At 43.9% G+C, this 213085-nt stretch overlaps 1 protein-coding gene and 2 long non-coding RNA genes across 6 annotated transcripts; 2 read left to right on the top strand and 1 right to left on the bottom strand.

Moving 5' to 3' along the window:
- Positions 1-16755: 16755 nt before the first annotated feature.
- FAM78B (family with sequence similarity 78 member B) lies at positions 16756-121102 on the bottom strand. Of its 4 annotated transcripts, none has more exons than XR_006551544.2 (3): positions 120434-121102; positions 25896-26825; positions 16756-16888 (listed from the first exon to the last, which is right to left on the bottom strand). XR_006551544.2 is itself a non-coding variant. In XM_025287440.3 (3 exons), the coding sequence occupies exons 1-3, from the start codon at positions 120694-120696 to the stop codon at positions 107720-107722; spliced, it is 663 nt and encodes a 220-aa protein (XP_025143225.2). In that variant the 5' UTR covers positions 120697-121102; the 3' UTR covers positions 104980-107719. The 4 variants fall into 4 exon arrangements, 2 of the variants coding, with proteins under 2 accessions (XP_006057354.1, XP_025143225.2); XR_006551545.2 differs by having other exon boundaries at positions 16761-16888; positions 25890-26825; XM_025287440.3 differs by lacking the exons at positions 16756-16888; positions 25896-26825 and adding exons at positions 104980-107946; positions 117253-117425.
- LOC112585515 lies at positions 31065-32858 on the top strand. The gene is made up of 2 exons (XR_003109869.2): positions 31065-31123; positions 32727-32858. It is a non-coding gene; the product is annotated as an uncharacterized LOC112585515 (long non-coding RNA).
- A 4356-nt stretch (positions 121103-125458) lies between the features above and the next one.
- On the top strand, positions 125459-130349 carry LOC102403873. The gene is made up of 3 exons (XR_003109868.3): positions 125459-126442; positions 126888-127004; positions 127192-130349. It is a non-coding gene; the product is annotated as an uncharacterized LOC102403873 (long non-coding RNA).
- Positions 130350-213085: the final 82736 nt, after the last annotated feature.

Raw genomic sequence — 213085 nt, 5'->3', positions numbered from 1 at the left:
AGGGGGTATGTGAGACCTTAACCTTCTAGGAGCTAGTTCACTTCTCTCTCAGAATAAATGATAACTACAAATGGAAGGCAGCCCTAAGGTCACTCCTTATTTGACACTGAGGAGACATTTGAACACCACTAAACACTCAAGAGAGTCAGATGACCTGAGGCCTCTTGACAACCTCAAATACAGCCTGGTCATGGGCACCCCAGAGTGCTTGGCTTTCCCCTGGGAGGTGGTTCTCCCACTGGAAGCAGGCTCTTTTAGAGAGCTGGCATTTGGGGTGTTCTTCAAACCATCTGTTTACCACTGTGGTATTTGGAAGAAAGAGCCAGAGTCAACTCAGACTTGCCCAGAACAAACCCTCCAGTCTGCTGCATTTGCTGATGCTGTATGGACTCCTCTGTTTGGGATGGGAGAGGGATGTTAGGAATAGAAGAAAAATTCTCCACCAGATATCACTTTTTACTCGCTCAGAATCTTAACAAGCTTCAGTTAGAGCCCATTTCTCTTCTTCTTTCCTCAGTGATAGGAAAATAATTGATCCCCATCATCTTCAATGTAGATAATCCCACTAGAGTGAACAGTTGCCAGACCACGGATTGCACTGTGGGGCTGAGGCAAAGTTTCCAGAATTTTGCAGATAGATTTGATTTAAATTATTTTGTGTCTTTGTCTCATTTGTGACACAAACTTTTGGTTTGAAAACTATGATCATCATGATTTTAGCATTTCTTACATCCTTTTTATTTATTCCTGAAGTTCTTTTATGGTCTATCTCGGTTCATTCTCTGTTCTTTCCCATGAAAATGAGATTTGCCTACTTCCTTCATTTTGGACCTGGGCTCACCAAGATATTTTTGTCTTTCAGGTGATTTTATCCAACTTCTCTTGGAATCTTTTTTTTCCCCCACTGTTATTTAGTTATTTATTTTTATTTTTAATTTTAATTGGAGGCTAATTACTTAATATTGTGGTGGTTTTTGCCATACATTCACATGAATCAGCCATGGGTGTACATGTGTTCCCCATCTTGACCCTCCCACCCACCTCCCTCCTCATCCCATCCCTCAGGGTCATCCCAGTGCACCAGCTCTGAGCACCCTGTCTCATGCATTGAACCTGGACTGGTGATCTATTTCATATATGATAATATACATGCTTCAATGTTATTTTCTCAAATCATCCCACCCTCACCTTCTCCCACAGAGTCCAACAGTCTGTTCTTTACATCTGTGTCTCTTTTGCTGTCTCGCATATAGGGTCATCATTACCATCTTTCCAAATTCCATATATATGTGTTAATATACTGTATTGGTGCTTTTCTTTCTGACTTACTTTGCTCTGCATCATAGGCTCCAGTTTCATCCACCTCATTAGAACTGATTCAAATGCATTCTTTTTAATACCTGAGTAATATTCCATTGAGTATATGTACACAATGGAATACATTGTGATGTATGGACATCTGCTGATGGACATCTAGGTTGCTTCCATGTCCTGGCTATTGTAAACAGTGCTGTGATGAACATTGGGGTACATGTGTCTCTTTCAATTCTGGTTTCCTCGGTGTGTATGCCCAGCAGTGGGATTGCTGGGTCGTATGGCACTTTGCCAACAAAGGTTTGTCTAGTCAAGGCTATGGTTTTTCCTGTGGTCATGTATGGATGTGAGAGTTGGACTGTGAAGAAGGCTGAGCACCGAAGAATTGATGCTTTTGAACTGTGGTGTTGGAGAAGACTCTTGAGAGTCCCTTGGACTGCAAGGAGATCCAACCAGTCCATTCTGAAGGAGATTAGCCTTGTGATTTCTTTGGAAGGAATGATGCTAAAGCTGAAACTCCGGTACTTTGGCCACCTCATGCGAAGAGTTGACTCATTGGAAAAGACTCTGATGCTAGGAGGGATTGGGGGCAGGAGGAGAAGGGGACGACAGAGGATGAGATGGCTGGATGGCATCACTGACTCTATGGACGTGAGTCTGAGTGAACTCCGGGAGTTGGTGATGGACAGGGAGGCCAGGCGTGCTGCGATTCATGGGGTCTCAAAGAGTCGGACATGACTGAGTGACTGATCTGATCTGATGGCAGTTCTATTTCCAGATTTTTAAGGAATCTCCACACTGTTCTCCATAGTAGCTGTACTGGTTTGCATTCCCACCAACAGTGTAAGAGGGTTCCTTTTTCTCTGCACCCTCTCCAGCATTTATTGTTTGTAGACTTTTTGATAGCAGCCATTCTGACTAACGTGAGATGGTGCCTCATTGTGGTTTTGATTTGCATTTCTCTGATAATGAGTGATGTTGAACAATTTTTCATATGTTTGTTAGCCATTTGTATGCCTTCTTTGGAGAAACATCTGTTTAGTTCTTTGGCCCATTTTTTGATTGGGTCGCTTATTTTTCTGGAATTGAGCTACAGGCGTTGCTTGTATATTTTTGAGATTAATTCTTTGTCAGTTGCTTCATTTGCTGTTATTTTCTCCCATTCTGAAGGCTGTCTTTGCACCTTGCTTATAGTTTCCTTTGTTGTGCAAAAGCTTTTAAGTTTAATTAGGTCCTGTTTGTTTATTTTTTCTTTTATTTCCATTACTCTGGGAGGTGGGTCATAGAGGATCCTGCTGTGATTTATGTCAGAGAGTGTTTTGCCTATGTTTTCCTCTAGGAGGTTTATAGTTTCTGGTCTTACATTTAGATCTTTAATCCATTTTGAGTTTATTTTTGTTTATGGTGTTAGAAAGTGTTCTAGTTTCATTCTTTTACAAGTGGCTGACCAGTTTTACCAGCACCACTTGTTAAAGAGATTATCTTTTCTCCATTGTATATTCTTGCCTCCTTTGTCAAATATAAGGTGTCCATAGGTGCATGGATTTATCTCTGGGCTTTCTATTTTGTTCCATTGATCTATATTTCTGTCTTTGTGCCAGTACCATACTATCTTGATGACTGTAGCTTTGTAGTATAGCCTGAAGTCAGGCAGGTTGATCCCTCCAGTTTCATTGTTCTTTCTCAAGATTGCTTTGGCTATTGGAGGTTTTTTGTATTTCCATACAATGGCACCCAACTCCAGTACTCTTGCCTGGAAAATCCCATGGATGGAGGAGCCTGGTGGGCTGCAGTCCATGGGATCGTGAAGAGTCGGACACAACTGAGCGACTTCACTTTCACTTTTCACTCTCATGTGTTGGAGAAGGAAATGGCAACCCACTCCAGTGTTCTTGCCTGGACAATCCCAGGGACAGAGGAGCCTGGTAGGCTGCCATCTCTGGGGTTGCATAGAGTTGGACATGACTGAAGTGACTTAGCAGCAGTAGCAGTAGCATACAAATTGTGAAATTATTTGTTCTAGTTCTGTGAAAAATGCCATTGGTAGCTTGATAGGGATTGCATTGAATCTATAGATTGCTTTGGGTAGTATACTCATTTTCACTATATTGATTCTTCCGATCCATGAACACAGTATGTTTCTCCAACTATTTGTGTCATCTTTGATTTCTTTCATCAGTGTTTTATAGTTTTCTATATATAGGTCTTTTTTTTCTTTAGGTAGATATATTCCTAAGTATTTTATTCTTTTCATTGCAATGGTGAATGGAATTGTTTCCTTAATTTCGCTTTTTGTTTTCTCATTGTTAGTGTATATGAATGCAAGGGATTTATGCGTGTTAATTTTATATTCATTGATTAGCTCTAGCAATTTTCTGGTGGAGTCTTTAGGGTTTTCTATGTAGAGGATCATGTCATCTGCAAACAGTGAGAGTTTTACTTCTTCTTTTCCAAGCTGGATTCCTTTTATTTCTTTTTCTGCTCTTATTGCTGTGGCCCAAACTTCCAAAATGCTGTTGAATAGCAGTGGTGAGAGTGGGCATCCTTGTCTTGTTCCTGACTTTAGGGGAAATGCTTTCAATTTTTCACCATTGAGGATAATGTTTGCTGCGGGTTTATCATATATGACTTTTATTATGTTGGGGTATATTCCTTTCACGCCTGCTTTCTGGAGGGTTTTTTAAAATCATAAATGGATGTTGAATTTTGTCAAAGGCTTTCTCTCCATCTATTAAGATAATCATGTGGTTTTTATCTTTTAGTTTGTTAACGTGGTGTATCACATCGATTGATTTGCGAATATTGAAGAATCCTTGCATCCCCGGGAAAAAGCCCACTTGGTCATGATGTATGATCTTTTTAATATGTTGTTGGATTCTGTTTGCTAGAATTTTGTTAAGGATTTTTTCATCTATGTTCATCAGTGGTATTTGCCTGCAGTTTTCTTTTTTTTTGTGGCATCTTTGTCTGGTTTTTGTATTAGGGTGATGATGACCTCATAGAATGAGTTTGGGAGTTTACCTTCCTCTGCAATTTTCTGGAAGTGTTTGAGTAGGATAGGTGTTAGCTCTTCTCTCAATTTTTGGTAGAATTCAGCTGTGAAGCCGTCTGGTCCTGGGCTTTTGTTTGTTGGAAGATTTCTGATTACAGTTTCAATTTCCATGCTTGTGATGGGTCTGTTAAGATTTTCTATTTCTTCCTGGTTCAGTTTTGGAAAGTTATACTTTTCTAAGAATTTGTCCATTTCTTCCACGTTGTCCATTTTATTTGCATATAGTTGCTGATAGTAGTCTCTTATGATCCTTTGTATTTCTGTGTTCTCTGTTGTGACCTCTCCATTTTCATTTCTAGTTTTGTTGATTTGATTCTTCTCCCTTTGTTTCTTGATGAGTCTGGTTAATGGTTTGTCAATTTTATTTATCTTTTCAAGGAACCAGCTTTTAGCTTTGTTGATTTTTGCTATGGTCTCTTTTATTTCTTTTGCATTTATTTCTGCCCTAATTTTTGTTATTTATTTCCTTCTACTAACCCTGGGATTCTTCATTTCTTCCTTTTCTCATTGCTTTAGGTGTAGAGTTAGATTATTTAATTGATTTCTCTCCTGTTTCTTGATGTAGGCTTGTATTGGTATGAACCTTCCCCTTAGCACTGTTTTTACTGAATCCCACAGGTTTTGCATTCTTGTATTTTCATTTTCACTCATTTCTATGCATATTTTGATTTCTTCTGTGATTTGTTGGTTATTCAGAAGTGTGTTGTTTAGCCTTCATATGTTTGTATTTTTGATAGTTTTTTTTTCCTGCAGTTGACATCTAATCTTACCGCATTGTGATCAGAAAAGATGCTTGAGATGAATTCAATTTTTTAAAATTTACCAAGGCTAGATTTACAGCCCAGGATGTGATCTATCCTGGAGAAGGTTCCGTGTGCACTTGAGAAAAAGGTGAAAATCATTGTTTTAGGGTGAATTGTCCTATAGATATCAATTAAGTCTAACTGGTCCATTGCATCATTTAAAGTTTGTGTTTCCTTGCTAATTTTCTGTTTAGTTGATCTATCCATAGGTGTGAGTGGGGTATTAAAATCTCCCACTATTATTGTATTATTGTTAATTTCCCCTTTCATATTTGTTAGCATTTGGGTTACATATTGTGGTGCTCCTATGTTGGGTGCATATATATTTATAATTGTTATATCTTCTTCTTGGATTGATCCTTTGATCATTATGTAGTGTCCTTCTTTGTCTCTTTTCACAGCCTTTGTTTTAAAGTCTACTTTATCTGATATGAGTATTGCTACTCCTGCTTTCTTTTGGTCTCTATTTGCATGGATATCTTTTTCCAGCCCTTCACTTTCAGTCTGTATGTGTCCCTTGTTTTGAGGTGGGTCTCTTGTAGACAGCATATATAAAGGTCTTGTTTCTATATCCATTCAGCCAGTCTTTGTCTTTTGGTCGGGGCACTCAACCCATTTACATTTAAGGTAATTATTGATAAGTATGATCCCCTTGCCATTTACTTTGTTGTTTTGGGTTCGAGTTTATAAACCTTTTCTGTCTTTCCTGTCTAGAGAAGATTCTTCAGCATTTGTTGAAGAGCTGGTTTGGTGGTCTGGAATTATCTGAGCTTTTGCTTGTCTGTAAAGCTTTTGATTTCTCCTTCATATTTGAATGAGATCCTGGCTGGATACAATGATCTGGGTTGTAAGTTTTTCTCTTTCATCAGTTTAAGTGTGTCCTGCCATTCCCTTCAGGCTTGAAGAGTTTCTATTGAAAGATCAGATGTTATCCTTATGGGGATCCCCTTGTGGGTTATTTGTTGTTTTTCCCTTGCTGCTTTTAATATTTGGTCTTTGTTAAAATATTTTATCTTCCTTAATTTAATTAATATGTGTCTTGGGGTATTTCACCTTGGGTTTATCCTGTTTGGGACTCTCTGGGTTTCTTGGACTTGGGTGATTATTTCCTTCCCCATTTTAGGGAAGTTTTCAACTATTATCTCCTCAAGTATTTTCTCATGGCTTTTCTTTTTGTTTTCTTCTTCTGGGACGCCTATGATTCAAATGTTGCGGCATTTAACATTGTCCCAGAAGTCTCTGAGGTTGTCCTCATTTCTTTTAATTCTTTTTTCTTTTTCCCTCTCTGCTTCATTTATTTCCACTATTCTATCTTCTACCTCACTTATCCTATCTTTTGTCTCAGTTATTCTACTGTTGGTTCCCTCCAGAGTGCTTTTAATCTCATTTATTGAATTATTCATCATTGACTGACTCTTTTTTATTTCTTGTAGGTCCTTGTTAAACTTTTCTTGCATCTTCTCAATCCTTGTCTCCAGACTATTTATCTGTAACTCCATTTTGCTTTCAAAATTTTGGATCATTTTTACTATCATTATTCTGAATTGTTTTTCAGTTAGACTCCCTATCTCCTCCTCTTTTGTTTGGTTTGGTGGACTTTTATCATGTTCCTTTACTTGCTGAATATTTCTCTTCTTTTTCATCTTGTTTAGGTTGCTGTGTTTCAGGTGCCTTTCTGTATGCTGGAAGTTTGTCTTTCCTCTTTATTGTGGAGGTTCCTCCCTATGGGTGGGGTTGGACGAGTGGCTCGTCAAGGTTTCCTGGTTAGGGAAGATTGCATTGGTGTTCTGGTGGGTGGAGCTGGATCTCTTCTCTCTGGAGTGCAATGAAGTGTCCAGTAGTGGGTTTTGAGGTGTCTATAGGTTTGGTGTGACTTTTGGTCACCTGTGTTTTAATGCTTAGGGTTATGTTCCTGCTTTGTTGGAGAATTAGCTTGGTATGTCTTGTTCTGAAACTTATTGGCTCTTGGGTGGAGCTTGGTTTCAGTGTAGGTATGGAGGCTTTTGGATGAGCTTTTTCGATTAATGGTCCCTGGAGTCAGTTTTCTGGTGTTCTCAAGTTTTGGATTTAGGCTTCCTGCCTCTGGCTTTCAGTCTTATTCTTATAGTAGCCTCAAGAATTCTCCATCCATACAGCACTGACGATAAAACATCTAGGTTAATGGTGATAAGATTCTCCACAGTGAGGGACACCCAGAGAGGTTCACAGAGTTACATGAAGAAGAGAAGAGGGAGGAGGGAGATAGAGGTGACCAGGAGGAGAAGAGGGGGAATCAAAAGGGGAGAGAGCAATCTAGTCAGGAATCAATTCCCTATTTGCTCTCCACAGTCTGGAACACTCAGAGAGGTTCACAGAGTTACACAGAGAAGAGAAAAGGGGAGGAAGGAGATAGAGGTGACCAGGAGGAGAGGAGGGGGAGTCAAAAGGAGAGAGACCAGTCTAGCCTGTGGTCAGTTCCCTAAGTGTTCTCCACAGCCCAGAACACCCAAAGAGATTCACAGAGTTAAGTAGAGGAGAGAAGGGGGGAGGGAGGAGATAGAGGTGATCTGGGGGAGAAAAAGGATAGTCAAAAGGGGAGAGAGCAATGAAGCCAATAATCACACCCCTAAGTAAAAATGGGTACTGAAGATTGGATTCTTAAAGGTACAGAATTGATAACAAATACTAAAAATAAAAGATTAAAAATCTACAGTAGAGGTTAGACTCTCAAAAATACAATATTAAAAAAACAAAACAAAATTGCAAAAGTTATTTAAAAAAATATGAAATTTGCTTTAAAAATAGGGTCTTCCCCTCCCCCCATGGTAATAGGTTTTTGAAATGAGAATTTAAAAAGTAATAAAGAACTTAAAAATAAAAAAAATAAAAAATGATAATAGTAAAATATACCTAGAAATTTCCCTGTAGCTCTTGAGGGTAGTGTGTGGTCAGTTCAGTTTCAGATAGTTCCTTGTTCCATCTTATACTTCTTCTCAAGGTCTATAGGTCCCTTCCAATGTAGCCAGTGCTAACTACAGGGTTTTAATCTGTTGCACCTGCCACTGCCAGAGCCGTTCCCTTTTCTTTGTTTATTTTGGCTTCCTCTGTTTGTAAGTCTCTTCAGTATCTAACTTCCGCCCTGACACAAGGGGGCAAAGGTGGTCATTTAGGCTCACTTGTTCAATTGTACTGCGGGGAGGGAGGAACACTGCAAACAAATATCACTGGCGTGTGTGGGGAGTGCTCGCAGTGTCTGGGCCACACTGGCTTTGCCCCTGCTCATGGTGTGTGTGCTTTCCTAGTCTACACTGCTCAGGCTCCAGGTTGCTCTGCTGCGGAACTGTCTGAGCTGGGCCCTGGGTTGCCTGTATTTCCCAGATCTATGCCACTCAGGTTCAGGTTCTTGGGTACTCCACAAATGCACAGACTCGGTTGGGCCTGCAGTTTGTGCCCTTCCCAGGTCTGAGCAGCTCAGGCGACCAGGTGCTTGGCAAGCACACTCTCCTCAGGTAGGCGGTGCATCTTATCACCCTCCCGGTCCCAGCCGCTGGGTTTCCTGGGTGTGCAGTGGGAGCGCCTTCTCAGGTGTGCCTTGTGTTTCCTCTGGAGAGCTGATCTCTGGCTGCGACCCTCCTGGTGGATGTCAACTGTCCAGGATCCCAGGAAGACTTGGTCAGGAACTGGAAGCCTGCTCACAGTTTGGTAAAGGATGCCGTCTCTGGGGCCAAGTTTGCCCCTTGCTTTCTGGCTCTGGCTGGCGCCTGCCTGCCTTCCTGCCTCCAGTGGGGGATGGGCCGGTCCGCAGCTGGCTAGCTCTCCTCTGGTATTCACTCAGTCCTTTGTTCTGTGAGCGGGCCCAGCAGTACCTTAGGATGGAGGTTTTTTTTTTTTTTTTTTTTTGTGGGAAAGTTCTTTCTCTCTCTCCTCTTTTTTTTCTCCTCTCTGGCTATCCCATAGTCTGGGTTGCTATCTCACGTTGGCTCCCTCAGATTTCCCTCAGGGTATTCAGGCCCGGTCCCTACCCTAAGCAATGCAGCCTGCACCTCCCTGTTCAGCCCCTGCTTGCCGGTGGTGGATGCGAGCATCTGGGCTACTTCTCCACTGGGAGTTGTTGTTAGGCATGTAATCTGCTGCTGTTAAGTCACTTCAGTTGTGTCCGACTCTGTGTGATCCCAGAGATGGCAGCCCACCATGGTCCCCTGTCCCTGGGATTTTCCAGGCAAGAACACTGGAGTGGGTTGCCATTTCCTTCTCCAATGCATGAAGGTGAAAAGTGAAAGTGAAGTCGCTCAGTCATGTCCAACTCTTCGTGACCCCATGGACTGCAGCCTACCAGGCTCCTCCGTCCATGGGATTTTCCAGGCAAGAGTACTGGAGTGGGGTGCCATTGCCTTCTCTGATGTAATCTGTGGCTTTTATTTATTTATTTTTTCCTCCTGGTTATGTTGCCCTCTGAGATTCCAAAACTCCCCCACAGAGCCGCCGGTGAGAGGGTTTCCTGGTGTTTGGAAACTTCTCTTCTTTTAAGACTCCCTTCCCAGGATGGGTATCTGTCCCTACCTCTTTTGTCTCTATTTTCATCTCTTATATTTCGTCCTACTTCCTTTCAAAGACAATGGGCTGCCTTTCTGGGTGCCTGGTGTCCTCCGCTAGTGTTCAGAAATTGTTCTGTGGTATTTGCTCAGCATTCAAATGCTCTTTTGATGAATTTGTGGGGGAGAAAGTGGTCTCCCCATCCTATTCCTCCACCATCTTAGGACCGCCCCTCCCCCCCAACTTCTCTTGGGAATCTTTATGGTAGGAGTGGCAGAAGTAGGGAGAGAACAGTTTTCATGCATCCTCCAAGCTGGCAGGGTGGATGAAGAGATTACAGTCTTTCCTGGTTACTCAAGTCACCTATCCTGACCATGGGGAGAAAGGAGCAGACATTTGGCAGTTCTATAAACTGGAGAACTTTTAAATTTTTTCCCTGAAGGCAAGTATGTATGTCCCTTTATAGAAGCACAGGGATTGGACTGTTAGATTTAAGAACCATTTCAGAAAATAGAGTATGCCTCATACATTAGTTTGGGCTGCTGTAACAAGAACACCATAAACTGATCGCTTAGATAACAATGAAGATTTGTTTCTCACAATTCTGGAAGCTGGAAGCCCAGGATCAGGGTACTAGCATGATTGCATGTTAGTGAGGGCCCTCTTCTTGGTTTCTTCACATGGGGCAGGGGAGATGCCTGGGATCTTTTCATTAAAGACACCAAACCCATTATTGAGGCTCCTCCCACACAGGCTTCCCTAGTGGCTCAGAGGGTAAAGAGTCTGCCCACAATGCAAGAGACACTGGTTTGATTTCTGGGTTCAGGACAACCTCTTTCAAACCTAATTACCTCCCAAAGACTCCATGTCCAAATATTATCACTTTGAGGATTAAGGCTTCAACATATGAATTTGAGGAGTGTACAAACATTCAGTCCATAACACTTCTCCTCCTATAGTTTGTATCTTCTAAGCTTTCACAGAAACAAAATTCAGACTTATTTCTTAGCTTAGACTAGGAAATAGTACCAGACTAGGCTCAGTACAAGCTGCCTTTCATGTCAATGTGACACTTTTTTTTTTTTTTTTTACTGGTGGGGATTCTCCAATTGCTGAGATAACAAAGATAACAAAAATGATGAAGAGTCCTAGAAGAGAATAAGAAACACAACTAGTTGCTCACAGCCACAACTGTACCCTGGGATGTATCACAGGAATGTCTTTGTCTGTGCTCCTTCAGTACATTTAGTGTGATTATGCGTGTGCAGTTACAGAACACCTTCAAAGCAGGCTTGCTTTGAGTCTCTTTGAATCAGATAATTAGTTTACAAACAGAAACTATTTACTGTTTTAATTTGTCCAACTTTAGTAAGAACTGCTTTGGGAGTTGTGTGCAGCATGCTATAAAAATAACTCCTTTTAATTATATTTATTTACTTAATGAATCACACAGATAGTAGGTGTGTGGAGTGTTGAGGCAGCCTGCAGAGTTGCCCCAAGGCGTCATATTTGTACTGTGTCTTATGATTTATAATGTAATTTAAAATCCAGTCTTATCTTATGTTTGCAGGGAACTTTTCAAGGTTTCATACACCTAGTAAGACAATGCTGGGTCTCCGTTTTGGATTTTCTGGTTTCATATCTTGTGCTCTTTACAAATGCATTGAGAAAATCACACAGTGGAGTCAAGAGAGACTTATTGGAATTCTCACTGTGACACTTAGTAGCTATGTGACCTTGGGAAGGTCACTTAAACTCTCTCAGCTACAATAAATTAAGTCCTCATGGGTTAAGATAGGAGACAATAAACCTAAGACTGCTTTGGAATGTATAAACTGTAGATCTCAAGCTTTACATGGAAAAGGATGCCTGTTAATGTGGAGATTAAATGGGGTATCTGGAGAGGCCATAATTATTTGTTGTTGTTATTAGTAAGTGCTTTCGACAATGTTTCTTGGTATATAGCCTACACAGAAAATCAGCTGGAAGCAGATCTTCTAGAACTCTTGATCCCTCTTATCTATTCTTTTTCCCCCTCCCATAGTACTTCTTTCCATCTAACTACTGTACAATGTCCTTATTTATTGTATCTATTGTCTGTCTTTCCTCCCACTAGAATGGAAGTACCAAGAGGGACATATTTTCATCTGTTTGGTTCACTGAGGAATGTTCAGCATCTAGAACAGAGCATCTGGCACATATTGGTCATTAATAAGTATCTGTTGAAATAAAAACTCTTTTTTCTCTGGGGATCAATCCAGTGATCTCCTTCACTTATGCAAGAGCAGGCTTTCAGGGAGGGGGCATGGAAGAAACACATCAGCTTGCAAAGAGAACCTGGGCATTTACAAGGACTGAGAGCCAACTCCTCCTCTACAGGCTAGAAGCTGGGATCTCCAAGGGGCCCCCACCCTGGCTCAGAGCAGGATGAGTTATGAGACTGCTGACCCAGGGAGGACAGGGCTCAGCTCCTTGACTTGGGCATAAAGCAGAGGCATAGAGATTTGTGACTAGGGTGACTTTGGCATAAGGTAGGACTGATTCTGGAAGGTCACCTAGAGCAGTGAGAGTGGCCCTGCTAAGCTCCATCCCTAGGAACTATGCTCTCAGCATCAAGCCTCCCTGGCTTTGAACTGTGTCTGTGAGCATCTGTGCTTTATCTAAATTTATTTGGTGCATCCGTTAGCAAGATGTGTCCTAAGGTACTTACTTCTTTGCTTTATGCCATTTTGATTAATGAAAGGTTTCATTGGATGCTCTGCTTTCAGATAGTGGGAAAGACTCTTATATATACGTACATTCATACTTGGTGCATTCAGCCTTTGCCAGTGCATTGTTTATTTCTTAAAATGAATGATATAGAAAAAAAGTGCAAATTGCCCTTTCTCAGAGACTGTACCTCAGAATATGCTTGCTAGTGGAGAAGATGCAGAAATTCTTTCCTAAAATGTGTCCACAAAGCTGCTTCCCATGGAATTGAGGATGTGTGGCTTGGCTGACTTGTTAAGGTTGCAGGGGGTGGGGGTGGGGGTGGTGGTGTCTTTGATTAAAAATATATGTGCTTAAAAACGTATTCCCCTCTCCTCATGACATGTATGATAGAGAAACATTTTTCCAGTGGTTTCCAGGCTATTTACCACTATTTTTATATCTGGGCTTACTTTCTTGCTCTCCCTCTTTTGAGTGGTGGTGGTGGTAGTATGTGTGTATGTGTGTGTGAGAGAGAGAGAGAGAGAGAGAGAGAGAGAGAGAGAGAGAGAGAGAGAGAGAGAATATGAACTAGTGACTCTTAGCCCTCTTAAAACTGCTGATCCCGCAGAATGGTCACAACTCATATTTAAAATAGCCACGACAGATTTAAAGAAAAGTTGCAGTAGAGAGAAGAGCTGTTACTTGGATGACTCCAAGCTCTTACTAGCCAGACACTGACTTCCAAAGCAGAAAAGCAGGTTCAGGGTTAGGTAGTAGGGAGAGGTGGGGTGGGGCTGGGATTCTGATGGGCTGGGTCATCAATTCCTCTTATCTCCATTGGGTTTCAGAATCCAAGAGGTCCATCCCCATTACACCTCCCACTCTTGCCTAGCTGCCATCTGATCATCTGAAAATGCAACTCTGATGGAAAGAAGGCAATACCTCCAGAAGGTTTAACTGCCTTCAGGAGCCCAGACTCTTCCAAATATCTTGGTGTAGTCAGAACTTGAGTAGCAAGTGTTAAGCTAGAGGAAAATCATTTAGCAAAACCAAAGCAGAAACTGGCCAAAGAGTGCTCCAGGGAAGTGAAAGTGGAGAGAGGATGGAAGAGCAAGGTTGCCCTCTGTGTTTCTAGACTGTTCTCCTTCCCCTAATTTCACAGCACTGAGTCACAGACTAGGATAGAATATCATCAGGGAGAAGGATGAGGTCTCCTTTCTGTTCCCTACTCAATGTCATCCAGCTTCTTTCTCAACTGAGACTTGCCTTCTGGACCAATGATGATCGCAGCAGTCTGCCTTAGTCTGCCAGATCTCCTCGCTGAGCAGGGCTCCTGCATCTGCCTCTGTATGTCCCAGGGTTGCTTATTCCTGGAGCCTTCCCTGGGCTTTTTGGAAAACCCAGCACTGCATCTTTAAGGACCAAATTAAAGAGAAAAGATACGTTGTTGTTGAATACATACTGTATTTAACATTTTTTAATCCCAGAGAAGTGAAATGCAACATCTGTTTGAGTTTGTGTAACGTCCAAAGACTGACAATTCAGAATTTCCTAATTAAAGTCATTTTTAAGGCACTCTGCAGAGCCAGCTTTCATTCTCTTCCTTCATTGGGTTTTTCTCCAAACTGTAGCAGAATACCTGGGTTCTCTTTCTTCAAAGTGATACACACATGCTCATGCTTTGAACCTGCTCTTTGTCCTGATGACACAGAAAACAGCACAATTCCAATTGGGAAACAGGAAAGGAAGGAAATACATGTGGCGAGGTGGGTCAGAAGAACACAGGGAAGATGTACAATTCGATGAACTGACACAGTGGGAACAGAAAAGAGAAGGAGCAGAAGGGAAATGGGACAGGGTGGGGTGGGCCAGATGGCTGGTGGCCAGTGAAAAATAGGCTACATTTCCCAGTGAGGTTTCAATTAGTTTAGCTGGTTCCTTTTTTTAAGGTGGGGCCGATATAAGGGAGGTGTCTCAAAATTATGGAAAGTGTGTACACAGTAAATGTGCCTGCTTGTGCTCATGCACTGAAGAGGGTTTGATTTTAGACATAGGTATAATTTAGGGGCTCTAAAAGGCCCCCTTCTGATAAAAAATAATATCCCTTACTGGCCCACCACTGTGCCTGAAATTCCCACCGTGAGAGCCACGCTTTCAGATTAAGGCAAAATCTATAGCCCCTATTAAAACATAAGTGTCACCAGAGAGGGTAACACTCAACTCTTTAGCACCCACTGACTGAACTGTGTGTCTCCTATCCAGAGTAGGAACCTGAGAGATGGGATGGAGGGGTGGGCACATTCTGACTGTTGGGGGAAGAAGGCTTGATGACGTGGGATGCGGGAGGGGGACAGGTTGGGCAGCTGAGAGTGTGTGACATCATATTAATAGTTGCTCCAAGAAGTTTCTCAGGGGCAAGAGAGTAAACCTTGGAGGGATGGGGTAGCAAAAAAACCTCCTCCCACATCACAGGTTTCCTTAGTGTGTGTGTGTGTGTGTGGTATATCTAACAGTTTGTAAATATTACAACATTCTGGGTATATGCCCAATATATTGGGTTGGTCAAAAAAGCTCATTCAGGTTTTTCTGTAACATATCATGGAAAAGCCCAAATGAGCTTTTTGGCCAACCCAACAGAATTCACTTGGGCCTTTGAAGAACAGAGCACATCTCTGTGCATCCCTATGGTGTGTATACAGTCTGTGTACATGTGTGCACACACACCTTTCCTCATACTCTGCAGTAAGAGATCTTGTAAGCCATCTGGGATTTGGATGGGTCCAGTTCTTGGGGAAAGGACTGGCTTGGGGCAACATGGCTCCTTTCTTCATTATCAGCAGATTTTCGTTCAGTTCAGGGTGGCTCTGCAGAAATGGCCAAGGCTTGGGTTATAAACACTGGGCATGGGCCTTTCCATCTGGACTGGGGTTTGGAGACATTCATGTGGACTTGGGGAGCCTGGGGGAGGGGCAAGTGGAGAGAGAATCTGGCAAAGGGTAGGTCTGAGATCAGTCCCCAGGCCGTGTGCATGAACCACTCTTGGGTACAGCAAGAAGGATCTGCCAGCTCTCCAGGGGTTTGCTCTGGTTGACTGACCTAATGGGGAAGAGTCAGAAATGGGGACGGTTCAGAGCTGGAGGAGTGGGATGAGAACTTGTCAATCCTCAATGGCCTTTTCCTATTCTTCGCACAGAAGAAAACTTCGGAAATCACAGATGAAGAATGTGGGCGGGGGGAGGGGCAAAGGTGGGAAGATACTAGAAGAGCTTCTCAATCCTAGTCTCACATTAGGATCATCTGTGTGACTTTCTAAAAACACCTGTCCCAGGCCCCACCCCCAAAGATTCTGCTGGAATGAGTTGGGGCAGGGATCAGACATGGGTTTTCTGTAAGCTCCTCGGTGTCTCAAATGTACATGTGGTGTTAGTTGAGAAGACAGCACCAGAGCAATTGAGAAGTCTAGTTCTGAGAGGGCCAGGCTGGAGCTGACTGGTCAGGTCCTACCATCACATGAAGAAGGAGAAGAGATGGGTTGATATGAAGGGGGACAGTGGGGGACGGTTCTGAGAGCTTCTATTTGGACAGTCAAGCCTCTACTAGTTTGTTTGGCTTTACAGCCTCACTAGGTCTCTAACCCACTTATGGTTTAAAATCTGTCTGAGGTGGAGGTGTCTGGGCACAGGGAGAGAAATTCCCCCCCTGTTTCCTGTCACTTCAAAGAGGAATAATTCACTGTGCTGTATAGGGCCAAGAAGACAAATTCTGGGGCAAGATGGGAGTAGATTTTTCTGTTATATAATAAACACATGTTTCATAAATAAGTAAACAAACCAGTAAGCAAGGAAATAAGCAAAAAAAACGCACACAGTTCTTGCTCTGTTAGAGTGGTTCTCTCCTCACCCCATTGATCCTGGTGACATACACTTTGCTCTTGGTCACCTGAAGGTAACCAGCCCAGTCGTGTGGAGGAAGTAGGACTGCTTTGGCCCTGGCTCTGCAAGGATCAGAGAAATCTAGACAGAGTATTAACATTGGCCACCCATGTGGAGGAGGGAGAAAGAGAGGAGATATATATATTCCCTCTGTTTTTTGCCCAAAAGTATAGGGAGGGAAGTTAGGGCTTGGGAACCAATGCTGGAACATTTTAGGTATCTGAAGTCCTTCATCCCAGCTTCACTTAGAGGTGTGGGAATGGACTTGAGATCTGGATAGACCCAATCTTTCCACACAAAAAGATACAGCAGGCACAACTCCCACTTCAACACAGCTCCCCAGGAGCCAACCAGCCAGCCTATGGAGAGTGCTGCATGGCATGTGCTGGGGTGGGAGGGGGGACAGGTCATGGGATGAGGGAATGGGAGGATGGCGAGGAGACAGATAGGATGGCACCCATTTTAATGGGAAGTCAGTTATCCAGGGCTTCAGCTTCTGGAGCCAGCAGCCATTGCTCACTTCCTCCTCTTTAGTCTCTGCCATGTGGTTCTGCTCCTGGGCGTGCCTTGTTCTACTAGGTGACCTGTATGTGGACATGGAGACATGTAAATAAAATGGGCATTAAGACAGTGGCCAAAGAATGTTTTTCCTTAAAAGCAGATGTTTATAACCTGGGCTTCGTAAATAGATTGCAAGGAGACAATGACCCTGAGATTTTTATGCAAAATTATGAGTACTTATTTACATATGCATTGCTCTGTCAAGACAGTCTATAGTATTTATGTGGTTTTTAAGCAAAAACAATATTAGATTCTAGATCATCTATAAATGTAACCCATTAGCAAGGCACAAAAGGGTCTACAGAAATGGGTGGGAATTCCAGACCCTCCATGGCTTTGGTTCTCAGCATCCAAAGGCACAAGGTAATTTGTAAGAATAGCTGATTCACCAGAACTCTATCTATGGCCCTCCCAGTATACCTGTGCATGGGCATATATTCGAGCTTTGCTCAAACATTTTGAATGTGAATCTGTATTACTCAACTTAAAGTTGTTGATCAATTTTCCTTTTTTTTAAAAGACTATTTTTGGGGAGTACTTGCATATATGGTAAGTTGTGGTCCTAAAGAAGAAGGGAACCAAATTTTTAAAATAAAAAGGGTATTTTTGAATGCATGAAAGGAGTTTCTTTGAGATAAATCCAAGCATTGGACATCCTCCTCTTGCTTTCCTGACCATTTGTTTATGCTTTGTATCATTGGATTGTTGATAGGCAGGGTTGGTTATAGCAATGTACTACTATAATGGCACAATGAGTTTTTGTGATTCCAAATGAACACTGTTGCATTCAGATTTTAGGCATGGTGTCAGTTTCAGAAAGAAAAACAAAATCTCAAATTCTTATAGAGATGGTGAAATAAACGTGTTCCAACTGTTTGAAGTTTGCAGACAACCCCATTATATATACAAATAGGGACTTAAGAGCTTAGAAGCCATTCTGGAAACTGTCCCTCCCTTCATCTTGTGCTCTGGAATAACTGCCATGCTCTATCGTCAATGAATGCCAGTTCCCCTTCCTGCAGTGAGAGACTGATTGTGCTGGGCTCTGCCAGCCTTTGATGTCACGCATGCCACAGAGTGACACATATGGTGTGTGATGGGGAAGAGTGGGGTACTGAGTGGATACAGGTGTGCAGAGGCTTGGAGACAACCTCGGAATCTGTCTACTGCTCATGGACCACAGTGGAGAGATACTTGTGTGCAAAAGTCACATCATCGTGATGACCACTTTATATGACTATTATATTTATTATCATATTCCTGTTATATTAGTTATACAATAAGGATGCCTTTAGATTAGCATAATTTTTGCACAAAAATTTTTTTCAACTACATAGTTGAGTTTCATCTACCAATTTTCCCCAAGGCAAGGCACAAGAAGCTTAGAGTTCTCTGTCAATGTGCTCCCACAAACCTAAAAACTTTAAAGGAGTGACTGTGGCACTGAGGACAGGTTTTCTTCCCATTTTATAGATGGAAAAGTGCAGGTGATCTGTATGAGAAGTCTTGCCTAATAAAGTCAATTCAATATCAGGCCAATATCAGGTTTCTGCATCCAGAAGACCTCCTGAGCACTTGAAATAGGCTTGGGAAATGACTCTTTCTCTACTGAAGAGGAAAAGACAAGATTGTTCTGGCTGCAGAAAGTTTGGAATCCAACTGAGTTTAGAGTTGGTTATTCTCTCATATGGAGAAGGCAATGGCACCCCACTCCAGTACTCTTGCCTGGAAAATCCCAAAGGCAGAGGAGCCTGGTGGGCTGCCGTCTCTGGGGTCACACAGAGTTGGACACGATTAAAGTGACTTAGCAGCATTCTCTCATAAGAAATGGCCCATTTCCTTTACGATAAACACGCCCAAAGATAGCATTTCTCTTTGCTATTGTGAATGGCTTTTCGGAGGTGGTATTTTCTTGTTATTTCTTCCGGTGAGATAGTGAGTCTTTAGTCCCTGATGTGTGTGTGTGTGTGTGTGTGTGTGTGTGTGTGTGCACACGCGCATGCGCATGTATGTACACTGTGTGTATGCATAAGCACTGTGCATGGAGAGGTAGGTGGGATAGTGCCTTGGTCCCTGTTCATTGGATATGCACACACAGAGTCCTTTCTTTCCTAATTAATTAGTAATAATAGCTTTCTATAGTTTCTGGTATGTGAGGGAATGAAGTGGGAAATAATCTAATTGGCTGTCTTGCTTTCTAAGCCCAGTTTAATGAAATAGTTCTCAGCCTGAAGTGCATGTATTATCTTTCCTGTTATTTTTCCAATTAATATTTCACTGGATCATGTCTGTGTGGAATAGTCTAATTGGTTTGAAGAGGGGGGTGAGGGGATGAGAGCAGATGGAGAGATGATCAGCTGCTCCTCTCATCACCAGAGCCATGTATGCACTGATGCAGCTGTAGGTTTTCCCCAATGCCTTTCCTTGGAAGAGCTCAAAGAGCTTGACAGAGTGCTGCCTTGTCTCCTTACCCATCCTTACTGATCTCTTGGGCCAGACAGACAAAGGGACCTCTTGCCAAGGTCCCTGGGTTTTCTGAGATGTGTGACTCCAAAGGGAAAATGAGTAGCTCCTGAAGTTTCCTGTGAATATTGTCTATCTGCAGACTCTGTTTAGCCTACAAGAGTGAACACCTCTTATAAATATTTGTTTTAAGAGTGAGTCTCCAGAAGGAACTCACAGTACCTTCCCATATCTGCTCTTCCTGTGAAGAGAACAATGCATAGAAGAAGGCATGAAACAGGGCTGGGCCTGGGGTGAGCAATCCGGGTGCCCAGGGCAGACACTGAAGGGGCCTCCCTCTCAGCAGATGCAGAATGAGTGTTTGCAAACAGGAGTGAGTGCCTTCTTAGATTTTCCAGGGCAGGCACCTTGGTTGGTTTATGTCTGGCTGGAAGTAAAGCATTCCATCCTCTCTCTTGTATCCTCCTTGCTCCCAGTGATGTGGGGTCTCAGCCAGTCTGAGCCCAGCCCCCATGCTTAGCCATCTCTCTATTCAGATGCTTCATGTGCACTATCAGAGCCCCTCACAATCCCCAGGGAGGTCTGCATGCAGCTAGGCTGCGTCTTGGCCTTCTCCCTTCTCCTATAAGTTGAACGTCTATTTTCCCTTCTCTTGGGCATTTCTGACCCAGTATTCAGCTGTTTTAAGGGTCAGGCCACATTTTCTGGGTTAGTGAAGGACAGATAGGAGTGGGAGGCAGAGAAGAGCCTCCTTTGCATGGCCATGTGACCTGCTGCCCAAAGGCCTGACTTCATGTTTGTTTTGTTGAGAAAAGATAGTAGGTTCTTTTTGGGATCACTATCCAGCTGAGCAAAATTGCCTTTCATCCCAGAAATTCTGTGGTGCGGCCAACCTGGGAGTGAGGCACAGATTGGGATGTGGGAGCAGGGGACCTTGGGAAGCAGCCCTGAAGCAAGCTCTGTGGCTGGTCCAGGGTGGGGCATGTGGAATAGGGCCTTAACAGGCAGGGCAGGCAGAGAGAGGGGCCATAGCCAATTATATTTCCAGCGTGGTGAGACAGCTTGGGGGGTGGGGGGCAGTGTAGGAAGAAGTATTTCCTCCTTTTATGTGCACCCATGTGACCAAATCTGTAACATTACAAACTTGGAGTCCCAGCCAAGATCTGGTGCATCTTGTAGAGATGGGAAATGTGTAGAGACAGACAGGCCAGTGGAGACCCACATAAAGATATGTATACATATAATAATAAGAATAATTTTCCCCTCTGTATTTTTTGCCTGAGCCCATGATAGGAAAAATGTAGCTGTCCTTGGCTGGCTTCTGTAGGAGGTTTAAATAGGCAAATCATTTTGGGATTTCAAGTCTGGCCCAGATTTGATCAGCCTCTTTTCCTTTCTGAAAGATCTCTTGGAGTTCCAGCTATAAATTCTTCCTAGAGCTGCTTTCTACAGGGCTATGTAGAGATCTGCTTTCTTTCCTTGCCTGCCAGGGTCCAGGCCTCACCAACAAGATATCTGGGGGCAGGGTGAACTCGAGATCCCCACCATTCCCAACAAAGCCAGGCCTCCCCTGGCAGGGACAGTGGGCTTCCCTGAGATGGTCTTGGGCTTCCAATCTGATGGGGCTTGAGAGCCTGCAACTCTTCCTGGACCCCATGATTCTACTGACACGACAAGACCTTACATCAGGCAGCACTTCAGACATTTTGGAGTGTTTCCAGACATCACATCACTGTGTCTTCCTGACTACAATGTTGGCTGGGCTGTGTTAGCGGCTCAGTTAGCAAAGGAGGAAACAGGCTGAGATGAATGACATGATTTGTTGATGGTCTAGTTCATCAGCTGGGTTTAGAAGATTCAGGTCATTCAGAGGCCCTGGGCTCTGGCCTCTGACCTCAGAGCACCCAAGTAGGCCTCCTTTCCAACATGGAAGAAGAGAGAAGTCACTGAAAACACAGAGCCTAAGACTGCTGAACCCAGATTCCTCAGGAGAGTTTACACTGCCTGGTCAAAGTGCACCCAGAGATCAATTAGGGCGGCTGTGCACAGACTTCCCCTGCAAGTGAGTCACCCCTCCTGAGGAATAGCAGTGGAGAAAATGCTCCATGAGAGTGGAGGAAAGGGGAGGAGCCAGAAGACTGAAATTCAAATCTTAAGAGCACCATTGGTAGTAGTGTGACCTTGGACAGGCCACTTGACCTTCAAGTCTCTCATCTGTAAAATGGGGATATAAATTAGACCTTACAAGATTGTTGAGAATCAAATCAAAAAGTATTTGTGTCTGTGCTATGCAAACTGCAACAAACTAATCAAATGGGAATTATTGTTGTTAATAAGAATATAAGGATTAGACCAATACTAAGAATTTCTAACTTGAATAGAGATGTTTTACACTCTATGTAAAGGGAAGAAAGCACCCTTTGTAAGCTGTAAAGTGCTGTAGACCTCAAAGGAATTGTTAGGAGGACTGAGGTTAATTAGTAACGGGATCCATCATGGAAGGGAGCATGGCTAACCAAGGTAAGCAGCAGGACTCCATCTCTCCAGAGGCATTCTTATGAGTGTTTAAAAATGGCCAAACAACCTTCGCTGTCCTCTAGTCACTGAGCTGGCAACTCTTCTGAAGGCCTTCCATAGGCAGATGTCCTAACTAAGAAACTGGAACCAGACGTACTCAAGATCTCAAAAGAAACTAATGGCAATAAGACTCTGGGGTAAAAATATCTCTGGGCACTGAGCTAGCTCACTCCGCTCCCTTTCTATGTAAGGATCATTTAGGCTTAATTATAGAGTTCAGGCATTCATTGGGGTTTTGATTAATTTTCTTTTCAGCTTGAAGCATGTGTGAGTGTAGCAGGTCTGTGTGTGTGTGTGTGTGTGTTTACATCTTTTTTTGCAACTCAGTTGGGAGCTGGCTCTGGCAATGTTTAATTGTGCCCTCAGTTCTAACAAGAATAGTCAATGTGCCAACTGGAGCTTGGAAAGCCATTGTTTCCAGTGCCTCCGCCCCATGGGCTGGTCCTGCTGCATTGAGAGGTGGCGGGTGGCAGGGCCTTGCTCAGCTGCGACCTCAGCTGTGGGATGCTTGCTTTCCTCCCCCTTTTGTGCTCTTGGTGTTTCAGGGATTCTGAGACCAGGAGAGTAGATTTCCTACTCCACTGATTACCAATAGTGTGCTAAAAGCTGGTGAGTGACAGCCAGCTCACCCACACTGCAGCCCCTGGCAGGAATTTTTTCTGGGCAAATCTCCTTGTGGATTGCATAGTTTTCTGCATAAGAAAACAGTGTTACTTCTCTTAGTTTAATATGCCCACTTAGTTGATGGGTAGGGACTACATGACTGTGTAGGTGAAAGTGACCTGTTTTCCCCTTCCTTCTCTTCTGTGCTCTCCAGGCAGGGAACAACCCAGGAGGCGCCACAGTATAGCGTCATGGTGAGAGATGTGGAGCCAAGTGGCTCAGTTTGAATCCCAACTCCCCACATTTTCTATTTGTGTGCCTATCCACTTAACCTTGGTGGATCTCAACTTACTGTTACACTCCTAAGACTGTCTGGGGATGAAAAAATGCATGTGGAAGTCTTTTGTAAACTACTTCATAAATCATAGTTATTTTATTTTACTGCTCAGAATGACTGCTGAGAACATGATTTTGACCTGTGAGATATTCCTAGCTTCAGAAAAGAGGGAACTGTAAAAAGGCCCATGGAAAGGAAGACAGAGAAAGAACTAGCTTCCAACCTTCTTGGGTGCTGTGGACCAAAGCAACAAGCTGGGAATGTAAGACACTGCAAAGACCCAGACTAAGAGTTCAAAACAGCTGGTATAGATAAAAGAGAATCAGGAACATTCATTTCTTGGACATAACTGTTCTTTAAAGGATGGATTTGATTGTCTCTAGTGCTAAGAGGGTGAATGGCTCAAGGACTGTGACAATGGTTTGCCTGGAGCCAAGAGGAGAGCTACGGGTCTCAGGTAAGTGTGACCACGCTGTGATACGACATACAGGAACCCAGGTCTTCTCTTGGCTCTGCTGCTGATTATGACCCAGAGAATGATGTGACCCTGAATAGATGAGACCTCAATTTCCTTGAGATTATGGAATAAAAAAATCTCAAAGGAATCTATGAGGAATTTATGACTTAATAAAATGCTCTTTTCCACACAGGAATTAAGAACTCTTGTGCCACTAAGAGACTGTTGTGGTATGTATGTGTATTTAGAATCCAAATATAGTACTAAGACTACCCAACTAAAACCTAATCGAGGCACCGCACGACCCCCTTTAAACTGACGGCATCTGGTGTCAGACACAGGGACTGTCAGGGAAAGAAAGGCCTGATGGGAGGATGGAGGTGACCCAAACAGAGATTTCAAGGTGAATTCACTCTTGTTGGAGAGACTTTCCTTTGCCAAATCCAACTAAGCTGGAAGGTAATGACCTATGGATGACAGAAAAGACACTATTTCCTTGTAAAGCAACTCTAACTTCAAAATAATAGGCCACAGAGCAATAGAACATTCTGCCAGGCTGACTTCAGAACTGAGACACCCAACTAAGAGTTCACAGCACTATCACTGACAATAATCATAATGTATATTTGCACAGTACCTTTAACTTTTATAAGTACCTTCCTATCTATTTCTCTCATTTTTGTTATTACCTAATTTTCCAGAAAACTTGCCCAGGGTAATTTTTTTTAAAACTCTAGAAAATGTGAGTTTTCAGTGGGAAAAACGTCTAACTAAGTATGTAGCATTTATAAATACAGATATGCCCTGGAAAAAGTTATGCTATGTGTAAACATAATTGTGTAAGTCATATCATATTCTCATGGGCAGAAATCTTGCGTAGCATTTTGTAATGTAAAAAAACCTTTCCTCTTTAACCTTCTGTTTGTTACAATTTTAGATTTTTAAATATCAGGTTTTCTTAAAGTAGGGCCATAAAGATTAGATTTCAGGATCAGTATCAACACTCCAGAATTCCATAAGGGTAACATCTAATTCAATCACAGGGAGAGATTCCTATTTCTGATGTCAACATGGAATATTAAGCAGCTTTGTATTTAAACCATGGAGCTCTCTGAGACTACCTCTCCCATAAAATAAGGAGAGATAGGAAAGGACAGGGAAATCCAAATGTAACAGTTGAACTGTTTCTAAATGGAATGTCTCCAGGTCTTCTGTGAGTCACTGATGTGTCATTAATGTGGTGTTATAAATAGCTCAGCTTGCCATCAATAACTAATCTATAAGAGAGGAATTGGTGGTTAGGGTGTGAGGTTAAAATTTGGAGTGGATCTGTTAAACTTCTCATGTAAATAAGCACCTACTCCTGTGACCTGAAGTAACCTGAAGTAAATGAGACTAAACTCCATTTTTAATAAAAGTACTAAACAAACCTTCCTGCTTTTTATTCTCCATCTTCAAACTCAGATAAAAGATAGATCAATGGAGCCAACCATGGGATTATAATAATTGCACGAACCTTAACTTTCTCAACTCTGAAATCAGGCTGGCAATATCCACTCATAAAATCCACAATGGTATTGTGGGAGTTTTAGAATTATTTTGCATGGGGGGTTTTGGACGAGGATCTATCTAGCTATCAAAATTAGCATTATCAAGAATAAAAGGAAAAGTTCTTTTGTAACGATTTAAAAGTTCTTTTTTGTGGTGATCCTTATGGCAAAGATTGGATACTTTTAAAAACTTATATTGTCCTGACTCGAGGAAATATGGCCTCTCATCCTTATTGGTTGGATCTCACCAATACAGGTTTGTTTGCTGTGAGTAGCTCAGATTTTCATTAAGAGTCTGAAGGTAAGCATTATGAAGCACTTTCTCACAAATGCTCAAGTAGTTAAAGTTGAGCTTCTGTGAAACTGAGCTAAAATAAACATACACAGATACACAGCATATGTACTGTGTGTGCATAAAAGCTATAAGCACACAGGCAGATACAGCTAGCAGGTTTGCTAGCAATCATGCTGGCATGTGTGTTTGCATGTGTGAATGTGTAACAGCAAAATACTATTCTTACTTGTTGAAATGGTCTTGAAACTCTGCATGGGTTCGTGCCTTATAAACAATTATCTTTTTGTAAATTTAGGGCTGGTAATGGGAAGAGAAGCAGCAGCTGCAAACAAAATCACAATTTGGGTTTCAGTAAAAACATGGTGAAGGCCCCAAATATCACAGCAATTGCAGAATTCAGAAACTATCTATCCAAATACTGTGACTGAGGATACTTTGAATAAACAGTTTCTGGAAAGATGTGGGTAGATGGAAATGCTGTCATCATCATCAACTAGAACCACCGTCAGCACCCTGGACAGTTCCTAGGAGGCTCTCCCTCGGTACGGAACCAACATATTTTGTTTTCTTAGCATTTCTTTCGTTTCAGTGAGTGTGTTGATGATCTGATGATTAACTAATACATGCACAGGTATTACTTTGCAGTAACAAAGGTATCCCCTCCTCTTTCCATTGCCCATTCACTTTCATTCCGCCCCATTCCCCAGCACCCTCCAGTTAGACAATGGGACATATGTCTTACAAACACCTGATGGGGATGTTTTCACTCTCACTTCTAATTGGTTGGGAAGCAGCATTTGCCACAGGCACTGTTTAATTTTGTTTCCATCCCCTGCCTCTCACAGGAAAGAAATGGTCAATAGTTCAGATAAAAGAATCATCCTGGTCAGCTCCAAAATATGGCTACTTGCATGGTAATCACATCAAGTCGTTCAGAGCAGCGATTTTCTTTATTCCTAAAAGGAAGGGATTTTTCCTAAGGATTATGGTTCTACCACCCAAGGAGCAGCTCTACTCTTCACAAGTGGCTGCAAAGGCTGGCAAACCACGAGGTCTGCTTTGGCTCAGAAACTCAGTTTGGCTCCTGCCACCCCTGGCAACCTCACTGCGTGTCTCAGTGGCATATGCTCCACACACAGTCAGGCCAGTCTGCTTCTACTTAGGAGGGATCACAACTAGAGGTGGTCCCCGCTTGGGCCTCCACATGAGGACCTGGGCATCGTTGGCATTGGGCTTCACTAGTGCGTTGGGAGGTATGGGTTCCATCCGGCTCAGGATCCGGGGCTGTTCCTGCTGAGTCCTGCCCACCAGCCGGGCCCGTTGCCCCAAAAGTTGAAGAGGGTCCACCTCAATGTCCACCCTCATCCTCCACTTGATGGTCTGCAGAATGATCTTCTCTTTTGTGGTCGTGTTCATGGCCACCAGCCAGGTAGTGAAACTTTGGTCCCTCTTGATCCGTGTGAGCAGTGGCACATTGCTGTCACTCACTGGCACTGCCCATGTCACACTGGGGTAGAAATTGTCATTCATGCTGACGGAGAACCTGGAGATCTTGTTGGTGGGGCCAACCAGAGTCACAGTTTCTGTGGTGTTCCCGTACCAAGGGTAGCTCACCCCATCTGAGTCACTGATGGCTTTTACTCTCCCTTCCCTCAAGTCAGGCAGTTCCCAGCTTGACCTGGCAAAGCAGAAGAGATGCACAAGAAAAGAAGAGGCTGAATGAATTTTTTAAAAGCTGGAGAGGTGCCCACCACTTACTAACAGTCAACTTGGGCAAAATGGGAAGTTTAGAGGGGGAATTCAAGTAAAAAATTTCTATGCTGTGCTGCTTCAGGATTAAATGAGAACAAATCAAAACAAAACAAAAATAAAATGCAACACCAGTACAAATTAAATTAAGCCATAAGTAGTTCAACAGAGAGTAAAAATTTCAAAGAAGCATTTGTGAGATCCACAAAGGCATCAACTCGCTGCAATAGTATAATTGTAATGAACTATCTAGAGGTATTCAACTGAATAAAAATACTTTCTCAGGAAGTGTGAGCTTATGTAAGGTTTGTTTGTTAAGAAAAGATGGTGGTTGAAATCTGACATACTTGTAAGGAAATTGCAGGTGGAAAGGAGGGCAAAGAGAGTTAAGGTTAAAGGTTATACTGATTTCATATGAAATCACAGTAGTAGAATTTCTACTCAACAAAGAAAAATGTTTAAATTCTAGTCATTGGCCAATCCAGTATTTAGAAAACCTGCACACAGAAACTTGTAACAGGAGATAAGGGTCACCTTTGGGAAACCACCTCAATGTGCAAGTTGTGCCACAGACTGGCATACGTAGTCTCCTGTGCTGTTCGCCCATCACCTTTAAATCTAGCCTGGAAGTTTAATTGCTTAGTTTAGCAAACACGCCATTCTGGGCACGTTGTTCCTCCTCCTGGCTGCTTCTAACTTTGAACAGAAGGAAGGAGGAGATGATATGCCCATATTCGTAGCCCATGTTTCTCCCCCAATGCTATGGAATATTATTCATCATCATCATAGCTGATACTTATTGAGTGCTTACTCTATTCCAGCCACTATGCTGAGTTTTTTATGTTATCTCAGTTAATGATCAAAATATCCCACAAGATAAATATATTTTTATTCCCATTTATACTTGAGAGGATGGACACTTAAAAATATTAAGGCATATGTCAAGAGTTCTACATGTTGTAAGGCGTGGAGCTGGGAGTTGTCTGACTCCAAAGTCTGTGCTTTTGACCACTAAGCAACAATGCCTTCTGAAGTGTCCTTGCATGATGCTGGAAGAAGCCAGAGTGGAGGGGATTCAGGCTGTCCAGTGATCTAGCAGCTCCCAGAGCAGCCATGGGAAGCTGGACTGGACCCTACTGGGGGCAGATATTTAGTCAGCAGAGTCTGGCTATGCAACCTCCATATATCCTTTCCTGGGACCAAGAATAACTCAGTAATATTGTGTAAGAATTCAATAATTAAGGAAAGAAAGGAGACTGCGCCACTCCTCAGTGAAGAGGTAGTCTTGTTTGATATAATGTTCTTCCTCTTATTAAGTGACAGAAATCCTGCAGGACTTTATGCCAATGGCCTGAAAGGGAGCTATGTTGCCAGGTTAATACTGAACTGTCTCAGAATCCTTCATACAAGGACACTAACTGCTGCCTCCTGCTGCTGCTGCCCCCCGCCCCAGCATTCCCTATGCTAGTCAGACCCAGCCTGAAGGGAGGGGAAGGCTGGATTGCCTGGAGATGAGGTGAGCCCACAGCTTCAAGAACCTTTTATCTTGCCTCCATGTCCTTAATAACTGCTGGCAATAACTGCAGTGTATAATGGTTAGCAGAAACTAAGTAAGAGGAATTGACTTGATGCAGAAAGTTGGAGATTTTGTTACCATTTTGTTACCTGTGCTAGTTGTAGCTGGACCAAGAAGTAGCTGCCAGATAATTCTATAGCTGCTTCTTACTGTACAAAAGGGAATAAGTGTTGTTTGAGTGGGATATAATCATACAAGGGTCAGGTCAAGTGAGAACTGAACTGCTTGCTGGGTTGATGAAACAACCACACTGGAGGTAGCTTTGTGTCCCAAGTCAAAGGATTGCTACAATTATTCAGTCACAAGGCACTCATTTTCTGTGTTGCTCCAACCCGCTTCTTCACTGGTTACAGTGACCGGGCTCCACTAGCCTGCGGTTTCCTCTGTGGGACTGGAGGACAAGTATTCTCAATAGTGTAAAACTGTACTTGCTCTCATGTCCTAAACACTGGGCCAGCTGTGGTATGTTGTTTAGGGAATTTGGCTTGTTATAATGCTGTCCTTTTCTGGGCTGAATATCTTGTCATTTAATTATTTTTTTCCTATAAAGTATTTACAGTTCATACTTTGCCTCTATTTTCCTACACAAAATTATGTGAGTAGAGACTTGGGCCCAAAGCTTAGTTTGGTCCCAGATTTTCTGAAAACAGAGATAATAAAATAAAGTTGCACTCTTGTGCCTGTCTTGAAAGAGAAAAAAGATACCCTTGTCTTGGAAGATTCTCTGGAACAGGGAAATGAAACAGGCTTCTTAATCATCACAATGGTCATGAACTTGAGCAAATTCCAGGAGATAGTGAAAGACAGGGAAGTCCGGAGTGCTGCAGTCCATGGGGTCGCAAAGAGACATGACTTAACAACTGAACAACAATCATCACATCAAAACAAAGGCATCTGGAAAGTGTAGCCAGTGAATGTGGTGACCTTGGGAGGCTACACACTTGTTCATTCCACCCATTGCTGTGACTTTGCCCACTGCTCTACTGGAAATCCCTCAGGTCTGAGGTATGGTCTCTTTCACAGCCCTAGGTGCCCCAGGACTACAATGGTTAAGGAAGAGTTTGATTTTGGAAGCAGCCAAAACTCATGACTTAAGCCTAGTGATTGGGAGTAGGTTTTTTTTGAAAAGTATCATATCATCTTTATTTCTTTTATGAACAATAGCTATTAATGTGCATTCCAAGGTAGTGGATTTTTACAAAAAGAGTTATGCCTATAAAATACATAACTGGTTAATGCAGCTTTTGTAATAGTTTTCAAAGAGATCCCTGATAAGTTCCAAGAATAGGACCACTGGAATCATTTTATAACTATTACAACTATTTTGAATGAGATGCCAGAATCACTTCAAATTCCACATGACCCAAACTAAATCTACCACAGGAGACCCCTGTTCAATTCCTGGGTTGGGAAGATCTGCTGGAGAAGGGCTAGGCTACTCACTCCAGTATTCTTGGGCTTCCCTTGTGGCTCAGCTGGTAAAGAATCCACCTGCAATGTGGGAGATCCCCTGGAGAAGGGAACAGCTACCCACTCCAGTATTCCAGCCTGGAGAATTCCATGGACAGTAAAGTCGATTGGGGTCACAAAGAGTTGGACACAACTGAGCGACCTTCACCATAAACTTGGTCCTTTCACCTTGTCTCTGGTGCAGGCATTGGTCTGCTCCTCATCCCATCTTCCAGGCCAGAAGTGTGATCATTTTTGGCTCTTGCCTCTGCCCTGTCCTAGACTGCCACAGCTACTGTGTTACTGCATATTGTGAATTTTTTCCCATAAGTGATGCTTGACTTTATCTCCCTTTCTCCACCAAACTCTCACTGCCCTCGTTTAATCCAAGCCCTCAGCATCTCTTACCTGGTCTACTATAATGGTCCACAACTGGTCTCTCTGCGTCCAACTCTGATCCCCTCTTAAATTCATCTTCCAGGCTGCACTGATGTTCAAATATGCAGATATGATTATGTCTTTTCTCTGCCTAAAACCCTTCATAGTCTCCTTTACATGGACATCACTGGCATCACCTACAGGAAAAATTCGAGTTCCTTAATAGGACATTTGTGGCCCTCTGTGGTCTGGCCTTCCTGTCCCCATAAACCATGCTGTTTCTCACCTCTGCCCTTTGCTCATGCTGTGCCCTCTGCCTGCACTGCTCTTTCCTCTCCTAAAGTCTTACTGTGTGTAACTACCTGATATTTGAGAATCATTGCATGCACCATCTCCTCCAGGAAGCTTTCTTCTGCACTTCCATGGATAGCTCCAGGTCTTTATAGGTCCTGGATTTTAATTATCAGGAAGGCTTGCCCCTTTGGCCCCATCATTCCTGGCAATCTTTCCTGGTTGCCTGAATCTCAGTGCAATCTTTCCTGATTGCCATATTTAAAATCAAAACTTCCTGCCCCAGCCCTCCCCATCCCCCATCTTTGCTTCATTTTTCTCTACAGCACTGTCTAATATAGTATATTAGATATATGCAGAGTACATATATTTAACTTCTATGTTTATTTAACTTATACACAGGGTACATCATGCAAAATGCCAGTCTAGATGAATCAGAAGCTGGAATCAAGATAAGCAATAACCTCACATATGTAGATGACACTGCCCTAATGGCAGAAAGCAAAGAGGAACTAAAGAGACTCCTGATGAAGGTAAGAGAAGAGAGTGAAAAGGCTGGTTTAAAACTCAACATTAAGAAAACTAAGATCATGGCATCCAGTTCCATTGCTTCATGGCAAGTAGTTGGGGAAAAGATGGACAGTGACAGACTTTATTTTCTTGGGTTCCCAAATCACTATGGATGATGACTGCAACCCAAATCACTATGGATGGTGACTGCAAGGTGAAAGATGTTTTCACCTTGGAAGAAAAGCTATGACAAACCTAGACAGTGTATTAAAAAGCAGAGACATCACTTTTCTGACAAAGGTCCGTCAAAGCTATGGTCTTTCCAGTGGTCATGTATGGATGTGAGAGTTAGAACATGAAGAAGACTGAGCGCTGAGGAATAAATGCTCTCAAAGGGTAGTGCTGGAGAAGACTCTTAAGAATCCCTTGGGCTGCAAGGATATCAAACCAGTTAACTCTAAAGGAAATCAACCCTGAGTATTCACTGGAAGGACTGATGCTGAAGTTGAAGCTCCAATACTTGGGCTACCTGATGCAAAGAGCTGACTCATTGGAAAAGACCCTGATGCTGGGAAAGATTGAAAGCAAGAGAAGAAGGGGGTGAAAGAGGATGAGATGGCTGGATGCCATCACCGACTCAATGGACATGAGTTTGAATAAACTCCAGGAGATAGGGAAGGACAGGGAAGTCTGGCATGGTGCAGTCCATGGGATTTCAAAGAGCTGGACATGACTTAGCGACTGAACAACAACAACATATTATATAACTTACTTATCCCTTGAAGAAGGGAATGGCAACCCACTCCAGTATTCTTGCCTGGAGAATCCCCTGGACAGAGGAACCTGGTGGGCTACAGTCCATAGGGTCGCAAAGAGTCAGACATGACTGAAGTGACTGAGCACAGCACAAGGAACAGAGATGGGACAGGGTTAGAGAGAAAGGAAACAAACAGCCACAGGACCCTTGCATGCACAAGCACTTGACGGCAACTGTAAGAGGCAGGGACTATTATGCGGTGTCCTTCCATGAGGAAAGGGGGAGGAAATGGCAACCCACTCCAGTAGTCTTGCCTGGAACATCCCATGGGCAGAGGATCCTGGTGGGTTACAGTCCATGTGGTCACAAAAGTGCTGGGCATGACTTAGCAACTGAGCATGGATAAGGAAAAGAGAATGATGCAAAGTCATATAGATGGGAAGGGGTGGCACCAGGATTTAAAGCCGAATCTCCTTGACCTCAAACTCTGCCTTTTCTACTGCATCACACTCGTGGGAACAGCTCCTTTGAGTTTTATATCTCACCTTTCCTTCCTTGAAGTCTTTGGTGTGATGGATGGAGGAAGCACCAAGACTGCCCTCAGGAGTCTTGGATGTCAGTCCCAAGGTGGCTGCTGGCTGACCTTAGCAAGTAAGCCTCAGGCTGCTCATGTGTAAAATGGGAAGAAAAATAAGCCCACCTCCTTAATCTCAGGGCTATTCCAAGGATCAGATGAAGTGATGTGATGTGTGAACAACTGCTTTGTAAACTGTAACACACTAGGTCAATATTAATCCTTATCATCTCATTCCCCTCCTTCTCCAAAAACCCTTCTCTTCACTGTGATAAACACAGTGTTTTTGTTTTAGACAATCAGCCATTGACCCGAAGCTCACAGCTAATGGACTCGCCAATGGAGCTGATAATGAAAACATCGATTACTGCAACCTTCATGCTTTCTGAATCCCGTTTCTAGAATAAAGAGGCAAATCTCAATCAAACTAGCTTCTGTGAAGCATTTCATTCAAATAACCAGTCCCTGGGTTTAAGTACAAGCCTCCACCCAGACCCAGGCAGTTTTCCCAGTGTCCATGAGGGCCAGAGCAACCTCTCTGAAGGAGCCTTGCTTTGCTCTCATGGAAGCCCTGTGGTCACCAAGTGGATGTGGGCAGGGGCAGCAGCATTCTTGAAGGCAGGGAGTGGGCAGGTGTGCAGGGCACAGTTGATACTAACATCCTCCGATGGAGACTGGAATGGGAATCAGAGAACCACACACGAAAGGATGGATGGTTTCAAGCCTTTATAGCTGCCAGGGAAGGCTCTGAGAGCCTGGATGGTTCTACCCACCAAGCCGAGGTAAGACGAGCCCCTGCCTGGCCCTACACTTTAAAGAGACCCACTCTAGTATCTCCTGGCCATGCCCTTACATGGTGGGCAGGGAGTCTGTGGGGCCAAGAGGGCATGCCCACCTATAACCAGGGCCCCTCCTTCAAGATACTCTTCTGGGTATCTGAGATTCAGCTCAGATGGCCCCAAACTTGCCTTCAGGATATATATAGGCATTTTTCCTGGTCTATTTTCCTAAGGGTAGTCCACTCCACCTGTGTGTGTACCCCTGGACCCAAGGTGTTTGTACTCATAGAGTTTGGACATATATACACTAAATGTCCACATGCCTCTGTATGATGATCCATATCTTGATGTGATACAGAGCGAGGGGAAGGAAGAGCCATGGAACTAGGTCCTGAGGGTCGGGTAGGATACAGAGCAAGGGGAAGAAAGAGCCATGGAACTAGGTCCTGAGGGTCGGGTAGGATACAGAGAGAGGGGAAGGAAGAGCCATGGAACTAGGTCCTGAGGGTCGGGTATGATACAGAGCCAGGGAAAGGAAGAGCCATGGAACTAGGTCCTGAGGGTCGGGTATGATACAGAGCCAGGGAAAGGAAGAGCCATGGAACTAGGTCCTGAGGGTCGGGTATGATACAGAGCCAGGGAAAGGAAGAGCCTTAGAACTAGGTCCTGAGGGTTGGGTACACCTATGTGGCTATATCTGGCACAGAACTTTGGGAGCTTAAAAATTCTAAAGCTGAACCTGGCTCTCCAGGTTGTTAAAAAGATACCTCTGTTAAGGTCAGAGGATAGAAGTTAGCATTTTGTTAGTATGACTTTAACATTTAGCACTGTTAGTTTGACTTAAAATTAATATTCAAACATATGGTATGTGGGCCTTCATGCTTCTCTTGGACCATGAAAATATTAGGGGTGGGTAGGAGGTGGGACTCATTGGAAAAGATCGTGATGCTGGGAAAGATTGAAGGCAGGAGGAGAAAAGGATGACAGAGGACGAGATGGTTGGATGGCATCATCGAATCAATGGACATGAGTTTGAGCGAACTGCAGGAGATGGACAGGGAAGCCTGGTGTGCTGCAGTCCATGGGGTCGCAAAGAGTTGGACAAGACTGAGTGACTGAACAACAACAACAAGAGGCAGCAGATCTCTATCCACAACTCTGGAACCATAAAGTGAAGTGAAGTCGCTCAGTTGTGTCCGACTCTGCGATTCCATGGACTGTAGCCCACCAGGCTCCTCCATCCATGGGATTCTCCAGGCAAGAGTACTGGAGTGGGTTGCCATTTCCTTCTCCATTGAACCATGAAGAGTTCCAATTCTGAATTTTCTCTGGGTATGTGAGTTTTACTCGCATCCACTTAGTCTTAACTCTTGGAAATAGCGTTGCATCTACCTCTTATATTGATTGCATGAGGTGGACATCATTCCACTTTCCATTATAATAATAAGAAACCTGCTCAAGGTCATACAGCTAGTGCTGGGCAGAATTGAGTTGCAAACACAAGATCTTATTCTAAATTCCGTACACTGACTCTAGTATTAAATGAGTGCTCCAAAGGCTCTGAAAAATAACAGTCATGGATGATAATGGCTGGCACACACTGCTATCAGCATACCCCCTGTTAAAATATTACAACATTTTTGAAACAATTACTAAACTGACTCCCCTCTCCCTAAGAGCACCCTCCCAGGCTACCCAGGTTCTTCCTTGGGCTCTGGTTCTGCCCAACAATTAAGTGTTAGCGTAGGCATGGCAGAGGACAAGTTCCTCCACTGAGTCTCAGTCCTGGTCATGTCACAGGCCCTGTTTTGAGAGTCTGTGGCCTAACCACCATCACAAGCCTGCTCTTAAAGGAAGTCTGATTGCTGTGTAAACTTTACTGCATTTAGATGGTGGAAAAGAGGCCCCTACCTTGTTTCTTTATGTCATGGTTTGAACCTATGGAGTTACCAGTCAGGAATGTGGAAAGTTTAAAAAGCACACCAGGTTTTCTGAGAATTCAGCTTTTCTTCTCCCGACTGTGTTAAGGGCCCTGTGCCCATGTCCCAGGAAACCTCCTGCTCTGCATCACTTCTGGCAGACGCAGCACCCAGCATCTTTCCTCCCCACAAGCCACTGCAGAAGAGGCTCTGGAAGCAGCAGTCCAAGGCAGGTGGGGAGGTTGATAGGGAGAGAATGGAGATACGTCCCTTTGGAAAGAGTTGGTGGGGACGGGGCTCACGACTGGGAGAGGGCTGAGGTGGGGGTGAAACCAACACCCTGTGTCCCCCAGGGGAGTTACGAAGTCCATGGCCCCTCGGCTCACTCAGGCACCAGTCCCAGCCCGGGTGCTGGCACATGTCCTGATTCTCAGATGGTCTGCACCATGATTACAGAGTAAGTCTTAAAACTGGGTTTTTCCTCATTCTGCTCTGTTTATGTCAGACTCTTGAGAAGCCTGTAAATACCACCCTCCCACCTCCCCCTCCACCCTCTTCCTTCCTGACCACATCCTTTTCTTTCTGGCACACAGGGAGGCATTTCTCCCCCCACAGCAGAAAGGACAATTTCCAGTGTTTTTTAGAGTCATCAGTGTTGGGCAAGACTCCATGTTTAAGTGAAAGGCTTCTTTGGTCAGTCACCCTCATGTTCTGTTTAGACTGGGTTTCTCTACCACTGGAGACACCTTTTAGTATGTACTTATCCATCACCACTTGGAGGTCAGTTACCATCTCGAAGCCCCTGTCTCAGAGGGCCTCTGCTGGGCTGTCTTATTTTATAGCCTTGAGGTCTTGGATCAGTGGCCAGTTTTCTGGGTCATGTCGGGGGATGGTTTGTCTCTGACTCCAGTTCTGAGTTTCTTGGAGCAAAGTCCTTCCCCCGCAGAGCGAGAGCGAGCTACAGGCTGGGGTAGCTTTACCCATGGAGCATCCTCATGTATGCCTGTGGGGTGGGAATGAGGAGCTATGTCCCCTACAGAGCTGACCAGGCCCTGGCACATGAGGGTCTATATCTACCCTCAAAGAGCTGAGGTGACAGACCATACCTTCTGATGAGTTGGAGACCAGAATTCACCTTTTCTCTCTATGTGTGTGGCCCCCATCCTGTTCCTCATCATTTCTCCTCTCACTGGGATGCTGCAATGACCTCCTTGCTGGGCCCCAGATCTAAGCTTGCCCTACCCCCACAAGCCACAAATGAGGTTTTTAAGAAATGTAAGTCAGGTCATGCCTCACTTCTCTGAAAACTCCTACTATGGTTTCTCTTGCACTTAACATCCACAATGCATTATTTGGCCCCTGTCAGTTCTCCAGCCTCATCTCCACGGCCTCCCCCAGCTCCTTACACTCCACCAGCACTGGCCGTCTTCACCCTGAAACAAGACACCTTCCCACCTCTGGGCCTTGGGACTTTCTGTTCTCTTTTCCCAGAGCTCCCTTCTCCCAGTTCTTTCAATGCTTGACTCCTTTTCATCTTCAATTTGCAGTTACAATTTCACCTCCTGAGAGGGGCTGCCCAACAGCCTGTGAACTTCCGTGTGCTGCATCTGCAGCAGAGGGGATGAGATGAGGAAGGCTTTTCAAGAGACCAGGAAGACAGGCCGGATATGACAGCCAAAGGAATGCAAAGGGATTGGATGAAGACGCATTGGGACAAGTGGCCTGGGGCTTCTGGCTTGGTGCTGAGTGCCCTCCTGACAGTCAGCACTGCCCATGGGCCCGGCTCCCCAGGTGGTGGGAGAGGCCACAGGAGACGGGTGGTGGGGGTGCACAATTCGGGCATGGCATCCCTTGAAGCAGACAGATAGTGGACAAAATAAGATGGAAAGTGGACATGTGTTTTTTTCCTTCTTATTTTGGAATTCTGCTACTACAGGTAGAATCTTAGTTAAAATTTAAAAAAGATATTGTTGGGTGGAGACCATCAAAATGTTAAAAGTATGATGATAAGATTATGGGTATTCCCTTTTATTTTTATTTTGTATGTCTTCTCATATAAAAGGGAGCTTCCCTGGTAGCTCAGTTGGTAAAGAAACTGCCTGCAGTGCAGGAGACCTGGGTTTGATCCCTGGGTTGGCAAGATCCCCTGGAGAAGGAAATGGCAACCCACTCTAGTATCCTTACCTGGAAAATCCCTGGACAGAAGAGTCTGGCAGGCTGCAGTCCATGGGTCGCAAAGAGTTGGGCATGACAGAGTGACTAACACTGGGTCACTGGGCTTATATAAAAAATGATTAATGTGTATCTGTTCTGCAATCAAAAGTGATGAGATGCTTCACAGGATTGCATATCATGAGCATGACGCATTTGGGGAGAAAAAAGAGGAAGAGGAGTGGCAACATAATGTAAGATGAATTGAGCTGGGCAGGCGAGTGGCGACTGGAGGTGACATGGGGAGGCAGCAGGTGCGGCTGACACTGACCTGTGTTGAGCTCTGGACAGCGCTTCCTGATGCACCACACAGCCTTGGACAAACAGCTAGGCTTCTCGGGTTTTCAGTTTCCAACAAGGATGGGAATAATAATAAAACCTATCTTACAGGTTGCTTTTAGAAATAAATGAGACAGCTTTGCAAAGCAATCTCTTTAGTGCCTGGCACAGAGTAGGTGCTTCATGAATGGGAACTGTTATTACAGACACAGCTCATTTAGGGAGAATGTTGACTGGCTGGGAGCCAAGCATCCTCAAAGGGTAAGAGGTATTTCCTCCATTTATGCAGGTGATGTGGGTACCTGAGTATATCCCCTCCAACCCAGCTATGGTTTTTCCAGTAGTCATGTATGGATGTGAGAGTTGGACCATAAAGAAAGCTGTGAAAGTCGCTCAGTCATGTCCGACTCTTTGCAACCCCCTTGGAATTCTTCAGGCCAGAATACTGGAGTGGGTAGCCTTTCCCTTCTTCAGGGGATCTTCCCAACCCAAGGATCAAACCCAGGTCTCCTGCACTGCAGGAAGATGCTTTACCAGCTGAGCCACAAGGGAAGCCCAAGAATACTGGAGTGGGCTTCAGTATTCTGGAGATCTTCAGCTTCTGGAGATCCCTTCTCCAGAGGATCTTCCCAACACAGGAATCAAACTGGGTTTCATTCCCAATCCTGCATTGCTGGTGGATTCTTTACCAACTGAGCTATCAAGGAAAGCTGAGTGCTGAAGAGTTGATGCTTTTGAACTGTGGTGTTTAAAAAGACTCTCGAGAGTCCCTTAGACAGCAAGGAGATCAAACCAGTCAATCCTAAAGGGAATCAACCCTGAATATTCATTGGAAGGACTGATGCTGATGCTGAAGCTCCAATACTTTGGCCACTTGATGAGAAGAACTGACTCATTGGAAAAGACACTGATGCTGTAAAGGATTGAAGGCAGGAGGAGAAGGGGACAACAGAGGATGAGAAGGGGACAACAGAGGTTGAGATGGTTGGATGGCATCACCAACTCGATGCATATGAGTTTGAGACAGCTCCAGGAGCTGGTGATGGACAGGGAAGCCTGATGTGCTGCAGTCCATGGGGTTGCAAAGTGTTGGACATGACTGAGCAACTGAACTGAATTGAACTTTCTTCTCAACATTGAGTCAGACTTTGTGGTTAACACAGAGGACCAAAGACACCAACACTGTCAAATTTTGCATACAATTTCATGGTAGAAGAGTTTTCAATTTTAAAATACCTCTTTTGGAAGCTACTAGCCTGGTGAGAGACTACCCTCTCATGCTCTTCTGGGATGATGTGTGGGGCTCCTTCTCCAATACCAGCCCTTTCATCCTCAATTTCTTCATCTATAAAACTGAAAGAATGAAACAAACAGCCTCATGAATAAGGCCATGTTCAGCTCCTATGCTCTTTGACCAAAGACCTCAGTCCTTGTGCTGATGGCCAGTGGGGTTTGCAGGGCCACAGAGGAAGAAGCTCTGGTTTCAGAAGAGAAATATCATGGGTACTCCCCAAGGACAGGGAAGAGCACTGTTCCAGAACACAAGATCCCACACAAATTGTTCTCCCTGAGGTCCAAGAACACTGGGGACTTACGGTGGCTTCCCTTTGTTCACATTCCACTCCAGGGTCTGACATCATCTTGATTGAGGTTCCTGCACAGCCTGCAGCTGGGGAGCCACTGCAGTTCTTGAGCCCTGATGGGTGTCTCTGACTTGCCAGTTGTCAGGCTTCTAACCTGCGCCTTGGTGGTGGAAGGAAACACCATACCTGCCTTCACATGGCCTGGATCCCAGCCCCAAGTCAGGCCTCCCCTACAGTTCCCAATGGAGCCTAGAATCTGGGAGCTTTGTGATGACGAAAGGCCTTTCACAGTGTGAATATCCAATCTCTTTCTTTGTTTGCATTTTTCCTCTTTTTTCTTGTTCCTGACTGGGAGGAGGTGTGGTTTGCTTCTTTCTTTTTTTGTTATTCAAGTAGGATTCCTAGTATGGAATCTTCTGTTGACCCTAGGGGTGGACATGTTGAGGTTCTCCCATTTACTCCATCTCAGTGAGCTGACACCATCTGGCCCTGCGTGCTCTGCAGTCTCATTGACTCTTTTACCCCAGAATATATGCAGCTTTAATTGTTATTTATACAGATATGGCTAGTTTTCTGGGGGCTGAATCTGATGGTGGCACATATGTATGATGAAGGCAATAGGAGGAAGGTTGGCTGGGAGCCCTGGGCAGCCCAGAGGAGACAGACACTCTGCCACCCCAGTCTGTCATCTGCACCTAACATGGATGGGGGCTGAGGCCAGAACTCAGAAGTCTTCCTATCTTTTGGCCTGGGCAGGAGTTATTGTGATTTCTAGATTTTCATCTAATTTGAAGACTATTAAGGGGAAAAATTCTTCAAGATCAAGGAGGTATGGGTAATGACACAATTGTCAAATCTTCCCAGAGATGAACAGGAAGTCCCTAGATATTTACCATCTGAGTGAATGAATGAACCAGAGCAGGACTCCTGGGCACAAGTCTCTGTGCAGGCTTGCAGGGCGCCACCCACCCTCTGGTGTCAGGGAGCATCCTTACCTTTCTCCTGCTTCTGGTTACAGAGGTCTCAGGGACCAAGTGAGAAATGACCACGATTTGGACATGTCTGCTTGTCAACTTATTTAAACCTAGCTCCTTGGACCAGAGCTGCTCAAGGCTCATTGATCCCAGCCTGGGGAAGAGGAAATGTTGCCCTCTTCCACTCTTGCCCACCCCATCAGCTGGCCCCGAGGAACATCCCACTGAGCTCTGGATGCTTTGGGGGACTAGAGTTAGGGAGGCAGGTAGAGAGGCTACCTGGTCTGTGCCACTGAGCCAAGGCTCGGGCTCAAAAGTGGCCCAAGGATTTGCATACGAGGGGTGGGGGGCCAATGCAGGGTTTTGGGGGATGGGCTCCTTAGCCTCAATGGTCTAGAGGAGGTTAAAATCTGGAAGCTGGGAAGCAAAGTCAAAGTTAAAAATACATTAATTGGAGCAAGAACAAGACCAGGAGAATCAGATTGAGCAAAAGAGCCATGCTGACAAGGTTGAGAGGATCAAGGCAGACAGAGGGGAGACTCTCAGAAGTCAGGTATTAATACTGCTATTACTCATAAGAGCTGGAGGCTTACTGTGTGCCAAGCAAATCTACTGAATGCCTGACACATCAGCTTCAAAGGAGGCACTGCTACTCCCTCCACCTTTTTTCTCCCCACTTAAGGGAACTGAGGTTAAATCACTTGGCAAAGTCACAAAGCAAGTAGGTGGCCGAGCTGGTGTGAACCTAACTCTCTAGCACCTGTGCCCATCTTTTGCCTGGAACCAAAGGTATTGACCACCGTTCCCTAACTTGATTGCTTGAGTAGCCCCCAAACACTGGTTCTCTGTACAGGTGACACTATAGTGACACTGCAGGTCCCCAGGGGAGGCATGATGGCAGAAGGACAAGACGGCTGGCTGCTGCCGCTGCTGCTGGGACCAGTCCTCTCTCCCCAGTACTGGGCCAGGTGCAGCTGCGAGCCACATTGGCAGAATGTGGATATGCCTGTTCCCCTCCTCCCAGCTGCCAAATCCTTCCACTGCTCTTCAGGGAGCTCCTATATTCTGCCAAATAATGGCCAAGGTATTATTAGTAGCTGAGTTGGCAAAGACCCTGCCTGCAATGCAGGAGACCTAGGTTCAATCCCTGGGTCAGGAAGATCCCCTGAAGAAGGCAATGGCAACCCACTCCAGTACTCTTGCCTGGAGAATTCCATGGACAGAGGAGTCTGGCAGGCTGCAATCAATGGGATCACAAAGAGTTGGACATGACTGTGTAACTTCCTTTCACCTTCAGTGGCAAAGGAGGCAGAGGGAAGGGTCAGGGTCACCAGGCTCAGCTGAGGAGAGAGGCAGACACAGAGACGCAGAACGGACCAGGCTGAGGATGGAGGTGGAGGCGTGTAGCCGCACAGGCTTTGAAAATCACAGTTGACTGTTTTCATTAGCTTTCCACTGTGTGTTCATCCCAGGCCACATTTCACCACAGGCTGAGCAGGGCAGCAGATGTGGGGAGTTACTGGCAGCAGCTAAGCTGGGGTCAGACCATGAGGATGCTGGCAGCTCAGTGTGTGTTCTGGTGACAGAGCCATGAAGAGGACTCATTAGACAGGTGCCTGCTTAGCACATGGAAGGAGCACCCGTGTGCAGGGAGTTGAGATCCGCACATGCACGGGCACAGAGGGCTCCATGTGGGGCATCTCGGTGTTTCCCGGTGCAGCATGTCCGGGTGGGATGCCCCTCTGGCCTCCATGTGGGGCATCTCGGTGTTTCCCGGTGCAGCATGTCCGGGTGGGATGCCCCTCTGGCCTCCATGTGGGGCATCTCGGTGTTTCCCGGTGCGGCATGTCCGGGTGGGATGCCCCTCTGGGCTCCACGTGGGGCATCTCGGTGTTTCCCCGTGTGGCATGTCCGGGTAGGATGCCCCTCTGGGCTCCATGCGGGGCATCTCAGTGTTTCCCAGTGCAGCATGTCCGGGTGGGATGCCCCTCTGGGCTCCAGTGGAGGTAAGTGCTTCACACGCTTGTCCTCATTGCATCTGAATCACTACCAGGTGCTTTCTGTTGGGCTGACCAAAAAGTTCGCCTGGGCTTTTCTGTTAAATGTGACAGAAAAACCCAAACAAACTTTCTGGCCAACCCAATATTATTGCCATCCTATTTTGCAAAGGGGGAAACAGATGCAGAAAGATTAAGAGGTGCCCAGGATCACGTGACTGGTAACCACGGGGCCAGGATTCACACCCAAGCAGTTCTCTCCATGGCCCATATTCAGGCACTTGGCTCTTCAGAGACAGAGAAAAATACTTTTTCTTGAGCACCTGCTATGCTTCAGGCAGCATGCTAGGTCCTTGGTCAACTCGTCCAAGCTTCATAACTGTCCTTGTGAAGGAGGCAAAGCCCTGACTTGGAAATGCAGCAACTTAGATTGACAGAAGTTGGTAACCTATCTACATTCTCCTGGCTAGTAACTGCAGAGCTGAGATTTAGCCCAAGAGCGATGCCTCGATGCCTCGATGCCGTGCTCTTTCCCCTAACATGGGAAAGAGCATGGTGTGCCTCCTACATGGCCGTATAGTGTTTCCAATTTTAAGAAGTTACACTACAACAGGCCCTTGGCATCCAAGGTTCTGCATCCACAGATTCAACCAACAGTGGATTGAAAATATTTGGAATTTAGTTGTTTGTCAGTTGCTTCATTTGCTATTATTTTCTCCCATTCTGAAGGCTGCCTTTTCACCTTGCTAATAGTTTCCTTTGTTGTGCAGAAGCTTTTAAGTTTAATTAGGTCCCATTTGTTTATTTTTGCTTTTATTTCCAATATTCTGGGAGGTGGGTCATAGAGGATCCTGCTGTGATGTATGTCGGAGAGTGTTTTGCCTATGTTTTCCTCTAGGAGTTTTATAGTTTCTGGTCTTACGTTTAGATCTTTAATCCATTTTGAGTTTATTTTTGTGTATGGTGTTAGAAAGTGCTCTAGTTTCATTCTTTTACAAGTGGTTGACCAGTTTTCCCAGCACAACTTGTTTAAAGAGATTGTGTGGGAGAGGGAGAGGGTGGGAAGATTTGGGAGAATGGCATTGAAGCATGTATAATATCATGTATGAAACGAGTCACCAGTCCAGGTTCGATGCACGATACTGGATGCTTGGGGCTGGTGCACTGGGACGACCCAGAGGGATGGTATGGGGAGGGAGGAGGGAGGAGGGTTCAGGACGGGGAACACATGTATACCTGTGGCGGATTCATTTCAATATTTGGCAAAACTAACACAATATTGTAAAGTTTAAAAATAAAATAAAATTTAAAAAAAAATTCAAAAAAAAAAAGAAAATATTTGGAAAAATATTTCAGAAAATTCCAAGAAGCAAACTTAAATTTGCCATTGTTGTTGTTCATCAGTCGTGTCCGACTCTTTGCAATCCCATGGACTGCAGCATGCCAGGCTTCCCTGTCCTTAACTATCTCCTGGAGTTTGCTCAAACTCATATTCATTGAGTTGGTGATGTCATCCAACCATCTCATCCTCAGTCGTCCCCATCTTCTCCTGCTAACTGTTTACACAGCACTTGGAGAAGGAGATGGCAACCCACTCCAGTATTCTTGCCTGGAAAATTCCATGGACAGAGGAGCCTGGTAGGCTACAGTCCATGGGGTCGCAAAGAGTCGGACACGACTGAGTGACTTCATTTCACTTCTACATTGTATTTACAACTATTTACACATTTATATTGTGTTAGGTATTATACCTAGGTATAAGTCAACTAGAGATGATTTAAAGTATATGGGAAGACTTCCCTGGTAGTTCAGTGGTTAAGACTCCATGCTTCCAATGTAGGGGGCACAGGTTTGATCCCTAGTCGGGGAACTAAGATTCCACATGCCATGGAGTGTGGCCAAAAATAAAATAAAATAAAGTATATGGGAGAATGTGTGTAGGGTATATGCAAATACTATGCCATTTATATAATGGACTTGGGCATTCCCAGATTCTGGTATACTCTGGGGGGCCTGGAACCAATATCCTGTGAATACAGAGGGACAGCTGTATTTATGACAGGCTTTGCTTGTTGATTGTTTAATTTCTTTAACATGTAGTTTTTGAAGTCCTTCTGTGTCCAAGGCAATATAGGGGAGGGAACCAAAGCTGGCTGTAGTCTGGCTCCCAGTGGGTATGGTGACTGGGATCCGAGGAAGAAGGAGGAAGGTGAGGAGTGCTGCTCAACCAGAGAACATTTTGGGGGTGTGGAGGATGGCAGAGGGCACTTGTTCTTGGTGCTTTATTCTTGATGCTACTGTAAATGGGATTGTTCCCTAATTTCCTGTTCAGATAGTTCATAATTAGTGTATGGAGATGCAGCTGACTCAGGGAGCACCTGTGTCTGCCACTGTTTCCTTCTGCACCCTGCGGAAGGCGGCTCAGGAGTCAGCCTTCCCCAATGTGAAGTCCAGGCTTACACACTTTGAACCTGTTCCCTTCAAGCCGTTGATCTCCTCCATCAAACACTCATGGGACTGGCTCTTTCCCTTGGATGGATCATCTCTGCTCTGATGATTCTGGTGTCAGCCTGAGAGCCAGGAGGGGAGCTAGCTTTCAACAGAGGCCTCTGAAACCTCATGCTTTTTAAAGGATGAGTTGAAAGCGGAGCTTTATGACTTTGGGAGCTACTGTGGATTCAGAAAGAACACCAGCATCACACCTGCATGGCCTGCAGCCCCACCATGTTCCACTTCACTCTCTTTCCAAGGGAATTTTCTCTCTTCTGCAGACCCTGCTGGGTGGGGCAGAAAAAACACTGGGAGGCAGAAGCTCCAGGTCCACATTCCCAGCTGTCAGTGGCTTGACTCTCATGAGTCACATTCTCCTAGGCCTCAGTTGTCTGAGCTGTAGAATGGAGATAATAATGCCCTCTTGTGGACCCACCATGTGAGTTACATGAGAAGTAAATGAAATGCTAGGTTTTATGTCCATTACAACTTCTAGGCTTCACCGAGTAACTTTCAGCTACAGCCGTCATTTCCACCCTCTGAATCTCTGTGAAGGGCTTCTTGATTAGTCTAGCCCACTTGACTTCCAGAGGGCTGTGTGACTTCTTCCCAGATGTATGGGCACAGGAAGCAGATGCTGGATTAATCTGGGGTTTGGGTTTTGCTGGGCTGATGGCCTCCCCAGTCATGACACTTCAAAGGCTTCCTAGCATAAGTAGAATAAAATGCAGAGCCCTAACTTGCTCCACATGGCCTTACCTACTCTGGTCTCTGACTCTCTCCCCAGCTTCACCTCACACTATACTCCCTAAGCTCTCAGCTCTCCATCCCCAGCAGCTTCCATTATAGTTCTGAAACGTGCCTTCTCTTTCCTGACTCAGGGCCTTGGCACACGCTGTTGAGAAAGCACTTTTCCCACTGTCAATGTGGATAACTGAGTAATCTCAGCTGTCAGTGCCAGTATTACTTCCTCTGGGATCTTCTCTGGTCTGCACGTGATCACTGAACTAAACTAGGTCTCTTATTGAGCCCAGATTCATAGAACATATCACTGCTTGCAATTACATATGTGTGAATGCATTTGTGGCTTAATCTCTGTCTCTTCATGTTTGACTGGACACGTAGACTCTGATGACTGTTACAGACTCAGCACCTGCCAGAGTCTGGCTCATGGTGCTGTTTCATGAATTTGTGGAAGGGTGAATGTCTGCAGAAGAGGCAAGAGGATGGAGAGTGCTGCAAAATGAGTGATGATGATTATGCACCTGAGAGGTGAGGAGGCAGGGAGAAAGCAGAGGGCTCCACAAGATGGAAGATAAGTCCAGTGGAAGACCTGAGAGTATTTGAATTTAAGATTTCATAGGAGCAGTCTTGAAGGATGGTCTGTTTTGAAGCTCCCAGAAGGGGTACATGCTGCCTCCTGATTGGGTCTTGTGCAGTTGGGGCATCCAGAGGCCCTGGGAGCTGGGGAACAGACCAGGAAGTAGGAGTGAGCTCCTGTGTTGTCATGACCCTGTGGGATGGGGCAGCCCTGCCTCCAGGTATCTGCGGGAGTTGAGATTTCACGTGTACCCCTTGGACTCAGCAGGAGGGAGCTCTCTGCGAGGCAGTGGTTCTGTGAACATAACTGCAGTGGGGGTTAAGTAGCAGCTTTCCCTTGTGGTCTGGAGCTGTGTGGCCAAAAATGCTTCATGGACTCTGTGAGTCTCAGCTTTCACTGCCCCTGGGCCACACTGGGGCTCTTCATCCTCTTGGCGGCAATGAACAGCAGAGGATGGAGGGAAGGCCAGATAGGAAGCTGGTAATAGCCTCTTGCAGAAGCAGCTCTTCTGTAATACAAAGGTTCATACCAAGGGCAGTTAAACAACACTCGCCCTGTCCTGTCCAGGCCTACAACTCTTCTCAGTGTCCACTTTCTGACCTGATGCTCTCATGTGGATTGAAAGATGTCAACATGAAAACTGGGAAACAGGAAGCCCTGTCCCATGTGTATCACTTTTCAGGGCTCTTAAGCATAGAGCTGTGGGGGTAAATCTTCATTTTCCAAGCCAGGACCATGATAACCATCTGCTCATTCACAAGCCCTGCCCCTAGACAGACAGACCACATTCCAGAGCCACTGAAACTGACCTTCACGCAACAGGAAGACAGGCTGAAAAAGTAAAGGTCATCAGGAGAAGCAGGCGCCAGAAGCTGACCACTTTGATGATGACAATGGAGTCAGAGCCATACAAGATCATAGGTTAAGTCCATCCTTCCATGACTATGACTAGCTCTGCTGAAAGGAACGTTGTTCCAGTCAAAATTGATAGTAAAGAAAAACCACCCCATGGTGACAGATGGTAACTAGACGTTGTGGTGGTCATTTTGTAATGTACAGAGATATTAAGTTATGACCAACCTGGATAGCATATTCAAAAGCAGAGACATTACTTTGCCAACAAAGGTTCGTCTAGTCAAGGCTATGGTTTTTCCTGTGGTCATGTATGGATGTGAGAGTTGGACTGTGAAGAAGGCTGAGTGCTGAAGAATTGATGCTTTTGAACTGTGGTGTTGGAGAAGACTCTTGAGAGTCCCTTGGACTGCAAGGAGATCCAACCAGTCCATTCTAAAGGAGATCAGCCCTGGGATTTCTTTGGAAGGAATGATGCTAAAGCTGAAACTCCAGTACTTTGGCCACCTTATGTGAAGAGTTGACTCATTGGAAAAGACTCTGATGCTGGGAGGGATTGGGGGCAAGAGGAGAAGGGGACGACAGAGGATGAGATGGCTGGATGGCATCACTGACTCGATGGACATGAGTCTGGGTGAACTCCAGGAGTTGATGATGGACAGGGAGGCCTGGTGTGCTGCGATTCATGGGGTTGCAAAGAGTCGGACACGACTGAGCGACTGATCTGATCTGATCTGATGTTGTACACCAGGAATTAACAGTGTGGTAGGTCAAATCATACTTCAGTTAAAAAAACAATCATGATCAAATGGATATGGAGGCAGGGAAGTTTGCCAAATTCCTTTCAGCAGCATCCTGCTTGCACACCTAATTAGATAAATCGTGGAAAGAAGTTACACTGAAGTCCCACCCAACTGTAGAGTCTTTATTCCAGACCCGAAGCTCAGATGCCATTAGACAGGACAGAAGTCATCTAGAGTGTACACTGAAATGTCATGTTATTTCTGAGAGTGGTGCTGAGGGTGATTTTGTTTTCCTCCTTATCTGCTTATGGATGAATTACCTGTATAATAAAAAATGGTATTAAAGAAAAAAGAAAAACCATCACAGGGGTATTTGAAGTCAGTTCCATGATTTCTTAAACCTGTATCAGGTGCATGGCTCTGTCTGGGCACAGAGAACATCAAGACTCATAAGACAGGGTCCCTGTCCTCAGACAATGTCAACATTATTTGGGGAGGACCTAGAGGCAGACCACTCCAACACAGCGTGGTCCATTTGGGGACAGAGGCATCATCATGGGAGAAGGAGTGCTTTTTCTGGAGAGAGGGCGGTGGTGGCAATAATGACGGCCAACGCTGATGCCGCACCTGCCCTGTGTGGGCACTGTTCATGGCCCTTCACATGTATTATCAGATTAATCTTCACAGTCACCCAGTAAGGCTGGAACTAGCCTTGTCCCCTGGGAGAAGGAAATGGCAACCCACTCCAGTGTTCTTGCCTGGAGAATCCCAGGGACAAAGGAGCCTGGTGGGCTGCCATTTATGGGGTCACACAGATCCGGACATGACTGAAGTGACTTAGCAGCAGCAGCAGCAGCCTTGTCCCCATTTTACTTATTTTTTTTAATACTTACATTTATTTATTTGTTTGGTTGCTCTGTATATTAGTTGTCTCATGCAGAATCTGCAGTTATAGCATGTGGGATCTAGTTCCCTGACCAGGAATCAAACCTGGGACCCCTGCATTGGTAGTGTGAAGTTTTAGCCACTGGACTACCAGGGAAGTCCCAGCCTTGTCTCCATTTTAAATGGGAAAAACTGAGGTTTGGGGAGGTGAAGAAACTAGTCTTAGGGTAATGAAGGATTTGAGTGCAGACCAGCTGCCTCCTGAGCAGAATCAGGAGAAAGAATGGGTGGCAGAAGAGGAAACAGTGTGAGCAAGGGCCTTGATGCGTGGGGTGGGCAGAAAAGGTAGAAGAAGTAATTTCTGTATCACCTGAACAGACGCTGAGCTAAAAACAAGGGAGGACGAGGCTGGAGGGGAGGTAGTGGCCTTGACAACTGCCCCAGGGCTGTCTGAGCAGGTTGGTACAGGGAGGTAGGGTCTCAAGAATGATTCCTTGTGGTGATGTTACCTCCTGCTGCCATGGAAATGCTCCACAATGTTTGGTGACTGAATGAGAAAACAACGACAGCCAGATATTGGCTTGTGCTGTACTAAGTCACTTCAGTTGTGTCTGACTCTGTGTGATCCCATGGACAGAGGAGCCTGGCAGGCTACTGTCCATGGGATTCTCCAGGCAGGAATACTGGAATGGGTTGCCATGCCCTCCCACAGATGATCTTCCACACCCAGGGATTAAAACCCACAGGTCTTATATCTCCTGCATTGGCAGGTGGGTTCTTTACCACTAGTGCCATCTGGGAAGCCCAACAAATATTGGCTTAGTATTCTACTTTTCACAACATACTTAGCTTTTTCTTGGCCGTGTCACGTAGTTTGTGGGATCTTAGTTCCATGACCCCGGTTCAGTTTCCTGGGTCGGGAAGATCCCTTGGAGAAGGCATAGGCTACCCATTCCAGTATTCTTGGGCTTCCCTAGTGGCTCAGACGGTAATGAATCCGCCTGCAATGTGGGAGACCTGGGTTGGGAAGATCCCTGGAGGAGGGCATGGCAACCCACTCCAGTATTCTTGCCTGGAGAATCCCCATGGACAGAGGAGCCTGGCAGGCTACGGTCCATGGGGTCTCAAAAAGTTGGACATGACTGAGTGACTAAGCACAGCACAGTTCCCTGACAGGGGATCAAACCTGCATTCCCGACACTGGAAGTACAGGGTCTTAACCAGTGGATCACCAGGGAGGTCCCAAAACATACTCCTCTTATAAAGGATCTTGTTTAATCCTCATGATAATCTTACAAAATAGACAGTATGTCCTCCATTTCATAGACAGGGAAACCGAAGCTCAGAAAAGCTAACTAATTTTTCTCAAGGTTCAATAGTTAGTCAGCAATGGAGACAGGTCTTGAGCCCACATACACATTCTGTGTCTCCTGCCACACTCCCCATGGCCGTCACTGAGACAAGATGGAGGAAAATGTAGAAACGCTGTCGTTGACGCAGTTGAGCTGTCATTTTTCTGAAAGACAGAGGGATGGGAGCCTTATGTATCAAGCATCTATTTTTTCTGAAGAATTTTCCAGTACTTGACTCTCAGAAAGACGTGTCCAAGTTGTCCGTAACGCACTTGGTAAACATGAACCAGAAATAATTAGCTAATGAGCTACCATCAGTGCTAATTATCTGTGCCCAAAGAGACAGGCATTGAGGAAGGAGGTAAAAAGTCACAGGAAACTGTCTCTTAGATGGGGGCCATGGCCCTGCTCCCCAGCTGGGGGTCCTGGGCTGGCCTGCCCCCTAAACCTGCCTAATGGTCCTGAGCCTACTGTTTCTGGGGGCTTTGTTTAAAGGGACCCCTCCAGGTGGTCAGTGGTCCCAACCCCCCTCCTGCCTCCAGTTAGTCCTGCTCGTCTTCTTCTCTTCTGCAGAGCTTTCATCTTGGATTCCACTCTGGTTCTCTACCTATTCTCTGCCTTCACGCTTCAGGCTTCCTTAGCCTGTTCTTGTCAATCAGGATGCAGACCTGGCTTCTCCTTTACTCCATGACCCTTACTTATAAACCAGCCTTGGCCACCCAGAACTCCAGTTCTGACACTTGGGAGCCATGGGCATGGGCTCCCCAAAGTGAATTTTGAAGTTTTTATCTTAGGTCAAACCATCCCAAACATAGTCTCTTAAATTTGCTCACATCTGCCGGGTTCTTTTTGTATGAAACAGTAAAGGAGTCTCAGACATGCCATTCTAAACTACATTTTTGATGAGTGAAGTGATAAGGAAATTGTTTAATACTCTCAACCATGTCCACTCTACAGATGAGCACGTAGGATCTTGAGGTCTTCTAACTTGCCACTAAGTGGCCAGGCTAGAATTAAACCTCCACCTGTCTGAGCCCCAAGCCTATACTCTTAGATCCACTTGGAACTTCAGCAATAGTTAAGGATATGTAAAGAGACAGATACACTGGGCAGCTGCTCCTTAAACGAGCCTCTCCGGGAAGCACTGCGGAACAGAAAAATCTTTATGTAATATAAATAAGCACCCATCGGTTTTCTGGTTTTATAAGTTTCTCTAAATCTGTATATCTAGTTCCTTAAACTGGGCATGTCAGTTTGTGAGAAATGACCCAGAAAAAGTATTGGGCAGAAAGGGGTGGTGGAAAGACATGGCCAAGTCATGTCTCAAGTCTAGTCATGTATGGTGGTTGTGAACAGCAGGGCGAATACACAGCTGATCATGAATTCTAATTTTCAAGCCGCTATTCTAAGTCCCCACCCTTCCTACTACTCTTACCAAGAAAAAAAGGGATCTTACAGAGACTTGTGGTTGTCAAGGGGGAGAGAGTTGGGGAAGATATGGATTGGAAGTTTGGGATTAGCAGATGCAAACTGGTACTTATAGAATGGATAAACAAGGTCCTATTGTATAGCACAGGGAACTGTATTCAATATCCTATAATATAAACTGTAATGAAAAATAATATGAAAAAGAATTTATGTGTGTTATTCTCTTTGTGACCCCACAAATTGTAGCCCACCAGGATCCTCTGTTCGTGGAATTCTCCAGGCAAGGATATTGGAGTGGGTTTCCATTCCCTTCTCCAGGGGATCTTCCTGACTCAGGGACTGAACAGGATCTCCTGCACTGCCGGTAGATTCTTTACCATCTGAACCACCAGGGAAGCAGTGTATATATATGTATGACCGAATCACTTTGCTATACAGTAGAAATTAACACAACATTGTAAAACAACTATGGGCTTCTCTGGTGGCTCAACTGGTAAAGAACCCACCTGCAATGAGGGAGACCAGGGTTATATCCCTGTGTTGGGAAGATCCACTATACTTCAACACAATGATTTCTTTTAAAAAAAGAATTCTTGACACGGGTGTGTAGTGGGGGGGGAGGGGCATTTGTTGCTTTTTATTTCCTTTTCCTCTGGGCCAAAGGCAGAAAGAAAGAGGTTAATATGTCACTCCCTGCCAGGTCCTATGGGACCCAGAGCTCAGAGAACCCTTTTAAAAGCCCTTTTTGGTATCAAATATCTTCCTGGCCCTTCTCACATGTACAGCCTCTAAAAACCTGTGCCACATGAACAGAGGACAAACTCACGAGAGAAAAGTGTGTCAGAGCAATTCTTTGCAGAATAAAAGATTCCTGATCAGCAGAAGCTTTTCAGGGCCCTGGCAATGGCAGGCAAGCAGGTCATGCGAAAAGAGCGTTTTATTATTTATTTATTTATTTTTTTAAAGAAAGAGAGAGGATGAGCAGATGTAGATTAGGCACTGGAAGTAAGGCAGTCATTGATTTTTAGGAAAGTTTTGATGCCTCCTGATTGGATCGGATGATAGAATAGGGCTGCAAGGAAGAGACTGCGTATCTTGGGAACAACGTTTGCACAGGGGAGAGGCAGATGTGGATGTGGGGAGCAGGAGAGGGGGGCACGTGAGGAGTGTGAATCTGTGTGTACGTGCATGTGTTCTGGAGTCCACGTTCTATAGAGCCAGAGGGCCGGCAGAGGGAGGGGAAGCAGGAGGTCGGGATGCAGGGCTGATCTCAAACAGCAAACGCTGAATGCAGCCACACAGCAGAAGCCATTTGAGGGGGTGGGAAGTGCCCACACACTCGAGAAACACGGTGGCAAATGAAGAGCAAACAGGGGTGGTGGGAATGAAAGTCGATGTGGTCCTGATGGAGTGTGAGGCTGCAGCCAGGAGGAGGGGATGGAAGTGGAAAGCCACCACCCGCCTACAGAGGCAGGAAATGTCCTGCGCTCCCTGTGGGATCAGCCTGCCAGCCTCTCTTCCGGAGGTGTGCGCCATGCTGACATCCGTTCTCCACGAGAAGGCTGTGGCAGGCATTTTCCAGTCAAGGTGGACCCAGCGTTCGCTGCCCTTGGCCAGGCTGCACTGGGGCTGCAATGAGTCTGCGGATTCCTGCTGTCATGTTCTGTCAGCGAAGACTTCCCTCTGCTTCAAACGGTCTGTACTTTAGCTAGAAGGCTGACGGGGCAGGACTGTCCTGTAGATACGGGGACAGAATGTGCCTTAATTCTTCTGAAGTGAACATTCTGGCCCCGTATGGATGCTGCTATGAATTGAAATGGTCACATATTCTGGGAGGAGCCCTGAGAGGAGAGGAGGATGGTTGGGGCCACCTGAAGCTGAGAAGTGCAGGGGAGGGACAAGGGAAGGCTTCTGTTGCAGGGACAGTAATACGAGTGTACTCATTACTGTGGTTTATGCACCTGTGATGTGCCAGAGGGTGAAGAGCATTTTATAGACGTTTTTTCCCTTAGTACTGAGAACCATGCTTCTGCACAGTGGGTATTGTTAGAGCCATTCAATATATAAGAATGCAAGCTCAAGGAGCTGGTGAGTCAGAGGTGGCCAAGCTGGTAGGTAAGATGCTTGCCCTCCTCATTAGGCAGGAGACCTCTGTCCATCTGCACCTGCCCTTAGGACCCTGCAGGAGCAAGGCTGCCACACACCTGGGGGCTCGGGCAGCCGGGCCTCAGGTGGCTGTGTTTTCCCATTCTCCAAGGGCTAGCCAGGCCCTGTGGTGGCAGTTTCCTTTCCTTTGAGTGTGGCAAGCTCAGTGCACAGGCTTCTCCCGCTGTCTCAGCCCCTCTGCGGTGGCAGGCCAGGCCTGGAGGGACTTGGGTGGAGGAGTGCAGAGGTGAGACCAGGGTAATGGGGAGGCATCTGGACAGTTTAAATAAAAGCCAGAGAGGCAGGTAGAAGCGGCAGTCCAAGTGGCCAGTGGGCCCAGAGCCAGGCCAGGCAGGCAGGAGAACTCATGGAGAGGGAGGAGTCAGAACACACACAGAGGCTGGCCCCATGCTGGCCCGAGGTTCAGGCACATCGGGGGCATGAGAGCACTTTACAGCTTCCTGATGGGGCAGCAGGGACTGTCAGGGGCTCTCAGGAGATGGGAGGTAGGGACTTCATGGGAAAGAAGGTCACCATGAGCATTTTCAGTAGGAGAGGTACAGCTGGAACCTCCAGCACAGACTGCTGGGCAAGGCCCTGGCAGAGAATCCTCACTCCCTGCCTCTGCCCCACAACTCTTGAGCCCCCGGGGACCCTGGGCAACCCCTAGTCATCCCTCTCCTCACCCCAGCCAAGACAGAGGTTGGGGGAAACAGGCAGCGCATTGCCCAAGTGATAGATACAGTTAGTGAGGCACAGACCCTCTCCAGAGAGGCCTCCGGGGCTGGAGCAGGGGAGGGAATTGGGAACCCTTGTGGGTGGAGACACTCCACCGGCAGAGAGGAGCAAGGTGCTGACTCCCGAGGACTGGTGAGGGTTAGAAGAAGCACAGAGATGATCAGATCCTAAATGCACAAGCTGCAGACAGAAAGGTAATTCCCCAGCTGGCAATGACAACACCTAAAAATACTGAGCTGTGGTTCTTACAGGAATGCTTAACGGCCCACATTCAATCTAGAGCGGCTTCTGGATTATGGGTTAGAGTAAATAAAGAAGATCAGCTATGCAACATAACCATAGGCTTTTAGCTTAAAATGACGTCTGGTACCAGCAGTGTCTGTCTCTAAGAAACTCAAATTGCCAGTCATCCCAGGAGACTCTCTGCTGCTCTCAGCAAGTTTTCATCCTGACTTGTTCTGACTGGTGGGAAGAACATACGTTTGGACCTCTAGCTTTCCTCTGGGTACCTGTTGCTTGTTACCCAGGAGAGACTGCTGGGGATGACTGGCCACTGGCCAGCAGGTGGACTGGCAGGTCCGGCATGGGCAGTGAGGTGGGTCTACTCCCACCTGTGGGCCAGAAGCTCACCCCACTGGCCAGCCCTAACAGCTCCCCATGCACCTCATTGTACACCTGTCTCTTCTCCAAGAGAAACAACTTTAAGCACTCAGCTTCCTGATGGCTGCTCAGTGGCAGCATTTTCTTTGGAAACAAGGAAAAATCACTCCATGATAGATCTAATTCCTGGTTCTACAGTGTCCTTCCCATGTGACCTAGGGCAGGTTACTTAGCTGCTTAGCTGGTTCAGTTTCATCATCCAAGATGAAGACTAAGGAGAAGAATATCTCTGGCTGCCCTGAAGTTACCAGAGAGGACTACTCCAGTGTTCTCATCCTCTTTTCACCCAGTTGGCCTTCCTGTCCTGAACACCCATCACGGCAGGTCTTTCTGCATCTTACTGCACCCTGACCTCTGCCTCTGGAAGCCAGTCTAGTCACCAGGGAAACCAGGCTGGAGTCCTAGGATCAAGAGACAATGAAGAGCTGTCTTCAAAAGGAAAAGAGCAGGATTTTTCTCTGGCCCTGACCCTGGGTATCATGAAATCCTGACTTCACATCCTTCCTCGGCACAGCTGGGCACCTTTGAAGAGTCAGGCAGTAAGAGACTGTAACTGCTGTCTTACTTCTGCTGTTTTGGACGTTATTCATTATCTTTTCTTCCTGTGGCTGAGGCCAAGGTAAGCGGTGAGCAATGGCTGGTTTTTCCGCCCATGAGCGGCCAAATCCCAGTGAACAGTGACCTTCCCTGCTCCTTTCTTGCCTGCTGGTCACTGATGCTCTGAGCCCACCCTGCACACACTGGCTGCTGGCTAGGTGGGCATCAGGCACTTCAGATTCCACAAAGTTGGGGACTCCTTTGCTTTGGGAAAGCAGAGCCTGTGGCCCTCAACTATGAAAGATTCAGCTTCTGCTATCTTGTTGGGCAGAGCTCCAGGAAGCTGAGCACGCCTGGACGTGTGAGGAGCAAGGCAGAAGGTATGGGATGGCATGACCCAGGACAGGCATCAGCTCTGAGCCTCCAGCTTCTTGGCTTACAATACTGAGAATTAAAAAGTTACAGTTGTGAGCTTGGGCTGGCACTATACCATCAAGTTTTGAGAGGTCCTGTGCCCTACAAGTGTCAACAGGAATGACCAAGAAACCCAAAAGGTCCCTGCTGAGCAAGTATGAAGAAGGACACCATAGCTGTGTGAAACCCAGTGACCAGGATGAGCTGTCTTTGATGACCACAGCTGGAGAGTGGAAAGAATTAAGCCTCTTCGTGAAGACAATTGATGGGACCACTGTCGATAAGGTTCTCCTGACCACCTTGAAAATGCTGGTCTGGACCTGACCCGTCTCTTTCATATGTCCCCTGGATCAAGCAACAGTGGGATTTAAGCGGCTGAGATCAGTCCAGAGAATGTGCCTTTCAGTGCATGTGCTCCTTCCATATTAGGAGGTTTGTTAAAAGTAGGTACTCTCTCCAGCACTTATGGGCAGAAATAGGAAGGATAAGATTATACTGGGTGTTATGTTTGTACTCTGCACCCCAGTAAATGGGCCTCTGCATTCAGAGCTTGATTGTCAAGTCAAGATGCCTGATACGATGATCTCATCAATGCAGACAGAAAACCAGAAGTCTCAGACAAGTACAGGACGACTTGTAACAGAGGCTAGAATAGCTGTCATCCAACAAGGACACACTGACTGTGGTTCGTGTGCCGTCTCTGACGTCCCTACAGTTTGTTCTGGAAATGTAATCAGTCTCTTCCTGTAGTTACAAATAACTGGGAATTGCCATGTCTTTTTGGCCACCCAAAGTGGGAGAAAAGTCAAACCACAATGTCCCAGAATATGTCTTTATAAAAGAAAATTGTCAAGTGCTTACTAAACCAGGATGCCTCCTGCACAGGGCTTTTAGAGGGGATCCAGTGAATGCAGGTTATTCGAAGTACAGTTCTTAATACATAATAAGTATTTGGGAAATGCTCAATTATCTAATTTCCTACAATATTTAAAACATAACCAACCAGAAAGTAGGGCTCCTGGTTTCCCAGAGGCTAATTCATTACCTGTGGCTTTCCAGTTTTTAATGCTCTCTGGCTAAATTTCTATCCAGGTCATAGTGATTTTGCCTAAGAGAATATAAATTGAATTCAGTAAGTTGCATGATCCAGGTTCTCAGAGACTTGATTAACATCAGGGATCATTACTCAGCGCTATGAAGTTCCCTGGTTATATTCTGTAATCTTGTTTCCAGAAGCAGCCAGGTCTCTGGCGTTGCTGCTTCTGTTTAAATTCTTGGGGTGTATCTCCCCATTGGCTCTGTCTACAATCTTCTTTCAGCTTAGTCATTTCTTCTCCAGAATAGACTTACTAGAGATTAACTTTCTTATTTATCATATTTCTATTACAATCATACTCACAACCCCAGTCCCTGGACAGACACAAAACAGAGAGAAAGGTCAAGGGAAAATACAGGCCCAAGCCCAAAGCAGGGTTCTATGGAGTCCAGCCTATTTCTTCTCTTTTGTTCTTCACCTCATTTGTGTGTGCTCATGTCTGACTCTTTGTGGCTATGGCCTGGGACCCGCCAGACTCCTCTGTCCATGGGATTCTCCAGTCAAGAACACTAGAGTGGGTTGTCATTTCCTCCTCCAGGGGATCTTCTTGACTTAGGGATCGAGCCTGTGTCTCCTGCATCAGCAGGTGGATTCTGTTACCACTGAGCCACCTCACCACTGAAGCCCAATCTTCACCTCACTTCACCCAGTTTATTTTTGTCTTTTCCATTATGGTTTATTACAAGATACTGAATAGAGTTCCCTGTGCTGTACAGTAGGGCCTTGTTATTTATCCATCCTATATACAATAGTTTGCATCTGCTAATCCAAACTCCCAATCCATTTCCTCTCCCGCATCCCTCCAACTTGGCAACCACAAATCTGTTCTCTATGTCTGTTAAGCACTAACCAGAGCTCTTGCTTAGGTCAACAATCTGAATTGCCTTGGACAGAAACCTCTGGAACCCAAAAGGGTAGCTTCCCTCATAATCCTCCTTTAAATGTTGTCAGACCAAGCTCCCAGCCCTCAGCACGCATGGCACTGCCTCAGTGATGTACCTGAGGAAAGGTTTTGAGGGAGATGTTAATTTGTGGAAGAGCAGAGCACACACTAACGTCCCACTCCTCTGCAGATGGTTCACCATTCAAGGAGCAGCTAAAATACAGTAGGTGCTCTGTCACCCCAAGAGGCAGGTATTGTTTGAGTTCCTGTCCTCAAATAAAGAAGGACAGGGATTTGACAATAAGGCCCTGGACCATCTACAATTCTGGGAGTACTTCTTATATGCCGGACCCCATGCTAAGAATTCTATACAGTCACCTCATTTCATCTTTGCAACAATACCAAAAAGCACAGACTAGGTTACCCCTATTTGATAGATGTGCAAAGTGAGGCCCAGAGAGGATATGTAATTTAACCAAAGTCACTAATGTGTGCCAGAGCTGAGACATGAAACCATTAGACTGAGTTCTTGGGAAGTCCACTCAAAGTACATCGTTAAATGTACATGGCTAAATTAGAAAGATGAGAGATTAAAAACAAATATGCTTCCTAATTAAAAAATAAGACTACAGAAACTTACTATCATTAATCAGGCTTGGCTGTGCCCTGTCTGATGGCTATTGAGCCTGAAGATAGTCACTGGCCCGCAGACCCTGCATGCCCTGTCCTGGTCCAGGTGCGGGGGTGGGTGTGGGTGGGTGGGCAGCAGATGAGCAAGCTGACTCTCATGATGAGCCTCCAGAGAGCTTTGCTGTCCTCAGACAGGATCCCCCTTCTGCAGGCTCTGGACTCACAGCCCTTCCCCATCAGGGTCCTGCCCCCCAACAGGTTTCCTTGGAGACAAGAGACAAGTAGGGGTAGGGGAGGGGGAAGGGGGAAGCTGGATTTGAAATTCCATCTCTCCTATTTGTACCTATATGTTCAGATGACTTTACCACTCCAGTTTTGGTTCCTCAGCTGTGAAGCAGAGCTAATCGGTCCATCACATTTGTGAAGATACATGAAATGTGTGGTGAGAGAACACAAGGAAAGCTTTGCAAATGTTAGCAGTTAAATATGTAACAAGACTCATTTTCATCAGGGTATGAATGACCATTAGGAGTTTTGCATTTTAAAGCGTACTTGCATTTTAAAAGAGGAATCTGACAAAACAAATGAGGCTGAAGCCCTGGGTTGTTGATGTGACACCAGGAATCCAAGAATCCCATTTATTTCCTCCAGCAGGCAGGCCCACTGTCCTTGCTTCAGAAAGGCTCTGGCCCTGCTGTGTTGTTCTAGCTGGCCTCTGTGCATTCATACTCAAGTGCGTTTCCTTGAACAGCCTGGTGCACCCACACTCAAGTGTGTTTCTGTGAACAGCCCAGCACAGAAATGAGCTGGTGTTTCCTGGTACAGAGGGGCTGCCGGGGGTGGGTAGTAGGGAGTGGGGCCTGCACGCAGATGAGAGCCACTGTGAAACTTCAACTCTGCCATGCAAGATGGGGAAACTGGGGGAAGATGCCACCTCTGGCAGGAGCTGTGTCAGGATCCAAATGTATAATCCAAAGAAGGTCAAACAGGCCAAAAGGAGGCAGCCCATCGTAACCTGTAACACCCCCTACCATCCCGAGATTCACTACCCTGAGGATGCTTGTTGGCATGCAGACTCTATGTAACAAGATGCAGGGCAGTAAGTAAATCAAAGCGACATGATTTATGCTCTTAATATTCAGGCAAAGGCCCACTCTGTGCTCACTCTATGTTGGGGACCATTGGGGAATATGATATATGGTATAAAAAGGCATTTCTAATGCACATTAGAATTTTTGAGGTGCTCACACATGTGTTATCTAACTGAGTCCTTGAAACAAACTGCAGAACATAGTCTAATGCCCATTTAGAGGTTGGGACACTGAGGTTCAGAGAGGGTACCCTGAATCAAAGTAAATAACAGAGCTCAGGCCAAAGGCCATTTGTTCATTTATTCATCACTTACAAAGTGGCTGGGATTTTTCTTAATTGATTTTGGTGTAGATCTGTCATCTTTTAGAAAAGACTGACTGTTGAGGCCAGAGAATGCAGTGGCCTATGAGAGACAGAGATGTCTGTTTGGTTGATGTGGTCTTGCTAGGACAGTGGCTGCTCTCTTGAACTCAGAGGGAGGAGTAACAGGTAGAAAACTGAACTTTTACCGACTTCAAACTGTGCCTCTCTTTTGCTCAGCTCCTATGAGTCCAGAGACCATGACACAGAGGACACAGGAAGCCCAGCATCACAAATCACACTGGCTGGCGGTCAGCTGCCATGTTACACACTATTTTCATCTCCATAACATCTGTGGGAGGAGGTGTGAAAACCCTGCTTTACAAAAGGGAAAAGCAGGACAGGGACAGGAGGCAGAGAGCTGCTGCATCCCCCCACTGCTCTGCAGGTTGCCAGGAGCACTGCCCATTACAGGGCTGCCTACCATCTTGCAAGTCCTCTCCTTCCTTCCATCCTCCTGCTGTCATGGCTCTAGTTCACCCAGACCCTGATTTTGTCTCTCCTGTGCTACTGCAATCATTCCATCTAACATTTGTTAAAAAAAATGTGTACAGTTAGTGAGTACCAGCAGTGTCCCAGGCTCTGTGCTGGACACTAGGATAGAACAAGACACATAAGTTAGTGTCTGCTGTTCTAGTGAGGGACACGACAGGAGAACAGGCAGCCCTACGTGAGGATGAGTGCTGTCACAGGAACAAGTCCAGGGGTAGCATGAGAGCCTGCAGATGCACTTGGTCCAGCTGGTGGAGGCAAGGGAGGTGGAGCTCATGGTCAAGGGAGGCTGGGGACCTCCAAGATGAGCCAAGTCAGCCATCTTCCTAAGAATCCCCTTTGAAAGTCCTTTTGAAAATGAAAAACTAAGCAAAGCACTCCTCTTTTCAAAACACTTCAGTGGCTCCCTGTCAGCTACAGCATGAAGAACAGGCTCCTTAATGAGGCTCCCAAAGTTCTCCATGTTCTGACCTCATCTCCCACTGTGTCCCAATGTACCTACACGTCTGTCTCCTTCAGAGTGGAAACATCCTGGAGGCAGGATCTATGTCCAGTTGTTCTTTGTAGCCAGAACAGGGCTGCCATTTATTTAGGTGTGTGATGGACTTATTCAAATAATGAAGATATTCCTGAGGTCTGAGTTATTGTCCACAGTAAGAATCTTTACAATCTGAGCCACCAAGGAAGCCCATTGTTCCCAAAGAAAAGGCCAATTCTGCTTTCCTCTGGGTCTCCAGAGGGGAATGGCCCGAGCCCCCTGCAATTTTAGTCCCTGAGGGAAGAAAAGAAGTTTAAAAAGGAATGGGGCATGTGGCTCCTCTGGGATGTAGATCTGCACCCCAATTTCCTGACCTCAGCCTTACAGAGAGTTTTTCCCAGTCTTGACACAGAGGAATCCTGGGCCAGCTTACATGTCCCTGAGTCAGACCAGAGTCCACGGAAATTCCTTTGAGTGACTGCCCCTTGCCCACATCCTTGGCACTCTGTCCCTAGGAGCCCAGGCCCCTGCACAGTGCTCAGCACACACCAAGTGTTTAGGAAGTTCTGTGTGATACTGAATACTCTTGTCACCAGGACGAGGTTTATAATGGAGACAAATTCTCCTGTACTAATTTTCAAGGAGAAAAGAAATGCACTTCAAGCAAGAAAATTGGACATCTGGGAAGGTTTCCAGGCAGGAGATTTCCAGCAGGACTTGAAAAAAATGTAGTCCATCCTGCATTATAATAGAGTCGGGGTGGGGCCGTGGCCTTTACCGCCCCCCTCCCAGCCCCCGCACCTCCTTTCCCCAGCCCTGTGCTAGTCACCTCGGAGGACACAGAAGAGAAAGGCGTTTTGCCAGCTCAGGAGAGTATAACAACGTGGATTCCTTATTTTAAAAGAGGCAACAATGCAGCTTAGGTTCTTTGTGGGTTTTCCCCCCCAAAACGCAGAAACTGTAACTGCGGCGGCCAATGTCTTAGCAATGTCAACTTCAGGGCTTCTGACTCCCAGGGAGACAGTCTAAGTGAAAGTCGCTCAGTCGTGTCCGGCTCTTTATGACCCCATAGACTATACAGCCCGTGGAATTCTCCAGGCCAGAATACTGGAATGGGTAGCTGTTCCTTTCTCCAGGGTATCTTCCCAACCTAGGGGTCAAACCCAAGTCTCCCACATTTCAGGTGGATTCTTTACCAGTTGAGCCACCCGGGAAGCCCAAGAATACTGGAGTGGGTAGCTTATCTCTTCTCCAGTGGATCTTTCTGACCCAGGAATCTCCTGCATTGCTGGTGGATTCTTTACCAGGGAAGCCCTAGGAAGACAGTCTGGTCTTGTACAAGAGGTTACCCTCAGCATTCTCTAATTGCTAGCATGGAGATGGAGATTCTTCAATTTGGGGGGCAGGTCGGTAGGTGGAAGGGTGGAGGATGCAAATGAGGGATGAGGAGGGGCATGTGGTACCACTATGCTCTCCAGATGTAACAAGAAAGCAAATTTTGGTGCCTTAACATGGAACAGCATGGCTTGTTCATTCATTTGAAAGATGTCTGCTGTTCTAAGTTCTGGGGTCACAGTAGCAAACAAAACAAAGCTCCTGCCCTCAGGGAGCTTATGTGGTAGGAGAAAGAGATAATAAATAAACAAACAGGATAGAGGTAATGAGGAATGGGGCTGATTTTTAAGACAGAAGTGCAAGGAAGGCCTCTTTGGGAATGTGGTCCCATTGTCGTTTTAAGCAAACAACAGAATGAAGTGAGGAAGACAGCTGCTTGTATATGTGAAGGCAAAGGTGTGTGTGTGTGTGGGGGGTTCCAAGGCAAAGGTCCCGCCGTGGAAGCACTTCATGCATTTGAAGTCATCTTGGGGAAGGTGGGTAGAGGTTAGGTCATGGGGGCTGTGGATCCAAGGGTGAGGCAGATGTTATGGGCCCTAGAAGCCAGTTTGAATGGACTCTGGTGCGCCTGAGTGCATCTGATTCAGGGTCTGCTGAGCATCTTCTCTGGGGCAGGCATGTCCTAGGACCTGTTGATACTCTGGTGAACAGTCATGGCCCCCACTTTCATGCAGCTTATGGTCTAGGGAAGGGTGACAGACAAAGAGAGGGAGTCCAGGACCCCATTGTCAGTGCTGAGGGGGCACTTGGAGGGGCCAAGGGCTCAGGAAAGACCTTCCAGAGATGTCACTAGAGCCGGCAGGAATCCACTGATATGTGTTCTAGATCCAGTTTTGCTCATTTGCTCTTTCAGTCCAATTCCTCTCTGAGCCTCTACTTTCTTATGCATAGAATGGGAATAATAATACCTGTTCTTTAAAGAAAAAATTGGCAGAGGATGAGATGGTTGGAGAGCATCACCGACTCAATGGACATGAATTTGAGCAGACTTCAGGAGATAGAGAAGGACAGGGAAGCCTGGGGTGCTGCCGTCCGTGGGGTCACAAAGAGTTAGTCACGAATAAGCGATTGAACGACAACAACAAAAAAAACAGGGTCATAGATGTCAAAATGCTTTGAAAACTGTAAAGCCCCAAACAGATGTAAAACACTGCTATTCTCTCGTTGCATGGGGTTTCTTTTTCTATGTATTAGGACTCTGTGTGTGAGTGCACAGGCTCCTGGCCTCTCTCCCTCCTCTGGAGCCCAACCAGAGCTAGTGGCTCAGTCTGTGAAGATCTAAGCCAAGCTTCTCAACCGGAGGCCTGGTTGCATCCTGTAGACTCCTCACATACTGTGGACACCAGTGGGGCAGGAAATGGCAACCCACTCCAGTATGCTTGTCTGGGAAATCCCATGAACAGAGGGCCCTGGTGGGCTATAGTCCATGTAATCGCAAAGAATCGGACACAACTAAGCGACTAACACACACCAGACTTGATTCTGTCCAGAGAGGCAGTTCTCTGCAGTAAGAGGCACTGAGCCAGGGAAAGAGCAGAGCCTGCTCTTTTTATAAAGAAGGTCTATCTTGGGAGTAAATTTTCATCAGCAGCTTGGCAAGGTCATAGTTTAACACCAAACAATCGCCAATGAACTTAGAATGAAATGCTTTCCACAAATATTATTCCATGATTGAAAAGCTCTTTTTCCTAGGTCCCTTTAGGAAGAAGACAATTTCCTTTCAATTATCGTGGGCTTTATGCACCTCATGCTCCAGGGTATTTTCTTCAATCAGAGTTGTCCTATGGAAACCTTACCCTCCTCAACTCAAAACACCCATTCTTGATTCATAGGGGAATACTGGCTGGGTTTAAGTACTGGTTCTATGAATCTGAGCACCTGGGCTTCAGTGACTGTCTGTGAAATGAGGGGATGAGACCAGATGACTCCAAGGTCACAGGACTCTTCGTTTTCAATGATACCACCCTGCCATCTTGTCCTGTCTGAGAAGTCACCATGTCCCTTGATTTTACCTTGACTTTTGCCTTTCAATGGTCTCTTTTTGCATCTCCCCCCAGTTTAGGGAAAGACACAAGTCCATGGAGAGGATTCCTGCCTAATATGATATTGTGTGGAGCATGTAGTTAACTGTTGCTGCTGCTGCTGCTAAATCACTTCAGTCGTGTCCGACTCTGTGTGACCCCATAGACGGCAGCCCACCAGGCTCCCCCATCCCTGGGATTCTCCAGGCAAGAACACTGGAGTGGGTTGCCATTTCCTTCTCCAATTAATGAAAGTAAAAAGTGAAAGTGAAGTCGCTCAGTCGTGTCTGACTCTTTGCGACCCCATGGACTGGTCAATAAACACAACAGCAAAATAACAGACCCCCAAATAGCAAGCTTTTCTTTGCTCATTTAGACGTGCAGCCACTGCCACCTTGGTACTCCTGGAGCTGTGTCTCATCATCAGCACAAGCTTCTACTTCTCTGACAGGCTAATAACATAAGTGTCCATTTACTCCCACCAGAGAGTTGAAGTTCCTAGGGCTGCTGCTTCATTCCCAGTTTTAATGGCACTTATTTTCAATGGATATATGCTTTTATTAGCATAGATTTCTGTTGAAAAGGCAGTTGACTATTTTTTTTCAAAGCAGGAATGGCTGAACTGTGGATTTATAGGTAGGCTAAAGACACTAGCTGGAAGAAGCACAAGCTGGAATCAAGATTGCCGGGAGAAATATCAATAACCTCAGATATGCAGATGACACCACCCTTATGGCAGAAAGTGAAGAGGAATTAAATAGTCTCTTGATGAAAGTGAAAGAGGAGAGTGAAAAAGTTGCCTTAAAGCTCAACATTCAGAAAACTAAGATCATGGCATCTGGTCCCATCAATTCATGGGAAATAGATGGGGAAACAGTGGAAACAGTGTCAGACTTTATTTTTTTGGGCTCCAAAATCACTGAAGATGGTGACTGCAGCCATGAAATTAAAAGACACTCCTGGAAGGAAAGTTATGACCAACCTGAATGGCATACTAAAAAGCAGAGACATTACTTTGCCAACAAAGGTCCATCTAGTCAAGGCTATGGTTTTTCCAGTGGTCATGTATGGATGTGAGAGTTGGACTATGAAGAAAACTGAGCGCCGAAGAATTGATGCTTTTGAACTGTGGTGTTGGAGAAGACTCCTGAGAGTCCCTTGGACTGCAAGGAGGTCCAACCAGTTCATCCTAAAGGAAATCAGTCCTGGGATTTCTTTGGAAGGACTGATGCTGAAGCTGAAACTCCAACACTTTGGCCACTCATGTGAAGAGTTGACTCATTGGAAAAGACTCTGATGCTGGGAGGGATTGGGGGCAGGAGGAGAAGGGGACGACAGAGGATGAGATGGCTTGATGGCATCAATGACTCGATGGACATGACTTTGGGTAAACTTCAGGAGTTGGTGATGGACAGGGAGGCCTGGCGTGCTGCAATTCATGGGGTCACAAAGAGTCAGACACGACTGAGCGACTGAATTGAACTGAACTGAAAGACACTAGGGAGTCTGTTTTGTCTGAAAAATCCAGGAAGAGCTTCTGGATATCTGGGAAGGGCATAGGGGCTGAACCAAGTGCGGTCTGAGAAGTAGAGTTGGGAGTGCAGCTGGGATGGAAAGTTAACATGCAGTCCTCCTGGAACAGGAGTGCTTCCCCCAAAAGTCTGGACCTGGGTGAGCCAGCCTGACATGTGGCAGCTGGGAAGGTGTGAGGAGTCAGGGACAGTGGGCCAGCTTTCTACTGGAAGGAAGGAGGCAGCATTGAAGTGGTCCTTTGAGACAAACCTCTTGGACTCGAAAGAGGAAGTGAGACTCATCTGTGGGGGTTGAGGGCAGAAAGAGAAGGTAGAAGCAAGAAGCATGCACAAGTGGGACCAATGGGGTAGGTCACAGGGAAGCAGAGTCTGCCTTTGCTGAGAACTTACTGACAGCAGGAAGGGCCTGGATGGGCTCGGCTGTCTCCTGAGATGAGGACTTCAGTGCAAAGTACTGGTAAGCATGAATCAGGAACTCATGAGGGGCTTTCAGGATGAAGCAGGTGGTGGTCCCTAAGACCCTTTAAGTTATGAGTCCACCATTCTATGAGATTTTTAAAAGTGCATACCAAGATAGTCATCTATGGCAAAACCAATACAATATTGTAAAGTAATTAGCCTCTAATTAAAATAAATAAATTTAAATAAAATAATAAATAAATATCTCAAAACAAGCAAAAAAAAAAAAAAAAGACAGTCATCTAATGTGTAACTTAGCTAACCACATAGCAAATAAAATCATGACAATTTCGCATTCCATGGGTTTGTGCTTTCACAAGATAAAACCTGTAACTTTATTATTAGGAAGAACCTTACTGGTAATGTTTATTACCTTGATTGAGGTGATGGCTTCATGGGTGGATGCATATGTCCAAACTCATCAAATTAAATATTAAATATGTGCAGCTTTTTGTATATCAGTTATACTTCAATAAAGCTGGCAATTAAAAACTTGTAAATTAAAAAAACCAGGACCTTGTTGGTCATCTAATCCATGGTTGGTCAACTATGGCCTGCTGGCTGTTTTTACAAATAAAGTTTTATTAGAACAGTCATGCTCATTCACTTACATATTTTCTTTGACTGTTTTCATGTTATAATGGCAAAGTTGAGTAGTTGCAACAGTGACCAAATGGACTGTGAAGCCTAAAATTCTTATTTTCTGGCCCTTTAGAGAAAAGGTTTGCCACCCTTCAATCTAATCCAGGACTTCCCTGATGGCCCAGATAGTAAATAAGCTACCTAGAGTGCAGGGGACTAGGGTTCTATCCTCTGGAGAAGGGAATGGCTACCCACCCCAGTATTCTTGCCTAGAGAATTTCATGGACAGAGGAGCCTGGTGGTGTACAGTCCTCAGTCTAATCTAGTCCCCCATTTTATAAGTAAGAGAATGGAGGCTGGGTCTCCCTGGTGGGCCAGTGGTTAAGAATCTGCCTTGCAATGCAGGGGACACCAGTTTGATCCCTGGTGTGGGAAGCTCCCACATGCCATAGGGCAATTAAGCCCATGCACCACAAGTGCTGAAGCTCACGTGCCCTGGAGCCTGTGCTCTGCAACAAGAGAAGCCAGTGCAATGAGAAGATTGCACATCAGAACTAGAGAGTTGCCCCCACTCGCCACAATTAGAGAAAGCTTGTGCACAGCAACCAAGACCCAGCACAGCCAAAACCTAAAAAAAAGAAAACAGACACTGACATCGTTCAATGACTTCCCTTTAGGCTGAGTTAGTTGGTGACTGAATTGGTTTAAGAATCACAGCATCTGACACTCAAGCCTGTGTTACTCTACCTCATTCCATATTTCCCAACCCTGGCTGTTCTCTGTACAAGCACCTCTTCATGTCCTGCCACGTTCATATTTCACAGACCCAGGGCCCCAGGGCGGAGGTGGACTGACTGGCCCATGGTCACTCTGCACACCTGCTGACCACGTGATGGGTCTCACGTTTGCAAGTTCTGACCCGACAGAGCTGGCTCCAAACTGCTCCTCCAGGAAGGCTGAGGCCTTGGGAGGCAGTGCGAGCTTCTGAGAGCTTCTAAGACAAGCACTCATCTGGCTCCCCGAGTCCCTCTCAGCATTAACATTCACCTTCTGTTATTCAACAAAGGACACATTTACAACTGTCTTGAGTTCAGCCTGAAAACCCTTTTCACAGGTTTCCAGGGAAATTACTTCAAGCAGCCCTGATGGGTTGAAATGATTTTAACACACTCAGTTGCCTTCAATTTCTTTGGTGGCATCTGCTACAAACAGCAAAACATATGAGTATCTGATATTTACTTTCTTTTGAAATAACAGATTCCAAAGGAGACAGTGCAAAAGGAGGGGGAAAAAACCCCAAGCCCTATGTACCCACAATCATATTTAAAGGAACAAACAGGCAATCTGAGGCCCAAGTCAGGCCTCCACTTTCCCTGTGGGAGATTTCCCAGAGCGATGAGGATCAATCAGACCAATGGAACAATCTACATTTGTCCTGGAGAGTATAAGCTGAAAGCCAACCCCTACTTTGCCTCCTTAAGAGGGCTATTTTCCTCCTCCTTGCCATTTATAAACCTTTATATTTTCTGCATTTCCACTTCTATTACACAACTCTCTTAGACAGATAAGAAAGAATATTCATGCAGGAGATTAAAGTGCATCAGCAGCCCTGACATAAGTGGTCAAGAGAATAAATGATGAGGTTTGTAAGTGACCACAGGAGACCCCACAAGCCTTGCCAAGGCGATACATTTGACATGTGTGTGGTTCCCTGGGCCCACAGTACTCCTGCCCAATTCCAACTCAAGCTCGAATTTCAAGGGTGACATTTTCTAGCCAAGGGAGGAAAGTCAATGACTGAGAGGGAAGATGGATCAACAGAGGCAGCTGTGCTTGGGGTTCAGCCGGTGGATCTGCTGTTACTTGTACCAGTTTGCTCCTCTCAGCAGAGTCAGCTCCTAACAGCTTAAAGAAGAGAACCCACATGTATTATGTCAGCCATTGGATGGGGTGCTGGGAATAAAAAATAAATAAGGTCCCTGTCTTCACATTTATTGAGAATTTATTTGTGCCAGGTCCTATGCTAGGGGTGTTACATGTGCCATTCTTTAAATCCTTGCACAGCCCTAAGGTCAGCATTGTTATCCTCATTTTATACATCTAGCACTCGCAGCTCAGAGAAGTTAAGTAACTGGCCCAAAGATGCACAGGAATTAAGTGTTGGAGCTGGGCTTTGAACTCATGGTTGTGTGTGGGTGCTTCCAATCACTCTGTGCCACCTCTCACATCTGGGGACTTTCTTTCACCACAGGTGCTGGCTGACTGTGCCTCACATACTTAGTGGGGTGCTCAGCAGCTGCAAGAACCTGGGTTGAGGAACCAAGGGCACTGAGTTGCTCTATGTCATGTTGAAACCAGAGCTTCTGGAACTTTTGAAGGTCATTTGGAGAGGGAAGGCAGAGAGTGAGACAGGGAAGAACAAACCCAATCTATGTGGAAATACAATTGTTTATGTTGGCATGAATTATGTGAATTATCTTGGCTGGTGAGAGCACCAGATGTACAGACAATTGTGCAACGTCAGACCCTAGGGCTCCTCAAGAGGGGTCCCTGAAGGCCTCTGCAGGGATGCCGAAGATAACAGAAACACAAGATTCCAGCTGGATCTGGAGTGAGGTGGGTAGAGAAAACAGAAGGAGCCGAAAGCTGCTTCCAAGAGAAGGGAGAGTGGGATCCCCACCAAGAGCTCCCAGTTAAATGGCACAACCAGATAGATGTTTGAGGTGGGAGGGCTCGGCCTGCCTCGAGGAACCCTGCCACACCTGCACACACTGTTTGTTTTGTTTGTTACTCCTAAGTTTCCAGCACCTCTGCCTTTTCTCCACTTGGGCAGTTAGCAGAGGGAGGAAGTGAGAAAGCAAATCAATACATCACTGTCACTTCCCAGTGATGGGCCCAGAGCATCAGCTCGGCAATCACTCTCCATTTCCCCCTTCACCACCAATATCAGCAGCACATTCCCTCAACTGCCCTAAAATTTTCAGGGTCTGAGACAAGATTTTTTTTTTTTACGAAAAGCCCACATACAGTATGAGTAAGTATTTTAAAGTTACAGGTCAATCTTACAAATTGCTAAACAAAATATGTGCTCTTCTCTGACCCTGACAACTCTAAAGCTTCATGTCTGGAAGACTGGACCCAAATTTAGAATTATCAGACTCCACCGAGTTCTGCAGGACCATGGTGGTGGGACACAGCAGTCACATGGATGTGGACACTGCAGTCCATGAGGAGCACACCCACATCCCCAAGAGACATGAGGGGCCACAGACACACAGGTGCAGACCCTGTGGTCCACAGAGAGCTGATCACACCCAGGTGGGGACACCGAAGTCCACAGGTCCAGGTTCCATCCACACCATCATCTTCAGTTACATGGGGCCTCTGGGGTTTCCCAAGGCAGTGGAGTCCACCTACAAGAGGCAGACGTGGGGAAAAGGTCTACAGGAGTTCTAGAAGCAAATTTGAGGCTGTTTCATGGAGATTCTGAAGTCGTGGTACCTGAAGCTTATGGTCTAGAAAGAAGAGTCTGGACGTGTCTTCTTGGCCCTTTAGAACGTGATACATTGTGGGGTGCAGGGCTCTCTAAGGCATGGGGTCTAAGGACGAGGGTCTAAGAGTGATAATGATCTTCTTTGACACCCACTGAGCATCATGTAATAATAGTTGTCCTAAGCACTCTATGGGGCTTAACTTAGGTAATTCTCACAACTCCATGAGCTAGGTACCACTATCGCCATTTCTCAGATGAGGAACCCGAGACACATATACTGGCAAGCTACTTGCCCAGGGTTATATTTGATGGAGTGGGCTGTCTGGCTATAGGTCTTCAACTCTTATCCATCACTCCATGTCCCTCCTCACATGGTAAAGCCCACCTTTGGGGCACATAAGGCTCTTACCACTCTTAGACCCTTGTCCTTAGACCCCATTTCTTAGAGAGTCCTGTACCCCACAATGATGGAGTTCTGAAGGGCCAAGAAGACATGCCCAGGATCCTCCCTCCCAGAGGGATGCATGGCCCTCAACTTCCAATCAGGCACTATGGAGCACCTACAGTATACTTGTTGCCCATATGCCTGAATGTTTGGAATAACTTTTTGTCACATCCCTGCATCTCTGATGCCTTTGATGAATCACAGATTAATTCCCAGGTCTGTGTGGTAGACTTGCTGAAGGATCATTTTGAAAAGTTGGAAGTAACTTAGAAGATGGATTTTTTTTCTTGACTCAGCTGAGATAAGGAATTGAATCTTCCCTAAGGAAGGGGTAAGCATGGTTTGAGGGCACGTATGGTTTGATGCCGTAGCTGGTAACCAGAAAACAGTTTCTCTGCTCAGGACACAGATCTGCCTAAAATGTGAGAGGTGGAAAACACCCCAGATGAATGAAGTTTCTAGAAGCCAGCGATGGTACCTGCTCTGAAACTGGGGGAAAGTACAAACCAACAAAAAGAAAACTTCTGTACCTCAACTTGGTTCTTTAAAAAGTGCAACCCATCTCTACTTAAATCAGATAATTTAAGTGAAGAAAAACACCATCAGTTTGACATTATGTTTGTAAAGTTTATTATCCAATACTATGTCAACCAACTCACATCTTAGATAATTATAGTTGCTGGACTTAGATAACAGCAACCCACTCTAAAATGGTAAGGAAAAAAAAAAAAACAAACTGTCTAAAGGTGAGAATGACCAAGGAGCTGGGCTCAAAACTTCATTTTTTTTCCCTTAGCAGCTGCATGATGCTGTTTATGTTATTTGATTTTCCTGAACCTTGGCTTTCTCACCTGTAAAATGGAGTAGAAAGTATCTACCAAGGAATTGTGAGAATTAAATCAAATGATATTTGTAAGTCTCTTGTATATATAATGAACTTTTTTCTTAAATTTTTTTTAATTTTAAAAACTTGAATGAAAGGTTCTTCAAATGCTATAGTGCTTTACGATTTTATAAAATTTCACATACATGGTTTTATATAATCTCACAGTAACAATTTTTTCCTTTTTCCCTACTCCATATCTTCTCTCTACGGGAAACCACTAGTTTGTTCTCTATTTCTGTGAGCCTTCTACTTTCTTATTATAGTTACTAGTTAGTTGTACTTTTTTGGTTCCACATATAAGTGACATCATAATACAGTATTTGTCTTTCTCTGTCCAACTTCTTTCACATAGCCTAATGTCCTCCAAGTCTATCCATGTTGCTTTAAGGGAAAAAACTTCAATCTTATTGACTAGACAGTATTCCATTTATATATATATTGGACACTTAAGTTCCTCCCATAGACTGTACTTTTAAAACACACTCTCCCCGACTTGTAAGCTTTCTCCCCTTCCACACCTCCCCCTGGCAAGCCTCTCTCTTGCCACCTTTAGGCTCCTGTCGGGCGGACTCTTCCCGGCTCCAGGAGGCCTCTTCCATGTAGGGGAAACATGGTCAGGCTGGGAGCCCCAGGAAGAAGGCACAAAGGCAGCAGAGAGCAGGGCCTACTTTTGATGAGGAATCACTCTAAGAAAGATGGGAAAATGGACAAACTCATTTAAAAGAAACCCCTCGGCAGTGACAGATAACAGAGCACTGGGGTGGACAGGGGGTGGGGGCAGACCCTCCATGGCCAGGTGACAGTGTGTCAAACAGAAAGGCTTTGCTGCAAGGGGAGAACAGCATTTCTCCCTGTCTCTGCCACCACCTGGCCTTGACCTTCCAAGCCAGGTCACCTGCAGCTGGTCAAGAGGCCTCAGGCCCTGGGCTTCACGGGCGGGGACGTGGCTGACGGCCGGTCAGCTCCTGATCCCTCCCGCTCTGGGCCTCCTCAGGCACCTGCCTCCGTTTCTAGGATCCGCCTGTCATCCCCATTCCTACTTCAATTCTCTCAGGTCAGGCCCTCGCCACTTCTCTCCTAGTTGAGGATGACAGGCTGTACCTGGTGTCCCCATCTGCAATCTTTCTCTCTAATTCATCCTCCACAGTGCTGTCAGGGAGATGTCTCTGAGAGGCCCAACCGACCCCAATTTAACACCCTTCAATAGCTCCTCACTCTCAGCAGATGAAATCCCAGCTCTTTGGCGTGGTCTATTAGGCCTTTTTCATTTGCAAATGTCAGAAACTCCTTAGAAGAAGCTGAGATTCTACAAACAGGTTTGCTGGCAGGACAATGGGAAACTTCACAGCACAGAAGGAAGGCCTGCAGGCACCTGGGCAGTCCCAGGACCTGAGAGGCCAGGACTGGGGACCATGTCACTGCGGGAAAGAGGCCTGTAGTTCCCCAGAACCACACTCTTCCAGCAATATGCCACGAGGGGCTGTGGGCTGGTCCTCCCAGGCCCCAGCAGAAATACCCCAAGGACCATTATGATTGGCCAGCTTGGGGCACACACCGATCTCTCCAAAACTCTTGTGGCCATTAGTACAGGGAAGGTGACGGCTACCTGGACCTAGAGGAAGTGAGAAGAAGAGTGGGATCTGGGCTAACAGAATTCAGAAGAAGGTGCTGAGCTAATAAAACCCCCCATGATCTGATCTTGCTTCAGCCTCATCCCTTAGCATCCTGCCTCGAACCTCAACACAGAAGCAACACTAGCCTCTGTGAAGTTCCTAACACACTCGGGTACGTCACACTCGTGGTTTATCAACACCCCTTCCTTGCACCACCTTCCACCTTCTCAACTGGGGTAATGTCTACTTATCATTCCAGATTCAGGTCATTGTTACCTCTTTCAGGAATCTTCCCCAGATTAAAGTTTCTTTTTGGACTCCTAGAACCCCTGTGAATCTTTATAGCACTTATTACAGAATACCACTAAACAATAATAATGACAAGAAAAACAAACATTTACTATATTCCAGGCACTGTTCTAGGCACTTGACATTCATTTTAGCTTACAATAACCTGATGATATAGGCACTATTATTAGTCCTCATTCCCCAAGATCACAGAGCTAATAAGTAGTAGTGTGTGCTAAGTAGCTTCAGTTGTGTCTGACTCTGTACGACCCTACGGACTGCAGCCCACCAGGATCCTCTGTCTATGGGAACCAGGTTCAAACCCAGGGTGAACTCTGGGTCTGTATTCCTAACTACTAGGCTTGAATTACTAGTCTCTAGAAATGGCTTGAAGAGCCTCAGTTGGCAGTGTTGGGCTGGAAGCCCTGATTCAGGGACAGTGACAACCATCCTCACATGCTTAGTGATGGCTGAGCGGGCCTTCACAAAACACTGCCAGGCAGGACTCAACAGAACCTTCTCTGTTGGGAGACAAAAGGAGGAAGAAGGAAGGAGAAAAGGTTACTTGGGCCCCTGGGAGCTGGGTTTGCAGGGCCGAGGAAGGAACAGGATCAGAGGAATCCAGTCTCACATCGCCTGTGTGTTGGTGGTCACAGGACTGGGTGGGGGCTGGGGCACGGGCACAGATACCACACAGGCTGGCCGGGCTCTGCTGCCCACCCGGCCATTTCTGGGGAATATCTCTGGTTGACTGGGCCACACTTTCTTTTTCTCTGATTTGTCTCCATATTCTTTAGGCAAATTTGGCTTCTCCTACGGTTTTCTGAGACTTGCCTAGTGGCACAAAAAAGGAAGGTTCTGCACTGAGTTCTGATGACTGCAGTTCTTTTCCACCCATAACTTGGTAAGGCCAGCACTGGGGTGCACCGTGCTGAGGGGATTCTCTCCCAGGGCTGAGGCATTCCTCAGCGTAGCTGCACCTTCCTATCATTGCTGGATGGCCACACAGGCATGTATCTGACTCACCATCTTTCCTTAAACAAGCTACCAAATGCTCCCTGACTTGGCTTCTCCAGCCCCACTGGGTCACAGAGCTTCACAAAATGCTCTATCTGTGTCCACTAGAAGGTGGGTAGCAACTGGGAACTTGCCTACAATGGATGAGCCTGTGGAACATGCCCTGAGTTTCCCTCCAGTGGGACCTCAACCCAACAAATTAATCAACGTGAAGGTCAGATACAAGAGCAGCTTTTTATTGAGTCTTTGCTATGGGTCAGGCTTTGAGCTGAGTGATTAAGAAACACTCTCTAGTCCTCACAAATCTGTGTAAATCCTTTCAGTGCTATGACTTGAGCATCTGTATATGCCAGGCTCTGTATTGGGCACTTGGGACACAGTAGTGAACAAAACAGTCAAAGACCTTTAACTTGCATACAGACAGCAAGCAATAAAGATAATAAACAAGTAGTAAACTACAAGGTCAATATGTAGTTGGTTAGGGAAAAATACTATGGATAAAATAGAAGCACAGATAAGAAGGACCAGGAGTGCTGGGGGATGGTCCTCATTGAGAAGATGATAGCTGAGCAAAAATTTGTTGAAAGTAAAGGAATAGGCTGTGTGAATAGAAGAAGATCATTCTAGAAAGAGAGAATGGCCAATGTGAAGGCTTGAAGGTGGGAATGTGGCGGGAGTGTTCAGGGAGTGGTAAGGAGGCTGGTGAGGCCGGGAAGAAGTGAGGTGGGAAAGGTGGGGATGAGAGGCTACGAGGGACCACGTGGGGTGGGGCTTTGTAGGTCACAAGATGAATACTGCTATTACCTCCATTTTACAGATGAGCAAACCAAGGCAGAGAAAGTTTATGCCCAATGCGCCACGATTTGTATTAGAGCCAGGAATTAACCAGCTTTAACCACAATGACAGCCCATGTGCTTATCCTAATACTATATACCCCCCTCTCCACACATAGCAAACCAGGAAGTTTCTTGATACCCTCCCATGTCAACCAAGTTAGGCTGAGTGGGACCCAAGATTCAGAAGTTTCTGCACTTGCAAGGAATGCTAGAAATCTTCTTGTCCAATTCTGGTATTGTGGAAGGAACAATAGACTTTGTGGCTGAAGCCTGGGCGTTCCCTCTTGCTGGGTGACAGGTCATATGACATTTGACAGGTATCCTTACCTGTAAAATGGAACAATCACTTCTGCCTCATATAGTTGTGCAGATTAAATGAAATGATGTATGTACCAGGGCTCTGAAAAACACTTACAGTTCATCTTTTTTTTCTATCTCCTCCCCCAGCTTCTTGGAGCTGTAGTCAGTGACAATCCAATCTCAAAGTTCAACCCTGTCTCAAACAGAGACAGGATATATATTTAAAATTTTTTAATTGAAGTATGCTGCTGCTGCTGCTAAGTCACTTCAGTCGTGTCCGACTCTGTGACCCCATAGACAGCAGCCCACCAAGCTCCCCCGTCCCTGGGATTCTCCAGGCAAGAACACTGGAGTGGGAAGTATAGTTGATTTATAATATTGTGTTAGTTTCAGATATACAGCAAAGTGATTCAACTATACATATATATGTATCCATTATTTTTCAGATTCTTTTCTCACATAGGTTATTACAGGATATTGGGTAGAGCTCCCTGTCTTATATGGTAGGTCCTTATTATTGACAGAGGAATGGATAAAGAAGATGTGGTACATACACACAATGGATTATTACTCGGCCATAAAGAATGAAATAATGACATTTGCAACAACATGGAGAGAAAGGATATGTATTGATAGCCTCCCTGCAATCATTGCCAATATAGTGGGGAGCTTGGAGTTTCCCTGGGACTGTGGGGCACCGTCCCCCTTATCTGCCCCTGTGCATGGCGAGTCCACTGTCCTCCACCCTCATCTCCGGAGGTCCCCAACCGTGAGTCTCCGCAGTTCCTCTCCTCTCAGCTGGGGCCCTACTGTATGTACTTGCAGCTCTGTTTAAAGTGATAGACATGTAGTAGGTACTTAATAAATGGTTGTTGCTATTACTAGTAGAAATGGACCATGGACCTCACTGCCACCAAAACTGTCTTGCCAATTTGAACAGACACTGGAAAAGGAAAACTTAACGATGGAAAGAGAAAGATAAATTTAGTTCACAAATCTGACTAAACAGCCATTACATATGTGGGCAAGTCAGTGACACAGCTGCACCAAGATGCGAGAGCACAGACTGCCTGCGAGGGTTAACCCTCGGGCAGGTATCAAGATCACACCTCACCTGTGGCAGTCCTGGTCGGTCAGGCGGCAAATGGATAATCTGCACAGAACTACTGAGTATGCACCTGTGATTATCTTCAAAGTGACCAATATAAAACGTAGAGCCATCATATCAGACAACGCATTTTTCTATGAGATAAAACCACGTGTGAAGCTGGCCTCACTAGTATAAACTTTATTGTAGGGACCTCAGGAAACATGTATAAAACAAAAGCCCAGGACACAGGAGCTAAAGGAAATGGGTAAACAGAGAAATAGAAGAGCTCAGCCAACAAATATCGTTTTGACACCATAATTAGATCTATTCCCAGGAGCTAAACTTTGCTTCTTTGTACATCATATCCTTTCTTTATTTATTCCTCTAGTTAATTCATTCCTCATTCATTTATTTACTCATTATTTATTCATCCCCAAGTCACTTATTTTATGCATTTATTTTTTTCCTCCCTTATTTGTTCCTCACTCCATGGCAACCCTAATCAGCAATGGAATGGACCAGGGGAAGCCTGCAGCAGGAAAAAGGAAAGCAAAGGTGATGGACTTGACAAGTCACCAGGGGGCAGGAGCCTGGACAGAGGACTGGGCTTCCGGTCCTTGCTCTGGCACAAAGGAGTTGTGTGGCCCTGGGTGAGTCATGCAGAACTCTGTACCTCAGTTTCCTACAAAGCAGGGGCAACTTAATACCTATGCTAGTTTCCATCATGCCAGCTGGCTGGGCTAATGTGGATGAAAATTCTTGATCAATTGTGAACAGGTATCCACAGGTAAGGCGTGGTTTTTTGATCATTGCTGGAGAACAGAGGGAAGAAGGTTCACAGCTGGCTCCCACTGCCAACTTCTATAAACCAGAGCCAGAGGACTCGGTCCTTGGACCTCTCCTCCCTCTCTCCCCCTGAGAGTGAACCCAGCACAGGGCTGTCAATGAGTGGCCGAGGCAGGATGGCCATCTTTCCCATGACAGCCCCACATATGCATGAAGCATCTTTTTGGCTGATTAGCAGATAAAAATTAATGACTAAACATGCATGTAGGATGGAAGACGGATGAGTGTCCTGGGAGCCATCTCTTTGATTGTCCCGTCTTAGATGCATTTAAGAATCTCAACATCATAATTGCAGAGTGCGTTGGAATAAAATAATACACAGGGTGAGGGTGGGGTGGGGGTGAGGATAAAGAAAAAATAAACCAAAACCGTTATCACCTGCTGACAGGACAAGATGGGAATGTGACAGAGGAGTCCCTGGGAAAGGTGAAGCCTTTTGTAGCAACATAAGCATGGGGATACCTGCTCCAACACTCAAGGGTCCAGGCTATTTTCCTGACTGGGTGTGTGAGCAGTGGAAGCCCACCCAGTTGGACCAATTCAAGCTCAGAGCCCCTGTTGTGGGCACACACTTGTGTATATTGATTTAGAGTATTCTGGTGTACTGTTAGAATATTAGGAAAAAACAGCATATGGCATATACTCTGCATGCAATTCTGCTCCTACTGTTAACTTGGTTAATTCCAAATTCGGATTATTTTTGCTTATAAAAGGTGCTTTGCACAGGGACTCAGGCCCTAAGCTGAGGTTTTTTTTCCTCCCTCTTTTCACTGAATATTAGGGACATAAATAGTCCCTCAAAAATGATAAATGGATTTGAGAAGCCCACCTCCATTGAAAAGACAAAGCATCGAGCAAACGACGGGGTGCCTTTTCCCACAGGAAGTGTGCTAGACTGAGTCATGCATGGATGTGGAAGGACTGGGGAAACACACACATTTAATGCTTTTCCCTGGCTCCTCTCCAGTGCCCAAAGTTCTTGGTTCCTGGTTCTTCCTCCATCTCCTTCTGTTCTATTAATGGAAACCTCTTTCTCAGGGATCAGATTCAATGTCCTCTCTGCCTCCTTCCCTTCCTTCTTCACCTCCTACAAGTTCTGTTGTTTCTCCCCCTGCACCTTCTTCTCCACTTCCTCATCCCCCATTCCAACCACTATCACTCTAGTCTGACCCCTTAGGCATCTTGTACTTGGCCCTTCCTCACTCAAATTCATCCCTGACACTACTGCCAACCCCCTTCAATACAGCTCTGACCCTGCCATCCCACTGCTCAGAAAATTTCCATGGTTCCCCCATCAAGCTAAAGACATTGTGCAAACATGGCATTTGGAGCCTCCGTGAACAGGCCACAGGGTCTTATCTCCTGCCGCCCTGTCATCTAATCCTATGGGCTTCTCTGCATTTAATCACACTGCTCCCTACTGAAATCCCATTCGACCCTCAGGGCCTGTCCCAAAAAACGCCTCTTAGATGAGTATTTTCTCTCTGCTACCTGAGTGCCTCTTTCTGGTCTTAGGTATGTATACTCTGCATTTCCAGTCATTTCTGTGTTTAAATATTCCTCCCACTGGAATTTATCATCCATGAAATAGGCATGGCTACTCATCTTTCTGGCTCTTCACCTAACACAGAGTTGATATTAATATGTTGGAAAAAGGACTTCCCTGGTGGCTCAGATGGTAAAGCGTCTGCCTACAATGCGGGATACCTGGGTTCAATCCTTGGGTCAGGAAGATCTCCTGGAGGAGGAAATGGCAACCCACTCCAGTATTCTTGCCTAGAAAATCCCTTGGACAGAGGAGCCTGGCAGGCTACAGTCCATGGGGTCACAAAGAGTGGGACAGACTAAGTGACTTCACTTTGACTTTCACTCATCTTTCTGGCTCTTCACCTAACACACAGTTGATATTGCTGCTGCTGCTGCTGCTAAGTCATTTCAGTCGTGTCCGACTCTGTGCAACCCCATAGATGGCAGCCCACGAGGCTGCCCCGTCCCTGGGATTCTCCAGGCAAGAACACTGGAGTCGTTTGCCATTTCCTTTTACAATGCATGAAAGTGAAAAGTGAAAGTCAAGACGCTCAGTCGTATCTGACTCTTAGCGACCCCATGGACTGAAGCCTACCAGGCTCCTCTGTTCATGGGATTTTCCAGGCAAGAGTACTGGAATGGGTTGCCGTTGCCTTCTCCAGCAGTGATTTTGGAGCCCCCAAAAATAAAGTCAGCCACTGTTTCCCCATCTATTTGCCATGAAGTGATGGGATCGTATGCTATGATCTTAGTTTTCTGAATGTTGAGCTTAAAGCCAACTTTTTCACTCTCCTCTTTCACTTTCATCAAGAGGCTATTTAGTTCTTCTTCACTTTCTGCCATAAGGGTGGTGTCATCTGCATATCTGAGGTTATTGATATTTCTCCCAGCAATCTTGATTCCAGCTTCTGCTTCCTCCAGCCCAGCGTTTCTCATGATGTACTCTGCATATAAGTTAAATAAACAGGGTGACAATATACAGCCTTGACATACTCCTTTTCCTATTTGGAACCTGTCTGTTGTTCCATGTCCAGTTCTAACTGTTGCTTCCTGACCTGCATACAGGTTTCTCAAGAGACAGGTCAGGTGGTCTGGTATTCCCATCTCTTTCAGAATTTTCCACAGTTTATTGTGATCCACACAGTCAAAGGCTTTGGCATAGTCAGTAAAGCAGAAATAGATGTTTTTCTGGAACTCACTTGCCTTTTCAATGATCCAGTGGATGTTGGCAGCTTGATCTCTGGTTCCTCTGCCTTTTCTAAAACCAGCTTGAACATCTGGAAGTTTATGGTTCATGTATTGCTGAAGCCTGGCTTGGAGAATTTTGAGCATTACTTTACTAGCGTGTGAGATGAGTGCAACTGTGCGGTAGTTTGAGCATTCTTTGGCATTGCCTTTCTTTGGGATTGGAATGAAAACTGACCTTTTCCAGTTCTGTGGCCACTGCTGAGTTTTCCACATTTGCTGGCATATTGAGTGCAGCACTTTCACAGCATCATCTTTTAGGATTTGAAATAGCTCACCTGAATTCTAACACCTCCACTAGCTTTGTTCATAGTGATGAACTAGCTTTGTTCAGAGTGATGAAGGCCCCCTTGACTTCACATTCCAGGATGTCTGGCTCTAGGTGAGTGTGAGTGATCACACCATCATGATTATCTGGGTTGTGAGGATCTTTTTCGTACAGTTCTTCTGTGTCTTCTTGCCACCTCTTCTTAATATCTTCTGCTCCTGTTAGGTCCTTCATTTCTGTCCTTTACTGAGCCCATCTTTGCATGAAATATTCCCTTGGTATCTCTAATTTTCTTGAAGATATCTCTAGTCTTTCCCATTCTATTGTTTTCCTCTATTTTTTTTTGCATTGATTGCTGAGGAAGGCTTTCTTATCTCTCCTTGCTATTCTTTGGAACTCTGCATTCAGATGCTTATCTTTCCTTTGCTTTTCGCTTCTCTTCTTTTCACAGCTATTTGTAAGGCCTCCTCAGACAGCCATTTCGCTTTTTTGCATTTCTTTTCCATGGGGATGGTCTTGATCCCTGTCTCCTGTACAATGTCATGAACCTCTGTCCATAGTTCATCAGGTACTCTGTCTATCAGATCTAGTCCCTTAAATCTATTTCTCACTTCCACTGTATAGTCATAAGAGATTTGATCTAGGTCATACCTGAATGGTCTAGTGGTTTTCCCTACTTTCTTCAATTTAAGTCTGAATTTGCCAATAAGGAGTTGATGATCTGAGCCACAGTCAGCTCCCGGTCTTGTTTTTGCTGACTGTATAGAGCATCTCCATCTTTGGCTGCAAAGAATATAAGCAATCTGATTTCAGTGTTGACCATCTGGTGATGTCCATGTGTAGAGTCTTCTCTTGTGTCATTGGAAGAGGGTGTTTCTGCTTCTACAGAATTATAGTCAAATCAGAGAACACCAAAATGTAAAAAGAATGATGATGTCAACTATGATGTCCTGTATTTGTACACATTGTTACTTCATGTATCCAGATAATCTTATGAGTTAATGCAGTGCTTCTCAACAGGTGGAAGTTTTTCCCACCTGGGGACACTTGGCAATGTCTAGAGACACTTCAGGTTGCCACAAGGTGGAAATGATACTGGCATCTGGGGAGCAGAGGCCTGGCCTTCTGTTATACACGCTGCGATTCCCAGGACAGTCCTCCACTCAGGCCCCCACCAAAGAATTATTTGGGCCAAAATATCAACAGTGCTATTGTTGACAAACCCTCGATTAATGTAAAATAGGCATATTAACCCCATAATTCAGATGAAGAACTGACAAGACAGATGATTTCCCCACGATAACACAGCAGTTTAAGTGACAGTAATTTTCCTCTGTCTAAACTCCAGGTTCCCTGTTTTCCAGCCCTACATTCTTTCTCTTAGATTATGCATCCATCTACAGAGCAGACACCATGGCAGGAACTCAGAGGCACCAGACCTGACGAAGATGCTATTATTAAGCCTGGTTGATGCCAAAACAACCACATGGGTAGGCCCAGGTTGGATAACTTGGTCTACCACCCACTCCTGCTCCAGGATGCTCTTCTATAGATCCTCCAAATTGAACAAGATAGTAGAAGCCAATGCCAGAGGGCAGTGGACCCCCATCCCAGTAGGTAGGGCCAGAGTGCTCTGGAGTTGAACCAACTCCACTGTGCCATGTTGGGAAGGGTGTCAGAGAGAGGAAAACACCGGCCCTTCCCATCAATAGATAACTGAACCCTCCAGCAGATAGTGGCTTTGTGGAGATCGAATAGCATCAAGGTCAGTTTTCCTTGCTCCAAGTGTTGTATGAAGTCTGGGAAGAGGCCCAAGGAGAGTTAATATCCAGTGATGAAAATGTCATGCTGGGAAACCCTACAGCAAGGCTTGCTTACTGAATTCCTTGATTCAAGAGAGGCAGCATGCTGGCATGGAGGGCTTGACAGACACAGATACCACTTTTTCTTAGCATTTGGGCCCATGTCCTGAAACCTACCATCAGTAGGAGAGCAATAGGATGGAAAGGGGCTGAGGAAGACTGATGGGGAGAGCAGAGGCTTGGTGGGTATGACCTCTTCCTCAACAGCCATGTGGCTCTCTGAGAAGGAATTATCCTGGGGGCTCTTGTGAGTAGAACTGGGATTCATGGACAGGATAAAATTTGACAGATTTGGGCCCAATATGAGAGAGAATAGAGACAACATATACAACTGCATGAGGTTCCAAATCACTGGGATTCTGAGTAAGCTAGATGATCTCCAAGAGATGTTGAAGAAGTTCCCAATTAGATATCTCCAAAATCCTGTGTGCTTTATGAAAGAAAAAGCAAGGTTATGTGACAATGTGCCAATTGCAGGGTCTAAGCTTATGATCTGTCTGGGATGGAGATGTGACTTGAAAAAGCCCTGCCGCCTCACAGCAGGAGACGTTCAGCAGAACTCAGAAGACCTAGGTCTTAAATTTTGCAGTGGCAGTGACGAATATGCACTGCTTTCACTCTGATCAAAGCTGTTGATTTCAGTTGAGAAAGACTCCTGCTTCAATTTGAGACTGAAAGTCAGGAAGGCCATAAAAACTCACTTAAGTACAGTTTTCTCCAGTTTTTAAAATTTGTTAGCAGATGTCTCTATGGTAAGAGCAACAGGCTATGAAGATTCCACATGTATTAGTTACCATTATGAAAACTTGTAATAAAGTGGGTATGTTCAGTGGTATCGTATTACTTTTGTGTAACATGGGGGCTAAGTGGCTCAGTAAACAATTGAAAAGTGGTTTTTCTGTTCTCACTTTGTTACTGAGAGGGGTGGTGCCAGTTCTCTTTTCCCCCAACACTCACAGTATGAAGAGAAGATACACTGACGTTGACTGCCACTTCCTGAATTCAAAATCTGACACTGCAACTTAACAGGTGACCTTAGGCAAGTCATGTAATTTTCACATTGTGGTTCCCCCATCTGCAAAATTGGGATAATACTACTACTTACCTTTATAGGGTGACTGCTGAGGATTAAACGAGATGTTCATACAGGGCACAGGAAGTGTGGTCACGTGGCTGCTGAATGTCAGCTATCATTACAAAGGGCTTTCCCAAGTCATCTCCCTCTCCTTGTACCGCTGTAAGTCGCAGCAGAGGAAGAATCTGCTCTGCCTCCCTCCACTGCACAATTCTCCACCTAACAGTTGTTCTTCTCACTAAATTATTCTGCCCAACTAGACAAAGATTCTCATGTTAAGATGAAGGCACCAAGTTAAAAAGCCACTCACTTCCAGTTGTTTGCTGTGAAGGAACAACTATAAAGTATAGTATAATTCATCAACTATGTGAACCAGGAAGGTCAGTTTTGTTGCTAATGGCCCCCAAGTATTATTAGATAAACAGTGACCTGAGTTATAACACTGGCTTATCAGTGTGATGAAACAATATTTCATAATATCTGCTGGCTTAAGATGAAGCATGACGAAAGCAGGAAGAGCAGTTTGTAAGGATGTCCACTGTCCCATGTGTCTCTTCAGGGACATGGGGACAATCTCTGGGCCAGTCCAATGTTATCAGCAGCACTGGGTATTTGCTGGGCCACTGTGCTTCCAATAATGTGGGAAGCGATGGGTTGTTTATTAAATTGGCAGGATCTTGGCAGGAAAGGGGTATTGCTGACTCTAAGAAGGACAAAGTGGCTTCCTTCTCATCTTTGAGAACAGTATTTCTGCTAGAGTCTGGACCCCTGTGTTCTTCTCTTGGCATTTTTTATGGTGAACAAGGGCTGAGCTTTGCAGAGCTGAATGTCTTGATCCAGGAGCTGAATGCAGTGCCTGAAACTGCTAATAAGGCCCTCTTCGTTTCTTTTTGAAGAGCAGGTTACATCTCAGGAAAAGATAATTGTTGTTCTTGTATAACTTTAGGTTTATCTTTCCTAAGGTACAATTTCTTGAAAGAACCTGCAATTTACATACTCTGCCAGTAGAGGACAATGATGTGAACCAAACAAGACATCTGCTTCTGTGGAGATCTCTCCCCAGTCTCCACAAGTGTATAACTGTTATGTCCACTGATTCATTAAAACATGTACAACTTTTGGACAATTCTCATACTCCATATATGCAAAGCTGAGCAATCTTAAAGAAAAGAAAACATGGATATAATGTGGAACACTGAATCTGACTTCTACTGGTTAGGAATGTTGTCCGCTGCTAATTTCACGCCTAATTAATTGCAGAAGACTTTGTACAACTGTGGACTGCAGGCTGCAACTTTTCCCAGGCTGCTTCCTTCAGCAGCACCAGCTTCTCCTTCCTTGAAGGCTACTAACGAGGAGCTTGCCATTACAACTGTTCTGTTTTGGAACACCTCTCTCCTTTCTCTAAACATTATGATTTACTGAGTACTGACTCTATACCAGAAACTGGACAGAACACTTTATGCTACTAATCTTATTTCAGCCTCATCACAATGCCACAAGTTCCATTATTATTTCCATTTTACCATCGAAGGACTGGACTCTGCTGGTGACTGGGCCACATCTGAATTCAGATTTTGCCTCACTCTTACACACACTGTGAGTTCCCCGCTCTCTCTGTCTCACATCATCTACCAAATTCAAAGAAAAGGAAGTTATGAGCTTCCTGGTGCTGACACCAGCTTCCTTGCACCACCCTTACAATGTCCATTTCGTATCAGAAGGGGGAAATTCTCTACTTTATCCCTATTGTAAAACAAGACAAAACACCTCTTCCACCCCACTATTCTTTTACTCTATGAATTACTTGAATGAATGTGCATAACATACTTATTTATAGATTCAGAGAATTTCACCACGAATGGGGCCTCAGAGGGCATTTGATTGAACTCCCTTTCTTTGAGAAGAAAACCAGGCAGGACAAATGCGGTGACACTCCAGGGTCACGCACCTAGCTAGTGGCAGAGGCAGGGCTGGGGCTCAACGGCGCTATCTTGCGGTTGGACTGCAGTACCCTGTAAGCTTTTTTTCTTTATTCCTACTTAGGATTTTTATGTTTTCTCCACTAATCCCCTGTAGGTTTTTCAGACCATTTCAGAGAATTCTGAAAAAGTGGCTGGTTGAAACAATCAGAACATCATAATTATATCAACAGCAGAAAGAAAGAAAAGAATGAAAAAGAAAGAAAAAACAAGAGGTCCCATGGGTTAAAATGGCTTAAAAGGAATGGAGTATGAGAATTTAAAACACCTCAGTGAGTCAGACCAACATTCACTCCACCTTATCCAGAGCCCCTGATGGTGGTCTCACCAAGGGTCGTGGGAAAATATGGGAGACTCATCTTTAATGTTAACTTAAGCATTTGGAAAATGTTCCCTAACTTATTGAGTTCCTTAGCCCAATTTATATTTGTCATCTATGACTCTAAAAGTTCATTCCTGGAATCTATTTATAATTTCAGCCCATACTGTTTCTAGGAGCAACGGTTTTCACACATTTACTACCTACAGTGTAAAGTACCACTTCCTTTTATTGGCCTAAAACTATCAAGCTCTCTAGCTGTGCTCAGCAGGTCAGGAAGAGAAGCCATTAACATCTTTCACCTGAAGAATTATTTTTAAAGCAGCTAATTAAGTCTACAATGAAAACAGGTATATTTACTATGCAAAAGCGTTAATTAGGCCAATTTTGAGGTTCCTACAAGTTTCCTGAAAGAGTTCAGTCCACCTACAGGACTTGATCTTCTCCAGATGTCTTCCAGGTAGAATCTACTTCAGTAGGAATTTTCTTTTCATGCCTGTGTGGGCATGGTTTGTGGCTTCCCCAGAAGAAAAATGAAAATAGGGAGTCTGAGGGGCAGGGATATATAATCTGTAACTAGAGTCTTATAGCAATGACACCGTGAAAATGCATTCTTTTGTTTTCAAAGTCCAAAACCAAAAATAACTCTTTTCTGAACAAAGATATGTTGGGAATGGTTAACTGACTCCCATAGCTAAAGCTGGGAGATGGGATAGTAGGAAACACCATTTTGATGAAGATTCAGATTTCATCACCTGAATCCTTCCAGATCATGATTTAATGCAAGTATGCATTGCTCCCCCCTCTGTTTCACTAACAATAAGGAATAAGCGTCCATTGTTTTCTATTCAGCCCATAGCATGAAACATGTTGGGTAAAGATATTTTCCTTAAAGACTCAAAGAAAGAACAGCTAGATGGCACCCTCTGAGTCTCCTTTTGTGGTCAGGGCAGGAAAGGGATGGAGAGACAATCGGGCCAGAGAGAATTCCAGACAGAGCAGTTTCCACTAAGGTGCAGGGTTCTGGGTTAGCAGCCCCAACTGACACAGGCACAGAGCACTTCTAGTTCAGCACCATGGCATCTGTCCAGAGGAGAGTGGAGGCTGGTGCCCAAATGTGCTTCTCTCTCCTCTAAATAGATTTACAATCTGTATGCATTCCACAGAGATAGTGCAAAGGTTAATAATCTGAGGTATTTTAGAATCAGTACAGACCAAACCCACTTTCCAAAAGCCGGTTTTCGATGCATTAAGAAGAGATCTAGTCTCCCAAGACCCAGGAAATCCCCAAGGGTTCCTGCATTTGGAGCAGAAGGAATGTATAAACATAGCAAGCCTCAACACTAAATCTTTTCAAATAGCCCCTTTGAGGGGGACTTGTCAATCACCAGTATTTCAAGATGGGCTAAGTACAGTGCCTTAACCAAACCCTGCCAGTAATTTGCTTGTCTATGAGACCAGCTGGGAACTAGCAAAGGACACGCGAGATGTAACAGAACAAGGCTCTAAGAATTCTAATGCATGGAGGGTGTCAGAGATTTAATGAGTTCAATCTATACCAATGTCTGAATTCACAGCATGGCTCATTCCAAGAAGTGCCAAGTGCTTTAAAGATGACACGTTAATCTTCCCAGAGCCTGGGTAATGGAAAGCCTGAGCCTTCAGGGACAGGGTGTAAGGTTGGGGAAGCAGACTTGTAGCTGTGTGCTGGCCCCCCAGAGCGGATCAGTGACGTGGGTACCAGGACAGCCATATCCAGACGCCTCATCCTTCTGCCCTGATTGCTGCTGCCAGTGCTGCCAGCTCTCACTGCCAGTGGTACTCCAAACTGTGACTCCTTACTTCTCACTTTCTTTATGGCAGCAGAACTTTATTAAGTAATAACCAAAAATAAGAGAGCCAAAGAGCAGATAAGTGAGTAAAGGGGGTAACAGAAAGATGTGCCAAAAGAAAAAAGCAATGAGCACATGGAAAGTATGGGGTGGACAAATCTACCTCCTGCCTAAGGTCCCAGGCCACCCTGCCCATAGCTGGGAATGAATCTGCTTCAGAGAGTCTAGGCTTTCTGGCCTGGGGCAGGAAGAAGATCTAGTTGCCTGGTGGGGTGCTCTAGGTCCCGGCCTGGCCCAGTACAAATAAGGCTCTACCCCACGTGTCAGTTCAGTGCCTGGCATACAGCAGGTGCTCACCGAGTGTCTGTTAAGTGTCCGTACATGTACTGCATTCTATAGTTTAGTAAAGTGCTTGCTCACCTCATCCCCTCACTTCTCATAACTACCATGGTGCTATTGACCCTCAGATTAAACTCAAGAACACTACGACTCTAAAGGAGAGAGAAAGCGCCTGAACACAGATCATCTCATTCCATAACTTCTTCTAAATGTCTGTAGAAAAGGAATGTCCCAGGCTGACTTAGTAGAAACAGCATGAGTTGGAAGGGAGGAGGCCAGGTTTCTACGCCCCAGAATGTTAGGCTAGAAAAGAACTTGGTGAAATAGCTGGAGGATGACAAGCAGTTTCCTTCTATGTGCGAACTCTGATTCTCAGTGGTGGCCACCGACCCCCTGGGAGCATGGCACTGAGAACTCTGGGGATGCCAAGGGGAGAAGTGTGCTGTGATCGATTAGCCATGTCTGCCACAGGTCTGGAAAGGGCGAACAGAACCAAGGATGTTATCTATTGTCATATTTTCTTTTTCTAGTCTACCTATTTGTATTATAGATAATAAAGTCTATTAGAAAATTAATATATTCAAAGCCACATGGATGGAAGGGAGGTGAAATCTGAAGCCAGGACTCTTGACTACTAGTCCAGTACACTTTCACTATTTCATAATAATATCCTGGCCCCAATACTTAGTTCTAAGCTCTACAAATACAGATAAAAATACAGTCCCCTGTGACTCTTGTTTCCTCACTTGCAGATTAGAGGAGATAAAACCCTGTTTTATCAGTCTCAGAATTACTCAAAACCAAATGAAATGCCAGAATTTCAGAACTTGAAGCTTCCAGGCCCACATTCTTGCTACTGCACTACGATGCTATCAATAGACATGAAAACACTGAAAGGCAAAATCAGCCCTGAAAATGCAAAGCAGTATTATTGGAAGTGAGGAGTCTGGAGCCCTAGATTCTCTTCAGCTGCATCTGCTCCACACCTGCAGGCTTTCTCTGTAGAGCCCCACGTGCTCTGCAGGCTTTCTCTCTATAGCCAAACGGGCTCAGCTCAGGAACACTCAGGATGGGAGAGAAGCAAGGCTAACAGGAAAGCAGTCCTCAGTCCCCTGGGAGGCAGTCGGTCTGTGTATGTTGCAGAGGAGAGCATGGGACTGGAGGTAGAAGCTTTGTCCTCTTATATCCCACTCATCCTTCTAGCCTACTTTCCAGAGTACATGTCCCAGACCTAGTCAATGAACATGAGTTGTGTGACTGGAATTCTGGACTGCAGGTAGCCTCCCTGCTTGTCAGTATTAGGGCTAACAGGGGAGTGAGCTGGGATTTCTGGTTTTGCATTAAGGGGTTTTCTCTCTGTCTCTTATTTCTGCTCCCACCTCATTCTGCTCATCAAAGGCTCCATCTCCTCGGCTTGCTAATTCCTCCTCCTTCTGACTCACTCTTATTGGTTCTTCAACTGACTTGCATAGCTTCTGAAGTCCTCCTTCTTCAGCCTCAGTATCACAGTGATATCAAGAAAAAGCACCCACCCCTTGCCATGCATGTTTGTGAAGTATTGGGTTCGCATGCCTTTCATAAATACAGCCACAGCATCTACCTTTTCTCCCAGAATGAAAGTCATCAGAGGCCATGATTAAGCCTAGAGGTGTTAGAATACAGACAGATCACTCATCTTAGCTAGCCTTAGATTCATAACATTGCAGAGCTAAAAGGCATTAAGAAGCTCTAGTCTAACCAGCCATTGGAAACAAATCATAAATATTAAAATTAATGTATTTGAAGTCACACAGCTGGACTGTAGCAGAAGTGAAGTCTGAAGCTAGAACTCTTGACGACTAGTCCAGTGCGTTTTCATCATGTCAGATATTCTGGTCCCAACACCTAGTTCCCCCGTGCCGCAGTCCATGGGGTCGCAAAGAGTTGGACACGACTGAGTGACTGAACTAACACTCAGTTCCAGCTCTATGAGTACAGATATATGAGTCCTTTGTGACTCATTTATAAAAGTATCCCTGAACACAGCAAACACTAGCTCCCAGGCAGCCCATTTTGGGAGTCCAAGAAACTCCACCCAATACATTTATTTTATTTTTGGGTTGTCACTGCTCACTAGATGAAAACTCCACGAAGGTAAGGATTTTTGTCTCTTTTTTTCATTACTGCATCCCTATTGCCTAGAATAGGGCTTCCTTGGTGGCTCAGCAGTAAAGAATCCTCCTGCAACGTGGGAGATGCATGTTCAATCTCTGTGTCAGGAAGATCACCTGGGGAAGGAAATGGCAACACACTCCAGTATGCTTGCCTGGAGAATCCCACAGATAGAGGAGCTTGGTGGGCTATAGTCCATGGGGTCTCAAAAGAGTAGACATGACTTAGCGACTAAACAACATTGCTTAGAATAGTGCCTGCATATGGAAGATGCTTAATAATTATTTGCTGAACAACAATTGGTCTTCTTTCTAGCCCTTAGGGCCTTTTGAGAGAGTCTGATCCTTTTTATCTTATGTATTATAGCACCTCATATAATTCAAAACAACTGGTATATGCCTGGGGAATCACACAGATAGAGGAGCTTGGTGGGCTATAGTCCATGGGGTCTCAAAAGAGTAGGACATGACTTAGCGACTAAATAACAACATTGCTTAGAATAGTGCCTGCATATGGAAGATGCTTAATAATTATTTGCTGAACAGCAATTGGTCTTCTTTCTAACCCTTAGGGCCTTTTGAGAGAGTCTGATCCTTTTTATCTTATATATTATAGCACCTCATATAATTCAAAACAACTGGTATATCCCTGAGTCTTTTTCCTCCATCCCTAAATAGTGACAATCCCTTAAATATTATCTGAAGTTTATCCAGACCTTTTACCATCTTGGGGTGTTCTCTGAACATGCTCCAGAATCACAAGACAGCAAGGGGGATAACTGATGTTTTCCGAGCTAATCCATGTTCTCACTTTAGACTCAAACTTGGAGACCCATAAAGGCACAGCAACTATGCTAGGAGAAGAGGCCTGGGCTCAAATCTTTATTAAGTAGCAGGTAGGCCAACATAAGGATTTCCCAGGTGGCACTAGTGGTAAAGAACCCACCTGCCAATGCAGGAGATGCAGGAGATCCAGGTTCAATCCCTGGGTCAGGAAGATCCGCTGGAGGAGGGCATGGTAACCACTCCAGTATTCTTGCCTGGAGAATCCCATGGACAGAGGAGCTTGGCAGGCTACAGTCCATAGGGACGCAAAGAATCGGACATGACTGAAGTGATTTGGCATGCAGGCATGCAGGCCAACATCAGACACAACGGATAAGCTCTATGATGCAGAAACTTCGTAGGTAAAACAAATCCCAATGCATTTCCCAACTTTTTGATGCTATCCCTGTGAGTAGCATAAACAGTTGTCTCTAAAAGGAAACTAACGACTATGGCTCCCTATTTAGTCAGATTTTTTATTTCTTCAATGAGCATTGTTGACAAGTCAGTGTGTGCTATGAACTGTGCTGGGCTTTGAGGCTACAAAGCTGAGGAAAAAACACTTGACACACTTCTATACACTTGACACTTAGACTTCTATATACTTGATACTTACAGTCTAGTGGAGAAACCCAAGCAGACAAAATGGCCACAGTGATACAGGGGCAGAGTTAATAGGAATAGAGAGAGAGGAGCCACTAAGTCAGTGTCAAGGAGGTGGGGTAGGCTTCTTGGAGGGGGAAGGAGCATTTGAGCACCAATAAGCACCACCAAGACATGCCTGGTCTGGGTTTGCCACTGGTTTCAGGTTGAACCCTGATACATACAGATGTGTAGCTGGCAGAGGCGGTGCAGGGCTGGTCTTAACCATACTAGCAAATCCCATAGGCTACTCTTCCTGTGGACACCATCAGCCAGGCTTGTGTTGCCCCAGAAATACGTTCTTTCAGCCAAAGAGCTGAACAGCCTGCTGCTGTTGTTTTATCATGCAAGTCCAAGTTGGGCTGTCCTACTTTGGGGATGAAGGTTAGAGGCTGAACTCTACTATGACACAGAGCCAGGGTGGCAGCCTCCCTACCACCATCACCAGGGGGCCCTCAAAAGCAGGATGTAATGATGGCCATATAGGATGTGGGGCAGGGTGGAGGGAGATTTCTCCAAACCTTTTTGGAGGACTGCTTTAAATGACCAGGAAGGAGAGCTGCAGAGCACATGTGTTTCTGACACCACCCAGCAGGGCTGGACTCTTCTTAGCTAGAAGATAGCCTTTCTATTCCAGGAGCAGAACTGCTATCTACCCATCGGATCCCCCTCCCCACCAAGCCTTCAAATGTGCAGATTCCTTATTCATTCTTTCGTCCACCTCACAATCCACTGCCAACATACGACTCCTAAGAGTTGCCCCTGTCCTGGAGAGAGGAGGCAAGAGCAGAAACCACAATTAGGTGACAGAACCAGCCTCAGCCAGACTGCGGCCTGGGGGATCTGGATTGGACAGTGAAAGTGAATATGCAAATTAGAGTCCAGACATTGTTAGGGGCTAGAGACTGATTATAAATCTGGGAAGTCAGACAGCAGCATTACAGAGCACTGGGCCTTCAGAAAATGATCGTTAGGGCAACTAATGAATCTGAGCCAGAGGAAAGAGGCACCCTCATCTCTGCTCTAGGGTGCGATGAGGAAACTGACCTGCAGAAGGCCTCCGTCCTTTTCTATTTTGCCAATGCGAAGTAATATGACGTGCCTCAGTTTCCCTTATTGCAAACAGTGGGCAAAGTTGCTGAATATAAGGAAACAGTGGACATTTCTAAGAAAATGCTTGATAAAAAAACTACAAAGAAGACTTAAAAATTTTTTTTTTTTTTTCACCATGGTTTGTATCAGTCTTGACCACTGGTTTATAGCAAGAGAGGAGGGGCAGTGCTCTGAAATTTACAAAATCTTCCTATTCCCATCATCTTATTCACTCTCAGAACATTCCCATGAGGCTGGGATCTTACTATTAATGTCTGTTTTCTAGATGAAGAGACAATGATGGTTAGAAAAATCAGGCAACTTGCTCAGAGTTTATGACCAACCAATGGCAGAGCTGTGACTATGATCTGACCTTCGGACACTAAAGCCCAGGCTGCCTCTGTAAGTGAAAGTAGCTGAATTAGAGGGGCACTAAGTGTCCAAACAGTGGACACCTTTATGTGTTTGCGATGCTCCCTTGATATTGAAGACTGGGTCAGTGAGCAGGCAAAATGCGCATAAATGGCTCACCCACCATGAGCCAACAAATCTGTACGATGTGCCCACTGGGGCAACGACATGTAAGGTGCAGAGACAGTCTCTGCCCTCATGGTCTCTAGGGCAACAAAGAGATAAGTCAACACACAGTTACATTATAGTCAGACAGATGACTGATGGGGCAAGTGCCCCACCACAAGAGGTTTGGAGACATGGAAATCTCTGTGGGTTTGACTCTAGTTACCGAGTAAGACACCCTATTTCCCTGCATATTCTAAGAGCATCAAACAATTGAAGGAAAAGAGTTGGAATATTGCTACCTGTGTGTTTTTCCATGTTGTTTTGAAACCACTTTGTCTAAGACAGAATTTCTTAAAGCTATTACATTTGAGTGTTTACTATGTACTGGAAGCTGTGTCCCTATTAGGTACTTGAATATTTGTTAAACAAACAGCTGTAGAATCTTCACAAACACTCTGCAAAGTAGGTATGTTTATTCCCATTTTACAGAAAAGAAAAGTGTATTCCTACTAAAAGGTGACAGGACTTGGATATGCATGTGGGACCTGGTAAAGAGTGACCTATAGAAGAGTGGGCAACCCTCTGGCTGTCCAAGGTGCTTCTAGAGGCAGTCCCTGACAGCGTGCATTGCCTTTTAATCCACATTGAAGGATGCAAAGCTGTATAGGCCAGGGATAGACTGCAAGTGCCCCTGACTCTGTTAGAGGGAAACTGTTCTGGGCTGGATGAGGTAGAGAAGGGGAGGAGGCAGGCTGATAGGTAGTGAGCTGATCTCGCAAAAATGTGGTGTTTTTTGCAATCCTGGCAAGATGTGCCAACTGTGAGAGGTCCTGGGTTTCCTTGTTCTGAGAATAGTTTCCCTGTGGTCAGACTGGCTACGGGGGTGACTGACACAGTGGCAGACAGCCCTGTTCTGCCCTAGGGCGTGTCTGCATGGATGGAGGCAGCTGCCTTGTAGAGTCTATTGTGCAATGGAAAACTACTGGTAACGAGTGGAGGGGTCAGGCTGTACTTATTGAGGCTCCAGTGTCCTGAACAACTTGGGTCTACTGCCGCTTGGGACTCTTGTGCCCAGAAATCCACTTCCAACCTGGAATCTCTCAGATGACCTTTATTACTCAGGCCCGGGAAGACTGCATAACCAAAGCCAGGACACAGTGCAGCTGCAGAAGCCTTAGGTTCACAGAGAAGAACTTGCTGAGCACTGGGCGCGGAGCTGCAGTTCACTGGCTCGCTTTTCAAGGGACTTGGGATCTAGTGGGGACAAATGGGAGACTATTTTTACACAAGGACTTGTTATAAAACAAAGAAACTGATTTTGTTTGTGATTTGAGGAATCAATTTTATTACTTTAGGCTTGCGTATAATGTTCTCTATCTCAACCAAATTATAAGTCTCCCAAGGGTGCAGCTGCATCTTCTATGTCTCTGACTCCAAAGTTTTAGCACATGAAGGCCTTCTAGACCTTTTTTTATGGAATGATGCAGGGGCAACTGGTGGCAAACTGGGTTAATCTTAAATCTACTGAGTGCCACAGACTTAGAACGATGGTTTGGTGGAAAGGTTACCTGAAAAGGAACTGTGCTTATACCCTGAGTGAGACAGTGGAAAGGGCTCCAGGATCAAACATGCACAGCACAGGGCTTCTCAGGTCAAGGTGCTCGGACCAGAGCGGACTGTGGTTTGGCCGACAGCACTAGAGGTGACAGAGCCCAGTGGTTACGAGCGTAGACTCTGGAGCCAAGTTCATTTGGGGTCAAATCCCAGTTCCAAAGAGCTGTGAGATCTTGGACAAATCAGTTAATTTCTCTGTGTCTCAATTTCCTCATCCGTGAGTGGCCACAGTAACAGTGCCTAGTTCACAGGGTTGCTGTGAGGATTAAATGTTTTGTCGTTGTTGTTCAGTTGCTAACTCATGCCTGACTCTTTGTGACCCCATGAAATGCAGTATTCCAGGCTTCCCTGTCCTTCACCATCTCCTGGAGTTTGCTCAAATTTATGTCCACTGAGTCAGTGATGCTATCCAACCATCTCATTCTCTGTCGTCCCCTTCTCCTCCTGCCCTCAATCTTTCCCAGCATCAGGGTCTTTCCCAATGAGTCAGCTTTTCGCATCAGTTGGTCAAAATACTGGAGCTTCGGTTTGAGCATCAGTCCTTCCAATGAATATTCAGGGTTGATTTTCTTTAGGATTGACTGGTTTGATCTCCTTACAGTCCAAAGGACTCTCAAGAGTATTCTCCAGCACCAAAATTTGAAAGCATCAATTCTTTGGTGCTCAGCCTTCTTTATGGTCCAACTCTCACATCTGTACATGGCTACTGGAAAAACCATAACTTTGACTATACTGACCTTTGTCAGCAAAGTAATGTCTCTGCTTTTTAATATGCTGTCCAGGGTGGTCATAACTTTCCTTCCAAGGAGCAAGCGTCTTTTAATTTCAGGACTGCAGTCACCATCTGCAGTGATATGGAAGCCCAAGAAAATAAAATCTTTCACTGTTTCCACTTTTATCCATCTATTTTCCATAAAGTGATGGGACTGGAGCCATGATCTTAATATTTTGAATTTTTTTTTTGAATGTTAAGGCCAGCTTTTTAACTCCTTTTTCACCCGCATCAAGAGGCTCTTTAGTTCCTCTTTGCTTTCTGCCATTAGTGTGGTGTCATCTGCATATCCGAGGTTGTTGATATTTCTCCCAGCAATCTTGATCCCAGTTTAAATGTGTTAAGATATATGAAGTATCTGGAAACACGTAAGTGCTAGTTATTAACACATAGAAGAGGCTGGGCCGGGGGAAGGGACACTGAATCCAAGCTGGGGGAAGGTGCCAGGGGGACTCTGGGGAGATGACACATCCTGGCTGGGAACTGCATGTAATGTGGTATGGCTCTGGCTGAGGGGGGCTTCCCTGGTGGTACTAGTGGTAAAGAATTCACTTGCCAATGTAGGAGACACAAGAGATGTGGGTTTGATCCCTGGGTCAGGAAGATGCCCTGGAGAAGAAAATGGCAAACCATTCCAGTATCCTTGCCTGAAAAATTCCATGGACAGAGGAGCTTGGCAGGCTATAGTCCATGGGGCTGCAAAGAGTTGGACACGACTGACTGTGTCCATGGGACCTGGCAGAGGGACCACAGATGAGATGGTTAAGAGATGCCTCAGATTTTCTAAGTGGGGAAGGTCTGGCATTAGTTGCTAAGGAGTTTGAATTTTATCTTGAAGGGCATGCAGAACCTTAGGAGGGGGTGACCTGATCAGATTTATACTGTGAGATACTCATTCTGACCATGATGCAGAGGATGGGTGGTAGAGGTGAAGAGTGTGGAGATGGGAGGCAGGGAGGCCAGTTAGGAGGCCATGGCAGTAAGGAAGATGAGACGCTGAGGCTGGCAGTAAAGAAGTGGGGACAGAGAGAAAAGGACAGACAGATCCCAGAAAGATTAGTTAAATAAGTTGTGTTAAACAACAAGACTGGCAGATACTAAACTACCAACAATAATAATACATATGGAGCCCTCAACAATGGTCCAGGCCCTGGGCTTAATAGCCGGCATGGTTCATCTCATTTAGTCCTTACTCATACCCTGCGAACTTCACAGGGGTGCAGTGGAGGGATGAGGGAAGGACAGATGCACTTAGGGACTGGAGGACAGATAAGACACTTCCTACTAACTGACCTTTGATAGAAATAAAAAAGGAAATTTTATCAAGGAGTAAGTAATCATGAGGCAGCCAAAACAGCTGACAAAAGGCATCAAAGAAATCCTGAACACAGATTAGTGGGCACAGTAACCAGGGCTCCCAAGGCATAAAGGAGTCGGTGGGTCTCTACTGCTAATGATTCAGGAAATAAATATCAACATGTAAAATTGCCTGACAGTCTGCAGTCTGTCAAATGCGTGTGTGTGTGTGTGAGAGACAGAGAGAGAGAGAGAGACTATATTTTCACAAATTCATGCATGCTCCAGCATTTGGATGGGAAGAAAGAGCTGTGAGTAAGGGAGGGGTCTAGGAATGAGTCTGATTCTCCTTATGAATGATCTTGATGTGGGTGTCACTGGAATGAAATCAACAGATGGCAATAAATTTGTAGAAAATGAAAGAGACAGATTTAAATCCAGGATCACAGGAACCCTTAAACTGCTTCTATGCAAGGGAGGCATATGAACATTAAATATTTCCTGAAGGATAAGCTCAGTTCTGGAAGGTGGGAGCCAAGGACCGGGAAGAGGCGGCTGGCTGTCCCCATGATGGAGCAGGAAGAATTAGAGAGTAATGGGGCGGGCAGAGACGGGAGCAGAGTGAGGTCTCCCATTCATCTTCAGCTGTACTGGCTCTTGACAGACAGGGAGTGGGTGGCTGTTTATCTCTCAAACCTCAGCAATTTTCTTCAGTAACAAGGTGTAAACTAACTTCGCTCAGGGCAAGATCTTTTGCTGCAAAGGGAAAAAGCACACCAAAGGTACAGAGCCTATGGGTGAAGGACAGACCTTCCAGGGAAGCCCCCTCTCTGTTCTCTACGGAGCTACCTCACCTGGAGGCTTCCTTAGGAATTCATTCATCTTTCCATAAGAAAAGCAACTCTCTCTTCCAACCTCCTGCCTGGGAAAGGGATAACTTTGGGGTTTCTTTGAAAAAGCCAAAGATGGGGTGGGTATTGTGGGGACTCAATACCTGCCAGACATGACCATCATTTGAAAGACACACATCTGCTCCCAGTTTCCTAGATCTCAAACTTTGTCAAAGAAGACAGGAGGCAGGGTGCCCTCAGGTTGGGTTGAGTCCGTTATAGTTAAAGTGAAGAATGTGCCTGAGGACAAAAAAAGCTGAACCCTTGTGTGACATCTGCAGGAGGCCAAGGACTGCAGGCACAACCATCCTTGCCTCAGACTCTCATCTGTTCCATCAAGGTTGTCTCTGTCACGTTTGTCTCTCCAAGTTAGAGGTGCCTCCTAGACAAGGAACGGAGCCAAGATTTTACATTTTGCATGATTTCCCACCTGCCTCACTCCCCTGCCCAACCTGTTTGGCAAAAACTATCATCCTGGAGCACATCTGGCATCCTGCCTCCAGGGCATCCTGCTGGTTGGCACCAGGTGCCATCATGGCATCAGCACTTTGCCTGTGCTTTAAAAGGAAAAGAGGGCTTCCTAATGGGCAGAGGGAATGTGTGGAAGGGCCTGCATGGTACAGGACACCCACCTGTTCTGGGCGGTGTGGAGGAGGGGGAGGAAGAGTCAGATGTTTCCCCCAATTCCCTTCCAGTTACTTCATAAGTTTGAGAGACGCCACAAAGCATTATCTTAGAAAAAGTCAGCAGAGTGTCCGGTCTTGGGTCTGTATATGATCAAAAACAATCTCCAGTCTGACACAGTTGTGGCACCCAAGGGGGCCCATCTAGGCAAGTTTTCCAAATGAAAGGGGACTGACTCTTTTTCTTGGTTGGTGGCACATTAAACTGTTTCTCAAATTCAGGACCCGAAAGGCTAGTAGGATGGTAAAGATACTTTAGTCTATCTGCACCTTCTGGCCTTGGACAAGTCACATAACTTCTGAGTCTTTGTTTCTTCATTTGGAAGAGAAATGACACTTTCTCTACTTTTACTTTCATAGCCACTGTGAGAAGCAAAAGAAATGTTATAAGCAAAAGCACTTTGTAAGCTTTTATTATCAGGATGAAGGATGGTTAGTAGTAACATGGCTTGCAAGGGCCAGAATCTTCCCTGAGGACAATTCAGAGGTGTGCTTTAGGCCTTTAGTCCAACAGACTAATATCTCAGAGTTACTACCACCACCATTTTGTTGAAAAGGCTTTTGACCTCAATGGCCAATTTCTAACTTCTCCATTCAAGGTTTTATGGCATCTGGGACCACAAAACATTGAGTTTATTGAAGGTCCTGTCTGAGTCACCTTTTCTATCTCTGAATTAACCTTTTTGATTATTGGGCCAGGGGTGGCACATTATAAAGCCAACAGGATGTCAATGTGGACCGAGAGCAGGGAACACGTCTTGGGGGACATTTCCTCCAACCTCTCAGCAGAGGCAAAGAGCCTCCTGAGCACTGGTATTCATTTCACTTGGGCTCGCAGGACCTGGAATTTTCCTGGGCTTCCTTCTGTGAAAGCATTAGTTCCTTAGCATTCCCCAGTAGTCCGTGCTCAAGCTCAGTTTATGACTTTGTGATAATGACTTACGATCCCTCTTTGCTGGTTTCACCCCCTGCCATCAGGGTTCCTAGAAATTCTGAGTTCATAACCTAATTCCAGGGCTTTGAGCTCTGGCTCTGGATCTCACCTGCCTGGTGTTTAAGGGAGACCATATCTAGGAGGAGATGAGCACAGAGATGTCCGGAAAGAACAAAGTGCAACTTAGCAAGCCAGCAACTGACACAAGGAAAGGAAATTTGTTCAAACCCAGGACAGGAAAGACTGGCTGTGTGTGGAGTGAGGACAGTCAGCAACGTCCTAGGGGCTGTTGAAGGTAACAGCTGGTATCTCTTACTGGAATGCTATGGTTCCAGAGATAGGAAGCAGGTACAATACTGGGAAAAATAACACCCAGATGGAAATCAGTAAACAGGAGGCCTGGGGAAGTCTCTCATGGCTGCTGCCTGCTCAGGCTAGATCTTCCCTGAGAACAGAGTCCAGGGATGAGCAAGTTAAACCCCACAAGGATGCTCTAGGAAACTGGATGCCTAGAAATTCTGCCTAGGAAAGTTGGATGAAAAGGTGAACTAATGGTGGATGTCAGCTGGTCTTCACACATCTACAGGGTTCTCCCTCCTCTGGGTGGGCCTCCTGGACCCAGCACAGTGCCAAGTACCAGGGTGCTGCACAGTACCACCAGGCTGATCCAGCAGGATAAAGGGTTCTTACACAACCATGGCAAGCTTTTCTTCACAGTATGAAATATTTTCCAGCACAGTTCCTGCCACATACCAGGTATTCAATAAATATTTGTCCATTTAGTAATTTCTTCATCCATTTAAAAAAATGTAACAGAAACATATAATGCCTGTTACTCATCAGACACTGTTCATTCGGTTCAGTTCAGTTTCAGTTCAGTCGCTCAGTCATGTCCGACTCTTTGCGACCCCAGGGACTGAAGAACATTAAGCTTCCCTGTCCATCATCAGCTCCCTGAGCTTGCTCAAACTCATGTCCATTGAGTCAGTGATACCACCAACCATCTCATTCTCTTTCATCTCCTTCTCCTCTGGCCTTCAATCTTTCCCAGCATCAGAGTCTTTTCCAATGAGTCAGTTCTTTGCATCACCTGGCCAAAGTATTGGAGCTTCAGCTTCAGCATCAGTTCTTTCAATGAATATTCAGGACTGATTTCCTTTAGGATTGACTGGTTGGATCTCCTTGCTCACCAAGGGACTCTTAAGAGTCTTCTCCAGCACCACGGCTCAAAAGCATCAATTCTTTGGTGCTCAGCCTTCTTTATGGTCCAACTCGCACAACCATCCATGACTACTGAAAAAAATCATAGCTTTGACTAGATGGTCCTTTGTTGGCAAAGTCATGTCTCTGCTTTTTAATACACTGCCTAGGTTTGTCATAACTTTTCTTCCAAGGAGCAAGCATCTTTTAACTTCATGGCTGCAGTCACCATCTGCAGTGATTTTGGAGCCCAAGAAAATAAAGTCTGTCACTGTTTCCATTGTTTCCCCATCTATTTGCCATGAATTGATGGGACTGGATGCCATGATCTTAGGTTTTTGAATGTTGAGTTTTAAGCCAGGTTTTTCACTCTCCTTTCACCTTCCTCAGGAGGCTCTTTAGTTCCTCTTTGCTTTCTGCCATAAGGGTGGTATCATCTGCATATCTGAGGTTATTGATATTTCTCCTGGCAATCTTGATTTCAACTTGTGCTTCATCCAGTCCAGCATTTTAAATGATAAACTTTGCATATAGGTTAAATAAGCAGGGTGATGATATACACCCTTGATGTACTCCTTTCCTGATTTGGAACCAGTCTGTTGTTCCACGTCCAGTTCTAACTGTTGCTTTTTGACCTGTATACAGATTTCTCAGGAGGCAGGTAAGGTGGTCTGGTATTCCCATCTCTTGAAGTATTTTCCACAGTTTGCTGTGATCCACACAGTCAAAGGCTTTGGCAGAAGTAGATGTTTTTCTGGAATTCTCTTGCTTTTTCTGGCAATTTGATCTCTGGTTCCTCTGCCTTTTCTAAAACCAGCTTGAACATCTAGAATTCTTGGTTCACGTACTGTTGAAGCCTAGCTTGGAGAATTATGAGCATAACTTTGCTAGCATGTGAGATGAGTGCAGTTGTGCTGTAGTTTGAACATTTTTGGCATTGCCTTTCTTTGGGATTGGAATGAAAACTGACCTTTTCCTGTGGCCTGTGGCCACTGCATAGTTTTCCAGATTTGCTGGCAGACTGAGTGCAGCACTTTCACAGCATCATCTTTGAGGATACAAAGATGGAATTCCATCACCTCCACTAGCTTTGTTCGTAATGATACTTCCTAAGATCCACTTGACTGTGCACTCCAGGATGTCTGGCTCTAGGTGAGTGATCTTAGATTTTCTATCGTTCTTCTGTGTATTCTTGCCACCTCTTCTTAGTATCTTCTGCCTCTATTAGGTCCATACAGTTTCTGTCCTTTATTGTGCCCATTTCTGCATGAAATGTTCCCTTGGTATCTCTGATTTTCTTGAAGAGATCTCTAGTCTTTGCCATTCTACTCTTTTCCTCTATTTCTTTGCACTGATCACTTAGGAAGGCTTTCTTATCTCTCCTTGCTATTCTTTGGAACTCTGCATTCAAATGGATATATCTTTCCTTTTCTCCTTTGCCTTTTGCGTCTCTTCTTTTCTCAACTATTACTTGCATCACCAGTCACATCCACAACTGGTTTCACTTTGGCTCAGCCTCTTCATTCTTTCTGGAGCTATTTCTCCATTCTTCTTCAGTAGCATATTGAGCACCTACTGACCTGGGGAGTTCATCTTTCAGTGTCATATCTTTTTGCCTTTTCATACTGCTCATTGGGTTCTCAAGGCAAGAATACTGAAGTGGTTTGCCATATCCTTCTCCACTGGACCACGTTTTGTCAGAACTCTCCACCATGACCCGTCCGTCTTTGGTGGCCCTACATGGCATGGCTCATAGTTTCATTGAGTTAGATAAGCCTGTGGTCCATGTGATTAGTTTGGTTAGTTTTCTGTAATTGTGGTTTCCATTCTGTTTTTTAAAATGTAACAAAAACATAATGCCTGTGACTCATCAGGCACCATACTAAGCACTTTATAAATGTGAATTCATTACATCTTCCTAATAACTTTATGATGTAGGAAATATTATTACCTCTCATTATGGATGGAGAAGCAGAGGTGTAGAGAGGTTAGTTATGCTGCCTGAAGTTACTCGGCTAGTAAGTGGTGGAGGCAGGGAGGGGCTCCCGAGAAGTTCCGATGGTAAAGAATCTGCTGGCAATGCGGGAGACCCAGGTGTGATCCTGGGTCGGGAAGACCACCTGGAGAAGGGAATGGCAACCCACTCCAATATTCTTGTCTGAAGAATTCCACTGACAGAGAAGATGTCCATGGGGTCACAAAGAGTCAGACATGACTGAGCAACTAACACACACACACAAGTGGTGGAGGCAGGATTTGAACCTGTGTACAGAAGCTGCAAGGTCAATGATTTTTAATGCTATAGTGCTTCCCATCAGAGAAGAGTAAAGGACAATGCATTTTCAGTGACCAGTGGCTATGAACCCCATGCTCTTCTCCCCAGTGGCACACTCTACCTGTTCACCTATGGCTTTATCTTTAACAATAATAACTACAACAATGAGTCTCCAATGCTGTGGTCCACTTGCACAGAAACCCCAGATGAATGCAAGGTAAGATGTAAGGGGTCTAGACAGCTGGTAGCACAAAAAAACAAACAAACAAACAAAAAAAACCTGAAATCTTTGATACTATTCTGTTAAGGGTGATTTTTTTGGCTTACAGATAAATCTTGAAATACCTTTCATACGCATGCAGTTTGGTAAGAGTGTTTGCAATAGTTTTGTTATCAGATGTTCAAATTATTTGCTGTTCCCAGCATTCTCAACCACCGCCTGGAGTTTTAATTTTTATTTCAGATGAAGCAATAATATACTAATATTGGTGGTCAGAGCGTATGTTTGGAGTCCTTTGAACCTGGTGTTAAATTCTGGTTTTAGCACTGTGAGTTTGGGCAAGTTACATGATCTTTCAAAAACCTCAGTTTCTTTATGTGTGAAACAGAGATAAGATGAATATAAATGAACTTTAAATGAGATGTAATTTGTGTACCTGCCTCCTGAGAAACCTATATAGGTTTCACAGATCAAGAAGCAACAGTTAGAATTGAACATGGTTCAAAATTGGGAAAGGAGATGTCAAGATCGTATATTGTCACCCTGCTTATTTAACTTCTATGCAGAGTACACCACATGAAATGCTGCACTGGATGAAGCACAAGCTGGAATCAAGACTGACGGGAGAAATATCAATAACCTCAGATATGCAGATGACAGGACCCTTATGGCAGAAAGTGAAGAAGAACTATAGAGCCTCTTGATAAAGATGAAAGAGGAGAGTGAAAAAGCTGGCTTAAAACTCAATATTCAAAAAACAGATCATGGCATCTGGTCCCATCATGTCATGGTATATAGGTGGGGATACAATGGAAACAGTGACAGACTTTATTTTATTGCACTCCAAAATCACCGCAGATGGTGACTGCAGCCATGAAATTAAAAGACGCTTGCTCCTTGGAAGAAAAGCTATGACAAACCTAGGCAGCATATTAAAAAGCAGAGACATTACCCTGCCAGCAAGGGTTCATATAGTCAAAACTATGGTTTTTCCAGTAGTCATGTACGGATGTGAGAGTTGGACCATAAAAAGACTGAGCACTGAAGAACTGATGCTTTTGAACTGTGGTGTTGGAGAAAACTCTTGAAAGCCCCTTGGACTGCAAGGAGATCAAACCAGAGTCCAAAGAAAATCAAATCGTGAATATTCATTGGAAGGACTGATGCTGGAGCTGAAGCTCCAATACTTTGGCCACGTGATGCAAAGAAATGACTAATTGGAAAAGACCCTGATGCTGGGAAAGACTGAAGTGAGGAGGAGAAGGGGACAACAGAGGATGAGATGCTTGGATGGCATCACCAACTCAATGGACAGGAGTTTGAGCAAGCTTCGCAAGATGGTGAAGGACAGGGCAGCCTGGTAGGCTGCAGTCCATGGGGTCACAAAGAGTCAGACATGACTGAGCTACTGAACAAGAACAATTTGTGTAGAACACCTAACATCTCCTGTTCATCTTGTGCTTATCAGGTGATGAATCAATAATAGATACCTGGGTTAGGAATGGACCTACACTAACAGCCAAGTGGGTTACACAGCTCAGATTTCTGATGGGTACTAAATGGATGTGAGGCAGGAGACAATTCATTCGACCAGTGGGAGTCAGGAGGCCCAGCTGACAATTGTGGTCAGGACCTTTCTTACCAATATAGTTGTCTATTAGGCTAGGCCATTCCTGTAGACTATCATTACATTATGGAGTAATGTAATCATTTCCCAAAGAAATGATAAGCTTTCATAAAAAATGAAATTCACTGAATTGAAATGCTATCAGAAACACAAAGTTTTAAAATAAATGCAATCCTTTGAGGATTGCTAAGTGGTCTGCCATTTTACTTTTTGTATGACCTTGGACAATTCCTTTTACCTCTTTTTATGTTTTTTTTTTTTTTTTTTTTTCCCCTCTTCTTTTAACCTGCAAAAAATTTAAAGGAGTCAGAGCATGGAATTTCAACATCTTTTCAGCTTCCAAAGGTCTATCACTGTTTTTCCTTCCAATATCAGCTACCTAAAGGGAACAATCAACTTGGAACCAGATAGCAAGTGTTACCACTTCCTCACTTAACCTGACAAATCACTTACAACTTGCTTAGCCTTGGTTTTCCCCTTGTTATATGGACAATATCATCTCTAAGAGTGAGCATGAAGTTCAACAGAGGTAACATACTTGAAAGCATTTTTGTAAATGCTGACATGCTAGCTTTGTCTTTCTTTATCAAAGTCAAGCTTTATGTGGCCCCAACCACCTTGAGATGTCCACAGCCCTAAATAGCTCAATACAGGGAATCTCCACCCTCAGCCCCTACCTCTGGAGACAGTCAGCCTGCTGAGTGCCAGGGCCATGTATGCCAGGCATGTATGCCTTCTCAGGGTCCCTGGATATGCCTTCCAAATGGCAGACAGCTTTGCCTCCCAGCTGCTCTCCCACCCTCCTTCCTCCTGTTGGTCCTTCTCAGAGCCATCTGGAACAGGAGGAGGTAAAACAAGCTCACCATTTGCCAGAAGCCAAATGGCAGTGCAAAGTGAGCCTCAGGAGGAAGGCCCAGGGAAGGAGAGTGGGGAATCTTGGAGCCAACTCATGTCTCTGCCACTACAGAGAGTCACTGAGGATACCTGTGCTTGAGTGGGGCCTTGAGGTTTCTTAGGAAAGCAGCTTCTTCTCCAGCAGAACATTCTGTCCTGCCAAGGCCATCTCGGGCCCTGAATTGTGTACAAATAGTTGGCAAATGCAGTCATCATTCAGCAGTCGCTTACCACACTGCAGAGGCATTGGGTCCACTGAGGCAGTGGTTTGCACCTGTCATTCATGCCCAGTACAGAGCAGGGGTCTTGTTGGACACTCCTGTCCTGAGCTGTGGGCCCAAGATCCTTACAGTGCCTTGGCTCCCCTCTTCACCCTCAATGTCAGTGCTAAGAAACTTCAGCTCTTTTTATCAAAGCACCTTAGCACCTTTCCTAGATAGGCAGCTTGTTTTGAAAGGCATCCCTTCAAACTGGAAAAAGTAGCCACTAAAAGCTCTGTCTATAGTTGAGGAACAGAAGAATCTAGTACGCAAATCATAATTGTGGTAGACTAAATATCTTGAAAAACCCTCCGTTACAAATTTCTTACTGAATCCACAGTTCAGGTTGCAAAACAAATCCCCAGGAGTCAGCAATGAAGAGGAAACTGAAAATCAAACAGGTAAACAAGCTCAGGCTCAAAATGTATAAAACGACAGTGGACAGCCCTGCAGGAAGAGTCATGAATACACAAGCGAGAGAGAAATTTCAACAGACTTTCTCAATCATTGATAGACTGAGCAGATAAGACTTAGCAAGAATATAGAATATTTCCATAACACAGCTAACAAGCTTGAGCTTTTGGACATAAGAAATAGTAAAAATACATTCATTTTAAGCATACATAGAAGCCCGTCGGGAATGTTTAGAAGTTAAATGGAGTGGCCTGGTACTGGAATTTTGAGCTCCTATGAAAAGTGATTTCTGCCAGGGAGACCCACCTCAGTTCTATCCTGGGTCATGTAAATATCCCACTGTTGACAAACAGGGATGCATCTGAAGAAAATGAACACTTGAGACTGGAAACAACTGCATGTAGACTTGAAACAGTTCAAGAGTTCGTTGCTACCTTGTCAACTGGTCTGCGCTCTTGAACTGTTGATATATACTTAGCCCTTGACCTGTCCCAGTGAAAACAGCCTGACCATCCCACCCACTTCTTTCTCTCTGGCTACTCTGCTTCCATTTAACCAGAGATATTTCTAGGAGAATACTTTTTCAATGTCTTTGTTCTTTCAAGATGGCATGACAACACTCCAAGCTGCTTTTCCTTCTCGTGGATGCAGACACTGGCATGTAACTCTAGATACCAATTCTGACAACCAGACGTTTCAGGAGGCACCAGATGCTGAGGGTAAATCTTGAAAAAAAAACCTTTTGGCATCCAAGTAGGGGATTTCTTTCTCAGAATAACCACAAAAACATGCCTGTGTTCTCATCCAGAAGCACCCCCACTCTTCTCGGCTCAATAGTGCTTGTTTGTCTGATGGTAGGGGTACCTGGCCTGTGACTCCTCAATCACAAGTCTGAAGGCATTGATACAAACTGCAGAAACTATGGCCTCTGTGAGTGGAGAGGAAACCATCTTCAATTCCAAGTGGATACAAACAATCCTCCATGAGGGCTGTACCCATGTCTCAGCCTTAGTGTGGGATCCACGCCACTATTTGGTGAAAGACCATTGGCCACTTGGTGGAAAGGTAACTGGGCACAGATCCTAAGGTTGACGGTTTCCATGAAAACTTTTTCTCATGTGGACAAATTCTCTCCTTCCATTCGGCGGTGAGGCCTGGGGGTTTCTGCGGGAGATAGGGGCCCTTGGCACTACATCTGCAAGACCCCTCTCTGTCAGCCTTGCTCTGGGTCCAACTCTCCATCTAATTATGCATCAGGTCCATTTCTGAAAGTCTTTTCAACAGTGATTTAGCAACCCCACTAGTAGCCAGATGGTCTAGGTTCCCGGTGGGATTTAGGTCCTGAAAAGATGAACTCTTCCAGAGACATCTGAGAGGAGCCGGCACTGGCTCAAGCAGGAGGATGTTTGCCTTGGCTGCAGAGAGACCACTTTGGAGTTCCCGGCTCCTGTCCTCCCTTCCATCTCAGAAGCCTCTCAGCTCGACTACCCATGTGGAGAAAGTTTCCTGCGGGGGCTTTTCTGCAGGGAAGCCTCTGCGGGAGGTTGTTCTGTAGCATCAGTTGTGCGGTGGGGTGGGGTCCAAACAAGGATGGGCCAGTTCCCCCCACGTTCACACCTGGGAAGACAAAGCATCCAGAGCTTATCTCGGCATGCTGGGCAGGAATGAGGCTGCCTATGGTTCCCCTGGACTCTTGTCTATCCCCGCCACTTGTCCTCTCTGTCTGAGGGTCTGCTCTGGACACCCAGGCCTTTCTGATGGCTGCTGGGAAGCCAAGGGCTGTAAAGCAGGTTCTGAACCTTCTTTCATGCCCCCTCTCTCTGCTCCAGACTGTGTGCTGCCTAGGCCTGAATGCTTGTCACACTGGTCCCCTCATCCCTGCCCCCACCTGCTCTGAGGCTGTCTCTGGTTCTAGCTCTTCCGGCTGCCTCATCAGACCTCCAGAACACTAGTTTAGTTGCCCATTTAAGGCACAAGCAGTTTTCTTTACAGAGATTATGCTCACTCAAGAGACGAAGGTAGAAGTCCAGGACAGGCTTGGAGGGTCCAAGGAGGACAGAGGCGTGTGTGAGCTTCTCTGGCAGCAGCTCCCTCTGCACTTGTGTTCCCCCCTCAGAGGGACAGAGTAAGCCTGACAAGGAGGGCCAGGAGACAGGGGGCCTGGGAGCAGGCATCTGGCTAAAGCCCAACAGCTTGAAAGAGCGCCTGAGCAGAAACAGGGTCAGAGGGCAAGCAGGGAGATACTGAGATGGACACGGAGACAGCACAAGTGTTGGACAGGGATAAAGGCAGGCAAAGCTTTCCCAAATATAGGCTGATTAGACAGGAGACCTAAAGGTGCCTCCTCCTCCACGGAGGCCTCTAGAGAATGCCAGAGGTAGGTCACTAGTACAGGTTTTGAAAGGGAGGACTAAGGCTGGAATGGGACCACACTAGTACAAGTTTTGAAAGGGAAGGCCAAGGCTAGAATGGGACCATGTGTAGAGAAAGCAGACTCCCTGACATCATGCTGAATTTCTAGAATCTTCCTCAGGAGAGGCAGCCTGGAGTGGTGCAAAGATCTTGGATTCAGCCAGATAGGCAGAGGTGACAGGCTGCTTGGAGGCACAAACTCAGCTCCATCTTCCTCTAATCCATCCCTCAGATCCCAACAAGGACAAAGCAAACTGTGCTGTAGCTCAGCCTGCTTGCTCCTGCTCCTCCCCACCCTCACCTCCTTTAGAGTAAGCAGACACAACAAAACTGGATCAGAACCCGATGCTAAACTGTATCGAGTTCACAAAAAATAAAATGAAAAAAAAAAAAAAAAAAAAACAAACAAACGGAGAAAACCCAACTAAAAGACACAAAAGAAACAGTCTCCAGGCTTCCAGGATCTCCCTTTCAGACTCCCCATCTGCTCCCGCTCCACAGGGGCCACCCAGCTGAGCCCTGTTGTCAGGGGAGGGCCCTGGCCCCCTCACAATCTGCCATCTCTGACATCACTTGGATCTCATTTCTTCTGGAGCTGCCAGGGGCCCTGGAGCTACCCTGCTGCCTGTGGGCAGGGGACCAGGGGCCCGGGGATGGCCTCGGCACCTGGGCTGGGGATGGGGAGCGTTGAGGGGTGGAGGAAATGGATTCTGGGTTGTTGGGCATCCAGGCCGAATCTCAATTTTCAATTTTTCCATGCATGCCTCCTCCCCTGGCTGCCAAGCCCTCCCGTTTCCTGCCATCTGTGCCGGGCATCTCCGGGGAGCCCCTCTCCTTTCTGGTTTGCTAATCACTGCCTACGGACACTGGGAAGACGCTGGTCTCTGTGCTCCTGGCACCTGGGTAGCTGTTCCCCAGGGCCCATCTGACTTCCTCTCTGTGCGGAAGGGCTGTTCTTTGGCTTCCCTTGGGCGGCCCACAGACTCGGACCCTCAACAAATGAGAAATAGGTGGCGCTGACCCCTGATGACTGCATTACAGACCGGGGTCTGCCAGCCTTGACTCATGGAGTGAGCTACCTGCTCCCCGTCAGGCCCAGTGTAGCCTGGTGGTGAAGAACGTTGGCTGTGGAGTCAGAGAGACCCGGGTCTCTTCCCGGCTCCAGCACTCACTCGCTGTGTCAGTGCGCCTCTCTGGGGCTCACTGTCCGCGTCTGTAACGTGAGCGGCTGGGTTACACGATTTCTCACACGGCCCTAACACCCCCAAGTCAAGGGTGACTCTGTTGACTCGCATTTTCCCGGCTGTGCCTCTGCCCCGTAACCTAGAGTCTGCTATGACTGGTACCTGGAAGCAGTCTTGTGCGAGGCAGCTGGAAGGGCAGAGAGTGCTGACCTGGGTGCTGGGAGGGTCCCCTGGGTCTGACCCCAAGACCCTGATCTCATTAACATGCCTGGACCAGCTGAGCAAACCAGCTGGGAGGCGACGAGACTGGCTGCTTCCAAAGTGATTTAAACCCTTTATTCCCTAAATCTCCACAGCAAGGACAAAAGCAAACACTCAAGGCATTATATTGAACACTCTCTGCTCATCCATGTGTTCATCCATTCACTGTACCATTTGGCCTTAACGCGGCGGTGAAGCATGTAAAGAGTCGCTGGAATTCTGGGTTCTGATCCTAGCTCTGTTGCTTGTGAGTTGGTTAATGCTAGGGAAGTTACCCACTCTCTCTGGGCCTTGGTTTTGTCATCTCTAATGTGGGGATAGTATGGTACCCAGCTCTCAGTGCATACGAAGCATCTAGCACTGGCGAAGTCTTCAACAAATGGTGGCTGCGATCATCATTAAGTTGAATACATTGTTTACAGCCTCGTGGGGAGACAGACAATAGCCTAATGCCTGCCCATTTCTTAAAGTGTACATGTGTCCCAGGAAGACAAGCTCCCTGGCTCCAAGGGCCAGGAAGACATCTTCAACAGGAATTTGGGTTTAGTTCTTTAGCACAAATCTCTTATCCTTACTCAAAAAAAAAAAAAAAAAAAAAAAAAAACAAAAACAAAACGGTGAAGTTTATTTATGGAAATTTGAAAGAGCCTCAGATATTCGAGTCAGTTAAAGCCTGGTCTTGAAGTGAGTTGCCCAGGCTTTGGTGTGAAGGCTGTCATTTGCCATTTTGGAATGGAGGCTCAGCTGGTGGTTCTTGGGAGGAGGAGGAGGGAGAAAGCCACTTCTCATTCTTCATCCTTCCCTCCCGACACATGCCAGATCCTGACTCACTCCCCTTACCCATGCCCAGGGCAAAGGAACATTTCCTTTGCCTGTTTCTGGCAGTTTCCAGCCTTGCCAAAGGCTGTCCCTGTCACCACTCGTGCCCACAAACCGTGACCTCCCTGGCCTGCCTGTCCCTTCAGGATGCTGCTGAGCTTGCTGACTGAGGATGCCGATTTATTGCTTCCCATTAGCCAGACTTCTGACAGCCTCTAAGCACCCTGGCCTGACATAGCCCACACGCCAGCCGGGAAAGGTCAGGTCTCCAGAGAGTCAGTCAGCCAGAGGCTTTTTGAGACAGGCTTGTCACAGTAGCCCCACCGAGGTGCCGTCAGGTGACACGCAGCCTTATTTATTTTGCTTAATTGGACAGCCTGAAAATTTCTGTTTGCCTTTTTGGAATACATTTGGATGTTCCTATCTGCCCACTCTTATCTTCAGAGACCATAAATGATGCCCTCCAAAATGCCTGTGCACCGACTGACCCTGGTGCTCCATGTACACAACCCCGGGGATGACCTCTCTCATCCCCACCTCCTGTACAGGGTTGGCACAGACCATGCACTTGGCACAGGAGGGCATGAGGCAGCCCTGATTCTACCAGTGCCTGCCACAGTGACCTTGAGTACATTAGTTATTTAATCAGCTTGCTTATCTAAAATAGGAAAAATGGCTGTCCTACATAGGTCTCATGATTTCAGGATTACGTGAGGTTGCCTTCTAAAGGGACAAATTCATGAAAGTATAAGTTAAAGATCTACTATTAGATGTATCAGGAAGAATGTATTAGAAATAGTTTTGGACACAAATTATTTCAGGTGTGGGTCTCATTGTCCACCCAGGCTGGAAACTCCAGACATTCCTGAAAAGGGACAGCACAGTGTTACTCCAGCCCCAAGTCCCTGACTTCTCATCTGGGGCCTAACTGACACTGACATCAGGGGGTCTGGGGCAGGGCCGGCAGTCCCCATGAGGACCTGGCTGAGATGCAGGCATGGCGCCAAGGACTGGGAGCGGCAGGGTCCTGGCTGCTGCCCAGAGTCCACAGCTCAGAGCAGATCTGGGAGGGCAACCTCTGGGTGGGACAAAAGGTAGCAGCTACCCACTTCCTCTGAGTATGAATGAAAAACAGCCCTGGCTCTGAAGTATAAAGTGAGCCTTGCTCCTACCCTCTGACTCTGAGTGGGACTTGGGGGAGTGTGGCTGATGCATGAGCGACCCTTCCCCAGAGTGTGAATGCTTCTCTCTGCGCGGGAATCCACAACCTCCCTGTTCCTTGAGGCTGATCCAGAGTCACCCTCTAGTAACAACAGCCATGTTGCTGTTTAGTCGCTCTGTCATGTCTGACTCTTTGCGAACCCATGGACTGGAGCCCACCAGGTTCCTCCATCTATGGAATTCTCCAGGCAAGAATACAGGAGTGGGTTGCCCTATCCTTCTCCAGAGGATCTTTCCAACCCAGGGATTGACCCCACATCTCCTGCACTGGCAGGTGGATTTTTTACTGCTGAGCCACGTGGGAAGCCCAACAAGAGTCATGCGCTATAAAAAAACAAAACAAAAAAACACGTGCACAATACACTAGTCTGGAGAGCACTTTCACAGTTTTCATCTCACTTGATTCCTGACCCCCAGCCAAGTAGACAGCACAGGACTTTTTGCTGTCTATTTACATGAATGCAAACTAGACACTAGATGGATTGTTAAGGAATTTGCCAAAGGTCATATGGCTCGGAATCGAATCCAAGGTCTTCTGACTCAAATCCCTGTGCTGGAAAGAGAGCTGGTATACCCTCAACCGGCACAGTGGACGGTTCCAACTGGCTTGTGTCAGAGCTGCTGAGGGAGTGGGGTCCACACAGCTAACACAGTGGCCTGAGTGAACCTTGCAATAATAGGATAAGAATTCCTAGGAGCCAGCGGAACGTCCGATGAGTGAGGGTAGAGCCAGGGGTCCTTCCCACTACCAGAAGGGGGTCCTCTTTTTTCCTCTTAATCATCTGTCCAAACAGCAATTGTGTGGAGAGTTTGAGGGATGAACGGGCTCACAAGTACAATAACTGAGGGGTCTGTGTGACTGCTGGGGTCCAGGGCTGCCCATCTGGGCTGACATGTGAGCCCAAGGGAAGATCCTGGAGGAGACAGCACAGGACTAAAACCTGCAGTCCTGGCCAGCTTGGGTCCCTGAGAGGTGAGGAGGTGTCCCCCTGCTCCCAGGGAATGAGCTCAACAATGGATGGACCTGGTATCTCACCCTCCTGGCCCCACCCTCTCACAAAGATTCAGCTCAGCCACCAACTAGATGCATGATCTCAGGCAAGTCCTCTGACTCCCTGAGCCTTAGTTTTCTCAACAGATATAATCAGAGCATCTAGCTCCCAGGGTCATAAAAGGGAGGATGAGACAAGATCGCAGCACTCCACAAATCACAGGGAAGGGGATGTTTGGGATCTTGCATCTTACACTAGATTCTGCATTTCCTGACTCAACTGGCAGCCTCCTTTAACCTGGATCATGAAGCATGTGCAGACCTCATCCACAAACAGTATCTGCTGCTGCTGTCATGGGGAAGGTCGCTGACACCCTGCAGTCCCGCACCTCCCAGCTCACCTGTCCTGCTTTCTCCACCCAGCGCAGCCGCGTTTCAGCATACCATGCTACACAAGCCACATTTTGTTTTTAACTCCCACGTACTGCTCCCCTTCTTTTTCTGAATCATGTTTCCTTGCCTGTTCCTCCAACCCCCTCCAACTTCAGAGTTGTGCTTTATCTCCAGTGAGATAAATGCTTCCTGATAAGACCAGCTAATCTGCTGCTGCTCCTCTTTTGCCGAGATGGAGAAGATTAGAGGCAAAGGGTTAGGCTGCCTCCCTTTCAAGGGCACTCAGGACTTTAATAAGTGAATTGCATCCTGCTTTCCCATCTGATGCTCTGGGACAGGGGTCCCCATCGTTTCTGGTGAGGATCCACCTTCACTACTTCCAGATAATGAGGCCCCTGACTGGGGGCGTCATGGGAATGGGGGAGGGGTGTCGGTTCTGGTCTCCACAGGGAGACTGAGGACGTGGCCGCCAGCTGCTGTGGGGCACTGGGCCTGGTGGGACACTGCACCTCACGCTCATCCAGCTCCTGGGACACAAGAGCAAAGTGCCTGAAGGAGGCATCTCGATGACCAGTGAGGGCCACGCTCAAAGCTATGCTGCACGTGCTGCCCTGAACAAGGGGGCTATCACCCTACTCGGCCAGGTGTTTAAGTGCTGGCTAGGACCATCACCTCCGGAAGTCCTGGAGTTCAGGCCATGAGTTGATGATGCGGGTGGAGCTGTGCTACGACACGGCTTCCATGTCCCAGCTCCTTGTGCAGACGCTTAATGCCACTCTGTAGCAGGCGACGTGACAGGCAGGCCTCAGTGTTTACTGAACCCCACTCTTGGTGTGCAGAAGACTGCAGGGAAACAGGGGGAGCGGCAGACAGGCGCCCTGGGTTGAGGAGCGGGGAATCTCGTGGGACGATGCAGCTCAAAATGACACAGAAGCACGGTGGAGTTCAACTGCTCGTGTGTCAAGCGACTGCTGGAGTGTCGGGAGTTGGGGAGATTTGTGGGATTAGCACTAGGTTTTACATGAAAGGCTAATTTTCCAGAGAGACATGATTTTTTGAAAGGGACACAGACTATTTGAGGTTAGAAAGAGGGCTCCTTTATTTTGATCAAATGTTTAACACCTGTTATGGGCCAAGCACTATTCACAGAGAAATAAAATGTATATAATACCTGCTTTAATGGGGCTTACAATCTTGTAGATAAATCAGAAGTTACATAAACATATAAATACTGGCTTATTAACGGTAACAACTAAAAGAGTAGTGTGTTACTCAAGAGAACAGGAGAACCCTAATAGAAACTATGAACTCAGGGTTGCCTCTCTGAGGTAACGGCTGAGACCTGAATGAGGAGTAGGAATTTGCTAGAAAAGGGTAGGTGTGTAGAGCATTTCAGACAGAGAGCAGCACATGGAGAAGTTCTGAATCAGGATGAAACTAGTTTCTCTGAAGAAATGAAAAAAGGTTGAAGGGGCTTAAGAACAGACATTCAGAGTGGGGAGAGATTTGCAAATTTCATCCTGGGATTGTAATGGGAAGCCATTAAAGGGTTTAAGCAAGAAAGCAACAGCATTTACATTTCTAAAATGTCACTTGACTATCATATGGGGGATAGGCTGGAACATAAGGGGGAGGGCAAGAACAGAAGTGGCAAGTTTGGTCAGAAATCCTCTGTCGGAGCAAGTGATAGGGGATGGTGACATGTCCTACACTGGAAGAGGTGGGCATAGAAAGTGGTGGCTGGATTAGTTATCTGCGGGATGGGATCAGCAGGATTTGATAATGGAATGAATGTCGGGGGAAATATCTACAGTGACAAACGGATTTTCAGCTGAAGCAACCCAGGGACTGCAGGTGTTACTAAGATGGGAAAGAACGGCAGAAGTGCAGCTTTTGGGTGGGAGCTATAGCGGAGATGGAGAGCGCAGGTTTGGATACACTGAGCTTGAGATTTCTTCCAGCCAGCCAAGTGGAAACTGTGTAGACACATACGCCTGTACTGCAGGTGACTCTGTCCCAGAGGCCATCTGGTGCCCTTGGGGTGGATGAAATAATTATCCATCCAGTACAGAATGAGAAGTGTCCCAATGAACTGCACTTTGAGGTCAGACAGATGAACAGCCAGAAAAACAGCAGGAGAGCTAAATGATGGAAGTGACTCAAGACACAGGAAAGCTGTCATGCGGAATATTGATAAAAAGGTAAGTGTCCGCTGGATCTGGAAATATGGAAAGCCCAGACGAGCTGAGCAAGCGCAAATTTGGAACTGAGAGAAACCAGCTTGGAATAAACTGAAACGGTAACAGAGGTGGGTGGGTATAGTCAAACCCTCAGTAATGTTGGCTCTGCGGGAGGAGGAGAGAGACAGGCAGGAGATGTCTCCTGAAGGTGAGGCATAAGCTCCCAGCTCCTCAAGCTGCACCCAGGCCAAGGCTCTCCAAGCCCTACACTGTCAGCCCTAAGCTGACCACAGCTGACTCTTACAGCTCTAGAAGACACCACACCTAGGCGCGGAGGGAGCGGGAAGGGCCTTCAGCCGCTGCCGGCTCTCCCCCTGACCTCAGCTTTGCCTGCATCTTTGGCACATGAACCCCACTCCTTATTCTTGGGTATTGTACTCTAGCATTCAAAACTTCCATCATGGGGTGGGGGGAGGGATGGATTGGGAGTCTGAGATTAGCAGATGCAAACTGTCACACATACAACAGATAAACAACAAGGGCCTACCATGCTGTACAGGAACTGCGCTCTATCCTGTGATAAACTGTAACAGAAAAGAATGTGTGTGTGTATATCTGTGTGTGTGTGTGTGTACACATATATGTGCTTGTGCTTAGTCACCCAAGTCATGTCTGACTCTTTGTGACCCCATGGGCTGTAGCCTGCCAGTCTCCTCTGTCCATGGGATTCTCTAGACAAGAATACGGGGGTGGGTTGCCAAGCCCAGCTCCAGGGGATCTTCCCAACCCAGGGATTGAACCCAGTCTCCCGCATTGCTGGTGGATTCTTTATGGGCTGAGCCCCCCAAATATCAGATCAGATCAGATCAGATCAGTCGCTCAGTCGTGTCCGACTCTTTGCGACCCCATGAATCACAGCACGCCTGGCCTCCCGTCCATATGCGGGCTGAATCACTCCACTGTACAGCAGAAATTGGCACAACACTGTAAGTCAACTATATCTATAAATTAGAAACAAACAAACAAACAAACAAACCCTGTTCTATCATAAAGGTCTTAAGTCTCTACTGAAAAGCTCCTGTATGCCCAAGAGGCACTGAAAGAGTATGAAGCGCTTCCTCATACTCTTTTGGTTAAGAAGATCTGATCTCAAGCTTCCCTTTTCCAGATCTACTCTTCTAGGCCTTCCCAGCAGACCCTTTCTGACCTTATCCCCCACTGTTCTTCACCTTGAAAGCTCCTCTACTGCCTGTGTGTGCCCCCTTATATTTGCCTACTCCATGTATTTGCTGTTTTTGCCCTTTAGAACTAGCCCCTCCTCCTTGCCTGGCTGAATCTCACCAGTCCCTTGCATCCAGCTTGAGTCTTTACACGTCGAGAACACCTGGCCTGGTCCCTTTCTCTGGCATTTCTCCTATACTACTTGGGAGCACTGGCCTTTTCTGCCTGTGCCCCTACTTACCTCCTAAACTGAGGAACACTGAAGCTGCCTGCTTATTCCTTTGTTTTCTTTGCTGGCACTGGTACATCAGAGGCAGTTGGTAAAATAAACATTTATTTATTGATGGGTTGATTGAGAAAATCCAGTGGTTCTTCCTCCCTGAAGGATGAAGCCTTGCAGCAGTCTTGGCAGGGCTGCAGGAGCAGGTTCATCAGGGCCAAATGAGAAAGAAATGGGGGCCACAAGCATTAATAGCCTGCTTCCTACAGAATCACTAGAGGGAGTTTCAAGTCACTTGAGTTCAAGTTCAAATTAAGCTCTGGCCATCCTGACCATCAGCTACTTCAAATGCTCTTGTAGAAGCCTTTTCTTTCTTGGAAATGTGGAGAAATTTAAACCATGAAAGCTCATGTTTTCTTTAAACCTATAGATAAAGTTTTCTTGGCATTTTAAGTTGCAGGTTTCCTCTGGCATAGTCCCTTTTAAATGTTGAAAAAGGCAGTTTTATAACCTATAGTCTCTCATCATACCATGCTTCACGTAACAAGAGCATTACACAGGGGGCAGAATTCAGCCTGCAGTGTTTTCTCCACTCAAGGTACTGGCTAAAATGGACATAATAACTAATAGGCTGCAGTGACTTTCATGCAATATGGGTTTCTATCAGAAAGTTTACATTGGCCAAGTTTTCAGGGCTGAAACATTTCGTGGAAATTGGTTCAGTCAAATCCAGGCTCCAAAGTGGGCTTAAACACACACAGCCATTATTGCAGCCACAAAAACAGGAGGCCCCTGGACACAAATCTAAAATAATATGTTTTATGATTTCTTGGGGACTATTTTTGTCCCCTGCCAACAACAACATGAAAAGCAAGAATCTTAAAATACTGAAAGTGGTAGTTTAAAGGCAGAACTTTTTTCCCCCCTCCAAATCCCAAAGGCAAGAACTCAGCAAGGAAGGGTCAGGGAGAATGTGTCCCTCTGAGCAGACACCAACTCACACCCTACAGTGGGTTCCCATGTAGACACATCTTCTCATAGAGTCAAGGAAGTTCAACTACCATGTCTGTTTATACCTCACCTTGGCTTCTCCTGAGGTGGAATATATTCTCTTTTATGAAAGAATGATTTATTTACTTTCAGATTACTAATTTACAGGAGATGTGAGACAGCAGAGACTCTTGGCTGTGCAGTCTTGGGAAAAGTAAGACTTTCGGCTCAGTCCCACCTCGTGTCTCCCAGAGTGGCCCCAGGCTGCAATTACTGCCCCCAACCCATGCTGCACACTGCTGTCAGGGCCAGGCCAAGAGAACAAACGTGAGGGTGCCCTTGCCCTGTCTGGGGCTTTCTCTGATTTAGCTGGAAATAATGAGTTTCTTAAAAAGAAAAATATTTAAAAGACACACATGTTCAGATATAATAATTCTTCTGAGGGGCTGTATGTTTTTAAATGGCATGTGTGTTAGTTGCTCAGTTGTGTTCGACTCTTTGAGACTGTAGCCCACCAGGCTCCTCTGTCCATGTGATTCTTCAGGCAAGAATACTGGAGTAGGTAGCCATTTCCTTCTCCAGGGGATCTTCCCAACCCAGGGACTGAACTAGGATCTCTTGAATTGCAGGCAGATTCTTTACCATCTGAGCCACCAGAATTCACCCCAAATAAGATTTCCCCTATTTCTCACATCCAGCTGCCTTCCAGAAAGACAAGAACACTCTGGGTGCAGAGACGGAGCAAACTGGGCTGTCACACATCTTCCCTAGGAAGGAGCTTTCTCCAGAATTGTATTTTTATGATTAGAGAGGAAAGTTCAGACTCTCTGGGGTGGGGAAAAGGGTGGGAGTGGGAGCCGCAAGAGACAAAGCAACCTGTCAGAATTCCTTTTAGCACCTATGACTAGTGTTAACTTACATGCTCCCAAAGTGCAATAAAAAGCCTGCAAACTGCTGTTAAAAAGATAGTTTAACCTTTTAAAATGGAAACTCTCCCACCTTATATCCATATTCAAAAGATGAACCTTGGGAACTCTTGAGTTTTAGATTACTAATGAAATGAGGCTGACTTTTCAGAAGAGGGGTTCCCTACGGGCTGCAAGCTAATTAGGGTGTTTAGACCTACATTGTAACAGCAGGCAAAATGCAGGCCCCAAACCTTTTAGCCATTGTAGTTGCCAACTGTGTAGAGTGTACTTCTGAAAGGAGTCTGGCAGGGGGTTATGAAAATTTAGTTAATAAACAAGTCCTGGACGCGACTGTCAGCAGCCTGCGGTTCCGGGGCAGGCTGTCGGCCCCTGGCGGCAGAGGAGTCGCCGCGATCCCGGGTCTCCACCGCAGCTGCGGAGCCCGGGAGCCCGGCGCGCGCAGAGCGGCGCTGCTGAAAGAAGTTGGAGAGCTCCCAGCTCTCCGACAGAATTCGGCGGTGGGCGCTGGGGAATCCCTCCCAGCGCCGGAGAATAAAGTTTTGGAGTAAGAAAAGACCCTAGACCGACAGGAGACCCATACTTTCACTGAGCAAAGACACGTATCGCACAAGGCCATCAGCCTCGCTCCGCTGGGACGCGCCCGGAGCCTTTCCACTCCCACCACCTCCAGTACTCTTCCGGAGGGCGCTGAGCCAGAGAGGTGTCTATCGGGTGTGCGGTTCCGGATGGAAACGCCTCCAGGCTTTCCGGTTCGGGGTACAAGAGCTCGAAGTCAACAGTCGAAGGAACAAGGGCAGACCAAGTCCAGGCTGGACGCCTGGGACCTTTCTCTCCAAACCGGCTCGGGTTTCTCCAAAGCACGCGCGGTACAGCCCACGCGCCCCCGACACTCCACTACTCTCTACAGGTCCCCCTAAACTCTTCCCCAGAAGCCCTGCAAACCACAGACGGCGCCCCGAAACTCCCAGGGCACTAGCCAGCCACCCCCACCTCCGTCTCTTGAACCCTCCTCAGAGCGTTCTTCCCGCCCCGCACCGTGCTCCTAGCATTCATAGGGAATCAGAAGCAAACCACGAGAAAATGCCTTCGCGAGGAGCCTCCCTACACACATCAGCCCTGTCACTGAGACAAAAGCGTAGGGAGGAGGGAGATGGAAAAGGAGGCGGGAGGAAGGTTTATAAAAAGGATGGGGAGAGCAGTAAGAAGGAGCTGGGGAGGAGGGTCGGGGTGAGGAGAGACCCTGCCACGAAGCCCGCTCCTACTCCGCGCGGCCGGTCGCTTACATGCCCAGGTCGCTGTAGGTGTTGAAGAACTCCATCTGGTTGCACGCCTGGATCCAGCCCACCACCCAGGTCTCGTGGCGGGGGATGGGGGGCATGACCACGCGGGCCGAAGCTTTGAAGTAGGGGGTCTTGTAGCGCAGGACGATGGGCGAGGTCTCCTCGATGCGCGTGGGGCACTGGTCGATGGTGGCGCACACATCGTACACGACGATGTTCTCGCGCCGGATCCGCGCCTTGCAGGTAATGCTTTGGATACAGCCCATCCTGCCGCCCGGCGCCGGCGCGGCGCGGCGTGGGGCAGCGCCGGGGACCGCGCGGGCAGCCGGGGGCGCCCGTCACACCGGCATGGCGACGCGCCGCCCGCTCTGGGTCCGGCTCAGCTCGCGTCTAAGAGCGGGGAGCCGCCGCCGGGCATCCTCCGAGGCAGCCCCCTCCTCTCGCCGCCTTGCGGGGTCCCGGCTGCCCCGACGCCCGCCCGCCCCCGCCCACGCCCGCCCCCTCTCTCCCGCAGGGCGCGCGGAGAGCGTGCGCTCCTAGAAGGCAGCGGGCGCCCCCGCCAGCTCCAGGGCCCTAGCGGAGGGCAGGGAGGGGAGCGGCGCTGCGAGGAGTGGTGCCCACACCGGGCCGGAGCCCCCCGCCCCTCGCCGGAGAGGAGGAGGCGGCAGCGGTGGCGGCGGCGGCGGCGGCAGCGGCAGCGCCCGGTCTGTCTGCCTCCGCGGCGGCAGCGGCAGCCGCCGCCGCCGCCGCCGCCGCCGCCGCCGCCGCCGCCGCTGCATGAACCTCTGCACCGCGGCGGCCCCCCGCGTGCAGCGCACCCAGCGGCGGGCGAGCGGGCGGCCCGAGCAGCAGGCGGAGGCAGCCGTGGCAGCGGCGGAGACCTGCTCTCCCGCCGGCCCCGCCCCGCAGCTGGGCCGCTGCAACACTCCTCTGCCGGGCCGCCGCGGGCTCGGGGCCGCCAGGGGCTGTGACCCAGGGTGGAAGGCCCCACGGGCAGGGCAGTCCGGGACGAGATCCGCGGAGGAAGCTGGCTGAACGCCATGAGTTTTGTCCCTCTCCGGCTGCCGTTCGGGTCGGGGTTGGGGGGGGGTACTGTGTAAGGGTGGGGGTGTTTAAAGGGCCGCCAGCGCCGGGGTGGGGCCCGACACGTGGGTCTCGGGAGGGGCGGGGCTGCAGTGGGTGGTTCTCCAGGGCTGGGCTTGGGGGTTGCGGGGACCCCTCCTGGGGTGGGTGGGTGGGACCGAGAAGGGCGGGGCGCTGTCCAGAATCTGGGTGGGAACCCGGCAGTGAACCTATGGGGCAGCCTAAGGGTTAGGGGAGCAGCTATATCTGAGATTGGCCCGTCATTTATAATGTAGTTTGTTAAGAATTAGGCTTGAGCTCCCCTAGTATTTTACCCTGAAGAAGGCCGAAGTCTGGGCTCCAGTATGGTGCTAAATGCAGTGACTTTACATCTTTCCCTGACTGGGTTTGCCCTGGGAGCTTTTCTTTGCACCATTCTGCACGGTGAGGGTATCCAGAGAATTCTTCCGTGCCCTAACACGCCAAGAGTTTTGGTTGAAGCTCGAACGCAGCTTCACTCATCATCTGTCTTCATCCAAATCTTTTCCTTCTTAGAAAACCGACTTTCAGCAAACCCCTACCCACTGGGAGATTAGAGCAGTAGTGAATGTACCCTAAACGCTGTATTTTGAATGTAGCTGTGTCCCGAGACGTGTTATGCCTTGCGTTACAGACTGGCTGCATTAGAATGCTTAGCAGCCTTCTTGAGGTTACCCAAGGTAACCTGTGACCTGTTAAGTACAAGGAAAACTTGAGAACATTTTTGGAACCGGGCTGGATTTAAATAGTAACTGCTTAATGATTCAAGTCCAGGGCCATTTGTAGTAATCCATCTGTCCTGTAGAAATCCTGGATCTCAGGGACCTGTTCTTTCCTTTACTTGTGCTATGGTGACTGGCCCGCAGTAGCTGCACAGCAGTTTCTGTGAGTGAATGAATGAGTGAACAAAAAACAGCATCACAGTAACTGTTCAGTGGAGATTGCCACCACAGATGTTGGACATTGTGTACAGTGTGATGCCCTGTGTCTGATATTGCGCTCTAAAATGCCAAACAGGGGGAAAAAAAAGCAAATGGTTTTACTGGGCATTTTTTTCCCATTTGTATTTTTAAAGCCAGTACCTTCTTTTTAAGTACTTCTTCCATGGTCATTGAGCATTTGTTGGATCCAGTGTTCAGGTGTGAAATATTCTGACTTAGGCTACACAGGACGTTGGTTAGAGTTAGTCTTTAGCTAAGGACAGATGTGATGAGTAATTTAAAAGTCAGTTGAGATCTAAAAGTACCCTATCCTTATTTTAACTTTCCTGGCACCTTGATTCAGTTTAGAGTTAACAAAAAATGTAGTTTTTGCCGTTTGATAACATGCTTCTCTCATTTTACCATGTAACCACCAATCTCAATCGCTGGTCCTTCCATTAAGCAAACACTGACTGCGTGGCAGGAGCCAAGCATCATGCTAAATACTAGGATTCAAAGACAAGAGCTTGTGGATCACAGGAGAAGGTAACTTTGTTATCACGTTCTTGCTGTAAACTGTGACACGTGCTTTAATAGCATGTTTTCAGGGCCACAGGAGCCTCTATCTAGAGGAGCCACTGAGAGATTCACACGTGGCTCTCCTGAAGCAGTGGCGTTTGAATTGAATCTACAAGGTCTGGTAGAAATTCGCTAAGAGTACAGGAGTGAAAAGGCCGGGCAGCACAAGAATTGGAGAAATAAAAAATGCATAGAGGTATGAAAGAACACCGCATAATTAGGAAAATAAACAGCTCACAGTCAATGCAATTCTCAAAGTGTTATGTGTAGACCCATGGGCATCAGACTCACTGGCCAGGAACCAGTTATTGATGGAACCATATTTTTATCTTCAGTGGAAACTAATGAATGCAAGATTTGCATTTTGAGAAAAATTACTCTCTATCAACTTGGGGGATAGAGGAAGGACAGGTTAGAGGCACTGTGTCAGAATATTGTGATGCCAGATGATTTGGGTCTGAGCTAGGGCAGTGCCAGGGGACTGGAGAGGCCTGATTACTTTTGAGAGTCATTTAAGAGGTAACATCGATTTACTTGGTAACTGATTAGATGTTAAGAGAAGAGTCTGGCCAGTTCTAAGTTTTCCAGCTTCAGCAATTAAATACATGTGATCCTAATAGCCAAAACAAGGTGACAAGTGGAAGCAGATTGAGGTTGTGTGTTGTCATGTTAAGTTTGAGGTATTTTGGGGAGGGGGCCAGATTGAAGTTTCAGTGGTTACTAAGTTACAGGAAATAGACTAAGGGAAAAGCATTCAGTTGGGGGAATTTAGTTATCTATGTTGATTTGTCAGGCTGCAATTTTATGGATAAATATTATTCTTTGTCTTCTGGTAATACATACTGAGCCTTTATAAACAGGGAAGGGCAATAGTAGTCTTCTCCAAATTATAAGAAAATCATATAAAAGAGAATATATCTTATTTTTCCAATTTAAAATGAGAACGTGTTATATCCAGTAGAGTGCCAATAAAATATAATTCATTATTCACAGACGTGGACCCCTGACATTCTCAAAGGGTTCATCCATGACCTTCATGAGTCTCCAGAATCATGAATATCACCATGACTTATAATTTCCACTATAAAAAGCAGTAAAGTGTGACTGAAAAATGTAAGGGATCTTTTTTAGACTCTTAATGGTTCTATAAATATGGGGCCAAGGTAATTTCTAAAGCTTCTTAAATAAATTTTGCCATTAAAATAAACTCTTTACTTCATTACATCTGTACCTTATTAACTCCATATTTCTCTGACTCTGCAAAGGAAAAAAAGTTAATCACAGTGTGAGAATTACTACATAGATGCCAATGAGAAAAGAAGAGGTAAGCTGTGCTGGGGCACAAATGCCAGGTGTGGGGTGTGATCCATTCACTAGTAAATGGCTGGCAAGTACACTCTGGCCTCCTAGCAGACCATTCAAATTTGTGTCTCAGCAAAGTATCTAACTAGAGGGATGTTTCAGGTCACTCAGTAGAGACTATTTTCGTTCATTAACATTCAGTCTGCAAAGAGCAATGGGCTGCTGCATGTAGCTCAAACCAGAGTCCTCAGAAGTGCGACGATGCCTCTGTGCTGCTCTTGTAAGTTTCTCTTTCTCTTTTGGTGAAGTCTCCCCTGCCTCTGTGAGCATCATGTACCTGCCTCTATTAGCATCTTTCCTGCTGTTTCATGGTTGTTTGCTCACTCTTGTCTCCCTCAGCAGGCTGTACACTTCTCAAGGGGATGTGTCGTCTGCCCTGTTGCCCAGCCTAGTGCCTGACACCTAGGAGCTGCTCAATAAATGTTTGAATCACTAAATTTATTTTTTTAATTGGATAAAATACTATTTCCCATAACTTAACTATGAGCACTGTCTCTTTACTTACATTAAGCATATATTTTTATATATTTTTAATTAATTTTATTTATTTATTTTTGGCTATGCTGGATCTTTGTTGCTGCATGAGGGCTTTTCACTAGTTGCGGTGTGTGGGCTTCTCATTGTGGTGGCTTCTTTTGTGGAGCACGGTTCCAGCGCGCCAGGCTCAGTAGTTGTGTCTCAGTAGTTTTGGTGCATGAGCTTTGTTGCTCCATGGCATGTGGGATCTTCCTGGACCAGGATTTGAACCCGTACCTTTGGCAATGGCAGGTGGATTCTTTACCACTGAGCCATCAGGGAAGCCCAATGAGCATATATTTTTTAATCTACTTCTTTCTTCAGGGCACCTCTTTGTCCCCCACCCACTTTGTCTCTCTCTCTAGCATCCCTGCTGCTGCTGCTGCTGCTAAGTCGCTTCAGTCATGTCAGACTCTGTGTGACCCCATGGACGGCAGCCAACCAGGCTCCCCCGTCCCTGGGATTCTCCAGGCAAGAACACTGGAGAGGGTTGCCATTTCCTTCTCCAATGCATGAAAGTGAAAAGTGAAAGTGAAGACGCTCAGTCATATCCGACTCTTAGCGACCCCATGGACTGCAGCCTACCAGGCTCCTCCATCCATGGGATTTTCCAGGCAAGAGTACTGGAGTGGGGTTGCCATTGCCTTCTCCAGATTAGCATCCCTACTTGATGTCAAATTGACATCCTTTGTCTTGAGCACTATTATCTCCTCTCAAAGGTTATCAGTTCTAAACACCAAGAAATGGAAAAGCTTTAATGACAGGACCTCGGAGACAATCATTCCTTGTGAATAACTTCATTCGAGTTTATTCTCAGGGCACACACAATTCCTCCTTTGTACTTCATGCTTCTGATGTTCTTGTGCATGACAGAGCCTCTCAGTTCCCCGAGTGAGAGCCCTAGAGCGCACTCTCCAGGATGCTGGCCTCTGTATCCCCTTTACAACTGCCTCCCTCAGCCTCCAGTGACCCCACACTCCATGTTTCTAGAAGCTGGTCAATCTCTGACTTTATTTTTCCTATCAGTTGACTCATTACTCAATTTGTCAAGTGAGCTTTTTGGAAACTCTGGGTCACAAAGGCCTATTTTCTAGTTGATCTTGGTAAGAGTTTTCAGAGACTGTAACAGACCACCAAAAATTGTTGAGGAATTACCCCGGGAATTTCTTGAAAGGGAGATAATTTCTATTTGACTTAGATGGTCCGAAGGCAAACAAGGGGTTAACTGAATCCTCAAGGTCTTAGAGAATATGATTAAAGAAACCACTCTTTGCTGCGGGCGGTGGGGGGTGGGGGCTGTGGATAAAGCCCTCCTACTGCCACTTCAAGTCAGAGTAACCAGTTTGCTTTCCAGGCTCGGCTAAGAAGCCTTACAGGAAACAGGAAGTGGACCCTGGCAATGGAGTCAGGCTGCTTTGCTGAATGCGTTCAGTCCACGGTGCAGCAGCTTCTTCAAGTGGCCAATATTCATCAAGTTTTTCTAGTAGCCTCGTATTACAATAGGCTGCAGAGACTACCAAGGATGCCCTAATTGGTGAGCTGTCTTGTTGAATGTCACTTGTGCCTGTCTTTGCCACAAAATCCTTTTCTCAGTCCTTATATGCAGGGCTTGATGCTCTTCTTTTTTAAATACTTACTGCATGTGCTTTTAAAAAAAAAAAATTTATTTATTTGGCTGCACTGGATCTTAGTTGCAGCATGTGGGATCTAGTTTCCTGACAAGGGATTGAACCTGGGCCCCCTGCATTGGGAATACAGAGTCTTAGCCACTGGACAACTAAGGATATCCCTTGAAACCTTTCTTTTAATTCCAGGATTCTGCAAATCCCAGTTCTCTTGGCTTCTCTGACTCCTCTTGCTTCCTGCCTTCCCCCAGGGTATATTTCCTAAGGAGCCCTCCTCCCCAGCCTGAACTGCCTCAAGGCATTTACCCATGTTTCTGGTTTTAACTATTATTTTCAAAATTATTTATTATTCAGTGATGTCTGTGTGCCAAGTTCCTCCCTCCAGCCCAAACATTTCCTGAACTCAACACCAGCTTGTCTATCTGCCTCTAGATGTTTCTGTGTGGATATACTGCCAACTTCTTCATCTCGGTGAGTTGACACCTCTCTTCCTGCAAACCAGGGTCTCCTCTTGATGACCTTGTTTCTAGGTGAAGCTTCCTCCCTCTCCATTTTTGCCATTCTCCTCCCACACATCAAGGCAGAGCAAATTTTGATCCTAATCCCACCTATTCTAGAAATTTCGGGTATTTTTTGTTATTATTTGAATTCACCACAGGTTTTTGAGTTGGTATTGAATTGCTCCATTGATGGAACCCCAAGCAGTGCTTCTAGCCCTTTTTCTCTACTTCTACTATACCCTGGATTTCAAGCCAAGCAGATGGCTCACCCATCCCTCAAGAGGTCGCCATTCTTTCCTCTTCTCTTTGTAAGTTATGTTGTTGACTGAATGTTCATATCCCATCCTGCTCCACACAATCATAATAATAGCAATGGTGTATGTCTCACTGATTCCTCCTCTAGGTCTGTGAGGTAATATCATTATCCTCTTTTACAGACAGTGGTGCAAAGAGAGTAAGAACGTGCCCCAGGATCAAAACTAGCAAGTGGTTGTGTCAAGATTCAGATCTCTGTCTGACCACACACTCTGACCCCCTGACTCATGAGAACTTCTGCAAGCACTTCAGCTAGATATGATCTTTTCAACCCCTGAACTCCTGCTCAGAGCATACATTGGACACTGAATAGCTCATACATGAATGAATAGAATAATAGCAATTTTAATAGCTTTATAAGATTAAAGGAGAAGAAAGCATTAAGGATAAATCCAGATTTCTGGGCTAATTTGAGAGAAGGAGAGTTTGGTGGGTTGAGGGTTGCAGTGATCTTGATATCGGGATATAACCGCACATCCAAATGAAGCTACCCCATGGGGAAGTCATTGATGAGTGTCTTGTCTGAGTTGTCATTTTAGAAATTGCAGTTTATTTTATTTATGCATTTTAGACCACACAACGCGGCTTGTGGGATCTTAGTTCCCTGACCAGAGATTGAACCCATGGCCCCTGCAGTGGAAGTGCAAAGTCCTACCCACTGGACTACCAGAGAATTTCCTGGAAGTTACAGTTTAGTGCAATTCCTTCTATCATTTTTCCTTCCTTCCTTTTATGTCTTTGTCTTCCCTTCTTTATTTTCCTTCAGAAATATCATTGAGCTTTTTTTTAGTATCTGATATTATGATGGTGCTTAGAGTTGGATATGTAAGATACTACATCCTGTTCTTACGTTGTTCATAGCACTCACCCTTTTAAAAATACTATTTATTATATATCTTTCTCATGAATACATTATCATCCTAAGTTTGTGCCTCATATTTAATTTGATTTTGTGTCTTTAGTTCTAAACACAGTGCCTGGCAAATAGTAAATGCTCAAATGATATTGAGTAAAAAGTCGTGTGGTGCAGAACAAAGGAAAGGATATTTCGGGTTGAGATCAGTGCTCCTTAAATTGTAATGCATGTATAAATCCCCTGGGGATCTTGTTAAAAGATTCTGATTCAGTAGGTCTGGGGTGGGGGCATGGAGGGGCCCAGAAATGAGATTCTGCCTTTGTAGTCAGTTTCTAGGTCCTTGTTATTCAAAATGTGGTTTGTGGACTCATAGCATTGGCAGACAAGTTGAGAAGCATGATGGAGAGGATGGTATGTAAGGGAGAAGTAGGAAATTTAGTGCGGCAGAGAATAGCTCCTGAAAGGGTAGGCATGGGGATTGATGAGCCCAGAAAGGAGGTTAGGACCAGAGGTCATGGCTCCTAGGTATAGTGGAAAGCTAATGCAGTTGGAGTCAGGCATGCTGTACTATGCTGTACTTAGTTGCTCAGTCATGTCTGACTCTTTGCAACCCCATGAACTGAAGTCCACCAGGCTTCTTTGTCCATGAGGATTCTCCAGGCAAGAGTACTGGAGTGGTTGCCATGCCCTCCCCAGGGAATCTTCCCAACTCAGGGATTGAACCCAGGTCTCCGACATTGCAGGCAGATTCTTTACCAGCTGAACTACCCAGGAAGCCCAGAGTCAGACATACTTGAGTTCTAATCTCAGTTTGGACAAGTACTGGTGGTACAATGTCATTGCTCCTAATTCTCACTTTCCTTGTTTACACATGAGAACAGGGAAAGCAAAATGTCTCCTTCACAAGGCTGCTGTGAGCATTAACTTGATGTAAATTTTCTAGGTCAATGCCTGGCCCATGGTGGGCACTCAATAAATGGTAGTGATCATCATTACCAGGGTAGGTGACGGACAGTGTGAGTCTGGGCAGATAGAGAAAATATCATTTCTGCCTATAGTGATTTCTAGAGTGGATGAATCATCCATGTGTTAGGCCTTCTGCCTATTGCCTCTCCCTTCTCTATTTTGGTCACACTTCCTTGGTGGCTCAGATGGTAAACGCATCTGCCTACAATGAGGGAGACCGGGGTTCAATCTCTGGGTCAGGAAGATCCCCTGGAGAAGGAAATGGCAATCCACTCCAGTACTCTTGCCTGGAAAATCCCATGAACAGAGGAGCTTGGTAGGCTACAGTCCATGGGGTCGCAAAGAGTCGGACACGACTGAGAGACTTCACTTCTTTAGAAGCTTCTCTATTTTGGCTTCATGACTCAAGGGGATAAACTGTAAACTGATTTCATGGCTTGAGGCCCTAGGTAAGATTTCTACTCACAGTAGATCAGGTCAGGAAATACCCTTAGCAGAAGGCAGGCACCTGGATTTGCTTTGCTGTCAACCACATTTCTTTTAGACAACTTCCCTTTTCTCTTCTTCAGTCTCAGGTTATCCTGCCAAATTCCAACTAATCTTGGAAGAGATGTGTCTGACCAAATTCTTTCATGTGGGTCAGACAATAGAATTTGTTGGAGCAACAATTCGGTGACATTGTCTATCCACACATGATCTTTCTCATTAGTTGCTGTCCAGCTCTTGTGCTGTGTGGGAAGCAGACCCCTACTTGTCCTCAAACACACCCTTCTCCAACTCCTTTGTCTCTATTTGTGTTCAGTCCTCATCATCCAGAGCACTAGTCTCCAGGACAGTCTCCACTAGAGGAGAGGAAGAAAATAATAAAATTCCTATTTTATTTGTGTTTTATTAATGACCATACAGTATCAGTGTTGTGGTACTGATGGATACAATTTATAAATAAACAGGCAAACCCATATGGCAACAACTGATCTTTTATCTTTGCAATTGTCTAATTGCAATTCCTTCTAACTGGTCTTGGCTCAATCCCATCTTGTATATTACACTGAGGATTATCTCTTTTTTTTTCAATCTCTTTTTAAAAGTTGAAATTATGTTAATTTACAATGTGGGTTAGCTTCAGGTGTACAGAAAAGTGATCTGAAAAAGAATATATATATTCTTTTCAATTTTTTTCCTTTATAGGTTATTACAAAACATTGCATATAGTTCCCTGTGCTATACAGTAGGTCCTTATTGTTTATCTATGTTGTGTGTATATGTTTATATTGGGTATACTATGGTAGTGTATATACATTAACCCTAAGCTCCTAACTTATCTGCCTTATACCAAAGATTCTCTTTCTGAAATGTATTTCTCATTGTTCACTGGCCTGTCTAAAGTCATTCATTCATTCATGTGCTGAGCAGCTGCCACTGGTCAGGCACTATTGTACTCTAGACTTACAAAGGTGAGTGAGATGCTGCCCTTGCCTTTACAGAATCCAGGGAAGTAGGCTCCTTGTGATCTGCTCCACCATGTGATGAAAGATTTTGTAATCTGCAACCTAATTTCCAAACTCTCCTGTTTACATTTAGTCACACCGAGGTGATTAGCATCACCTAATTTTCACCCGTGTCCTCTCCACTTTCACATTCTGCAAAAATGTAAGCTCCGTAAGGGCAGGGATCTTTGTATTCCAAATGCCAGTATATAGTGGGTGCTTAATAAATACTTATTGACTGCAGGACTACTCAGTGTGTGTTGATTCCCTTCCTCATTAAGATCTTTTCTCTCTGTCACATATCTTTCACATAGCCAACTCATCCTTCAGATCTCAGCCTAAATGCCACTCCTTCAGCAATGCTTTTGACTTCCCAGACTCAGTGAGGGCTCACTATTGTGCATCCTTAAATCCCTCTGTACCTTTTCCTCACACCATGTATCATATTATTAATAATCATTTCTGGAATTATTTAATTATGCTCTGTCTTCATCGCTAGATTATAGACTCCGTAAGGGTAGGGACTATGTTTAATTTTGTCATTGCTGTTTTATCCAGCCTTCAAAACAATGCCCAATACATAGTGGTTGTTCACAAAATGTCAAATGAGGGTGATGTAACCTGCCCAGTTTCCCAGTCCTTCTGACAGGAGGGAAAGGGACAGGGCACAACCTTTAAAAGAGTGACCTAGGCCAAGGACGTGACTCAAACTGATTAGAACAAAATAGGCCCAAGATGGCTGATGAGTTGACTTCCACTAGACCTTTAGCCTCAGCATACACTCATTTTAACACATCAGCAAGCTAAATGACACACCCACCAATCCCATGACAGTTCAAAGTTTGACCATAAAGGTAAAAGAGTGGGCAGTGGCCCAATTCTTAGAAATCCCCATCCCTTCCCTCAAATAGCTGGAATACTTCAGCCACTCATTAGCCTAGGAAATTACCCATGCCTATAAAAACATCTACTTCTGATTCATTGATTACGATAAAGCATTTGACTGTATGCATCACAACAAACTGTGGAAAATTCTTAAAGAAAACGGTTTACCGGACCACCTTACCTGTCTTCTGAGAAACCTGTATGTGGGTCAAGAAGCAACAGTTAGAACCTTCGGTTCAGTTCAGTTCAGTCGCTCAGTTGCATACAACTCTTTGTGACCCCATGAATCACAGCATGCCAGGCCTCCCTGTCCATCACCAACTCCCGAAGTTTACCCAGACTCACGTCCATTGAGTCCATGATGCCATCCAGCCATCTCATCCTCTGTCGTCCCCTTCTCCTCCTGCCCCCAATCGTCCCCTTCTCCTCCTGCCCCCAATCCCTCCCAGCATCAGGGTCTTTTCCAGTGAGTCAACTATTCGCATGAGGTGGCCAAAATATTGGAGTTTCAGCTTCAACATCAGTCCTTACAAAGAACACCCAGGACTGATCTCCTTTAGGATGGACTGATTGGATCTCCTTGCAGTCCAAGGGACTCTCAAGAGTCTTCTCCAACACCACAGTTCAAAAGAATCAATTCTTCAGCGCTCAGCTTTCTTCACAGTCCAACTATCACATCCATACCTGACCACTGGAAAAACCATACTCTTGACTAGATGGACCTTGGTTGGCAAAGTAATGTCTCTGCTTTTGAATATGCTATCTAGGTTGGTCATAACTTTCCTTCCAAGGAGTAAGCGTCTTTTAATTTCCTGGCTGCAGTCACCATCTGCAGTGATTTTGGAGCCCCCCAAAATAAAGTCTGACACTGTTTCCACTGTTTCCCCATCTATTTCCCATGACGTGATGGGACCAGATGCCATGATCTTCATTTTCTGAATGTTGAGCTTTAAGCCAACTTTCTCACTCTCCACTTTCACTTTCATCAAGAGGATTTTTACTTCCTCTTCACTTTCTGCCATAAGGGTGGTGTCATCTGCATATCTGAGGTTATTGATATTTCTCCTGGCAATCTTGATTCCAGCTTGTGCTTCATCCAGCCCAGCGTTTTTCATGATGTACTCTGCATATACGTTAAATAAGCAGGGTGACAATATACAGCCTTGACGTACTCCTTTTCCTATTTGGAACCAGTCTGTTGTTCCATGTCCAGTGGTAACTGTTGCTTCCTGACCTGCGTACAGGTTTCTCAAGAGGCAGGTCAGGTGGTCTGGTATTCCCATCTCTTTCAGAATTTTCTACAGTTTCTTGTGATCCACACAGTCAAAGGCTTTGGCATAGTCAATAAAGCAGAAATAGATTTTTTTTGGAACTCTCTTGCTTTTTTGATGATCCAGCAGATGTTGGCAATTTGATCTCTGGTTCCTCTGCCTTTTCTAAAACCAGCTTGAACATCTGGAAGTTCACGGTTCACGTACTGCTGAAGCCTGGCTTGGAGAATTTTGAGCATTACTTTACTAGCGTGTGAGATGAGTGCAATTGTGTGGTAGTTTGAGCATTCTTTGGCATTGCCTTTCTTTGGGATTGGAATGAAAACTGACCTTTTCTAGTCCTGTGGCCACTGCTGAGTTTTCCAAATTTGCTGGCATATTGAGTGCAGCACTTTCACAGCATCATCTTTCAGGATTTGAAATAGCTCAACTGGAATTCCATCACCTCCACTAGCTTTGTTCATAGTGATGCTTTCTAAGGCTTGACTTAGAAAATGTGACTTGACTTCACATTCCAGGATGTCTGGGTCTAGGTGAGTGATCACACCATTGTGATTATCTTGGTCGTGAAGCTCTTTTTTGTACAGTTCTTCTGTGTATTCTTGCCACCTCTTCTTAATATCTTCTGCTTCTGTTAGGTCCCTACCATTTCTGTCCTTTATTGAGCCCTTCTTTGCATGAAATGTTCCTTTGGTATCTCTGATTTTCTTGAAGAGATCTCTAGTCTTTCCCATTCTATTGTTTCCCTCTATTTCTTTGCATTGATTGCTGAGGAAGGCTTTCTTATCTCTCCTTGATTTTCTTTGGAACTCTGTATTCAAATGGGTATATCTTTCCTTTTCTCTTTTGCTTTTCGCTTCCCGTCTTTTCCCAGCTATTTGTAAGGCCTCCTCAGACAGCCATTTTGCTTTTTTTGCCTTTCTCTTTCTTGGGGATGGTCTTAAATCTTGTCTCCTGTACAATGTCACGAACCTCCACCCATATTTCTTCAGGCACTCTGTCTATCAGATCTAGTCCTTTAAATCTATTTCTCACTTCCACTGTATAGTCATAAGGAATTTGATTTAGGTCATACCTGAATGGTCTAGTGGTTTTCTCCACTTTCTTCAATTTCAGTCTGAATTCGGCAATAAGGAGTTCATGATCCAAGCCACAGTCAGCTCCCCGTCTTCTTTTTGCTGACTGTATAGAGCTTCTCCATCTTTGGCTACAAAGAATATAATCAATCTGATTTTGGTGTCGACCATCTGGTGATGTCCATGTGTAGAGTCTTCTCTTGTGTTGTTGGAAGACAGTATTCGCCATGACCAGTGCATTCTCTTGGCAGAATTCTATTAGCCTTTGCCCTGCTTCATTCCGTACTCCAAGGCCAAATTTGCCTGTTACTCCAGGTGTTTCTTGACTTCCTACTTTTGCATTCCAGTCCCCTATAATGAAAAGGACATCTTTTTTGGGTGTTAGTTCTAAAAGGTCTTGTAGGTCTTCATACAACCGTTCAACTTCAGCTTCTTCAGTATTACTTTTTGGGGCATAGGCTTGGATTACCATAGTATTGAATGGTTTGCTTTGGAAATGAACAAAGATCATTCTGTCATTTTTGAGGTTGCATCCAAGTACTGTATTTTGCACTCTTTTGTTGACCATGATGGCTACTCCATTTCTTCCAAGGGATTCCTGCCCACAGTAGAAGATATAATGGTCATCTGAGTTAAATTCACCCATTCCAGTCCATTTTAGTTCGCTGATTCCTAGAATGTTGACTTTCATTCTTGTCATCTCTTGTTTGACCACTTCCAATTTGACTTGATTCATGGACCTAACATTCCAGGTTCCTATGCAATATTGCTCTTTACAGCATTGGAACTTGCCTCTATCACCAGTCACATCCACAACTGGGTATTGTTTTTGCTTTGGCTCCATCCCTTCATTTTTTCTGGAGTTATTTCTCCGTTAATCTCCAGTAGCATATTGGGCACCTACCGACCTGGGGAATTCCTCTTTCAATATTCTATCATTTTGCCTTTTCATACTGTTCATGGGGTTCTCAAGGCAAGAATACTGAAGTGGTTTGCCATTCCCTTCTCCTGTGGACCACATTCTGTCAGACCTCTCCACCATGACTCTTCCGTCTTGGGTGGCCCCACATGGCATGGCTTGGTTCATTGAGTTGGACAAGGCTGTGGTCCATGTGAGTCCAAGTGGCTGTGGTCCAAGTAAGTTAGAACCTTACTTGGAACAATAAACTCGTTCAAAATTGGAAAAGGAGTATGACAAGGCTATACATTGTCAATCTACTTATTTAACTTATATTCAGAGTACATCATGTGTAATCTTGGGCTGAATGAATCACAAGCTGGAATCAAGATTTCTGGGAGAAATATCAACAACCTCAGACTTGCAGATGATACCACCCTTATGGCCGAAAGTGAAGAGAAACTACAGAACCTCTTGATGAGGGTGAAAGAGAAGAGTGAAAAATCTGGCTTAAAACTCAGCATTCCAAAAAACTAAGAAAATGGCATCCAGTTCCATCACTTCATGGCAAATAGGAAGGGAAAAAAGTGGAACCGGTGATGGATTTTATTTTCTTGGGTTCCACAATCACTACTGATGGTGTCTGCGGCCATGAAATTAAAAGACACTTGTTTCTTGGAAGAAAAGCTATGACAAACCTAGACAGCATAGATCACTTTTCCAACAAAGGTCTGTCTATTCAAAGCTATGGTTTTTCCAGTAGTCATGTATGGGTGTGAGAATTGGACCATTAAGAGGGCTAAGCACTAAAGAATCAATGCTTTCACATTTTGGTGCTGGAGAAGATTCTTGAGAGTCCCTTGGACTGCAAGGAGATCAAACCTGTCAATCCTAAAGGAAATCAACCTATTTAAATAAATCCACTTAGCTGTCAATTTTTCTCTCACTGAATTTTTTATGCGATGAGATGTCAAGAGCCTAAGCTTCATTAAGTCTTGGGACCAGGTGCGATCTCAGTTAAAAGATCATGGGTTCGAGTCCCAATCTGAGTTGCGTGGTTTCAGGACTAGACACATTTCTCTCAGTGCCAGCTTTGGGATCTCCTCCTTAGTTTCAGGTCCTACCCCTCCTGGACTTCCTCATCCAAATTGTGTTGGGGACATGTATCTGGAGATAGCAAAAGAGACTGTGATGAGATGGTGTGTGGATCCCCAGATACTGATTGTGTGGAGTGTTTTAATGCGTGTTGTATTTACTCAGAAAATTCAACCTGGGGCTTGGTCCAGGCTAAAGAAATACAATCCGGGGTAGAACTCTTAGTGAGGGTTTACCATTTGAAAAAAGTATTTATTTATTTATTTTTATTACTGTTGGGAAATAGTGATTGATGGAAAACAAGACCAAATCACATTATAATAAAAGGAACGAGTAGTATATGAACACAATACAAAAGGGGAGGAGAAAAACAGAGAAGATCTTTAAATTGGGTTTTTACTGAAACAGAAACTAATTTTATTGGTATTGTTCAGTAAGTATCACACACAGTAGAAGCAAAATAACATTAGTGTTTACACTTCCTGAGGCAACACCCACAATTCTGTACCAACAGGAGACAAGTATCAAGTAGGTCACACATTTTATTTCATAAACACCTCATGGAGCTGGGTGGAAAATGCTATGCTCTCTCCCCAAAATGTTTGAAGCACAATTGATTACATCTTAAAATAGGCCCAAAGCCTGGCACTGGGAGCTTTATTGGAAAGTTATGTCTCTGAGGCTTTTTTTTTTTATTTAAATTTATTTATTTTAATTGGCTTTTAGAGGATTGAAAGTGATATCAACTCTCTAGTCCCAGGAAGTCACAGAGAGATTTTGAGCCTCTTGTTTAGATTTGTAATTCAATAAGATGATCTTCATGGTTACCTCCAGATTTCCTCTTGTTTTTGTTTTTGGAAAAAACTTTGCTTGGGGCAAAAGATGAGAATTTGACAACAGGAACTTGAGACCTGGTAAAAACATGGTAGTTGATTCTCCCATAGAACTTGGGGGATGGGAAGTGAAGGTAGCACAGGGAAGAGAGAGGAAAGAGGTGAGAGCAGGTGGCCTGCTCTCTGGGTAGGAAGATTAGAACAGGGAGATTTAATGTCCAGTATAGATGTTCTGTATTATTTTTTCGTGTAAAAAACCCACTCCTCTTTGTTCCCAAACCCTTAATACAACCTTCCTTATTTACAAAGGCATTGGGTGTATGTGTGTGTTTGTAAATTAAAGAATAGGACTGAGTTCCACCCATGTCTGGGTCAGTTAAAGGGCAAACAACTGTATGAGTTAGAATAAGAACAAGAGTTGAGAAATGACATGAAGTTAGAGTCAAAAGAGGCTATGAAGACATAAACTTCCTGGAGTTGACAGAAACCTTGGAAAAAGTGAATAAATTTTCTGAGGGCATGCTGCTGCTGCTGCTAAGTCGCTTTAGTCGTGTCGACTCGGTGCGACCCCATAGACGGCAGCCCACCAGGCTCCCCCGTCCCTGGGATTCTCCAGGCAAGAACACTGGAGTGGGTTGCCATTTCCTTCTCCAACGCATGAAAGTGAAAAGTGAAGGTGAAGTCAGTCAGTGGTTTTCTACTCTTAGCGACCCCATGGACTGCAGCCTACCAGGCTCCTCCGTCCATGGGATTTTCCAGGCAAGAGTACTGGAGTGGGTTGCCATTGCCTTCTCCTCTGAGGGCATAGGTAAGAAGAATTTGAGCCAAGCCAATCCTTCTTTTGAAGGAGAAGGCAGGCCCCAATACACCAGGTCACATTCAAAATGGCAAAAACAAAAAAGCAGAAACCTTTGTGAGCACATACCACTGGAATAAGTAATTCTTTTTATTATTGCTGGAAACTGCCCTGCCCTGCTTACTTTATATGGTTGTTAAAGGTTGACGGGGGCCATCAGGTGGATAGTGTATGTATGTGAAAGTTTATCACTTTGTCAGATATTGTTATTACTGTTACTATTTTATGTGGCTTAAAGTGCTCTCTTCTTGTGTCCTCAGACTTGATGACTCAATTTTCATACTGGAAAGCATTACACAAAGGTTATTGTTTGTTCTTCTTGGTTGTTGGAGACCAAAGGCCACTCTGTAGAGATAGCATCTTTCTAAGCACTCTGTCTATGGTAATAACTAAAATAAATGCAAAACTGAGAAATGTTGCAAAGGTATAAAGAAATTGAGCAATTTCCTCCTTAAAGAGGAAGAAATTAAAATATGACATTAAACAAACGAAACAATGATCAATGGAAGGGAATTCAGCTCCTTTTCCAGATGACAGAGAGTAATGGCATCTGAAAAGAGGCAATCTAAAGGAAATTTTCAAGGTAAGGAGTAGAGGCAAAAGCAAAAGCGATTTTACCTACTTTATCCAAGTTTCAGGGGGATGTGGAGACAATTGAGCAGAATGTGTAAAGAAGATATATAAGCAGAAATGATAAAAACCAAAAGGCAGACCGAGGAAATTAGTGTGATAAGATACATGGCAAACAGGCATAAAGGCACATTAGCTTGAGGCAGTGACTCCTGACTCCCCCAGCGTGGAAGGCAGCACTGTCCTGGAGCTGGTAGGGTGTGTCTGGGAGATTCGATGATTTCTAAGATGTGAAATGGGGAAGACTCAGTGGGCTGTTAGCCTACTATGTGGGTTTACCTATTAAGCTTCAGTTCAAACATTCTTTTTTCTGTTGTTACTAGTATTTTGAGGAGAGAAGTAAGGGGAGCTGAGCACTTTGTTGGAGGTAAAAGCAATGCCTAGAAGGTCTAGAGGTAAGAGGAGCATGGTACAGGGCTGGGAAGACTTCCAACACCTTGACCTGTGGTGGAAGTCATCCAAAGGATGGGCAATTCAGAAATCAGATGGGATACATAGAGGCCAGCACAAAGGCTCTATTAATTTTTACTTTCTTGAAACAGGGGTTGACAACTGTGGCATATGCTCAGAAGAAGAAGTCAGAGTAGGGAACTGTCAGCCAGGTTGGAAGTAGACTTTGTGCTCATCTACTATCTCATACTACAACCTTGGGTGAATAATTTATCCTTTCTGAGCTTCAGTTTCTTCATCAGAAAAGTAGAATTAGTCACACCTTCCTCATTGCCTCCAAATAGAATATTATATGTATAAATACTTGGACATAGTGGGACTATGAATACGTAAGTCAGATGAGGACATTTTGAATGGAAAAGATGATGTGTTTGTTTCTGGAACTCTTCCAAGCCCCTCTGAGGATCTTTTCTTCCTTTTGGATTAATTGCCTCTTTCTGTAAAGCACTAGACTGTATCTCAAGTGACTGTCAACTATTCTCTGCTAAGGTGCTTATTGACTAATAATTTATGAAAAATCTCCCACATGCCAGACAATATGCTAGCCATTGAAGATTCAAAGGTAAATACTATTCTTGCCCTGGTAGAACTCACAATCTAGGAAGAAAGAAATTAATATAAAAGACAGTGAAGTTCTATAATAGAAGTTTTAAGTTGTGGGAGAGATAGGAGAGATAGGGAAGAGAAGCTTGAGGCAGAAGGGGAAGTCTTCTCAGAACAGAAGATATATGTTCTAGGATCTGAAGGATGAATAAGCGTTCCCCATTGAGAGGGCCATTGTGGGTGGTGTTTGCAGGGGAATGGCATGGGCAAAGGCATGAGCATATGGAAGTATTTTAAGTATTTAGGAAACGGAGAGAAGACTGATTCAGATAAATTCTAATTTAGGGGTGGAATGGGGAAAGATGGAAGACAATATAGGATGGGTTGCTGGAGGCTAGGTCTTTTCAATGAATTTGGAACAGGTTGGAAAAACAATGGAGTATTACCATAATAGTTTTCCTTGGTTAAACTCCATTTGGTCATGATGAATCATCTTCTTTATATATTGATAGACTGGGTTTGCTAAAATGTGGTAATGACATTTAGTGTTTATATTCTGTGGTTTCTTTATTGTAATATCATTGTCTGGTTTTTCTATCACGGTAGTGCATGCATCATAGAATAAGTTGTAAGTGGTCCTTCTTTATCATATCAGTTTTTTATTGCTGCTCTAAAAAGTAACACAGATTTTGTGGCTTAACACAACAAAAATCTATTATCATACAGTTCTGGAGATCAGAAGTCCAAGATGAATTTTACTGAGGTAAAATCAAGGTATTGATAGGGCTGACTTCCTTCTGGAGGCCCTAGGACAGAATCAGTTTCCTTGCCTTTTCTGGCTTCTGGAGGCTACCTGCATTCCTTGGCTTATATCATCTTCCTTTATCTTCAAAGCCAGAAGTGTAGCATCTTTTTTGATCTCTCATTTCAAGTCTCCTGACTCTCTCTTAAGTGAAAGGACTCTTGTGATTACATCGGGTCCATCAGGATAATGCAGATTAGTCTCTCCATCCTAAGGTCCTTAAGTTTAATTACTTCTACAAAGTCCCCTTTGCCATATAAGGTAACATGTTCTGTTCTTCCTTCCTACTTTTATTCAATTTTTTTAAAGGAAAAATTTGTGTAGAATTAGTATTATTTCTTCCTTAAATGTTTGGTAGAACTTGCTGGTGAAGTCATCTGGGCCTGGAGATTTCTTCATGGGAAGATTTTTAGCTACAGATGAAATTTCTTTAATAGGCTTAACACTATTCAGATTATATACTTCTTTTTAAGAGAGCTTCAGTAGATAATGCCTTTAAAAATAATTTTTAACATTTTATCTAAGTTGCTGAATTTATTAGCATAAAGTTGGTTATAATATTCCTTTGTTATTTTTTTTAATCCCATAGGATATATTGTGAAATCCAATTTCTTGTTCTAATTGGTTATTAGTGTCTTCTCTCTTTTTTGGTCATAAACAATCTGTGTAGAAGTTTATGAGTTTTATTGATATTCTCAAAGAACAAGCTTTTGTTTCACTGATTTTATCTATTGTTATTCTCTTTTTATTTTATTGGTTTAGACTGTTATTATTTGCTTTCTTCTTACGCTAGATTTATTTCAGTTCAAAATACTTTATATGGACCCTTGTGATTTCTTCTTTGACCCATGGTTTAGTTATATATGTGTTGTTTAATGTTTAAATATTTACAGAATTCTAGGTTGATGGTTTTCTTCTTTAAGCATTTTAAAGATGTTGCTCCACTTTCTTGGGCCTTATATTGTACTCAAAGAGAAATTGCCTGTGATTCTTACCCTGTTCCCCTACATGTGATATGTTTTTTTTTGCTTTTTAATCTCCATTTTAAAAAGATTTTTGCTTTATCATGGGTTTTGAGCAATCTGATTTTGATATGCCTTGGTATACTTTTTGTAATGTTTCTTCTTTGGAACTTCTTGGGTCTGTGTCTATAGTTTTCACCAAATTTTGAAAAAATTTTTTTTTCTTCAAAAATTTTTTACATCTTCTTCCTCTTTCTTTTTCCTTTCATTTATGGCCATCAATTATACATATATTAGACTACTTAAAGTTCTTCCACAGCTCATTTGTACTTTGGTAATTTTTTTCAATAATTTTTCTCCCTGTAGTTTATTTAGAATACTTCTATTATTATTCTTATTATTATTTACTGAACTTTTCTTCTACAGTGCTCTTAACATTTTTTATTATATTTTTTCATATTACGAGTATTTTTCATCTATAAAAATTCAGTTTGGATCTTTAAAAAATATCTTTTATATAACTCCTTAACATGTCCATGATTTCCACTATCTTCTTGAGTATATGGAATGTACTTGTATATGTAATAGTTGTTTTAAGGTCTTTGTTTAATAGTTCTTTCATCTGATCTTTGTTTTTAAACTTTGATAAGTGGAACCAGGCAATCTTTTCAGTTCAGTTCAGTTCAGTCGCTCAGTCATGTCTGACTCTTTGCGACCCCATGGACTGCAGCACGCCAGGCCTCACTGTCCATCACCAACTCCCACAGTTTATTCAAACTCATCTCCATTGAGTCAGTGATGTCATCCAACCATCTCATCTTCTGTCGTCCCCTTCTTCTCCTGCCCTCAATCTTTCCCAGCATCAGAGTCTTTTCAAATGAGTCAGCTCTTCATATTAGGTGGCCAAAGTATTGGAGTTTCAGCTTCAACATCAGTCCTTCCAATGAACACTCAATGAACATTTCAATGAAAACTTCCAATGATCTCCTTTAGGATGGGCTGGTTGGATCTCCTTGCAGTCCAAGGGACTCTCAAGAGTCTTCTCCAACACCACAGTTCAAAAGCATCAATTCTTCGGCGCTCAGTTTTCTTCATAGTCCAACTCTCACATCCATACACGAGTACTGGAAAAACCATAGCCTTGACTAGACAGACCTTTGTTGGCAAAGTAATGTCTCTGCTTTTTAATATGCTGTCTAGGTTGGCCATAACTTTCCTTCTAAGGAGTAAGCGTCTTTTAATTTCATGGCTGCAATCACCATCTGCAGTGACTTTGGAGCCCCTAAAAATAAAGCCTGCCACTGTTTCCACTTCTATTTGCCATGAAGTGATGGGACTAGAAGCCATAATCTTAGTTTTCTGAATGTTGAGCTTTAAGCCAACTTTTTCACTCTCTTTCACTTTCACTTTCATCAAGAAGCTCTTTAGTTCTTCACTTTCTGCCATAAGGGTGGTGTCAGGTGCATATCTGAGGTTATTGATATTTCTCCCAGCAATCTTGATTCCAGCTTGTGCTTCATCCAGCTCAGCGTTTCTCATGATGTACTCTGCATATAAGTTAAATAAGCAGGGTGACATTATACAGCCTTGACATACCCCTTTTCCTATTTGGAACCAGTCTGTTGTTCCATGTCCAGTTCTAACTGTTGCTTCCTGACCTGCATACAGATTTCTCAAGAGGTAGGTCAGGCAATCTTTTACATGGGGCTAATTTGGCAATACTCTTTGGAATCCTATTCCTGAAAACCCAACCTATTCCACTCTAATTTTGGGGAACATAAACTACCCCCAGCCCTTTATGAGCTTTGAGAGTTATTTCTTCTGCTCTTTTCCAGTGGTTGTTCCTCCTACCTAAGCTACTTTCCTCATGTGTTTGTCAGTCACTCAGTTGTATCCACCTCTGTGTGACCCCATGGACTGTAACCTGCCAGGTTCCTCTGTCCAAGGAATTCTCTAGGCAGGAATACTGGAGTGGGTTACCATTCCCTTCTCCAGGGGATCTTCCCAACGCAGGGGCAGAACCCAGGTCTCCTGCATAGCAGGCAGATTCTTTACTGTCAGGGCCGCTGGGGAAGCCCAGTTTCCTCATACATAAGCAGTAATCAGTATTCAGCCAAAGTATCAAAGTGAACCCTCTGCAGAGCTCTGGAGCCCTTTCTGTATGCAAGTCTATTTCTCTGATACTTCACTCTGTGAACTCTAGCTGCCTTGGGCTTCCCAAACTCCCAAATCTATCTCCTCAACACAACTTACCTTGGACTCCTCTCTCTGTTCTTTGCCTAGGAAACACTTACTAGGCATCAATATGGAACAACCATAGGGCTTCCTTTGCTTGTTTCTTCTTTTGTCAGGGGACTCTGTCTTTTACTGCGTATTCCCAATGTCTAAAATCATATATTTTGTATTTTAGTTGTCTAAGGAGAGAGGGTAACTTTAGGCGTTTTCAATTCATCTTTGTTGAAGGTAGCCATAAACATGAAAATAGCTTAAGATGAGATTGCTTAAAGATTTGATTTCAAGATGCTTTAGATCCAAGAAAATAATGCCATGATCACAGAAACCTAGAGCGTGAAAATCTATGGCATAGTAGGGAGCAAGTGACTAATATCAATATGCCTAAAGTCGATATAATCAGTCCCACCCTGCTTCCGATCAAAAGCACACACTAGACCCTGCTGAAAACTGCTGGAGCAGGGTATCTAAACCCTCATCATCATGGGTGAGGGGCATTACTGTATTCTTGGTTCTAGGAAACCCAGCTGCCCCAATCTTCAGGAAATTGATGAAGTCATCAGACAGGGTTGGGCCTGGGTCCCTGGTCACAGTAGATTTTCCAGGCTTCCTTGAAGATTATTTCTGCCTGTGTTTCTAGGGAAACAAGCTTGAGCCCATGGGACCTCCTAACACCTCAGCACTGAAACTGAAGAGCGAGAAGTGAAGCCATCCTCCAGTGCCTCAAGTCTGCCCACTGGAGTCATGATTAACTTTGTGGCAATAGAGTTTTGATAAACGACCTTCTTTCCTTAATAGTAATTCAGATTTCCTGGGTAGAGCAGCTCTGCTGGGTTAAGGAATAAGTGTTGGGCCGCTCCCTATGCTGCAGGGGAACTGGTGGCTTGGATGGCTGAGCATCCCTGATGACTACCTTCTGGGGATAGGCAGATGGGGAAGGAGTTACCTATAGGCTAAGCCTCTCTCCCAGGCCTAGGATCCTTATTTTAAAGAATCTGGCTAGGACTTCTCTGGTGGTCCAGTGGTTAAGAACTCTTTACCTGCCAATGCAGGGGACATGGGTTTAATCCATCTGGGAAGATCCCACATGCCCAGAGGTATATAAACCCACAAGCCACAACTACTGAGCCTGTGTGCGGCAACTACTGAAGTCTGCATACCTAGACCTTATGCTCCGCAACAAGAGAAGCCACGGCAATGAGAAACCCATGCAACTGCAGCTTGAGAGTAGCCCCTGTTCACCACAGCTAGAGAAAGCCCTGCAGCAGTGAATACCCAGTGCAGCCAACAATAAATAAATACAGAAACATTTTTAAGAAAGAAAAAAAACAGTCTGGCTAAATAGCCTAGAAGATCCTTACCTTGTATCTTCTTGAAACAGTATCATTTCCCATTTAGTTTTTTTTTATTGAGGCAGAATCCATAGAAGCCAATGCCGAGGCAATGCAGCCAGTGGAGGGAAGTACAAGCAAAGCCATCATCTCCTTGAATGACTAGGAAGGGCTCTTCCTAAGGGCCAGTTGTGATGACTCATACAATGATGATAGATTATCATAGTGATAACAAATGCCAGGCATCGTCTCTGTGCACTTTGCTTAGAAGGCATTGTTGACTGTAAGCATAAGCATATGTGTGTCCAAAATGTCTGCTGAATCACTGAAATGCCTGATGTAGGTCAGGACACACAGTAGGCACACAGGAAATGCTCACTGAATGAATAAGCAGAGAGAGTTCTATTGTTGCCATGGGCTTGGAGATGGATGCATTTATTGAGCTCTTCCTGGGTGTGCGGCAGCAACCTTGTGGCACACGAAACTAAAAATGACACCTCATCTGCCATGGCAAGTTTTCCAGTCTGGGGCAAAGAACTGTAGTACAAAATAAAAAAGTTGGAATGTCTACAAAAGCAGTGATTCACAAAACCCAGGAGAAAGAGAACCCTTAATTCAAGCTTCTTCTTAAAACAGTAGCCCTCTGAAGCTAGTGCGTGTCTGTTTTCTAATCACATGTTGTAAAACCCTTCCTATATTTGGGGTAGTTTCTGCATTACAAGTCTCCCCCACCCCCAGGGAAAAGTAGACACTCACTTTTCCAGTCGTCCTTGCAATTGGGTTATGTATATTCACAGATCCATGTTCTGCCAATCAGATATGCTGATGAGAAACTCTGATTAGGAAAAGAGTAGAGTGAAGAAGGCAATGGCACCCCACTCCAGCACTCTTGCCTGGAAAATCCCATGGACGGAGGAGCCTGGTAGGCTGCAGTCCATGGGGTCGCTAAGAGTCAGACACGACTGAGCGACTTCCCTTTCACTTTTCACTTTCATGCATTGGAGGAGGAAATGGCAACCCACTCCAGTGTTCTTGCCTGGAGAATCCCATGGACAGAGGAGCCTGGTGGGCTGCCGTCTATGGGGTTGCACAGAGTCGGACACGACTGAAGCGACTTAGCAGCAGCAGCAGTAGCAGAGTGAAGAAGCAGGGGCTACATCCCAGTGGATGACGAGGAAGACGGTGGGGCACTTGGCTGTTGGGAGCTGCAGAGGCAGGGTTTTAGGCTTCCAGGTCCCAGTGGCAGCAGTGTGAAATCTGTGCTGTGTCAAGTCCTTCAGTGGGATCTCCGAGGAAGACATCAGTATGGTCCAAATATTGTTCCTTATCATGTCACCTCCAAGGCTGGCCTTCTGACCCTTCTAGAGATTTTCTGAGCTACCCTCCAATTTTAATTTTTTTTTTAATATTTATTTATTTATTTGACTGGGTCGGATCTTAGTTTTGGCTGGCAGGCTTAACTTGCTTTGAAGCATGTGGGATCTTAATTTCCTGACCAGGGATCGAACCTGAGTCCCATGTATTATATGGTGGATTCTTACTCACTGGACCACCAAGGAAATTCCCCAAAATCTTTAATAAATTATTTTTCTGCTTAAGGTAGCTAGAGGAAGTTCTGTTATGTGTAACTGAGAACTTGACTGAAAAAACTCTCCTTTGTTGACTGGTAAGACTTCCTTTTCAAGTGCTTCCTTTTTAAGCAAACGTAAAGAGATGTCATTTGTTTGTTTTTTTGATTAAAGGTACAGCCTTTTAAGAGCTGCTGGGTCAGAATGAGTGAGTAGGTCCCAAACTGTTCTTGAAGAAGTGAGCATACTTCTCACTTCTGAAGGTTTCCTTGCAATTTCTGCACTCTAAATATACTGGACATGAGTGTTCTTCTGCCTGCATCCTCCTTTTTTATTAGTATCCTTGGATGCTCAGCCTGAAGTGTGCAGTCATCCCAGACCGTTCCTCTCCCTCAGTTACCAGTAACAAACTTTCAGAATTTGACCTTGATATTATTGCTTAAACTATTGCTCTTCTTCCCATCTCCACTGGTACTCCCTTAGCTTAGTCCTCTGTCTGTCGTATTTGTCTCCTAGTTCAGCCCCTGTCTCCAGACTCTTCACGTTTCAGGCCATCTTCCATGCCACCGAATTTAATCGAGCTACCCTTCCTTCGAAGATAAAACCCTCCAATGGTTACCTATTTCTAGTAGAAAAATGTCCAAGCTCTTTTGTAATCTTGCTCCAGAAAATCATTCTAGATACACTTCCTGCTGTGCCCTCATCACCCGTCTTGTCTAGCCACCCACCAGTCTCCAAGTACCTGGCTTTCAGAGCTGCATCTCATTGTGCACTATTCCCTTTTCTTGAAATGTCCTTTGTCATCTTATGAATTTGGCACACTCCTACTCATCCTTCAAGATTTAGTGATAATACCACCCAACTCTGGGAAATGGTTTCTGCCATTTCCATCAATGTGTAGCAATTCTTTTTCTGTGCTCCCAGCCTTTTCCTATCCTTCTAAATAGCACTTACCACATTATTGTGTTTATTGACTCCTACATGTTTATCTTCTTACTAGACGGTGAAGCTGTAAAGAGTAGGGGCAAAGTTCTCTTCACCTCTGCATCTTCAGGTTTAAGGACAGTGCCTGGCACTTAGTAGAAACTCAGATGATGCTTGTGAAATTAACAAATTAATTAATAATAAAAACACTTGCAGGAAAGAATCTTGAAACTAGTTGAAAACACTGGCAACTCGGCAACCTGAATTCCCGAATAGAGGCTGTTATTAAAATAGTAAGATTCTAGTCACTCTGGCCACAGCTGTCCCATCTCCAGTGAACCATGTGCATCCCCTAAGGGGAATCTTTTTGCACAGACAGCCTAAGCAGACCCAGAAAAGGAAATGAAACACCTGCTAATTTACAAACACCTAGGTATTTCGCATAATAATTAGCACAGAGCTCACTGATAGTTAGGGAGTAATTAATAGGTAAATGTTGGCATTTAACAAAATGTTTTCCCCTTTTTCTACCCAAGCAGTGATTTTAAATTGAGGATGCTCAAAATGGCATGAAAGGGGAGGAAATCATTCCAGACATCACGTGTATTTAAAAGACAGTGCTGCTGGTGGGTGTCCTTCATTACCATCGTTAACCACAATGGCAACAGCCAGTGTTCACTGAGCCCCTGCCAGCCGAGGCAGAGGTGCAGAATTGAAGGCAGCAGGCCTGCTTTCATAAAAAACTCTCATATGAAAATAAATTACACTCATGAAGCAAATGAATTTGGAGAGAGGCAGGTGATAACTCACAATCCAAAGAGACCCTGTTCTAAACAAAAGGATCTCCCACGGGGCTCCTTTAAATAGGAAACTGCTAGGGAGCAGTTAAAATATCATTGAGTTTATAAGGAATCGATTAAGAACCAATTCTTTCAGAAACCAATCTATTGCACAAGGGGGCTGTGACTATCTTTAGAATTGCTGCTCCAACCTTTGCTTTGCCACCAGCCTTTGCCAGCAACCATTACACAGCAACAGTGAATAAAGGGAAATGTATAGAGAGGGTCAGGAGAGCCAGATTTGAATCTGGCTTTTGGCCATGCTGGTTCAGTCTGGAACAAGGGCCAACAGTCTTGGGGGGCAAGTATTAAAAAAGAAAATGAGCTTGAAATAGCCCATGACATGGGTGGTTGTTCACTGGTGTATTAGTTTGCTAGGACTGCTATAACAAAGTACCACAAACCAAGCTGCTTAAAGAGCAGAAATTTGTCTCATAGTTCTGAAGCCCAGAATTCCAAGGTGTGGTGAGGTCAGTTCCTTCTGAACTTTGTCGCCATGCCTCTCTCCGAGCTTCTGCTGCTTTGCTGCCAGTCTTTGGTGTTTTTTGTCTTCTGCTGCATCACACCAATCTGGTTTTATCATCATACAGCATGTTCTCTGTGTGAATGTCCACTATGACCCCATTCTAACTAATTACATCTGCAATATTCTTATTTCCAAATAAGGTGACATTCTGAGATACTGGGGATTAAAACTTTAACATATGAATTTTGAAAGAACACAATTTAATCTGTAACAACTCATTATTGCTCTGGCCTTAAGTCACTGGAATGACAGACATGCTGTGTTTTTTCATGGTAGATATTTTGCTTTTCTTGGCTAAGATGTTGCCAAGTGAAAGGCATTTTTATAGAAATAACAGCAAGCCACAAAGAGAAGATCTTGAAGATAGAAATCAAGACAAAAGGGAAACTTCTAGGAGAGAGTAGACCAGGAAGTAGCTTCAATAGCAGTTTTCTTCTCCCTGACAGCCTTTTATCTCTTCCCTCTTAGGAAAAGGGCTGTATTCACCAGGGATTTGGTCACATTCTCCTTTCCACATGAGGAGTACGAAGGAGGTCTGGCACTCTATTCTTATCATGACTCATTTTTCTTTTTGCAGGAAGAAGATTCCTCACACCCAGAAAAACCATCCTTCTGTCAGATGGAGAAGGCTCTGCCTCCAGGGTTCTGCCAAACCGTCCACAAGAGCAGTGAGTTGGTCATTTCCTCCCAAGCATGGCTTTCAATAAACTAAAACACACACACACACACACACACACACACACACAAGAAACAACCAACTGATGCTGTTGTCTCATAGATTATATCAGTATTACCATGGGATTGCTGCACGTATGGAAGTCAGAAACGGGAAGAAATTATTTGAGGAGCTTTAATATCTAGGACACACTTGTTCTGTGCTCTGGTCTCCACCCAGTGACTCTTGGATATTGGGGTAGATTAATTGTAGTAATGACTGAATTTGTTCCCACCACCTGTATCCAGGCATTTGATAATGCCCCCCGTGCTGACTTTTGGCATAGTCACGTGCCTTGACTTGGCCAAGGGAGCAGCCTGAAAAGCACCTGTATACTGGGGCTGGTCCTCTTGCTGGTCTTGCAACCACTGCTGCTGCCACTAAATGATCAAGCACAAGCTTGCTTCCTGGAGGAGATACCACATGATCAGAGATAAGCCATCCCAGTTGAGCCATCATAGACTAGCCCATTGCCAGTCAACTCTACAGCTGATTACAGATGTATGAGTGCCCAGCTGTTATTGGCAGAGTATGGTCCCAAGCTGCAAGAACCACTCAGGCACAAGAGGCCTACACTGCAACTTATCAAAACTGTGAGCCAAAGTAATGTCTTTTTTTCCCCTTTTTCTTTTTGTTGTTGTTGTAGGCCACCTGGTTTTGAAGTGTTTCGTTATGTAGCAAAAGTTAACTGACACATATTTCCCTAAGGGTTCTCCTGGAGCCCAGTGCCACTGGTGGGATCATATGGCTGGGATTTTAGGGACATTTTCTACTGTGCCAAGTGTAATGTGGGTGAACTGGGCTAGCAGGGGGGCTCTGTTACCAGTCATGCTCTGTGCTGTTTGGGAGCACAGGCTTTGGAGTCAAACTGGCCTTGATTCCAATCATGGCATTATGTCAGTGTGGAACTAATGGCTATAAAATCTCAATGGTATAAAAACATCAAAATCTCAGTGGCTTCACACCATAAAGGTGTATTTCTTTCCTATGTCACTGCTCATCTATATATTTATGTATTTGGTGCCCTATACATATGTGGTGGGATTCCCTGATGGCTCAGATGGTAAAGAATCTGCCTGCAATGCAGGAGATCAGGTTTGATCTTTGAGTCAGGAAGATCCCCTGGAGAAGGAAATGGGAACCCACTCTAGTATTCATGCCTAGAGAATTCCATGGACAGAGGAGCCTGGTGGGCGACAGCCCATGGGATTGCAAAGAGTTGGACATGGTTTAGCAACTAACACACTTCACTTACATCTGTGATGATCTGCATAGCTGGCTGGCTGGCAGGTCTAAGAGGGCTCAGTTGGGATGGTATCTTGTCCTCCAGCTGGCTAACTTGTGCATGATCACACTCATGTATAGTCATGTAGAGATTCAGGGACCAAGGATCCTTCCACCTAGTGTGTTCTTTGAGTCCTCCACTGGATCTTCTGCAACCAGCCAGGAGACAAGAAAAGAGAAAGAACATGGAGAGTCTGTTCGGTTTAAGGGCTGTAAATGCCAGAAGTTAATTCCTGCCTTATTCCATTGCTAGAACTAGTCAACTGGCCCCATCTAGATGTAAAGGGACTGGGAACATGATCCAGTAGTGTGCCAAGGAAAGGGAGAAAATACATATTGGTGAGACACAGAAATCTGTCTCATTTAGCAATTCATTAACTAGGCAATTAGGCAAGTTACTTGATTTCTTTGATAGTTAAATAGTCCTGTGTGGATTGTACAATCATGCAGAAGTGACCTCATGCCAATCTGTCTTTTCATTCTGGTCTGTGTCCATTCATACTAAGAATTGAGGCTGTTTAATGCCACATTGCTATGCTATTTCTGAGAATCAGGCCCTATCTGGCATACCAAGGAAGAAGCATATGAATGGTTTTCCCATTCGTATGCAGGTGCAGGAAATGAGTGGGTGCATTTTTTGCAAGGAAATTTTTAAAATTATAAACCATCTGTGAGTTGGTCTTTTTTTTTTTTTTTTTTTATTATTGTCACATGCCAGTAAATAATAATAAAATACTCCTTCCTAAAAGAAAAACCTAGAGCCAGACATCCTGGAATGTGAAGTCCAGTAGGCCTTAGGAAGCATGACTATGAACAAAGCTAGTGGAGGTGATGGAATTCCAGTTGAGCTCTTTCAAATCCTAAAAGATGATGCTGTGAAAGTGCTGCACTCAGTATGCCAGCAAACTTGGAAAACTCAGCAGTGGCCACAGGACTGGAAAAGGTCAGTTTTCATTCCAATCCCAAAGAAAGGCAATGCCAAAGAATGCTCAAACTACCACACAATTGCACTCATCTCACACACTAGTAAAGTAATGCTCAAAATTCTCCAAGCCAGGCTTCAGCAATACGTGAACTGTGAACTTCCTGATTTTCAAGCTGGTTTTAGAAAAGGCAGAGGAAGCAGAGATCAAATTGCCAACATCTGCTGGATCATGGAAAAAACAAGAGAGTTCCAGAAAAACATCTATTTCTGCTTTATTGACTATGCCAAAGCCTTTGACTGTGTGGATCACAATAAACTATGGAAAATTCTGAAAGTGATGGGAATACCAGACCACCTGATTTGCCTCTTGAGAAATTTGTATGCAGGTCAGGAAGCAACAGTTAGAACTGGACATGGAACAACAGACTGGTTCCAAATAGGAAAAAGGGTATGTCAAGGCTGTATATTGTCACCCTGCTTATTTAACTTATATGCAGAGTATATCATGAGAAATGCTGGGCTGGAAGAAACACAAGCTGGAATCAAGATTGCTGGGAGAAGTATCAATAACCTCAGATATGCAGATGACACCACCCTTATGGCAGAAAGTGAAGAGGAACTAAAAAGCCTCTTGAGGAAAGTGAAAGTGGAGAATGAAAAAGTTGGCTTAAAGCTCAATATTCAGAAAATGAAGATCATGGCATCTGGTCCCATGACGTCATGGGAAATAGATGGGGAAACAGTGGAAACAGTGTCAGACTTTATTTTTCTGGGCTCCAAAATCACTGCAGATGGTGAGTGTAGCCATGAAATTAAAAGACGCTTACTCCTTGGAAGGAAGTTATTTCCAACCTAGACAGCATATTAAAAAGCAGAGACATTACTTTGCCAACAAAGGTTCGTCTAGTCAAGGCTATGGTTTTTCCTGTGGTCATGTATGGATGTGAGAGTTGGACTGTGAAGAAGGCTGAGCACTGAAGAATTGATACTTTTGAACTGTGGTGTTGGAGAAGACTCTTCAGAGTCGCTTGGACTACAAGGAGATCCAGCCAGTCCATCCTGAAGGAGATCAGCCCTGGGATTTCTTTGGAGGGAATGATGCTAAAGCTGAAACTCCAGTACTTTGGCTGCCTCATGTGAAGAGTTGACTCATTGGAAAAGACTCTGATGCTGGGAGGGATTGGGGGCAGGAGGAGAAGGGGACGACAGAGGATGAGATGGCTGGATGGCATCACTGACTCAATGGACTTGAGTCTGGGTGAGCTCCGGGAGTTGGTGATGGACAGGGAGGCCTGGCATGCTGCGATTCATGGGGTCACAAAGAATTGGACATGACTGAGCGACTGAACTGAACTGAACTGAAAAGAAAAATTGTTATCTAACTGTGGAAAATTCTGAAAGAGATGGGAATAACAGACCACCTGACCTGTCTCTTGAGAAGCCTGTATGCAGGTCAGGAAGCAACAGTTAGAATTGGACATGGTTCCAAATAGGAAAAGGAATACGTCAAGGCTGTATATTGTCACCCTGCTTATTTAACTTATATGCAGAGTACATCATGAGAAACGCTGGGATGGAAGAAGCACAAGCTGGAATCAAGATTGCTGGGAGAAATATCAATAACCTCAGATATGCAGACGACACCACCCTTATGGCAGAAAGTGAAGAACTAAAGAGCCTTTTGATGAAAGTGAAGGAGGAGAGTGAAAAAGTTGGCCTAAAGTTCAACATTTAGAAAACTAAGATCATGGCATCTAGTCCCATCACTTCATGGCAAATAGATGGGGAAACAGTGGAAACAGTGGCAGGCTTTTTTGGGGGGGCTCCAAAATCACTGCAGATGGTGAGTGCAGCCATGAAATTAAAAGATGCTTACTCCTTGGAAGGAAAGTTATGACCAACCTAGACAGCATATTAAAAAGCAGAGACATTACTTTGCCAACAAAAGTCCATCTAGTCAAGGCTATGGTTTTTCCAGTGGTCATGTATGGATGTGAGAGTTGGACTATAAAGAAAGCTAAGAGCCGAAGAATTGATGCTTTTGAACTGTGGTGTTGGAAAAGACTCTTGAGAGTCCCTTGGACTGCAAGGAGATCCAACCAGTTTATCCTAAAGGAGATCAGTCCTGAGTGTTCATTGGAAGGACTGTGTTGAAACTGAAACTCCAATACTTTGGCCACCTGGTGGGAAGAACTGACTCATTTGAAAAGACCTTGATGCTGGGAACGATTGAAGGCAGGAGGAGAGGGGGATGACAGAGGATGAAATGTTTGGATGGCATCACCAACTCAATGGAGATGAGTTTGAGTAAACTCTGGGAGTTGCTGATGGACTGCCTGGTGTGCTGCAGGCCATGGGGTCACAGAGAGTCGGACACTGAGTGACTGAACTGAACTGAACTGAACTGAACTGAAGACCTAAGCAGTTACTGCAATACTATTGAGATTTAATGGTATTATGTAGCTAGAATGGGCCCTTAAAACACAAGGGCCCAACCCCACACTTGAAGAGTACGTTGGAAAGGTATTTGGATTTCAGATTCATTTGAGCATGTTTTCAAATAATCACCCTAGTCACTCTGTTTCACTGTTTTATTTATTTATTTAAATTAAATAATTTAATTGGGGAATAATTACTTTACAATATTGTGATGTATTTGCCATACATCAACATGAATCAGCCACAGGTATTCATGTTTCCCCCTGCCCCATCCTGAATGCCCCTCCCACATCCCTCATCACCCTATCTCTCTGGTTGTCCCAGAGCACAGGCTTTGGATTCCCTGCTTCATGCATTGAATTTGCACTGGTTATCTATTTTACATATGGTAATTTACATGTTTCAGTGCTATTCTCTCAAATCATCAGTGGGAGAAGGCAAGGGTGGAAGGTTTCACTGTTCTAAGCTTTTAAACACAAATAGAAAGCATGTGGTCACATAGAATATTAGAACTAAAGGAACTCAGGTTCTGTTTCATCATCTTCACAAGCATTGTTTATTTTTGCTTTACAGCTTAAATTCAAGAATATCTAGTACCGCAGGTGTTGGAGACACAAACTGATCCCAAAGGGAGCTTTTGTTGTTTTTCAGTTGCTAAGTCATGTCCAACTCTTTGTGACCCCATGGACAGAAGCATGTCAGTCTTCCCTGTCTTTCACTATCTCCTGGAGTTCACTCAAATTCATGTCCATCGAGTCAGTGATGCCATCCAGCCGTCACATCCTCTGTCACCCCCTTCCCCTCCTGCCCTCAGTCTTTCCCAGCATCAGGGTCTTTTCCAATGAATTGGCTCTTCACATCAGGTGCCTGAAGTTTTGGAGCTTCAGCTTCAACATCAGTCCTTTCAATGAGTACTCAGGGTTGATTTCTTTTAGGATTGACTGGGTTGATCTCCTTGCTGTCCAAGGGATTGTCAAGAGTCTTTTCCAGTTACGCTAAACCATTATGAACTTATTGGAAGTTCACCGAATTCACTTCCATATAGAATATCGTATCTACTTAAAGGATAAGTGTTTTAGTTAGCATCAGATCAGATCAGATCAGATCAGTCGCTCAGTCGTGTCCGACTCTTTGTGACCCCATGAATTGCAGCACGCCAGGCCTCCCTGTCCATCACCAACTCCCGGAGTTCACTCAGACTCAAGTCCATCGAGTCAGTGATGCCATCTAGCTATCTCATCCTCTGTCGTCCCCTTCTCCTACTGCCCCCAATCCCTTCCAGCATCAGAGTCTTTTCCAATGAGTCAACTCTTCACATGAGGTGGCCAAAGTACTGGAGTTTCAGCTTTAGCATCACTCCTTCCAAAGAAACCCCAGGACTGATCTCCTTCAGGATGGACTGGTTGGATCTCCTTGCAGTCCAAGGGACTCTCAAGAGTCTTCTCCAACACCACAGTTCAAAAGTATCAATTCTTCGGTGCTCAGCCTTCTTCACAGTCCAACTCTCACATCCATACATGACCACTGCAAAAACCATAGCCTTGACTAGACGGACCTTTGTTGGCAAAGTAATGTCTCTGCTTTTTAATATGCTATCTAGGTTGGAAATAACTTTCCTTCCAAGGAGTAAGCGTCTTTTAATTTCATGGCTACACTCACCATCTGCAGTGATTTTGGAGCCCAGAAAAATAAAGTCTGACACTGTTTCCACTGTTTCCCCATCTATTTCCCATGACGTGATGGGACCAGATGACGTGATCTTCGTTTTCTGAATATTGAGCTTTAAGCCAACTTTTTCATTCTCCACTTTCACTTTCCTCAAGAGGCTTTTTAGTTCCTCTTCACTTTCTGCCATAAAGGTGGTGTCATCTGCATATCTGAGGTTATTGATATTTCTCCCAGCAATCTTGATTCCAGCTTGTGTTTCTTCCAGTTCAGCATTTCTCATGATATACTCTGCATATAAGTTAAATAAGCAGGGTGACAATATACAGCCTTGACGTACTCCTTTTCCTATTTGGAACCAGTCTGTTGTTCCATGTCCAGTTCTAACTGTTGCTTCCTGAGATGGGTCTGGTATTCCCATCTCTTTCAGAATTTTCCATAGTTTATTGTGATCCACACAGTCAAAGGCTTTGGCATAGTCAATAAAGCAGAAATAGATGTTTTTCTGGAACTCTTTTGCTTTTTCCATGATTCAGCAGATGTTCGCAATTTGATCTCTGGTTCCTCTTCCTTTTCTAAAACCAGCTTAAACATCAGGAAATTCATGGTTCACGTATTGCTGAAGCCTGGCTTAGAGAATTTTGAGCATAACTTTACTAGTGTGTGAGATGAGTGCAATTGTGTGGTAGTTTGAGCATTCTTTGGCATTGCCTTTCTTTGGGATTGGAATGAAAACTGACCTTTTCCAGTCCTGTGGCCACTGCTGAAGTTTCCAAATTTGCTGGCATATTGAGTGCAGCACTTTCACAGCATCATCTTTCAGGATTTGGAATAGCTCAACTGGAATTCCATCACCTCCACTAGCTTTGTTCGTAGTGATGCTTTCTAAGGCCCACTTGACTTCATATTCCAGGATGTCAGGCTCTAGGTGAGTGACCACACCATCATGATTATCTGGGTTGTGAAGATCTTTTTTGTACAATTCTTCTGTGTATTCTTGCCATTTCTTCTTAATATCTTCTGCTTCTGTTAGGTTCATACTATTTCTGTCCTTTATTGAGCTCATCTTTGCATGAAATGTTCCCTTGGTATCTCTGATTTTCTTGAAGAGATCTCTAGTCTTTCCCATTCTGTTGTTTTCCTCTATTTCTTTGCATTGATTGCTGAAGAAGGCTTTCTTATCTCTTCTTGCTATTCTTTGGAACTCTGCATTCAGATGTTTATATCTTTCCTTTTCTCCTTTGCTTTTCGTGTCTCTTCTTTTCACAGCTATTTGTAAGGCCTCCCCAGACAGCCATTTTGCTTTTTTGCATTTCTTTTCCATGGCGATGGTCTTGATCCCTGTCTCCTGTACAATGTCATGAACCACATTCCATAGTTCATCAGGCACTCTATCTATCAGATCTAGTCCCTTAAATCTATTTCTCACTTCCACTGTATAATCATAAGGGATTTGATTTAGGTCATACCTGAATGGTCTAGTGGTTTTGTCTACTTTCTTCATGGTCTGCTATAAAACACACCACATACTGGCTGGCCTAAAGAACAGACATTTATTTCTTATAGTTCTGGAGGCTGGTAAGTCCTGGGTGAAGATGCTGGCCAGTTTGGTTCTTGGTAAGGGCTCTCTTCCTGGCTTGCAAATGGCTGCCTTGTTGCTGTATCCACACATGGTAGAGAAAGGAAACTCTGATGTCTACTCCTCTTCTTATAAGGGCACTAGTCCCACCATAGGGGCTCCACCTTTATGAAATCATCTAAGTTTAATCACATCCCCAAAGCCCTACCTCCTAATGCTTAGGGTTAGTTCAGTTCAGTTCAGTTGCTCAGTCGTGTCCGACTCTTTGTGACCCCATGAATCACAGCACAGCAGGCCTCCCTGTCCATCACCAACTCCCGGAGTTCACTCAGACTCACGTCCATTGAGTCAGTGATGCCATCCAGCCATCTCATCCTCTGTTGTCCCCTTCTCCTCCTGCCCCCAATCCCTCCCAGCATCAGAGTCTTTTCCAATGAGTCAACTCGTCACATGAGGTGGCCAAACTACTGGAGTTTCAGCTTTAGCATCATTCCTTCCAAAGAAATCCCAGGGCTGATCTCTTTCAGAATGGACTGGTTGGATCTCCTTGCAGTCCAAGGACTCTCAAGAGTCTTCTCCAACACCACAGTTCAAAATGCTTAGGGTTAGGGCTTCAACAAATAAATTTGAGGTGGGACACAAACATTTAGTCCAAAACAATCAGTAATGAAATTGTACCACTTTGAAGATAATTTTGAGGGAGAAGTCAGAAAATGATATGCTTTGGGCTCAAATTTTGCTAGCTTCGTCACTGGCTGCTGCACAGAGGCCTGGTCTTTGATATCTGCTCCCTGCTAGCACTCAGCCCCCGATTGTGTTTCCTGGATCCTCCCACATGAAGTAGCATCTTCATTAGAAGCAGGATGACTGGAGAGGTCTGCAGAATTCCAGGTCTCAGATCTAGACACTGTGGCCCAAACCACATGGTTCACTGGCTGGTGCAGCAAAGCCATGTTGAATCCAAGGGTGTAAGCGTAGAAGCAGACCATCACCTCCTGAATCCTTATCCTTCTTTCTCTCACCTGTAGGCTGCTGCCCTAGTCTTTTTGCTTGTTTGTTTTGTTTTTAAGTTAACTAAATACCAGCTGCCTATCAGATAGCTCTGTTCAATTGTCCTCTTATCCAAATGATTAAATCCAAATCTGTACGGATCTGTTCTTCCCATTCATGACTCCTTTTCCAAGTGTCCCACATTTTCCTTTAGTTGTTGTTGTCACCATTATTCTCCTAGCCTCCATAATCTTGGACATGTTCTCTTTTGCTCTTTCAACAAAATTTCAAAATCTGTAATCAAGTTCTTTCCTCTTCCATTTACCCTGGTTTCAACCCAGATCAACTTGCATCTAAGATTGTGCCTCACTAACCCTGCCACTAACCCTGTTTTCTGCTGCCAAATGAACCTTTCCAAATACCATTTCCATCATGTCACTCTTCCCCCAAGAGTTTGCAATAGTTTCCTGTTGCTAATGTATTAAAATTGTCTCCCCTGAGGCCTGAGGAGGCTGGAGCAAATGATAGATGAAAATTTTTTTCAACTAAACATTTCAATTTTCAATTAAAGATGTTTTTCCTTAAGCCTAAATCTTTCTTTTATACACAAGAAGGATGTGTTGACTGATGTAGGGGCTTAGTAAAGATTTCTTGAAGAGAGAAAAGAACTTCATGGATAGTATGTGAAACTGTAACTCCCCTAAATAGGATACTTTGTCCATATTCATTTATGGATACTGTTTTATTTATCTATAGCTGCATTAATAAGCTATTGAAAAACTTGGTGGCTTAAAACAATGATTTTATTATCTTTCATATTTCTGTGGGATGCCTGGGGTCATCAGGGCAGTTCTTCTGCTGATCACTCTTGAGTTTTCTCATGCAGTTGTAGTTAGATGGAGGCTTGGCTGAGATGCCAGGATAGCTGCTCCTCTTTCCCACTTTAAGTGGTCTCCTCTGTCTCTCCGGGTGGCCTCTCCATGCCTTCTCTCAATGTGATCTTTCCAGAATGAGAGCCAGACTTCTTATGTGAAGGCTCAAGGTTTCCAAAACTAAAAAAGTGGAAGCTGCCAGGCCTATAAAACTTAGGCTGTAGCTGGTATAGTGTCAGTTCTGCCATATTCTGTCATTTAAATCAAGTCCCAGGAAAGCCCAACTTCAATGAGGGAGGGGTCTACACATGGTGTAAATTCAAGGAGATGTGGTTCATTGGGAGCCATCTTTGGAGACTAGGTACCATCCTTTGGCTCTTACTGATTCATGGCCTTTCTACATGAAAAATGTACTTATCTCTGCAAATCTCATCCTAATATGGTATCAGTTTAAATTCCAGGATATTGTCAACAAAATCAGGTGCTGGTATGGATGTGACTGCTAGGAGGCATCTTCTCATATGCACTTCCTCAGGTGCAGAGACCAGTGAAGATGAGCAGGTTATCCACCAACACCCAACCCATCTCTTTCATGTAATGGTGAAAGAGACAGAAAAACTTCAGCAGACTCCCCTGTTCAAAAAAAGGAGAAAAGGGAGACATGAACATTTCCTAATTTATAGCAACTCTAAAATCCAGCCTGGTGCATATCCCAATTTCTCTAACTCAAGGCAGAGGATAGTCCTTGATTAAGATACAATTTTGCTTCTTAGGAATGGTTTCCCTCTGCTCTTGGTTTTATCCTCTGGGTTCTGGCTCTGAGTCATTCTTCCGTTTTCATTAAAATGGGCTATGTTTGTAGCTGTATAACTCTAAACCTGTTTTCTATCTCTTTGGAAGTTAAGGGCCCAAAGTGAAGGCAAACTGGGGTGGCTAGTCTATGAAAATGCCCCAGTGAATCACATCTCTTGTTCATATTCTTCTGTGATTCCCCTACTAATTGAATCTGAGCTGGCCCAGTGATCTATTTTAACCAATGGACAATGGTTAAGAAGCCCTGGCAGTTTTCTGATTTTGTACTTTGGGGATCCCTGAGCCACTACCATGTAAGAGGTATGGTTTCCCTGTTGCAAAGAACACATGTAGAGTCTACATAAAGAGGAAGAAACTTGAGACTATGGAGAGGGAGAGAGACCATGTCATCCCAGCATCCTGGTTGAGCCTCCAGATAAATCCATGCTAAGTTGTCATCTGACTGCAAGCAAATGAGAGAACCCAATTGAAACCACCAGAAGAACTTCCCACTGAGCCTAGTCAACCTTTTGAACTGTGAAAGCTAAAGTCATTTTAAGCCATTGAATTGGAGTGGTTTGTTATGCAGCAGTAGAAAACCATACATAATCCATTCACTGAAAGTTACTGAACTTTCCATCTGTGCCTGACTCTGCATTAGGCGACGTGAATGCAAGACTAAATAAAGCATTGATTCTGAACTCTACCTCATTTATATGTTTGTTAATGAAAGATTTTTGTCAAAGGAAATGTTTCAATTTTTTTTATTTTAAGGGTGAAAGATTTCTAAAAGCTTTTGCACAACAAAGGAAACTATAAGCAAGGTGAAAAGACAGCCTTAAGAAGGAGAGAAAATAATAGCAAACAAAGCAACTGACAAAGAATTAATCTCAAGAATATACAAGCAACTCCTGCAGCTCAATTCCAGAAAAATAAATGACCCAATCAAAAATTGGGCCAAAGAACTAAATAGACATTTCTCCAAAGAAGACATATAGATGGCTAACAAACACATGAAAAGATGCTCAACACTGCTCATTATTAGAGAAATGCAAATCAAAACCACAATGAGGTACCATTTCACACCAGTCAGAATGGTTGCTATCAAAAGTCTACAAGCAATAAATGCTGCAGAGGGTGTGGAGAAAAGGGAAATCTCTTACACTGTTGGTAGGAATGCAAACTAGTACAGCCACTATGGAGAACAGTGTGGAGATTCCTTAAAAAACTGGAAATAGAACTGCCATACGACCCAGCAATCCCACTGCTGGGCATACACACTGAGGAAACCAGAATTGAAAGAGACATGTGTATCCCAATGTTCATCGCAGCACTGTTTATAATAGCCAGGACATGGAAGCAACCTAGATGTCCATCAGCAGAGGAATGGATAAGAAAGCTGTGGTACATATACACAATTGAGTATTACTCAGCCATTAAAAAGAATACATTTGAATCAGTTCTAATGAGGTGGATGAAACTGGAGCCTATTATACAGAGTAAAGTAAGCCAGAAAGAAAAACACCAATACAGTATGCTGCTGCTGCTGCTAAGTTGCTTCAGTCATGTCCGACTCTGTGCGACCCCAGAGACCACCAGGCTCCCCCTTCCCTGGGATTCTCCAGGCAAGAACACTGGAGTGGGTTGCCATTTCCTTCTCCAATGCATGAAAGTGAAAAGTGAAAGTGAAGTCGCTAAGTCGTGTCTGACTCCTAGCGACCCCATGGACTGCAGCCTACCAGGCTCCTCCATCCATGGGATTTTCCAGGCAAGAGTACTGGAGTGGGTTGCCATTGTTTTCTTCATCACTACAGTATACTAACACATATATATGGAATTTAGAAAGATGGTAATGATAACCCGTATGCAAGACAGCAAAAGAGACACAGATGTATAGAATAGTCTTTTGGACTCTGTGGGAGAGGGCGAGGGTGGGATGATTTGGGAGAATGACATTGAAACATGTATATTATCATATATGAAACGGATTGCCAGCCCAGGTTTGATGCATGATACAGGGTGCTCAGGGCTGGTGCACTGGGATGACCCTGAGACTTGCGATGGGGAGGAAGGTGGGAGGAGGGTTCAGGATGGGGAACACATGTACACCCGTGGTGGATTCATGTCAATGTATGACAAAACCACTACAATATTGTAAAGTAATTAGCATCCAAAAATAAATAAAGTGGAAAAAAGAAAGAAACAAAATACACTGGCAATGAATTCTTTTGGAAAAAGAAATAATCTTTATGAGATTTTTTCAAATTTTTAATTTTTTTCACATTAAAATTTTTAAATAGTGAAGCATACCAGAGTTTTTAATAACAGAATTTGTTTCAGCAAATATTATCTGATCCTTTGCTACATGTTTCCTCAGTATATTTAAAAAATCTGCATGAAATTCAGGTGCTGTTTTCCACCTGATATCTACTAACTTGCATGGGACTTGTTAAGTTATTTGGGGGATCCTATTTTGTCTATTAGCATGTGTTCTTGTTATTATCATGCATCCCATGGCCGTTTTCTTATTGCTTCAGCAAGAATTACATTCAGTTGTTCAGTTTCTAAATGACCTAATTAGCAGCAGTTTTTCCATTTTTTTTTCTTTAGAATTCTCTTAGTCTACAGTTGGACTCCTTCTCCATTACTCTCTTTTCCTCCCTGAGTTTTACTCAACAGTCTGCTAATGAGTTCACATTCCACTCTTGTCCCTCTATGGATTGCTGCCCATGCATTTGGAGACTTCCTTGTCTTAATTATTGGGGGAAAAAAAAATCTCTTCATGGTCTTTCCGTACTAGACATTGCTGGCTCTGAGTTTCTACCTCTTACTTCTGATGTGTCTTTGTTTTTCACATAAATAGAGATCATAAAGCAGAGAGAAGCCCTGAAGACCATATAATTTTATGGATGATCAAACTTTGGCCAGAGAGCCAAGTGACTTATTCAAAGAACTACACTTAGTGGCAGAATCAGGGCCAGAACCCATATCTCCAAACCAAGAAGTTCTGGTTTCACTATAGTAATGAATTCACTCTCAGACCACATCAAACTAATGCAGACAGACTAACTGATGCTTGATCAACCAGTTCTATTTACAATTAATTAATACATTTTAATTATATCTCAATTAGATTCTCAGTCTTGGACTACAACTGGGGGAAAATAAGTGGAAAAAAGAGAAGTAGAGTGAGTTCATAAGCTGTAAGGTGTGCAGCAGCAGTTCATAATATTTTTTATTGCTTAGGATTTTGATGAATGCTCTTGAGCCTCTCATTACTTTATTCAATAAATATTTATTGAGTATCTACTCTGTGCATATCTGTGTGCATATGTGAACACATATACACATAAACACAATTTCCTTAGATCTTCTTTTAAGGAGACACTGTGTGAATGGTGTCAATATTCTCATAAATATCTTATAATACATACAAGTTTCATGCCCATAGCAATAGACCAAAAATCAGTTGCTTTTTTTGGGAAATGCACACTGTGATTCTTTATAGATAGTTTACCTTCATAATTATTCCCATGTCTCCAATTCTTAGAATCATCTAATTCTTGTGTTTGATAGTGGAGGACCTCAGACTCAAATACCTCCAAGGGCCATGTAGTTAAGATAAATGAGTGAAGTAGGTGGAGTACTGGAGACAGTGGTGGTGTTGAGACTACAAGTCCTATTTGAAGGGGGCAGCTGCCACTCCATGTCAGGTGATTTTTGTCATGTGGGAAATCAAGGGCTAATATTTCTAGAACTTCTGTATTTCTAAGAGAGGCTGGAAATCTTTGTTTAAATGAAATCTTCTGATTTTTAAAATGTTGGTGATTAATCAAAAGCATTTGAAACCTCTGCATTGGCCAAATGAAACGTGTGTACCTGATTAAAATCCTGGGCATATAGTTTGCCCTACCACCATTTGTGTGCTTTCTCCATTTGCAGAGACAAATGGCAAGACCCAAGACTCCAAGCCACAGGACTCTTTCATTTCAAAGAATTCTGGAAGTGAGGGCTCAAGGGAAATAGTCCGAACTCACTGACCTCTGGAGTAGTCAAACAACCCACCCATTGATTTGCTTGGTCAGTTCCCACTTAATGCCATTGAGAAAATAAAAATCCCTTTCTAGAGGAAATGAAGAGAAAAGTGTTGTTCCTTTTGTGAGATCGAAATAAGGGCTGTCTTGCTTTTATTCAAGCTATATCAACTATTCTAGAGATTAAAATGTAGTATTGGCATGTATGACACCCAATGAGTGTGTTTGATGTCTGGTCCTACATGGGTCGTGCGAACAAAAATCTATACATGGCATCTTGAATCCTATTTCTCCAAACCCAATAATTAGTGTCTGATATTAGCTCCAACTGCTCAGTTCAAGGTCCTCACTAGTCTCCTAAACTTCAAATCTAATTGCCTGTTCTCATTGCATGTCTTATTTCATTTTCCCATTTGTCAAATATTTATAGGCTGCCTCCTACGTGTCAGGTATGTTTTAAACACTAAATATACATGACAGTTAATCACATCAGTTCAGTTCACTTTGGTCACTCAGTCGTGTCCTACTCTTTGCAACCCCATGAATCGAGACATACCAGGCCTCCCTGTCCATCACCAACTCCCGGAGTTCACTCAAACTCATGTCCATCGAGTTGGTGATGCCATCCATCCTCTGTCGTCCCCTTCTCCTCCTGCCCCCAATCCCTCCCAGCATCAGGGTCTTTTCCAATGAGTCAGCTCTTTGCATCTGGTGGCCAAAGTATTGGCGTTTCAGCTTTAGCATCATTCCTTCCAATGAACACCCAGGACTGATCTCCTTTAGGATGGACTGGTTGGAACTCCTTGCAGTCCAAGGGACTCTCAAGAGTCTTCTCCAACGCCACAGTTCAAAAGCATCAATTTTTCGGCACTCAGCTTTCTTCACAGTCTGACTCTCACATCCATACATGACCACTGGAAAAATATCCTTGACTAGATGGACCTTTGTTGGCAAAGTAATGTCTCTGCTTTTGAATATGCTATCTAGGTTGGTCATAACCTTCCTTCCAAGGAGTAAGCGTCTTTTAATTTCATGGCTGCAGTCACCATCTGCAGTGATTTTGGAGCCCCCAAAAATAAAGTCTGACACTATTTCCACTGTTTTCCCATCTATTTGCTATTAAATGATGGGACCGGATGCCATGATCTTAGTTTTCTGAATATTGAGCTTTAAGTCAACTTTTTCATTCTCCTTTCACTTTCATCAAGAGGCTTTTGAGTTCCTCTTCACTTTCTGCTATAAGAGTGGTGTCATCTGCATATCTGAGGTTATTGATACTTCTCCCGGTAACCTTGATTCTAGCTTGTGCTTCTTCCAGCCCAGCATTTCTCATGATGTACTCTGCATAGAAGTTAAATAAGAAGGGTGACAATATACAGCCTTGACGTACTCCTTTTCCTATTTGGAACCAGTCTGTTGTTCCATGTCCAGTTATAACTATTGCTTCCTGACCTGCATACAGGTTTCTCAAGAGGCAGGTCAGGTGGTCTGGTATTTCCATCTCCTTCAGAATTTTCCACAGTTCATTGTGATCCACACAGTCAAAGGCTTTGGCATAGTCAATAAAAGCAGAAATAGATGTTTTTCTGGAACTCTCTTTCTTTTACGATGATCCAGCAGATGTTGGCAGTTTGATCTCTGGTTCCTCTGCCTTTTCTAAAACCAGCTTGAACATCTGGAAGTTCACGGTTCACGTACTGCTGAAGCCTGGCTTGGAGAATTTTGAGCATTACTTTACTAGCGTGTGAAATGAGTGCAATTGTGTGGTAGTTTGAGCATTCTTTGGCATTGCCTTTCTTTGGGATTGGAATGAAAACTGACCTTTTCCAGTCCAGTGGCCACTGCTGAGTTTTCCAAATTTGCTGGCATATTGAGTGCAGCACTTTCACAGCATCATTTTTCAGGATTTGAAAGAGCTCAACTGGAATTCCATCACCTCCACTAGCTTTGTTCGTAGTGATGCTTTCTAAGGCCCACTTGACTTCACATTCCAGGATGTCTGCCTCTAGATGAGTGACCACACCATCGTGATTATATGGGTCGTGAAGCTTTTTTATACAGTTCTCCTGTGTATTCTTGCTACTTCTTCTTAATATCTTCTGTTTCTGTTGGGTCCATACAATTTCTGCCCTTAATCGAGCCCATCTTTGCATGAAATGTTCCCTTGGTATATCTAATTTTCTTGAAGAGATCTCTAGTCTGTCCCATTCTGTTGTTTTCCTCTATTTCTTTTCATTAATCGCTGAGGAAGACTTTCTTATCTCTCCTTGCTATTCTTTGGAACTCTTCATTCAGATGCTTATATAGTTCCTTTTCTCCTTTGCTTTTCACTTCTTTTCTGTTCACAGCTATTTGTAAGGCCTCCTCAGACAGGCATTTTACTTTTTTGCATTTCTTTTCCATGGGGATGGTCTTGATCCCTGTCTCCTGCACAGTGTCACTAACCTCCATCTATAGTTCTTCAGGCACTCTATCTATCAGATCTAGGCCCTTAAATCTATTTCTCACTTCCACTGTATAATCATAAGGGATTTGATTTAGATCATACCTGAATGGTCTAGTGGTTTTCCCTACTTTCTTCAATTTAAGTCTGAATTTGGCAATAAGGAGTTGATGATTTGAGCCATAGTCAGCTCCTGGTCTTGTTTTTGCTGACTGTATAGAGCTTCTCCATCTTTGGCTGCAAAGAAGATAATCAATCTGATTTCGGTATTGACCATCTGGTGATGTCCATGTGTAGAGTCTTCTCTTGTGTTGTTAGAAGAAGGTGGTTGCTATGACCAGTGTGTTTACTTGGCAAAACTCTATTAGCCTTTCCCCTGCTTCATTCCATAATCCAGGCCAAATTTGCCTGTTACTCCAGGTGTTTTTTGACTTCTTACTTTTGCATTCCAGTCCCCTATAATGAAAAATACATCTTTTTTGGGGTGTTAGTTCTAAAAGGTTTTTTATGTCTTCATAGAACCATTCAACTTCAGCTTCTTCAGTATTACTGGTTGGGGCATAGGCTTGGATTACTGTGATATTGAATGTTTTGCCTTGGAAATGAACAGTGATCATTCTGTCTTTTTTGAGATTGCATCCAAGTAGTGCATTTCAGACTCTTTTGTTGACCATGATGGCTACTCCGTTTCTTCTAAGGGATTCCTGCCCATAATAGTAGATATAATGGTCATCTGAGTTAAATTCACCCATTCCAGTCCATTTTAGTTTGCTGATTCCTAGAATGTTGACATTCACGCTTGCCATCTCCTGTTTGACCACTTTTAATTTGCCTTGATTCATGGACCTGACATTCCATGTTCTTATGCTATATTGCTCTTTACAGCATTGGACCTTGGTTCTATCACCAGTCACATTCACAACTGGATATTGTTTTTGCTTTGGCTCCATCCCTTCATTCTTTCTGGAGTTATTTCTCCACCGATCTCCACTGACATACTGGGCACCTACCGACCTGGGGAGTTCCTCTTTCAGTATACTATCATTTTGCCTTTTCATACTGTTCTTGGGGTTCTGAAGGCAAGAATACTGAAGTGGTTTGCCATTCGCTTCTCCAGTGGACCACATTCTGTCAGATCTCTCCACCATGACCCGCCTGTCCTGCGTAGCCCCACACAGCATGGCTTTGTTTCATTGGGTTAGACAAGGCTGTGGTCCGTGTGGTCAGATGGGCTAGTTTTTGTGATTATGGTTTCAGGGTGTCTGCCCTCTTTGTTAATCACATAGGCATGGTCCATTCACCCACAAAGCTTACTCTCTGTGAAGCCTGGGGAGACAATAGTCATGTAACCAAATGAATAAATAACACAGTTTCAAGCAGTGATAATTGTTCTTAAGAAAGTAAAATGGGGAAATGGGCTAGGAGTGATTGAGGAAAGGCTGTACTGCACAGTCATTTGGATTGAGACCTGAACGGTGAGAAGTGACAGCAATGCAGAGATATGGGGGAGAGGGCTGCTGTCAAGGGAAGCATCTGGTGCAAAGCCTGTCACAGGACTGGACATGAAGCATTTAAGGATCAGAAAGACAACTTGTGGCTGGAAAAGTCTAACCTGACTTCTTTCCAGTATTTGCATGTTTATAATCCTGGTTTTGACAGAACTTGCCTAGTTCTACTTATCAGCTACCTTTGTTGGTTCTCGGAGAAGGCAATGGCACCCCACTCCAGTACTCTTGCCTGGAAAATCCCATGGATGGAGGAGCCTAGTGGGCTGCAGTCCATGGGGTCGCTAAGAGTCGGACACGACTGAGCGACTTCACTTTCATTTTCACGTTCATGCATTGGAGAAGGAAATGGCAACCCACTCCAGTGTTCTTGCCTGGAGCATCCCAGGGACGGGGGAGCTTGGTGGGCTGCCGTCTATGGGGTCGCACACAGTCGGACATGACTGAAGTGACTTAGCAGCAGCAGTTTGTTGGTTCTCTCCAAGGTCCTGATGAAAGATTGTGTCCTTCTTTGGAGACTTTATCCACTACTAAAGTCTTATTTATTACCTCAGTGTTGTCTTCACCTGAGTATACATACTAACTTATGAATTCAAGTAAGTTTTATATGCATGGAAATGACAAGAAGAGTTACCATATTTACAGATTTCTTCTCTCGGGAACCCAGAAACCATATGAAGTAGTCCAGAAAGATAATGCCCTGAACTAAAGCAGTGGCTGAGATAGTCATCAGTACTTGATAGCCTCTTAGACATGTATGTGTGGATGTGGGTCTATGTGATGGGAGTGAGGGGACACACTAGGGGAGAATGACTCCAAAGTGTCAGACTTTAATCAATGGCTAGACGACAAGTGCCACTCACTGAGACTCAGAAAACAGGAGACGTAGGCTTTCTTTGGATGAAGGTGGGGAGGTGAATACAAGTAATGGAAGGCAAGAAAGAGTGGAGAATTACAAATGAATTCCCAAATCTGAACTGCAGGCAGTCTCTTTCTGCCATCTTAGACTGGAATTTCAAATAAATGTTGCCAAGTAAGAATGATTACAGTGGGAAAACAGGTCTGTAATACTATTGAATGCCATTACTTTTCTATATTCAGATAAAGTAATTTTACAAGGAGTACATCAAAGCTCTGTATTGTCACCTGCTTATTTAGCTTATATGAAGAATACATCATGCAAAATGCTGGGCTGGATGAAGCACAAGCTGAAATCAGGATTGACAGAAGAAATATTATTAATCTCAAATATGCAGATGACATCACCCTTATGGCAGAAAGCGAAGAGAAACTAAAAAGCCTCCTGATGAAAGTGAAAGGGGAGAGTGAAAAAGCAGGCTTAAAACTCAACATTCAAAAACCTAAGATCATAGCATCTGGTCCCATCACTTTATGACAAGTAGATGAGGAAACAGTGGAAACAAGGACAGACCTTTATTTTTTGAGGCTCCAAAATCACTGAAGATGGTGACTGCAGCCATGAAATTAAAAGGCTCTTACTCCTTGGGAGGAAAGTTATGACCAACCTAGATAGCATATTCAAAAGCAGAGACCTACTTTGCCAACAAAGGTCCAACTAGTCAAAGCTATGGTTTTTCCTGTAGTCATATATGGATGTGAGTTGGGCCATAAAGAAAGCTGGGTGCCAAAGAATTGATGCTTTTGTTTTGTTTTTTCTTTTTAAAATTATTTATTTTAATTAGAGGCTAATTACTTTACAATATTGTATTGGTTTTGCCGAACATCAACATGAATCCGCCACGGGTGTACACGTGTTCCCAATCCTGAACCCCCCTCCCACCTCCCTCCCTGTACCATTCCTCTGGGTCATCTCAGTGCACCAGCCCCAAGCATCCTGTATCCTGCATCGAATCTGGACTGCCGATTCATTTCTTATATGATATTACACATGTTTCAATGCCATTCTCCCAAATCATCCCCTTCCTTCCCTCTCCCACAGAGTCCAAAAGACTGTTCTATACATCTGGGTGTCTTTTGCTGTCTTGCATACAGGGTTATCGTTACCATCTTTCTAAATTCCATATATATACGTTAGTATACTGTATTGGTGTTTCTCTTTCTGGCTTACTTCACTCTGTATAATTGGCTCCAGTTTCATCCACCTCATTAGAACCGATTCAAATGTATTCTTTTTAATGGCTGAGTAATACTCCATTGTGTATATGTATCACAGCTTTCTTATCCATTCGTCTGCTGATGGACATCTAGGTTGCTTCCATGTCCTGGCTATTATAAACAGTGCTGCGATGAACATTGGGGTACACGTGTCTCTTTCAATTCTGGTTTCCTCAGTGTGTATGCCCAGCAGTGGGATTGCTGGGTCATATGGCAGTTCTATTTCCAGTTTTTAAAGGAATCTCCACACTGTTCTCCATAGTGGCTGTACTAGTTTGCATTCCTACCAACAGTGCAAGAGGGTTCCCTTTTCTCCACACCCTCTCCAGCATTTATTGCTTGTAGACTTTTGGATCGCAGCCATTCTGACTGGCCTGAAATGGTACCTCACTGTGGTTTTGATTTGCATTTCTCTGATAATGAGTGATGTTGAGAATCTTTTCATGTGTTTGTGAGCCATCTATATGTCTTCTTTGGAGAAATGTCTGTTTGGTCCTTTGGCCCATTTTTTGACTGGGTCGTTTATTTTTCTGGAATTGAGCTGCAGGAGTTGGTTGTATATTTTTGAGATTAGTTGTTTGTCAGTTGCTTCATTTGCTATTATTTTCTCCCATTATGAAGACTGTCTTTTCACCTTGCTTATAGTTTCTTTTGTTGTGCAGAAGCTTTTAATTGATGCTTTTGAACTGTGGTGTCGGAGAAGACTCTTGAGAGTCCCTTGGACTGCAAGAAGATCCAACCAGTCCATCCTAAAGGAAATCAGTCCTGAATATTCATTGGAAGGACTGATGCTGAAGCTGAAACTCCAATTCTTTGGTCCCCTGATGCAAGGAACTGACTCATTTGAAAAGACCCTGATGCTGGGAAAAATTGAAGGCAAGAGGAGGAGGGGATGACAGAGATAAGATAGTTGGATGGCATCACTGACTCTATGGACATGAGTTTGAGTAAGCTCTGGGAGTTGGTGATGGACAGGGAAGCCTGGCGTGCTGTAGTCCATGGTGCTGCAAACAGCTGGACATGATTGAATGACTGAACTAACTGACTGAATTTTACAGGTTGATCTAGAAACTCATCCATTAATAATGGGATTGCTTCCATTAAATCAGAATGCTAAAAACCATGTAAATTAAAAGTTGAGGCAATTCCCTAGGAAATTCAGGCTAGAATTTTTTGATGTCAATCCAGTGTTCCCTTCATCCAACTAAGTATATTTGATTAACATAATCCTAAACATATGCAGACTAACTTATATGTAGAGTAAATCCTAACTTATATGCAGAGTACATCATAAGAAACGCTGGTCTGGATGAAGCACAAGCTGGAATCAAGATTGCCAGGAGAAATATCAATAACCTCAGATATGCAGATGACACCACCCTTATGGCAGAAAGTGAAGAAGAACTGAAAAACCTCTTGATAAAAGTGAAAGAGGAAAGTAAAAATGTTGGCTTAAAACTCAACATTCAGAAAACTAAGATCATGGCATCTGGTCCCATCATTTCATGGCAAATAGATGGGGAAACAGTGGCTGACCTTTTTGAGGGGTGCTCCAAAATAACTGCAATGGTGATTGCAGCCATAAAATTAAAAGACACTTACTCCTTGGAAGGAAAGTTATGACCAACCTAGATAGCACATTAAAAAGCAGAGACATTACTTTGCTAACAAAGGCCCATCTAGTCAAGGCTATGATTTTTCCAGTAGTCATGTATGGACGTGAGAGTTAGACTATAAAGAAATCTGAGCGCCGAAGAATTGATGCTTTTGAACTGTAGTGTTGGAGAAGACTCTTGAGAGTCCCTTGGACTGCAAGGAGATCCAACCAGTCCATCCTAAAGGAGATCAGTCCTGGGTGTTCATTGGAATGACTGATGTTGAATCTGAAACTCCAATACTTTGGCCATCTGATGCGAAGAGCTGACTCATTGGAAAAGACCCTGATGCTGGGAAAGATTGAGGGCCGGAGGAGAAAGGGACGACAGAGGGTGAGATGGGTAGATGGCATCATCGACTTGATGGACATGGGTTTGGGTGGATTCCAGGAGTTGGTGATGGACAGGGAGGCCTGGCGTGCTGCGATTCATGGGGTTGCAAAGAGTCGGATATGACTGAGCGACTAAACTGAACTGAATCATAAATATATTCCTTAGTTTTAGAGAATTGGAGCAAAGTGGCAGACATGGCATCATTATGTCCTGGCTAATAGTCAAGGCTATGGTTTTTCCAGTAGTCATGTATGGATGTGAGAATTGGATTGTGAAGAAAGCTGAGCACTGAGGAATTGATGCTTTTGAACTGTGGTGTTGGAGAAGACTCTTGAGAGTCCCTTGGACTGCAAGGAGATCCAACCACTCCATTCTAAAGGAGATTAGTCCTGGGTGTTCTTTGGAAAGACTGATGCTAAAGCTAAAACTCCAATACTTTGGCCACCTCATGTGAAGAGTTGACTCATTGGGAAAGACTGATGCTGGGAGGGATTGGGGGCAGGAGTAGAAGGGGACGACAGAGGATGAGATGGCTGGATGGCATCACCGACTTGATGGATGTGAGTTTGAGTGAACTCCGGGAGTTGGTGTTGGACAGGGAGGCCTGGCATGCTGCGATTCACGGAGTCACAAAGAGTCGGACACGACTGAGTGACTGAACTGAACTGAACTGAACATTCATTAATCACTAAACAAAACTTATTGGGCACTAACAATATGCTAGACAGTATGCTGGGTGCTGGGGATGCAAAGATGAATAAGACATAGCTCTTGCACAAAAATTATCAACAAACCATACCTAGGCTGACCTTTGTTCTTCACACTAAAGACTCTTTTTGTAACTGATGGATACTGTCTTTTAAGTGGTATGTTATACATCAAGGCTATATTGGGGCAATTTGTACTTACTCTTTTATTCTTAAAGCTAATTGCAAATTCTCATCTTAGCACAGAGCCCTATGATGGCAAGATACTCACTGTAGTTCACTTGGAAGGGGAAAGAATTCTTGTAGTGGTCAGGATCTGCTGCATTTATTATTTTAAGAGTTTGTTCCACTTAGAAATAGCTTTCCTAGTTATTATTTATGAATCCTCTCACCTGGTCTTCTGATAAAGCTGCTTGAGGGCCTACATTTTGGCATTTTGATGGAATGGGTTTATTTTCTTTACCCTGGACACCAGGTGTGACTGGCTAAAAACAGCAAAGGACTGAATCTCTTCTCTTAAGGGTCCTGGCAGCTCTGTGGCAAATTTTGCCACTGAGCTATCTAGGCTCCGTTAGTTCCGTTCTAATGGGCTTCCCTCCCTAATGGTGTGTGTATGTGTGTGTACGAGAGAGAGGTGGGAGCAGGGGACAGAGAGAGAATGTGTTTCATTATCCCTATTCTCAAATGGAGTTGATGTTCTCAGTTGTCTTCAGCATTTTCTGGAAATAAAATGAAACAGGACAAAAATATGACTATGCCTAGAAAAAATGAGTTGTGATATTTAAAAATATCACTAACTAATTGTGATGTTAAATCAGTATGACTCTGCATTCTTGTGAGAGATGGGATAATCTAGTGGTTAAAATCCCCAGTTTTTTTATTTGGCTTTTGCTGGTGTGATTTCAGGTGAATTACTAAATCTCTTTGAGCTACAATTTCTTTGTCTGTGAAAGGATAATAACTTTATCTGCTTCATATGTTGCTGTGAGGGTTGAATAACTTATTTAGGTAAAGCACTTAGCCTGGTGTCTGTCAAATGGAAAATGTTAACTTAATCAAGTATTTACTTTCCTTATCCCTTCCCTGCCCAAGAAGACCTTATAGCTCTTTACAAGTGCAGTGGTACAGAAATGACCACCTTCATCCTCCCATGACCCACTGAAATAAAAAACAGTTGCAAAATGGAGAGACCTCATGTGCCCAAGAAAACAAGCTGTTGAAAGACCAGGATTTTAATTCTGATGCTTTGGTCAGTTGGCTGGATGACCTTGGACAGTTTTTGTTTACAGTTATATTAACATTTCTGCAATATTTGGATGAAGAATCTGAGACCTAACTCACCCCTCCCAGGTAATAGAAATGCTCATGTCTCCCCCATGCCCTTTAAAATCAACCAATCAATCAATATCCATCCAAACATTTCAATAAACAACTTTCTCTTTTTGGTCATAGTCAACCTTCCTAAAAGGTTATCTGCATTAATTTTTCTCCATCTTTCCACTTGCAGTTGTTTCTTAACAAGGCATGGCAATCTGCCCTTGGCCTCCTAACTATCATTACACCAGCTCTGGTTAAAACTACCTCTTCATTAACAAAAACAAATGGTTATCTTTTGATCTTTATCTTCCTTAACTTTTGACCACAAAGAGAAGAAGGCAAATGACCTTAAGGTGTGGGAAATACATTTTTAAGTTTGAGTCCAGACAAACTGAGTCTCAATGCTGAACTCAAAATTGCCATTTACAGGGCCTTTGTTCTGCAGAAAACATCCCATATTCAGAATCAAAATGTGAATTATTCAAGTAATCAAGGAAACTGGGTCTACTAAAATACCTTACCATGACATCAGGCACCAAAAGTGAAATCTGATGACAGGGAAATGATTAGAGCACAAAGCAATCTTTTGCTTTGTTCTGATTTGAAATGATGATGGTAAAGTAGGCACCTGCTGCTATTTGTACCTGATGGGTCCTAATACAGTTCAGACCACTGTCTAATCATTCTACCATGTCCAATCACAATGTATTTATCTGGTGTCATATACCATTAAGACCTTCTTCTTTGTTAAGGAGCCTCTCTAGAGATTCAAGCAAGCTGTTACAGATAATAATTTGCATTACAGCAGACATTGTCAATGTTTAATTTCAGGCACACAGGCATGTGGGTGTGGGCAATATTTTTGGTTAGGAGAAACTTTTCCAGGCCCTCTGGACCACCACCCCCCCTTCCCTTTTTTTTTCACCTCCCCTTGGAGTTCACTGCATTTTAATGGGGCATTTGGTGAAGCTGCTACCCTGAGCTGAGTCCGATTGTTGCAGAGAAAGTTTATCATGCTCAGGATTGCTGTCAGGATGATTAAATAGGGCTGTTGTGCAATAGGTCCCAACGCACAGCAGCAATGGAGGGGAGTAAACACTGAACTGGGAGTCAGGGGAACTGGTCTAGGCTGGTTCTGTGATTCTGGGCAAGTCTCTTCAACTCTGTTAGCCTGGGTAGTGTCACCTATAAAAGGGGGGCTGACCTAGATAACTTCTAAGGTCATGTCCCATTCGCTGATTCTAAAGTCAGTTTTAAAAATTTCTCTCTCAACTCTATAGTTGTCCGAATTTCCTTAAACCGGTTTTACCTTGCTTGATTTTACCACTACTTTGCAAAGTGATGACTTATCTCTCATCTATTCACTTACTTTTTGGCTAGTTCACCCACAGATAACCACAGGAAATATGCATCTCACAAGCAAATCATTTTCTCCTTTGGAGACAGTGTATCTCTGTGCTGTGTTCACTGTGGAGCAATCACATGGTAAATTTGGGATGTGTCCAGAGTATTCACTCTTATAAAACAAGGCTCTTCAGCCTGAACTTTTGGTTGTTCACTGATACTTGTATGAAATGCTAGTTGGGTGGCAAGGTTTGAAACCAGACAACTTTACTAGACAAACAGGCTTTGTATGAAATAGGTTATAATCATTTTGTGCTTCCACTCTGATAATTACTCTAAAGATTTTCAAACCCTAAGACTGATGAAACTTTTTACATTTTTTTTCTTGTTCCTGTTCCCCAGACACAAGCTGATAGACAGCCAGAGCATGGAAGCAATGGTGACTCATCATTTAAACATTATTATGTCAATAATAGGAGAAGGCAATGGCACCCCACTCCAGTACTCTTGCCTGGAAAATCCCATGGACTGAAGAGCCCGGTAGGCTGCAGTCCATGGGGTCGCACAGAGTCGGACACGACTGAGCGACTTCACTTTCACTTTTCACTTTCATGCATTGGAGAAGGAAATGGCAACCCACTCCAGTGTTCTTGCCTGGAGAATCCCAGGGACGGAGGAGCCTGTTGGGCTGCCGTCTATGGGGTTGCACAGAGTCGGACACGACTGAAGCGACTTAGCAGCAGCAGCAGTATGTCAATAATAATCATACCCTCTTTCTTGGGGCTCAAGCACTAATATAAAGAGTTTTCTTTTTTTAAAGACTCACAACCAGAAATACTGTGAAATTTCAGAATGTTAAGGATAAAAGAATATCCTAAAAGTGTGCCAATAGTGTTAACATAAAATATAGGACAGCTAGTTAATGTTGAAGTTCAAATAGACAATAAGTAATTTTTTAGAATAAGTATGTTTCTAGAATTTCCTTGTTTATCTGAAATGCAAACTTAGTTGGATATCCTATATTTTTACTTGCTAGATGTGGCAATGCTGTTTTTCAGAGTAAAACCAGATCACCCAAACATCCCATCAATTAGCCCATCAATAGGCAATTTGATGTTTTCAAAATTCAGAGACATTAAAATTTTCAACCTTGAGTCCCATACCTACCCAAGTCATCAATGAAGGGATAAATGAAAACTTTTTAAGACATTCAAGGGCCTAGAAAAAAATTACCTCTCAGAATGTTATCCAGTATGCATCCCAATAAAACTGGCAAGTAAACCAAAGAAGACATAGAGTACATAAAAGCGTGACTCGGGTTCAGAAAGGCAGTGAAGGGAGCTCCTATGATGGCAGGTATGCAGCAGAACTAAAGTAACTGGTGAGATTCTTTGCAAGTAAAGAAAAATCCAACTCAAGTTGGCTTAAATAAAAAGTGAAGATAGGGAGATCTCCCAAATTGATTTAATTGTTCATAGATCAACAAAGATCCAGTCTTTTTTTTTTACCATCTTTCTGCTCTGTCATTCCTGGTATTACCTTCATCCTAAAGCTAGGGGCTTCCCAGGTGGCACTAGTGGTAAAGAGCCTGACTGCCAATGCAGAAGACATAAGAGATGCATGTTCGATCTCTGGGTCGGGAAGATCCCCTGGAGGAGGGCATGGCAACCCACTCCAATATTCTTGCCTGGAGAACCCCATGGAGAGAGGAGCCTGGTGGGCTACAGTTCATGGGTCACAAAGAGTCAGACACGACTGTAGGAACTTAGCACAAAGATGCTTTTCCTCCTGATGATACCTGGCTGCCTGAAGCAACTTGATCAAATGCTTCTTTTTCATATCTAGTGGGAAAAGGACTGGTTTTTCTTTTCCAGCAAGTATCCCCTCACAATTCATTAGCCCAAACTGGCCTATGGGGGTTGCCCTTTGCTGAAAGAGTTCTAGCAAGGAAGATGGCGTTATTTTGATTCTTTCATTTAGCTCATTTCATTTGATTCTTTCATTAGACAGGCACTGTTTTCAGCACTAGGAAAAAGTATTAGTAGAAAATAAAGGAAATAGAAATGGAATGGAATGCCATTTCCTGCCTTCATAGAGCTTGCATTCAGGTGAAGAGATGAGAAGAAACTATGCTATAAAGTGATATGTGTTAGCGTGATAAATAAAGTAGAGGAGGGAATAGGAAGTGTTGTAGACTGCTGGAACTTTGGGAAGGGTGTTTGGGAACATCCTCACTGAGGATGTCTGCTCAGTCTAATGAGGGACATGACTGTCTCCTCAGTCATTGTCTGAGATGGAATGGATTTGGGCAATCAGCCACAGTGTCCACTGTACCTGGAGAATGTACAATCCTGGTCAAAACAGGAGGACAAATGGCTCTGGGAGAGAGGTCTCCTGAGACAAAAGGAGACGTTGTAGAATATCTGTTGTCATGGAAAATTTAAAAATAGTGTGAGAATTAGAAGAAACAAAAACAAGTATAAGGAGAAAGGTAACTTCACAGAATACCACTTGACTCCGCTGTGAATAATGCTCCCAAAGTCACAATAATGTATAATGTTGTTATTAGTTTTAAAATTTTAAAATGAACTGATAGAGAAAGCATGAAAGATTTAATTTTAATTACAGAACCAAATGTAAATGTTATCACCTGGAATGCCCTATGATTGGAATGCCAGAAAAGGCAGATAGCAGAGCTATAAAGATAAGTCTAGGAGCATCAGTGTTCTCTTTATACCCAAGGGGATGTTAAGAGACAGACTATATTTGGTGTATGTTTACTGCCTAAAATTTAAAAGATAGCCAAACAATAGAGAAGTAAATGTGTGTTATAATTACACTGGGAACTTGGGGAAGATAGATGTGAGGTGATATAAGTGAGCTAAATCTTATAGCAGCAACTTGAATATCTAAAATGGACAAATTCAGACATTGTATATAAACTCACATATACTGTAGAATCATAGAAGAAATACAGAATTTTGATGTAACTACAGAATAAACAAGATATAGAGTTCGTGGGTTGACTTTGGGGAATTAAGACAGGGTGAGAGTGAAGAACAGAGTATTATTTTCATTATTAGTCATTTGGGACAAATTTGACTTTTGAACAAAGTGTGTGCATTACACCGAATTTTAAAATATCTGGTTTCCAGTCTACAAAAATATCTTTCTGTACTCCTGAAAGTAATATGTTTTCATTATGGAAAATTTAGAAACTATAAAGAACTTCTCCAGGATTTAGAGGTAACTCTTAAAATATTGGCTCATTTTCTTCTAGTCTTTTGAAATCAATTACATTGACACACATCTGTGATTATGTGGAGTAAAGGACACAACTTGATGTATTAAAATTTGTGAATCTAAACTGATTAACTTAGATTCCATAGATAATTTGTAACATTTAAAATCTCCTTTATGATTTCAAATGAAACCAAAACAAACATGATATTAAAATCTTTCTGCAAAGAGACCTTGGCATTAAACAGTAGCAATAAAATTAGCCTATTTACCAAGATGACTAGACCCCAACAAACTAAGGTCAAGTTCATTCTGATGTTAATCAGGCAGTGAGAGCTATGACTTGCCTGACAAAATTAAATGACAGATTTGTTTCATAACTGGACAGTTACATCAGTTCAGTTCAGTTCACTCACTCAGTCATGTCCGATTCTTAGTGACCCCATGGACCACAGCATGCCAGGCTTCCCTGTCCATCACCAACTCCTGGAGTTTACCCAAGCTCATGTTCATTGAGTTGGTGATGCCATCCAACCATCTTATCCTCAGACATCCCCCTCACCTCCTGCCTTCAATTTTTCCCAGCATCAGGGTCTTTTCAAATGAGTCAGTTCTTTGCATCAGGTGGCCAAAGTATTGGAGTTTCAGCTTCAACATCAGTCCTTCCAATGAACACCCAGGACTGATCTCTTTTAGAAGGGACTGGTTGGATATCCTTGCAGTCCAAGGGACTCTCAAGAGTCTTCTCCAACACCACAGTTCAAAAGCATCAATTCTTCAGCACTCAGCTTTCTTCACAGTCCAACTCTCACACCCATACGTGACCACTGGAAGAACCATAGCCTTGACTAGATGGACCTTTGTTGACAAAGTGATGTCTCTGGTTTTTAATATGCTGTCTAGGTTGATCATAACATTCCTTCCAAAGAGTAAGCGTCTTTTAATTTCATGGCTGCAATCACCATCTGTAGTGATTTTGGAAACCCCTCCCCAAAAGTCAGCCACTGTTTCCACTGTTTCCCCATCTATTTGCCATGAAGTGATGGGAACAAATACCATTATCTTAGTTTTCTGAATGTTGAGCTGTAAGCCAACTTTTTCACTCTCCTCTTTCATTTTCATAAAGAGGCTCTTTAATTCTTCTTCACTTTCTGCCATAAGGGTGGTATCATCTGCATATCTGAGGTTATTGATATTTCTCCTGGCAATCTTGATTCCAGCTTCTGCTTCTTCCAGCCCAGCGTTTATCATGACATATTCTGCATATAAGTTAAATAAGCAGGGTGACAATATACAGCCTTGACGTACTCCTTTTCCTATTTGGAATCAGTCTGTTGTTCCATGTCCAGTTCTAACTGTTGCTTCCTGACCTGCATACAGGTTTCTTAAGAGGCAGATCAGGGGGTCTGGTATTCCTGTCTCTTTCAGAGTTTTCCACAGTTTATTGTGATTCACATGGTCAAAGGCTTTGGCATAGTCAATAAACAGAAATAGATGTTTTTCTGGAACTCTCTTGCTTTTTCAGTGATCCAGCTGATGTTGGCAATTTGATCTCTGGTTCCTCTGCCTTTTCTAAAACCAGCTTGAACATCTGGAAGTTCATGGTACATGTATTGCTGAAGCCTGGCTTGGAGAATTTTGAGCATGACTTTACTAGCATGTGAGATGAGTGCAATTGTGCAGTAGTTTGAGCATTCTTTGGCATTGCCTTTCTTTGGAATGAAAGTTTGGAATGAAAACTGACCTTTTGCAGTCCTGTGGCCACCGCTGAGTTTTCCAAATTTGCTGGCATATTGAGTGCAACAATTTCACAGCATCATCTTTTAAGATTTGAAATAGCTCAACTGGAATTCCATCACCTCCACTAGCTTTGTTTGTAGTGATACTTCCTAAGGCCAACCTGACTTCACATTCCAGGATGTCTGGCTCTAGGTGAGTGATCACACCATCGTGATTATCTGGGCTGTGAAGATCTTTTTTGTACAGTTCTTCTGTGTATTTTCACCACTCTTCTTAATATCTTCTGCTTCTGTTAGGTCCATACCATTTCTGTCCTTTATTGAGCTCATCTTTGCATGAAACTTTCCCTTGGTATGTCTAATTTTCTTGAAGAGTTTTTTAGTCTTCCCCATTCTATTGTTTTCCTCTATTTCTTTGCACTGATCTCTGAGGAAGGCTTTCTTAGCTCTCCTTGCTATTCTTTGGTACTCTGCATTCAGATGGGTATATCTTTCCTGTTCTCCTTTGCTTTTCTCTTCTCTTCTTTTCACAGCTATTAGTAAACCCTCCTCAGACAGCCATTTTCCCTTTTTGCACTTCTTTTTCTTGGGGATGGTCTTAATCCCTGTCTTCTGTATAATGTCATGAAGCTCCATCCATAGTTCATCAGGCACTGTATCTGATCTAATCTCTTAAATCTATTTCTCACTTCCACTGTATAATCGTAAGGGATTTGATTTAGGCATACCTGAATGGTCTAGTTGTTTCCCTACTTTCTTCAATTTAAGTCTGAATTTGGCAATAAGGAGTTCATGATCTGGGCCACAGTTGGCTCCCGGTCTTGTTTTTGCTGACTATATAGAGCTTCTCCATCTTTGGCTGCAAAGAATATAATCAATCTGATTTAGGTGTTGACCATCTGGTGATGTCCATGTGTAGAGTCTTCTCTTGTGTTGTTGGAAGGGGTGTTTGCTATGACCAGTGCATTCACATGGCAAAACTCTATTAGCCTTTGCCCTGCTTCATTCTGTACTCCAAGGTCAAATTTGCCTCTTACTCCAGGTGTTTCTTGACTTCCTATTTTTTCATTCCAGTCCTCTATAATGAAGAGGACATCTTTTTTTGAGTGTTAGTTCTAAAAGGTCTTGTAGGTTTTCATAGAACCATTCAACTTCAGCTTCTTCAGTGTTACTGGTCCTGACATAGACTTGGATTGCTGTGATATTGAATGGTTTGCCTTGGAAACGAACAGAGATCATTCTGTGTTTTTTGAGATTGCATCCAAGTACTGCATTTCAGACTCTTTTGCTGACTATGATGGCTACTCCATCTCTTCTAAGGGATTCTTGCCCACAGTAGTAGATAAAATAGTCGTCTGAATTAAATCCACCCATTCAAGTCCATTTTACTTCACTGATTCCTAAAAGGTCGGTGTTCACTCTTGCCATCTCCTGTTTGACCACTTCCAATTCATGGACCTAACATTCAAGGTTCCTATGCAATATTGTTCTTTACAGCATCGGACCTTGCTTCTATCACCAGTCACAACCACAACTGGGCATTGTTTTCACTTTGGCTCCATCTCTTCATTCTTTCTGGAGTTATTTTTCCATTATCTCCTGTAGCATTTTGGGCACCTACTGACCTGGGCTATCTAGGTTGGTCATAACTTTTGGAAAGTTATGACCAACCTAGATAGCATATTCAGAAGCAGAAACATCACTTTGTCAAAAAGGTCCATCTAGTGTAGGCTATGGTTTTTCCAGTGGTCATGTTTGGATGTGAGAGTTGGACTGTGAAGAAAGCTGAGCGCCAAAGAATTGATGGTTTTGAACTGTGGTGTTGGAGAAGACTCTTGAGAGTCCCTTGGACTGCAAGGAGATCCAACTAGTCCATCCTAAAGGAGATCAGTCCTGAGTGTTCTTTGGAAGGACTGATGCTAAAGCTGAAACTCCAATACTTTGGCCACCTCATGTGAAGAGTTGACTCATTGAAAAAGACTCTGATGCTGGGAGAGATTGGGGGCAGGAGGAGAAGGGGACGACAGAGGATGAGATGGCTGGATGGCATCACTGACTCGATGGACATGAATTTGAGTGAACTCCAGGAGTTGGTGATGGACAGGGCCTGGAGTGCTGTGATTCAGACACGATTGAGTGACTGAACTGAACTGAACTGACCTGGGCAGCTCATCTTTCAGTGTCCTATCTTTTTGCCTTTTCATACTGTTCATGGGGTTCTCAAGGCAAGAATACTGAAGTGGTTTGCCCTTCCCTTCTCCAGTGGACCACACTTTGTCAGAACTCTCCAGCATGACCAGTCTGTCTTGGGTGGCCCCACACAGCATGGCTTAGTTTCATTGAGTTAGACAAGGCTGTGGTCCATGTGATCAGATTGGTTCATTTTCTATGGTTGTGGTTTCAGGCTGTCTGCCCTCTGATGCCTTCTCTCAGTGCCTACCACCTTCCTGGGGTTTCTCTTACGTTGCACATGGGGTATATCCTCTCGGCCACTCGCCACTCCAGCACTGCCACCGCTTGCTGCTCATAGATGCCTTATATAATAAGGCATGGTATTCATACCCTGCCTTCTTCACTGGCCTTGCCTTCCATTCTCCCCAGTCTTTGCTCACGCTGAGCCCCTTGGATCTAGGTCTCCATCACAGAATGTGCCAGGCTTATCTTCCCGCTTTGTGCTTGTGCATGCTGTTTCCTTACTTGGAGTGCTCTTTGCAAGCTAGTCAGCCTAAGAAAGCGTTACAAGTCCATTAGGTCTCAGCCTAGGTCCTCTCTCCCCTGTGATGCTTACCTAATTTCTTCATGGATATCATACAGCCTCTTCCCTTGTGCAACATTCAAACTTTCTCTACATGCTATAACTAATGTGTTCATATGGAGTATGAGTTACAGAGCTAAAAGAATGTATTGTGGTGTCAGACTGCCTGAGCTTGGCTCTCAGCTCCACCTCTAACTGGGCAAGTCACTAAAATAACTGGAGCCTCAGTTTATTGTTGTTAAGTTGCTAAGTCATATCTGACTCTTTGTGACCCCATGGACTGGAGCATGCCAGGCTCCTGTAAGTAATGGAATTTGCCCAAAGTTATGTCATGATACCTAACCATCTCATCCTCTGCTGCCTCCTTCTACTTTTGTCTTCAATTTTTCCCAGCATTGGAGTTTTTTCCAATGAGTTGGCTCTTTGCAAAAGGTGGCCAAGGAATTGGAGCTATAGCTTCAGCATCAGTCCTTCCAATGAATATTCAGGGTTGATTTCCTTTAGGATTGATGGGTTTGATCTCCCTGCAGTCCAAGGGACTCTTAAGAGTCTTCTCCAGCACCACAGTTCAAAAGCTTCAGATCTTTGATGCTTAGTGCTTTTAATGGACCAACTCTCACATCCATACCTGATTACTGGAAAAACCATAACTTTGACTAGATGGACCTTTGCCAGCAAAGTGATATTTCTTTTTAATACCTGTTTAGGTTTGTCATAGCTTTTCTTCCAAGTGGCAAGGAATTTCATGGCTGCAGTCACCATCCACAGTGATTTTGGAGCCCAAGAAATTAAAATCTGTCACTGCTTCTACTTTTTCCCTTCTCAGGGCTCAGTTTACTCATCTGTAAAATGGTTTTATTAATAATACCTACCTCATTGGCTGTGGGAAAGATTAAAAACTACAAAGAAGGCACTTGGCACAGTGCCTGGACTATGGTAAGTGCTCAAAAACATCTGGCATTATTTGTTGTTAATGTTGTAATGATTGACTTGCATGTCTAGCCACTGAATTAAGGGACTATAATTTTCATCTTTACATACTCTGCACCATTGTAGAACTTGGCATCATGTCCTTGAAAGTTTATTGACTAAATGAATGGACAAATGAATGCTTTAGACAGTAAATTCAGTTACCTTTTTATAATTATCATTTTTCAAGATAGTAGTTCCAAGAATGGGCCTCAAAATCATGCAAAAATCTAATGAGTATTAATTCAAAGAGCCAATATTTTTCTTATTAAAATAAAGAGCCACTTCCTGAATGCATTTATTGTATTATCAGCCCTGAGAAAGATCAATCTAAAAACTATGAGGTTTCTCAGCAATGCAGGACCTTGTCTGTTTCCTATAAGATTTCTCACCATCATAGAGATGACAGTACTTCTGATCTACAGAGATTGAGGACTAAGGGGATAATGCATTTCATGAAGGATTCCTAACCACAATATGAGTGGGAGCAACATTAAAGCACATTTTAATTATCTTGTGAATTCATGTTTTCTATTTGATTGCTTTCCTCCCCCTCAAGAGAGTTATCGTTCCATTCAAGCCCAGGTATATTTAATGCCTTTGGAGTTGCGTAGTGCTGACTCATGTCCTCGGGGACTGTAGGTACTAAGGGTGATTCTGTTCCTTGCATTAGCCCAGAACCAAGACTCCACCATCAGAATGAGATGATATCTTACTCTACCTGCAAGAGAATGGGGTTCTGTTGGCATTTTGCAAGTCTGAGTCCAAGCCAGACACTCTGGCAGTTATTTGGGAGAATAATATTTGTCCTGCTTATCTGCAAAAGCTGCTGGAAGACTCTAGTGAGCAATTTTATAAAGTACAAAGTGATCTACAAATACAAGCATTTTTATTATTATTAAAAACACATCTCATCTTCCACTGGAACCTCTAGATAAAGTAATGTTGGTATGATAAAGAGCTGGAGCTAAAGGGGGAGAAACGCTAAAAACCTAACTACCAAATATGGCACTAAGAGAGTAATTACTTGATTAATTAATGATAGGGGCCCTATGTTTAAAGTCTTTCAGTTATACTGGCATCAACCGTCTTTGCCTATCAGGATTGGCTTATTTCTGCCGACAAAAAACTACCGAACCACTGAGGCCTAACTGACATGTGATTAATTTGGGCTCTGTTAATTGTATGGTTGAATTTTATGCATGAAGCTGTATCCTTGATTTTTCTCCCTTAATTTCCTTCTGTTTAATTGTTGGTTGTAAAACAGTTTTAAATATATCTGCTGAGCATGAGTGCAAGTTTTGCAACTTGAAAAGTGCCTGAGTCAGTTTGGGCATTTCATGTAGTAAAACAGACTTGGGGGAACTCATGGTCTCTGAGATGGATTGCCACTAGGTTTCCACTTCCAGCCCTGCTGGCTCTTTTCTGCAGCTGTTCACTGGCACTGAATCTCATCTGTTATCATTAAGCACATGCATGACATCAATAGTGGCAAAAGGCTTAATCACTTTCTTTTTGCCAGCCCATCCGATGGCCTTCTTCAACCTCTTTCTGGACAGATGGAGATGATGAAAGCTGCCAGTCTAGTCTTCTCAGCAATCATTTACCCTTTTTGTTAATGGAACCTGATTTTCTTTTGGGACCCTACCCTTCCTCCTACACTTTGCCTGCTTATATTCCGTGTGGTTCAAGTAGAGCTGATCTCATTTCCCATGCTCCAGGGCAGGTCTTACACAATTAGAATCTCAATGATTGGTTTAAGGATGGTCATGCGACCCAAGCTGAGCCAGTGAGAGGCAACCCTGGGACCTAGGTGGAACTAGTGGTAAAGAAGCCACCTGCCAAAGCAGGAGATGCAAGAGACACAGGTTCTATCCCTGGGTTGGACAGATCCCCTGTAGGAGGAAATGGCAACCAACTCCAGTATTCTTGCCTGGAAGATCCCACAGACAGAGAAGCCTGGTGGGCCATAGTCCATAGGGTCACAAAAAGTCGAGCATGACTGAAGCATCTTAACACACACACATGGGGAAAGAACAGCTCTCTCTTTTTATTAAGCCTAGAGTTTCTGGTCTCTTTGTCACAAACAAAGGAGAGTTCAGCCAAGAATACAGAGGAGAGGATAGCCAAACTCTGCTGGCCTTGTTTGAATATGTGGGTTTAGTCATACCTGACGACAAACCCGATGTTGTGCTTTGCCATTATATGAACCAGTTTGAATAGATTTTTGTCACTTGTAACATAGAATCTTGACTCAAATGATGCTGCTGATCACCATACCTTCTGCCTCAGCATTTATGTACAGATCCTTAAGAAAAATGAGACTGAGACAGAAAGAAGTCAGTCAGCAGGAAAGAAGAATCAGTGTTTTAGAGATACTTATACTTTTTTTTGGCCATACTGAGAGGCATGTGAGATCTTAGATCTCTGGCCAGAGATTGAAACTGTGACCCCCTGCAGTGAAAGTGCAGAGTTCTCACCACTGCACCACCATGAAAGTCCCAGAAATATATATACATTTAAAAAATATATTTCCTCCCCTAGAAAAAGTGCTTGGGTCCATCTGACACTTTCCCTTATTTTATTGGAGTGGTCTGATTAAAGTGATTCTGTGACATCTTGCTGGTAGGAGAATGGCTTCATTCACTGGAGGAGACCCTGCAGTTCATTCATTCATTCAGTGATGGGTGTCTACTTGTACGAGGTGATAAAGATGTGTCAGGTGAACAAGACCTGTGTTTACCTAACAGAGATTATAATCTAATAGATTTTAGTGAATCAAGAATCTATGATACATAAATATAGAGAAAAATCAACAGATTTTGATAATACCCTTTATTGATGGGTAGTACCACCTGAGGATAGACCCTGTGACTTTGAAGGTGTGTTCATAATATAATTACAGAAATATTCATGCTTTGATATTTGTTTTACTCTATAATGACCCTCAGGTCTTTTAGTTTTTATTCTTAAAAAGGAAATTTTTTCTTAAAAAGGAAATTGAGGCAGCTCAATGATAAGAAGATTGGAAGGACTGAAAAATACACCCCTCCCCCAAAACCCCATTAATCCTATTACTCTAAAACAACGGACTTTTTTGGGGGCTACTAAGATTTTTATAGATTTTGGGCTCCTTTACTCCAGTGAGCTATAAACACTTTATGTGGTTGAATGCATTTTATTTTCCCCAGCTCTGCTGATTGTATCAGAGGCCAGAGTTATATTCCCCAATTCACAGAGGGAATAACCAATGGAGAGAAGGCTAGAGTTGTCTGAGGTATCACAGTTAGAGGTTGAGACAGATACTGATCTGCTTTGGTCCTTATGAGGTCTTTCAATGACCCTCTCTCCACTCTCGGCCCTGATTCACCATTCCCAAAATATGCCTTCTACTTTTCCATGCCTTTATTACCGCTGATCTTTATCCTGGACTGTTTGTACCTCTGTGTCTCCTCCTCTCCTGAATTTTCACTGCTAGTTGTCCTTCCAGACCTCAGGAAAAAGCCTTCTGTTTTCATAAAGCTCTCTGAGGTCTTTCCTAGATAGAAGCAGTTTCCTTATATTCTTTTCTCATTATATTTGATTTATTCCTGCAGCTTTTTTTTCAAACTTAGTCTGATATTTATTTACATACCTCTCTCTCCTGATGGCACGTAAACTCATTAAGACAAGGAAAGCTGCCTGGCTCTTCCTTATGACTCTGATTGGGTGTGCTGCTTTGAAAGAGAATTAAATAAGCATCTGCTGAATGAATGACGTGTGGGTTCTTTCACAGATTAAAAATGAGGCTAAATACCTCGTGCTTTCTCTCACCTCTGAGTCTTGCACAGGCTATTCCCTTTCCAGGATCTGGGCTTCCATTCTCCTTACTTCTGCCACTGTCTAGTTTACAGCCGACACTAAGAAATACATTTTATAGTCAACTCATTATAAACATCAGAGAAGGCGATGGCACCCCACTCCAGTACTCTTGCCTGGAAAATCCCATGGGTGGAGGAGCCTGGTAGGCTACAGTCCATGGGGTCGCTAAGAGTCAGACACGACTGAGCGACTTCACTTTCACTTTTCACTTTCATGCATTGGAGAAGGAAATGGCAACCCACTCCAGTGTTCTTGCCTGGAGAATCCCAGGGACAGGGGAGCCTGGTGGGCTGCTATCTATGGGATGGCACAAAGTCGGACATGACTGAAGCGACTTAGCAGCAGCAGCAGCATTATAAACATATCATGAAATATTAACTTTTGCTACCTGAATCGTGTTCCGATCTATACTCTATTCTGTTTCCTTCCATTATTTTTTCTTCTACTGTACTATTGTCCAGTCTATTATTTCATTTCAAAAGATGTTGGTTGTAACACAGTAATTAATTTCCTTAACCTGATAAGAGTTTACAAGAAGCATTGGCCTAGTTGATTCCTATTTATCTTTCAGATCTCCGTTCACAAGTTGCTTTTTCGGGAAAGTCTCCTGATCTCCCAGGCTAGATTGAGCCTCTGCTAGATCCCCCTCTTCTTCATAGAATTTAACTATGTCTTGTGTAATAGTTTGGCATCTTTTTTCCCCATTAAACTCCAAGCTTATGAGGGTGGGTCTTCTTTATTTTTTTATCATCATATTCTCAGTCCCTAGTACAGTGCCTGGGACCCACCTGTGCACATTAAAGCTCTGTTGAATAAATTACCTGGGTATTTTTAATTTGACGGATGAGAGACTGTCATAGTCAGATTTGTGCTCTAAGTAGATCTCTTAGGCTACACGCATTTCATTGTTCAAAGGACAGATGAAGTCGCGGAGGTGTTGAAGGGGAGAAGGCTTCGAGGCTGAGAGGCAGGGAGATCAGTTCGGGAGCTGGTATAGGGGGGATCTGAACTAAGGGACAATCAGTGGTGTTGAAGAACTAAGAACAGGTCCCTGAGATTGTTTGAAGGGAAAACTGAGGGAACATAATGATCTGTTTTGGGGGTGAATCCAGTGCTTGGGAATTTTTTCCCGTCATGGTCAGACAGCAGGAAGTCACCCTTCTGGCTCTGGGTGCCTCCCAGGCTGAAGGTCTTCCTCATCTGGGGTTTTCGGCCCTGGAGGGATGCGATAAAGGTATCACAGCCTCTGTTGGGTCTACTGCTTTCTTGGTCCTCACAGCACCATTCCAGGGGCTAATTATACCCTGGCTTTCTTTGTTTTCTCCATTGATATCAGTTTTAAACCAATTAAAATGGGGAGGGATTTCAAGCAAGATTGTGTCTTTATTGATCAATTTTACACTAAAGCCTTAGTTCTTAATTAAGGGAGTCCAAAGCTCTTGTCTACAGACATAAAGCCTCCTGAGGTGACAACGCACAGAAGAGGAAGGGCAGGCTCCCATGGCATTCAGTTTAGAGATGCAACTGTGGCATGGCCTCTTAGCTCCCAGCACCAGCTCTGGACTGGACTGTGTTTTCTGGCAATAGCTCTGGAGCCCAAGGCTGTGTCTATGCAGTGTGACTGAGGCTTCTTTCAGTACTAGATTTGGTATCTGTGCTTGTCATTAGGGCACATTGCCCAGCTATGGTTCAGACTGTCTGTGATTGTTCTAATTTGGTTATTTAAACAGCCAAAATAATGACTAATGCAACTGACAAAAATATTTTTGGTGCACAATGACATCAACCACTTGACCACTGACCTCTGTTAGAGTTGGAAATTTTAAATCAAGCACAAAACGAGCAGTCCATAGGATGAGGAGATATTTATCAGAGGGCTTCCCATCTCCTTTTCCTAGGGTCATGCTGTATAGCACAGGGACACTCTGGCTGTATTTCTGCCTGTACCCTTTCCTCTCTCTGTTCATTATCTCTACCTCCCTGAGATACACACTTTTCCCCTTCTGGGTTGACTATGCATTGAACTGTTTCTTCTTAGATAAACTATTTTTCTCCCAAGGTAAATCTCATTTTATTATGTGCTGTCCATATTTCTAATCCACTAAGTCCATTTATATTATCACTTGGCCTTGCACAATGCTTGGCCTACTTCTCATTTCAGTGTTGCCATGACTCCAGAGTTGCCACAGAACAAGCAAGGAGCACACTTCCTTCCATTACAGGAAAAAGGAGGGGAGAAGAGGAAGAAAAATCAATGAGAAGAAAAATGATCATCTGTTTACTTTCTGTATAGGACCAGCTGTGGTTTTATACAAAATGTGCAGGAAGAACCAGCCATATAGAAAGTAATGATAACAAGTACCATTTGAATGTTTTATATATATATTAACTTTCTCAATTCTTACAGCCACTCTCTGGAGAATGTGCTGTGATCATCTCCTTTCAGCTGAGGAAACTGAGGCACAGAGAGTTTACACATAATACGCCCCAAATAAGTGTGCTAATGTAACTAACTACTAAGTGATTGAGACTGGATTCTGTGAAGCTAACATATAAATTATACAGATCCTAAATTTTAGTAGCTTTCAAATTTTCCCTTTTTAAAAAATGTGTATTTATTATTTATTTATTTGGGTTTCCCAGGTGGCTTATGTGTGAAAAATCTATCTGCTAGTGCAGGAGATGCCAATTTGATCCCTGGGTCACAAAGACCCCCTGGAGGAGGAAACGGCAACCCACTCCAGTACTCTTGCCTAGGAAATCCATGGCCAGGGAAGCCTGGCAGGCTACAGCCACGGAGTCACAAAGAATCCGACATGACTGAGCGTGCACTCACACTCACACTGTAACTTGTTTGTTTGGCTGTGCCAGGTCTTAGTTGCAACACGCAAACTCATAGTTGCATCATGTGGGATCTAGTTCCCTGAAATTGAAAGTGAAGTCGCTCAGTCGTGTCTGACTCTTTCCGACCCTATGGACTGTAGCCTACCAGGCTCCTCCGTCCATGGGATTTTCCAGGCAAGAGTACCGGAGTGGGTTGCTTTTTCCTTCTCCAGGGGATCTTCCCAACCCAGGGATCGAACCCAGGTCTCCCTCATTGCGGGCAGACACTTTACCCCCTGAGCCACAAGGGAAGCCCTCAGGTATCAAACCTGCCCCCACGCCGCCCCACCCTGCAATGGGAGCACAGAGTCTTAATTGCTGGACCATGGGAAAAGTCCCTAAATTTTTCAGTTTTTAAGCTCAGGTGTCAGACATAAGTGATCTCAACTGTTACACACTCATTATTTACAAAATGCGCGAGAGAGTCTGATCACGCCATCTTGGCTCATTTGCTCTCTCCCCACCAACAGACTCACAGATATAGAGAACAAACTTGTGGTTACCAATAGGGAGTGGAGGTGGGATGGATTGGCAGTTTGGGATTAGCAGATGCAAGCTTTTATATACAGAATGGATAAGCAACAAGATCCCATATATAGCACAGGGAACTATATTCAATATCCTATGATAAACCATAATGGAAAAGAAATTTTAAAAGAATATCTATATATATGTATTATGTATAACTGAATCATTTTTCTGTAAAGTGGAAATTCACACAACATGGTAAATCAATTATCCTTCAATAAAATAAAATTTTTAAAAGCAAAATAATTATTATGTACATGAATTTGAGTCCCTGTTTTCAATTCTGCTTCTCTAGAGAAAAACCTGACAAATATATAGCATATATATGCTATATTAGTCAAGAAGATATTTCTAATTTCTAAAAGTTAAGATTTTCTTTTGATTACTTTTTAATTATTCATTTTTTTATTGGCTGAAAAACTTTCTTTTTTTATTGACTATTAATTTAATCCTTAATTTTTTCCAAATAATATATTCTTTGTGGACAAATGCATAGTTGGTTTTCATAAATATTCCAGGGACATAAGAAAAAAATGAGTAGTTCTTGTTTGGTGGATTTGGGATTGAAACATACCTATAATTTTATTGTTCATTTCCTCAATCTCCATGTGAGAGAGTTAATTTAAGTAGGTTGATAAGAAGTTCAGAGCCCTCAAGGAGGAAGGGGTCCAGGCCCTTGAGAAGGATAAAAGTGTCCTGGGCTCTCAAGGAGGAGAAAAAGACAAACTTTTTTTTCCCTACATTCCTTTGTCTTAGTCACATAAAACATTTTTTCTTTAAGACCAGAAATCACTGCAGATGGTGATTGAGGCCATGAAATTAAAAGACACTTACTCCTTGGAAGGCAAGTTATGACCAACCTAGATAGCATATTCAAAAGCAGAGACACTACTTTGCCAAAAAAGGTCTGTCTAGTCAAGGCTATGGTTTTTCCTGTGGTAATGTGTGGATGTTAGAGTTGGACTGTGAAGAAAGCTGAGTGCCGAAGAATTGATGCTTTTGAACTGTGGTGTTGGAGAAGACTCTTGAGAGTCCCTTGGACTGCAAGGAGATCCAACCAGTCCATTCTGAAGGAGATCAGTCCTGGGTGTTCTTTGGAAGGACTGATGCTAAAGCTGAAACTCCAATACTTGGGCCACCTCATGTGAAGAGTTGACTCATTGGAAAAGACTCTAATTCTGGGAGGGATTGGGGGCAGGAGGAGAAGGGGACGACAGAGGATGAGATGGCTGGATGGCATCACCGACTCAATGGACATGAGTCTGGATGAACTCTGGGAGTTCGTGATGGACAGGGAAGCCTGGCTTGCTGCAATTCATGGAGTCAAAAAGAGTTGGACACGACTGAGCTACTGAACTGAACTGAATGGGTCAAGGGTATGTTTTTCCTTAAAGTGAAGTGAAGTCGCTCAGTTGTGTCTGACTCTTTGCGACTCTATGTTTTTTCCTTAAGCTCTGTACCAATGATTATATAACAACAATGTATCCTGCTTGAGGACTTGTTTCTCCTTCTTAAGAACCTTCTGACTAATCCTGTCATCTTAAAATGTATATTGTGGGAGTGGGTCTGGTAAGACCTTTCTATTGTTAGTTCTCAGTTCAGCTCAGTTCAGTCTCTCAGTCTTGTCCGACTCTTTGTGACCCCAGGGACTGCAGCACGCCAGGCTTCACTGTTCATCACCAACTCCCGGAGCTTGCTCAAACTCATGTCCATCAAGTCAGTGATGCCATCCAACCGTCGCATCCTCTGTGGTCTCCTTCTCCTCGTGCCCCCAATCCCTCCCAGCATTAGGGTCTTTTCAAATGAGTCAGTTTTTCACATAAGGTGGCCAAAGAATTGGAGTTTCAGCTTCAACATCAGTCCTTCCAGTGAATATTCAGGACTGATTTCCTTTAGGATGGACTGGTTTGATCTCCTTGCAGTCCAAGGGACTCTCAAGAGTCTCCTCCAACACCACAGTTCAAAAACATCAATTCTTTGGTGCTCAGCTTTCTTTATGGTCCAACTCTCACATCCATACCTGATTACTGGAAAAAACAGAGCTTTGACTAGATGGACCTTTGTTGGCAAAGTGATGTCTCTGCTTTTTAATATGCTGTCTAGGTTGGTCATAGCTTTTCTTCCAAGGAGGAAGCATCTTTTAATTTCATGCCTGCAGTCACCATCTGCAGTGATTTTGGAGGTCCCCAAAATAAAGTCTACCTTTAAAATAATGAATTGAAAAGAGTTCTTTTTGTATTCTGGATAGATGTCATTTATCAGATACATGAATTGTGGACACTCTCCCTTTTTATGGGTTGTCTTTTTATTTTCTTGATGGTGTCATTTTAACCACAAACATTTTAAATTTCAATGAGTCCAATATTTCTAACATTTTCATCTGTTGCTTGTGATTTCAGTGACATAGCTTAGAAATCATTGCTTTACCCAAAGTCATGAAGATTTACTCCTATGTTTTCTTCTCGGAGTTTTAGCTATTGTATTTAGGTCTATGTTCCACTTTGGGTTGTTTTTTGTATAGTGTTAAGTAGGAGTCCCACTTTGTTGTTTTGCATATGGATATCCTCCCTAGATTCTTTTCCTAAGGTGTTGATACACTCTCTAATTTCTGACATGTTCCTATACATTTTCCATTCACTCTAATAAGTAAATAATCTTGGCTGGGAGTTGAATCTTGGTTGCAATCTCACAGTGTCAGTGGCTGCTATTTTACTGTTTTTCAACTTCTATGGTGGCAGTAAAGAAATCTGTTGCCATTCTGAGTATTTTTCCCTTACAGAGCTTGTGTTCTTTTTTTAAAATATTTTTAATTGAAGGATAATTGCTTTACAATATTGTGTTAGTTTCTGCCATATATTAGCATGGATCAGCCATAGGTATAAGTATGTCCCCTTCCTCTTGAACCTCCCTACCACCTCACACCCCAACCCACCCTTTTAGGTTGTCACAGAGCACACAACTTGAGTTCCCTGCATCATATACAGCAAATTTCCACTGGCTATTTAATTTTACATATGGCAATGTTTCAATACTATTCTCTCAATTTGTCCCACTGTCTCCTTCCCCCATTGTCTCTACAAGTCTGAGCTTACATTGTTTTTATTTGAATGCTTTTCTTTTTACCCAAAATTTGGAATATTACCAAGATGTTTCTTCATGTGTCTCTTTACTCTATAGTCCTGACAGAACTCAAAGAGTCTTATGTGTTATAACTCTTCTTTGCTTCTTCTGGAACACCCATGATTCACATATTGGGTCTTCTGGATATATTCTCCATGGCTCTTAAATTTTCCTTCATGATTTCAATCTCTTCACATTTTTCCTTTGTGCTTTGAAATATTTCTTATAATTTGATCTTCCAGGCCACTAATTTGGGTCTCAACAACGACCACTCTCTATTTTGATTTCTTTCCTGAATTTCTTAGTGGAGATTTTTTTAGACTCCAGTAAGGCTATCTTGTTGTTGTGTGTTTTGTACTTGAGTCTCCATAAGTACTTGTTATTTTTATTTTATTTTTAATTTATCTTTTTAGGCCATGCTTTGTAGCATATGGGATATTATTTCCCCAACCAGGGATCGAGCACATGTCCCCTGAATTGGGAGAATGAAGTCTTAACTAATGGACCACCAGGGAAGTCCCCAAGTACTCATTATTTTTATTTAAAAAGTGTCGACATTCTTCTTCAGCAGCTCTATTTCACTGCACATGCATTCTGTGTCTTCTTATGGATATTTCCGTGTTAGCAGAGACTCACATTACCCACATCTTCACTAGAGCCTGCTATCCAAAGACCCCAGAAGCCATTAGAAGTGGGAGAGGTAGAGAAATTGAATGCGTGCCTGAGAGAGCAAAGGAGTTTGGATCATTATCTTCCAAGGACTCTTGCAACAGGTTATAGCACTTCAGTTTTAATTTCTGATCTAATTCTCTGCCTTTTCCAGCAGAATGTGTCCCCTTAGGCCTGGGCCTGAATCCTATTTGTTTTTGCACACGTAACACTTGGCCCAGTGCGTGGGGCATAATGGACTTTCATTAGCTATACTTGGAATGCATGAATGCAAATATGAAACTCCAATGAATAATTTGATCAGGACTCAGGAAATTCATCTAGACCCTTGCATTGCCCACAGAGTCTTTGACTCTGATAATTTAAACAAAGGAGATTTTATTGGAATGATATTGAGATAGTCCAAGAATTGAGAAAACAGAGAACTAGGCCTGTAAATGGGCAGGAGGCAAGGCACCCCTTGAGGGCCAGGAAACTAGAAGTCAGGATTAACCAAGCAGTAGAAACACTATGATCAGTGTTACATTCCTGAGGAAATGTCCCCCAGTCTTTTTTAAAAAATTGCTCTCTCAATATTTAAAGCCCTGGAGAAACTCTATCAGCTGTGCAACTATACAACAAGCACGGCAGGAAGGATCTGACCTATTGGCTTCTGGAGTGGGAGCTAGGCATCTAGATTTCCCACCCCCAAAGGCTAACCCACAAAATAAAGGGTGATTCTGTTAAGGGACAGGAGTGTGCTGGGGAGGGGGACATAGTGCCAGGTGACCACAAAACAACACGTTTGCAAAAAAGGAGCATTCTAGGAGAGAGGTGTCTGATTTCCAAAGTGGTGCAAACGTTCCCTCTCTGGAGCCTGCCTTTTCTCCCTCCTGCGGCCCCTCCTGTCAGTGTGGAGTGAGGGAGGGGAGAAGTAAGGGTTAATGAAATGCTATCAGGCTCCTAATGGTCCCTCGTCTTCCAAGACCTGGTCTTCTGAAGTGGGACCTGTTCCCTTGGGAGCCAGGGGAATTCTCAAAACTGGTTTTATGGAGAGGCAGGTGGGCTCCTGGTGTCCTACAGTCAACTCATCTCTCATAAAAGCAGTGTAAGAGATGACATTTAGGTTTTTAGATTAACCAGGCTTTTGTGGGTTGGACTGAGATGTTAATCACTGAACAGTGTTACTAGTTTCCAAAGGACCTTCCTTTTCCCCTCTCTTCTTTTCTCTACAAATGTTTATTGAATGTCAGTCATTGGAAACCAAAACAGCCCCTTTTTAAGCTCCAGTACTTTGACCACCTGATGTGAAGAATTGACTCATTGGAAAAGACCCTGATGCTGGGAAAGATCGAAGACAAAAGGAGAAGGTGGTGACAGAAGATGAGATGGTTAGATAGCATCACTTATTCAATAGACATGAATTTGAGCAAATCCTGGGAGATAAGTAGAGGACGGGGAGCCTGGTGTGCTGCAGTACATGGGGTCAAAAAGAGTCAGACATGACTTAGCAACTGAACAGCAACAACATGGAACTTACCGTCTAGTGGGAGAAAACAGATATGAAACAAAAAAACCACACAACTAAGGACGTATTTGTAAACATATTCTGTACTATATACAATAAGTGGTGTCATGACAGAGATATACTTCAGACGGGGGAGATATGAAAAGGTCTCTTTGAGGAAGTGACACATTAACTGAAGATTCGAATGCCTTAGGCAAATTGTTTCATTCCTCGATTTCCATCTCGTGGCAAAAAGTTCTATGTCTTGCAGTTCTCAACCCTTGTTAGTGTTCAGGTGTGTCATTTCATTGTTGTTATCATCACAAAGATTCAGGGAGTATAACTGAAAGTTTGTGTACAGAAGCACCAATACTAAATGCTAACGGTGGTTCTGCATAACAAAGAAGAGTCCTGCTTGAAATGCCAAAATGTCTTCATCTGAGAAGCCCATAGCCAGCCAACTGCATCAGGAGAGCTGCCCCTCAGTGTTTGTTGCTCTGGAAGTGATGGGATGGAATCAGATTGGCACAGCTTGAGTCCCCTGTCCACTCCTGAACCAAGCACAGTGACTCAGAGTGGCAAGGGGTGGAACTACCAAGGCAAATAGTGGTGCTGAACTTCTGCTGGGCTGGCAGAGAAGCTGATGACCGTTACATGGGTGAGAAGGGCAGTGGTGCAAGATGAGGCTGGATAGGGAGGCAGGGCCGATCACTCAGGGCCTTGTCAAAGATGCTGGATTCCTCCTGAGTGCCCTGGGAGACCACAGACAGGTTTTAAGCAAGGGATTAGGATGGCATAATTTGTGCCAAACTTCAGAGTGTGTACACTAAGTTTTAGTGGAGACGCGACTAAGCGACTGAGCATGCACGCACATATGGGCTTCTTGCCTAGACTTTCCTCCACGGAAGAAACACTGTATCTCCTCTGCCTCTCGTACCTTCTCCTTTCTTATATCTTTTTAATGAATAGATTCCATTGTCTTCTACCTAGAGATAAAGGACAAAGGCAGAATTGTGCTCTGGGAAAGCACTATTCTTTCATAGGCCTCTATCAAGTATGGTTTTCTGATCTGCATCACATTTCAAAATTTGCTTTCTGCTCTGGAGATGAGAGTTGGAAATGAGCAAGTGTTCTTATCCCAGGAAGTCATTGGTTTAATCTAATTAACTACCTAGTGGAAAATCTCTCCATCCCAGCAATGCTTATGCTGTGATGGCCAAGTCCAGGGTATCGCCAACATATCTTTGCAAATTTCATTAGCAGTAGCTATTTCTGTTTTCTTCTAGGTCATTAATGAGTTTGTTAAATGAGGTCAGTTCCAGCACCAGCCTCTGACATGGCCTAGTGGACCTTTTGCTTCCAACCAGACATACTTCCCATTTATCCCTGATTACGTAGTATTTTCACCCTGCCAGCAATCCATTTAGATGAGAGCATTCAAAAACAGGCCAATTTAATTGGAGCACAACTTTTATGGAAGTAGTTGTCAAATGCATTTCTGATGCCCACCTGATGTTACTGTACTCTTGTCACCTGCTCACTCCTCTGTTCTATCTCTTTTATACTTCTTCCTATTGCTTTTTGCCAAACAAGTTTTTTCAATTGTAATAAAATGCACATAACATAAAATTTACTACCTTAGCCATTTTAAGTGTACAGTTCAGTAGTATTAAGTATATTCATACTCTTGTGCAAGTAATCCCCAGAACATTTTTATCTTGCAAAATTAAACTCTATACCCATTGAACAACCACTCTCATTTTCTCTTCCTCTAAGCCGCTGGAACACTCTACTTTCTGTTTTTACAAATTTGGTTACTCTGGATACCCTGTGTGAGTAGAATCATAGAGTATTTATCTTTTTGTGATTACTTATTTTACTTAGCATAATGTCCTCAAGGTTCATTCACATTGAAGCATGGGTCAGAATTCCTTTCCCTTTAAGACTAAATAATATTCCATTATATATATATATATATATATATATATATATGTATATTTCATTATATATATCTACACTAAATTTTGATTATCTATACATCTGTTAATGGACAATTGGGTTGCTTCTACCTTTCAGTTATTCTGAATATTGCAGGGTGTACATTTCTTTTGATTCTTTTATTTATATACCCAGAAGTGAAATTGCAGAATCATATGGAAATTCTATTTTTTTTTTTTTTTGGATTTTAAGTTTTACTTTTTTTTTTTATTTTATTTTTAGACTTTACATAACTGTATTAGTTTTGCCAAATATCAAAATGAATCCGCCACAGGTATACATGTGTTCCCCATCCCGAACCCCCCTCCCTCCTCCCTCCCCATTCCATCCCTCTGGGTCGTCCCAGTGCACCAGCCCCTAGCATCCAGTATCGTGCATCGAACCTGGACTGGCAACTCGTTTCATACATGATATTTTACATGTTTCAATGCCATTCTCCAAAGAAGACATACAGATGGCTAACAAACACATGAAAAGATGCTCAACATCACTCATTATCAGAGAAATGCAAATCAAAACCACTATGAGGTACCATTTCACACCAGTCAGAATGGCTGCGATCCAAAAGTCTACAAGTAATAAATGCTGGAGAGGGTGTGGAGAAAAGGGAACCCTCGTGCACTGTTGGTGGGAATGCAAACTAGTACAGCCACTATGGAGAACAGTGTGGAGATTCCTTAAAAAACTGGAAATAGACCTGCTTTATGATCCAGCAATCCCACTGCTGGGCATACACACCGAGGAAACCAGAAGGGAAAGAGACACGTGTACCCCAATGTTCATCGCAGCACTGTTTATAATAGCCAGGACATGGAAGCATCCTAGATGTCCATCAGCAGATGAATGGATAAGAAAGCCATGGTACATATACACAATGGAGTATTACTCAGCCATTAAAAAGAATACATTTGAATCGGTTCTAATGAGGTGGATGAAACTGGAGCCTATTATACAGAGTGAAGTAAGCCAGAAAGAAAAACACCAATACAGTATACTAACGCATATATATGGAAATTCTATTTTTAATAGAATTTGTTTGAGAGACTGTTGTACTATTTTCCACAGTGGGTCACCATTTAACATTCCTACTAACAGTGCACCAAATTTTCAGTTTCTCTATATCTTTCCCAGCATTTGTTACTCCTATCTTTTTGATTGTACCCAACCTAATGGGTATACAGTGATATTTCATGGTGGTTTTGGTCTTCCCAGTAGCTCAGATGGTGAAGAATCTGCCTGCAGTGCTGGAGACCTGGGTTCGATGCTACGTTGAGAAGGTCTCCTGGAGGATGGCGTGGCAACCCAGTCCAGTATTCTTGCCTGGAGAATCCCCATGGACAGAGCCTGGTGGAATACAGTCCATGGGGTGACTGTCAGACACGACTGAGTGACTAAACACACACAGCACAGCCCTGGTGGTCTGGTTTGCATTTCTGTAATGAGTAGTGATGCTGAGCACCTTTTCATAGCTTGGTAGCCGTTTGTATATCTTCTTTGGAGAAATATCTATTTAAGTTCTTTGCTTATTTTTCAGTCAGGTTTTTTTGAGTTGTCATAAGAGTTCTTTATATATTCTAGATATTAATCTTTTTATCAGACATGACTTGCATTTCCCTTATTCCATAAGCCACTTTTTCATTCTGTTGATTGTGTTTTTTGATGCATAGAAGTTTTAAATTCTGACTTAATCTCTTAATGAGTTTTATGATTTTGAAATTACCATTTTTTCCTGTAGAAATTACCATTCTGTGTATTTGCCACACTTTTTTTTCTCTGTTATTCAATTCTGATACTTCACCTTCTTTAGGGTTAGCAATTCTGAATCATAACTGTTGGCATCAATTTCCACAAAATGAAAGAAATCTTAGTAATGGCTTGGAATAAGAAAAATAAGAAGATGGGATAGGTAGTTTGTTGCTTCATTTGGAAAAATTAAGAAGTGACTGGGGTGAGTGAAGATTAACTCTAATAATGATCTTTAACACTGCGTAGCATTCTATGGCCAATTGTGTCTTTTTTCCAATGATCCTGCATAAAAGACATTGTAATTCCCACTTTACAGGTGAGAAAACTGAGATGAAAGAGAGGTATCTTGTTCAGTTTCACAAATGCTACAAACATTCTTCTGTTCTGTGCAAGACCTCCAAGGAGATGTTTGGAAACCCTTCTGAAAATAAGTGAATAACCTCTTCCCTCATCCCTCCCATTTGAGCCTGCCCTGTGCTACAAAACTGAGACTTGCTCACCTATCAGATGCAGGCATTGTGCTGTAAACTTCACATGCCTTAGTTCACTGATCCACCTTACTGTGCAAGGCAGTCTGAGGCTCAGAGAAGTTAAAGAATTTTGCTCAAAATCACACTTCCAAAAAGTGGTAGAGAAAGAATTTGTACTCAAGCCAGTCTGATTCCAGAGCTGCTTTATCCCAAGTTTAGATCATGAAAGAGAACTTGAGTCAGAACATACTCTGCTTAGACTATCCTTATTATAAAGTACTTCAAAAGACCCTTTATTGATCAAATTATTTTGCTTAGACTTTCAGTCCCCTTTCATTTGCTGTTTGTTATAGAAAGGAGATATAGTCTCAGATCTCTGCTCTGCAATGAACTAGCTGTGAAACTGTAGATAAGTAGCGGACTCCTCCTGGCCTTGATTTTTTTTTTGAATTCTTTTTTTTTTTTTTTAACTTTACAATATTGTATTGGTTTTGCTGTATATCAACATGAATCTGCCACAGGTATACACGTGTTCCCCATCCTGAACCCTCCTCCCTCCTGCCTCCCCATACCATCATTCTGAGTCGTCCCAGTGCATCAGCCATCTGAAAACTATCTATTATATCACGTACTTCATGTGGTTGACTTGAGTAGTAAATGAAATAATATATGCACAAATGCTTAGCAGATAGCCTAGCCTACAGTAAGCACCCAGTAAATTTTAGCTATTTTTATTAATTTTATAAATTTAAAAATAAATTTTATAAATTTTTAAACAAATTTGACCCATATGGTATATCAGTTCAGTTCAGTTCAGTCACTCAGTCGTGTCCGACCCCTTGCAACCCCATGAATCGCAGCACGCCAGGCCTCCCTATCCATCACCAACTCCCAGAGATCACTCAGACTCATGTCCATCGAGTCAGTGATGCCATCCAGCCATCTCATCCTCTGTTGTCCCCTTCTCCTCCTGCCCCCAATCCCTCCCAGCATCAGTCTTTTCCAATGAGTCAACTCTTCGCATGAGGTGGCCAAAGTACTGGAGTTTCAGCTTTAGCATCATTCCTTCCAAAGAAATCCCAGGGCTGATCTTCAGAATGGACTGGTTGGATCTCCTTGCAGTCCAAAGGACTCTCAAGAGTCTTCTCCAACACCACAGTTCAAAAGCATCAATTCTTCGGTGCTCAGCCTTCTTCACAGTCCAACTCTCACATCCATACATGACCACAGGAAAAATCATAGCCTTGACTAGATGCACCTTTGTTAGCAAAATAATGTCTCTGCTTTTGAATATGCTATCTAGGTTGGTCATAACTTTCCTTTCAGGGAGTAAGCATCTTTTAATTTCATGGCTGCAGTCACCATCTGCAGTGATTTTGGAGCCCAGAAAAATAAAGTCTGACACTGTTTCCACTGTTTCCCCATCTATTTCCCATGAAGTGATGCGACCAAATGCCATGATCTTTGTTTTCTGAATGTTGAGCTTTAAGCCAACTTTTCCACTCTCCACTTAGCATATACTATATGTCCTTATCTTAGTCCTTCATTTTTCCTTGTTAAACAGAGTACATAAAAGGAGGCTTACAGTGAAATCTTTTGCTGGAAAAGTTAACCACAGGTAGGTTCTGTGTCAGGACTTGATATTACTGTAAATTATTAAAAAACCTAAGCAATATTATAGACACACAGTACTTATTCTCTCACATAAAAGAAATCCAGAAGTAGGAAATTCAGAACTGGTATGGCAGCACCATGAAGTCATTCAGACACAGGTTCTATCTTTTTGGCTTCACTATCGCTAGACCATAGTCTTTAACTTCAAAGTAACCTAATGGTTCAATGTGGTTGCAGAAGTTCAGCCATCATGCCCATATTTAAGAAAGCAGAAAGGAGGAAAAACAGGAGAATAGACAAGGCACAGCTTTCAGTTCTAAGGAGTCTTTCTGGGAATCTCATATAACACTCTCATTTATATATCATTGGCCAGTCTTCAATCAGTACTGGCTTACTGGCTTTATGTAGCAGCAAGACAGGCTTGGAAATGTCATCTTTTAATTGGTTTCATTTCCACCCTTATTAGAATCTGGTTACTAAGAAAGAAGGGAAAAGGGTTACTGGGATGGTAATTTGCAGTCTCTGCCTCAGAGGCAAAAATTGGTGTGGATTGAGGTTTTAGAGCAACTGTATCTAGGGTTGCTCCTGAGGCTGGAGAGAGTCTGGGGAAAGGACAGACTCAGGGATCTCTGTTTATGTGTATAAGATATTGGAGTGGCGTAGAAAGTTTCTTTTGCTAAAACTGTTCTACTGCCTCCAGTAATTCTACAAACCACTATTAGAAAGCAAGGACAACACCAGTCCATTCAGAATAAGACTGAAGGTAGGAATATTACATAAAGGAATAGAGAGAGGATATACCAGGATATTTGAGGTAACAAAAACTTACCTGTGTGCATGTCCCTATAGCAAATTAGAGAAGCAATCACTTTGAGTTGTTGCATTGTGCTGTGGAAGCTGTGTAAAGAAAGGTGAAGTCTCTTTCTCTTATTCATGTGGCTGTACCCATGTTTGATGTTGGATCTGAACTCATGTTATAGTTATATTGGATTTAACCGCATGTGTGCAGAACCAATTAAATATTTTAACCAATGATTCCACTGGCCTTTCAAGTCTTATTTTGGGTAAGCAAATGTTTTGGTTTTTCAGAGGTATTCAAATTTCCTGTTCCAGCAGATTCACGGGGACCGTTCTGCTTGTCAGATCATGTGTTCTGATTTCTGGTACTCTGTGCTCTGCCAAAGGATTGATTCACTCTTGCCCACATGTTCCTCAGGCCTAGTGCATCAGTAGATATTTGATAAATGTTTGTTGACAGTAATTGCTACTAATTATGCAATGCAATTGAGTTTTAAAATGGACAGGCCCTCACTTTAGAACTTTAGAATTTGTGTGGTAAGATCACGTAATAATGAGGTCAGGGTTTTTTTCCTTCAGTGGCTAAATTATTTTTGAAGGATGCAATACTGAGCCTTCAGATGTTGAAGTCCATTCCAAAGAAAACAGGACTTGGAGGAGGACCCAGGAGAGTGAAACCCGCAGTGAGCACTTGCTTGACAAAAAGCTTGTCCTCATGCTAGGACTGGCCTTCCCATCCTCCTGATGGATTGCTCCTCATGGGGGCCCAGGTGCTGCTACCAGAATGATCTGAGGCAGTGACTTTCCTCCTCTCCATCAGGGTGCCTCTCTCTTAAGACCTGTGAACATATTTTCCCCCTCTCAGTTCAGAGTCTTGACACTGCAAAGAAACCTCTACCTGGGCCCTCTCCATGAAGATATTCCTTTTTGCATCCCTACCGCATTGGTGGCCTACTCCCTGTTTCTTTGGAGGGTTCCCTTTCTGACATCTTTCTCAGTAGCTACCAGACCTCTGGGCTTCCTTTGTCACCATATACAAAGGTATCTTCCCCTCCTGCCACCAGACCCCCAGAAAAGAGGTTAGGCTCTTATTGCCTGACCTCAGAGAGAAATTGGAAGCCCCAATTTCCTCAACCTTCTCCTCCTGCCACCAGACCCCCAGAAAAGAGGTTAGGCTCTTATTGCCTGACCTCAGAGAGAAATTGGAAGCCCCAATTTCCTCAACCTTCTCCTCCTGCCACCAGACCCCCAGAAAGGAGGTTAGGCTCTTATTGCCTGACCTCAGAGAAAAATTGGAAGCCCCGATTTCCAGTGGGCTTCCTCCCACTGGAAGCCCCAGTGGGAACTGTTGTATATACTTTCCCACAAAATCGCCTTGCAAAGACCTACAAATCTTTGGAGCACTCTGAGCCCACATGGATCTCTAGTCCCCATTCTTTGGGGAAAGCCGCACCCTGCCTCTAACATATTTTTGAAACCCACCGAGTTCAGAAGTTGAGGATTGCTTGTGTTTCGGGGACACCATGTTATCAGGAAAACAAGAGAGCAGAAAAGGGATTAGGAAAAGAGTCCTGTTCCTGTGGGCGTGACTCGGTAGCTTAATTCTAAAGCCTTTGTGGTGTAAAGCAGTGCTTCAAAACCTGACTACATGTCAGAATCACCTGGCAAGCTTGTTAAAAGTGTGGCCTCTTGGTTCTCACCCTAGGATACTCTGATTCAGAGACACTGATATGCAGACCAGGCACCTGTACTTTTGACAAGTTCCTTAGGTGGTCCTGAGGCAGTCACTGGTTAGGGGATACACACAGAGAGAGCAGCTTCGCATGGATAGAGGGGCGCACACCCATCGTGACTCTGGATGGCGCCGAGTGCTGGCGCCCTCTGCACTTGCACGAGTGTGCTTGACTCGTCAATGGGAAACTGGAGGCCTTGGGGAGGCCAGACTTCCAAGCTAATCTAGGTTATGCAGGGAATGAGACCATCCCCAAAGGACAGAATAGATCCAAAAGGGGTAAACTAGAACCGAAAGGAGGAAGGAGTTTTGCCAGAGCACTTGGGAAGATGGAGCTGGGGATCTTTGTGGGGCTGTGGGAGGATTTTAGGAGGAAAGATGGGTGAAAAGGAGTTTCTGCTGTATGTTTTTCCATGTGATGTGAGGACCTCAGGCCTGCAGAGAGGGAGAACTTATAACTGTGATAAATTGTTATAATTTTTATTAAGTGTTTAAAGATATGGTCATTATTTATAGAGCAACTCTAAAAGTTATGCCAACATAAACCTTCTTAACAGATACAGCACAAAGTATAAAATGCCAGTGCTAAAATTTTCCTAAGGGTCCCCTGGTTCAGATTGCTTATTTTACCAATGAGGAAACTAGGGATATACTTTATTTTGTCTACTGCTGAGTCACAGCCTGTAGGTGAGTGTATCTAAGCAAGATTTGAGGTAGGAGACTGGTAAATGATAGTCTTGAGTAGGATGTCTTGAGTATTTTTTCCAGAATGGTGTTGATAAACTGCTGCTCAAATATATTTCCTTTCCTTCCTCGACTGCCTGGTTTTATTTGACCACATAGCTACAAGTCAAGTGAAATAAAGAAAGGCAAAAAATGTACAGACATAACATATGTCTATACATGGACAAAGGATGTGTCTATAAGTTAGGATGCATTTAAAGGCAAAGTGACATGATGCCTTACAATGGCTTAAGCAATAAACATGTATAACTATCCTTGTAGCAAGGAATCTAGAGATAGAGGAGTACAGATTTGATGTGTAGGCTCCATTTGTCACTGGACACCCAGGTGTTTTTGTTTTGTTTTTTTTTTTCCCTATTCTGCCAACCTCAGTATGTTGGGTTTTTTGTCCATAGGCTGACAAGCCTAAAATACTTGTTTCAACGTTTAGCACTAGTCTTTGTGTGATTGGTTGCTCAGTCATGTTTGACTCTGCAACCCCATGGACTGGCCCGCCAGGGTCTTCTGTCCATGGGGATTCTTCAGGCAAGAATACTGGAGTGGGCTGCCTTGCCCTCCTCCAGGAGCATCAGGTTTTATACATATTCAAAAAAGGAGAAATATAGAGGACTCAATTTATTTATTTATCATGGACCAAAACTTTCCCCAGACACCTCTGACAGAATTTTACTGGGTCTCATGACTGGCTCTGTGTCACATGTCCACTAATTTCCATCAAAGAAAAAAGAAATTGTTCTGCATGGCCCAAACCAATCATAATTCCCCTCCTAGGTCTGAAGAAGGATCCTTCTTTCTTTGAGATGTTGCTTCTCTGACAATACAAAATTCTGTAAACTATAGACAAGGATCACATAGTTATTAGGAAAGGAAAAGAGGTATATTCCATATTACACATCATGAGATTTGTAGATCTTGAATTTTTTTTTTTTTTGGAATAAAACTTTGTAAGGTTGCTTTCTAGATAGAATAGTAGCTACACTCGAGTTTTATTTTTTTTAATTAATTTATTTTAATTGGAGAATAGTTGCTTTACAATATTGTGTTGCTTTCATCATACATAAATATGAATCAGTCACAGGTATACATGTGTACCACCCATCCTGAACCCCCTCCCACCTCCTCCCCCACCCTATCCCTCTGGGTTGTCCCAGAGCACCAGCTTTGGGTGCCTTGCTTCATGCTTCGCACTGGTCATCTATTTTACATATGTTAATGTACATGCTTCAATGGTATTCTCTCAAATCATCCCACACTCACCTTCTCCTGATGAGTCCAACAGTCTGTTCTTTACATCTCTGTCTCCTTTGCTGCCCTGCATGTAAGATCATTGGTACCATCTTTCTAAATCCCATATATATGCATTAATATACAGTATTTGTCTTTCTCTCTCTGACTTACTTCACTCTGTATAATAGGTTCCAGGTTCATCCACCTCTTTAGAACTGACTCAAATGAGTTCCTTTTTATAGCTGAGTAATATTCCATCATGTATACATACCATAATTTCCTTATTCATTCATCTGCTGATGGACATCTAGGTTGCTTCCATGTTCTAGCTATAGTAAATAGTGCTGCAGTGAACACTGGGGTACATGTATCTCTCTCAATTTGGTTTTCCCTGAGGTGTATGCCCAGCAGTGGGATTGTTGGGTCATATGGAAATTCTAGGGCTTCCCTGGTAGCTCAGCCAGTAAAGAATCTGCCTGCAAGGCAGGAGACCCCGGTTCAATTCCTGGGTTGGGAAGATCTCCTGGAGAAGGGATAGGCTACCCACTTGGGCTTCCCTGGTAGCTCAGATGGTAAAGAATCCTCCTGCAATGAAGGAGACCTGGGTTCAATCCTTGACTTGGGAAGATCCCCTGGAAGAGGGGATGGCCACCCACTCCAGTATTTTTGCCTGGAGAATTCCTTGAACAGGGAAAGCTGGCATGCTACAGTCTATGTGGTCACAAAGAGTTGGACACGACTGAGCAACTAAGCACACACACATGGCAGTTCACTTTCCAGTTTTTGAAGGAATCTCCACACTGTTCTCCCTAGTGACTGTACCAGTTTGCATCCCCACCAATAGTGTAAGAGGGTTCCCTTTACTCCACACCCTCTACAGCATTTATTGTTTGTAGACTTTTTGATGATGGCCATTCTGACCAGTGTGAGATGATACCTCATGTTTTGATTTGCATTTCTCTAATAATGAATGATGTTGAGCATATTTTCATGTGTTTATTGGCCATCTGTATATCTTCCTTGGAGAAATGTCTCTTTAGTCCCTTTGCCCACTCTTTGACTGGGTTGTTCATTTTTCTGGTATTGAGCTGCTTGTATATTTTGGAGATTAATTCTTTGTCAGTTGTTTCACTTGCTATTTTTTTCTCCCATTCTGAGGGCTGTCTTTTCACATTGCTTATAGTTTCCTTCGATGTGGAAAATCTTTTAAATTTAATTAGGTCCATTTGTTTATTTTTGATTTTATTTCCATTACTCTGGGAGGTGGGACATAGAGGATCTTGCTGTGATTTATGTCAGAGAGTGTTCTGCTTATGTTTTCCTCTAAGAGTTTTATAGTTTCTGGTCTTACTTTTAGGTCTTTAATCCATTTTGAGTTTATTTTTGCAAGTGGTGTTAGAAAGTGTTCTAGTTTCATTTTTTTTTTTTTTTTACACATAGTTGACCAGTTTTCCCAACATGATTTGTTGAAGAGACTGGAGTCAGAAATCCGAGATTTAAATCTTGGCACTAGCACATATAAGCTGCCATTTAGTTTTCTCATCTGTAAATTAGGGACAGTAATACTACCTATTTCATAGTTTTGGGGGATTGTTATTATTTTTATTTTGCAAATAAAGACTTGGTAATATTGTATAGTTGTTAAGTACTTGAAACACTGTCGAGCACCTAGGAAGTTCTCAATACTCTTTGGTGGCTTTTATTTTGGAAACATTGGTTCTATACATTTAAATTATGTTTGAGTGAAAGTCACTCAGTTGTGTCCAACTCTTTGTGACCCCATGGACTATACAGTCCATGAATTCTCCAGGCCAGAATACTGGAGTGGATAACCTTTCTCTTTTATAGGGGATCTTCCCAACCCAGGGATCTAATCTAGGTATCCCACATTACAGGCAGATTATTTAGCATCTGAGCCACCAGGGAAGCCCAAGAATACTGGAGTGGGTAGTCTATCCCTTCTCCAGCAGATCTTCCTGGCCCAGGAATCAAGCCAGGGTCTCCTATACTGTAGGTGGATTCTTTATCAGCTGAATTTGGCCTCATTCAAATCAAAATTGTATAATACTCTTCCCTATTCCTTAAGCCTGTGGCTGTATTTTTCTAAATGTAAAACAATATCTAGTATGGATGTGTCCTCTTGTTGGGTGGGGTGAGAGTGGGGCTTCTCTTTTTTAGCCCAGGAAGTTTAGGCAGAATTTTGCTGATGCATCTTTCTGATTTTCAGACCCCAGATATGCAGATGACCACCCTTGTGGCAGAAAGCAAAGAACTAAAGAGCCTCTTGATGAAAGTAAAAGAGGAGAGTGAAAAGGCTAGCTTTTTCAACATTCAGGAAACTAAGATCATGGCATCTGGTCCTATCACTTCACAGCAAATAGATGGGGAAACAATGGAAACAGTGAGATACTTTATTTTCCTGGGCTCCAAGATGATGGCAGATGGTGACTGAAGCCATGAAATTAAAAGACGCTTGGTCCTTGGAAGAAAAGCTATGACCAACCTAGACAGCATATTAAAAAGCAGAGATATTACTTTGCCAACAAAGGTCCACATAGTCAAAGTACAGTTTTCCAGTAGTCATGTATGGATGTGAGAGTTGGACCATAAAAAAAGCTGAGTGCCAAAGAATTGATGCTTTTGAACTGTGATGTTGGAGAAGACTCTTGAGATTCCCTTGGACTGCAAGGAGGTCCAACCAGTCCATCCTGAAGGAGATCAGTCCTGGGGTTTCTTTGGAAGGAATGATGCTAAAGCTGAAACTCCAGTACTTTGGCCACCTCATGTGAAGAGCTGACTCATTGGAAAAGACCCTGATGTTGGGAAGGGTTGAAGGCAGGAGGAGAAGGGGACAACAGAGGATGAGATTGTTGGACAGCATCACCGGCTCAATGGACATGGGTTTGAGCAAGCTCTGGAAGTTGGTGATGGACAGGGAAGCCTGGCCTGCTGCAGTCCACAGGGTCACAAAGAGTCAGACACAACTGAGCTACTGAACTGAACTGAGCTAGAGTGAATCCTATTTAAAAAGCTTACTCATTAAAAAAAAAAAAAAAAGCTTACTCAGGCCTAGAATCCATTTATTTGATTTCAAATTGGATGTTTGCCTCTCAGGTCCAAACCAAAACAGCAATGCAATTTACCTTATCTACATTATATTTCCAGCTGCCAGGGTGAGATCTGGCAGCACCGCAGCTCCCAGGAGGCCAGGGCACACAGTGCAGTGAGCTTTCTTTCCTAGGCCCAGGAAACTGAGCAGGTCTGGAAAATTTGTTAATTTTCAGAGGACTAGCTGATCACTGCCTCCATTAAGTTAGAATATTGATGGGAGGGTGTATTTACTCAGAATCCAATCACCACTGTTGTATTTGTGTCCGACAGGAAGTGGAGCTGGTGTCAGAGGAAGGGCTATTATCACTCTCATTGTTTACAAGACAGCGGTTGGGAAAATCTGTTCAAGGTCCTTTTGCCCGTGGTGCCGTTTACAATCTTTGGCATAATTGACTGGATTTTACTGCTACTCTTCTATTTATTCCTGAGGGTCTCCCTGAGAATTCTATAAATAACCAAGATGTCCCCTGTAAGGGACTCAGTGCTAGGAATTGATGGTCTGAAGGTAGATGCTTCCTGCACTGGGGGCTTCAGACGAAAATGAGCAAATATCTGGCTTCCTGCTGGTGGGAAAAGGAACACTTGCCTCTCCTCACATATAGATTCCCACAGAAACTCTGCTGTGTATTACATACAGGTGTTTTTACTGACCTTGAGAAAGGTCAGAAAACTGGTAAACTTGGGTGTTGGGTGATTATCTTAGAAAATGGGAAAATTCAGGAAATACATTAAAATTTTTTTCCTGTATATTCTTCCTTGATTTCTCCTCTTTTTAGTTTTAATTTTTCTACTATTTATCTTTTTCCTTTCTGTTAAGATCAGTTCAGTCACATAGTCGTGTTCAACTCTTTGTGACCCCATGGATTGCAGCACATCAGGCTTCGCTGTCCATCACCAACTCCTGGAGCTTGCTCAAACTCATGTCCATCGAGTTGGTGATACCACCCAACCATCTCATCCTCTGTCGTCCCCTTCTCCTTCTGCCTTCAATCTTTCCCAGCATCAGGGTCTTTTCCAATGAGTCTCAGTTCTTCACATCAGGTGGCCAAAGTATTGGAGTTTCAGCTTCAACATCAGTCCTTCCAATGTATATTCAGGAATGATTTCCTTTAGGATGGACTGGTTGGATCTTCTTGCAGTCCAAGGGACTCTCAAGAGTCTTCTCCAACACTACAGTTCAAAAGCATCAATTCTTTGGTGCTCAGCTTTCTTTATAGTCCAACTCTCACTTCCATTCACGACTGCTGGAAAAACCATAGCTTTGACTAGCTGGACCTTTGTTGGCAAAGTAATGTCTCTGCTTTTTGTACGCTGTCTAGGTTGGTCATAGCTTTTCTTCCAAGGAGCAAGCATCTTTTAATTTCATGGGTGCAGTCACCATCTGCATCGATTTTGGAGCCCCAAAAAATAAAGTATCTCACTGTTTCCATTGTTTCCCCATCTATTTGCTTTGAAGTGATGGGACCATGACCTTTGTTTTCTTTTTTCTTTTTTTTTTTTTTTAGTTTCTAATTTGAGTGAAAATGTTTTTATTGAAAAATTTTAAGTTCATACAAAGGAATAAGGAGGATTCAAGTCTAAATTCAACTTTTATTCCCTGAATTAATTGCTAAAAAATAGAAATAAAACTTTCTATATGCCTGACTACTTGCATTTACTCAATGAATAGGCACTGGGGCATAAAGGAAGACTAGACATTATCCTTGCTTTGAAGAAGCTCACCTAGGGAAATGCACATGTGTACACTATAGCTAAGATGGAAAACACTGTGGAGATACCTCTAAAAATTTAAAACAGAACCGCACAAAATCCAGCAGTGTTCCATTTCTGGTTATTCTTCTGCAGAAAATAAAAGCAAACACTAATTTGAAAGGATATATACACTCCTATGCTCACTGAGGCATTATTTACAATAGTTAAGATATGGAAGCAACCTAAGTGTCCACTGAGGGATGAATGAATAAAGAAGATATGATACACACACACGCATTATTACTCAGCCATAAAAAAGAATGAAATCTTGCCATTGGAAACAACATGGAATATACTATGCTAAGAGAATACTATGAGACTACAACTAGAGAATACTATGCTAAGTGAAATAAGGTAGAGAAAGACAAATAACATATGATTTCACTTAGATGCAGGTTCTAGAAACAAAGCAAATGAAGAAATATAGCAAAACACAAACAGACCCATAGATACAGAGAATAATAGGTGGTTGCCAGAAGGGAAGGAAGTAGAGAGATGAATGAAATAGGTAAGGGAGATTAAGAGGTACAGAGTTCCAGTTACAAAATAAATGAACCATGACGATGAAATGTATAGCATGGGGAATATATCAATAGTTAGTGATATTGTAATAACTTTATGTGGTGACCGATGGTAACTTGACTTATCGTGATGGTCATTTTGTAATATATAGAACTATTGCATCACTATGTTGCCCACTTGGAACTAATAAAGTGTTGAAGGTCAATTACATTTCAATTTTTTTTTTTTTAAAGAAAGCTCACTGACATGTGAAAACAAATAACTATGCACAAACATTACCAGCTGGTTGCCGTGGCAGGTGGAGTTGGGGGAGACAAGTGAGGGTGATATGCTATGGGAACATTTAAGTGGGTACCTGTCTCACCCAAGATCAGAGATTCCTAGAGAAATCTAGAAATCTTTTTCTAGATTTCTAGAAAATCTAGGCTTCCTAGAGAAAGTCACATTTAAGCTAAGACTTCTAACAGTTCTGATATGGTGAAGAAATTGAGATAAGAGCACCTGTGTCACCCTTAGTTAATTAAAGAAAGAATCTGTAATTTCTCTGTAATGAGCAATCTTTTTATGGCAGCATTTTTGGCTATCTATGGATAGTAATAAAGAAGGTGATGATGTTGTCTTTTTCTGGCTCTAGTTTGCTTTTCTCATTTCTTTTTTTTTTTTTTTTAACTAATGTTGAGTTTTAAGCCAACTTTTTCACTTCCTCTTTCACTTTCATCAAGAGGCTCTTTAATTCTTCGTTTTCTGCCATAAGGGTGGTGTCATCTGCATACCTGAGGTTATTGATATTTCTTTCAGCAATCTTGATTCCAGCTTCTGCTTCTTCCAGCCCAGCATTTCTCATGATGTACTCTGAATAGAAGTTAAATAAGCACAGTGACAATATACAGCCTTGACATACTCCTTTTCCTATTTGGAACCAGTCTATTGTTCCATGTCCGGTTCTAACTGTTGCTTCTTGACCTGCATACAGATTTCTCAAAAGGCAGGTCAGGTGGTCTGGTATTC

The sequence above is a fragment of the Bubalus bubalis genome, chromosome 6 (assembly GCF_019923935.1).
Source record: "Bubalus bubalis isolate 160015118507 breed Murrah chromosome 6, NDDB_SH_1, whole genome shotgun sequence".
In the NCBI taxonomy this organism is placed as follows: Eukaryota; Metazoa; Chordata; class Mammalia; order Artiodactyla; family Bovidae; genus Bubalus; species Bubalus bubalis.
The sequence above is the reverse complement of the archived record's forward strand: the minus strand, read 5'-3'. Positions and strand labels throughout refer to the sequence as shown.

What these genes read in the sequence shown, in the direction of transcription:
- FAM78B (XM_006057292.4), bottom strand. Translation starts at nt 120,696, where the DNA reads ATGGGCTGTATCCAAAGCATTACCTGCAAGGCGCGGATCCGGCGCGAG. An exon ending in ACCTACAGCGACCTGGGCAT is followed by an intron (nt 26,826 to 120,433) that starts GTAAGCGACCGG and finishes CTGCTTTGCCAG; the next exon opens with GTCAAGCTGGGAACTGCCTG.